The 288,358-nt window shown below is 43.3% G+C and overlaps 12 protein-coding genes, 1 long non-coding RNA gene and 1 pseudogene across 30 annotated transcripts; 6 read left to right on the forward strand and 8 right to left on the reverse strand.

The window, feature by feature from the left end:
- Positions 1 to 1,447: 1,447 nt before the first annotated feature.
- LOC110507546 (neuromodulin) lies at positions 1,448 to 11,820 on the reverse strand. The gene is made up of 3 exons (XM_021587600.2): positions 11,580 to 11,820; positions 5,507 to 6,125; positions 1,448 to 2,287 (listed from the first exon to the last, which is right to left on the reverse strand). Exons 1-3 carry the CDS (start codon positions 11,607 to 11,609, stop codon positions 2,205 to 2,207), a joined length of 732 nt encoding a protein of 243 aa, XP_021443275.2. The 5' UTR covers positions 11,610 to 11,820; the 3' UTR covers positions 1,448 to 2,204.
- Positions 11,821 to 13,604: 1,784 nt separating this feature from the next.
- On the reverse strand, positions 13,605 to 26,966 carry LOC110507547 (myelin protein zero-like protein 3). The gene is made up of 6 exons (XM_021587601.2): positions 26,718 to 26,966; positions 22,957 to 23,123; positions 20,830 to 21,043; positions 20,147 to 20,303; positions 19,687 to 19,756; positions 13,605 to 14,360 (listed from the first exon to the last, which is right to left on the reverse strand). The coding sequence occupies exons 1-6, from the start codon at positions 26,860 to 26,862 to the stop codon at positions 14,280 to 14,282; spliced, it is 834 nt and encodes a 277-aa protein (XP_021443276.2). The 5' UTR covers positions 26,863 to 26,966; the 3' UTR covers positions 13,605 to 14,279.
- An 8,979-nt stretch (positions 26,967 to 35,945) lies between these two features.
- On the reverse strand, positions 35,946 to 60,724 carry LOC110507548 (myelin protein zero-like protein 2). The gene is made up of 5 exons (XM_036965218.1): positions 60,412 to 60,724; positions 38,740 to 38,909; positions 38,164 to 38,374; positions 37,632 to 37,800; positions 35,946 to 36,334 (listed from the first exon to the last, which is right to left on the reverse strand). The coding sequence occupies exons 1-5, from the start codon at positions 60,464 to 60,466 to the stop codon at positions 36,178 to 36,180; spliced, it is 762 nt and encodes a 253-aa protein (XP_036821113.1). The 5' UTR covers positions 60,467 to 60,724; the 3' UTR covers positions 35,946 to 36,177.
- Positions 60,725 to 63,356: 2,632 nt separating this feature from the next.
- cd3e (CD3e molecule) lies at positions 63,357 to 67,283 on the forward strand. Of its 2 annotated transcripts, none has more exons than XM_021586922.2 (5): positions 63,357 to 63,676; positions 64,605 to 64,825; positions 65,060 to 65,197; positions 65,466 to 65,521; positions 65,849 to 67,283. In XM_021586922.2, the coding sequence occupies exons 1-5, from the start codon at positions 63,603 to 63,605 to the stop codon at positions 65,903 to 65,905; spliced, it is 546 nt and encodes a 181-aa protein (XP_021442597.1). In that variant the 5' UTR covers positions 63,357 to 63,602; the 3' UTR covers positions 65,906 to 67,283.
- A 646-nt stretch (positions 67,284 to 67,929) lies between these two features.
- Positions 67,930 to 79,797, reverse strand: LOC110507549. Of its 2 annotated transcripts, none has more exons than XR_005040078.1 (3): positions 79,639 to 79,797; positions 69,267 to 69,765; positions 67,930 to 69,013 (listed from the first exon to the last, which is right to left on the reverse strand). It is a non-coding gene; the product is annotated as an uncharacterized LOC110507549 (long non-coding RNA). The 2 variants fall into 2 exon arrangements; XR_002471140.2 differs by lacking the exon at positions 79,639 to 79,797 and having other exon boundaries at positions 69,267 to 69,406; positions 69,583 to 69,983.
- Positions 79,798 to 82,871: 3,074 nt separating this feature from the next.
- LOC110507550 lies at positions 82,872 to 87,511 on the reverse strand (annotated as a pseudogene).
- A 593-nt stretch (positions 87,512 to 88,104) lies between these two features.
- Positions 88,105 to 144,320, reverse strand: LOC110507071 (serine/threonine-protein kinase SIK3 homolog). 4 transcript variants are annotated; one of them, XM_036965866.1, is made up of 25 exons: positions 143,977 to 144,320; positions 126,112 to 126,228; positions 125,839 to 125,902; positions 125,390 to 125,551; positions 125,128 to 125,252; positions 124,670 to 124,793; positions 122,888 to 123,006; positions 122,624 to 122,734; positions 122,378 to 122,512; positions 118,887 to 118,964; positions 118,097 to 118,206; positions 117,821 to 117,977; positions 117,584 to 117,733; positions 110,775 to 110,848; positions 110,151 to 110,285; positions 108,842 to 108,983; positions 95,712 to 95,831; positions 95,240 to 95,298; positions 94,904 to 95,007; positions 94,380 to 94,722; positions 92,330 to 93,030; positions 91,972 to 92,138; positions 91,566 to 91,695; positions 91,008 to 91,134; positions 88,105 to 90,418 (listed from the first exon to the last, which is right to left on the reverse strand). In XM_036965866.1, the coding sequence occupies exons 1-24, from the start codon at positions 144,307 to 144,309 to the stop codon at positions 91,013 to 91,015; spliced, it is 3,882 nt and encodes a 1,293-aa protein (XP_036821761.1). In that variant the 5' UTR covers positions 144,310 to 144,320; the 3' UTR covers positions 88,105 to 90,418; positions 91,008 to 91,012. The 4 variants fall into 4 exon arrangements, with proteins under 4 accessions (XP_036821761.1, XP_036821760.1, XP_036821764.1 ...); XM_036965865.1 differs by having other exon boundaries at positions 95,712 to 95,840; positions 143,977 to 144,319; XM_036965869.1 differs by lacking the exon at positions 110,151 to 110,285 and having other exon boundaries at positions 143,977 to 144,319.
- Positions 144,321 to 156,341: 12,021 nt separating this feature from the next.
- On the forward strand, positions 156,342 to 177,805 carry LOC110507553 (SID1 transmembrane family member 2). 4 transcript variants are annotated; one of them, XM_021587605.2, is made up of 27 exons: positions 156,342 to 157,122; positions 157,501 to 157,625; positions 160,343 to 160,507; positions 160,854 to 160,899; positions 161,374 to 161,475; positions 163,130 to 163,213; positions 163,355 to 163,520; positions 163,688 to 163,781; positions 163,896 to 163,954; positions 164,211 to 164,222; positions 164,919 to 164,966; positions 165,349 to 165,423; positions 165,640 to 165,702; positions 166,126 to 166,244; positions 166,413 to 166,486; positions 166,702 to 166,768; positions 166,973 to 167,046; positions 167,149 to 167,272; positions 170,412 to 170,529; positions 170,780 to 170,916; positions 172,267 to 172,375; positions 172,625 to 172,701; positions 173,313 to 173,359; positions 174,606 to 174,711; positions 176,187 to 176,297; positions 176,763 to 176,876; positions 177,054 to 177,805. In XM_021587605.2, exons 1-27 carry the CDS (start codon positions 156,901 to 156,903, stop codon positions 177,114 to 177,116), a joined length of 2,601 nt encoding a protein of 866 aa, XP_021443280.2. In that variant the 5' UTR covers positions 156,342 to 156,900; the 3' UTR covers positions 177,117 to 177,805. The 4 variants fall into 4 exon arrangements, with proteins under 4 accessions (XP_021443280.2, XP_021443281.2, XP_021443282.2 ...); XM_021587606.2 differs by lacking the exon at positions 164,211 to 164,222; XM_021587607.2 differs by lacking the exon at positions 165,640 to 165,702 and having other exon boundaries at positions 156,343 to 157,122.
- Positions 177,806 to 178,314: 509 nt separating this feature from the next.
- On the reverse strand, positions 178,315 to 200,289 carry LOC110507552 (centrosomal protein of 164 kDa). 6 transcript variants are annotated; one of them, XM_036965578.1, is made up of 28 exons: positions 200,091 to 200,289; positions 198,608 to 198,697; positions 198,217 to 198,328; positions 197,343 to 197,574; positions 195,664 to 195,807; positions 195,408 to 195,524; positions 193,736 to 193,813; positions 193,351 to 193,455; positions 189,394 to 189,450; positions 189,207 to 189,284; positions 188,871 to 188,944; positions 188,202 to 188,642; positions 187,872 to 188,003; positions 187,352 to 187,547; positions 187,043 to 187,126; positions 186,764 to 186,886; positions 186,479 to 186,622; positions 186,314 to 186,397; positions 186,107 to 186,175; positions 185,774 to 186,033; positions 181,881 to 182,045; positions 181,533 to 181,725; positions 181,258 to 181,365; positions 180,282 to 180,396; positions 179,750 to 180,049; positions 179,524 to 179,596; positions 179,303 to 179,425; positions 178,315 to 179,204 (listed from the first exon to the last, which is right to left on the reverse strand). In XM_036965578.1, exons 2-28 carry the CDS (start codon positions 198,690 to 198,692, stop codon positions 179,108 to 179,110), a joined length of 3,789 nt encoding a protein of 1,262 aa, XP_036821473.1. In that variant the 5' UTR covers positions 198,693 to 198,697; positions 200,091 to 200,289; the 3' UTR covers positions 178,315 to 179,107. The 6 variants fall into 6 exon arrangements, with proteins under 6 accessions (XP_036821473.1, XP_036821472.1, XP_036821471.1 ...); XM_036965577.1 differs by having other exon boundaries at positions 181,527 to 181,725; positions 189,394 to 189,447; positions 200,091 to 200,288; XM_036965576.1 differs by having other exon boundaries at positions 181,527 to 181,725; positions 200,091 to 200,288.
- A 17,539-nt stretch (positions 200,290 to 217,828) lies between these two features.
- apoa-i-1 (apolipoprotein A-I-1) lies at positions 217,829 to 220,356 on the forward strand. Its single transcript, NM_001124247.1, is given in 4 exon segments — positions 217,829 to 217,854; positions 218,678 to 218,729; positions 218,926 to 219,070; positions 219,407 to 220,356. Coding segments are annotated over 3 exon segments (789 nt in total). The 5' UTR covers positions 217,829 to 217,854; positions 218,678 to 218,686; the 3' UTR covers positions 220,008 to 220,356.
- A 2,052-nt stretch (positions 220,357 to 222,408) lies between these two features.
- Positions 222,409 to 227,433, forward strand: LOC110507554 (T-box transcription factor TBX1). The gene is made up of 7 exons (XM_021587610.2): positions 222,409 to 222,634; positions 222,764 to 222,865; positions 223,204 to 223,375; positions 223,571 to 223,726; positions 226,161 to 226,228; positions 226,705 to 226,823; positions 227,008 to 227,433. The coding sequence occupies exons 1-7, from the start codon at positions 222,432 to 222,434 to the stop codon at positions 227,160 to 227,162; spliced, it is 975 nt and encodes a 324-aa protein (XP_021443285.2). The 5' UTR covers positions 222,409 to 222,431; the 3' UTR covers positions 227,163 to 227,433.
- A 147-nt stretch (positions 227,434 to 227,580) lies between these two features.
- Positions 227,581 to 242,608, forward strand: LOC110507072 (beta-secretase 1-like). 2 transcript variants are annotated; one of them, XM_036965555.1, is made up of 9 exons: positions 227,581 to 228,558; positions 233,099 to 233,187; positions 233,461 to 233,677; positions 234,003 to 234,140; positions 235,881 to 236,015; positions 236,354 to 236,455; positions 236,705 to 236,854; positions 237,361 to 237,532; positions 241,949 to 242,608. In XM_036965555.1, exons 1-9 carry the CDS (start codon positions 228,244 to 228,246, stop codon positions 242,191 to 242,193), a joined length of 1,563 nt encoding a protein of 520 aa, XP_036821450.1. In that variant the 5' UTR covers positions 227,581 to 228,243; the 3' UTR covers positions 242,194 to 242,608. The 2 variants fall into 2 exon arrangements, with proteins under 2 accessions (XP_036821450.1, XP_036821451.1); XM_036965556.1 differs by lacking the exon at positions 227,581 to 228,558 and adding an exon at positions 232,441 to 232,892.
- A 5,978-nt stretch (positions 242,609 to 248,586) lies between these two features.
- On the forward strand, positions 248,587 to 270,791 carry pcsk7 (proprotein convertase subtilisin/kexin type 7). Its single transcript, XM_021587611.2, has 16 exons — positions 248,587 to 248,734; positions 249,972 to 250,445; positions 250,720 to 250,854; positions 251,248 to 251,413; positions 255,824 to 255,914; positions 256,150 to 256,204; positions 257,762 to 257,900; positions 257,987 to 258,087; positions 261,019 to 261,186; positions 262,062 to 262,166; positions 262,358 to 262,460; positions 264,806 to 264,962; positions 267,426 to 267,520; positions 267,645 to 267,738; positions 267,916 to 268,033; positions 268,116 to 270,791. Exons 2-16 carry the CDS (start codon positions 250,032 to 250,034, stop codon positions 268,350 to 268,352), a joined length of 2,178 nt encoding a protein of 725 aa, XP_021443286.2. The 5' UTR covers positions 248,587 to 248,734; positions 249,972 to 250,031; the 3' UTR covers positions 268,353 to 270,791.
- A 274-nt stretch (positions 270,792 to 271,065) lies between these two features.
- On the reverse strand, positions 271,066 to 283,842 carry LOC110507556 (transgelin). Of its 4 annotated transcripts, XM_021587612.2 has the most exons (6): positions 276,464 to 276,530; positions 273,617 to 273,659; positions 272,532 to 272,726; positions 272,066 to 272,237; positions 271,802 to 271,904; positions 271,066 to 271,660 (listed from the first exon to the last, which is right to left on the reverse strand). In XM_021587612.2, exons 2-6 carry the CDS (start codon positions 273,626 to 273,628, stop codon positions 271,522 to 271,524), a joined length of 621 nt encoding a protein of 206 aa, XP_021443287.1. In that variant the 5' UTR covers positions 273,629 to 273,659; positions 276,464 to 276,530; the 3' UTR covers positions 271,066 to 271,521. The 4 variants fall into 4 exon arrangements, with proteins under 4 accessions (XP_021443287.1, XP_036821687.1, XP_021443289.1 ...); XM_036965792.1 differs by lacking the exons at positions 273,617 to 273,659; positions 276,464 to 276,530 and adding an exon at positions 283,822 to 283,842; XM_021587614.2 differs by lacking the exon at positions 273,617 to 273,659 and having other exon boundaries at positions 276,464 to 276,536.
- Between the last annotated feature and the right edge of the window lie 4,516 nt (positions 283,843 to 288,358).

Here is a 288,358-nt window from a genome sequence, read left to right on the forward strand (position 1 = left end):
CACCGATGAACTCCTGAAATGGATGGAGTCAATTGATTTGCTATGAGCCTTGTAGCGTTTTTATCTAACCTTTAAACCAGTAGGCCCCATTGAGATAAAGACTCAAGGAAAAGACATGCTCTGGCATCAGAGGACTCAGGAAGGGGTGGGTGTAATTACGGTAGCTTTTTAAATGTAGTGCTAGGTTGGGGTCAATTCCAATTGAATTTGAAAATCCAATTCAATTCTTGAATTCACTCATGAAGTGGAGAATTTATGTTGAATTAAATTCTAATTAGAAAAATCTTCAAGTTTTGGAATTGAATTAGAATTCCATTGTTTGTATATAAGAAATTAACTGTAAGATTTGTTTTGAATAATTTCAACCTGTATTCCAGCAGAGCTAGGCTGCCTGAACAGTGATATAATAAGCCTGAACAGTGATATAATAAGCCTAAACAGTGATATAATAAGCCTGAACAGTGATATAATAAGCCTGAACAGTGATATAATAAGCCTGAACAGTGATCTAATAAGCCTGAACGCCTGAGGAATTTGAATTGGAATTTGTGGAATTTATCTAACATTGGAATTCAGAGGAATTTAATTATCTCTGAATTCAAAGACTGACCTAGAATTTGAATGAAACTATGTGGGAATTTACAGGGAGAGAGAATTTAATTAAAATTGAATTTGTGGAATTGACCCCAACCCTGGACAACACATGTAGGTTACCAGTCTATCCTCCAAGAGAAATCTTTCTGGTGATTATGAAACCCTAGCTGATCCCTCAACACAGACCTGACCAACTGGAAGTTGTGCCAAATACTGGGAGTATTAAAATGGGTGTATCTAATTTTTTTTTTAAAGTGAGCTAACCACCATGATGTTTTTACTTTCAGGTCAATGGTGCTCGATTCAATCCGTAGTGCTGAAGATCTGCGTTGTAGTTTGATTGATATTTAAAGGCAATGTTCCTGCGTTAACGAAGACTACATTCACTGTAAACACTCCATTTGTCGGCTCTAATCGGTAATAACCTTTACATTTCAAGTGCTCTATAGCGCTGAACCTCAGATTGAGTCAAGACCCAAAAGTATAGCATTTGTTACTAATAATCTAATAGCTGGGTATCGTTTCATGCCAGGAATTCAATATGTAGTGCTGAAGAGCTGCCATACAGCACAACAGAAATGTAAAGCCATTGTTCCAGAGTGGACTGCATTCACAGTAAACGCTGCATTGGTAGACTCGATCAGAAATGACCTTTGAATTTCAATCGCGCTATCGTGCTGAGCAATACGAATTTGAATCGTGCACCGAGCCCTAAACTGCAGGTGCCACTACGCTCCACTAGATGTCTCTAGATCTCATTAATAATAATACTATTATACTCCAATTCAGTCTTTATGTGAAAGTGGCTTCATTAGCAAATGTTTTGTTTGGCAGGTGAAATATATTCCACAACTTTATGATGGTAATTGGCACATTGCTTTATTTTGAAAACAGACATTGAAATCATTTTTTTTTTCTCACAATTTATCTCCTTAGATTCAAACTGGACATTGCACTCACTGGAACATAGGAAACGTTTTTTAGTTTTGTTTGTTTGATTTTCTTTTTAACATCAGTGCAAGAGTAATTCCAATTCATATCAAACCGTCATAACAACACCAAGGACATCAAAGAGAAGCCACATTTTCTTTTGTATTGTGACTGCGAAAAGTTCCTCTTAGCAGAAGAGTTCCCATGCAAGTTGTTAGATGGTTCATGCTAATCATGTAATTTGGAAGGGGGATTTTAGTTGTGGGGTCAACAACATGTCATAGTACTCATTGTTTTCCGTAAAGTCGTGAAAATCATGTCAGACTTGTTAGTTTTATAAGTGCGGAAGGAGAAGGACCTGTTACTCAAAGAACGTAAACCAAGCTTGATCAACTCAAGCAGAATATGAAAATGTCCTGTCCCGCTTTGTAGGGTTTTGAAACTCAGTTCAAAATGTGGATAGGTCCAACCATCGAATCAATAATGTAAGATACAGAACATACCCAAATCATACCACTTATAGCTTGAACCAAAAAACGCATGTTGGAAACTCTCCCAACGTAAGAAAATCATCGCCACACAAAAAATGACAAACAAATAAAAATGGACTGCCTTCACATTCAGAAGGAGAAGAGTCACCCTTTAAATTCATTTGTAATCATAGTATTTTTTTCTCTATGTTAAACTTTCGCTTGGTCCTCCTTGGACTCCTCCTGGACTGCCTCTGCTGGAGCCTCAGCTGGTTGGGATTCTTCGGCACCATCTGAAAGAAGAAGGAAGGAAGGAAGGAAGGAAGGAAGGAAGGAAGGAAGGAAGGAAGGAAGGAAGGAAGGAAGGAAGGAAGGAAGGAAGGAAGGAAGGAAGGAAGGAAGGAAGGAAAGAAAGAAAGAAAGAAAGAAAGAAAGAAAGAAAGAAAGAAAGAAAGAAAGAAAGAAAGAAAGAAAGAAAGAAAGAAAGAAAGAAAGAAAGAAGGAAGGAAGGAAGGGAAGAGGAGGGGGAAAGAGAGAGAAAGAGAGAGAGTAGCAACAGTTCATTCCTCTCAGAACCTGCTAGACTAGACTAGACTAAATCTAAAGAAATCTCCTGTTTTTTGGTACAGCTGGCCTACATTTACACCAATATCTAAGTTTTTTATTTGTTATTTTGTTACAATTGTACTATTTTATTGCAATTGTACTATAAAGTCAGATTTTTAACCCTGTGAGACCTAAGCATAGATCCAAATCAGATTTTAACCCTGTGAGACCTAAGCATAGATCCAAATCAGATTTTAACCCTGTGAGACCTAAGTATAGATCCAAATCAGATTTTAACCCTGTGAGACCTAAGCATAGATCCAAATCAGATTTTAACCCTGTGAGACCTAAGCATAGATCCAAATCAGATTTTAACCCTGTGAGACCTAAGCATAGATCCAAATCAGATTTTTAACCCTGTGAGACCTAAGCATAGATCCAAATCAGATTTTAACCCTGTGAGACCTAAGCATAGATCCAAATCAGATTTTAACCCTGTGAGACCTAAGCATAGATCCAAATCAGATTTTTAACCCTGTGAGACCTAAGCATAGATCCAAATCTGATTTTTTTTTACCCTTCAGAAATACTTAAATACTTAAGATAATGAAAATAATCTGTTATTGGAATTTGAAGTTTGTAGAAAGAAATTCTGAAAACGTTGCAAAAATGCAACATTGGGCTTCAAATGGCAGCAAAAATGTGTGGTAAGAAAACGGAAATGACATGAAAATCACATCACAATGGATAAAAAAACATTTACATGTGATGGAAAATATTGTCTAATGGTACATACATTTGAAATTAAGCCATATTTTGTCTGAAATAGGCAAATTGATCGACTTGACCAATTAAAATGTTTGTATTTTGCTATCAAACAGAATAAACCATTTGTGGTTTTTTTATGTGTATGGATAAGATATTTGGTTGTCCTTTTTGGGTTGTTTTGGAGAGATAATCTATCTTACTTCTTTACCAGAAAATGGTGCTATTCTTTTAATGTATATTCATTTTTCTTCTTTTGATGTGTCGAAGGGACATCAAAGTTACTCTTGAAGTATTAAGTTGTCCATATTACTTGCAGAATGTGGAAGGGAAACAATGTCTCACTTTGGCAACCCTTCAAACCTAATGTTTCATTTTTGCAGCACTTACAAAACTACCTCTAGCTCAAAAAGTGTTTTTCTTGATATATTCTTTTCTACATAATCACTACATCTTAGAGAAGACAGGAAAAATATTGCAAGTCGTGTACTTGCATGGATGGCCTACAACATTTGCTTGTGTAGGGGACCAGTGTGGTCTCAGACGAGTGGACCGTTTTCTAGTGTTTCAGAGGCTACTGACGCCACAATAACCATACCAACGCACAACAAATACTACTAAGAGATACAGTACATACTTTGTAGTGCAATTGCTTTGTTGAGGACCTGTACAGGATGCAATTTAGGAAATGTATTTTTGCAACATTGGGTCTCACAGGGTTCAGGCATATTTTCCCTATGAGTTGTTAGTATGACATGTAGATGTCCTTTCCTATCAAAGCTATTTTCCTAATTTCCTGGAGGTAATGATGTCATCATGACTGCATTGACTTTAATCATCAGCATGACATCATCTTTGCTAGTCATCCACTGGGAATCAGAGATGGCGCTAGACTTGCGTGTGTGTGACTCATGAGAGATGACTCACACAGCACTTGGCTTTCTACGGGCAATCAATGGGCAGGTTTCAGGTAAGGGAGTGGTAACCACGCAATCACTGTGAAAATATTGACCTTTCAACCCATCCTAGAAGATGAGCTCATTTATTATTTATCCCGATTTCTCTCTCTGGGGATCAGTAAAGTTGATTTCAGTCATTCAGTAAGTCATAAAAGTCTCCATCAATAATATTCCTGTGAAAGGTCTTCCAACAACACTGTCTTGTGTTTCATTGTGTATAGACCCTGAATATACCGGACAGATCATATAAACACCTCCACTGCTACATATTGAATATGAAAAAACGTTGTTTTTGTCCATATTGTTGAGCACCCCTCCTTTTGTTTTTGCTGAAGGACCACCTGAACTCCACTCTACTATATCCTTTATATTGGACTTTATGACCTAAATATATATTTTTGATTTACCTTTATTTAACTAGGCAAGTCAGTCGAGAACAACTTATTTTCAATGACGGCCTAGGAACAGTGGGTTGCCTGCCTGTTCAGAACGACAGACGACCTTGTCAGCTCGGGGGTCTGAACTTGCAACCTTCCGGTTACAAGTCCAACCCTCTAACCACTAGGCTACCCTGCCGCCCCAATATGACTTAAACTAGTGCCTCATTTGATGGTTAGCCATTCCAGGTCATGCATGTCTTCACGGTCTGCTGGTTTCTGTCTTAATTGACCAGTTTGAGTCATTTATCATTCGGTAAGTCTGAAAACCATGGCCAGGTATCCCGGGTCTACACCAGTAGCCAAGTATGTGTAACTATGACAACCTGCAGACAGTGCAGCCCCTATGACCTAGTTAATCCCAGTCCTGTCTAAGCTTCTGTCCCAAATGGCACCTTGTACCCTGTAAAGTGCACAAATTTTAACCAGGGCCCATAGGGTAGTGCACTATGTAGGGAATAGGGTGCCACTTAGGACAAAGACACTGATCCTCCTGTAGAGGATTCTGCACATATTCCATTCGGTAGGCTACATCATACAGTCTGGACTGTATCCAGATAACCTACTGAGCCTTTGCCCTTTTCTCTCATACTCAAGCAATCAAAGATCATGTAAAAAGATTATGAGTAACAGCTTGACATTATGTCATTTTGTAAATTTGACTCACAGACAATTTTATTCTTAATAATAAACGTACTATACAAGCTATTGTGTAGCCTATTTTGTTTGTGTTATGTTTGTAGCCTATTTCTAAGCTCATCTACGTGGATGGGCATCTCAGAGACTGGGTTACAATAAGGCCTACCTTTTTTGTCTTGTGTTTGGTGAGGCTCCTCCTTATCAGCCGTCTCACTGACAGGAGCAGCAGGCACGTCGGCTTGTTTGGACTCCTCCTGGGCAGCACCACCCTCCACACTCTTTTCAGCACAATCAGTAGAGGGGTTTTGGGCAGAAACCGGAACCTCATTGCTGTCCACCTCTTTGGGCTTCTCCTTGGTGTCGCCGGGCTCCACCTTGGCCTCCTCTTTGGAAGGCTCTGAAGGCGCCGCGGTGGGAGAAGCTGTTGCTGCGGCTACGGGAGAGGTGGCGACAGGGGCAGGAGAGTTTGCTGCCTTTTCTGAGATGGGGCTTTTGGCTTGGCTCGTCTCCTCCTCTTTAATCCCAGGGGGGGCTTTTTCCTCGGCAGCCTGCTCAGCCGCAGTGGGGACGTCCTCCTTCTCCTCTTCTCCATCTGCCATCTCCTTCGTCTCCTCCTCTGGGACAGCTGGACTGGCCTCCTCATCCTCCTCTCCATCTTTCATTTTTTTCCGGAGTATGTGTCCACGGAAGCTGGCCTGGATTTTGGTGGCCGCCTTGTGGGCTTTGTCCTCTGGTTTCTTCTCATCCTGCTTGATTTCCTGGTCAGCCTCTTCATTCTTCTCAACCTTGGGAAAGAGACAGGATGTCAAGAAGTCATGAGCATATTAGAGGACAACAAACCACCAAGGACTTACTATTGACATTTTGTGTCTGCCCTAAAATGAAGCAATATTATTGTTATCTAACCAACAAGAATTTCAATTGCCGCTTCAAAGAAACAAACAGGTGACCTTCCGGTGACCTACCAAGCTCTTAGAAAGCTGCTCCATCCCATCCTCGTGGCTAAATGTGAAAGGTCTCCAATGAAGTGGTATCAGAGGCCCATACTCAACGGGCCTGCTAGATAGTGAGTGACAGTAACTGTTATATGAAGCCCTTTTCTATCAACATCCAACCAATAGCGTCTCCTATTGTGGCAGATGAACAGATAGCATTCCACTGTGATGAACGCCATTGGATGTCATTCACATACAATCCCAATGGTTCTGAAGAAGAACACTTCCAAAAGGCATCTCCAACAACATATCCCACCAACATACCCATCACCCACAATAGACACGAGATTATATGCAGAATCAAGGGAAATGCATAAAAGGTGGATTGTTCAAGGCAGAAGAAGGTACAGTCCGAGCAGGCGGTGAGAGTGGGATGTGGATCTGAGCACGGTTGTTCAGGTTTGGGTGTAAGAAGTTGGTGGCCATGGCTGGAGCAGAATTTAGGAAGAGATGAGGAATGGGAGTGGGATGAGGAATGGGAGTGGGATAGGTGGGATAGGTGTTGGAGCCTGTACAGAGCGTCAAGATGTTACCTTTGATATCTGGATCCATAGTTGGAGTGGTCCATCAAATAGAGGGCTGTGTTATGATTCTTATAAATCTAATGAAAAAGAAATGAAGTGAAATAAGGAAAAAAATAAACAATGACGTTGAAATTGACAAAGCAAACAAAAATTATCAATGCATTCAAAATGAATAAATAAATAAACAGATTGTATTGATTTGAATTATGCATTTATCTCGCACAGACAAACTACGTTCATCTGAAAATAATAGTGTGAACCAATGTAAAGGAAACATAACTGGCAGTGTGGACTAAACCAAATCAACGAGACTGCGATTCGAAATCTATGATGTAGCTAAGAGTGTTACATGCTTTGTCTTTCACGATGATGTTTCCCCGAGGGATTCTTGCTTCTTGTTACAAATACGCTACATTTTTGGTCTCATTGCATAACAAGCCAAAGAGTGCTGCATGTGGAGCAGTCACATCTTGACGATTCATCTCATTTCCAATTAGTATTTGTTTTGCCATGTTTTTAGATACTGTAATCGGTTACTATCACTACTATCATCAATAACATAGTCATAATAACATCAGAAATGGCGTACAGCATTGTTTAATTACTAGATCCCTGAAAGCTGCTTTGTGGGTCCATCTTTGGTTGCTACCTCGTCAAGATGCACAGCCATCCTCCCCCTGAACAATCAAACGTTACCTTGACAACCAGAGTGCTACATGCAACTCATCACTCAGTGCCCTGTCTGCTGTTTTAGACCAGTGGTTCCCAACCAGGGGTACTAGGACCCGTAGTCGCACTTGGCCTTTCCACAGAGGGTACTTGAGAAGACTCATGAGACAATAGGCCTACTGTTAAAATGCACATGAGTGGGTACTTCAGGTGCACTCTGGGCAAAGCAAAATTCTGTTGGTGGTATGGTAACCAAAAAAGGGTGAAAACTACTGGTTTAGGCTATGAAAGACAATATGTCACTATGATTCACATTACACCTGACCCCCTGGGGAAGCAGCCAATAGGAAACCATAAATCAGGTTACTAATCAGAGTAGCAGGGAGGAGCTGGCTGTTCCATCGGTCAGGGCGTTTGTTCAGGGTGTGTGTGTGTGTCTGTGTGTGTGTGCATGCATGTGTGCGTGTGTGCGTGCCTGCGTGCGTACGTGTGTGTGGAGAAAGATGTCTTAATCACCTGCTACCAATAAATATATAATGTTTTTAAAGCCATGACTATGTATTAGTTTGGAATAATTTTGTGAAGTAATGTGCTAATGGAACAGTGAGATTTGATAGACTGTTAGAGTAGGCACACCCTCACAGCCGTAATGGTATCTTTAATATGTATGATCTCATGCCAAATATGTATGATCTCATGCCAAATTTTGGTCTAAGCACTTGCTCAAATAGAATGACTTATGGCGATTGAGAAGGGCGGCAGGTAGCATAGAGGTTAAGAGCGTTGGGCCAGTAACCAAAAGGTTGCTGATTTGAATCCCTGAGCTGACTAGGTTAACAATCTGTCGATGTGCCCTTGAACAAGCCACTTGACCCTAGTTGCTCTGAATAAGAGCATCTCCTAAAAATGGCGAACAATTTTGAATTCACAGAACAATCTAAGATGCCCCCCCAAAAATGTGGGTCCCAGGTGGCTAATTTGGTAGAGCATGGTGCTTGCAACACCAGGGTTGTGGGTTCAATTCCCACAGAGGACCAGTAAGGAAAATGTATGCACTCACTAATGTATGTCGCTCTGGATAAGAGCATCAGCTAAACTTCAATTGTAAACTGTTTGGGGAATATGAGAAATGACATTATTTTGGTATTAAGGGAAGATATTTCATTGTCCATTTGGGGATAATAGGTGGGTTTTTTGTTTGTTCGTTCAGATAAACGTATTGAGACCAGCTATAATTTTTCAAATAGGAGAATAGAACTCATTACACTGATTTTACCACACTCAACCTATTTATATTGTTCGTTCAACCCACCAAACAATCAATTTGTATAGTCTACTAGCCATGTTATAAGGTGGCTTCCCAGACATATGAATGGTAGAATGTCCAAAGCAATATATTTACATGTTAATGTCTGACGTTAACCAATGTACCTACAACAATATAGAACATCATTTTGAGAGCCATATCAAACTGATTTAATCTGACATTAGGAAATGTCTTCCAATCAGATGTCAGGGGAAAGTTCAATATAGACAGTGCCAATGGTATTTTCCTACAAACCTACAGTATATCCCTTTTAAACCTCAATCATTGAAGATCTAAAAATAATTGAACAATCAATCGATGTTAAAAAGCATCCGCATGTCAATTGACACCTGGACTCCTGAGACGGCTTCAGACAACTGTATTCAAACAACAATCAGATTCCTTAATGTCACTCAGTGCATGATCTTTCCACTCATCAAATGAGCATCTCTCAAAACTGTCTCTCAGGAACACTAGTTGCATTTGCCCTTTTAGATAGCCGATTGCCTGTAGATGATACACCACCAATGAAAGCCAGGCTTAGGTATCTGAAAGACAACTGTACATCTCGGGCCCCAGCCACTGTCCTTGGGTGGGCAACCCTGTGTGAACCACACCCCACAGTGGGTTTATGGATGGATCTTTCAACGGTAGCCAGCCAATCCCCCCCCCCCCGTCAGACCGCTGTCTCAGTTTGGAAACCATCAGGGACTTTGTCACAGGAGGGAAATGAGACTGCTGCTTGCACAATATGCACACAGCCGGTATTTGTATCCTCTTTTAATTCTTATTCGCTCAAGCAGACGCTCCCTAGCTCATCTGCATAGGTGAACGCAGCATGCTGACTCAAAGACAGCCCTTATCTCAGGAAACCAACGCTAATGATCTGTATGTGTGTTTGAATTGAATCAGTGTGTGTAAGAAAAAGATAGCTTGGCTCTCACAGTGTAACTTACACATGACCACTGAAACCAGACAGGGATAAGTCTGCCAAGAAATATATGGTGTCTGTCGCAATATGTCCAGTAAATGTATACCCTTGAATAAATCTCATCTTGACAGAAATATGTCTGGTTTTCTAGTGGATGGGAATGCAACTGAATCTCCCCCATTCTCCCTGAGCTGCTACTACCCACTCACACAGCACCACACCCTTTCATCCAGCTGTCTCTTCTCCTCTCCCTCCTCTTGCAGGAGAGAGGGGGGGGGGGGTTCAGGTGGAGGAGAATACATTCAACCTACCCGCACAGCCCCATGCCTCTCCGACACACGCCTTATTCCCAGGACGGTGAATTAATGAGCGGTGTTGTACATGTTTTCGATGGCCCCAAGAATGATGTTCGCAACCAGATAATATTCAGCCATAATAGCCCTCATTTAATTAAATAGGCTGCTCTCTCTCTCGTTTGAACAAAGGCTCCACAATCACGGCTGGTCTACAGTGTGCGCTGGTGGCTCTGTTGAAAAACCTAGGTTGCTGCTACTGCTGTATGGGTGTGTAGCTCTCTGTGCTTTTAACATCTAGCTGAGAGCAATCTCTTGTTGCACCATATGCTGTCTAAATCCAGAGACTTCATTCATTCATTAGCCAGTCCTCTAAAGCAGAAAGCAGAGTCTAAGGGCTGGATGCTGCATGGGAGGCGGTTATCCCTGTGGTGAGAGTAGGTTACGATTCAGATAACAGCATTGTGTGGAGATAGGGTTTAATGCAGTATTAAAGCTGCGTGAGAGAGAGAGGGATGCCTCACCCACTTCAGTGCAATGTGCAGCCTGGCTGAGCTAAAATGACTCATACATGCTGACATTTAAGCAGCAATCAGGTGTTGATGGAATCCAGTGCTTTATGAAGCTGATAAAATCCTGATCACTCTAGATAGCTTCTGCAGATAGATAGCTCTGCGCTAACAAAAAAATACCTTCTGGTAGCTACTTACATCAAGGTACCATCTCATAATGTACAACTCCAAGACCCACCCGTAGATTCGAAACCACCTTCCTTTTCTGAGAAAGTATTCTCTGCTATGTATTCATCTGTTTTTCTCACAACTATGCACCCATAAACATGTGTAGACCTAATTGACAATATACATTTTTAACCCCCGAACCGTGCTAATCCCTTTAAGATCCTAATTTCCTACTGAAATCCCCGGAGACACCGTGGCCAGAGGAGTTGGGTCTTAGTCAGTGGAGCCTTACCCCACCCTTTTTCCTCTGCAAACATGCTTCTCTGTCCTCTTGTTTCTTAGAGATAACACCAAAATATGATTTTTTAGTAGTACATCAATTAAGAGCAGCCTTGAGGTAATTAAGACAGTATTGTGCTCAATGGAGGAAGTATCCCTAGTCTTCATGTATCCCCTGATTACAGTACAAAGAAGTCAAGGCAATCACAGAAGGCAGCAAACAGGTGCATCAAGTGTCTATCAATACATCTCTCAGTGTTTAAAGTAGTGGATCGATAATAGTATAAAAGTCCTCAGCATCATGTTACAGGCTTATCTTTTACAGCATGAGGTCTGGAAGCATTGTGGCCACTACACTCATTCAAACATAATTACATTAACAAGGCGTGTCCGTTTTTCATCTGAGACATCACTGAAGTCACAGTGAGCCAAGAAGACAAGACAATGAGATAAGCATATCCTCAATTCAGTTACTGAAGTAGTTAGTCCAAACGTTGAACAATTTAGACACATTTTGAAACTGACAGATATGAATAAGAGAATCTGTAAAGAAAGCAGTTACCGGTTTTGTTCTTCTTATGCAGCACAGCATACTTGTAATATCCTTTCTCTCTTTTCCCTTCTTTCCTTCCTTTTTGCCTTACACTTCTCTCTCACTCCCTCGCTCTCGCGCTCTTGCACACGCTCACTGGCTGTATCAACAGCTGAGTCGCCTAATGCTTTTACTCATCACAATTTGCACACACACTCACTGTCTGCCTGCTCGCGCCTCTCTCTGACTTGCTGGCTAACAATGACTACAAGCCCACCCTTTAAAACCCCTCCTTCCCCTCCCTCTCTTCATGCTGACACCCCCTCCTTCTCGCTCTGTGATGAACCTATCCCCCTCTTCTACCTCCCCCTCTCTCCTCCACAGGCGACCGGCATGCAGCTTTGCACTAGCGAGAGCTACAACCCCACCCTATACACGTCTCCAAGTATGAATGATTAAATACATACAATCTGTCAACAGACAATTCCCATTCTTTGGCTTTTTCTCCCTTTTTTGAGTCCCTCCTTACACTGGGACCGTGGTCCTGTTGAATAGCTTTAATATTAAAGAGGAGATTTTCCTGCTTAAATCCCACTCAGTCAGTGCTGTTAGTAAGGATCAATAAATAAACCAAGCTCCAGTCTAAATTACCAATGCCAATTCCCTGTTCTGGCAGAGACACCTGCATGTTGCTGCCAATGAGGATGTGTGAAACAGAGTGCTAATGCTTACACATGTCAATTTCTCTTCAGTGCTCTGTTCACATGGAAACAGTACCAGCTCTCACAGTGCTGTGGCCATGGAGGAGAGGAGGAAGGCCGGGTGTGGCAGTAGCCAGGCTCCATTCCCTCCTCTCAGCCCAAATTTGCGCAGAATCTGTTGCGATGACCAGGCACAACGCATGCTGTGATGAAGCCCCCACACCCTCTTTGACCAGAGAGAGAGGGGGGAGCAGATTCCAGACACACGAAGACAGGATCCAGGGGGCTCTACTCTGTCCTCACATGTGCTTCAGGATAATGCCACATCCCCTCCTCACAGGGAAATCATTACAATATTCTACTGAATGACCATCCACCACTTTGGCCTGCATGCCAGCCAGCCAGCCACTCCAATCTATTATTATTATTTGGACTGAATCAATCAAATGTATTTATAAGGCCCTTTTTACATCAGCAGATATCACAAAGTGCTTACACAAAAACCCAGCCTAAAACCCCAAACAGCAATCAATGCAGATGGAGAAGCATAGGGGCTACGAAAAACTCCATAGAAAGTCAGGAACCTAGGAAGAAACCTAGAGAGGAACCAGGCTCTGAGGGGTGGCCAGTCCTCTTCTGGCTGTGCCAGGTGGAGATCATGAGGCCAGACTGTTCTTCAAGATGTTCAAACTGTAATATTACAGTTACACTCAATATCATAAACCCAGTGGTCCTTCTAGATGTATATGGAATCACTGAATCCAACACATGCTATTGGTTATTATACTGAACAAAAATATAAACGCAACATGAAACAATTTCAAAGATTTTACTGAATTACAGTTCATATAAGGAAATCAGTCAATTTAAATAAATTCACTCTGCCCTAATCTTTGGATTTCTCATGATAGGCAGGGGTGCATCCATGGGTGGGCCTTGGAGGGCATAGGCCCACCAACTTGGCAGCCAGGCCTTTTATTGTTCACAGCACGAGGTGCACCTGTGTCATGATCATGCTGTTTAATCAGCTTCTTGATATGCCACACCTGTCAGGTGGATGGATTATCTTGGCAAAGGAGATATGCTTACTAACAGGGATGTAAACAAATTTGGGCACAACATTTTTGAGAAATAAGCTTTTTGTGCTTATGGAACACTTCTGGGATCATTTATTTCAGCTCATTAAACATGGGACCAACACTTTAAATGTTGCGTTTATATTTATGTTCAGTGTAGTTCACACCAGCAACATGGATGGGGATTTCAAACAACATGGGTGCACGTTTTTAAGTTGAAAATGTGCTGTAGTTCAATTTACATGGTATATGGACTAACCATTTAACCAACAGACAAGAACATTTATGTATTTTATTAAGCAGAATTATAATACATTTTGCACATACATGCATTCAACAACATTCACTACACTGTACATCCAAATTCTAACATGTAAATCAAATCCTGTAAATTCATTCAACCTCAGAATGTGAGGTCATAATATGTCCACTCCTGAATGTAGTCATATGAATGGGTTCATATGTGACACTAACTCTAAAGACATGTTTAAAATAATATTAATTGGACTCAATGAAGCAGATGTAGCCACAGGTAAAGATTGTCTACAATTCTAGCAATAGATTCCAAGAAGACCGATAGTTCAAAAAAACTCTCATAATAGCTGTACAAAAACAATTATTCAAAATTTCCAAAGTTATAAAGCAGACAATAACTTAATAATATATGCATCTCCTTCAAAATAAGAAAATCCATCCAGAAATGTTTAGAGTATAGTGCTAAACGTATGTGTGTGTGTGTCTGGCACAGGACTCACATTTATCCCACCAGCGGAATCAGCTGTGGACAAGCCATGAGAGAAGGGAGGTGTGTGTGAGAGACTGCCCCTTCCACAGAGCCAAATCCAGGAATCTTGGCATTTTTAACAGTTTAAGGGAGAATTCCGTTCAACCCCTCCCATTGGCAAGGCATGGAGGGGGCAGCTGTTCTTACAGACCACCGCCACCAGGGATCTCTAGCACTGAGACTCGGCCATGGTCTCTCCCTGAACCGGAGGCCTCTCTTTGTGGACGTAGTAATCCTCATAGTCGGAATCCTAGAGACAGGAAGTGGGGTAACAGATACATATTTCAGCGACATCTCAAATTGCCAGACATAAACCACATTTAGAGTATGCTATAATGGCGCAGGAGGAGATGGCTGCCGTTTTACGGTCCCCTAACCAATTGTGCTATTGTGTGTTTTTTTGTGTGTTATTTGTAACTTATTTTGTACATAATGTTTCTGCCACCGTCTCCTATGACCTAAATTAGCTTCTAGATATGAGGAGAGCGATTACTCACCCCGTACTGGAAGAATACTTTTTTTTCTGTAACGAGTCGGACGCAAAGAATTTACTCCAGACAAGGCCCTCATCCCCATTATTTGCAGGAGAAAGAGACTGAGATATCGGGGACGTAGGTCTGGGTGCCTTCTAAGGATCCGACGGCGAGTAATCTGCCTTTACCATCGATCCTATTACCCAACGTACAATCACTGGATAATAAAATAGATGAACTACAAGCACGTATTGTGCTTTGTTGCATTACAACCTGTAATTTAAACTGATTTTCATTTGGATTTCATGTAATGGACTACACAAAATAGTCCAAATTGGTGAAGTGAAATGAAGGGGGAAAAATACAAATGGAAAAGTGGTTTGTGCATATGTATTCACCCCTTTGCTATGATGCCCCTAAAAAATATCTGGTGCAACCAATTACCTTCAAAAGTCACATAATTAGTTAAATAAAGTCCACATGTGTGCAATCGAAGTGTCACATGATCTCAGTATATATACACCTGTTCTGAAAGGCCCCAGAGTCTGCAACACCACTAAGCAAGTGGCACCACCAAGCAAGCAGCACCATGAAAACCAATGAGCTCGCCAAACAGGTCAGAGACAAAGTTGTGGAGAAGTACAGATCAGGGTTGGGTTATAAAAAAATATCTGAAACTTTTAACATCCCACGGAGCACAATTAAGTCCATTATTAGAAAATGGAAAGAATATGGCACCACAACAAACCTGCCAAGAGAGGGCCGCCCACCAAAACTCACAAACCAGGCAAGGAGGGCATTAATCAGAGAGGCAACAAAGAGACCAAAGATAACCCTGAAGGAGCTGCAAAGCCCCACAGCGGCGATTGGAGTATCTGTCCATAGGACCATTTTAAGCCGTACACTCCACAGACCTGGGCTTTATGGAAGAGTGGCCAGAAAAAAAGCCACTGCTTAAAGAAAAAAATAAGCAAACACGTTTGGTGTTCACCAAAAGGCATGTGGGAGACTCCCCAAACATATGGAAGGTACTCTGGTCAGATGAGACTAAAATTGAGCAACACCTCTCATCACCCGAAGAATACCATCCATGTGGGGATGTTTTTCCATAATTCTATCCTCCTGATTCAGGAGCAGGAGGCACCAGTGACTCGGTCAGTAAAAACAAGTGGTCAGATGAAGCAGATGCTAAGCTGCAGGACTGTTTTGCTAGCACAGACTGGAGTATGTTCTGGTATTCTTCAGATGGCTTTGAGGAGTACACCACATCAGTCACTGGCTTCATCAATAAGTGCACCGATCACGTCCCCCCCGCAGTGACTGTACGTACATACTACACGTTGACCGATTAATCGGAATGGCCGATTAATTAGGGCAGATTTAAAGTTTTCATAACAATCGGACATCTGTATTTTTGGACGCCGATTTTGCCGATTAAAATATATATATATATATATATATATATATATAGTGTTAAGAACACATTCTTATTTTCAATGACTGCCTAGGAACGGTGGGTTATCTGCCTTGTTCAGGGGCAGAACGACAGATTTTTACCTTGTCAGCTCAGGGATTCAATCTTACGGTTAACTAGTCCAACGCTCTACCCACCTGCCTCACGAGGAGCCTGCCTGTTACGCAAATGCAGTAAGAAGCCAAGGTAAGTAAGTTGCTAGGTAGCATTAAACTTATCTTGTAAAAAACAATCAATCAATCATAAATCACTAGTTAAACTAGTAATATCATCAACCATGTGTAGTTATCTAGCGTGTCCTGCGTTGCATATAATCGATGTGGTGCGCATTCTCGAAAAAGGACTGTCGTTGCTCAAACGTGTACCTAACCATAAACATCAATGCCTTTCTTAAAATCAATACACAGAAGTATATATTTTGAAACCTGCATATTTAGCTAAAAGAAAGGTTAGCAGGCAATATTAACCAGGTGAAATTGTGTCACTTCTCTTGCGTTCATTGCACGCAGAGTCAGGGTATATGCAATAGTTTGGGTCGCCTGGCTCATTGCGAACTAATTTGACAGAATTTTACGTAATTATTACATAACATTGAAGGTTGTGTAATGTAACAGCAATATTTAGACTTAGGAATGGCATCCGTTAGATAAAATACGGAACGGTTCCGTATTTCACTGAAAGAATAAACATTTTGTTTTCAAAATGACCGTTTCCCGATTCGACCACATTAATGACCTAAGGCTCGTGTTTCTGTGTGTTATCATGTTATAATTAAGTCTATGATTTGATAGAGCAGTCTGACTGGTCGATGGTTGGCACCAGCAGGCTCGTAAGCATTCATTCAAACAGCACTTTCGTGCATTTTGCCAGCAGCTCTTCACAATTATTCAAGCATTGCGCTGTTTATGACTTCAAGCCTATCAACTCCCGAGATTAGGCTGGTGTAACCTATATGATATGGCTAGCTAGTTAGTGGGGTGCGTGGTAATAGCTTTTCAAACGTCACTCGCTCTGAGACTTGGAGTAGTTGTTCCCCTTGCTCTGCATGGGTAACGCTGCTTCGAGGGTGGCTGTTGTCGATGTGTTCCTGGTTCGAGCCCAGGTAGCGGCGAGGAGAGGGATGGAAGCTGTACTGTTACACTGGCAATACTAAAGTGCCTATAAGAACATCCAATAGTCAAAGGTTAATGAAATACAAATGGTATAGAGAGAAATAGTCCTATAATTCCTATAATAACTACAGCCTAAAACTTATTACCTGGGAATATTGAAGACTCATGTTAAAAGGAACCACCAGCTTTCATATGTTCTCATGTTCTGAGCAAGGAACTTAAACGTTAGCTTTCTTACATGACACATATTGCACTTTTACCTTTTTCTCCAACACTTTGTTTTTGCATTATTGTTTGTTTGTTTGTTGTTTCATTATTTATTTGAGGCTACATTTATTTTATTGATGTATTATATTAGTTCAAACAAGTGTTCATTCAGTATTGTTGTAATTGTCATTATTAGAAATACATTTTTTTATAAATCGGCCGGTTAATCGGTATTGGCTTTTTTTTGGTCCTCCAATAATCGATATAGGTGTTGAAAAATCATGGGTCGGTCGACCTCTAGTACATACCCCCACCAGAAGCCATTGATTACATGCAACATCCGCACTGAGCTAAAGGGTAGAGCTGCCGATTTCAAGGAGCGGAACTCTAACCCAGATGCTTATAAGAACTCCCACTATGCCCTCCGACAAACCATCAAACAGGCAAAGTGTCAATACAGGACTAAGATTGAATTGTACTACACCGGCTCTGACGCTCGTTGGATGTGGCAGGGCTTGCAAACTATTACAGACTACAAAGGGAAGCCCTGCCGCGAGCTGCCCAGTGACATGAGCCTACCCGACGAGATAAATGACTTCTATGCTTGCTTCGAGGAAAGTAACACTGAAACACGCATGAGATCATCATCTGTTCCGGACGACTGTGTGATCACGCTCTCCGTAGCAGATGTGAGTAAGACATTTAAACAGGTCAACATTCACAAGACCGCAATACCTGACGGATTACCAGGATGTGTACTCTGAGCATACGCTGACCAACTGGCAAGTGCCTTCACTGACATTTTCAACCTGTCTGACTGAGTCGATAATACCAACATGTTTCAAGCAGGCCACCATAGTCCCTGTGCCCAAGAACACAAAGGTAACCTGCCTAAATGACTACTGACCAGTAGCACTAATGTCTGTAACACGAAGTGCTTTGAAAGGCTGGTCATGGCTCACATCAACACCATTATCCCAGAAACCCTAGACCCACTTCAATTTGCGTACCGCCCCAACAGATGATGCAATCTCTATTGCACTCCACACTGCCCTTTCCCACCTGGACAAAAGGAACACCTATGTGAGAATGCATTCAACACCATAGTGCTCATCACTACGCTAAGGACCCTGGGACTAAACACCTCCCTCTGCAACTGGATCCTGGACTTCCTGACGGGCCGCCCCCAGGTGGTAAGGGTAGGTAACAACACAGTCGCCACGCTGATCCTCAACACGGGGGCCCCTCAAGGGTGAATGCTCAGTCCCCTCCTGTACTCCCTGTTCACTCATGACTGCATGGCCAGGCACAACTCCAACACCATCATTTAGTTTGCCGATGACACAACAGTGGTAGGCCTGATCACCGACAACGATGAGACATCCTATAGGGAGGAGGTCAGAGACCTGGCCATGTGGTGCCAGGACAACAACCTATCCTTCAACATGATCAAGACAAAGGAGATGATTGTGGATTACAGGAAAAGGAGGACTGAGCACGCCCTCATTCTCAGCTTCAAGTTCCTTGGTGATGTGGACACCAACAAACTATCATGGTCCAAGCACACCAAGACAGTCGTGAAGAGGGCACGACAAAGCCTATTCCCCTCAGGACAAAAAAGATTTGGCATGGGTCCTGAGATCCTCAAAAGGATATTATACAGCTATACCTTTTGACAGTACTGGTTGCTTCACTGCTTAGTATGGGAAGTGCTCGGACACCGACCGCCAGGCACTACAGAGGGTAGTGCGTACGGCCCAGTACATCACCGGGGCCAAGCTTCCTTCCATCCAAGACCTCTATACAAGGCGGTGTCTGTCAAAGACTCCAGCCACCCTAATCATAGACTGTTCTCTCTGCTACCTCATGGCAAGCGGTACCGGAGCGCAAAGTCGAGGTCCAAAAGACTTCTTAACAGCTTCTACCCCCTAGTAATTAGACTCCTGAACAGCTAATCAAATGGCTACCCAGACTATTTGCATTACCCCCCTTTTTTACATTGCTGCTACTCTCTGTTTATTATCTATGCATAGTCACTTTAACTCTACCTACATGCACATATTACCTCAATTACCTTGACTAACTGTTGCTTCGCTATTGTTATTTTACTGCTGCTCTTTAATTATATATGTTACTGTTATTTTTTCCTTAACACTTATTTTTTCTTAAAACTACATTGTTGGTTAAGGGCTTGTAAGTAAGCATTTCACTGTTGAATTCGGCGCATGTGAGAAATTCAACTTCAAATCAAATTGTTCGGGGATACATGTGCCCCTAACTAATTCATAAGCAAAAAGAAACATGCCATACCAGCAAATATACGTGGCAGCATGTCATGTTTTTCTCCTTGCTGTGGATCTGCTTGAAGCCAGGCTCCTCTCTGTCAAAAAGATGGTAGAGTTCAAATTGGTCAAATCACAAAACAGTCAGCATTAGCAATTTGCTATATCGGCTCAAGGCCGTTTCTCAATTGATCTTTCCTTGATTCCTCGCGTCATCACTGCTCGGCTTCTATTCAATCGTATTGGAGGAGAAGGTCCACTGTCCCTCCCCTTGGACCCTCTTCTCCAATGCATTTTGAGAAGGAGGCGAGGAGAGAGGACAAAATGAATCAAGGAAAGATTAATTGAGAAAAAGCCAGTGTCCACTCAGCAAGTCAGCGATGGGGGCTCTCTTTACCAAAACCATATCACTTCTTTAAAAACATATGTCCATATGTCTAGGAAGCCATGAAGAACTGGTGCACTGATTGAGGAGTAAATCTACTCACCCAGGTGTGACCTCAATAGGGGAGTGGTAACCCTGGGTCTGGCTCTTGTCCCTCGGAGGGCAGCACATGCGGCCCAGCAGAGCCAGCGTGATGATGGTGGAAGGAAGCAGTATGAAGGCTAAAAGCACAGCCACATCTGAGAAGTGAACCGCGAGCACTGTGGAGAGGAGAGGGTTCATCATAACCACATACACACTCAGTGTAAGTGGAGAGGGTAAAGATTTGTTAATCCCTTTAGTTACGAGATCCGCCTTGTATGACCTCAGCACAGACGTACTAAAAACGTAGTTTAGCATGCCTTTGTGTGCAATTGCTTTAATAAACCTGTAAAATAAAATCTGCATCCTGTCCTCAAAAACTTCTAAAAGATGGATTGTTTTAGCTTTGTGGAAAATGTGACAGTGTAGCGCACACGTACTGAAATCTATAAGTATTCGAAAAGGCATCAATAAATGTGACCGACCATACCAGTATTGAACATGAGGTAGGTTTTACTGCCCAATGAGAAGTAAATCTCCCCAGTGCCACAATTCCCACACAGTCATGTTCTACACATCATCATTCCTAAGGTCAACAGGTCAACAGGGTGAACCCACAATCACCTTTACTAACAAATCTTAAACTCCTGCCTCTCAATTATGGGACAAATTCTGAATATACATTCCTCTGAGGAATTGCCTCACCTTCGGGCGTCACGGTGAGGACGGTCTGTGAGGTGGGGAATCCGTGGACGTCGGGGGGGTTCCTGACGGAGCAGGTGTAGGTGCCGTTGTCGCTGAGGGAGGCGTTGAGGAGCTGGATGGAGGCCTCGCCCCGGGCCGGGCTACCCAGCCACTTCACACGCCCATTAAACTGGCCATCCCGCGGAGGGAACACCAGAGAGGAGAAGTGGAAGAACTGGGGAACAAAGAGAAGAGGAGAGATTGGGATGACTCTGGGCATAGGGTTAGTACAGTGTTACTCAGACCTTGGCAACAACAGAGCCACTTAACAAGACACAGACAACAGACATACAGCATCAATCACACTAACCATTACCGCATTTCGAAAAGTAGCGGGGGTAGAAGGCTGGGAATGGTTTCAAAAAGCTAAAATAGGGCTTTACTCAGACGGCAACACACCGACAAATAGACAATAAGAAGTGTCAAAGAGACACATTGAAGAAAACTAATTACACATAGTGAATAAACGGCACAGGAAAATGTACAAAGACCAACACACGGCAGGGCTGTTAACAATCAATGGTGCTTAGCAGTTATATTTGTTTTATAGCTCTGTATGGGCTGGGCTCTCCAGGAGGCACTTCAGTTCAGACAGCCATAGAGCTGAGACTGACAGCACACTAAACCCAATCACTGCACCCAGTCAACCCAGAAAGATACTTAGGCCTACCTCAGACAGGTTACAACTAGCCAAGTACCTCTGAAACATTCAGAGCCAGACCCAGATTAAAGCTAGTCCTGGACTAAAACTCACTTTCAATGTAGAATCATCATTGAATGATTTTCAATCCAGGACTAATTTGGGTCCGGGAAACCGTCTCTCGGGGCGCAAATGTTAGGGTCTGTGGTTCAAAGCTTTGTGGTTACCGTAACGGTAGTGACTCACCGAATAAAAACCTGATGGATCATGGCCATCAAAATGGATATTGAATTGATTTGCTCATGTCTTATACAAGACATTGATTGACTGGAGGTGTTCATTCAGTGTCATTCAGAGGAATTTAATCACAAGCCATCCAAGTCCTTCCTTGCTATCCGTTGCTATGGATATGTGATTTAATCGTTGGACATTTTGAGCTGCCTTTTCAACCCTGGAAATTCATTCTCATCAAGATATTGATAATTATGCAGGGAGACTGAAGCACACCACCAATTCATAGTTCTCAAGCATTGGCTGATAAATTATATTTCTGATTGAGTTTTCAAATACTTATTCACAGTGCCTTTTGATATACGATTGTGGCAATAAATGTGTCCAAATCTGCTAATGAAATTGGATGGAAATAAATGTACTATGAGAGACAAATTCACTCTCTAGCTCGGTTGTGTTGGCTAGCTCTGTTGTGTTGGCTAGCTCTGTTGTGTTGGCTAGCTCTGTTGGGCTATGCGGCAAAAAGTTCCACGTTTCCTTATCCATCTATAGTTGCACAAAACAAACTTTTTCGAGTAAATAAGGAATTTAAACCAACAACCATGTTATGCTTATACAGCCGACACACCTAGGATGAAGAGTTTGTGTTGGGTGACGTAACAGCCCACACTATCTGCTGACACTGACACAGCAGTAGGCCTGACTACTACATCTTAATGACTAAACCAACAGCTCCTATCACCTCATCAAGGGAGCCGCAGCACATTAGCTCTGAGTGCTCCTATAGGATATGATATGCCAACAACTACATAGCGTATACATTATCGGCCCTCGAAATGGAATTAAAAACTTACGCGGTCAGCTGCTAAGAGTATCGACAAGGAAATTGGATCTAGGGGAGCTTTGGTGTCGGAGACCTAACCGCAACTTAACATACATTTACCACATCACCAAGATGTAGAAGAGTGATCCTGATTCCTGCCCCTAACTGCCTGGGGTTTCTGAGTCATATTTCCAGGGGTTAAGTGTATCATAGAAATTGAATTACTCTAACGGGCATCACAATTCAAGTCAATGTATTGGGATGGGAGGGCCGGCGGCAGCCATATTAAGTGTACCCATGCCAGGCTGTAAAAGCACAGTAATTCTTCATTCAATGTGCGCTTTATTATCAATCAACTCAATATACTGATTCATTTTCTATGGTGGATATTTACCGCCTGCGGAGGGCCTCCGCTCTGAGGCCTGTAGGACCAGTCCACTGACATACGGCTGGTGGCTCGGCTGGTAGAGGTGAAGGTGCAAGTCAGGGTGACGGCATCACCCCTCACAGAATGGACCTCCGCAGGGGAGCTCACTGTTATGCCTGACACAGGGCACAGCACTGAGGGAGACAGCAGGGCAGGGAGGGTGAGGTGGTCAGATGATAGATAGAAGATAGAAGATAGATTCAGGAGGAGGAATTGTACAGAATTTTGAGTGAAATCCAGTTGGGAACAAAATACATTGTGATAGTCAAAAGATGAATAATTTGGAAGAAAGGTAGTTCATATAAATAAAACAAAAATAAACAGAATAAAGCTAAATGTCTCATTTTACAATGTCAAAGGTACCCCTAAAGGCCCACATTGTTGACCCAGTATTAATCCAGTACCCAGGTGGCAACATTAAAACATCTGTACACTGCCTGCCATTAATTGGAATTACACAATCTAATGCATTTTCCATGGGAGACATTGTTTGCCTGGCATCATCTGACAACAAGACTACCAGACGACTCAAGAATAGCTGTAGCAGTAAGTGTCCTAGTTCTCTCTCTCTTTCCTTGTTATCTTTTCATTGACATTGAGAGTCTGGCATTGGCAACATACAGACATAACAACCACAAGCATTCCAAGCAATTAATCAAAATCTCAACCATTTAATAGCTGTTCTGCCTACGAAACAAGCACTGCACACACGTTGTATAATGTGTAGAAATTGAGGAAGAGCTGATTTTCTAACGATTTCCATAACAAGTGTATGTACAAGTGGCACTTGTAAAATAGTCCTTTACCACTTCCTGGATTGGCAAGCAAACAACAATCTGTTGATCTTTCCATCAACTACTAGCAAACATGGCAATAACAACACAGCCTAGAGTAGTAGTAGTAATAGTATTCCTTGTGATGAGCGTCACCAATGCAGACATTGTGCAATGTAAAAATAAATACATTTAAATACAAAATATTTAAATAATGTGTGTTATATTTCAAAACAGGGCCACCCCCAAAGATCCAATACTGTATTTTCCATGTGAATTCCAACCCACACAGGGAAATGCAAATGTATCATTTAACATACAGCACACTGTAGGTCTGCATGTGATTCACATTTCAACAGTACATAACAATTCTTCTGCCTTGGAGCAAGTAGATACAGTTGAAGTCAGAAGATTACGTACAATTAAATTGTCATTAGTCATTAAAACTCGTTTTTCAACCACTCCACAAATGTCTTGTTAACTAACTAGAGTTTTGGCAAGTCAGTTAGGACATCTACTTTGTGCATGACACATGTAATTTTCCAACAATTGTTCACAGACAGGTTATTTCACTGTATCACAATTCCAGTGGGTCAGAAGATTACATACACTAAGTTGACTGTGCCTTTAAACAGCTTGAACAATTCCAAAAAATGATGTCATGGCTTTAGAAGCTTCCGTTAGGCCAATTGACATAATTTGAGTCAATTGGAGGTGCAACTGTGGATTTCAAGGCCTACCTTCAAACTCGGTGCCTCTTTGCTTGACATCATGGGAAAATCAAAAGAAATCAGGCAAGACCTCAGAAAAGAAATTGGAGATCTCCACAAGTCTGGTTCATCCTTGGGAGCAATTTCCAAATGCCTGAAGGTACCACGTTCATCTGTACAAACAATAGTACGCAAGTATAAACACCATGGGACCACGCAGCCGTCATACTGCTCAGGAAGGAGACGCGTTCTGTCTCCTAGAGATGAACGTACTTTGGTGCGAAAAGTGAAAATCAATCCCAGAACAACAGCACAGGACATTGTGAAGATGTTCGTGGAAACAGGTACAAAAGTATCTATATCCACAGTAAAAGGAGTCCTATATCGACATAACCTGAAAGGCCGCTCATCAAGGAAGAAGCCAGTGCTCCAAAACCGCCATAAAAAAGCCAGACTACAGTTTGCAGCTGCACATGGGGAGAAAGATCATACTTTTTGGAGAAATGTCCTCTGGTCTGATGAAACAAAAACAGAACTGTTTGGCCACAATGACCATAGTTATGTTTGGAGGAAAAAGGGGGAGGCTTGCAAGCCGAAGAACACCAGCCCAAACGTGAAGCACGGGGGTGGCAGCATCATGTTGTGGGGGGTGCTTTGCTGCAGGAGGGACTGGTGGACTTCACAAAATAGATGGCATCATGAGATAGGAAATTATGTGGATATGTTGAAGCAACAGCTCAAGACATCAGTCAGGAAGTTAAAGCTTGGTCGCAAATGGGTCTTCCAAATGGACAATGACCCCAAGCATACTTCCAAAGTTGTGGCAAAATGGCTTAAGGACAACAAAGTCAAGGTATTGGAGTGGCCATCACAAAGCCCTGACCTCAAACCTATAGAGAATTTGTGTGCAGAACTGAAAAAGTGTGTGCGAGCAAGGAGGCCTACAAACCTGACTCCGTTCCACCAGCTCTGTCAGGAGGAATGGGCCAAAATTCACCCAACTTATTGTGGGAAGCTTGTGGAAGGCCACCCGAAACATTTGACCCAAGTTAAACAATTTAAAGGCAATGCTACCAAATACTAATTGTGTGTATGTAAACTTCTGACCCACTGGGAATGTGCTGAAAGAAATAAAAGCAGAAATAAATAATTCTCTCTACAATTATTCTGACATTTCACATTCTTAAATAAAGTGGTGATTCTAACTGCCCTAAAACAGGGAATTTTTACTAGGAGTAAATGTCAGGAATTGTGAAAAACTGAGTTTAAATGTATTTGGCTAAGGTGTATGTAAACTTCCAACTTCAACTGTAAGCCTTTGGACACTGTCCCCACAGAGACAAGTGAAGGTCACATCCAAAGCAGACATTTTTTTTTTTTAACTATGGACACAGAGACAGTCTGAGTACTGTGATCTACATAGGATTAATATGCAGAAATCCTGCGCTATTTAAAAAGACCTCATTGTAAAGTGGACTGGAAATGAACAAGCTAATCTCATAAACAAGGTAGAATTTCTTTTTTAAATAATAAATAATATTTCAAGTTGAAGAGCCTTTCGAGTAGCAGATGCTTGATAGCTGTTAACATTTAAACTGTTGATGGGAAAGTTGGCAACCCATTGGCATTTATCCACATATGTCTCAAACATACAGGAAATGACTCCTCCTACTGTTCAACCAGTAAATATGCGAATAGGAATTGTTATATAAATGTGATCAATGTCAATAGACCTCACCCAAGAGTCATATTCACAGTTATAGATCATGGATGCTTTGCATTGGACGCAGGCCACTTTAAGCTCAATAACAAAACGTGAGGGAGATTGAAAACAAGGAAAAAGGTCAACGCCATGGGTCTCATGAATTTCACATGACAGGGTACTGCATTCCTGTTGTAAGGAGCATAGGCCTCCGGCGCAATTTGGTTTGTTGTGAACATGCAGTATAATTATTTGGTAGCGGCTATTCACAAATGGATACATAGTAGCCTAATCAAAATGTTGTATACATTATGTTAAATGTGAAGGTAAAAATGTGGCTTATTATAATAATTGTAACAATAATTCACAATGAATGAGTCTGTATGATAAAAAAAAGTAGGCCTAGACAATTATACAGGGTACAAATTCAGGATTCTATAAAAATAAAAATAAACGAATGTTTGTGTTTAATTTGTTTGTGTCGCAAATTCGGCGATCTGTGACATTGAAAACGAGCTCGACAAATGAGAGGGCTGTACTCACCAAAACAAACCATTAAATACAGCAACAATACAATGTTCAAACGTATACTCATATGTTGTTGCCGAACCATTTCAGTAAAATGAGGTAGGGAATTAAAATAAATTGTATTCCAGGGACTCGTCGTCCATGTTTTTGTGTAACTCATTTGCTCCGCTGTGCCTGTCCAGTGCCCACTAACTGACAAACAGGTGTTTCAGGAAGTATGACAGACACTGCGCAGCCTGGCCAAAGAAGAACTAGGAAGCGAGACACCTCACTCGCTGTTTGTTCACCCGTTTTTTCAATGAATTTAGTAGACCAGACCCAGCTGCTATTTCATTGCTGTCTATGGGAGACACACCCAGTTAAGTACCGGAACTTGCTTTTTTCCAATGGTAAACGGCCTGAGTGAACTATCTTAATGTATTAACCATCTTTGGCCTGGCATCACAGATTCTTAGCGCGTTTTTTACGTTCGTTCAGCAAAACTTCTGTTGCACTGACAAGAATGAGGAGGAGGAGCTTGAGAGAGCAAAAGAAGAGTCTCATCTTTTGCACTTACCTGAGTAGGCCTGCATGATTTTTACGTTGGCAATGTGCTTGTCTTTATGTCTTTGTAGTAGCAACATCACCCAATTGGAAAGCATTTTTTTCACTCCCGAATGTAAATTAAACCTCTTTAAATGCCACTCATCACCTTATGTGACATTGTGTGTCTAATCATCCTTTCTCATCAGCCAAACATCCCTCTCTGTAAACTTCTGGCTACCCTGTGGGAACGGCCAGCTATTCCTAGAGTACAATACCCCTGTCCCAGAGCCACAGTCTTTAACTTTGTAATTATCCTTAATGGGTGGGATATTTGTCTCTCTCTTCCACAGTTTACCCCTGTGTACACGCCTACGTTAGAGAGCCCTTTGAAGTTATTTATGTATTAATTTAACTCTGATACCATTACGTCCATAGTGAACCACTATCCATCCCGGGGGCATGCACCTCCTACACCGACAAGAGAAATACATCACAATCAGATTTCTACATGGACAGAGTTTCAGAGATGTACTTTTAGTTGCAAATGTGAAGGACTCTGGCCTCTGGGTATTACCTGAGTGTGTTTCCAACAGTGCCACTTTGTATTTTTGTAAAGTGTATGCATAGAGATGCCTCTGTTTGGTACAGTGGTGTGCATTTCAGCTCTACCTTCCCAGTGAAAATGAATGGACCCTCACTTCTCACTGTCTCCATGGTGGCACGGGCAACAGAGGACTTATTCTTCAGATGTCAACATGTGGGAAACTAATAAAAGGAGTTCAGTTACAACATCCAGACTGTGCATCTGATTATCCAGGTGTATGTGATTGTGCAGTGCTTTGATGAAAAGTACATGGCCCTCCTCTCACCTTTTGATAATGGACATTATCTCTTCATGTGTACAGAAGCCTGAGAGGTATACATACAAACTGGAGCTGTCAAAATTGTCAAAGCAACGAATGGCAGACTCAATCAACATCTGTCGGAATTCACACTGTGGACAATACACCCAAGGAACATAGTGTTGACTCTCCTCTTGAAAAATGATGGAATCCTATTTTACTCATGTCTCTTCCCAGCATAATGTAGTTAGAGTGCACGCTCTCGCCAGGGGACGCTGTAAGTCGTCAGTCAAGTCTTCAGTTCAGCTGTGCTGTTACATTCCCATGGTGAAATGTGTATTATTGCTGCTGGTGCTACCTGCCAAGCCCAGCCCATTTGTGGCAAAGGGCACCAATAGGGTGATGTGTCACGCTGGCATGAAGGATCGGGAGACAGGCGCAGGAATGCGTAATAGGGTTTTTTATTAAGCCCAAATTAAGGCGTGCCGTGTAAAGGCACAGGGACGAAGACCAAACAAACATGTAACATAACACAGGGTAGAAACCCAAACCAAAATAGCGAGGAGTACATCGAATAAATAACACGCACACAATGATTAACACACGGGAAGAGACCCATAATCATCTGCGCAATCCACAAGGGCACGAACGCCCAAAACACACAGCACAGGTACTCACACGCACCAACGGACATAGTAACAATAATCGACAGGACAATGGTAAACCAAGGACACACTTATACAATTACTAATCCCTGGCAATAGGGGCCAGGTGTGCGTAATGAAAGTTCCGGAGCGAACTGTGACATGATATTTTTACGAAATACTGTCTGTGCCTGGTACAATCCATCATTGGGTGTGGAATGATCTGTGGAAGAGAATTTTACTGTCTCTTTGTTTGTCTGTCTAACTGTCCCCTCATTCATTTTAACCAAGCCGTGTTATATTAGTCATGTCTTGAGTAGTTCAGTAGGTGTGAGGGAGGATTAAAGGACTCACAACACAGAGAGGTCTTAATCACAAATCTAGGTTTACATGATTATATACTTCAACACAAATGTTGATGAAAATGTCATTAAGTTTAACAGATACCATACAGTTAATGTATCTTGTATTTATGTAATTACATAGTAAGTAGTAACTGATATGACAGCCAGAATTTGAATGGTTTTCTAACATTCCAATTCGATCATTCTTCCATTATGCTTATCTACACTGAACAAAAATATAAACACAACATGTAAAGTATTGGTCTCATGTTTCATGAGCTGAAATAAAAGATCCCAGAAATTTTCCATACACCAAAAGCTTATTTCTTTCACATTTTGTGCACAAATTTATTTTAGGTCCATGTTAGTGAGCATTTCTAATTTTCCAAGATAATCTATCCACCTGACAGGTGTGGCATATCAAGAAGCTGATTAAACAGCATGATCATTACACAGGTGCACCTTGTGCTGGGGACAATAAAAGGCCCCTCTAATGTGCAGTTTTGTCACACAACACAATTCCACAGATGTCTCAAGTGTTGAGGGAGCCTGCGATTGGCATTCTGACTACAGGATTGTCCACTAGAGCTGTTGCCAGACAATTTAATGTCAATTTCTCGACCCTAAGCTGCTTCCAACATCGTTTTAGAGAATTTGGCAGCACTTCCAACCGGCCCCACAACCTCAGACCATGTTTATGATGTCACTTTGACAAGGGGTTTGCGGACGTCATCGTTGTGAACATTGTGCCCCATGGTGGCGTTTGGGTTATGGTATAGGCATAAGCTACTGACAACGAACACAATAAAATTTTATCGATGGCAATGTGAATGCATAGAAATACCATGATGAGATCCTTAGGCCCATTGTAAGGCCCATTTCTTTTAAGGTATCTGTGACCAACAGATGTATACAGTTGAGGACGGAAGTTTACATACACTTAGGTTAGAGTCATTAAAACTAGTTTTTCAACCACTTCACAAATTTCTTGTTAACAAACTAGAGTTTTGGCAAGTCGGTTAGGACATCTACTTTGTGCATGACACAAGTCATTTTTCCAACAACTATTTACAGAAATATTATTTCACTTCTAATTCACTGAATCACAATTCCAGTGGGTCAGAAGTTTACATACACTAAGTTGACTGTGCATTTCAACAACTTGGAAAATTCCAGAAAATAATGTCATGGCTTTAGAAGCTTCTATTAGGCTAGTTGACATCATTTGAGTCAATTGGAGGTGTACCTGTGGATGTATTTCAAGGACCTTGTGAAGATGCTGGAGGAAACGGGTACAAAAGTATCTATTTCCACAGTAAAACGAGTCCTATATCGACATAACCTGAAAGGCCGCTCAGCAAGGAAGACGCCACTGCTCCAAATTCACCATAAAAAAAAGCCAGACTGCAGTTTGCAACTGCACATGGGGACAAATATCGTACTTTTTGGAGAAATGTCCTCTGGTCTGATGAAACAAAAATAGAACTGTTTGGTCATAATGACCATCTTCATGTTTGGAGGAAAAAGGGGAGAACACCATCCTAACTGTGAAGCACAGGGGTAGCAGCATCATGTTGTGGGGGTGCTTTTCTGCAGGAGGGACTGGTGCACTTCACAAAATAGATGGCATCATGAGATAGGAAAATTATGTGGATATATTGAAGCAACATCTCAAGTCATCAGGACATGGACAAGTTAAAGATTGCTCGCAAATGGGTCTTCCAAATGGACAATGACCCCAAGCATACTTCCAAAGTTGTGGCAAAATGGCTTAAGGCCAACAATGTCAAGGTATTGGAGTGGCCATCACAAAGCCCTGACCTCATCCTATAGAAAATTTGTGGGCAGAACTGAAAATGGGCAGAACTGAAAATGCGTGTGCAAGCAAGGAGGCCTACAAACCTGACTCCATTACACCAGCTCTGTCAGGAGGAATGGGCCAAAATTCACCCAACTTATTTTGGGAAGCTTGTGGAAGGCTACCCGAAACGTTTGACCCAAGTTAAACAATTTAAAGGCAATGCTACCAAATACTAATTGAGTGTATGTAAACTTCTGTCCCAATGAGAATGTGATGAACGAAAAAAAAGCTGAAATAAATCATTCTCTCTACTATTCTAACATTTCACATTCTTAAAATAAAGTGGTGATTCTAACTGATCTAAGACAGGGAATTTTTACTAGAATTAAATGTCAGGAATTGTGAAAACCTGATTTTAAATGTATTTGGCTAAGGTGTATGTAAACGTCTGACTTCAACTGTATCTGTATTCCCAGTCATGTGAAATCCATAGATTAGGGCCTAAGGAATTTATTTCAATTGACTGATTTCCTCATATGTACTGTATCTCAGTAAAATCTTTGAAATTGTTGCATGTTGCGTTTAGATTTTTGTTCTGTATAGTTACTATGTTTATCTGAGTAATAACATTTTGGAGATAACAAAGTAGTTACTCAGTTACTACAAGCCATAAAGACAACTAAACTGTTACCCAAACAATGTATTGGTTGAAACCAATATATTGGTTAAGATGCCAATGTATTGGTTGAGATAATAATAATCGTTTTAACAGAAAATTGCAGCAATCATGTCATGACATTGAATCAATTCTTCATAACCATTGAATAGTCTTTTGACCCAAGATCACTTTTTTTCTCCAAGACTTTTTGAGGAGAAAACCTGTTTATTTATAGAGATGATTAAGTGATCAAATCAGGAATGAATTTAGCGTTGAGTGGATAATCACCTGGAACCTGGTGATACTGGAGAGAGCCCAGATTACACCAGTGTTGCCTTTCATTCAACAGAGCTGCCATTCTTAACTACAGAATGCAACAACAGATCCAATTATCTTGGATCATTAGACTCCCTTCTAGGGTATTATCCCCCGAGTCTGTCGCTCCCTCCCTCCCTCCTCTCTCCCTTCTCTCCGTGCTCTGTCAGTCAGTAACCAAAGCCGCACCAGAGGGGATAGACTTTGATCAATACACAACACACACACACTCTCCGACATTCACATGCAAACACTCTAATCCTACAAGCACACACACGAACACAACTCGCAGATGCATGGACAAGCGTACTTCGTGATTACAGCTCAAACAATGCATTGCACTAGGGCAACAGTTACAGCTAAGCACACATCAGTTGCTGGACCACTAGAGACAACAAGTGATAGATAACGATGCATTCCTGATGCGATAGTATGTACATGCTATTTGTCTATCTACTATGTATGTGATGTCAGCAATCATCAATTTAACAGCTATAGTTGCCGAAGTTCAAATTTCAGCAGAGACGCATCATCACGCTTCAAGACCAGCAATAATTCAGTAAAATGTCATTTTTATTATAAATCAAACAGTAACATTAACGTGGAGTTTTTTAAACAACAGGATAAAATACTTTTGCATGTTTAAAATTCAGAGACATAAAAAAAAACTATTTCTCAGTTTAACAAAACAAAAAAAATACATAAAAGAGTGGTACAGTAAAATGTAATAAATAAAAAAGTCTCAAGGACAATTTTGGAATTGAAGGGTTTTCAGATCTGACTGCATGCGACTCTTTTCAACTCCCACGCACCCTGGCAAGCATTGATGACATTTCATCTTAGTTCTAAGACTGTAATATAAGAACATTTGAAGATTCTTTCTGTCGACGATTGGACCATGGCTGTTTGCCACTCAGTTTCACTGGCTGTGAAGGCAGTACAGTAGATACCTAAGATGCTGGTAGGTAAAAAAAAAAAAAAACTACTATTCTTGCTCTAATACTCTTTTCACAATACTAAGGCAAACCGAACCGAACCGCCCAGCTGTACTGGCTGGGGCTGATTGCGCATCTATAGTTGCGGGAACTGTGCTGAAAAGGACAATGTGAAAAGAAAATATCTGTACAGTACAGTTCAGGTCAGCCCTATAGTGAATCATAAGAATCAACCTCATTGGTCCTTATTGGCCAGATCAATGAATGTCCACGGCATCTACCTAATCCACCAATTGACAGACACACACAATCACCATCAGGCTATCTCAGGCAGTGTCAGGTTGTCAGTCTGTAGACATCGAGATCTCTATGCCTCATTAGGCAGTGCAGCACTAATAGCTTGACTTACAGTGGTTACTGTAGCTCTAGGATCCATTGACAGAGCAGAAAACACCAAAGAAGGACCATTCTTGTGTACAGTATGGATATTTTCAACAACAGAGACAGGTGCCTTAGCTCTATGGGTACTTGTTATTTTCCGTAGAAATGTAACACTATTCAAATCAGTCCAACATTCTTGATGTGATACATTCTCTTTGGTACAGCGCATTGTGAGATCCCAGTTTTTTCTTTCTGCAGCTCCACTCAACTCATTCAGGTAGCAGTGTTCTGTCCCTTTCCCTGTCCTCATGCCCTGCATTGGGACATACTTGTCTGCTATGCTGCCTGGTGCTTCCTATTTCCCCTCTCAAACTTCATCATCATCTTCATCCAATAGGATTCTCAGATGTATTCTTGTTTTAGACTCTTCAAACTCTTCTTCAAACACAGCTCGAGATAAAATACTTTAAAGGCATTCCATTCATATTCTCCTCTCCTGTTATGTCATCCCGGCTTCCATGCTTAGCAGCAGGTGCGGTTGAAGAAATCACAGGTCACCTGGATTCACCTGGTCAGTCTGTCATGGAAAGAGCAAGTGCTCCTAATGTTTTGTACACCACTCAGTGTGTGTGTATATATATATATATATATATATATATATATATATATATATATATATATATATATATATATATATATATATATATACTGTATATATATATATATACAGTAGGCTATTAAATAAACTTTCCAGTGGCACACTGACTCACCCAAAGATAAAGACAGGCTACTCACCTCTGCTGGCCGACGTGTTCGTCGTGGCAATAGTCTATCTCAAGATTAGCTCCTTTGAAAAACAGTGCTGATGTTCGCAGTTGTTGAGAAATGTTTTTCCATTGGTTCTATAGACAGTTTAGTGTTCTCTTTTCAGCAGTAGGCATTTGCTTTACAAACTGTCATTTCTTATCCCTTCGATTGCATTTTGAAATATAATATAATCCATATATAATATAATCCATAGATGGCAGTTCCCATTCAAATCAGGACTGGCAGCCATTGCTAGCGTACCCATGAATTTAACAGTCAAATTGCCAGGGTAAGAGGTTCCAAAACCCTTCTATGGATTGTATTTCTATGTCCACAACGCAACAAGCTGTATATTTGACGCACATGGAGGCTGGAGGCATACCGGTAACTGACAATATAAAGGAAACACTTGAGTAATGAGGGACACAAAGTATATGTTATGGTCTGCGATGCATATTCCTGGCATGGTTCAGGTCCACTTGTAGAATCTAGGCCTTTTAAGACACTTTATGTTGGCTTTAGTTTAGGAGTTATCTGTATGTGCTTGTGATAAAACTTAATCCACAGCTATTATGAATCAGCTGGCATAATTTTTTATGGATATATACAAAGAAATGTAAATTGAAAAAAGGTAAAACGAAATGAAGTGCAGCAAGTCTGCTGTCTTTTCAGCTTCAGTTTGAAGTGAGTGTGTTAGCTGTGTTGTTGGCTAGCTCCTCTGAACAAAAGTTCCCTGACAAGAGAGCACATTTTCTATGCCAGGCGAAATCGGGTCTCATTAGCTCACTGTTATGGATGTCTCCAAACAAATGTCACTAGAAAACAGCTTAAACAAATGCAAATGCATACTGTTTCTATTCTGGCTGCACTGTTTGACGTGACTGTAAATTAGCTGTAGTTTAGAAGAAACGACTGGGTCGCGTCCATAGATACAGAACAAAAAGACTGAACGACTGGATCCGTCTCTGAGAAACCAAACCAATAGAACGAACGACCAGCCAACTTGGGTAGCAACCCTAGATTTGTGTCAGGACTATATCTTGTGGAAGGATGAAATAGTATGAATAAATTCATCAAAATAACATTTTCAATGTAAATATGTCAATCATATGTTAAGTATGTTGGTAACCCGTTGTATAAAAATAATATTTATGACTTTAATATATACATTACCATATACAGATTCTTCGAAGTAGCCACCCTTTGCCTTGATGACAGCTTTGTACACTCTTGGCTTTCTCTCAACCAGCTTCATGAGGAAGGCTTTTCAACAGTCTTGAAGGAGTTCTCACATATGCTGAGCACTTTTTTGGCAGCTTTTCCTTCACTCCGCAGTCCAACTCATCCCAAACCAACCCTTGAATGAGTAAATGTGTCCAAACTTCTGACTGGTACTGTATATATATATACACTACCGCTCAAAAGTTTGGGGTCACTTAGAAATGTCTTTGTTTTTGAAACAAAAGCAAATTTTTTGTCCATTAAAATAACATCAAATTGATCAGAAATATAGTGTAGACATTGTTAATGTTGTAAATTACTATTGTAGCTGGAAATGGCAGATTTTTTATGGAATATCTACATAGGCGTACAGAGGCCCATTATCAGCAACAATCACTTCTGTGTTCCAATGGCACGTTATGTTAGCTAATCCAAGTTTATAATTTTAAAAGGCTAATTGATCATTAGAAAACCCTTTTGCAATTATGTTAGCACAGCTCAAAACTGTTGTTATGATTAAAGAAGCAATAAAACTGGCCTTTAGACAAGTTGAGTATCTGGAGCATCAGCATTTGTGGGTTGGATTACAGGCTCGTGTCATTGGAACACAGGAGTGATGGTTGCTGATAATGGGCCTCTGTACACCTATGTAGATATTCCATTAAAAATCAGCCGTTTCCAGCTACAATAGTCATTTACAACATTACCAATGTCTACACTGTATTTCTGATCAATTTGATGTTATTTTAATGAACAAAAAAATGTGCTTTTCTTTCAAAAACAAAGACATTTCTAAGTGACCCCAAACTTTTGAACAGTAGTGTATATAAACTGTATATATTCTATCCAACCACAGGAGCCCACTCTCAATTTTTGAAATACACCACAGAGCATGTAGCCACGGAAGATCAATAGTTTAAAAAACAACAACTGTGGATTAAGTTTTACCACAAGCACATAGAGGTAAAGCCTAAAATAAAGCCAACATTCACTGTCCCCATCTCAGTCAGAGTCATCGCCTCCGCCGTAGTCAGAGCTCCTGTCGTCTTCCTCAGAGGAACTGGGGTCCTTGGTGCTGGCCTCCGAGATCATACCGTCCGAGCTGTCAACCTCTAGCACGTCATCGTCCACATACAGGTGGATGGCCCGTGCAGGGTGGCTAAGACACACACACACACACGCACACACGCACACACACACACATACACACACACACAATCACAAACATACACACACGCAGACAAAGCCGCAGTCAGAGGCCAAAGACGGGAAAAGTTGAGCAGGAATTGGCCTTTTAGATGAGGGGAAAATAACAACTTTTCAAGCGAAGCCATCTTGGAACACCATGTTTGCTCTGGATTAATCAATTGGTCTGGATTTTGTTGTTTGAAAAAAAAAAATCCTTCCATGTAGAGTTGGCTTTTGTTGGTGAGATTCGAAGGGCAATTTCTTTTGCATATGTGGTTACACATGACATTAATTACATGTAAACCTAAAGAAGCACCCAATGCACAGAGATCAGAAAACCCAACAGAATGCGAGGCAAAGTAGTCCCTTCACCCACAGACCATAGATTTGGAACCCTACTGATATATTGTGTATGCCATAGACACCAAATCAAATAGAAAGTGACCACTGTCTAAAACAGAGACATCGGGTGTCAACTATCTAAAGGTTTAAAAAAAACTGCAATACAGTGACAGTCATAGTGAAATAGTCAATTCTTTGACATTTTTATGCATTTGAAAATAATGAACTTTATGTTGAGTCTAATATTTTATAAATGTCTGTTTTAAACAAGTGCCTTGGGTCTTGCAGTTAATATTGACATTATTTTGAGTATTTCTGCAGTAGTTGAACATTTTTACTGATTAAAAAAAACAACATCTGCTTAGAAATACAAAATCACTTCAGAACAAAACAAAATAATATCATTGATCAGCAGTAAACCGAGACGGAAATGTAAAGACATCTTGTTGTGGACTTGTGGTTGAAAGGAATTGAACCAGATGAGAGAGAGACTGCTGGCACCTATACAACCATGGGCATTGGCTTACTAAGTGCTATGCAATTGGAAATTGATTGGGCAGATGTTAGAGTTTGAAACTGGTTAGTAGACAATAACAATAGAAACACTGTACAGGAAATACAGATAAATATGAATGCAGGCATACTGTCTTTCCAGAAAGGTGCATGGCGGTAAGATACAGGATCCAGCAGATGGATCATCTACAGTAGTATTCTAAGGCACTTTTAGCAAGTCTGCTCTTTGTAAAAATTTCTGCCCAATTATAGGTCCAGGTTTTGGTTCCAAAGCTAGGTTCAGAGGAGAGTGTCCAAGCAGACAAAGCATTTGACTGAGCACAGTCCCAGAGGTGAGCACCGCACAGCCCAGAGTGGGGAGACCGGGTGGAGAGATCCCACTCTCTCTTGCTCCTTCTCTCTCTCTGTCTTACCACACGGTAGGGTCCTTTCTCTGTCTGCGAGGTAGTTCCTCCGCCCCCTCTTCCTCCCGTCTCTTCTCGCGACATCGTCTTATTGACATGATGATGACGAGGAAGATGACCATCAGCACGATGGCGCCCCCGATGGCTGCAGCAAGCATGATCATCTCAGAGAAGGAGGCTATAAAGGGAAAAGGGGTTAATGAAATAGACAAAGAGGTAACTGTCACTTTATCTATTCAAACAAGACTAGATGGCTGGTTCCCAGGGGAGGTACATGATGATGATTTTATGGGATGTGTTAGGATTCTTTTAAATGCATCAACAGTATACATAGTATCCCACTACAGTAGCAATGTCGGCTAGTACCTCTTGTTGCTGTGAGAAAGGAGCTGCTGGATGGAAATGACAAATGGGTCAGATTGGTTTTGTAAAGATTGCTGGGAGGTTTTCACAGCGCGAGGCCAAAGATTGGACAGCAGACACGGCTACAGTATATTTTAACCCAGCACCCTTGAACGCTTCACAGTAGACAGACACTAACCTGTGGTGACCACGGTCAGTTTCACCTCCCCCGCGTTGCCATGGACGTCCGGAGGGTTCTTCACCTGGCAGCTGAACGTCCCATTGTAAGTGAACTTGACCTTACGTACCACGATGGTGGCGTCCCGCCCCATGATGTCACCTGCCCATATCGCCCGCTTATGGAAACGCCCATCCGGGGGAGGGTAAGGCCTCTCATGGTAATAGAACACCTGACATAGATTGGCACAATGCTTAATGAGATCACATTGCACCTCATTAGCGGGTAGTTAATTGCATCTAATTGACTTAATTGTCACCTCTGATTGACTTTCTCCAACAATAGCATTTCCGAAACAAGGTCATTTTTCTAAACTTTTCAGACAGATTTCAAAATGACGCTGACAAGGAGGTTGATGGTTGACTCAGAAGTCCTTGACAAACTACAGAATACAGACTATAAACACACACACACACACACACACACACACACACACACACACACACACACACACACACACACACACACATACACACGGTTTCTGAACTACATCTCGAGGATGCCCAGAGGGTTCCGCAATTAGCCAGGCTGACTCACTGACTCCTCCCGGCCAGGTCCGAAGGGTCGGAAGCTCCATGAGACCGTGAGCGTTGCTGGGGTGATGGGCGAGCTGCTCTGGAAGGTACATTTCAGCCACACATCTGTACCGTTCACTGCCTCCACCTCCCCCGACGTTTCCACCCTCAGCCCACTGACCGGTAACAAGCCTGAAGCCACAGGAACACAGCACAGCACAGCACAGTAGTTATGCAACAGAAACTCTGCTAAACATACATACAACATCGATACTGTATGTTATCGATGTTTGTGTACAAACAGACCCCCACAGAAACACATTACAGAGAAAATGCTGGAATATGAAAAAATTGGCTGCATTTTCCCTGCTCCAGATAATGGATTGAGTGACACCTACAGAATGGAGTCTGCAGTTTGGTCTACACACACACACACACACACACACACACACACACACACAGAGACACACACACACACACACACAGACACACACACACAGACACACACACACATAGACACACACACACACAGACACACAGACACACAGACACACACACACACACACACACACACACACACAGAGAGACACACACACACACACAGACACACACACACACTCTTAATCACTCCCCAGTTCCTGTTTCACGACAAACAACATTACATCAGTGCTCGGCTGATTATTTCTGTTTTCCTCTGATATTACATTGGTTTTAAATCGCTTTGGTGCCATTTTCACAAGTATGTGTTACATTTTCACAAGTATGTGTTACATTTTCACAACTCTTAGTACAAAAAAAGATCATCAAAAAGGCAGTTGCTTCAAAACTATAAGCACATTTTTAATTGACTAAGTGCAACACACAAAATCAATCATACTTTTCCACCCAACGTAATCAGTGTATCATTTAGAAATACAGTTCACATTGCAATACGTGTTCATATGAAGCAATTACTTTCCGCAATGCAAAATTCACATTACTTTTGACATGATTGTCTTCTCATTTGTTCAAATACATTTAGAGTTACTTAATCAAATCAAATCAAATTGTATTTGTCACATGCGTGGTAGACAACGGGTTACAGTTAAATGCTTACTTTCGGGGCCTTTTCCAACAATGCAGAGTTAAAGACCAGATAGAACAGTGAATAAAAAATAGAAATAGTAACACAAGGAATAAATAAATACACAGTGAACAACGAATAAAAATAACGAGTCACAATAACATGGCTCTAAACATTTTAGGGAGTCTAAAATAATAGGTCTCTATACAGGGAGTAGCGCAATGCGTCGATGTGCAGGGGTAGGAAGTAATTGAGGTAGCCATTTACTGTTCATATAGCCAGGGCTAAAGTGACTAGTTACCAGGATAGATAATAGACAGTAGCAGTGTGAAAATGTGTGTGTGTGTGTATGGGTGTGGAGTCAGTATGCATGTGTGTGCATGGTATGAGTGAGCGGGCGGCAGGGTAGCCTAGTGGTTAGAGCATTGGACTAGTAACTGAAAGGTTGCAAGTTCATATTCCTGAGCTGTTGTTCTGTCCCTGAACAGGCAGTTAACCCATTGTTCCTAGGCTGTCATTGAAAATAAGAATTTGTTCTTAACTGACTTGCCTAGTTAAATAAAGTGTGTGTGTTGGGGTGTCAGTGTACTCTAAGTATGTGTGAGTGTGTGCATAGAGTCAGTGCAAGAGAGTTAGTGCAAAAAAAGGGTCAATGCAGGTAGCCATTTGATTAGCTATTTAGCAGTTTTAAATATAAGGCTTGGGGTAGAAGCTGTTTAGGGTCTTGTTGGTTCCAGACTTGGTGCTTTGGTACAGCTTGCTGTGAGGTACAAGAGAGAACAATTTTGACAATTTTGTGTGATGTACTGGACCCTCAGTAGCGCCTTGCGGTCAGATGCCAAGCACTTGCTATATCAAATGGTAATGCAGCCAGTCAAAATGCTCTCGATGGTGCAGCTGTAGAACTTTTTGATGAACTGAGGGCCCGTGCCAAATCTTTTCAGCCTCCTGAGGGGGGAAGAAGCATCGTAGTGCCTTCTTCACGACTGTGTTGGTCTGTTTGGACCATGACAGATCCTTAGTCATGTGGACACAGAGGAACTTGAAGGTCTTGACCCGCTCCACTACAGCCCAATCGATGTGAATGAGGGCATGCTCGGCCCTCCGTTTCCTGTAGTCCACTATCAGCTCCTTTGTCTTACTGACGTTGAGGGAGAATGGGTTAAACCAGGGTCCCCACAGAGTGTTTCTTGGTAGTCTTAAAAAAAACTACTTTGAAACAAAGGTATACACCGCACACACATGGTTATGGGCTTTAAAAAAACAAGACACCTGTACCATGTCAGATATTGAAATGTATTAAATTTTGAGTTTGCATCACAATATTACACTTTATATACATCACAGAGGACTGAATTATAACAAAACTGTTTGACATAGAAACACCAGATTTTCAGTGTTTAAAAAAAATATATGTTTATTAATTATGAAATTATGAAAAATATTAGTAACATTCCACCCATGATGCTCCTAGGTCATTTGACTACAGTAAAGGTGTGATCTACACACAATATCCCATAATGTCAAAGTGGAATTTTGTTTGTACAAATCTATTGAAATTAATAAAAAAATTAAAAGCTGACATTTCTTGAGTAAATAATGATTAAACCCCTTTGTTACAGCAGCCTAAATAAGGTGAATAAGACTGCTCTTTGCCTTTGTAGGGCAGTTCAGGTGAATGCCCTGCCCTTGCCTTTAGTCTGCCTCCTGTCCCTCCTATCGCCGTGGAAACGCCTTCCTGAAACAATGACACTATACTTTGCTTAAACCTGTTCTGCCTTAAAGATTAGTGGTTGACCTTTTGATTAGTTGTCCTTAAAGACTAGAATGTTCCCATGTGGTTAGCCAAAAAGATTACAAGATAGTAACCCTGAATGACGAATGTGTGAACTATCAAACAGATGTCACATTTCTTGTTTCCTGCTTGTAGCAGGGCACGTTTAAAGGAATCATTTTCTCTTACTTACAGTGCATTCGGAAAGTACTCAAACCCCTTCCCTTTTTTCCACATTTTGTTACTTTACAGCCTTATTCTAAATTGGATTAACTCAAAAATGTTCCTCATCAATCTACACACAATACCCCATAATGACAAAGTGAAAACAGGGTTTTAGACATTTTTGCAAATGTATTACAAATAAAAAACGCAAATACCTTATTATTTACATGAGTATTCAGACTCTTTGCTATGAGACTCGAAATTGAGCTCAGGTGCATCCTGTTTCCATTGACCATCCTTGAGATGTTTCTACAACTTGATTGGAATCCACCTGTGGTAAATGCAATTGATTGGACATGATTTGGAAAGGCACACACAGGATTGTGTCGAGGCACAGATCTGGGGAAGGGTACCAAAACTTTTCTGCAGCTTTGAAGGTCCCCAAGAACACAGTGTCCTCCATCATTCTTAAATGGAAAACATTTGGAACCACCAATACTTTTCCTAGAGCTGGCCGCCTGGGGGAGAAGGGCCTTGGTCAGGGACGTCAGGCCTCCCGTGCCATCAGAGTCCCTGGGTTCGCGCCCAGGCTCTGTCGTAACCGGCCGCGACCAGGAGGTTCGTGGGGCGACGCACAATTGGCCTAGCGTCATCCAGGTTAGGGAGGGCTTGGTTGGTAGGGATGTCCTTGTCTCATCGCGCACCAGCGACTCCTGTGGCGGGCCGGGCGCAGTGCGCGCTAACCAAGGTTGCCAGGTGCACGGTGTAGCCTCCGACACATTGGTGCGGCTGGCTTCCGGGTTGGATGCGCGCTGTGTTAAGAAGCAGTACGGCTGGTTGGGTTGTGTATCGGAGGACGCATGACATTCAGCCTTTGTCTCTCCCGAGCCCGTACGGGAGTTGTAGCGATGAGACAAGATAGTAGCTACTACAACAATTGGATACTACGAAATTGGGGAGAAAAAGGGGTAAAAATTCAAAAAATAAAAAATAAAACAAATAAAAGAACCCAATGGTCACTCTGACAGAGCTCCAGTTCCTCTGTGGAGATGGTAAAACATTCCAGAAGGACAACTATCTCTGCAGCACTCCACTAATCAGGCCTTTATGGTAGAGTGGCCAACGGAAGCCACTCTTCAATAAAAGGCACATGACAGTCCACTTGGAGTTTGCAAAAAGGCACCTAAAGGACTCTCAGATCAAAAGAAACAATATTCTCTGGTCTGATGAAACCAAGATTGGCCTGAATGCCAAGCATCACATCTGGAGGAAACCTGGCATCATCCCTACGGTGAAGCATGCTGCTGGCAGCATCATGCTGTGGGGATGTTTTTCAGTGGCAGGGACTGGGAGACTAGTCAGGATCGAAGGAAAGATGAATGGAGCAGGTACAGCGAAGGTTCACCTTCCAACAGGACATCCACCCTAAGCACACAGCCAAGACAACACAGGAGTGGCTTTGGGTCTCTGAATGTCCTTGAGTGGCCCAGCCAGAGCCCGGACTTGAACCCGATCGAACATCTCTGGAGAGACCTGAAAATAGCTGTGCAGCAACGCTCCCCATTCAAATTGACAGAGACGTATCGGATTCTAGCCAAACGTGATGTTTTTTCCATTCATTTAATTAGTTGAATTTTATTACAGGACACCTATGTTGTAATTATATCGGTAAATATATATTTTGGATCAATGGTTGTGTTGTGGAAGATGCCTACAAACAAAATGAATGCACAATAAAAGGTTTTGAATATAAGACTTGCTGCGTTACAGGTGTTACCAGTTTGGAGTTTTGTACTAAGAGTTTTGAAAATTCCCCACATACTTGTGAAAATAGCACCAAAAACTGTACTAAACGATCTTGTCCCCAATTAAATCATAAGCCCTGCTTATTCTGTCCAGGTGTCGTCCGAGTTAAGATTGCCCTGTTTGCTTTGTGTTCTGAGTGAGTGTGTGTTCCAGGTAGAACCCTTTAGGAGCCATGTAGAACCCCCTGTGGAAAGTGTTCTACATGGACCCCGAAAGGGTTCTACCTGGAACCAAAAGGGTTCTACCTGGAACCAAAAAAGGTTCTTCATAGGGTTCTCTTATGGGGACAACCAAATAACCCTTTTAGGTTCTAGATTGCACCTTTTTTTCTAAGAGTGTATGTTTACCCATTTTTACTGAACAAAAATATAAATGCAACATGCAACAATTTAAAAGATTTGACTGAGTTACAGTTCATTTGAGGAAATCAGTGAATTTAAATAAACTAATTAGGCCCTAATCTATGGATGTCACATGACTGGGAATACAGATATGCATCTGTTGGTCACAGATACCTTAAAAAAAAGGACCTCACAATGGGCCTCAGGATCTCATAACGGTAGTTTTCTACATTCAAATTGTCATCGATAAAATACAATTGTGTTTGTTGTCCATAGTTAACAGTATGACTACCCATTCCATAACCCCATCACCACCATGTGGCACCTGTTCACAACGTTGACATCAGCAAACCACTCGCCCACACAATGCCATACACATGGTCTGCGGTTCTGAGGCCGGTTGGATGTACTGCCAAACTCTCTTAAATGACGTTGGAGGCGACTTATGGTAAAGAAATTATCATTAAATTATTAGGCAACAGCTCTGGTGGACATTCCTGCAGTCAGCATGCGAATTGCAAGCTCCCTAAAAACTTGAGACATTCGTGGCATTGTGTTGTGCGACAAAACTGCACATTTTAGACTGGCCTTTTATTGTCCCCAGCACAAGGTGCAGCTGTGTAACGATCATGCTGTTTAATCAGCTTCTTGATATGCCAAACCTCTCAGGTGGCTTCACCTACCTGCAGTGAAGCCACTCAACATTACATTACATTACATTCAGTCATCTAACCGTCTCCCGTCCAGAGCGACTCACAGTAGCAACCAGGGTCAAGCGCCCAACCCAAGGGCACGTCGACAGATCTCCCACCAAGTCAAGACGGGGAACCGAACAAGTGACGTATCGGCCACCGGCCCAAGCTCCCAACCGCCTGGCCACCAACCATCCAAGATCCCCCCCCCCCCCTCGCCCCCAAGCCAACGTCCTCTAAAAATCAACAGCAACCAACAACCAACAAAATTAACAAGATAGAAAAAAAGAAAAACAAAGTAAAACAACAACAGAAAACAACAATGCAAAAACAAAACACATCAAGGCCAACAAAAATCAAAACAGCAAGGTCAAGTGTGTATGTTTCAGTGCATGTGTGGCACTTTTTACATGTGTGTATGTGTCGGTGTGTGTATGTGTCGGTGTGTGCACACGTGTGCGTTTGAGTGTGAGTAAAAGCATGTGTATACGCGTACAAGCAGCTGGCGACGTCAGCCTCAGCAGACAGACATTGGACATAACAACGTTGCCCCTCGGTGTCATTCAAACATACTTTTTGTTTGTTTATTTGGACTTTTTTTGTTTTATCTTTGACCGTCATTCTATGCCCCGCCCAGCAACTCCTCTCTGGATGGATTATCTTGGCAAAGGAGAAATGATCACTAACAGGGATGTAAACACACTTGTGCAAAACATTTGAGAAAAACAAGCTTTTTGTGCGTATGGAACATTTCTGGGATATTTTATTTCAGCTCACAAAACATGGGACCAACACTTTGCTTGACCAACACTTTATATGTTTGTTCAGTGTAATTGGAAGTAGTGTTCTGTCATTGAAATGGATGGGGGGAAAAAACACATTTTATAGAAAGTGCAATACCTCTTTTTAACAGGGTAGGCAACAGGGGTGTTGTCCAACCCAATGACCAAGCAGAACATGACCTAGTCCTTTAAACCTCTGGGAAGATATGATCGGAAGTACATGGTTGTATTCATTAGGGCACACTGTAGCAAAACGTTTTGCAACAGAAAACAAAATTGAACAGGTACAGGTAGTCAGTCACCTTCCCGCTTCAATTTGTTTTCTTCTGTTTGGTGCTAATGAATATGACCCAGGGTCTATAAGGTCCTTTAGGGGCAAACACATGCACTTGAACCAGCTACATGTGATCTTCACTTTAACTGGGTAACTACTGTATATGGCTGGCAACCAAATACAGTCATAATACTAATGGCTGTGATCTCGCCTCAACATGCATGCATCCCTCCCGCACTGAGAGGGCCTATGGGTCCATATAGACTGGATGCTTGTTTATCTAATGCGTTCACTCATGTAGCTGGGAAAACAGCTGCTGGGCTCAGCTCCCCAGGAACCTATCTCATCCTATTCAGCAGCCCAGAGGGCTTCCTGTAGGCCACATTACTAGTAACCAGCCCCACTGTACATTAGACAGAGAGGGCCCTCTCTCTTCACCCCCACCAGAGGAGTTCCCCCTGGCCCTAATGTGTTTTAAATTGACCAAAATCATTGGGGGGGGGGGTTTAGTTGGCTGTTTTGTCTTTGGGGTGGGGGGCGGGGGGGTTTGGTAGAGGCAGACTGATTGGGGCAGCAGGTAACCTAGTGGTTAGAGCGTTGGACTTCTAACTGAAAGCTTGCAAGATTGAATCGCTGAGTAAAAATATGTTGTTCTGCCCCTGAGCAAGGCAGTTAACCCACTGTTCCTAGGCTGCCATTGAAAATAAGAATTCGTTCTTAACTGACTTGCCTAGTTAAATAAAGATTACATTTAAAAATAATAATAATAATAAATTGGGCCTGCCTTGAGAAACAGGGCAAAATTCTCAGGGATGGGAAAAATGCCTGTATTTAGGAGATCTGAGCTGGCTAGCTAGGCCTCTATCAGTCCCAGTTAATGACTGTGGTTGGCAGAAGGACGATGAGGAAGAGGCTCAGACCTGGGCCAATCAGTCTGTCTGTCCACAGCAGACTCCACACTGGCTTTGTTGTGAGCCAGGCATCACCCCAATACATTTATCCTCCACCAGGAAACTGGAGCAGAGGGGGGGGGGGGGGGGGGGGGGGGGGGTTGGAGAGCGGAATGCGAGGGGGAGGTGGACTAAATTGGCTCTCACATGGTACTTATTTACAGTAGGTTCATCCAAACTCAAGTATGTTAGGGAACCATCTTAAACATCACACTATGAGCCGCACATCATTTGAATTTGTGTACAAATGTTTAATCAATTTCCTTTCATTTATTAGAAGCATAAATAGCACTTATTTCTCTGGCATTAAATAATTGGCCCTGATTTAATTTGGAGATGACGCCTTCTGCTAATGCAGTAGCTTTTTGATTCCAGTGTTACTGATGAACAATTACTTCTCAGGATTTCTGAATCTAACTTGGGTTTTAATAGAGATTTTAAAAAAGCTTGTAAAGTGTGTACCAATTACTTTAATAGCATATCATATATGTTATTATATGCTATTTAATGAGGAATTAGTGACAGTTACAATTACAAAAAGGCACATTACTCAAATGAAAGCAATTGTTGATGTTATAAGCTGCACATCTAGCACATTCGGTTCCTTGGAAGTTGTGGGAACGTAAGGTTTTGGTTTCTCATTGGTTCTGGGAATGAAGCCATAAGTTTCCTGGCTGGTAAAACTGAATGTTTTTTCCACGTTCTGAGAACAGAAGGGAAATTCCACCTGTTCAGGGAACATTTTTATATTGAAGGGAGGTTCTGACAACATTTTACTATGGTTCCCTGAAAGGTTTCCTAGGAGGTTTTAATAAATTATAGGTTAGTTGAAGGTAATTAAATACTGTTCTGAGAACACACTGCTAGCTTAGTTTGTGTTAACTGCTTAACGCCAAGCACAGATAGGACACTAGGAAATTCATTTCCTTAAGCATTAATCATGCAAACACATTTATTTTTTTATGGTGGCACAGCATCCGTGAGTTTCAAACCTGTATCCATGAAACAGTCCACTACGCCACCAGGATGGAGCTAGCATGCCATGAAGTGCGGCAAGTAGCCTAGTGGTTAAGAGTGTTGGGCCAAAGGTCAACTAAGTGAAAAACCTGTTGGTGTGCCCTTGAGCAAGGCACTTAACCCTAATTGATCTGGATAAGAGCGTCTGCTAAATGACAAAAAAAATGAATTGTATATTTTTTTCTACTATTTATTTTATACAAAGTTGTGGGCTCATTAAGATCAGGTGTGGCCAATTAGTGGGTGTGGTCAACACACCTGAATATACTTAAGATAGAGGATAGAGTTTTGTTGACGCTGAGAACAGAATGTGTATGTTTTTAAACATTGCTCATGTTTTGTGGTTTACCTGGAAAGTTTTGTTAGCGTTCTCGGAACAATTAGCCACACCTGATCTTAAGTGCTTGTTTCCTTTGAAATTCAGTCTGTTTGAAATTACTAAAATGAACAGCTTTGTATGAATTTAAAAACCATGGTATGGTAGCTCCATCTTGGTGGCGCAGTGGACTAATTCCATGGATCGAGAACATAGGGTCAAATCTCACTGATACCATTCCACAATAAAAATACGTTTTTGCATGATTAATGTCTAAGCAAATTAATTTCCATTACCCTATCTGTGCTTGAAGTTCAAAACAGTTCACCCAAACTAAGTCTTATTGAAACATTTTCTGATAATATTATTTAATTACCTTCAAATAACCTATAATTATCAGGTTTCAGGTATGACCCAGATGCAGAGAGTGTCAAAGAAACAAACGTTTATTTATCGTACAGGGGCAGGCAAATGACAGGTCAAGTCAGGCAGAGGTCAGTAATCCAGAGAGGGTGCAAAGGTCCAGAATGGTTGGCAGTCTCAGGGTCAGGGCAAGCAGGGGTCAATAATCCAGAGAGGTGGATCAAGGTATAGAACAGCATGCAGGTTCTGGGCAGGCAGAAAGGTCAAAACTGGAAAGGACTAGAATACAGGAGCAAGAACAGACAGGCGCAGGGGGAACAAACGCTGGTAGGTTTCACAATAACAAAACTAACTGCCAACAGACAAACAGAGAACACAGGTATAAATACACAGGGGATAATAGGCAAGATGGGTGACACATGGAGGGGGGTGGAGACAAGCACAAAGACAGGTGAAACAGAGCAGGGCGTGACAATAATTTGCGTTCTCAAAATGCTAATAAAACCTCCCAGGAAAACTTTTAGGAAACCAAATCATTTTTTTGTCAGAATCTCCACAAAACGTTAAAAAAATTGCACACCACAATTCAGGGCGTTTCTTCATGATATCAGGAAACGCCCATTGGTGCCTGCCATTGGTCAGTTCTGATGGTTTCTCGACACAGATGATTTGCTTCCATAGCAGGTTAGGATAATTAGCATGGCAAGTTAGGTGAATTAGTGTGGCAGGTTAGGAGAATGAGGTTAAGGTTAGGAAAAGAGTTAGGGTTAGACTTAGCTACAATGCTACAGTTGTCAACAACTATTGTCCCCAACGCGAACTAAATGGCCACGGACCAATGGCGAGCATCATAGGGTATAACCTCATATCAAGAAACGGTCTGTAATTAAACCCTTCTTGTTTCACCGGCCAGGAAACGTATGGATTCGTTCACTGGCATGGGAAACATAGTTTTTTTTTTGCCAAAGTAAATTAAATAGATAATAATCAAAAATGAAATAAATAAATAAATAAATAAACAATAAAAAAATGAACAGTAAACATTACACTCACAAAAGTTAAGAACAAAAGGGAAAATAAATAAACATAAACATGGGTTGTATATACATTGGTGCTTGTTCTTCACTGGTTGCCCTTTTCTTGTGGCAACAGGACACACATTTTGACGCTGTGATGGCACACTGTGGTATTTCACCCAATAGATATTGGATTTTATCAAAATTGAGTTTGTTTTCTAATTCTTTGTGGGTCTATGTAATCTGAGAGAAATATGTGTCTCTCATATGGTCATACATTTGGCTGGAGGTTAGGAAGCACAGCTCAGTTTCCACCTCATCTCGAGAGCCAGGTCTGCCTACGATGGCCTTTCTCCTTTCCTTAAGTTAGGGTCAGTCACAGTGGTCAGGAATTCTGCCAAATAGCATTCTAGTTTGCTCAGTTTTTTGTTAATTCTTTCCAATGTGTCAAGCAATTATCTTTTTGTTTTCTCATGATTTGGTTGGGTCTAATGTGTTGCTGTCCTGGGGCTCTGTGGGGTCTGTTTGTGTTTGTGAACAGAGCCCCAGGACCAGCATGCTTAGTGGACTCTTCTCCAGGCTCATATGTCTATTGGTGATGGCTTTGTTATGGAAGGTTTGGGAAACACTTCCTTGTAGGTGGTTGTAGAATTTTAACGTCTCTTTTCTGGATTTTGATAACTAGCGGGTATCAGCCTAATTCTGCTCTGCATGCATTATTAGGTGTTTTTTGTTGTACACAGAGGATATTTTGCAGAATTCTGCATGCAGAGTCTCAATTTGGTGTTTGTCACATTTCTTGAATCCTTGGTTGGTGATCGGAATCCCAGACCTCACAACCATAAAGGGCAATGGGTTCTATAACTGATTAAAGTATTTTTAGACAGATCCTAATTGGTATGTTGAATTTTATGTTCCTTTTGATGGCATAGGCCCTCCCTGCCTTGTCTCTCAGATCGTTCACAGCTTTGTGGAAGTTACCTGTGGCACTGATGTTTAGTCCACGGTGCACAACTGAGCAAGAGGACAAGTACATTAGAGTGTCTAGTTTGAGAAACAGACGCCTTACAAGTCCTCAACTGGCAGCTTCATTAAATCGTACCCGCAAAACACCAGTCTCAACGTCAACAGTGAATAGGTGACTCCGGGATGCTGGCCTTCTAGGCAGAGTTGCAAAGAAAAAGCCATATCTCAGACTGGCCAATAAAAAGAAAAGATTAAGATGGGCAAAAGAACACAGACACTGGACAGAGGAACTCTGCCTAGAAGGCCAGCATCCCGGAGTCGCCTCTTCACTGTTGACATTGAGACTGGTGTTTTGCGGGTACTATTTAATGAAGCTGCCAGTTGAGGGCTTGCACTTGTGCAAATCTAACGAGTTGTTTTTACGTAATGTACAAGGAATGGTTGCCTCTTTCATAAACGGTGGGATTTACATTGGATCTGGAAGAACAATGTAAGGCAAATCAACCAATCGGCACGGCTCTCCCCTCGGACTCAGGAAATTATGTTCTTTACATTATTTCCAAGGTCGTGTCTGAGTTTCTTTTTCTTCCCACTTCATGACCAGACTCCTAGTCCGTCGGGAGGAAACCTGACTCTCTTACAGGTTTGGAGGAAGATACACTTGGGCCGGGTCTCCTACACACAACAACACAAAGCCTAAAAAGACTACAAAGACTCTCTTCTCTCCTTTGTTGTCAGAGATTTCACAAGCCCAGGTTACGTTTACAAGAGCTCTTTCATATTGGGAGAGTAGAGCTGAGTTCAGGTATCAACCTGTATTCTCAGGCCAGGGCTACAGAGAGAGGGGCAGGGCCAGGGGTGTTGAGTGTTCCAGTGGTGCCGTGCAAAATATATGGTGGGATAGCTCCCCCTTGCACAGTAGGCTACATACTATCACTATCACTATCTCTCTCTGTCGCTCTGTCTCTCTCCCTCAATCCCTCCCACATAGGGCTGTGGTGGTCATGCCATTTTGCCAGCCATCAATTTAATAGACACCATCCCAATAAATCCATTCTTTATTTTACGTAGGTAAAAAAAAAAAAAAACATGATGATATGAAGAACATGTATTTCAGAAGAACATAATATGTTGGCCTACTGTGTGTTAGTTATCTGGCTATGCTCCATGCCATGGGCTCTGTAGGCTTGTTCATTTAGCAGACAAGATATGCTTAGAAGTCCCGTGCCATTATTTTTTTATGACTTTATAGTACGAACAAAATAAATGAACTTAGCTGAATAAAATAGAAAGGATATTTTTACCATTACAAAGCAAGTACGCAGATGAAGTGTCTATGTTGAGCGTAAAAGTGATCATTTGAAACAGGTCCTAAGTGGAAATTTAGAGTTATTTGACAACGTTAGTTGTGAATGATACAAACATTAGAATGTCCTAGAAATCAAAACATATATGGGATGCATGATGCCACTATAGACTATTGATGATTTAAGAAAGTAGCAAAATAAGTATGCGCTCTGTTCCTTGCTCCAGGCTGCACAGCTGTTCTCTCATCAAGTGATCATATTTTCAGACTATTCTCAATTGAATCTTGTCTTTCGATTTAGCAAAAACACATGTCATCTGTATGCACTCAAATAGCGAATGGAGGCCTCACGCTTTCCCTCCAGTCCGTTTTGTAGGATACTTGGGTTTTATAGAGGATCGTGTGCTTAAGATGAGTAACTGAGAAATAAAAACAAGAACACTTATTTCACTCCATTCATCAAACACTGTTTGAGGAGCATGCTCTCGCTGCCCGACAGGTGATATTCCGCCCAAACTCTGTATGCCATGGACTCTCCAACCTTGTTCCTGCAACGACCCAGTGCTTCATTTGGAAAGCAAGTCAAATCTGTTTGGGAACATCGATAGTAACATGTTTTCGCAGCAAAACATATTTCACTAAACTGTTGACAGCCCGCCTGCGTGCTCGAAGGAAGGAATAAAGGAGAGGGAAGAGGAGATGGAAATGCATGGTGGTGAGATATTCTATATAGCTCAAGGTAATATGTCACTCAATGAATTATGAAAATATTTTTTTAAATGCCCTATTACTAGGCTATTCAAAATCAAATACAATACAACTCACTATAATTGTAGGCTAACTGTAAACCGCCCTGCACAATCAATGAACCATCAACATCACCCAGGGCTATACGTTCTCTCCCAGACTCGTGGATAGACATTTTGGAGCATACTGTAGCATAAGGTAACCAGTCCATCCAGTATGCATAATAATACAGTCCACACTCAAAGGTTAGACCAATTATGTACCAACGACATCTTAAATCAGTTTTATGTTTTACTGACATGCGTAACATGCGGTAGGCTATGTTTGTATAACGACATAACCATCATTTTAATTCAGTTTTTTTTCCCGGGTTTACATAAGACTAAGCTCTAATATGCATATGGGGGTTTTGAATTAATCACCAACTTAAAAAGCGATGTCCGTTTCTTTGTTGGGCTTTGAAATAACATCCACAACCACCATGTTTTGCACTGTCTCAACCTGCTGTTGATCTTCTTTCTTCAAATTGATCATCACAGTGAGGTGAGTTTTAAAAGTAGGATGGTCCTACTGTTTTGATGATAAGTGTGTGATGTGATTTTCCATTGCATTTGCATTGATGTCCGAGTGGTTAGAGGGACAATAGAGTCCTGAGTACCGGGCCATTAGGACCTGATGGTAGTTAGCATTACGGTGACTCAACGGTCACATGGGATTTCATTGCGGTCATGATTCATGACTGCCGGTGTGGCGGTAATACGGTCCCGACAACAGCCCTAGAGGGAGTCCCACTCTTTTCCACCCCCTTCTCTCTCTATCTCTCAACTTCCCCCTCTCTACCTTTATTTCTGAATTTAGGGGTGAACTGACAGACGAGAATGAATCTTGTAGTATTGGCTAGGAGAAGTCTGTTTACGATAAGAAAGGATAAACGTTTAATCCATCAAACCTGCTCTCCCTCAACACTGACTCAAGACGTTCTCCACAGATTGTTGATTTGGATTCATTATTTTAAGTGGGCCTAGGTCCAACCCAACACAATCACTACCGCCCACACCAATAACGCTCTAATGCGCGGAAGAAGACTTTTCCACGCACCATATTTAAATTACAGGTAGACATTTTGTTTAGTTCCATAGCGCCTTAGAGGTGGAGGATGACTTTGGAGCAGATAATTGAATGGATCAATTCATTTGAATATGTAAGTTTGTCACAGGGACTCCATAAAACATTTGACATAATACATGCAGTCTCTCACAGCGATAATTCTCTCATGCTCTGACATGTAAAGGCCTTCATCAACGTTCGTCACTTGGCTATTTAGCTGGTTCTATTTAGCTGGTTCTTGACTAATTTCCTGCTGGCTCTAACGACGTCAGATGAGCAGTCTGAAGTTACTGGAACTGATTTATTTTTCCCCGAGGAAACCCACTAGAGTTAACTGGAAGTTCTTTCGTTTACATTATTGACAAATCGTTTGGAGAACAATAGAACAGGCCCCACAACAACTTTGTCATGCACAGGGAAGTAGATATGAAATCAAACCATTGTTTCAGCTTAGGGCCAAAACCGTTCTCATGAAAATAATCAGGAGTTTTAAGAGTGGCTTTGCATTGAAAGCCCGGGAAAGCAGGTCCATCCATTGACTTTATGAGGCTAGCTTATAGGGTGCAACTTGAGATAGTCACTTGGTCTATCAACTGTGCCCCTGGGCTGCCCATTCACTTTCTGCATAAAAGGTGTGTTGACTGTTTAGCATGTCAAAAACACACAGATTTCCTTAGTGATATTGACCATGTACTAATACCAGAGGGGGTCAGTAGTGGAGCAGAAGCGACCTTTCTCTATTATGGCTAATTAGATGTGATCAACTATGCCAAACTGCCACCCAAATATCTGGAGGTTAGATAACCAGCACAGGCAATTCATTATTGATCTGAACTCACGTGTCTGTGTGTCTAGATGGTAAACCTGAATATCAAAACAAGCTGACACATGCATGGTTGTGTGCCTGTGAGCTCTCATGGTCACAGGCACACAAGGCTGGTTGATAGGAAAGGATAGAAAGGTATAGTGTAGGTATATACTTATAAAAGGAAACTCAGTCATGGTAAGAAAGAACATTTATCACCAATGGCAGAATATCACATAATGGTTAAGAGAGTATTGGGACGGCTTCCAGTTCATGTTTTGGCTAAAGAGGGGAAACGGGGATATTTACAATATCGAAACAACGTTTCTCTTTGGCCCAGAGTAGTCCAAAAGAGCCTAGAGAAGGGGTAGGAAACCCTGGTCCTGGAGGGCCGCAGGCACTTGATGTTTTTGATTTAACCGACCTGGAAGACCAGGTGTGTTGAATTTAGACAATCACTGAACTGATCAATTAGCTCAGTTGGTCAGGTGTGGTGTCTAGTTGGGACAAAATCCTATTATATCTGCGGCACTCCATGAATAGGGTTGCCTGCGAGCTCCTCTTTATTGGTCTAAAATAAGATTTTGCCTCGACAGTTGTGCTGCTACAGCCTAGGCTCCTATAGTGTAGAGGACAGGCATGAGATTGATTCTTAGCCTAAATGCAATAGATTTGAAAAATGCTACATGAATGTGAACATTTGAAAGAGTGAGAGTTTATACAGTTGCGTGAGTGATGCTCAAAAGTGTCAACAGTTTGTTGTCAGTAAATTGCTCAACAACAATATCAACAAGGCAGGTCCGTCAGGCTCTAGTTTTGTCGCAGCTGGACTACCGCCCAGTCACATGGTCAAGTGCCGCAAAGAGGGACTTAGGAAAATTACAACTGGTCCAGAACTGGCTGGCCCTTAAATGGACACATACAGCTAACATTAATAATATGCATGTCAATCTCTAATGGCTCAAAGTAGAGGATAGATTGACCTCATCACTACTTGTTTTTGTAAGAAGTATTGACATGTTGAATGCACTGTGCTAGCACACAGCTCGAACACCCATGCATCAACCGATCTCTGCCCGCACCCTCCCGGCAGACTAGCATCACTACTCTGGACGGTTCTGACTTAGAATATCAGGACAACTATAAATACCTAGGTATCTGGCTAGACTGTAAACTCCTTCCAGACTCACATTAAGCATCTCCAATCCAAAGTTAAATCTAGAATCAGATTCCTATTTCTCAACAAAGCCTCCTTCACTCATGCTGCCAAACTTACCCTTGTAAAACTGACTGTCCTACTGATCCTTGACTTCGGCGATGTCATTTACAAATTAGCCTCCAACACTCTACTCAGCAAATTGGATGCAGTCTATCACAGTGCCATTCGTTTTGTCACCAAAGCCCCATATACAGTCGTGGCCAAAAGTTTTTAGAATGACACAAATACTAATTTTCACAAAGTCTGCTGCCTCAGTTTGACTGGTGGCAATTTGCATATACTCCAGAATGTTATGAAGAGTGATCAGATGAATTGCATTTAATTGCAAAGTCCCTCTTTGCCATGCAAATTAACTGAATCCCCCAAAAACATTTCCAATGCATTTCAGCCCTGCCACAAAAGAAACAGCTGACATCATGTCAGTGATTCTCTCGTTAACACAGGTGTGAGTGTTGATGAAGACAAGGCTGGAGATCACTCTGTCATGCTGATTGAGTTCAAATAACAGACTGGAAGCTTCAAAAGGAGGGTGGTGCTTGGAATACATTTTCTTCCTCTGTCAACCATGGTTACCTGCAAGGAAACACGTGCCGTCATCATTGCTTTGCACAAAAAGGGCTTCACAGGCAAGCATATTGCTGCTAGTAAGATTGCACCTAAATCAACCATTTATCAGATCATCAAGAACTTCAAGGAGAGTGGTTCAATTGTTGTGAAGAAGGCTTCAGGGCGCCCAAGAAAGTCCAGCAAGCGCCAGAACCGTCTCCTAACGTTGATTCAGCTGCAGTATCGGGGCACCACCAGTACAGAGCTTGCTCAGGAATGGCAGCAGACAGGTGTGAGTGCATCTGCACACACAGTGAGGCGAAGACTTTTGGAGGATGGCCTGGTGTCAAGAAGGGCAGCAAAGAAGCCACTTCTCTGCAGGAAAAACATCAGGGACAGACTGATATTCTGCTAAAGGTACAGGGATTGGACTGCTGAGGACTGAAGTAAAGTAATTTTCTCTGATGCATCCCCTTTCCGATTGTTTGGGACATCTGGAAAAACGCTTGTTCGGAGAAGACAAGGTGAGCACTGCCATCAGTCCTGTGTCATGCCAACAGTAAAGCATCCTAAGACCATTCATGTGTGGGTTAGCTTCTCAACCAAGGGAGTGGGCTCACTCACAATTTTGCCTAAGAACACAGCCATGAATAAAGAATGGTACCAACACATTATCAGAGAGGAACTTCTCCCAACCATCCAGGAACAGTTTGGTGACGAACAATGCCTTTTCCAGCATGATGGAGCACCTTGCCATAAGGCAAAAGTGATAACTAAGTGGCTCAGGGAACAAAACATTGATACTTTGGGTCCATGGCCAGGATACTCCCCAGACCTTAATCCCATTGAGAACTTGTGGTCAATCCTCAAGAGGCGGGTGGACAAACAAAACCCCACAAATTCTGACAAACTCCAAGCATTTACTATGCAAGAATAGGCTGCCATTAGTCAGGATGTGGCCCAGAAGTTAATCGATGGCATGCCAGGGGGGAAAAAACATAATATCTAAAGACACTGAAGCAGCAACCTTTGTGAAAATTAATATTTGTGTCATTCTCAAAACTTTTGGCCACGACTGTACTACCCACCACTTCGACCTGTATGCTCTTGTTGGCTGCTCCTCGCTACATATTCGTCACCAAACCCACTGGCGACTTATAGTGTCATCTATATCTTTGCTAGGTATAGCCTTATCTCAGCTCACTGGTCACCATAGCAACACCCACCCGTAGCACCATGCTCCTGCAGGTATATTTCACTGGTCATCCCCAAAGCCAACACCTCCTTTGGACATCTTTCGTTTCAGTTCTCTGCTACCAATGACTGGAACGAATTGCAAAAATCACTGAAGTTGGAGACTTATATCTCCATCACTAACTTTAAGTGTCAGCTGTCAGAGCAGCTTACCGATCACTGCAGCTGTACACAGCCTATCTGTAAATAGCCCATCCAACCAACTACCTACCTCATCCCCATATTTGTTTTTCTGCTCTTTTGCACACCAGTATTTCTACTTGCGCATCCTCATCTGCACATATATCACTCCAGTGTTAATTGCTAAATTGCAAGTACTTTGCCGCTATTGGCCTATTTATTGCCTTACCGTCTTACTTCATTTGCACACACTGTATACACATTTTTCATTTGTTTTATTGACTGTATGTTTGTTTATCCCATGTGTAACTCTGTGTCGTTGTTTTTGTCGCACTGCTTTGCTTTATACTGGCCAGTTCGTAGCTGTAAATGAGAACTTGTTCTCAACTGGCCTACCTGGTTAAATAAAGGTGAAATTTAAAAAAAATACATGAAAAAATACCACCAGAGGTCTCTTCACAGTCCACAAGTCCAGAACAGACTATGGGAGGCGCACAGTACTACATAGAGCGATGACTAAATGGATCTATATTCCACATCAAGTAACTCACGCAAGCAGTAGAATCAGATTTTTTAAAACAGATAAAAAATACACCTTATGGAACAGCGAGGACAGTGAAAAGTCACACACACAGGTACAAACACCCAACAACAAACACATATAACATCCGTGGTGGGCCGTCAGGGCCAGCAAGGCCTTCTCTGCTGGCCTAAACATCATCAGAATATATATATATATTTTTAAATATATTTTCCCACAAATATGTATTAAATTATTCCCCAGAGTAAGAGTTATACTCTTCATTTCATAGCTTTCCTCTTGGTTGCACTGCTTCCAGCCCCAGGTTGAGATTTGGAGGGCTGGTCTTTATGTTAGATCTTTTATCCAATCATATTCAGCCATCATGTGTTGCCAGGGGTCTAAAATCTGCCCTCAGGCCTTCAGAATCAACAGTACGGGCGCTTGTAGCTTAAAGTGAATGGAAATTAAAATTTAGTGTCAACCAATCAGCTTTAGAGTTGGCTATTGTACGCCTGCTGGCTGGCTCCAGTGTTACACAGGAGCCAGCTAGCAGGCGTAGTGCGTGCGTGATTGGATTACCAATATTGAGAGGCGGGTCCTATATGGGCAGGTCTATGCAGAATCTCAGAACTAGGAAACTGAATTTGATAAACAAATTAATTTGCGTAGTACTAAGCTGTTTTTTCAACCCACAATGGCGGAAGGAGAAGATATCGATTTGGTCGGGGATATAATTATAACGCCATTCTCAAGACAAACTTTTCAAGAAAAGTTAGACATTGTCAGGAGAGGTCGACGCCGACGCTACAAAGCCTGTCACAGGCGGGAAAGGGGTTCGTTCGCCACTTTCAAAGTTCCAACTACGAGCGCTATCAATGGCTCACAGGCTCCGAGAAGCACTTCAAACTGTACTGCTAGGAATGCCTATTATTTGCAAGTGATCGATTTGGTGTTTGGAGCCACACTGGCTTTGCAAACTTGAGTTGTCTAACCAAGGCAGCAACGAGACACCAAAGTACGGCTGGGCACTTACAAGCAATGGTGCTTTTGAAAACTTTTGGGGACACCCGAGTGGATCTACAGCTCAACGAACAAGCGCCCAGGGCAACGAAGCTGCACAATGAAAAGGTATTGTACTCTTCCCCTGCAATTCTCTGAATAAAAATGTCAATTTCAAGGTGACGCAACGCCTGGTTATACTGTGTTTCTGTCTAAATGTATAGTGTCTAGAGCCATGGCACCATAATGATGGTAATAAGAGGTGGATTAATTCGGGTGGGACTGTGTAGGACTTCACTGAAGGCCCAGGCCCCAGGCCCACGGCACGCCACTGTATAACATACACACTATACACACACACACGTACACCTGGACTGTGTGTAGTAGTAGAGGGGTGGCCGGAGAGCACACACTTAATGTATTGTGATATCTGTTGTAAAATGTGTTTTAATGTTTAAAATTTGAGTTATAATGTATATTACTGTCTTAATTTTTTCTGGGCCCCATGAAGAGTAGCTGCTGCCTTGGCCGCAGCTAATGGGGGATCCATAATAAATACAAATACAAAATATCGTCAATCTTTATTTGCACAATTAGTCAGGCACTCTGTCAATATGAAGGAATTATTGCTTGGCACATGCTGTCAATGTAAACCTAAGCAGTGTGTGCTTTGCTTGCACCTATGCATATAATCCATTTATAGCATACAGTTGGACACTTCTAGAGATTAAGTCAAGGTTAAATAGGCCTACTGTTCTCCAGAGGAATATCAATGATGCCCACCAGTGCATGAAACTAAAAACGTGTCAATTAACTTCAATTAGTCCAGCAGGCTCCGTTGTATACATGTTAACTTAATAGCCAAAAATGTGAACTATTTTCAGTGTCATCTGTTTATAACATATCCACTGAGGGTCTTTGTATGTGCCAAGATAGTAGCTCATATGATACACTAGCGACATCCTTTGGCTTGTTGACGGGAAACAGGTGGACCTTCCTATCCGGCGGTCAACTTCTCGAGAACCCTTGGCTTGCACGCAAGCAGGGATACACATGATCAAAAGAAGGAAAGTAATTATGTTGCATGAAGCTTCAAAACAATGCGTCTTTTCCTCAATACCGACAAATAATGTAAAGTCATTAAGGGGCTATAAGCAAGTTGCATTTTATAATCACGTAAGAACGCTCAGGCGACCAACCCTATACGGTAGCAACGCATGGAGCCAAATTCCCACTTTCCTTTGACGCACATCGGACACTCGGGTCAGGTTGGAGACTTCCGGTATTCATAATGTTTTCACCACTTCAGTGCTCTAATGCATAGAACAGCTTCTCCAACATCTCACGATAGCATCGTAATGATGTGTCGAGTGAAGGATGGAGGAGAAACATTACTGACACGAAATAACCTAACCATATGATCTAAACTACTATAACCAGAGATTAATAATACCCATAATTACTATTCTCTTGGACTAGTTTCCATTGTTTGGATTAATTCAAAATTAGTAGAGCATAAATCAAAACAACTTCGCACACTCACCTGAAGCTGCCAGTCCGGACAAGAGGACGAGGAGATACAAATGGTTTACGCTCATTGGAAAAGGTGTCCGGAGTCGACCAAATTGCCTAGACCCTTGTGGTGTCCCCACCAACCCACTGAATAAAATCAAAATGGACTGGACACGTCGATGCTATAAACTCGCTGAACTCTTCTGGACCTGGAGTTTAGACGGTCTGTAAACCCCAATCCTATCAGCACTGACTGGCAGTCTCAGACGATGTGGGACACGTCTCAACTCGATCCTGCCCTCGTCATTTTGACGGTCTCCCACCTTTTTCGAGCGGAGTAACAAACCTTCACTCTATTCTTATCTAATTTTCACTTGCTGAAGTTTGACGAAGAAAACAACTTTTATATTATTTTCCAACCTGTTGAGCCACCAAACTTTTCAGATTTTACTGCCATTCCATTATATTTTTATTTTTTTGTCAGTGGCAAATTTATATCCAGACTAAGATGGTGCCCCCAACATAAATGTAAACAGTGAAATTAAAACACATCAGTTTACAACTTTTTTAAGGATTCATAAAATGACATGTTGATGCTGTAGTCTATACCTGAGGCAACGAGTTATGCCATATTTGGCACAACACCAAAGGCTGTTTATATCCCCCTATTGTATGTTAATGCCTATAACATAATTTGCAAAGCATTTTTAAGCCTAGTGCTTATGAAGAATAATATTATTTTAAGCCTTTATGTATAGTTGTGAGACCAATGTTTGTTTTTATTGAGCCTTTGTAAACCAATGGGGCCAGTTTCCCTCAATTTTGTTGGTGTGGCCACTGGCTTTATGTCAGTTCAAAGTTGTGATAACAGGGGGCACAAACGAGCTATATTCTCTGGTCCTTATCATCAAGGTTCCACACAAAGTACCACTGATGCGCTCATCCAAACCTGTCAAATATACACAAACATCGCGTTTCATATTATTAATTTCAAATGAGAGACTTTAGTTCAAACAATTTATTGTAATAGACAAAACATAGGCTTACAGCAACACAATAAGAAACAACGTGACAAAATCATTCAGTCATTTCTACAAGTCAAAACCATTGTGTGTGTGGTATTGTAAAAATAATTTAGGTACTGGCCTATGTATTGTCTTTAAAAAGCAATTATGTGGGATGGAAACAAAGCCCCAATAGGTACATTTAGGGGTAACTAATACGGTATAGACCCAGAGGCGGTAGAGAAAGCAAGACACCCCACTCTGGGGGCGGCGCCACTCTGGTCTACTTATTTCCCCAATCCTCGACTTTGGCGATGTCATTTACAAAATAGCCTCCAATACCCTACTCAACAAATTGAATGCAGTCTATCACAGTGCCATCCGTTTTGTCACCAAAGCCCCATATACTACCCACCATTGCGACCTGTACGCTCTCGTTGGCTGGCCCTCACTTCATACTCGTCGCCTAACCCACTGGCTCCATGTCATCTACAAGACCCTGCTAGGTAAAGTCCCCCCTTATCTCAGCTCGCTGGTCACCATAGTAGCATCTCCCACCTGTAGCACACGCTCCAGCAGGTATATCTCTCTAGTCACCCCCAAAACCAATTCTTTCTTTGGCCGCCTCTCTTTCCAGTTATCTGCTGCCAATGACTGGAACGAACTACAAAAATCTCTGAAACTGGAAACACTTATCTCCCTCACTAGCTTTATGCACCAACTGTCAGAGCAGCTCACAGATTACTGCACCTGTACATAGCCCACCTATAATTTAGCCCAAACAACTACCTCTTTCCCAACTGTATTTAATTTATTTATTTATTTTGCTCCTTTGCACCCCATTATTTTTATTTCTACTTTGCACATTCTTCCATTGCAAAACTACCATTCCAGTGTTTTACTTGCTATATTGTATTTACCTTGCCACCATGGCCTTTTTTGCCTTTACCTCCCTTCTCACCTCATTTGCTCACATTGTATATAGACTTGTTTATACTGTATTATTGACTGTATGTTTGTTTTACTCCATGTGTAACTCTGTGTCGTTGTATCTGTCGAACTGCTTTGCTTTATCTTGGCCAGGTCGCAATTGTAAATGAGAACTTGTTCTCAACTTGCCTACCTGGTTAAATAAAGGTAAAATAAAATAAATAAATACAAAAATTAGGATTTTAGTGGCAAAGCAGAATTTTAAAAATCTAAATATGAGGCAAACTCCCAGCAGAGCCCCAAGTCCAATGTGTATATCCTTTGTCCTGTTGATGTTAATGTGTTGATGTTTTCCGTATCCATAGACCGAATGATTTTGCAGTGCATGGTGATCGAACAGGTTTCCTGATATATTCATCAGAGGTGTAGGGAGGGTGAAGTCTGTGAATCCCAAAAATTGTAGTTATACAGATGATTAACATACGACACTATTTTTTACCTTGGTTTTTGTGGTAAATATGAATGAAAAAAACTGTTGATAATGGTATTCATGCACATACCTTGTCCATAACGTAGAGGACTATGAATTTTCATTGAAGAAGTAAGGGAGGAGGATGATCTGCATGACATACCAATACCTATTGACATACCTTTGTATGCCTCCTCATCTGTATACCTGCAGACACAGACACAAAAGTGAGCAGTTTAGTCATATGCACCCAAAACATCTAGCATTCAACCTATTCTTATAGTTTACATATTCTTACCTCTTTGTTGATTTAAAATATAGATAGTATCATTATAAAACAATATCAATTTAGATCATACAAGGGACAAACCTTAAATTAAGGAGATCTTTAAATTTTTAAGTTGCACCTGCCTGCACCTGCTGTCCTTTCAAATTCAAATCCAAATGTTTCAGTTGGGCAGTTAGGTTCCTGCAAGAACCCCCACGAACTAAGGAGGTTCCTCGATGAACCCCACCTCCTATGGGGTTCTTGGACAAAACTGTCCAAGTGCACATAACAATTGCATACAAGCATTCACTTCCTGTTGCAAAGGGGAGAAGAGAGAGAGCGTGAGAGAGAGAGCGTGAGAGAGAGAGTGCGAGAGAGAGGGCGCGAGAGAGCTCTTTGGGTGACTTTTGTTGACTTGCCATAACTTAAAACGTTTCTGTCTCCTCTCTACATTTCCTGAGTCTAGTTTTGTTCTGTTTCAGATACAATCCTAGTAAGCTAGAATTAAGTTAAGTCAAGATAATCGAAGGTCTGTCTGAGAAGTAGAGAAAATGAACAGAGCTGGCGTTTATGGCGGGCTTGTCTTCCTCCTCCTCATCATGACTACTGTGGAGGGTAACGGTAATGTAAAAAATGTCCCTGTCTTTTACTCTACGACATTTACTCTTTTCTTATCAATTACAGACTCAAAACATTGCTGAATTGTATAAAAATGTACCCTAAGATAAGATCATTTTGCATACTATTTTTATTGTGTTGGTGAATATACCATTATGTGTTTAAACAGACATAAAAAAAATAAATTGACAATACCGTACTGTTTATTTACATATATTTTTCAAAATATAATACACAGAGTGTACAAACATTATGAATACCTGTTCTTTCCAAGGACTTAGAATGACCAAGTGAATCCAGGTGAAACCTATGATCGCTTATTGATGTCACTTGTTTAATCCACTTCAATCAGTGTAGATGAAGGGGAGGAGACAGGCTAAAGAAGGATTTTTAAGCCTTGAGACAAGTGAGACATGTATTGTGTATGTGTGCCATTTAGAGCGTGAATGGACAAGACCAAAAATGTAAGTGCAGTTAAACGGGGTACGGTAGTAGGCGCCAGGCGAACTGGTTTGTGGCAAGAACTGCAATGCTGCTGGATTTTTCATGCTCAACTGTTTCCTGTGTGTATCAAGAATGGTCCAGCACCCAAACGATATCCAGAGAACTTGACACAACTGTGGGAAGCATTGGAGTAAACATTGGCCAGCATCCCTGTGGAACGCTTTCAACACCTTGTAGAGTTCATGCCCTGATTAATTGAGGCTGTTCTAAGGGCAAAGGGAGGGGGGCGCAACTCAATAGTAGGAAGGTGTTCTTAATGTTTTGTACACTCAGTGTATAATATAAAAGCTATTTATTCAATGTTACAAATAATCTGAATATTATTTGAATAAAAAAAGTTTAATACTCAAATGACCTATGGGCTGGATTGAACCACCTCGCCGTATCTTTGTCACCCCTGCGTTAAAGCATCCGTTGTGTTTTCTTCATTTAGGATATGTGTCATTCTGGAGAACTAAAGTCACAATGACCTGTCCTGGTAAAGGAGAATGGTATGAAGGCACTAACAACCTGGACAAGAACAGTCGAAGTGAACAAATCGAAGAGAATTATGATGAAAGCAAGAAAAGAGTTTACCACTGTGAATATCAGTATGATCCTCAGGATTATCCTGAAAAAACAGCAATCTATCAGTTTTACTTTAAAGGAAAGGGTGAGTAAAAGTGTCCTAATGACATCATTATGTTTAGTATAACCGTTTGCGCAGCCTCAGATTCAGCACTCGTCTCTGTATATATGTTTATTGGCAAACACTACTAGACCTTTCAAATCATATCTTTCCCTCTCCCTGAATGCACCCCAACCTCTTTTCTCCATCCCATTTGAGCGGTCGTTTCAACACATTATTTCCACCCCTATGCCTATCTGTGTGTTGTTGGTGTTACAGTGTGTAAGGACTGCTATGAGCTGAATCCGACTCTGGTTGCCGGGGCCATCATTGGGGACCTGCTGGTGACAGGAGGGGTCATCCTCATTGTGTATCTCAGGGCTCGGAAGAAGTCTGGACCTGCTGCACCCCAAAAACGTAACACTGTTACCATCTGACTATGCATCCGCCAACAGTGGCACTTGGTGATAAGGAAGGCTCTTGACTATTTAATTTGACCATACCCAGGAGTACTCAACAACAAAGTATTCAGAGATCATAAAAATCTAAATTCCCTGTGACATAGTACACATAGGGTATCGACCATGTGTTATAAACGTTAAGTAGAGTGAATTGTTTATTTATTCAATATTTGTGTTTGTTTATTTATGAATTGATACTAACTTATATTTGGTTTTCCCCCTAGCCACTTCCCGCTCAGCAGGCCGTGGCCCACCAGTGGTGCCAAGTCCTGACTATGAGGTAGGCTGTCTACCACCACCTCTTGTCTAGCGCTCCGTCTGTATTTTTTGCTTTTATTCCATCCGTATCTCCTACCTATCCTTCATTCCACATCTCCTGGTTAGCTAAAGTCTGTCAGTATTTTAGGGAGATGATCTAGGCTAGCTATTCACAATACTTCCGGTGGAGATGCATTAAAAAAATAGCGGTGTTGCAATGGAAACTGATCTGTGAGTCTGACTTAAACTGATCTGTGAGTCTGACTTAAACTGATCTGTGAGTCTGACTTCATTAACAACACCAAACAGCTACATCAGTCACCTAAAGCCTTTCTTTTCCCCCTGACAGCCCCTTAGTCTGGCAACCCGCAGCAGAGATATCTACGCTACCCACAGGACTGGGTAGACTGTCCTCTCACCAGACCACACCTGTTCTCTAGGACTCCTCTGATGCCCCGGACCAGCAGACCTCAGCTCACCCTGCCATCAAAGAGGAGGGGAGAAGGCTCTGTAGTGCTTAGCTTAGACTTAAATTGGCTTTTTATTTTAGCATGATGTGTAAAATGTGTGATATTATGATTTAGTTAAAACTGTAGTTTAGAATTACTGTAACTAGTGATAATAGTGATCAACGTAGTGTTGCTCTGGAAAATAGAGATATAAAGATAGGGAGATCTTTGTAAAGACTTTTAGATGTTTGCTGTGCTGAAAACAACAAGTACGTAGCTGTGTTGATCAACTGTTGTAAAATGGTATTAATGTTTGCAGGTGCCAGCCAAGTTGTTCCTCTTCACAATGTTATTGCTGCCTGTCTATACACTGAGTGTACAAAACATTAGGAACGCCTTCCTAAAATTGAGTTGCACCTCCTTTTGCCCTCATAACAGCTTCAATTCATTGAGGCTTGGACTCTACAAGATGTTGAAAGAGTTCCACAGGGATGCTGGCCCATGTAGACTCCAATGCTTCCCACAGTTCTGTCAAGTTGGCGGGATGTCCTTTGGGTGGTGGACCATTCATGATACCCACAGGAAACTGTTGAGCGTGAAAAACCCAGCAGTGTTACAGTTCTTGACATACTCAAACCGGTGCCCCTGGCACCTATTACCTTTACCCATTCAAAGGCCCTTCAATATTTTGTCTTGCCCATTCACCCTCTGAATGGCACAGATACACAATCCATGACTCAATCCATGTCAAGGCTTAAAAATCCTTCTTTAACCTGTCTCCCTTCTTCTACACTGATTGAAGTGGATCACTCAAGTGACTTCAGTAAGGGATCATAGCTTTCACCTGGATTCACCTGGTCAGTCTATGCCACGGAAAGAGCAGGTGTTCTTAATGTTTTGTGCACCCAGTGTATTAGCACATGTACGTTATATTTTGCATTGATTCTATCTACTTCACTGTGAGCCACTGGGACACAAAGGAAATGTTTGTTTTATGAAGTGTAGTGCCATGCGACTAAAGAGTCTAGCTAGTTTGTGGTTCTCTATCTTCAGTGTCAGCTCTCATGGTCTAAGACACAGATGCCTGCACCCCTTACGCTTACAGTAAACGATGGTGGATGATTGGCCAGGTCTCTCTGTTGCTAATCATGATGATCTCACCGGAAACATTTCACATATGACTGTAGACAGACTACTTACCCGCATCAGTGGAAAGAAAATGTATTTTTTGCCTTACTCAAACTTTCTATAGCCAGAATGAAGTGGAAATCATGTATATTTGATGTATATATATTTTTTCTCTTTTGACAAGAATAAAGCCCTTCTTAGAACGTTCAGGTGTGGGTGTCTACAGTTGTTTCCCACAGTTTTGTATCAATGAGTGACTAGATCCTGTAGATCAATCCGGCCCTGAACTTACACAGCTGATTCAGCTAATTATGGTCCAGAGTGAAGACCATGAACATGGAGCGTGCACACCTGGAACACTGAAGTGAATGGTATCTGTTAGACCTGATCAACAGTGGTTCTTCTGGGAAATTTGAGTCTTGTTTGATAAATGTGTATGTTTGCAAGTTTGGTTGATTGGTTTGTGTGTGTGTGTGAGGGGGTGATGTGAGCTTGGATGTGTGGGGGTTGGTTGTGTACACTGTGAGCTCTGTGTTGTTTGAGCTCTTCCGTTTGATCTCCTCTCGAAGCTCCGTTAGGAAACCGCACTTTGTAGACTAGCAGCAGTAAACCCCCATAACTACACTCGAAAAGCATTGCATGTATCATCCGCTCTGTTCCATTAGAATATCTGACACATTCGGGCTTCCGGTAGAGCAAACCCTCCACTAAAGTTGCTCTATGTGGAAAGTCTGATAGAACAAAATGACTTTGACTCACTTGGTGATCTGCTAAAACGTAGGATGAAACCAGAAATAACAGAACACAATCAGGGAACATATAAAAGTAAATTATTTCTTGTTACAATTGCAGTCGTTATTTTGTGACCAACTTTCCATTTCATTATTTCTTTATTTTCGGTTTTATTTCACCAGGTTAGTCTCATTGAGATTAAAAACCTATTTTCCAAGAGAGACCTGGCCAAAATAGTTGCTTCAGAGACAATTACAACATGAAACACAAAGCACGACAATTGAAATGAATTTGGTGAGGTGTGTTGCATCTAGGAGTCAAAACATTGACAGCCACCCACTTTATTGTCCACCATAGATTTGACCTGATCTTTAAACTAATTCAAAAACACGAGCTCCTGCAATTTCCTGTCCTTCTGTAGCTTGTAGCAAGTGGAAGGGCCAGAGAAATAGAATGCTTTTTTTACCCAGCTCTATCCAGGCACAGTCAACAAGATACCGTCCTCTGAGCGGAGCTGATAGGTGTCATTTGTCTGCTGGGCAATGTAGGTACACAGGCAAAAGGGAAGCTGTCTCAGTATGGCCTTATCGATGAAGACGTACCAATGACTATGTCTCCAAAGAGCTAAGAAAGGCCCGCTCCCTCTCATGCAGAGGGTACAGTGATGAGCGAGAGCTTTGGAGTTCAAAACTAACCGTCGTACACCTTAATTCTTCAAACATTATCTGTACACAGGTTGAAAAAAAATGATATGCTCGGATTATAAAAGCAAATCAAACATTGTGTTACTACATGGAATAACAAAACAGCCTAAAATGTTTTTATTTTATTTTTTTTTTTAAATACGTGGAAAATGTATGTATGTCCATAAACAATTTCTCTACAATATAAATAAATAAATAGAATTCAACAAACGTGTGATATATGGTTCCAGAAGGAAATCTTAGTTCATGCAAAACAGTAGCGCAAACTTAACAAAGCAACTGAGCAAACAGGCAATGTATGTACATCCGAATGGCATTAACTTGTACAGAACCATTGACTGTACATCAAATTGACAGTTGAGATACTTGTCATGGACATTGTGGACCTGATTTCTCAATGCTTTACAACTATTATTCTGAGGGGTGGTAAAAGTAATGTAGCACTGAGCATATTTTATTATTCTCATCTCCTTTCCGGCAGAGTGCTGTATTCAGATCTGTCTGTAAGAAAGAAAGAAAGAAAGGACAGACATTACATGATTGGTTATGGTCTTCATGTGCATTATTTTTGTATGTTTACTGTAAAACATTTCATTTTTATGAATAGCTAAATCAGAAGTGTTCACTTCTGAGTATTCAAAAATCAATGCACAATATACAAAGAAAACAACAAAGTGGGTCGGGGCTCGTCAGGTACCATTCAAATTCAAGTTGACATACTCCTATGTTTTTTCTCTTTTGTGTGGTCACTCACTTTTCTTGCCGGCGGTTAGAGTTGCTTTGGGCTGTGAGGCGATGCAGTAAACAACTACTCCAATCAGGCAGTGGCCACCAGGACTCCCACAACCATCCCTACAGCCGTAGCTGTATCCAGTTTAATGCATTTATCACAGGCTGGGGACACACACAAACACGCCATACATACACACAATGCACGCACAATCCCTTACACACATGTACATTATAATGACGTGTATTATAATGGCATACACATAAACAAATATTGAGTTCTTAAAAAATTATTGTGCCATATCATTGTACATTGAGGGAAGGGGCAGTACTGTAATTACTCCGACATTTCACATAGATTTTGCGATCTTCCCTTCCGTCTTTCTTGCATACAAACTCCCCTGTGTTCTCATCTTTGTAATCCAATATATGAGTAGTTTCATTATTAGGGCTGAAAGTGAAACCATCAACACGTGATAGTGTGATCTTGTCCGAGGATTCTGCCACGTGTATTTTCAGCTGAACTAAATATATAGAAAAAACAGCATTTGATCAAATAGATTGATAAGCCCTTTCAGGATATACATTTTTCTCTCGATCAACTTTCCCCTCATGCTCTGTTTCTGTTATTTAAGCAAATGCATATACTCTAGGCAGACATTGTCAGGTCCATAATTATTGGCACCCTTGATAAAGATAGGCAAAAAAGTCAGTTTAAAATAAATAATACAAATACTGAGCTATATTGTATGCTACATTTAAAACAATTATTTTATACTAATACAATTTCTCAGAGAAAGAGATTTTGTTTAACAAGTAATAACAAGTAGCCTTTTTCTAAAATGTTTTATGAGACTGGAGAACACGTTGAGAGATCAGAGACCTGGCAGTGTGGTGCCAGGACAACAAAACACACATTCCGACAAGAGAGACAACACTACATAAAGAGAGACCTAAGACAACAACATAGCAAGGCAGCAACACATGACAACACAGCATGGTAGCAACAGAACATGACAACAACATGGTAGCAGCATGCAAAATGGTACAAACATCCCGGTGCACAGACAACAGCACAAAGACATGAAGGTAGAGACAACAATACATCACACAAAGCAGGCCCATCTGTCAGTAAGAGAGCCCATGATTGAGTCTTTGAATGAAGAGATTGAGATAAAAACTGTCCAGTTTGAGTGTTTGTTGCAGTTCGTTCCAGTCGCTAGCTGCAGCAAACTGAAAAGACGAGCGACCCAGCGATGTGTGTGCTTTGGGGACCTTTAACAGAATGTGACTGGCAGAACGGGTGTGTATGTGGAGAATGAGGGCAGCAGTAGATATCTCAGATACGGGGGAGTGTTGGACGAGCAAGGAGGCATGGCTGAGTCAAATCGGAATCCTGACTTAATGAAGTGGTCAGGATTGAAGAGCTCATCCATGTGTTTCTTGTCAGTAACAACCACATCATCAACATTAAGGGACATGGGCAGCTGTGAGGAGGAGGGTTTATTCTCCAAGTATTTAACCGTTTTTCAGAACTTTTTGGGGTTTTACCCACAGAGTGAGAACTTCTCCCTAAAGTAACTAACCTTGGCCTTCCGGATAGCCTGAGTGCACTTATTTCTCATTTGCCTGAACAAGAGCCAGTCAGCCTGAGAATGTGTGTGCCGAGCCATTCACCAAATGCAATTCTTGAGGTGGAGTAACTCTGCAAGATCAATGTCGAAACAGAGGCTGAACCTGATTCTATACCATTTTACAGAGGCCAGTTCATGAAGGCTTGCTCATTTTTTAGCAAGCGTCGTTTCACTGAGAAGCCATTACGAAACACGGGCTGTAAAAAAGTGATCACTAAGGTCATTACAGAAAACACCAGACTGATACCTATCAGGATTATTTGTGAGGATAACATCAAGAAGATTAGCCTTTTCTGGGTGTTTGTGGAATTGGTAATAATCTGATAAAGGTTTAGGGAGTCCCATTGCTTTAGGACTTGGTCAGGTGGTTTAAGCATGTCCCTGTTTAGGTTACCTAGCAGGACAAATTCAGACTTAGTGTAAGGGGCCAGGAGAGCGCTTAGGGCAGGTAGGGTACAGGCCGGTGATGATGGAGGACGATAGCACCCAGCAACAGTCAACAAAGAGCTATTTGAAAGTTTAATACTTAAAACCAACCAATCAAATTGTTCAGGGACCAACTTGGTAGAGACAACCGAGCATTGAAGGTGATCCTTGGTAAAGATTGCCACTCCCCCACCTTTTAGAAGATCTGTCTTGCCGAAAAAGGTTATAACCAGAAAGGTTAACATCAGTATTCAAAACACTCTTTCTTAACCACGTCTCAGTAATGACCAACACATCTGGATTGGAGCTGTGAACCCACACTTTCAATTGATCCATTTTAGGTAATAAGCTTCTAGTGTGAACATGCAGAAAACCCAGGCTTTTGCGAGAGCAGAAATCAGTGAAGCAGATATCAGAGCACAAATAGGAATTGGGGCTAGCAACAGTAGATGGGCCAGGGAGTACATCCACATTTCCAGATATCATCAACAGTAATACAATCAAGGCATAGGACAGGGAGAGCTCTGCAGTGTTGATTTATGAAATCTGAATGTGCATCAGATGGCAACAAGATCATATTGTAGCAATTTCATCAGGTAACATGAATACAAAGCCGTGAGAGGTGGTTAGAATATGATGGGAGGCCAAAAGTCTGTCTAACCAATAGAGAGAAAATCCCCAGCTACAATAAATTACATTGCCACTGTAGTTTCTATATAACTAGATACACATCTAGCGCCATGTCTCCCCCTGTACCAGACAGGGGGAGACAACCAGGGCAGATGGTGAACAGATCGCCAGGTGGAATCCAAGCAGCAGGCAATGGGAGTAGGTGTCACACCCACATGGGAGAAGCTTTTATTTCTGGAGGCAGATCTCTTGTAGAAAATGCCAGTCTCTGAACAGCAGGAGGGGGCTTCAAGGACCTCTATGCCAGGTGGTGTCAGAGGAATGCCCCAAAACTTCTCCAAGACTCCAGCCACCCAAGTCATAGACTGTTCTCTCTGCTACCGCACTGCAAGCGGTACCGATGCACCAAGTCTGGAAGCAACAGGATCCTGAACAGTTTTTACCCCCAAGCCAAAAGACCTCTAAATACACTGAACAAAAATATAAAAGCAACATGTAAAGTGTTGGTCCCATGTTTCATGAGCTGAAATAAAAGATCCTTGAAATGTTCCATTCACACAAAAAGCATATTTCTCTCAAATTTTGTGTACAAATTAGTTTACATCCCTGTAAATGAGCATTTCTCCTTAGCCGAGATAACCCATCCACCTGACAGGTGTGGTATATCAAGAAGCTGATTCAACAGCATGATCGTTACCTAGGTGCACCATGCGCTGAGGACAATAAAAGGCCATACTAAGATGTGCAGTTTGTTTCATAACACAATTCCACAGATGTCTCAAGTTTTGAGGGAGCTTTTCTGACTGCAGGAATGTCCACCAGAGCTGTTGCCAGATTTTTTCTACCATAAGCCACCTCCTTTTAGAGAATTTGGCAGTACGTGGAACCGGCCTCACAACCGCAGACCATGTGTATGGCGTCGTGTGAGTGAGTGGTTCGACTTAAACTTCAATTTTGCATAATAGTAAAACAAAAAAATACATATATTTTTACTGAATTGAGGCCTGAAATGTTACAAGAAATAACACCACTCAAAGATGTTGATTTATCTTTATTTTGTGTCTCCTACAAACCTTTTCAATTGTAAATAAATCTCTCATGTCAGTGATGAAAACTTGTGTTTCTATCAATTTCAATTTAATCCACCAGAAAAGACAGAAAAAAATAATACAACAAATATTGTGGTTAAACTCAAATATACTTATTATTTAATTATTTTATTATTTTATTTAAAAAAAGAAGGTATAATCTTCGTAAATTATATCATAAATAGGACAGGTGGAATTGTCACACATGCAGCTAACAAAAACATATGGAAATGTCTGCTCTACCCAAAATTACAACCAACTAATTGCAGCATTACCGCAAAAATGAAAGAGGAAAGTGGAAAAGTAAGGAACTTGTCTGTCGGCCCTGCATTAAAGACCAAAATTGGTTAAAGAAAATTGTGATAAATAAAGAGGTATACCAGTTTCATTAAGGACCATAAACATTGACAGCTGTGCCATATAGATCGCAAAATAGTTGGGAAGAGATTTGTTTTGACGTACCGATTCCATGGCACATGGTTTATGAACTGATACGGAAAACGACGCCAGATTCAAAACTTAGAATTGTTCAATTTAAATTATTTACTAAATTCTTGCAACCAATAGAATGTTATATATATGGGGATACAGCAGTCATTCCAGCTCTGCAGATTTTGCTGCGAAGAGACAGAATCATTAGACCATTTGTTTTGGTACTGTCCATATGTAGCTTGTTTTTGGTCACAGGTCCAGGAATGGCTGAAGAATTGCTATATTTACCTTGAGCTAACCCTGCAGATCGCACTACTGGGTGATCTGAAAAGTCATAGTCAATCGACCTATAATATAATAATAATTTTAGCAAAAACAAAAAATTAAATGTACAATCTGTAGAAACAATGAGAACAGAAATGTTCAGAACCTTTGTGAAACATCACAGCACAGATGACAAATATATGGCAAATAGAAAGAGAGATAGTTAAGAGATAGTTAAGAGATAGATGGGAGGGGTTGAATGGAGCTGAAGGTTGGGACTAATAGCAACCAATAACAAGATAACTCATGTAAAAGATAGTGTCTGTAAAACATAAATAGGTTAAGAACGTTTGTCAAAGAGCACAGTTTGAAAGATACAGCAAATATAATTCAAACTGGATGGACATTAGAAATAATGAGAGATGTAGAGAATGGACACAGAGTAAAAACAAACAAAATAGAACAATTGTAAAATGAACTGTGTCCATAAAATGTATATACAGTGCCTTGCGAAAGTATTCGGCCCCCTTGAACTTTGCGACCTTTTGCCACATTTCAGGCTTCAAACATAAAGATTTAAAACTGTATTTTTTTGTGAAGAATCAACAACAAGTGGGACACAATCATGAAGTGGAAAGACATTTATTGGATATTTCAAACTTTTTTAACAAATCAAAAACTGAAAAATTGGGCGTTCAAAATTATTCAGCCCCTTTACTTTCAGTGCAGCAAACTCTCTCCAGAAGTTCAGTGAGGATCTCTGAATGATCCAATGTTGACCTAAATGACTAATGATGATAAATACAATCCACCTGTGTGTAATCAAGTCTCCGTATAAATGCACCTGCACTGTGATAGTCTCAGAGGTTCGTTAAAAGTGCAGAGAGCATCATGAAGAACAAGGAACACACCAGGCAGGTCCGAGATACTGTTGTGAAGAAGTTTAAAGCCGGATCTGGATACAAAAAGATTTCCCAAGCTTTAAACATCCCAAGGAGCCCTGTGCAAGCGATAATATTGAAATGGAAGGAGTATCAGACCACTGCAAATCTACCAAGACCTGGCCGTCCCTCTAAACTTTCAGCTCATACAAGGAGAAGACTGATCAGAGATGCAGCCAAGAGGCCCATGATCACTCTGGATGAACTGCAGAGATCTACAGCTGAGGTAGGAGACTCTGTCCATAGGACAACAATCAGTCGTATATTGCACAAATCTGGCCTTTATGGAAGAGTGGCAAGAAGAAAGCCATTTCTTAAAGATATCCATAAAAAGTGTTGTTTAAAGTTTGCCACAAGCCACCTGGGAGACACACCAAACATGTGGAAGAAGGTGCTCTGGTCAGATGAAACCAAAATTGAACTTTTTGGCAACAATGCAAAACGTTATGTTTGGCGTAAAAGCAACATAGCTGAACACACCATCCCCACTGTCAAACATGGTGGTGGCAGCATCAGGGTTTGGGCCTGCTTTTCTTCAGCAGGGACAGGGAAGATGGTTAAAATTGATGGGAAGATGGATGGAGCCAAATACAGGACCATTCTGGACGAAAACCTGATGGAGTCTGCAAAAGACCTGAGACTGGGACGGAGATTTGTCTTCCAACAAGACAATGATCCAAAGCATAAAGCAAAATCTACAATGGAATGGTTCAAAAATAAACATATCCAGGTGTTAGAATGGCCAAGTCAAAGTCCAGACCTGAATCCAATCGAGAATCTGTGGAAAGAACTGAAAACTGCTGTTCACAAATGCTCTCCATCCATCCTCACTGAGCTCGAGCTGTTTTGCAAGGAGGAATGGGAAAAAATGTCAGTCTCTCGATGTGCAAAACTGATAGACATACCCCAAGCGACTTAGAGATGTAATCGCAGCGAAAGGTGGCGGTACAAAGTATTAACTTAAGGGGGCTGAATAATTTTGCACACCCAATTTTTCAGTTTTTGATTTGTTAAAAAAGTTTGAAATATCCAATAAATGTCGTTCCACTTCATGATTGTGTCCCACTTGTTGTTGATTCTTCACAAAAAAATACAGTTTTATATCTTTATGTTTGAAGCCTGAAATATGGCAAAAGGTCGCAAAGTTCAAGGGGGCCGAATACTTTCGCAAGGCACTGTAGTATGTATAATTTGTAAGTAGAAGCCTAAGCGTTGTTGTTCACTAGTTTACTCCAATTAGGAGAGGAATGGTAGGGTTAGAAAGGAATAAAGGAAAATATATATTTATATATTTTATATATATATTTATATATTTTATATATATATATATGTATGTACAGTTGTCGGAAGTTTACATACACCTTAGCCAAAATAAAAAGCCTCATTTTTTCACAATTCCTGAAATTTAATCCTAGTAAAAAATACCCCGTCTTAGGTCAGTTAGGATCACCATTTTATTTGAAGAATGTGAAATGTCAGAATAATAGTAGAGAGAAGGACTTATTTCAGCTTTTATTTCTTTCATCACATTCCCAGTGGGTCAGAAGTTTACATACACTCAATTAGTATTTGGTAGCATTGATTTTAAATGGTTTAACTTGGGACAAACGTTTCGGGTAGCCTTCCACAAGCTTCCCACAATAAGTTTGGTGAATTTTGGCCCTGACAGAGCTGGTGTAACAGTCAGGTTTGTAGGCCTCCTTGCTCGCACACACTTTTTCAGTTCTGCCCACAAATTTTCTATATGATTGAGGTCAGGGCTTTGTGATGGCCACTCCAATACCTTGACTTTAATGTCCTTATGGCATAGCAGTCAGACGTCCTTAGCCAGAAGCTAACCAGAAGCTAGCCAGTTTACTGGCTAACGTTAGTATTCAGCTAACCACGATTTGTGGTCATCAGCTATCCTTTAGCTCGAAAAGCTATCGCCAGTTTTGTACAACGCGACTCAGACCAGAACATACCGTACTAATTTTTCTCTCCATATCCCCGGATTTCAACCGCAAGCTCTGGACATTTACACATGGATCTCGCAGCTAGCTAGCTGCTATCTGTGTGACTATTGGCTTACGTCGATCCCGGAGCAAACATCAATTGTTCCGGAGGTAGCCAGCTGAAGAGTTCCATCAGCCACTCCTGGGCTACAATCACTTATCCGGACCCATTTTATTGTTGATGCCTTGGACCCTTTCTTTCTAAAATTATCTGCCGAAATTGTTGCAACCCCTATTACTAGCTTGTTCAACCTCTCTTTCGTGTCGTCTGAGATTCCCAAAGATTGGAAAGCAGCTGCGGTCATCCCCCTCTTCAAAGGGGAGGACACTCTTGACCCAAACTGCTACAGACCTATATCTATCCTACTCTGCCTTTCTAAGGTCTTCGAAAGCCAAGTCAACAAACAGATCACCGACCATTTCGAATCCCACCATACGTTCTCCGCTATGCAATCTGGTTTCAGAGCTGGTCATGGGTGCACCTCAGCCACACTCAAGGTCCTAAACGATATCCAAACCGCCATCGATAAGAAACAATACTGTGCAGCCGTATTCATTGACCTGGCCAAGACTTTCGACTCTGTCAATCACCACATCCTCATCGGCAGACTCGATAGCCTTGGTTTCTCAAATGATTGCTTCGCCTGGTTCACCAACTACTTCTCTGATAGAGTTCAGTGTTCCAAATCGGAGGGCCTGTTGTCCGGGCCTCTGGCAGTCTCTATGGGGGTGCCACAGGGTTCAATTCTTGGACCGACTCTGTTCTCTGTATACATCAATGATGTCGCTCTTGCTGCTGGTGAGTCTCTGATCCACCTCTACGCAGACGACACCATTCTGTATACTTCTGGCCCTTCTTTGGACACTGTGTTAACAACCCTCCATGCAAGCTTCAATGCCATACAACTCTCCTTCCGTGGCGTCCAATTGCTCTTAAATACAAGTAAAACTAAATGCATGCTCTTCAACCGATCCCTGCTTGCACCTCCCCACACGTCCAACATCACTACTCTGGAAGGTTCTGACTTAAAATATGTGGACAACTACCTAGGTGTGTGGTTAGACTGTAAACTCTCCTTCCAGACTCACATCAAATATTTCCAATCCAAAGTTAAATCTAGAATTGGCTTCCTATTTTGCAACAAAGAATCCTTCACTCATGCTGCCAAACATACCCTTGTAAAACTGACCATCCTACCGATCCTCGACTTCGGCGATGTCACTTACAAAATAGCCTCCAATACCCTACTCAATAAATTGGATGCAGTCTAACACAGTGCCATCCCTTTTGTCACCAAAGCACCATATACTACCCACCACTTCGACCTGTACGCTCTCGTTGGCTGGCCCTCGCTTCATACTCGTCGCCAAACCCACTGGCTCCAGGTCATCTACCAGACCCTGCTAGGTAAAGTCCCCCCTTATCTCAGCTTGCTGGTCACCATAGCAGCACCCACCTGTAGCACGCGCTCCAGCAGGTATATCTCTCTGGTCACCCCCAAAACCAATTCTTCCTTTGGTGGCCTCTCCTTACAGTTCTCTGCTGCCAATGACTGGAACAAACTACAAAAATCTCTAAAACTGGAAACACTTATCTCCCTCACTAGCTGTCAGAGCAGTTTACAGATTACTGCACCTGTACATAGCCCATCTATAATTTAGCCCAAATAACTACCTCTCCCCCTACTGTATTTATTTATTTAGCGCTTTTGCACCCCATTATTTCTAGACCCATTTGGGACCAAGCTTTAACTGATGTCTTGAGATGTTGCTTCAATATATCCACATAATTTTCCTAAGTCATGATGCCATCTATTTTGTGAAGTGCACCAGTCTCTCCTGCAGCAAAGCACCCCCGCAACATGATGCTGCTACCCCCGTGCTTCACGGTTGGGATGGGGGTTTTCGGCTTGCAAGCCTCCCCCTTTTTCCTCCAAACATAAACGATGGTCATTATGGCTAAACAGTTCTATGGCGGTTTTGGAGCAGTCGCTTATTCCTTGCTGAGCGGCCTTTCTGGTTACGTCGATATAGGACTCGCTTTACTGTGGATATCGATACTTTTGTACCTGTTTCCTCCAGCATCTTCACAAGGTCATTTGCTGTTGTTCTGGAATTGATTTGCACTTTTCACACTGAAGTACATGCATCTCTAGGAGACAGAACGTGTCTCCTTCCTGAGCGGTATGCTGCGTGATCCCATGGTGTTTATACTTGCATACTATTGTTTGTACAGATGAACGTGGTACCTCCAGGCGTTTGGAAATTGTTCCCAAGGATGAACCAGACTTGTGAAGGTCTCCAATTTGTTTTCTGAGGTCTTGGCTGATATCTTTTGATTTTCCCATGATGTCAAGCAAAGAGGCACTGAGTTTGAAGGTGGGCCTTGAAAAACATCCACAGGTACACCTCCAATTGACTCAAATGATGTCAGTTAGCCTAACGGAAGCTTCTATAGTCATGAAATCATTTTCTGGAATTGTCCAAGCTGTTTAAAGGCACAGTCAACTTAGTGTATGTAAACTTCTGACCCACTGGAATTGTGATACAGTGAATTAAAAGTGAAATAATCAGTCTGTAAACAATTGTTGGAAAAATGACTTGTGTCACGCACAGTAGATGTCCTAACCGACTTGCCAAAACTATAGTTTGTTAACAAGAAATTTGTGGAGGAGTTGAAAAACGAGTTAATGACTCCAACCTAAGTGTATGTAAACTTCCGAATTCAACTATATACATACACATACTATATATGTGTGTGTGTATCTACACATACATAAATCTATACATACACACATACATATATGTGTGTATATATATATTTGCCAAAAAATATATGGGGGATTGGAAGTGATGCAGACAATTACAATGATGGAAGCTACAATCTATCTGCAATATTAAACCCGATCTACCCCACCAAAACTGTTTTAAAAATGTAAAACAAATAAAAGGGTCTTTAGAATAGGGGATCAAAAACCTAAAACTTACCCTTTCCTTGTCGGTTTTCAAAAAGTCTTCAAAATGTCACCTTCTCATGGGGTGTGTCTGTCTCTATGTCTATGAGGTGGTGTGTATGATTATCTTGCATTAACACCAGCGCTGTGTCTGTCCCTATTTAATACCTCAGCAACATCAGACCGTGTTGAGTTATGGGTGACGCCACAGATCATCTTCAACATGCTGCTTTGGCAAGTACTATCACTTTTGAAACAACAATGTCCCAATGTTTAATACCAAGAAGAAGAATTACATATGGGCCTACAGTAAATTGCAAAAAATAATGTAAGAGTAGTGGTTTTCGTATGTAGTATGATTTTACGATGTAGTAAAACATGATTATAATAATCACACATCTTTAAGTTTAGTTCCAATAATTCTGTTGAAAACCTAAAATCCCTACTGCTCTGCAGAGTGCAGAGGAGCCATGTGAGGAAGACAAAGAGACAACAGCTTCCTGCTTGGCAACGGTAGACCACAACACCCTGTAACCTACAACTGGCACCTGGAACAGTTACACTCTCACCCAGGCACTAAGACACAATGCCTCAAACAGTACCACCCCTATGCCTCAAACACTACCACCCCTATGCCTCAAACACTACCACCCCTATGCCTCAAACACTACCACCCCTATGTTCGACACAAATAACAATGCACTAACCACAAGTAAGACAGAAAACACTTTTCTTAGAATAATTGCGTTTTACAAAATGTCGATTTTGGCCAGTCTTATTACACACAATCACATATACCGAGACAGCAGTGTCAGAACCATAAAAGATGGAGCAGAATCAATTCCCTACCATCAGTGTCAAATGAACACAATCTGAGATATAATTGTCATATGTGAATGTCATCACAATTTCCATTAGACTTAAGGCTGCATTTCCTCCCACTGGCTCAGCACACTGATATGGGCTAACACTAGCTCCATTACAGCAGAATCAGTGAAGGCCAGCCCTGCACTGTCCCCTGATGATGCCCAGTCCTGACCTGCAAAGCACAGCTGACCTATGACAGCATTAATATGACAAGAAGACAGACCATCATATGTAAATCAATAGACAGTTGGTTTCTTAAGTCTCCAACCTGGGTATTTGACAGGGTACGATTAGTGCCCCCTGCTGGTTAAATAAAAGCAAAAGCAGAATTGACTGTCCAGTCATATTAATCTTAATTAGATGTATTTTATACACATATACATATAAATACAAATGTACATGTACACGTTATATACTTTTAGAGAAATATCTATTGTTTATGTATATATCCATAGAAAAATATCAGTTCACAAATTGTCTTGGACATTCTTATGTGATATACAAAGAACATGAAGCATTCTGTAATGCAACAGGAGTTTATGGTTATGGTATGTGATCAACAGACTGTAGTATATGGAGATTTGGTATTTGGTATTTTATTAGGATCCCCATTAGCTGTTGCAAAAGCAGCAGCTACTCTTCCTGGGGTCCACACAAAACATGAAACATAATACAGAACATCAATAGACAAGAACAGCTCAAGGACAGAACTACATACATTTTTTTTAAAGGCACACACAGCCTACATATCAATGCATACACACAAACTATCTAGGTCAAATAGGGGAGAGGCGTTGTGCCATGAGGTGTTGCTTTATCGTTTTTTTGAAACCATGTTTGCTTTTTATTTGAGCAATATGAGATGGAAGGAAGTTCCATCCAATAAGGGCTCTGTATAATACTGTACGTTTTCTTGAATTTGTTCTGGATTTGGGGACTGTGATAAGACCCCTGGTGGCATGTCTAGTGGGGTAAGTGTGTGTGTCAGAGCTGTGTGTAAGTTGACTATGCAAACATTTTGGGATTTTCAACACATTGTTTCTTATAAAAAGAAGAGGTGATGTCAGTCTCTCCTCAACTCTTAGCCAAGAGAGACTGGCATGCATAGTATTTATATCAGCCCTCTGATTACAGTGAAGAGCAAGACGTGCCGCTCTGTTCTGGGCCAGCTGCATCTTAACTAGGTCTTTCCTTGCAGCATTCGACCACACGACCGGACAATAATCAAGATAAGACTAAACTAGAGCCTGCAGAACTTGCTTTTTGGAGTGTGTGTCAAAGCAGAGCATCTCTTTATTACGGCCAGACTTCTCCCCATCTTTACAACCATTGAATCTATATGTTTTGACCACAACAGTTTACTATCTAAAGTAACATTAAGTAATTTAGTCTTCTCAACTTGTTCAACAGCCAAACCATTCATTACCAGATTCAGCTGAGGTCTAGCAAGGAACGATTTGTACCAAATACAATCGTTTTAGTTCCGTTTTAGAGACGTTCAGGACCAGAGATGTGGTAGTTGTCAGTCAGTGTAAACCATCTAAAACACTGGTACAGTATCCTTCCCACACTGAGCATCAGTTTAGGTGTTTAGAGCCAACTAAAACACTGTTACAGTATACTTCCCACACTGCTGAGCATCAGTTTAGGTGTTTAGAGCCACAGTATACTTCCCACACTGAGCATCAGTTTAGGTTTTTAGAGCCACAGTATACTTCCCACACTGAGCATCAGTTTAGGTGTTTAGAGCCACAGTATACTTCCCACACTGAGCATCAGTTTAGGTGTTTAGAGCCACAGTATACTTCCCACATGGAGCATCAGTTTAGGTGTTTAGAGCCACAGTATACTTCCCACATGGAGCATCAGTTTAGGTGTTTAGAGCCACAGTATACTTCCCACATGGAGCATCAGTTTAGGTGTTTAGAGCCACAGTATACTTCCCACATGGAGCATCAGTTTAGGTGTTTAGAGCCACAGTATACTTCCCACATGGAGCATCAGTTTAGGTGTTTAGAGACATCTAAATGCGTTAACTTGATTCTACAACTGCACCTTTTGATGATTCAGTTCATGGCAGTCAGAGTTATTAGCCTGGTCCCAGATCTGTTCATGACATATTGTCACACCAAACAGAGAGACAGCACAAACAGATATAGGACCAGGCTACAGATTTATTCCAGTCAGCTTGAAATACACTAAACAATTAACATAGGACCTGATATTCTGGGTTTCTGATTTTAACTGAATCAAGTTGGAATGTGATTACCTGCTGTAATAGGTTCATCTGGATAAACCCAGAGTGAGATAGCTACCTATCGTATCTCCCTGATCGGTTTCTCTTGCTGGTCTCCGCCTGTAATCATCTCAGCATCTCTATTGGTCCTTTTTGAAGATGAGATTGGCTGACAGGCAATTGTTCACAGGTTCTTATTGGCCGGTTGAACTGTGGTTTGACCACCCAGTGGTGGGACTGTGGCATAGTAGTCAGAGATCTCATCACTGCTCTTGCTGTTTACCTTATTAGATGTCGCCCACCATGGAGTACCGGGCAAAGCCTGGAGGGGGTGTCAACAACAAACTTTATAACAATGTACAGACGGACATATGTGGTGCACGGTATATACACACAAACAATAGTTACACACACACACACACACACACACACACACACACACACACACACACACACACACACACACACACACACACACACACACACACACACACCCTTTGTAACAGCCTGAAAATATGTAACATTACATTAGTGTGGAGTGGGCCAACTAATTTCCATTCAACAGGTAAGCTAACCCTAAACTTCTGAACCCCGTCTTACCCCTCACAGCATAGGCAGCAGACAGATCCTCCTCTTCCTAGCTCATATTTTCCCCAAGGTGGTGTTTGGCGGCCTCTCGTGCTACAGAGTGATGAGGAGGTAGAATGACAGATGGGATGGAGTCATGGAAAAGACCACCGGGACAGGTGCCAATGCCCAGGGCACCAACATGGCCACTCTGTTTCCTGTTTTGGAATTGCTTTGCACCATTGATGAGACTTCTACCTCGGTTCTAATGAGGTATCTGTCTCTCAGCAGTAGTGTCTTACCTTTACGCAGGGTGCTGAGGTCCTTGAGTTGCATGTTGGAAGGTAGAGACATGTTCTCTCTGGGTAGGTATATCTTGTCTACCTTCATAGTAGGTGATTCGACACTGAAACAAGAATCATGGGGTGTATTCATTAGTGCACACCGTCGCAAACCAAAGCAATGAAAATCAGTCTCTTCTTGGATAAGTTCAGGTATGCCCCTCCCCGTTTTGGCCTGTGTGCTTCCGTTTGTTTCCTAGTGAATACATATACATACATGTAAAGTATATTATTATACAGACACTTGCCTTATATACTGTACTGTAAATACAAACAGAGGAGCATGCTCATGCATAAATATATACCATTTAATACAATACGTAGGTATTACATCTTAGTCATTTTACCAGACGCTCTTATCCAGAGCAACTTACAGTAGTGGTGAATGCAGACATTTTCATACTCCCTCCCACTTTACCTTTTTTTTTCATATTCAAAGAAAGACACATTTTAAACCCACACCTACGCTGACAATTGACACAAACAACAGATAAACTGGCCAAATAATGTACGTTACCATTTTTTCGCCATTATAATCTCGACTGGCTCATCTGAAAAAGGACAGGCACAGACATTTTTCAGAGACTTAAAGTACCTCCTTCATTGAATCATGAAAATACAACAGTTCCTCCCACCCTCCTTGCTCCCCTGTCTCACCGATGACGGTCTTGCCCTTGTGCAGAAGACAGAGGATGAGAAGGGTAATGAAGCCCACTGCGCCCCCTGTCAGGATGCCCAGCACCGGCACCTCCACCCTGGACTGGAGGAACACTGGAGAATACAGATACAGGACTGTAGTAGAAAAAGGGGCTTTTCACACTATTGAGTGGAACCGAGCTGGGCCAAACCAAGCTATGCTCAGGTGGCCTGGTTACGCGTCCACCCTTTGCAAGACAGTCTGGTTTGGTACCATAGTGAGAAAAGGGTAAAAGTGATAACGACCTGCCAGAGCTAGGTTGCTCTGAGCTGCAACGACACTGTTGCTGGTGTTCACAGAGACGTTCCCTGATAGACTGCTCAGGGTGACCTGCAGCGTGTGATTGGTCAGCCATGGGTAGCTCCGCGAGTCCAGGATGAGGAAGTCCGATGTGTTGGCCACCAGCTGGCCAGACTGGTCCACCCAGGTGATGTGGGAAGGAGGGTTGGACCGTACCAAGGCAAAGAGGACCAGGGAGAGGCCAGGGTCTGAGGTTTCAGTGTAGTGAGCGTTTACACGCAGAATCTCCGGCAGGACTGGGATAGAAAAGGTATGGGAACATAACAAATAGAGGGAAACTGAGCATCACATCAGTTCAATATTACTGGGTCTAAATAACCTACAGTGGTGGGATCATATTGGATATTGATATTCAATGAGAAGATCTGAGTAGGCAGAAGGACTGGGGTTAATACTGTATTTGGTTATGACACCTTAACAGCCACAAGATATAACCATATAAACACATTCCCCACAACACATCAGTAGATCATTCAACGAGCCTCTTGTCACTGCACCTTGAGGGTGACGGTGGAGTTGTAGCTCTCTCCACTGCGAGGGCTGGAGGCGGCACACACCAGCTCTGTATCCCACTTCCTGGCTCTCAGAGAGAAGGTGCTGTTGCTGAGAAGGTGCTCTTGGAGTCCGATTTGAGCAGCCCAGACTCCTCCACTGATGTCATCACCAGGCGCCCAGGTGTCCGTTTGTCTGCCGGCTGTCTCTGTCGCTTCCCGTTGAGATACCACGTCAGCAGGGGCGGGGCATTAGGATTCCAACCCTCTGACTGGCAGTTGAACTTGTAGGTGACATTCTCTTTCAGTGTTAGTGCAGCCTGATGCCGTCCATCAATCTTGGGGTCATGTTCGATCGCACCTGGATGTAGAGAAGTTTATATGTTCAAAATATGTGCACTTGAACCCCAGTGTCCATTTAAATGTACTTTTCATCTGTTTCTCATGAGAATCTTTATCCTTAATCAATATATTGTAACTCATAAAGTACTGAGTAGTATACTGTGTGGTGGTATATTTTCCATGATCCAGTCTTGTTACTGACCTGTCCATGCGCAAGCCAAAGTGTGTAGCAGCAGGACAGTGGTGCCTGGCCCTTGCATCAGACACTCCATGCTCGTCCACAGGACCACCAACACCCAGCTGCTAAGACAGAGTCAGACAGACGGACGGACGGGACAGGACAGGACAGTGATTGCTCTCCAGTGACTGAATAGAGGGATTACACAGACAAGAGAATGACAAGAAAAACAGAGGTGGACAAACAGACAGAAACAAGACAGGGAGAGAGTGCGAGAGAGCGAACACTGACATGTAAGAATTACATTAGCCCTAGAAAGAAAGACAAGAAAACACTGACAGAAGGAAAGAAACTGGAACGAAGACAGTAAAAACACACCGGAATAAAGAGGATAGATCCCTACGAGAGACAAAGAGAATGTGGTGAACACAAGTTGAGACAGATAAACAACTAATGTGAACAGAATGTCAACAGAGGAGCAGTAGCTTCTTGGACAATCCATTAAAAAATACAAAGGAACAGCCAATCAGAGAGGATACAACAGTCTATGAAAGACACAGAAATAGCCTAAGTGCATTTCAAATTATTTTTTTACATTTGAGTAATTTAGCAGACACTCTTATCCAGAGCAACGTACAGTAGTGAGATCATACATTTCCATACTTTTTTCGTTTTTGGTCCCCTGTGGGAATCGAACCCACAACAATGGCGTTGCAAGTGTCATGCTCTCCCAACTGAGCCACATGGGACCATAGGCATATAAAGACACAATGAACAGTGACGAGGAGAGGTAGAGCAAGAGTTGATTATGCTCCTCACAAATAGACCCTGAATCCAAAGTATTCAATCATTTGCTGGCTGTCCAAATTTGATTTGTGAGGAGCTGCAGTGTAAATTCTGAGTAGGTCTCTATCAGTAGATTAAAAACACAGGCCTGTTTAAAAGAAGTCCGGGATTTCACGCCACACATATGCAAATTAATGTGTGAAAAGGCACCAGAAATGACAAAACGCCTGATACTATTAATCCCGGATGGTCATAGTCACATGATCAATGTGTCACTGCCTTCCACTAAAGCAGGAATGTAAGCATGACATTAACATATAAAGCTGACGGCATGAGAATAGTATTCCCCAAATCAACAATTGTGCAATCAGTCTAGTAAATAGAGGAGTGGAAGCTTGTCATCATAACAAGCACAGGCACGATGGATTGAAGGGAGTAACGGACAAGAGTGGGCTAGACTCTGCACAACACACTTAATCTGCTGTGCAGGGATGCATGCAGTGTCTCAAAACACACTCACCCAAACACATACACAGCAATGCACACAGCAGTCTTTCAAACTCAGATACACCAACAAACAACACATAACAGTCCTAATCTTTCTTCCCCCATTCCTCCCTCTCTCTCGTTAGTGTTACCTTGGCACAGTCGATAGAAAGGCGGTGGGATGATTCAGCCTGTCGGTCCTCCATGCATGCTGGGTAGGGTAGTAGAGGAGAGGAGACGATAGGCAGCCCCCCCCCCACCCCCACGGCTCACTCAACTACACACACACACACACACACACACACACACACGAGATCCTCCGACTGCAGCGAGAAGCATTTAGTGGCTGACGCAGGCAGTCATGCTGTCGCCACACAGATAACAAGGGGAGAGGGGGAGCGAGAGGAAATAGGGACAAGCTACGCAATGCATCCGTCATTTAATGAGCCACTAACCATGTATTCCAAGGTGGGCGAGATGGCTGGAAGGAGAGTGATGAGGGGGCAAGGTGTCAGTCTTAAGGCACAGGGACTAAATGTATCCATAATTCTTGTCCATCTTCCAATCGCAGCATCCCTGCCTGCCCCTCCTCTATTATAATACTACAGGGCTCCCATAGATCTGTGCTCAGCTACCGTTGCCTGAAAAGCAACTGCAGTGCAGCTCTACAGACAGACCAAAGAAGATGATCACAGAGCACTGCAGCACCGAGCTTACCCAAATGATCCCCATTCATCCCTACAGTGCTCCTGTGTCAGTGGCAAAGAGGTCCTTTCCTTAAATCTGACAAATACAACTAGTGGAGTTATTCTTCTCACCCATGAGGATTTCAGGTTTGTGCCCAATGTATCACATACTGTCAAATCTGGAGTATATGTCAGGGTTGATCATTTTTAAATGCAGTCAATTGAGGAAGTAAACTGAAATTCCAATTCCAGTGGGAATGTCTGTTTACTTTCTGAATTGACTTTATTGAACTGGAATCGAAAGCAACCCTGTTACAATAGTGCATAAAGATGTTTGCCGTCGGTGTACATGTTTGACCATCATTAAGTCTTCTCCTCAACTGCATTACAATAACTTCTATCTTTTGTATCGAGTCAATCAGTATGACATTCAGACTGGCAAAAGACAAGCATTAATACAAGCAAACTTTCCACACAGGTGGTATACAGATTCCTTAAACGCATCGAACATCACCCAAACACATTGTCTTTTTAAATTATTTATTTATATATATTTATTTAATTCATCTCAGTTTGGTTGGAATTCTATTTAATCATTGTTGCACTTTAGTATTTTTGTACTAAAAAAAAATATTAAAAAAATGAAAGGATAGAAAAAGAGAACATAGGATACAGGTGCCGAGCAGAGACCTGGTTTACAGACGATGAGGGGGAAGTCAGACAGAAACAGATAAGGAAGAAGAAAACGAGGAGGTGGTCCCTCATCAGCAACACACACACACAGTCCCTCGCTGGACCATGATGCACTGGGAGTCCTTGCGGACAAGGGGGAGGATAGGTGGGCGGATCATTCTCCCAAACCCTACGCTCACTATCTGAACTGTACATACTGCGTTGGGGTCAAAACTCAAGACCGCTCAGCATATGGTCAGTTCCTAATTTCTCTCCTTCTGAAGCGATGGAGGACTGAATCCAGTATTGGGGCTGGAGTAGGTCTCACTTGCTGATCATGTGACAAAGGGAGGGAATGAGAGAGCGAGAAAGAGATAGAAAAGGGAGGCAGCACATGTGCAGAGTAGTAGTCTCCTCCTGGAGATGTGGCCGTAGCGGGGCCAGAGTCGGGAGGAGAAGCTATGTCCATTGTGTGTTGGCCAATAAGGGGGGCGATGAGGTCGGAGACGGAGGGTACCACTGCAGATTGGGGGAGCGAGAGGAGAAGGGTTCTTTCTCTCTCCACCTCTAAATGTCTTATGATGATGATGGGGATGATATGTCAGCTATATTACAGTTCCCCTCCATTTCATTTACTGCACTCCCAGCACCGAACCACCCTACAACCCCTTGCCTGCAAAATCTACCCCTAAAAAGCAGAGAACGATAACAATGGCAACGGCATCAATGATTGAAATGATAAAAAGTAACACAAATAATCACTCTCCTCTTCAAGTGTCTCGATAATAAAACAATAAGAACAATATTTTTTTATGACAATGAAGGAGACTTCTCTCTGTACTCTTTTGGCTAAAAATCTCAATATTCCCCCCAAAATAAAAAAATAAAAGAAATTTGACATCTGAAGACATCCAAAAATACAAAATAATAACAATATAAAAATGCCTCCCCAACACCTCCCCCCAAAAATATGATACAGAAATTGCAATCTATACATGGTGTCGCTGTACAGAGGAGGAAGGGGAAGAATGTCAGTTAAAACTACCCACAATGCCACACTGTCACAAGAGGGGGCAGGGGAGTGATGGGGAGTGGAAAAAGAGGGAGGAAGGATGGAATGAAGAACAGGGGGGGGGAGAAGGGCATAAAACATGAGAGAACAGGGGAGTGAGAAAAGGAACAGGCAGTATGAGAGGGTGAACAGGGAGAAGAATAAAAGATAGCATTGAACTGAAAGTGCAGAATTACGTAAGTAATCAAAACTAAAATGTTGTCCTCCTTGCAACACAGAACATTTTTTTTTCTTTAATAATAATTGTCATTATAATCATAATAACAATAAAACTTATTTTACAGTAAACAGTAATAACAATAATAGTAACAATAATGATCATAACTTCTAGATGAACATTAGCCGTAAAAATTAATTTTAAAAACAATTAAGAAAAAGAACGACAGAACAGGAAAATAAAATGTAAAAATGAGAGCTGGTTGTGCTGTGCAATCCTTGATGTCACTGAGCTCCATTGTTTGTTTTTTTAGCACCCCTGAGCCTGAACCAAACCCATCCCCGCAAGCCCAACGTAATGGGTCATTCTGAGAGAGAGCCTCATAGGATCTGAGATCACAGTCCGCTCCGGAATGGTCCACCGGAATACAGCGGAGGGGAGAGGGAGGAGCGGACAGAACCTCACAGGAATCCCCACGCACAGACTTGGTGTGAATACTTTGGGTTTGTGGCTGAGTGTTTGCACGTGTATGTTTATGTGATCTATATATTTTGCCTGTATGATTGCCTGGGACATTGAGGTGCATGAGTATGTTGCTATGGCAACAGTTGGGGGAGGGGGACAACAAGGGGTAGGAAGGAAGAAGTGAATGGGGGTGGCAGAGCCCAATCTATCCAATCGGATGGAAGAGCAGAAATGGAGAGAGCCAATGATGGCAATGCTTGCTAGATGGCTGTGCAGAACAGAATGCTGGCATTGGACCCACTCCCCTCACCCAGCCAATCCCCTCCCACCCACCCCGGACTGCAGCCTGCAGGCAGCCTGCCTTCCCCCAGGACTGACAGAGAGTGCCCCCTCCAGACAGACAATGGCGGTTTGGCGTGATGCTGCTCAACACAGGTGGCTGATGTGGACCTTTATACACAGGACACGCTCCTAGGAGAGAGAGAACACAGAGGGACAGAGTTAACGCTAGGGGTGAATCCCAATTGTCTTTCCCTCATCTTGCCCTCATCTCAAAACACATTGAAAGAGCAGATCTGAGGTTCCTCCCCACGGTCCTTCTCCTCCAGTGCACTTAGAGAAGGCGGTGAAAGAGGATGTGAGGAACCAAGGTAATACTATTGAGATTCACCCTCGATATCCCCTAGCTAGGAGCACTAACAGTTCAAGTACTGTGCTTTATCATGTTCACCTCTTGACCAACAAAGTCGGTACTGTGAATGAGAATCAGGCCAAAAATGACCTGCCTGGCAAAATTAAGGTTTAACTAACTGACAGTTGATCTAAGAACAGCATTAACAAACAGTGACAACAGTATGGACAACCATTGACATGAGTCTGGCTACAGACATTCACTCACTGTAGACGGAGTGTAGCGCAACAGAGTCATACTGTAAGATTGTCCAAAATGGCTCTCTATTCCCTATATAGTGCACTACTGGTCAAAGGCCCTGGTCAGACGTAGTGCACTACACAAGGAATAGGGCACCATTTGGGACGCAGATTAAGTGCATGTGCGTACCCGTGCTAGACCCCGGCCTGCTCCATGCTGTACTGCAGGTCTGGGGGTTTGTAGCTGTGAAGGATGTTGCTGGTGCAGGACGACGGGTAGCAGGCTCCAGCGTGGAGCTCTCCCTCCACGTCACATACTGCCAGGAGAAAACACACATACACACACACAGCCTGTCAGAATTAAGAACTCCTCCTTGTTCAAGGCAGGTATTTGGTGGGTATTGTGAATGCATGAGCATGACCGTGGCTCAGTTGGGCGGCAGGTAGCCTAGCGGTTAGGACGTTGGGCCAATAACCAAAAGGCCGCTGGTTCGAATAACCGAGCCATCAAGGTGAAAATCTGTCGGTGTGCCCTTATGCAAGGCACTTAACCCTAATTTGCTTCAGGGGCGGCGTATTACTATGGCTGACCCTGTAAGTTGTTTTGGATAGAAGCATCTGCTAAAATGACACATATTACACTATACATTAGTCATGTGATAGAAATTATTTTAAAGAGTTCACATTTGACCGAGTCTGCCATGTTTCACTCACTTTAACCCATTTGGTGTGTGTATGTGACACTGACCCGACTCTTCCCGCTGGTGGAGCTGCTGGCTTCCTGTCAGAGGTGATTGGTTGAGGATGTCAGACATGCGGGCGGAGCTCAGAGCCTTGCCAGCCAATAGGCTCATCCCAGTCATGGGCTCGGCCTGGTCCTGAGAAGGTACAGAAAGACACGTTAAGTACATAAATGCACGCAATGTTCAATTCCAAATCAACCCCTAGTCCCTACCCCTAGGCATGCCATACAGATCTGAAAAGATAGGTATGAGCAACACGGTGCATCGTGCCCTCTGATAGGCTAGGTAAATTAAGACCTATCCATTGAAACTATCCAATCGTTTGAAATCTACATAAGAGGCTGAGAAATTCTGTACATTCTATTTCTATGGTCCCAAACAGAGCACATTATGACACCGTGAGAAACTCACATAGGCGTCGTCGCTGGTCTGGATGGTGTGGTGGCGCTGTAGCTGGCCCCGGGGCCGATAGCCGTCCCCCTGGGGGACCCTGGTGGAGTAGCCCACTCCATTATGGTCAGGCACGCCCTGCTCCATAACCTGCTGCCCCTGGGTCCTGCAGTCAACATGCTCATTGTCTGGAAGGGGGGGAGAGGAGGAGGCAGGGATTACTGAAGTTAACAATGTAGACTGTAGCTTGTGCAACCGAAGCAGGAGAATGTGTAAAACGCATGCAAATATTAACAATCAGTGACGTGAAAGCTGTTTGAGACTACAGAAATAGAATGACTAGGTTCTACGTCTGTGGTTGAGCCTGCTTGGCCATTACCTCTGGTCGTGGTGGTGCTTCTGATGTAGCCGTGTCTGTGTGTGGGGGAGTTGTAGGGGGGCGTCCCTCCCCGGGGGGGGCCCAGTAGGTCATGGCCGTCCCCACAGCCTTGGGCCTTGGCCAGGAGGCCCTCATGGTAGCCGGGCGGCAGGTCATCCTCCTCCATGCTCTCAGAGTGGGGTAGGCTGGGGGGCTGGACGTCTAGGGGCATGATCTGGAGGAGGTGTTGGTAGGGGCTCCCCGGCTCCAGAGACTCCCCTTGGCCGAGCTGGCGCAGCAGCATCTCCCCGTAGTCCTGGGGCACATTGGGGGGTGTGGGGGGTGCCGGTCGAGGGCTCTGCCTCTTCAGTAAGGAGGCCAGGTCCTGGGGGGGCAGGCGGGGGTCGGCGTGGCCCGTCAGGGAGTGGCGGGGGGAGAGGAGACCCTGTAGGGTGGGGGTGACGTGCTGCTGGGGCCGGTACTCCAGGGGGGTGGGGGAGAGGAGAGCCTGCTGCAGGGCAGAGGGGCTCCCGTAGCCTCCGCCTCCGGCCCCACCGACCACCCCACCCTGGTAGGCCTCCATCCCTGGCACCTTAAGGGAGGTCCCCTGGAGGTAGGGGTTGTAGCCACCCACCACCCCCGAGGCCCGAGATCCCTCACTGAACAGATGGGGGTTGTTGAAGGCGGCCTGGTCGTATGTGTTGAACCGTCCGAGGCTGCGACTGGGGAGTTAGGGACCCAGGGATGAGAGGGAGAATAGTCAGCTAATGCCATTTGCAACCAAATGTACCGTCCAACACAAACTCCAGCAAATACTGAGAGTGTTCTTCGAGGAAAAAAACAAAATACACCATTGAGATCGTATTCTGGATTAAGGAAGTATACAAGAAAAACATGACAGTTATTATTATTAGTAGTATAAAACTGAAAGGAGTTATTTATGAACAATATGAGAGGAGTATGTCACAAAACACAAATATGTCTACCTGATACAGTGACAATACAGTTCGACATGTTCTTCTACACTTAACTGCAACACTGTGGTTGCAACCCCGCTATTATGGGTCAAAATCAGCACAGAAACCCGTACGGTTTTAAAGGTCACAAGTCCACTGAGGGGTGTGCAAGCCGTAAAATACACACAAATGCTGTAGCTTTTCCAGAGGAAATGACAAGAAAATCAAAGGATGATGTAACTGCCAAGCTTGGCTAAATACAACACAGACTGGGTAGGTACAGAGCTGCCTATAGCTCCTACAGTATGGTGACACTACTGCCGTTAGCAGTCATCCCACCACCTACGTCCATTTTAGTCAGCCAATCTCAGTGGAGGATTCAGGTGGTGACGTCTTCTTCTTCTTCTTCAGCCAAGTACGTTGTTTTGGGTTATCAATAAACTTTAGTAACAACGGTATTTCTCAATGTAAAAACCCACAAGGATGTGTCTGAAGTCCACTAGCCTATCAGGTGTAAGACTCTGTGTGTCACTAAATGGCAGGGGTGTCTAAAGAATTTTCCCTGCGGGCCGCATTCAGTCTTCCCCGAGGTCCCAAGGGCAACACCTAACGTCGGTTATATTTCCTCACAGGCAAAATGTGCAAAACATAACATAAGCATCTATCCATCGCTTTTGGGATTTTCTATGATCCCCGACTGTCTAGATTGTTTTCAAAAGGACAGGATTGAATGAGCTGATGGGCCCATATGTTTGACACCCCTGTTATATAGAGTACTTTGATCAGGGCACATGGTCTAAAATGGTTCACCATATAGGGAATAGGGTGCCACGGGCAACACAGTTTATAAAACTCTACGATGAGTGAGTTTTTGGCTTCAGGAACATGGTTTCCTAGGGTTGACTGAGGTATGAGAGACTGAAATCTACAATAACTGTGAACATTGTGAAAACGAAAAATAAAAAGGTGGGGAGAAAAATGAAATGGAAGAATTCGCAAAGAAAGTCCAAAACACAGAATTGAAGAACATGAAAGTTGAAGAAAAGTGCTGGCAGAAAAAGATGTGCAAAGGCATGCCAGTTCAGGCACAAAGTGAGCAGCGGTGTGAGGGTCACCTGTGGGTCTCGGCGTTGTCTGCACTCAGCTGCTTCCCCAGGACCCGGTGGGCGCACGGCGTGGAAAGGAAGGCATGCTGCTGGCGCTGTTGGGCCCCGCCCCCTCCCAGCTCCACCTCCTGCACCTGGATAGTCACTTGCTGCTGGGGCATGGGGACGCCCCCCCCACGGGAGGAGGAGCAGGGCTGCTGCTGGGGCATGGGTACACCCCCGCCACGGGAGGAGGAGCAGGGCTGCTGCTGCGGAGGCAGGGTGACGGGGCGCAGGCCGCAAGGGGGAGGACTCCCGCTGGAGGGCTGATAGAGGGCGGGGCCGTGCTGGTACTGAACCGCTGATGGCACACCTGTGGGAAGGAGGGAGAGATCAGTCAGTCAGAAGAGAGCTACTGTACCTACAAACTGGCTATTTCAACCATCACTTCGTCCTAATAAGGGATCATTAACAATTGAGTCATATTGACCTTTATCGTCCTTTAGTCTAATAAAGAAAGACAAGTAAGGCTAAGGGGTGGAGTTAGAACTCACCATGGCCCTGCATCATCGCTGTTGGAGGGGGACTCTGATTGGGCTGTCTGAACAAGTGGTTGCTGGCATGTGTAGGCGGTGGGCTGGAGGGCTGGATACGCAACCTGAGGGAAGGGAGAGAACAGACAGGGATGTAAATAACACTCATTAATAGAGCGGCACAAAAAGCCTGGCTTGTTGGTGGAGCTTCTCTGAGCTGCACTACATGTGTTTAGCAGACAATTGCCATTGAGTGTGTGATTTTGAACCAAGGTGTCTAAAAATAAATGTATTGTTTTTAGTCACTAATGATTATCATTAGTCTCTAAACTAAGTTGTTGTGTGTGGTGTTCTCACCTCTGGAGCTGGTGGGTAAGGTGACTGGGCTGGCACTCTCCGTGTCCCAAAGACAGGGCCTGCAGAAGGGGGAGAAAGATTCAGACAATGGAAAAACTATTTAGGAACACATCATGGCACGTGTTTACTGTATTTGTGTCACATCGACCAGCCTTTCATGGTGTCTTTCAAAATCAAATCATCAAATCAAATTTATTTATATAGCCCTTCGTACATCAGCTGATATCTCAAAGTGCTGTACAGAAACCCAGCCTAAAACCCCAAACAGCAAGCTTTCAGAGAGAGAAGAGATGGGGACAGAAATGTCAAGGCTAGGGTCATGGTGACTTGCATCTGCTAGTGTAGAAAACGCTGCTCCCGCTGATACAAACCATGCAGTGCGCGTGTCGTTCTCTCTCTGTGTGTGTGTGTGTGTGTGTGTGTGTGTGTGCGTGCGTGTGTGTGTGTCCATGTCGGTGTGTGTCACAGTGACCTGTATCTGCTGGTGTAGAATCTGCTGCTCCTGCTGGTACAGGAAATGCTGTTGTTGTGTGTGCTCAAGCAGCCTCTCGTCCTGGGGGCAAGCGTACATCTTCTGCAGCTGCTCACACTCCTGGTACACATACGCGCACAAACACACAAACATATTGTCGTTAGAGACCACACAAAGAAAGACGGTGGCACCCGGAATATAAGGAATAGCATTATTTGCTGTCACGTTCACTCAGAATAGCCCCATCCAATGACAATAGAATGCAACGATAAACGAGACTCAAATCAATCCAAGTCCAGATCCAAAAGGCTTCTTAACAGGTTTTACCTCCAAAGCCATAAGACCGCTGACCAGCTAATCAAATGGCGACCCGGACTACTTGCATTGAACCCCCCCCCGTTTAAGCTGCTGCTACTCACTGTTTATCATCTATGCATAGTCCCTTTTCCCCTACCTACATGTACAGTTGAAGTCGGAAGTTTGCATGCACTTAGGTTGGAGTCATTAAAACTCGTTTTTCAACTCCTCCACAAATTTCTTGTTAACAAACTATAGTTTTGGCAAGTCGGTTAGGACATCTGCTTTGTGCATGACACGTAATTTTTCCTACAATTGTTAACAGACAGATTATTTCACTTAAAATTCACTGTATCACAATTCCAGTGGGTCAGACGATTACATTCACTAAGTTGACTGTGCCTTTAAACAGCTTAGACAATTCCAGAAAATGATTTCATGGCTTTAGAAGCTTCCGTTAGGCTAACTGACATCATTTGAGTCAATTGGAGGTGTACCTGTGGATGTATTTCAAGACCTACCTTCAAACTCAGTGCCTCTTTGCTTGACATCATGGGAAAATCAAAAGAAATCAGCCAAGACCTCAGAAAAGAAAAATTGCAGACCTCCACAAGTCTGGTTCATCCTTGGGAGCAATTTCCAAATGCCTGAAGGTACCAAGTACATCTGTACAAACAATAGTGTGCCAGTATAAACACCATGGGACCATCATGTCGCTAAGGAAGGAGAAGCATTCTGTCTCCTACAGATGAACATACTTTGGTGCCAAAAGTGCAAATCAATCCCAGAACAACAGCAAAGGACCTTGTGAAGATGCTGGAGGAAACATGTACAAAAGTATCTATATCCACAGTAAAACTAGTCCAATATCGACATAAACTGAAAGGCCGCTCAGCAAGGAAGAAACCACTGCCCCAAAACCTCCATTAAAAAAAAAACAGAATACGATTTGCAACTGCACATGGGGACAAAGATCGCACTTTTTGGAGAAATGTCCTCTGGTCTGATGAAACAGAAATATAACTGTTTGGCCATAATGACCATCGTTATGTTTGGAGGAAAAAGGGGGAGGCTTGCAAGCCATAGAAGACCATCCCAACCGTGATGCACGGGGGTGGCAGCATCATGTTGTGGGGGTGATTTGCTGCAGGATGGACTGGTGTACTTCACAAAATAGATAGCATCATGAGGTAGGGAAATTATGTGGATATACTGAAGCAACATCTCAAGAAATCAGTCAGGAAGTTAAAGCTTGGTCGCAAATGGGTCTTCCAAATGGAAAATGACCCCCATGCATACTTCCAAAGTTGTGGCAAAATGGCTTAAGGACAACAAAGTCAAGGTATTGGAGTGGCAATCACAAAGCCCTGACCTCGATCCTATAGGAAATTTGTGGGCAGAACTGAAAAAGCATGTGCAAGCAAGGAGGCCAACAAATCTGCCTCTGTTACACCAGCTCTGTCAGGAAGAATGGGCCAAATTTTGTGGGAAGCTTGTGGAAGGCTACCCGAAACATTTGACCCAAATTAATCCATTTAAAAGGCAATGCTACCAAATACTAATTGAGTGTATGTAAACATCTGACTCACTGGGAATGTGATGAAAGAAATAAAAACTGTAATAAATCATTCTCTCTACTATTATTGTGACATTTAACATTCTTAAATGAAGTGGTGATCCTAACGGACCCAAAACAGGGAATTTTTACTCGGATTAAATGTGAAAAACTGTGTTTAAATGTATTTGGCTAAGGTGTATGTAAACTTCCGACTTCAACTTGACATATTACCGCGACGAATCTGTACCCCCCACACAATTGACTTGGTACCGGTACCCCGTATATAGCCTCGTTACTGTTATTTTATTGTTGCTCTTTTACTTTAGTTTATTTAGTAAATATTTTCTTAACCAACAATGCAGTATTAAGAAAAATAAGAGTTAAAGGGCTTGTAAGTAAGCATTTTACGGTAAGGTCTACACCCGTTGTATTTGTCGCATGTGGCAAATAAGATTTGATGTCAAAAGACCATTTCCTTCTTATGTACAGTTGATGGACAATAAAGCTTTTTGAATTAAATTGAATACATTTCAGAGTCCATGAGGTTTGTATATAAGGCATGTTGTCCTTCCTTACACTTCTAAAATCTCTGTTGACTCCATAATACAGACCGGTTCTGAAGTTGTCAAATGTTTATTTTCGCTATTGCTTTGTTGTGCACTGTTACAATGACCTTGGAGATCCCTCCGCCACCTCTCATCCCAGCCTTGACATTAAACTGTTAAATCGATTAGCTGATATCTAGCCTGGTCCCAGATCTGCTTGTGCTATCCTTTCGGCATGACAAAGAGTTGACATGACAGCACAAACAGATCTGGCACAAGGATAGCTGAAGTGGTTTTGGGTGCCGAGATAGCTCTAGCTCTGACCGAGGGCAGAGGTGCCGTCAACATCAACAGCAGCTTGTTTTGTGTTGACTCACTCCCGTAACCCAGCAGCCTAGTGTTTACTCCGACCACGTCACCATTGAATCTTGAGTCTATGGGATTACTCCTAATTACCACTAGTTACATCAGTACCCGTGGCCAATCCCAATATCCCCTTCAACCTGCCTTTAAACCCTCTATACCCATCCTACCCTGATCAGGGACCTCTAACCTCTTGATACCCCCTCGGTGCCCCCACCTTGGATCTACAGTACCAGTCAAAAGTTCGGACACACCTACTCATTCCAGGGTTTGTCTTTATTTGTACTATTGTAGAATAATCGTGAAGACATTACAACGTTGAAATAACATGTATGGAATCACGTAGTAACCCAAAAACTGTTAAATCAAAATCTATTTTATAATTGAGATTTTTCAAAGCAGCCACCCTTTGCCTTGACAGCTTTGTACTGTCTTAGCATTCTCTCAACCAGCTTCATGAGGTTGTCACCTGGAATGCATTTCAATTAGCAGGTGTGCCTTCTTAAAAGTTCATTTGTGGAATTACTTTCCTTCTTAATGCGTTTGAGACAATCAGCTGTGTTGTGACAAGGTAGGGGTGGTATACAGAAAATAGCCCTATTTGGTAAAATACCAAGTCCATATTATGGAAAGAACAGCTCAAATAAGCTAAGAGAAATGACAGTCCATCATTACTTTAAGACATGAAGGTCAGTCAATGCGGAACATCAAGAACTTTGAAAGTTTCTTCAAGTGCAGTTGCAAAAACCATCAAACTCTATGATGAAACTGGCTCTCATGAGGACCGACACAAGAATGGAAGACCCAGAGATAGCTCTGCTGCAGTGGATAAGTTCATTATATAAAACTGCACCTCAGATGGCAGCCCAAATAAATGCTTCACAGAGTGCAAGTAACAGACACATCTCAACGTCAACTGTTAAGATGACAATCAGGCCTTCATGGTCGAATTGCTGCAACAAAAAAAACACTACTAAAAGCACACCAATAAGAAGAAGAGACTTGCTTGGGCCAAGAAACGAGCAATGACATTAGACCGGTGGAAATCTGTCCTTTGGTCTGATGAGTCCAAATGAGAGAGATTTTTGGATCCAAACGCCGTGTCTTTGTGAGACGCAGTAGGTGAACGGATGATCTCTGCATGTGTGGTTCCCACCGTAAAGCATGGAGGAGGTGTGATGGTGTGGGGGTGCTTTGCTGGTGACACTGTCTGTGATTTATTTAGAATTCAAGGAATACTTAACCAGCACGGCTACCACAGCATTCTGCAGCGATATGCCATCCCATCTGGTTTGCGCTTATTGGGACTAAAATTTGTCTTTCAACAGGACAATGATCCAATACACCTCCAAGCTCAGAGCTATTTGACGAAGAAGGAGAGTGATGGAGGACTTAATCAGATGACCTGGCCTCCACAATCACATGACCTCAACCCAATTAAGATGGTTTGGGATGAGTTGGACCGCAAAGTGAAGGAAAAGCAGCCAACAAGTGCTCAGCATATGTGGGAACTACTTCAAGACTGTTGGAAAAGCATTCCAGGTGAAGTTGGTTGAGAGAATGCCAAGAGTGTACAAAGCTGTCATCATGGACAAGGGTGGCTACTTTGAAGAATCTTCAATATATTTTGATTCATTTAACACTTTTCTGGTCACTACATGATTCAATTAGTGTTATTTAATAGTTGAGATGTCTTCACTATTATTCCACAATGTAGAAAATAGTAATACATTTTTTTTTTTAAACCCTTGAATGAATAGGTGTGTCTAAACTTTTGACTGGTACTGTATGACAAAGCAACTCTTTGGCTAAAGCAATTCAGTGTCTCAATCCAACGCTGCACAATCAGTCCTTAAAATGTGTATGGAATCCAACTAATTGAAGGTTAAGTGGGAGTAAGTGGATGAGATCAATGGAAACTTGTTCACACTTCTACAGCATGGACATTTCTGTAGGCTGCTGCCTGCACGCTTAGGTGCAGAAGGAAGATAAAAAGGAGACAGAAGCGTACGGGGTAAGGCAGGACAATGCTTAGGAACTGCAGGGCTTACCCAAATAAGTATTGTAGACCGCAGATCAACGCAAAAAAATACAAGCTCGTCTTTACATATTTCAATATAGTTCAGCCAGCCCTGGAGTTGTGCAGGTGAGAAAATGTAGGGGGAAAAATGGACAAAAAAAAGATGGAAAAATGAAGCCGGAAAAGTGGGCCGATGACTTGTTCTTTACATGGAAAAATATTGAATGAAAAGCAGAAAATTAAAAATGTCTGGTTTCTGGGAAAACTAAAATGGTATGGTTTCTGGAAAAAAAAGATGGATGGGAGAGAGGGATCTTTAAGTAAACAGACTAAACAAGAACCAAAATGCGTTTTAGTGTCTGCACCCTCTCTCTACACTGGTTATACCCCGTACCTACCTGTTCCATTGTAAGGCAGGACCCGCAGGATCAGGTGGGTAGGGTAAATAAGGACCAGCACGGATGTGACAGAATGAGAAGAGGCATTTAAATCGATGGGATCTCAATGAAGAACCAGTCCATGTTTCACACCACCTGGACCCTCCAGGGGTCCAAGTCAAGCACTTGGAAAGCTATCTAGCTGCGTGTGTACGCAAGTGGTTGTATTGTGACAAAGGCATTAATTGAATCACGGTAAGACCCGCTCTTTTCCCTGAATGCATTCATAAAAGACTTTCCAGTGACGACTGCATTCATAAAATTCATAAACTGCATTCATAAAAGACTTTCCAAACACCAGTACAACACCAGGTGGAGATGTTCACACTGAATCTATGTCGTCTAAAGAGGCTGAGGATCTAAATCTAACACAGCACGCCTGTCCTTTCACTGTGTAGGAAAACAAACTAAGAGGAAGTACATGGAAAGTGAGTGGATGACGTCAAGGGAGGCTTGTGTGGCATTCACACTTGAGCCCCAGGGGTTGTGGGCAGTCCGGGCACCGATGTTGGATGCATGCATGCTTAGGAGCAGCAGGTAGATACATTGGCGCAGGTACGGGGTAAGGCAGGGCTATGCTTAGGAGCTGCAGGTAGAGGTAAATCAGGACTAGTCTCTCGTGAAAGAAGAACACATTAAATGGGGGTGTATAGAACCAGGTGGGGGTTTATAGTACTAGGTTTGGGCGTATAAACCAGGTGGGGGTAGGGTTGTGGTGCTCATGACATTTTGTCAGCCAGTGATAGTCATGGAAGTGTACTGTCGGTCTCAGGTAATTGAACGTAATTAACAAACATGTTTAGCATCTCCTGGCTTCCACGCATAACCTATAAGCCACTGATGCAGACCTTTGGAACATCTACAAGTCTAATAAATCCATGTAATATAGCCTACACCATCACAATAAATCCACGTTAGGTGTGATACAAACATTAGGCTATATGTTCTGATTTTTAACACATTCTAAGGCTCCATAATGCGACACATTTTGTTTTAAGTCACATGAAACGCTTGAGCTCTGCAGTTTCTTGTGCAGGCTGCACACACTTCATCAATCGCTCATTCACAATCGCTCATTCACAATTTGACAAGCACTTGACAATATTCTCACCCATCAGACTACTCAATGTAATCTGGTCTTTACATATAGCCTACTAATATATTCAATTTGCCATATATTTTTAAACTGTGCTGTTTCACAAAAGTCCTGAACATTTCTATTCACATAGGTTGACCCACTTTAAATTAAAGATAAACATTTTTACCAAAAGTATTATTATATAATTGATCGATTGACTATGACTTTTCAAATCACCCAGTAGTGCTACCTGCACAGTTAGCTCCAGGTAAATATGCAATTCTTCAGCCATTCCTGGACCTGCGACCAAAAACAAGCTACATATGGACAATACCAAAACAAATGATCCTGTCTCTTCACAGCAAAATCTGCAGAGCTGGGATGGTTGTATCCCCCATACACACTATCGTTCAAAAGTTTGGGGTCACTTAGAAATGTCCTTGTTTTCGAAAGAAACCACATTTTCTTGTCCATTAAAATAACATTGATCTGAAATACAGTGTAGACATTGTTAATGTAGAAAATTACTATTGTAGCTGGAAACGGCAGATTCTTAAAAGAATATCTACATAGGTGTACAGAGGCCCATTATCAGCAAATCACGTGTTCCAATGGCACATCGTGTTAGCTAATCCAAGATTATCATTTTAAATAGGCTAATTGATAATTAGAAAACTATTTTGCAAGTATGTTGAAAACTGTTGTCTGTTTAAAGAAGCAATAAAACTGTTGAGTATCTGGTGCATCATCATTTGTGGGTTTGATTACAGGCTCAAAATGGCTAGAAACAAATACTTTCTTTGGAAACTAGTCAGTTTATTCATGTTTTGAGAAATGAAGGCTACTCCATGCGAGAAATTGACAAGAAACTGAAGATCTCGTACAACGGTGTGTACTATTCCCTTCACAGAACAGCACAAACTGGCTCTAACCAGAATATAAAGAGGAGTGGGTGGCACCGGTGCACAACTGAGCAAGAAGTACATTAGTGTGTCTAGTTCGAGAAACAGACGCCTCACAAGTCCTCAACTGGCAGCTTCATTAAATAGTACCCGACAAAACATCAGTCCCAACGTCAACAGTGAAGAGGTGACTCCGGGATGCTGGCCTTCTAGGCACAGTTACAAAGAAAAAGCCATATCTCAGACTGGCCAATCAAAATTAAAGATTAAGACGGGCAAAAGAACACAGACACTGGACAGAGGAACTCTGCATAGAAGGCCAGCATCCCGGAGTCTCCTCTTCACAGTTGACAATGAGACTGGTGTTTTGCCACTCAAGTCTCAATGTCCTTGAGTGGCACAGCCAGAGCCCGGACTTGAACATGATCTAACATCTTTGGAGAAACCTGAAAATAGCTGTGCAGCCAATCAAACCTGACAGAGCTTGAGAGGATCTGCAGAGAAATGGAGAAACACCCCAAATACAAGTGTGCCAAGCTTGTAGCGTCACACCCAAGAAGACTCGAGGCTGTAATCGCTGCCCAAGTTGCTTCAACAAAGTACTGAGTAAAGGGTCTGAATACTTATGTAAATATGATATTTCAGTTTTCATTTTTTAATAAAAATTACAAAAATATTAAAACCCTGTTTTTGATTTGTCATTATGGGGTTTTGTGTGTCGGTTGATAAGATAAAAAAAAACTAACATAAGAAAATGTGGGAAAAATAAAGGGGTCTGAATACTTTCCGAATGCACTGTAAATTCCAATCGTACTTTGTCAAAAGCCTTTTCAAAGGCAGCTATAAATATCAGGCCTGGTTTCCCAGATTTTTCATAGTGTTTTATTGTGTCTACTAATTATATTATCTTCAATGTCCATGTAAAGTCCATGTAAATCACCTGTCTGATTAGGATTAATAATGTCTGACAATACCTTTTAAATTCTATGCACAATGCTAGAATTTTTGCATCACAACACTGAAGTGTAAGGATTTTTTTTTTTAAATGGACTGGATCTTTGTACTTACCACTTGGATTCTGTTTCAGTAATAAGGAAAATCAGACTTTCTTGTTGAGTATCTGATAATCTACTATTTTTACAAGAGTGGTTAAAAAACATGCTAATAACGGTGCTCTGAGTATATCAAAAAAGGTTTGGTATACCTCCACCTGGAGTTTTCCTCAGACTTAAAGGCTTTAAAAAGACTTAAAGGTTCCTCCTCTGTAATTTGGCCTTCACATGAGCCTTTCGGTAATTAAAGTTAATTTAGTTCATTTTACATTATTAATAGAAAGAAAAAAAATACATACAATTAACTTAACGTTGGTTAGTGGAGACAGAGGAGACATACGAAAACATACTTTAAAAGGACTTGGCTTCCTCTCAAAATATTGTTTGGTGAAGTTTCAGTAAATTATTTTTGGTAGCATTTCTATGTTGAAGATTAAATAAACAATTTGGGGCATTTTTCCAATATTACATCCAGGTCGCTTTATTTTTTATAATATATTACACTCGATTTTTCTTGAATAAGTTCTTCAATTTCTTTTTGCTCTCACTTATTCTGTGCCTATGTTACAGTTTTTATTGCTATCTGTCTGTATTGTTAGTCCTACTTCCTTTGTTACAATGGGCTCTTTTTACCTAAATTGCTTTGTTTTAGAGATGAGTACTGAATTGTATGGCCTCTAAAGGCACATTTAAAAGTGTCCCATACACTAAGGGGATCTGCTATACCCACAGTGCCTTGCGAAAGTATTCGGCCCCCTTGAACTTTGCGACCTTTTGCCACATTTCAGGCTTCAAACATAAAGATATAAAACTATTTTTTTGTGAAGAATCAACAACAAGTGGGACACAATCATGAAGTGGAACGACATTTATTGGATATTTCAAACTTTTTTAACAAATCAAAAACTGAAAAATTGGGCGTACAAAATTATTCAGCCCCCTTAAGTTAATACTTTGTACCGCCACCTTTTGCTGCGATTACAGCTGTATGTCGCTTGGGGTATGTCTATCAGTTTTGCACATCGAGAGACTGACATTTTTTCCCATTCCTCCTTGCAAAACAGCTCGAGCTCAGTGAGGTTGGATGGAGAGCATTTGTGAACAGCAGTTTTCAGTTCTTTCCACAGATTCTCGATTGGATTCCGGTCTGGACTTTGACTTGGCCATTCTAACACCTGGATATGTTTCTTTTTGAACCATTCCATTGTAGATTTTGCTTTATGTTTTGGATCATTGTCTTGTTGGAAGACAAATCTCCGTCCCAGTCTTAGGTCTTTTGCAGACTCCATCAGGTTTTCTTCCAGAATGGTCCTGTATTTGGCTCCATCCATCTTCCCATCAATTTTAACCATCTTCCCTGTCCCTGCTGAAGAAAAGCAGGCCCAAACCATGATGCTGCCACCACCATGTTTGACAGTGGGGATGGTGTGTTCAGGGTGCATTGTTGCCAAAAAGTTCAATTTTGGTTTCATCTGACCAGAGCACCTTCTTCCACATGTTTGGTGTGTCTCCCAGGTGGCTTGTGGCAAACTTTAAACAACACTTTTTATGGATATCTTTAAGAAATGGCTTTCTTCTTGCCACTCTTCCATAAAGGCCAGATTTGTGCAATATACGACTGATTGTTGTCCTATGGACAGAGTCTCCCACCTCAGCTGTAGATCTCTGCAGTTCATCCAGAGTGACCATGGGCCTCTTGGCTGCATCTCTGATCAGTCTTCTCCTTGTATGAGCTGAAGGTTTAGAGGGACGGCCAGGTCTTGGTAGATTTGCAGTGGTCTGATACTCCTTCCATTTCAATATTATTGCTTGCACAGTGCTCCTTGGAATGCTTAAAGCTTGGGAAATCTTTTTGTATCCAAATCCGGCTTTAAACTTCTTCACAACTGTATCTCGGACCTGCCTGGTGTGTTCCTTGTTCTTCATGATGCTCTCTGCGCTTTTAACGGACCTCTGAGACTATCACAGTGCAGGTGCATTTATACGGAGACTTGATTACACACAGGTGGATTGTATTTATCATCATTAGTCATTTAGGTCAACATTGGAACATTCAAGAAACTCACTGAACTTCTGGAGAGAGTTTGCTGCACTGAAAGTAAAGGGGCTGAATAATTTTGCACGCCCAATTTTTCAGTTTTTGATTTGTTAAAAAAGTTTGAAATATCCAATAAATGTCGTTCCACTTCATGATTGTGTCCCACTTGTTGTTGATTCTTCACAAAAAAATACAGTTTTATATCTTTATGTTTGAAGCCTGAAATGTGGCAAAAGGTCGCAAAGTTCAAGGGGGCCGAATACTTTCGCAAGGCACTGTATGTTATTTTGGAAAAAGTCAGTTCTAAATGATTCTGTCTTAGCTAAAAATAAAGTTATCATCCAATAGGCTTTGATTAAATTTCCAATATTCTCACCCACGTGGGAATTCTGTACGAGTAATGTATTCTGCATTCGGTCCCCTCTCAACACTTTAAAAAAACCTTGGGTGCCAGCGAGAATGACATAAGAAAGTAGTCAAGACAACTAGCTTGATTGAGCACTAGTTTCAATATATCAATGACATATGTGATTTCCTTAAGTGCATGAGGGTGGTAGTTTGTAGCGTGATTTCCTTAAGTGCATGAGGGTGGTAGTTTGTGGCGTGATTTCCTTAAGTGCATGAGGGTGGTAGTTTGTAGCGTGATTTCCTTAAGTGCATGAGGGTGGTAGTTTGTAGTGTGATTTCCTTAAGTGCATGAGGGTGGTAGTTCGTAGTGTGATTTCCTTAAGTGCATGAGGGCGGTAGTTTGTAGCGTGATTTCCTTTAAGATCCCGTTTATAATTTACCACCATTGTATTGCTTGTAGGTTTGATAAATGATTATATATATTTTTAAAGAAGCATGGATCATCATTATTTGGACCGTATATATTAATGAGCCAAATCTGTTTATGGTCCCATAAAATATTTAAAATCATCCATCTACCTTGAGGATCTGTTTGGACAATTTGCAGATTCAGATCAAAATGATTGTTTATTAAGATCATCAACCCTTTAGAGTTTCTTTGCCCATGGAAGAAATATACCCCCCCCCCCCCCCCCCCCCCCAAATTGCTGAATGAGTTTCCTGTTAATACATATTATATTACTTTTCTTTTATCCAGGTAAATACTGACAGTCTTTTCTTATTATCTGCAATTAGAATGACTTATTTCCCCATTTACCATAATGAGATACAAGTTGCAATTCAATTTATCCTAATATATGTTTGTCAACTTACCATTAAAAAGTACCATAGTGACTGAGTGTCCATATAGCTGTACCATGATATCTCCACTGCTATTAAGTTAACCCCCAATTGTTCTCCACTTTTCCACCCTTTCCTCCACAAACAACCACAAGCTCAGATGTTGTTCCAGTTGCTCCATCCTCGAGCCCAACTCAAGAAAGGACTTGATGTGCAAATGCAAATACAGTTGCAGCTGTTTGAGAAGGCATGCAAAAAATGGGGAGATTTGATTAACCAATGTCAAGTCCTAGCTGATGGAGAAATTCTTTGTATATTATGCTCACCCATCAGAGAGCAGGGTCGGTGCCGCTTTAGCTGGTCTCCGACCGTATTCATCTTTCTGATTTGGCTGCGTATAGGCTAGTTACAATAGGCACTTAAAACAGATAAGAACTCCTCAGTGTATGGGTCACTCAGGTGGATGTCTAGGATATAGGGTTGGGGACCGTCTCATCATGATTGGCCAACAAATCAATAACCTAGATTTATACATTTGTTTTAAAATGTATATCCCATATCTGCACAAGATTGAAAGCTCTCTCTCACAACCCCTGCTCGCAGACACACATGGGCTCTGGGATTTGCAACCATTTTCCTCTCACTCACTTAACACTTTCCCCAAACACAAACCCCCCCCCCCCCCCCCCCTTCCATCACAATACACCTGCACATACCCACATACTGTGCCTTCTATGTCCTCTGTGTTTTATCTCTACCATGTTGATTGAGTACTTTTGTGTTTCCAGTTCCTTATTTTTGAAGATGTACTATTTAGCTAATTATCCTTTCGTCTAATGCTGTCTTATCTATTTATAAAATACTATGAATAGAAAGTCGAATACTAATTATTTTACAACGTTCCCTACCATCTTGAATGGTATAGTGTAGTTGTGGTTTATTTCTTTATCAATTGTTGTATTTTATTGCTTTCCTATATATGTGATATATTTTGTTACTACAATCCCTACCACGGATAGTATTGGGTGTTCCATTGTTCAACTCCTCTACGGGAACGTTGTAATATTTAGTTACCGTCTTCGTGTCTCAGAACAATTGGTTATCAATACAGTTGATCGACTACAAGGGCTACATGTTTCCCTTTTAATCTATTCTCCTTGAAGGGGATGGGTGCAGAACTTTGCGCCGCGCTGCAATTTTCTTTGGGAACTGATCATTCATGCCTATTCTCGTGCCAGCGAGTGTGTAGAATGACTTTTGATTTAGAATAGCCCACAAAAAGAAAACTTGTCATCTGTAGCCTGCGCTTGAACAGCGAATGGAGGTTACATGCGGATACGTTTTTAATATGCTAGCATAGGCAGTTCTTCCATAAGGCTAGTGGAAGCTAAGATTTCCCTAAAGTACATTTTATTAAATTGCCACAAATATATTGCCAAATTAGCCTATTCCTGTCTATACAGAAAGAAATAACATAATTCAAAATACAGTTGCATGGCCTATAGAAATGCTGTGCAACAAGCCTAGTTACCTTGACAAAACGGTCACGTGGAATTTGACTGTGGTAATACATACGGTCACCGTAACAGCCCTAGGTGTAGGTTTACAACACCAGGTGGGGGTGTACAGAGCCAGGTGGGGGTGTATAGTACCTGTTTGAGCTGCCTGATGAGGCTGCTGTTCTCCAGGTGGGCCTTAAAGGCCTGGATTGTGGTGGCCCCATCGGAGAAGCGCCTCACGGGGGAGAAACGCTCCATGGGCAAGTGCAGGGTGTTACAGTCCTTGTAGCTGGACCTGGGGAGGTGCGCAGAGCCGCACACATACAGACACACCGATCCAGATGCATAGACAGGAGCCAGATATAGATAGAAATGGATACGCAGGTGAGGTCGCAGAAATGGATACAGAGGTGAAGTCGCACACAGACACAGTCATACACAGATGGAAAAATAAAATACAAATCATTTACATGAGCTAGTCTGGTCTCTCTGCATCCGAATGCCACTGTAAACACAGAGCTGATCCTAGAGCCGTGAACACAGGATACACAGCAGGAATGCACCACTGTGTCATCATACCCAATCCAAACGTGTAGACCTGATCGACAGGATCATTTGGAGAATCCCATACCTGGCTGTAACATCTAAGCGTCCTTCAGCTGCAGTCAAAAAACCGAAACATCTTATTTTTTTCTATATCGAGAATAGCAAGCTAGAGAAATCAGAGAATAGCTAGGCTAACTTAAACTGGCTGTAGAATGAATTGTTTGGAATAATAAAGATGTTTCTCAGAAACAGAGTTGAACGTGTTCAATCAGTATCAGAAGACCAGCGGCCGGCCATATGTATCAAGCGTCTCAGAGTAGGAGTGCTGATTTAGGATCAGTTTTGCAGTTTAGATCACAATGAATGAAATCAGATGGAGAGCTGATCCTAGATCAGCACTCCTACTCTGAGACGCTTGATACATAGACAGACCTCATCCAATGAGACGGCAGCTTCTCCACAACACAGACTGTCCAATGGCTGACCTGCAGGTCAGGAGGAGATCTCAGAGCCCGGCGCAAGGCTCTGATAACGGTTCTGTTACCTAGCCTACCCCTGGATTACTAGAAGTCCTCATGTCGTATGCTCCAAGCTGGTGACTGTGATAGTGTAACCGGCACGGTGCACTGGTGTCCCTGCTCCTGTGTGCTGGCTGGGGACCATGCATAACCCCCCCCGGTGTGGACTTTTGCCTCATTATAAAGTGAGAATATTTGTCTCTGTGAATGTCCCTAAAAGTTCCCATGCCCCTATCCCTGCCTCGCTGAATGATGGGGTCCATGCATAGTGAAGGGGGTGTATGTGTGTCTGTGCATCTTAGTGCTCGTGTCCCTCTATTACTGTCCCTGTGTGCTGGGGCCCATGCATGCCCCCCCTGGCCTGGGGTGTCTGTCAGCCTCAGTGTGGGGACCCTCACCGGCAGTGTTGCTCCGGGACCCACCCCCTCTGCCGGGAGCCCTGGGGTCTCTGCGAGTCTGCCAGTGGCTCAGCGCCGTGCGCTGTGCTCATGAGCGCGTGCGTCGTGTGCCGCTTGGAGCGGTTCGCCAAGTACCTGGGCCGCGGGGAGGGAGACAGGAAGCAGCACTGGTCAGCTCTCTGTCCTCATTGGCCCTTGCGTGGGGAAGGGGCAAAACCACCCTCCCCTTCCTTCAGGCAGGACGAATCACATATCAGATAACTCCCACAACCCCCCGTTCCAATTTGAGGATTGGATTGTTTGAGCAAGCTTAGTGTAAGCGAAGCCGTGGCGAGATAATTTGGCGGCATAACTTGAAATGAGAGAGAGACATATTTTAAGAGGATATTTAGAGAGGTAGATTTGGTAGAAGTTGGAGAAGAGTTGATTGATTGCCTAATGAAAGCCAGTTGCGTGATGGAGAAGGGGGGGGGGAGACACCGGAACAACAGTGGCCCAGTCCCCCGGTGGCAGAAAGCAGTGCTGCAGCCTACTTGCACCTCGACTCCCAGTAACCCAGGAACACTAGCGCTTCTACAGTCACGCCTCAAAGCCCCCCGGCCCCTGTGCCCCTCCCAGACTTACCTCTGCACCGCCTCCTGGTCGGGTTCCCCGTCAGAACCCTCCTCATCCACCGGAGCCACAGCCGGGATTGGGTGCTGCGAGAGGGAGGGACAGCGTGAACGGGAGGAGATGGAGAGAACACGATGAGGGAAAAAAAATGTTGGACAGCGAAACTCTGAAAACAGGTGGGTGATGTATAAAACCACTGTCAACTCAGTAGACAGAGTAGGTACATTGGCACTGACAGAACATGGCATCGTAGATTGGACTAAAAAAAACTATGCTCTTAACATACTTGCATTCAAATTTAGGGTATTTCAATTACCTTCAAAGACATTTGGAAGAACATATTTTGATATTTTTAATTTGAAAAAACAAGTAGTTGAATATTGGAATGTTTTTGGAAATACACTGGGAAGGTACTGGCATGTATTTAAAAATACTCAAATACACAGTGTAAATACAAATAAATACTCCCATGCATTTGAACCAAGTATTTGAAATAATGGATTTGTAAATAATAGGACATTTGAAAATACGTCAAAAACGTCCAATGTACAGTACCAGCCAAACGTTTGGACACACCTAGTCATTCAAGGGTTTTTCTTTATTTTTACTATTTTCTACATTGTAGGATAATAGTGAAGACATCAAAACTATTAAATAACACATACAGAATCATGTAGTAACCAAAAAAATGTTAAACAAATCAAAATATATTTTATATTTCTTCAAATTATCCACCCTTTGCATTGATGACAGCTTTGCACACTCATGACATTCTCTCAAACAGCTCCACCTGGAATGATTTTCCAACAGTCTTGAAGGGGTTCCCACATATGCTGAACACTTGTTGGCTGCTTTTCCTTCACTCTGCGGTCCAACTCATCCCAAACCATCTATATTGGAGTGAGGTCAGGTGATTTTAATTGTCTCTGGCCCCCTCCCAGTTAGGGGGAGTGATGAGCTCTACAGTGGAGTCTCAACTCAATCGCTGGTTGAAAACAGTTTTCTGCCCCTACCAAAAGGTAGAATTTGTAGATAATTGGCCCTCTTTCTGGGACTCACCCACAAACGGGACCAAGCCTGGCCTGCTGAGCAGTGACGGACTTCACCCTAGCTGAAGGGGTGCTCTCATCTTATCTACGAATGTAGACAGGGCTCTAACTCCACTAGCTCCACAATGAGATAAGGTGCAGGCCAGGCAGCAGGCTGCTAGCCAGCCTGCCAGCTTAGTGGAGTCTGCCGCTAGCAGAGTCAGTGTAGTCAGCTCAGCTATCCCCATTGAGACTGTGTCTGTGCCTCAATCTAGGTTGGGCAAAACTTTAGCAATCTCACTGGAATAAAGACCTCCTCCATTCCTGTCATTATTGAAAGAGATTGTGATATCGCACACCTCAAAATAGGGCTACTTAATGTTAGATCCCTCACTTCCAAGGCAGTTATAGTCAATGAACTAATCACTGATCATAATCTTGATGTGACTGGCCTGACTGAAACATGGCTTAAGCCTGATCAATTTACTGTGTTAAATGAGGCCTCTCCTCCTGGTTACACTAGTGACCATATCGCCCGTGCATCCCGCAAAGGCAGAGGTGTTGATAACATTTACGATAGTAAATTTCAATTTATTAAAAAAAACCTGTTTTCGTCTTTTGAGCTTCTAGTCATGAAATCTATGCAGCCTAATCAATCACTTTTTATAGCTACTGTTTACAGGCCTCCTGGGCCGTATACAGCGTTCCTGTGGCAGATAATATTCACATTTTTGGTGACTTTAATATTCAAGGGGCCTCCCGGTTGGCGCAGTGGATAAGGGCGCTGTGCTGCAGCACCAGCTGTGCCACCAGAGACTCTGGGTTCGCGCCCAGGCTCTGTCGTAACCGGCCGCGATCGGGAGGTCCGTGGGGCAACGCACAACTGGCCTAGCGTCGTCCGGGTTAGGGAGGGGTTGGCCGGTAGGGATATCCTTGTCTCATCGCGCACCAGCAACTCCTGTGGCGGGCTGGGCGGAGTGCGCGCTAGCTAAGGTTGCCAGGTGCACAGTGTTTCCTCCGACATATTGGTGCGGCTGGCTTCCGGGTTGGATGCGCGCTGTGTTAAGAAGCAGTGCGGCTTGGTTGGGTTGTGTATCGGAGGATGCATGACTTTCAACCTTCGTCTCTCCCGAGCCCGTACGGGAGTTGTAGCAATGAAACAAGATAGTAGATACTAAACAATTGGGGAGAAAACAGGGTAAAAATTTTAAATTAAAAAAGACTAATATTCACATGGAAAAGTCCACAGAGCCACTCCAAAAGGCTTTCGGAGCCATCATCGACTCAGTGGGTTTTGTCCAACATGTCTCCGGACCTACTCACTGTTGTCATGACGTTGGCCTGGGGGTAGGTTTATGACAGTCATAAATACCTCTTCCCCTTTTTTTCCTCTCTCTGACCTACTGGTGTTACATTTGCAAACACCCTGGTTAACATAGAGATTCTGGGAACATCAGAAGGTGGGGGGAAATAAACTATATTCTGGTAATCCGACCAATTGAACATATGCGGTGGTACTTAATGAATATGATGTCAGTTCGGTTGTCATTTGAGACATTCTCGTCAATGATAAGATGACAAACTCTACAGTGGAAAGTCTACACATCAGAGTTATCGGATTCACATGGAATTGTTGTTCAATTTAAATGTTTGAATATGAAATTATTCGTGATGGGATGAAATATGATTTTAGAGTATCTTGTCAACCACACAACAACGTTACTACAACGTATCCAATTAACCAGCAGAGACATTCTTCAAAGGACAAAGGACTCGGTTGGGCAGCACGGCCTTCCATCTACCACCAACCTACCGAAGCGCAGCTCAGAGTAAATATTTATTGCATTTTCCTTTTCCAAATGGGTGGTCATTTAGAATGCATAAGATACTGTATTTACGATAGCACAGCTTCGCCCCTTGTTCCTCAATCTTCCCGCTCTTTCACTCAAACTCAGACCCTTTTCTTTTGTGTCACAAGCTGTCATGTCTGTTCCGCCCGCTAGAGACGTTTTTCTTTATGACGTAATTTGTAATCAAGTTATGATTAATTATGTGTATGTGTAATTCTGTGTGATTAGTTAGGTATTTAGTAAATAAATAATGAATCCAAAATGTGTATTGCTGATTCAACTTGTTAGCCAGGGTTTGTGAAGATAACCAAGAATTTACAACTTTCAGATGAGACTGAATTAAGGTGACGATAAATATTGACTGCTATTGATGTAAAATATTACTAGGTCTTTAAGAGTTTACTGGAAGAGCTGCTTCCTGTGCTTGGCCCTCCTATGTTGAACATAATAAACGGCTCCCTATCCACCGGATGTGTACCAAACTCACTAAAATCGGCAGTAATAAATCCTCTCCTGAAAAAGCCAAACCTTGACCCAGAAAATATAAAAAACTAAAAACCAGCCTATATCGAATCTCCCATTCCTCTCAAAAATGTTAGAAAAGGCTGTTGTGCAGCATTCTCACTGCCTTCCTGAAGACAAACAATGTATACAAAACGGTTCAGTCTGGTTCTAGACGCCATCATAGCACTGAGACCGCACTTGTGAAGGTGGTAAAGGACCTTTTAATGGCTTCCGACTGAGGATCTGCATCTGTCCTCGTGCTCATAGACCTTAGTGCTGCTTTTGATACCATCGATCATAACATTCTTTTGGAGAGATTGGAAACTCAAATTGGTCAGCACGGACAAGTTCTGGCCTGGTTTAGATCTTATCTGTCGGAAAGATGTCAGTTTGTCTCTGTGGATGGTTTGTCCTCTGACAAATCAACTGTACATTTCGGTGTTCCTCAAGGCTCCGTTTTAGGACCACTATTGTTTTCACTATATATTTTACCTCTTGCTGATCTCATTCGGAAACGTAATGTTAACTTTCACTGCTATACGAACGACACACAGCTGTACATTGATGAAACATGGTGAAGCCCCAAAATTGCCCTCCCTGGAAGTTTGTGCTTCAGACATAAGGAAGTGAATGGTGGCAAATGTTCTACTTTTAAACTTGGACAAAACAGAGATGTTAGTTCTAGGTCCCAAAAAAACAAAGTGATCTTTTGTTGAATCTGACAATTAATCTTGATGGTTGTACAGTTGTCTCAAATAGAACTGTGAAGGACCTTGGCGTTACTCTGGACCCTGATCTCTCTTTTGATGAACAAATCAAGACTGTTTCAAGGACAGCTTTTTCCATCTACGTAACATTGCAAAAATCAGAAACTTTGTCCAAAAATGCAGAAAAACGTATCTGTGCTTTTGTCACTTCTAGGTTAGACTACTGCAATGCTCTACTTTCCGGCTACCCGAATAAAGCACTAAAACTTAAATTAGTGATAAACACGGCTGCAAGAATCTTGACTAGAACCAAAGAATTTGATCATATTATTCCAGTGCTAGCCTCTCTACACTGGCTTCCTGATAAGGCTGGGACTGATTTCAAGGTTTTACTGCTAACCTACAAAGCATTACATGGGCTTGCTCCTACCCATCTTTCCGATTTGCTCCTGCCGTACATACCTACACTTACGCTATGGTCACAAGACGCAGGCCTCGTTACTGTCCCTAGAATTTCTAAGCAAACAGCTGGAGGCAGGGCTTTCTCCTATAGAGCTCAATTTTTATGGAATCGTCTGCCTATCCATGGGAGAGACGCAGACTCGGTCTCAACCTTTAAGTCTTTATTGAAGACTCATCTCTTCAGTAGGTCCTATGAATGAGTCTAGTCTGGCCCAGGAGTGTGAAGGTGAATGGAAAGGCACTGGAGCAACGAACCGCCCTTGGTGTCTCTGTCTGGCCGGTTCCCCTCTCTCCACTGGGATTCTCTGCCTCAAACCCTATTACAGGGGTTGGGTCACTGGCTTACTGGTGCCCTTCCATGCCGTCCCTAGGAGGGGTGCATCACCTGAGTGGGTTGAGTCACTGACGTGATCTTCCTGTCGGGGTTAGCGCCCCCCCTCGGGTTCGTGCCGTGGGGGAGATCTTCTTGGGCTATACTCGGCCTTGTCTCAGGATAGTAAGTTTGTGGTTGAAGATATCCCTCTAGTGGTATGGGGGCTGTGCTTTGGCAAAGTGGGTGGGGTTATATCCTGCCTGTTTGGCCCTGTCTGGGGGGATCGTCAGGCGGGGCCACAGTGTCTCCCGACCCCTCCCGTCTCAGCCTCCAGTATTTATGCTGCAATAGTTTGTGTTTCGGGGGCTAGGGTCAGTTTGTTATATCTGGAGTATTTCTCCTGTTTTATCCGGTGTCCTGTGTGAATTTAAGTATGCTTTCTCTAATTATCTCTCGCTCTCTGAGGATCTGAGCCCTACGACCATGCCTCAGGACGACCTGGTCTGATGACTCCTTGCTGTCCCCAGTCCACCTGGTCGTACTGCTGCTCCAGTTTTAACTGTTCTGCCTGCAGCTATGGAACCCTGACCTGTTCACTAGACTCTCTAGGTTTCTTCCTTGGTTCCGGCCTTTCTAGGTAGTTTTTCCTAGCCACCGTGCTTCTACACCTGCATTGCTTGCTGTTTGGGGTTTTAGGCTGGGTTCTGTACAGCACTTTGTGACATCAGCTGATGTAAGAAGGGCTTTATAAATACATTTGATTGATTGTGGAGGCCAGATCATCTGATGCAGCACTCCATCACTCTCCTTCTTGGTCAAATAGCCCTTACACAGCCTGGAGGTGTGTTGGGTCATTGTCCTGATGAAAAACAAATGATCGTCCAACTAAGCGCAAACCAGATGTGATGGCGTATCGCTGCAGAATTCTGTGGTAGCTATGCTGGTTAAGTGTGCCTTGAATTCTAAATAAAATCACTGACAGTGTCACCAACAAGTACCCCAACACCATCACACCACCTACTCGATGCTTCACGGTGGGAATCAAACCATGCGGTGTTCATCTATTCACCTACTCTCCTTCTCACAAAGGCATGGTAGTTGTAACCAAAAATCACACATTTAGACTCATTAAACCAAAGCACAGATTTCCACAGGTTCTTGGCAGAAGCAAGTCTCTTATTCTTATTGGTGTCCTTTAGTAGTGGTTTCTTCGTAGTAATTCGATCATGAAGGCCTGATTCACACAGTCTCCTTTGAACAGTTGGATGTTGAGATGTGTCTGTTACTTGAACTCTGTGAAGCATTTCTGAGGCTGGTAAATCTAAGGAACTTATCCACTTAGGTAACTCTGGGTCTTCCATTCCTGTGGCGGTCCTATTGAGAGCCAGTTTCATCATAGCGCTTGATGGTTTTTGCGACTGTACTTGAATAAACTTTCAAAGTTCTTGAAATGTTCCGCATTGACTGACCTTCATGTCTTAAAGACATTAAGAAGGAAAGAAAACCCACAAATGAATTAACACAGTTAATTGAAATGCATTACAGGTGAGATTGAGGCTGGTTGAGAGGATACCAAGAGTGTGCAAAGCTGTCATCAAGGCAAAGGGTGGCTACTTTGAATAATCTAAAATATAACATATTTTGAATTGTTTAACGCTTTTTTGGTTACTACATGATTCCATGTGTTTTATTTCACAGTTTTGATGTGTTCACTATTATTCTACAAAGTAGAAAATAGTAAAAATAAAGAAAAACCCTGGAATGAGTAGGTGTGTCCCAAACTTATGACTGGTACTGTAAATAGTTGATTCCGGCTATATTATTTATTTATATTTACATTATACATAGAAAATAAGTATTAAATAACAAATAATCAAATACACATATATTTGAATGAAGTTCTGGCTCTTAAACACAAACACACATTGGGGATTGGGGGGGAGGGGCAGGGACTCACAGGGTTGGCAACCAGAGGGGACTGTCCACGTGGCCTCTTCAGTAGCTGGGCGTGCAGCTGGATGTTGGCCCCGCCGTCTGAGGCCCTACGGCCCAGAGGTCCCATGCCATTCAGCAGCTGCAGGGTGGGGGGCTGCAGCAGGGACTGCTCCTGGAGGGACAGAGAGGGAGAGGTGTCAGGAGTATGTAACTATACTCTGTCATACCAAACACACACACATCCCTTCCGATCCCTCACCTTGTATTCCAGCTGCTGTGTGGGCTGCAGGTGTGGGTTCTGGATGGGCATCAGTGTGTGCATGTGGCCCATGGTGGGGGGCATGGGGAAGGGGGGCTGCGGGGCCACACGGGGGAACCCAGGGGGCAGCTTCTGCAGATCCTCCTGCATCTCCGTCCTGATAGAGAAGAACACCGTCAGTAAGGAGATGCAAGCACACACAGATGGCAAGACAGAGACAGCCAAACAGCCAGGGAGACAGACAAAACGGACGGACAGACAAGGTGTATACAGTACCTGGGGTCTGGGACGCCCACAGTGTGACGCCTCATGGACAGGTAGCGAGCCATGGCCTCTGGAGACGGCTCCTCCGCGTCATCACTGTCCAGGGCCATGTTTCCGTCCGGCTACACAGCAAACGACAAACAATATCTGTATGTGTAAAAATGCATTTGTTTCTACATTTGTGTATGTGGTATGTGTATGCCTGTGTGTCTGGGTTATTCAGAGTTGGATATATATGAATCACAGGGATATATTAGTGTAGGATCTTACAAAACAATTGCTGTGCTGCCTAGATACAATGTTCCCAAAATAAAAAGTCCCAGTGCAGTTTAATATACTTCCACACTATGAGATTGGAATAATACTGTGAAATTGTGAAAATTATGATAATGCCCTTTAAGTGTAAGAGCTGTTTGGAAAAAAAGCTTGAAATTTCAGTGTGTTTTTGTGGGATAGAGTCCTGGCCTGCCTGGTAAATTTGTTAATAGACCAATCAGAAAAAGAGCTCCAAACCTCTCTGCCAATAGCTAGTTTTCCCCTCCCCAATCAGACCACAGTCCAAGCAAAATTCTTGCTTGAGAAATTGCTCAAAATGGCTATTTTTGATTGTTTTTGTGGCTATTTTAAATTGAAAACAAATCACAGTGAGGTACTTAATTGTTACCCAGAATGGCATTGAACCTTAAAGAAGTGTGCTAGGAGGCTAAGCTTAAAGTGATCATAGCAAACAGGCCACCATGTCAGTGTCACTAGACCAGCTGCATTGCAGGATTGTGTAATGGATGTGGGTGGACTCACTAACCTCAACGATCTGGTTCTCTGGATTGATCAGCTGGACGTGTGGGACATTCATGCTAACAGGATTACCCTGCTGATCCGTCTGCAGGAAAAAGACATGCACGCACACACACACACACACACACACACACACACACGTGAGGTTACTCAAGGATTGAACTGATTGGCTCGCAATCTGCTCTGGCCTGCTGCTAAGTGGATGTGTGTCACTCAGTTCACCTCAACATAACAGATGGAAATGAGGATTGTCACTCACAGGCATCCTTCTTTCAAAACTTGCCTTTTTACAATAATATGCCAATTAGCAGACGCTTTTCTCCAAAGCCACACACAGAGCCTTCAGAAAGTATTCGCACCCCTCGACTTTTTACTAATTTTGTTGTGTTACAGTCTGAATTAAAAATGTATTATTGAGATTTCTTGCCACTGGCCCACCCTATAATGTCAAAGTAGAATTATGTTTGACATTTTTACAAATTAATAAAAAATGAAAAGACGAAATGCATTGAGTCAATAAGTATTCAACACGTTTTTTTATGACAAGCCTAAATAAGTTCAGGAGTAAAAATGTGCTTAACAAGTCACAAGGACTCAATCTGTGTGCAATAATAGTGTTTAGCATTATCTTTGAACAAATACCTCATCTCTGTACCCAACATATACAATTATCTGTAAGGTCCCTCAGTCGAGCAGTGAATGTCAAACACAGATTCAAACACAAAGACCAGGGTGGTTTTCCAATGATACGCAAAGGGCACTTATTGGCAGACATTGGATATCACTGTGAGCATGGTGAAGCTATTAATTACACTTTAAATGGTGTATCAATACACACAGTCACTAAAGATACAGGCATCCTTCCCAACTCAGTTGTTGGAGAGGTAGGAAACCGCTCAGGGATTTAACATGAGGCCAATGAAGACTTTAAAACAGTAACTGAGTTTAATGGCTGTGATAGGAGAAAACTGAGGATGGATCAACAACATTGTAGTTACTCCATACAACTAACCTAATTGACAGAGTGAAAAGAAGGAAGCCTGTACAGAATACAAATATTCCAAAACATGCATCCTGTCTGCAACAAGGCACTAAAGTAATACTGCTTAAAATGTGGCAAAGCAATTCACTTTTTGTTCTGAATACAAAGTGTTGTATTGGATTTGCCCCAAACATATTAGTGAGTACCACTCCACATATTTTCAGGCATAGTGGTGGCTGCATTATATTGTGGATATGCTTGTTATCGTTAAGGACTGGGGAGTTTTTCAGGATAAATAAGAAACCGAATGGAACTAAGCACATGCAAAATCCTAGAGGACAAACTGGTTGTCTGCTTTCCACCAGACACTGAGAGATGAATTCCCCTTTCAGCAGCACAATAACCTAAAACACAAAGCCAAATATACACTGGAGTTTTTTTTACCAAGAAGACAGTGAATGTGGCCGAGTTACAGTTAGATTTCAAGCAGATTTAAGTTATGGCAATACCTGAAAATGGTTGTCTAGCAATGATCAACAGCTTGAAGAATTAAAAAAATGTATATATTACAGCTATATTCACTATCCAGGTGTGGAAAGCTCTTAGTGACTTTCCCAGAAAGACTCTCAGCTGTAATCGCTGCTAAATGTGATTCTAACTCAGGGTTTTGAGCACATATCTAATCAAGATATATTAGCATTTTCTTATGTTTTTCTTATTTTTTACACATTTTATAATTTCCTTCCACTTTGACCGAGTATTGTGTGTAAATTGTTGACAAAAAAAAAATGATGTAAATTAAATCAATTTTAATCCCACTTTGTAACACAGTAAAATGTGGAAAAAGTCAAGGGGTGTGAATACTTTCTGAAGGCACTTGCATGCTTTCATACATTTTATATAGGGGTGGACCCAGGAATTGAATCCACTATCCTGGCCTTTCAAGTGTCATGCTCTACCAACTGAGCTACAGAGGACCACTAAAGTACTAAAGTTAGTCCCTCCAGGATTCCATTTTTATATTTTTTTTTATTCAACAATTGTCCGCATATTATGCGAGGGCATGACAATTTGACCAATCACTGCACTATTTCCACATAAAACAGTCAAATCATCACAATATTTTAGCATAAAACTGACCACCATAGTACAAAAATAGGCCTTGCATTTTCAACCAATCACCACATAATATGGTTCAATCAAGCAATGCGTCAAAAAAAACATTTCCCATTGTCAGTGCATTTTTGCTCTAAATTGGACAAAATCATTGCATATTGCCATGCAAAATGTCAGAATGGCCAACGGCAAAATCAAGCATTTTTGACTGCAAATATTTTGGACAGCAAAAAAAATACCCTCAAAATCTTGGAGTGACAGTAACGTACTAATCACTAAAACATTAAATACGAAAAGGCACTAATCTCTCACATGGGTTAAACAAGTGTGAGCTCTGAATTCAGTGTATTTAGTAGTCACGTTCGCTTCTTTCTGTCTTTTAAAGGTTGACAAGGGAGTGAAAATTAATTCCTGTCCAGTCTTGTCAATTTTTCCCTATACTGTTCTGATCCCGCAACAGTTCTATAACCCCGGAACTTTCCTGTCCCGCCCTGATAAAAATCACTAATTTTTAAGTGCAGAAATAAGAAATAACTTCCTCCCGTTTTCTGCTTGTCTGTCTGTCCCCGCGCCGCTCTGCGTATGAGTAGCCATAGCAACTGCTCCGTTTGGCTTTTGCTCAGCGCTCACGAGACAGTTGCCTGCACACACAGCTGATAATAACAACCACATTACGAGGTTTTGGCAATGAAGGCAGCCCTTCTACTTACCCAGAGTCGGATGAATTCATAGATCTGGCCTTTGGGCCACAATTTCGAAACCTTTGCTCCAAACCAGATTAAATGGCCGGAGGTCTTTTGCGCACATATCTGCCACCCTATCGGCAATACTACTCTTCACCTCAGACGGCACGGGTTTAGTTAAATATTTAAACAATTGGGCTTGACCGGTAACGTTGTTGGTAGTAGAGCAGCTATGCCACTTGTCCCACTCTCCAGGTTGGTATTTGATTAAACCGCAGCATTTTTTTTCTTCTCAAGCCGTCTACTCAGTTTGTTCGTCATCAAAGACAACAATCCAACTTAGTTAAAACATCGCTATATAATGGTCAGTGATGGGTCCTTGGCTGCAACGAGACATTGCAATTCCTCTCTTGGAAGGCTTCCCCATTCACTGACGTACGTTGGCATCTGAGGTAAAGTAGTGACTGGCAGAGGATAGTGGAGCAAGGAGCGAGAGTGAGCCGATGCAAAGTGGAGAAAGGAAATAACCATTTATTTATTTTGTATTTTTATTAAGTAAACTAAATATTAGGCCGGTTTGCTCCACACATGACATATTTCTACCCCCCCCCCCCAAATAAAGAAACCTAATTTAACCATGATATGGTATCTGTTTCATATAATCTTAGTAACCAATCAGATTCCTTAGAATCTGTAGATCTGAGGGGCAAAGGTTACCTGTACAGCGTTGAGAGGGTAGACAATGGGGCGGGGCGTTGGCGGGGCCATGCGCAGGGTCTTGTGTTTCTTCAGGCGGTCAGAGAGCAGGCTGTAGATGGCGCTGTAGTGATCGTACGCATCAGTGTGCAGAGACTGGAGAGACGGGGTGAAACAAGCCAAGACAGAGGTAAGCCAATGGCATTTCATATGCACTACAGCGTTTGTCCACTGTAACAATGTGTCTAATGTGTGTGTTGGTCCCACCTGGAGCGTGCGCTCGCGGTCCAGTCCCATCTCAGACATGGCCATCAGCACCTGCTCGTTAATGAGCTCTGTCTCCCGCTCAGACTTCACCTGCTCACATTCCACGATCAACTGAGAGAGAAAGAGAGCGAGCGAGAGAGAACGAGTGAGAGAGACAGGGAGAGAAAATCCATTAAAACGCTGGGTCCATTATTCATGGAGACCAGAGATGTCTTGCCAGATCATCCAAAAGCTGCTCGATGGACCAAGAGTTTGGGAACTCACCCTCTCAAACTCTGGGTCAGGGTCTCCCTGCTTCATCCACTTGTTCTTACAGATCTGCTCCATGGAGAGGCGTCTACTGGGCTCCAGCACCAGCATGTGTCGGATCAGGTACTCACAGTCTGTCAGACAGAACACAAGGGCAGAAGCAACACTGATGCTAGTGACATACTTCATAGCAGCCAGTCAGACCCCGTAGAAGACACCATTGTTTCACCTTACAAGGTACAGTGCCTTGCGAAAGTATTCGGCCCCCTTGAACTTTGCAACCTTTTGCCACATTTCAGGCCTCAAACATAAAGATATAAAACTGTATCTTTTTGTGAAGAATCAACAACAAGTGGGACACAATCATGAAGTGGAACGACATTTATTGGATATTTCAAACTTTTTTAACAAATCAAAAACTGAAAAATTGGGCGTGCAAAATTATTCAGCCCCCTTAAGTTAATACTTTGTAGCGCCACCTTTTGCTGCGATTACAGCTGTAAATCGCTTGGGGTATGTCTCTATCAGTTTTGCACATCGAGAGACTGACATTTTTTCCCATTCCTCCTTGCAAAACAGCTCGAGCTCAGTGAGGTTGGATGGAGAGCATTTGTGAACAGCAGTTTTCAGTTCTTTCTACAGATTCTCGATTGGATTCAGGTCTGGACTTTGACTTGGCCATTCTAACACCTGGATATGTTTATTTTTGAACCATTCCATTGTAGATTTTGCTTTATGTTTTGGATCATTGTCTTGTTGGAAGACAAATCTCCGTCCCAGTCTCAGGTCTTTTGCAGACTCCATCAGGTTTTCTTCCAGAATGGTCCTGTATTTGGCTCCATCCATCTTCCCATCAATTTTAACCATCTTCCCTGTCCCTGCTGAAGAAAAGCAGGCCCAAACCATGATGCTGCCACCAAAAAGTTCAATTTTGGTTTCATCTGACCAGAGCACCTTCTTCCACATGTTTGGTGTGTCTCCCAGGTGGCTTGTGGCAAACTTTAAACAACACTTTTTATGGATATCTTTAAGAAATGGCTTTCTTCTTGCCACTCTTCCATAAAGGACAGATTTGTGCAATATACGATTGTTGTCCTATGGACAGAGTCTCCCACCTCAGCTGTAGATCTCTGCAGTTCATCCAGAGTGATCATGGGCCTCTTGGCTGCATCTCTGATCAGTCTTCTCCTTGTATGAGCTGAAAGTTTAGAGGGACAGCCAGGTCTTGGTAGATTTGCAGTGGTCTGATACTCCTTCCATTTCAATATTATCGCTTGCACAGTGCTCCTTGGGATGGTTAAAGCTTGGGAAATATTTTTGTATCCAAATCCGGCTTTAAACTTCTTCACAGCAGTATCTCGGACCTGCCTGGTGTGTTCCTTGTTCTTCATGCGTTTTTGACGGACCTCTGAGACTATCACAGTGCAGGTGCATTTATACGGAGACTTGATTACACACAGGTGGATTGTATTTATCATCATTAGTCATTTAGGTCAACATTGGATCATTCAGAGATCCTTACTGAACTTCTGGAGAGAGTTTGCTGCACTGAAAGTAAAGGGGCTGAATAATTTTGCACGCCCAATTTTTCAGTTTTTGATTTGTTAAAAAAGTTTGAAATATCCAATAAATGTCGTTCCACTTCATGATTGTGTCCCACTTGTTGTTGATTCTTCACAAAAAAATACAGTTTTATATATTTATGTTTGAAGCCTGAAATGTGTCAAAAGGTCGCAAAGTTCAAGGGGGGCGAATACTTTCGCAAGGCACTGTATTAGTACTGGCATCAGGTCTCACCTGTGGACATGAAGAAGGGGATGCGGAACTTCCCACTCAGAACCCGGGCCCTCAGGTTCTGAAGGGTGCTGCCATCAAAAGGCAAGGCACCGCACACCAGAACATACAGCACCACACCCAAACTCTACACAGAGAGAGAGATAGAGGGAGAGTGAAAGAAAGGGGGGAAAAGAAGGATGAGAAGTAATCCTCATAGGTGAGATTCTCCACCCTTTCTCAAAAGTGGGCACATGCACACTCCCCTGTCATTGATTTGAAAGCACTGGATTGGGGTGTAAGTATTTGGCTGGAGGGTCAGTCCACCACTGTTAAATCCATGCTGGGAAGTGTGCAAGACAAATGCACACGTTAAGAAAAGGGCGGAGAATTGGGACGTAGCCATGGTCCACGATATGCTATGACAGGCAGCTGTGGTTGTTCCTTATAGGAACTAGGATTGCTAAGACTAGGTTACTGACCCAGATATCCACTTTGGGTCCGTCGTACTCCTTCCCTTCGAAGAGCTCTGGGGCTGCATAGGGAGGACTTCCACACCAGGTCTTTAGCAGCTGGCCTCGGGAGAACAGGTTACTGAAGCCAAAATCTACCACGGACAGAGGAGGAGCAGGAAAGTACAGAAAGGGGGGGGGGGGGGGGGGGGCAGGGAAAATCAACCTGGTCACTCCTAAAAATCCAGTGGAAAAAATACACACACTCGAACACACACACACTGTACTATACCTGCAATCTTGATGTTGAGGTTGTGGTCCAGGAGCAGGTTTTCGGCCTTCAGGTCTCGGTGGACGATGTTGCGGCAGTGGCAGAAGTGGACGGCCGCCACGATCTGCTTGAACTTCCGCCGCGCGTCCTTCTCCGCCATCCTGCCGTGGGCCACCAGGTGGTCTGAACACAGACAGGTCAGAGGTCAAAGTTCGAATTCAGTTCATTTTCCTTTGAAAGGAGGAGGTTTGCTTTGCCTTTCCCCGAGCTCCACCACTTCACATCATAAATCAACACTGAAACAATGACGACGTCAAACCCAGGATCACAGAGAAACAGATCGTCACTAGTCAGAGCCATTGACATAGGTAGCAAAGCCATACAATTGGACGCAGGAGGAGAGGTCAAATGTGACAATGTGAGCATACAAAAAAAGACACTAGCTCACTACAAAAGAGACAGAAACTTACCGAAAATCTCCCCACCACTGGCATACTCTGTTACTAGGTAGATCATCTTCTCATTCTCCATCACCTGATGACACGGACAGACATTTGCATTGACAATATAACCGCTGCAGTCAACAATACTAAACACAAGGTATCAGCGGTGTGGATCCGGTGAAAGACACTGATCTTGGGTCAGATTTGCTTTGTCCATACAAATGGTAAAGGTTGTGGTTGGGGGAGGGGATGCTGACCCTAGATCTGCAAACTCCACCCCGGAGCTGTGGATCTACTGACCTGGTAGAGACGAATGATGTGGGGGTGCCTCAGCATCTTCATGATCTGCACCTCCCTGAAGATCTTCTTCAGGTTTTCATCATCCAGCTGGGTCTTGTCCACTATTTTGATGGCCACCTGAACAGAGACAGAAAGCCAATGGAGTGGGGGTAGGACAAGATATTCATTGAACCATTTCAAGTGAACCAAAACCATTTGAGCGAAATGATTCATCAACGAGTGACCATACTCGACTCAACAACAGGAGGTCAAAGTCAGAGCACTGATCAGGGACAAAGTGGCACCATTTTCCCTATTTACCCCACTCATTTTGTTCAGGGCTCAAAGGACTCTAGTCAAAGGTCACTGTCTTGGTAAAAGGGTGCAATTTGAAACTCAGACAGATTGTCAGATATGAACAATCAGTTACTTCCTTTGGCTTAGATAAAGAACCACTTGGACACCAAGACTGGGACATAGAAAGCCAAGATTCCTACCCATCTCACACCATCCGCAAAAGCCAGGATCCTAAGAATTAGCCTAAATGGTTCATCATATAATACATGGGTTTTATAAATAGCTTAGCGCTCGTCAAAGACCCAAAGAGGGCACGCTCCTACAACCAAGCTGAACCCGGCAGCTAATCAGACATAGAGAGACAATGCCTCAGATGTCAGTGACCTTAGGGCGGGGGATCATTTACATAACGCCACTAAAATACCAAGTCCATGTATATAATCCAGGGGTGCAAAACTCAATTCCTTTAGTGCTTCAGTGCCTTCAGAAAGTATTCACACCCCTTAACTTTTTCCACATTTTGTCATGTTACAGCCTGAATTTAAAATGAACTAAATAAGCCCATAATGTCAAAGTGGAAATATATTTTTCTAAATTCATTAAAAATGAAAAGCTGAAATGCATAGAGTCGATAAGTAGTCAACCCCGTTGTTATGACAAGTCTAAATAAGTTCAGGAGTAAACATGTTCTTAACAAGTCACATAATAAGTTGCATGAACTCACTGTGTGTGCAATACTAGTGTTAACATGATTTTTGAATGACTACCTCATCTCTGTATCCCGCACATAAAATTATTTGTTAGGTCCCTCAGTCGTGCAGTGAATTTCAAACACAGATTCAACCACAAAGACCAGGGAGGTTTTCCAATGCCTTGGGTAGATGGGTAAAATTGAAGGGGAAAAAAACAGACGTTGAATATCCCTTTAAGCATGGTGAACTTATTAATTACACTCTGGATGGTGTATCAACTTAGTTGACGGAGAGGAAACCGCTCAGGGATTTCACCATGAGGTCAATGGTGACTTTAAAACAGTTCCGAGTTGAATGGCTGTGATAGTTTTCTCCTGAGGGTGGATCCACATTGTAGTTACTCCACAATACTAACCTAACTGACAGAGTGAAAAGAAGGAAGCCTGTACAGAACAAAAATATTCCAAAACATTCATCCTGTTTGCAACAAGGCACTACCAATTACCCCACCGAAGACATTCTTTTAAAAAGTATACTTAGTCATAACAGACTTTAAATGGACAAATAAATGTCATAGAATAAAAATACAAGACCTGTTCCTGAGTCTGAGTCTGGTTTTAACCTTCCAGACTTGGAATTGTATCAACTTCCCACCTAGGGATTTTACTTGCAACATATAGTTAAATACACTGAAGAGGAACAATGGGTACATATTGAAGATGAGCATGCTCATCCTCAGAATTTTTTTTTACGTGTCTAATTTTAAGGACAAAGCTAAGAACAAATTCACAGTTAAAAACATCATAACCATATGGAAGAAACCAATATCAGTCCCTAAAAAAAACAACCCTATGGAACAATATTTGGATAGCTTTTCAGAGTTCACAGATAAATTGGTCTGCATGGAAAACTATAGACATAGAAACCGTCAATTAATTGGTAATAGGAAATAATTGTATTTCCATGACAGAATTAAAAAGCAATTGTGGACTGACCAATGTAGATATTTTCAAGTACATGCAACTTCAAAGTTTAATATCAAGAAATTTCTATTTTAAATATTTTGGACAACAGAATCATCTTGAGGGAACCTTTTTTTGAGTCAGAAAATGATGTTCATATGATAGGTAAGACATACAAAACCTTGCAGAGAGCCTATCCAACTGACAATCTCTTAGGAAAAAAAAGGAGTTGACACATTTATCCAATAAACCCTTTATCCCGTAACGTTATCAAGTGAATTAAGAAGGAATATCAACGATTTAACTTCTTTGACTGCTATGAGTAAGCAATAAGGCCTGAGGAGGTGTGGTCTATGCCAATATAGCACAGTTAGAGCTGTTCTTAGGACATAGCCCTTAGCCGTGGTACTGTATATTGGCCATTTACCACAAACCCGAGTTGCCTTATTGCTATTATAAACTGGTTACCAACTTAATTAGAACAATCAATAGTAATTTTTTTTCATTTTGGTACATGTCTGATATACATAACATGGCTTTCAAACAATCAGCATTCAGGGCTCAAACCACCCAGTTTATAATTGTTAATAAATCCTGTTTGCCCATGTATAGATAAATATGACAGGGGAGTCTGATTGATGTAAATTGGACAGAGGATCTCAATCTCTGTGCAAGAAACACTTTGACGAACTTAAATGTTAGGCTATTTTCTGGCAATTGTGCCATTATCATGTGACAGATGTTAAGACATCAAACGTAAAGACTAAAAACCGTTATAAATGGCCTATTTGCCAAATTGATTTATTTCAAAAGGCATAGGCTACTGACTAGAATCCGGGTTTATAATTGTAATTCTATTTTGCCATGGTTTGCTGAGCTAGATGCAAGTAGCCTACAGCCAGATAGGCCAACATCTAATTTCAGGGAAAAGTCCACAATGAAACTGACATTAATAAAATGTGGAGAATGAGCTGTGACAGTGATCACAATTGATAACTTCCTATTTAAATGAACTAAACAAGGCCATTAATAATTGCATAATAACACAAGGCTTCAACAACAAACTGAGTTATAGGCTATTTCATCCGTTTACCGGCTCCAGGTAGGCTACACAAGTGCCACAAAATTATATTATATTATATCAAATGGTAGGTTACAGTAGCCTATAATGGAATATACATTCATGGCCAATATGCAAATTTAGCCTCAAAACATTTAATGTCATTTTCATTGTCCACTTTTTCCCACAACACAAGCAGGCGATGGAGTTGAACAACATCCATCTCAAATGTCCACTGGCGCAGCGCTCCAAACCCTAGAAATGAGCATGAGTAAAACCCTTCGCTTGATACGGTTATCCATAAGAAAAGTAGACATTAGAAAGCAGTTTATTTTAAACCACCTCTGAGCGAACTGATCTAAAGAGCTTGTGCGCCTAAAATCATTTTCCAATTCTTTGTCGCCGTTACATAAGTTCTACCGAGGTAATATGTTTTATGGAAAAAGGGTGTCTCCATAATGACCAGTCTAAATAGCCTACCTGCAACTGGTATAAAAAAAAAAAGTTGTCACGACGTGTGCGCTTGCTGCTCGGTCTCCGTGACTCAGCTGCAGCACTCTCTCAACGCACACACACCGCTCCGGCCCTCCTCCTCTCCACCACTCACTCACTCACTCACAGCCTGATAGTCAGCAGCAGCAGGTCACTGTGAAATATATATATTTCTAAAAGAAATACATTGGTGGCAATGGTGCAATTTAGAAGTAGCCCAAAAACCCAACACCCAGGACATCGTTTTCAAAGTAGCCCAATTTGGCTGGAAAACCGAGAACATGGCAACACTGATAACCCATGGCTTCTTGGAATGCTATAAAATCATACAATTAAGGGCGGAGTTACAAAATTGGCTGTCAGAAGTATTACAATGTAAATGTGCTTCTAATACGTCTTTCTGCATATTTCAAGACATGGCACATGAGGGTGCAGTGAGATACCCTATGGGTTTGGACAATACTTTTCTCTTAAATCATCTTGAAAAAACGTGTACCTAAAAAATGGACATCAACAAATTCGCCATCATTAACACAAAGGAAAGGTCAAATGCTTTATTATCTAAATGTTGAAGGTGCATGGGCTACAGACAGAAACAAAATGGTGCGGTTTGAGGTCATGTGACAGAGTGATACTGGCGCTGGAGATGGTGGTGTGAGCAGGTGGTTCTGGGCAGGGGTTATGTTGTGGATGTTTGTGTGCTGTATGTTGTTGTTTGTATGTGTATGCTTTGTATTGCAAAAAAATATATAATAATCTTACCAAAAAAAGTAATACTGCAAAAAATGTGGCAAAGCAATTCATTTTTTTGTCCTGAATATAAAGTGTAATGTTTGGAGCAAATTCAATATAACACATTAGGGAGTACCACTCCCTATTTACAAGCATAGTGGTGGCTGCACCATGTTAAGGATATGGTTGTAATCACTAAGGACTGGGGAGTTTTTCAGGATGAAAAAAACTAAACAGAATGGAGCTAAGCACAGGCAAAATCAGAGAAAACCCTGGTTCAGTCTGCTTTCAACCAGACACTGGTAGATGAATTCACCTTTCAGCAGGACACTAACTTTAAACACAAGGACAAATCTACACTGGAGTTGCTTACCAAGAAGACAGTGAAGGTTCCTGAGTTTACATACACTATAGTTTTGGCAAGTCCGTTAGGACAACTACTTTGTGCATGACACGAGTCATTTTTCCAACAATTGTTTACAGACAGATTATTTCACTGTATCACAATTCCAGTGGGTCAGAAGTTTACATACACTAAGTTGACTGTGCCTTTGAACAGCTTGAAAAAAATTCTGAAAATTCTGTGTTTAGAAGCTTCTGTTAGGCTAATTGACATCATTTGAGTCATTTGAGGTGTACCTGTGGATGTATTTCAAGGCCTACCTTCAAAAACAGTGATTCTTTGCTTGACATCATGGGAAAATCAAAAGAAATCAGCCAAGAATTCAGAAAAACAATTGTCAACCTCCATAAATCTGGTTCATCCTTAGGAACAATTTCCAAATGCCTGAAGGTACCACGTTCCTCTGTTCAAACAATAGTACATATGTATAAACACCATGGGACCATGCAGCCGTCATACCACTCAGGAAGGAGATGCAATCTGTCTCCTAGAGATGAACGTACTTTGGTGCGAAATGTTCAAATCAATCCCAGAACAACCGCAAAGGACCTTGTGAAGATGCTGGGGGATACAGGTACAAAAGTATCTATATCCACAGTTAAACAAGTCCTATATCGACATAAGACTGAAAGGCCGCTCAGCAAGAAAGAAGCCACTGCTCCAAAACCACCATAAAAAAGCCACACTGCGGTTTGCAGCTGCATATGGGGACAAAGATCATACTTTTTGGAGAAATGCCCTTTGGTGTGATGAAACAAAAATAGAACTGTTATCATTATGTTTGGATGAAAAAGGGGAAGGCTTGCAACCCGAAGAACACCATCCCAACCGTGAAGCACAGGGGTGGCAGCATCATGTTGTGGGGGTGTTTTGTTGCAGGAGGGACTGGCGCACTTCACAAAATAGACGGCATAACGAGGCATGAAAATTATGTGGATATATTGAAGGAACATCTCAAGACATCAGCCAGGAAGTTAAAGCTTTGTCGCAAATGGGTCTTCCAAATGGACAATGACCCCAAGCATACTTCCAAAGTTGTGGCAAAATGGCTTAAGGACAAAGTCAAGGTATTGTAGTGGCCATCACAAAGCTCTGACCTCGATCCTATAGAAAATTTGTGGGCAGAAATGAAAAAGCATGTGTGAGCAAGGAGGCCTACAAGCCTAACTCAGTTACACCAGCTCTGTCAGGAGGAATGGGCCAAAATTCACCCAACTTATTGTGGGAAGCTTGTGGAAGGCTACCCGAAACATTTGACCCAAGTTAAACAACTTAAAGGCAATGCTAACAAATATTAATTGAGTGTATGTAAACTTCTGAACCACTGGGAATGTGATGAAAGAAATGAAAGCTGAAATAAATCACTCTACTATTATTCTGACATTTCACATTCTTAAAATAAAAAGTGGTGATCCTAACTGATCTAAGACAGGGAAGTTTTAAAAGTCAGGAATTGTGAAAAACTGAGTTTAAATGTATTTGGCTAAGGTGTATGTAAACTTCCGACTTCAATTGTGTGTGTGTGTGTGTGTGTGTGTGTGTGTGTGTGTGTGTGTGTGTGTGTGTGTGTGTGTGTGTGTGTATATATATACACACACACACACACACACACACACACACACAATACTGTTCAAAAGTTTGGGGTCACTTACACATTTCCTTGTTTTTGAAAGAAAACCTATTTTTTTGTCCATTAAAATAACATCAAATTAATCAGAAATACAGTGTCAACATTGTTAATGTTGTAAATGACTATTGACTACATAGGCGTACAGAGACCCATTATCAGCAACCATCACTCCTGTGTTCCAATGGCAAGTTGTGTTAGCTAATCCAATGATCATTACAAAACCCTTTTGTACGTATGTTAGCACAACTGTTGTTCTGATTAAAGAAGCAATAAAACTGTCTTTAGACTAGTTGAGTATCTGGAGCGTCAGCATTTGTGGGTTCGATTACAGGCTCAAAATGGCCAGAAACAAATAACTTTCCTTAGAAACTAGTCAGTCTATTCTTGTTCTCAGAAATGAAGGCTATTCCATGTGAGAAATTAATAAGAAACTGAAGATCTCGTACAATGCTGTGTACTACTCCCTTCACAGAACAGCACAAACTTGCACTAACCAGAATAGAAAGAGGAGAGGGAGGCCCCCTTGTACAACTGAGCAAGAGGACAAGTACATTAGTGTCTAGTTTGAGAAACAGACACCTCACAAGACCTCAACTGGCAGCTTCATTAAATAGTACCCGCAAAACACCAGTCTCAACGTCAACAGTGAAGATGTGACTCCAAGATGTTAGCCTTCTAGGCAGAGTTGCGAAGAAAAAGCCATATCTCAGACTGGCCAATAAAAATAAAATATTAAGATGTGGAAAAGAACAGACACTGGACAGAGGAATCCTGCCTAGAAGGCCAGCATCCCAGAGTCGCCTCTTCACTGTTGATGTTGAGACTCGTGTTTTGCGGGTACCATATAAAAAAATCTTGATCGGAGCACATCCAATTTGTTATCCAATGATTTCCCGTTGGCTAATAGGACTGATGGTAGAGAGGGATTACACACACGCCGTCGGATCCTTACAAGGCACCCCGACCTACGTCCCTGATATCTCGGTCTCTTCTTCATGCAAATGACTGGGATTTGGGCCTTGTTGGGTGTCTGAAGTAAATCCTTTGCGTCCTGCTCTTTAAAGTGAGTAATCGCTGCCCTGATATCCATAAGCACTTTTTGGTCATAAGAGACGGGGGCAGAAACATTATGTACAAAATAAGTTAAAAATAACGAGAGAAAAAAAACACTAAATAGAAAAACGGCAGCCATCTCCTCCGGCCCCATGGAATCTATGACAAGACTTGAAAACGGTTGTCTATGAATGATCAACAATCAACTTGACAGAGCTTGTAGAATTTTGAAAAGAATATCAGGCAAATATTGAACATTCCAGGTGTGCAAAGCTGTTAGACTTACCCAGAAAGACTCACACCTGTAATTGACGCCAACGGTGATTCTAACATGTATTGACCCAGGGGTGTGAATTAGAGGTCGACCTATTAATTAGGGCCGATTTAAAGTTTTCCTAACAATCACTAATCAGCATTTTTGGACGCCGATTATAGACGATTATATTGCAATCCACGAGGAGACTGCGTGGCAGGCTGCCCACCCCAAGTTACGCGAGTGCAGGCAGCAAGGAGCCATGGTAAGTTGCTAGCTAGCATTAAACTTATCTTATAAAAAAAACTATCAATCTTAACATAATCACTAGTTAACTGCACATGGTTGATGATATTACTAGTTTAACTAGCTTGTCCTACGTTGCATATAATCAATGCGGTGCCTGAAATTGTGTCACTTCTCTTGCGTTCAGTGTAAGCAGTCAGGGTATATGCAGCAGTTTGGGTCACCTAGCTCGTTGCGAACTGTGTGACCATTTCTTCCTAACAAAGACCGTAAATAATTTGCCAGAATTTTACATAATTATAACATAACATTGAAGGTTGTGCAATGTAACAGCAATATTTAGAGACTTAGGGTTTGCCACCCGTTCGATAAAATATGGAACAGTTACGTATTTCACTGAAAGAATTAATGTTTTGTTTTCGAAATGACGTTTTCTGGATTTGACCATATTAATGTCCCAAGGCTCGTATTTCTGTGTTTATTATAGTATAATTAAGTCTATAATTTGATATTTGATAGAGCAGTCTGACTGAGCGGTGGTAGGCAGCAGCAGGCTCGTAAGCATTCATTCAAACAGCACTTTCCTCCGTTTGCCAGCAGCTTTTCGCAATGCTTGAAGCACAGCTCTGTTTATGTGTTCAAGCCTATCATCTCCCGAGATTAGGCTGGCAATACTATAGTGCCTATAAGAACATCCAATAGTCAAAGGTCTGTGAAATACAAATCGTATAGAGAGAAATAGTCCTATAATTCCTATAATAACAACAACCTAAAACTTATTACTTGGGAATATTGAAGACTCATGTTAAAAGGAACCACCAGCTGTTCTCATGTTCTGAGCAAGGAATTTAAACGCTAGCTTTTTTTTTTTTACATGGCACATATTGCACATATTGCTTTCTTCTCCAACACTGTGTTTTTGCATTATTTAAACCAAATTGAACATGTTCATTATTTATTTGAGACTAAATAGATTTTATTTATGTGTTATATTAAAATAAAAAAAGTGTTCATTTAGTATTGTTGTAATTGAGATATATATATATATATTCATTTATAATGACAATTACGGCCGATTAATCGTTATCGGCTTTTTTTTGGTCCTCCAATAATCGGTATCGGAGTTGAAAAATCATAAATCGGTCGACCTCTAGTGTGAATACTTATGTAAATTCATTTTCAAGAAATTAGCAAGAAATTCTAAAAACATGTTTTCACTGTCATTATAGGCTATTATGAGTAGATGGCGGAGAATAGTTGTTTTAATCCATTTTGAATTCAGGCTGTAACACAACAACATGTGTAAAAAGTCAAGGGGTGGGAATACTTTCTGAAGGCTCTGTGTTTGCTTGTTTTTCTTATTTCCTTTTGTGTCTAATTAAGGTCTAGACAACCAGGTGAGGGGTTCCTAACTAATCAATTACCTTAATTGATTAATCAAGTACAAGGGAGGTGCGAAAACTCGCAAACGCACGACCTTCCAGGAATTGAGTTTGACACCATGCTGATCTAACCAATTCTGGCGGTGCTTTCTTTTACCAATAACTGTGACGTGTCAGCTCGACGTCAGGTTTTAGGCTAATGAATAAATGAGTGTAATGAGTGTAATGGGGTGATCGGTTTAGAATGAGACGATAACCTGCTCTTACACAAGCCTAAACCTCCTTGTGAGCTGGCTTCGCGTTCTGGGAATACTAGTTATTTCTGAAGCTACTCTTCCCCCTCTCTGTTCTTGGCCGAGATAATAGAATGGGACCATATGAAAGCAAGCTGCGGCCCATTTCCGGCTAGCGGACAGGAAAAGGAAGAGCCAGGCACATGGTGTTCTAGCATTGAACCCTGTGTGTGTGTGTGGTGGGTCCATCTTTCTCACTAGGCCTGTGTGCATGTCCATCTCTGTGGTATTTTAAGCCTCATTGGGCTATTATTGCTCTGGCAGTCATCCAGCTGTGTTGATGTAAACTCCCCCCCTCGCATCGTGGGTACGATGGCCAACATCTGGAACAGGGAGACACTTTAAAAACACACACTACGTATTATACAGTAAAAACAGAAAGGCCCAAATGAGGGAGGAAGGTCATGAGGCCTTGTGAGTTCACACTCCCGGTCTCACGCCACAAACCCAAATTCTTTGGGAACATCAAGTCCCTCTCCATGCAAATGGACTGAAAATAAGGAAATCGGGTGCGAAATCAAAACTGGAAGAGAGAGCTATGCTGGCCTATAAAAGCTGGTGCCAGCATCATGTTTGATAGAACATCATTTGGCCTGATAAGCTGAGCACACAGAGGAGTTTGGACAAGCTACCCGAATGACTAGCACAAGTCATTTCCTCACACACACAATTCAAATGGCCAGTTGTAGTTGGAACTATTGGCTGGTTTTATAATGTACAGTTATAGTTACAGTAATCTACTTGGAGGGGTGACGTGTCTGGCCTGCATTACTTTGGAATTTTCCATTGAAAGACATGGATACAGAGTCAGTTAAGCTGAAGTGTCATATAGCCCCCCGCGATCACACGACTGTTGACCTAACCATAGCACCGCGCCACTGCTGATACTTAGCAACCAGGAACAGACAAGTGGCCTACAACATGAACAGGAGAGATAGATAGGCCTCCAACACAAGCAGACCAGTAAACTGACATTATTTGGGGCAAGGCACTCTAAACAACACGACTGTGCTGCTGACAATTACATCGAAAAGGAATGCGGACAAGAGGACTTTTCAAGTTTGGTATGACGACTTTGCCGTCATTAAATTCCTTTTATGTTTTACAGAACAGTGTATGACTGCGGAGAGCTCAGAGAGGCAAATATGGGAAGAAAAAGAAAAAAAACGCAATCTGGAAATCGAAGATGGAATAAAAATGATGGCTCAAAGAGTCTAATAAAAGTTAAGAACAAAACAAGGAGTTTAACACAAACCAAATGAAACACATTGGTGATGGTGTCATGTGTGGATGTAGCCTAACCTCTAACAATATCACGTGGGATACCAGTAAGTTGTATAACAGGTGAGAGCTTTTTAAAAAAAGACATAGCCATAAAGACACCATCTCAGCCGTCTGCAATGAGGATAGTCAAAGTTGAATCTTTACTGCCTTAGTCAGTCAGGCCCAAAGCCACTTGGCTCAGGAGCAATGCTAACCAACAGAGACCAGGGCTGTGTCCTCATCTGAGAGGAGACTAGACCAAGAGCCCCCCAACAAGACACACTCAAACATACTCTTACATAGAAACATAGCCTACACACACACACACACACACACACACACACACACACAGTGCATCTAAACATATAACAGTCAGTATGAGTCAGCATGAGTGGGATTGTGGATAGGGTTGGTTTGGGTGCACAGAGTGCTAACAAGCATGTGCATGTGAGTGACCGTGAAGCATGCACGTGGCTGTATTCTGCTGTGCGTGAGCAAGAGATGATCAGTGTGACATTGTTCTAGTATGGGGAGGCGGGGGGGGGGACACACACACTTGCCAACACTGAGATCAAAAACATTCACATTTCCACCAGTTAAAGATGGTCGAAATGACATCATCATCACAACGTCATCTCTATCAGCTTAGCCCGCTGGGTTCCCTGTTGTAGAGGGTTGACCTTCTACTCCAATCAAGCGAGGTCCTCACCCCTGCTTCTCATCATCTGGGGACACACAGGGTGAAAGTTCAACGCTGCAAGGTTACCAGTAATAAGAGACTATTTTTTAACCTTTATTTAACTAGGCAAGTCAGTTGAGACCAAATTCTTATTTACAATGGCAGTCTAGGGACACTGGGTTAACTGCCTTGTTCAGGGGCAGAACGGCAGATTTTTATCTCGTCAGCTCAGGGATTCGTTCCAGCAACCTTTCGGTTGCCCTAACCACTAGGCTACCTGCCACCCCGTGCTAGCTAACAACAAAATGGTCTCCCTGCCCTTCAACCACACAGCGGAGCCACAGGCTTTACACACTCCCCCAGGGAGAGCGAAAGACAATGTTCTGTGTGTGTGTGTGTGTGTGTGTCACGCATGTGGGTGACTCAGCTAAGTCATGAGTCTACGTTCAGATGTTCCTGTATGTGTCTGTACTGTAGAGCGAGTGTGTGTACCAAATGATGGGCCTATTCATGTAGGTGCGGATCAGGAGTGCACGTGCTATTTTAACTGTGAATAGGTCTCATTCATCAATGAGGCAGCCAATACCCTAAATGGACAATGGGGAAAATCAAGAAGACGTAGTCGTTCTAAAAAACCAAAGCAAACAAACAAAACCGGGATGAGCAAAGAGGCATAAAACACAGAGGATAATCTGTATGATAAAAATGGTTCGTTCCAGTCCTGGATGCTGATTGGCTGAGTTCGTGATCCAGTCGTGTGTATCATCATGATATAGCCTATTCACAATACCACAGTCTCTAGTGCCTTATTGCTATAATGTCCACAGTTATGTGGGTGGTTTAGTCCATCTGACAGTTTTTCTGTAGACAGAGTTTGCGTTGGATCTTGATATCAACCAATGACTGGGGCCCCCTTGCAGCAGCTGAGCTCCATACATGGAGGGGGTCAAGTCTCCGTAGTCCTCCATCTCTCACCAACACATGGCCAATGTCTCTATGGATACCAACAAGATTCCAATGGAATTACCATTCCCGGGGCACCTGACATTGATAACTCACTAAAGTTAAGTGACTCCAATGTGTAAGTCTCTGTGAAAGACGCATCATGTCGTCAATGTTGCCAACTGACTCTTGAGGGGGACTGGCCGGACTGGCACACGCAGGAAGGCGATGCCGTGGGGCTATTTGTCAAGGGGCTAAATATAGCTGATGATACAGTGTTGTAAGGCATGGATCAAAACCATACAGTCAGTAAGACCTGAATGTAGGTGAAAGTTTCCATTATGGGGATGCTTACTGAGGAACCTTTCTGTGGTAAAAGGGGGTGAGTTTGGACAATGGTATCAGACCTAGGTGGCAAAGGCTCGGATGGATATCGTCAATTATCGGCATACTAACAAACCCCCACCTCGTAACAAGTGACCCCAAACTGTTCACAGCTCTGTTGTTGGCGGAGAGAAAGTGTTACAGTTTTAAAGCTAATTTCCCACAATTCTAAACATTTTGCATGGGCCAGAGATTTTTTCTGATTCAAGCTAATTTCCTGCAATTAAAAAAAAAAAATCCATGTCTTATGTGTGTTCATATGATACCAGGGGTCGAAAGCTGACCTAGTTTTACTCTGGAGCCGTGGTCCGTATTAACCCCGTTCTGGGTCTGGACCGCCAGTTGAGTATGGCTGGTCTACTGTATGTGAGTGAGTATGTTTTGTCACCATAATCTAGCTAAGCTACTACCAAACAGCCTAAACATAGATACACTAGAGTATTCAGACCCCTAGACTTTTTCAACGTTGTTACTTTACCGCCTTATTCTAAAATAATTATGACATAAAATCCATTATGACAAAGCAAAAACAGGTTTGTAGAAAAAAAAACTGAAATATCACATAAGTATTCAAACCCTTTAACTCAGTAATTTGTTGAAGCAGCAATGGGAGCGATTACAGCCGAGTCTTCTAGGGTATGACGCTAAAAGCATGGGGCGGCAGGTAGCCTAGTGGTTAGAGCATTGGGCCAGTAACCTAAAGGTTGCTAGATCAAGGACGTTCAGAGACTTATCCCGAAGCCTAAATGTTGTCTTGGCTGTGTGTTAGCGTCGTTGTCCTGTTGGAAGGTGAACCTTTGCCCCAGTCAGCTAGTCTCCCAGTCCCTGCCACTGAAAAATGCTTCTCAGGGTCTGAGTCTTTAGGTGCCTTTTGGCAAACTCCAAGCGGGCTGTCATGTGCCTTTTACTGAAGAGTGGCTTCCGTCTGGCCACTCTACCATAAAGGTGCGATTGGTAGAGTGCTGCAGAGATGTCAGAGTGACCTTCTCCCCCAATTGCTCTGTTTGGCCGGGCAGCCAGCTTTAGGAAGAGTCTTGGTGGTTCCAAACTTCAACCATTTAAGAATGAAGGAGGCCACTGTGTTCTTGGGGCAGACATTTTTTGGTACCCTTCCCCAGATCTGTGCCTCGATACAATCTTGTCTCGGAGCTCTACGGACAATTCCTTCAACCTCATGGCTTGGTATTTGCTCTGACATCCACTGTCAACTTTCTGACGTTATATCATCAGTTGTGTGCCTTTCCAAATCATGTCCAATCAATTGAATTTTTCCACAGGTATCAAGTTGTAGAAACATCAAGGATGATCAACAGAAGCAGGATGCACATGAACTCAATTCCGAGTCTCATAGCAAAGGGTCTGAATAATTATACTTTATGTTTTAGTTTTTTTTAATAGATATGGCAAATTTCTAAAAACCAGTTTTTTCTTTGTCATTATGGGGTATTGTTTGTAGATTGAAGAGGACATTTATATTTTTTTGATCCATTTTATAATAAGGCTGTAAGGCAACAAAATGTAGAAAAAGTCAAGGGGTCTGAATACTTTCCGAATGCACTGGAAGTAGTATGAAATTGCCTGTCAAAAACTACTGGTTTTGGATTTTTTTTTAAATGACATGAGTTAGACCTAGGACAGATTCCACTAGGGCTAGTACTGAACGCACCAACAAGAACATGAGAAGATGGGCGTACAGAATCAGATTCTCTCTGTGCATAACCCAATAACTATGGGACATGAAGGTAGGTCAAGCAGCAACACCACAATTGTCAAATTATTAATGCAAATGAAATCACCGCATGACACGTGCATTAGGCCCGTTATCTAACATTGCCTGGCCATCGCGGCTGCTGCTCCTCCTCGATGCAAATCTAAGCTGAGGCGGCGGCGATAGGGGGAGAAGTAGTCTGGATAGATGCAGTATAACATGAGGAGACGGTGCGATGCACCGCAGACAAGCCAGAGCACGCCGGCTGCCTTCTTTAGCCATACCTGTCTGACTGTAGTGGAGCCAAGAGGAGGTGCCCCGTCTTCTGATGAGGAGGGAGCTAGTCAGCTGGGAGACACATTTAGGTTTAGAAACACTTTTTTTATTCAGGTGTGTGTTTTGTTGTTGACCCTAGTACCGAGCCTGTTAGGTCTGCCCTAACGGCTCTAAGACAGTTCCTCTTCCATAGCTGTGACGCTTGGCTCAGTCTAACACCACGGCTCCACAAACCCCTTCTCCCTAACTGGCTTTGCGGACCGAAGCATTGAGCTATAGCTCCTGTCTTTCACACCAGTGATTAGGCATGACTAATGCTGGTGGAAAAGGTGTGCAGTGCGAAGATCTGTCCAAATATACTGAATTTGCTCACTTCTACGTCGGCTAACTGACTGCTAGGGAGGGTGTCATGTCAATACATGTGAGCAAAATGAATAGATCGGCTACTGTTTGAATTCAGAAGAAATGTTGTTGATGTAGCTAGAAGCGGCAACTTTGTTTATTATTCCGTTATGATGCAATTTCTTTTAAATCGGGACATCAGTAGCTCTTCGGTTGCATAATGTGCCCTTTTTGGGACTTTGAATTTCATAAACACGACCAGAAATATCAGTGTTTATAATCTTGAGTTGGTGAGACGGCAGCACCAAGGCACTGGTTTCATATGTTTGAGCATCTTTAAAAAAAGAAAAACATTATCTAGTCCCATTTAAATTGTACATATACACCAGGTGAACCTGAAGCATGTCATGGTTCATAAGATGCAATTGGAGGGGTAAAAAATAGATTGGAAAAAAATAAGGTTTTGGGTGGTGGTAGATTTAATGCCAAACCCAAAACAATCATACTTGGAGCAGCTACTTACACAGAAACCACACTGGCCACGAAATAAATGTACACATACAGGTTATTCAATAATTTCACCCCCACCATTCACGCTCGTGAATGAGCGTCTGCGTGGCCAAGCGCTAAAATAGAACTTGGTTCTATTTGAGACACTCCACAAGCTGCAAGTCCCCTCCTTATTGGATATGGGGAAAATACAAACCCATGTGGGTGCTTGAAAGACAAACGACGAGAGATTAGTTAAGGAAAACCTAGTTTGTTTTTAGTTGGTTTCCCTTAATCGTTGGAGTAGAGTAAAACCCAATTTTGTACGACTCCGAGTCAAAATTCTACAAAGAACCGGCTAAAAAGAGGACCATATGCATGTCAGGGAAAATAACAACCCAATGTTCATCAACCAGGAAAAACTAGCTAGCAACAGTTAGCTAGCCAAATGCCCAGTCATGTGTTGACCTGCCCCTGTGATTCAGCATGGCCTATTTAATTATACATGTATTAAATGAGAGAAATCAAATGTAATTTTTCACAATGACCTCTGCCTAGAAAGGGTCATTTTCAAATTGCACTAATGCAATCCATTCTACCAATCCAGTAGAATGCAAAATATCAGGGCCTGTGTGGAGTCCCCCTTTGCAAAAGAATCACTCAACAAAAAACGTGGCCTAATAATGGAGAGATTGTAGTTTTTAGTGGTTAGTGTTTTATCAATGAATCGTTAAGTAACTTTGAAGCACTAATATGTGGTTCCCTATAAATACATTTTCACAAGTTCTGTGGCTTAGCCTAAGCTGCTTAGGCCACAGCCTAATGTGTTTTTGATAATGTCCCATGTCACCATGTGAGCTAATCTATCAGAATAGTCAGCCTCCTTCACACAACACACATGGAAGTAGTCACGTGTTCTCGGTCTTCTACACACACATTACAATCGTGATGTCCTTACAGGTAAGCCTTCTGTTTATCCCTCTCTGATGACTGGCCTCAGTTCGATTCCATGAGCGTGTTGCAGATCCAGTCTTATTACTAGGAGATATGTCAGCTTAGTGGCACTGGCACAGGCTTAAAAGTATGGCCAGAGTGGGTAGGCTATCAATTGGCCCGCTCTACTCCTTGGCCACCCAAGTCGTTATTGAGAGAAAAACATTGAAAGGGAAAGGGGGATACCTAGTCAGTTGTACAACTGAATGCATTCAACTGAAAGGTGTCTTCCGCATTTAACCCAAACCCCTCTGAATCAGAGAGGTGCGGGGGGGAGGATGCAACCACTTCTCAATAAGATACCTGGGAAAATAAAATGGAATGGTAATTTGTGTAAAGGCAAAATGTGGATTAAAAAAAGTAGTTTACTTACTAAGGTCTCTCAACTATAAGGATGAGAAATGATATGTAGGTAAAAGTTGCGACTACTATGATTGTTTTTTTGTTTCAATATTGAAAAACAAGTGTCAAGTGGACAGTGACTATCCACCAGCAATGCGTCTGCCTACAGACGCCCACACTATGCAACAGCATAAGCACACTCAAAGGGATATCAATAAGCTATGACATATCGGAGGCTGCAAATTTTCCCATAGCCTCTGCCTATACTCAAATGGAGATGTCACATAACCAGGCTAAAACTAAAATACCAGCCCCTGAAAATACCACAAAATCAAATAAATACACCGTGAGAAAATGAAAAACATTAGCTTTTTCAGTGAGAAAATACGTTGTAAGTGAACAAATCTTTAGGGATGAGATATGGCCAGCCAGTAATATGTTTACTGCCTGTCAAGCAGGTTTGTTATTTTAGTTAACTACCAAGCCAACTTAACTAACTTTCCAAAGGCGCATTCACTTCAAAATATCCCAAATATATATATCTAGTTGCTTGCAAATGATACGTGTAAACTACTGATGACATGATGCTTGTGATTCTACCTAGCTAATACATAATGCCAAAAAATAGCTGGTTAGTTAACGAATGCAGTCCACGCTCGAAGCGCCCCTCTACTCTCTTTCATCCCAGCGGTACCCTCATCTCCGTAGACAAGTCACCACCGCTGCCCTTGTTACATTAGAACTGGTTCTATCAGGTGAAAAACTACAAGGCGAATGATTGCTTATGATGCCCCATGTTTACACCCCCGCACTGCGACCAAAAGCGGTCTAGCCGTTATAACGTTACTCGCTCTCAGCCCGAAGGCCCAATCTTCAGCCTGGATGAGAGTGACAGCGATAACAGTCAAATTAGTACAAATTGTTGACAACCTGGAATTGATCTCCTTCAAAAGCCTTGTATTAATCATCCTACCTTTGCTTTGGTGATGATGTGTGTTGCTAATTTAACAACGGCGAAATTTCCCTTGCCGATGGTCCGCTCGATTTCGTAGTAGCCCACTCGGGCTAGGGGGGGCCTGCCGGACGAGGGGTGGCCGGGGTTGGTGATGCACCCCGCGGCCGGTCGATTGGAGTGGCTGATCCCAGAGGATGGCTGTGCTCGGTTCTGGGTGCCCATGCCTGCGTGGGCCGGTCGGGTAGAGTGCGTAATCCCGGCCGCGGCGGACCCAGCTGCACCTCCGCTTGACACGGCCGCCATCTTCTCGCCTCTCTGCGGGAACAACAACCAGCCTTGCGCAGCGCGCATCGCGAGCACGCCCCCACCCTGCGTCATATTACGTACATAGCCCCTCCGCAGCGCCCTCTCTAGGTTGTAACTATAGCAACTATCAGCGTAACAATGACTTCATCCACAGAAACGGTTGTCTTGGCGACAGAACTGCGCATTATGCACTAGTACAAGTCTGTGTGTGTTTATAACCGGGAAGACAGGCGGTGCAGTTTCACAAGTCTGTCGAGTGTAACATCACATGGTTGGATGGATTCAACCTCTCGACTTCAACTCATTCTAATGGACACTGAAAATACTTTATTGTCTGCAAAATAACACTCAATACACTTATGATGTTCTGTTCGTTTACACCTGGAGGCCTATAACTCTGCATTTTTGGGAAGGGCTCGTAAACAAACATTTCACTGTAAAGTCTAACGTTATACCTTTGTATTCGGCGCATGTGACAAATACAATTTAACTTGATTTGATGTCATGACTCATCCATCATCTACAGCAGGGGTGTCAAATATATGGCGAGGCGTCCAATCCCGCTTGAGTAAAATAAACAGGGAACGAACTCAATATACTGAATATACTTTCAACCTCGTTGAAGACCGAATCCTGTCTCAGAGCTCTATGGACAATCCCTTCGACCTCGTGGCTGATTTTTGCTCTGACATGCACTGTCAACTGTGGGACCTTATATGTTAGATCACACAAGGTCCATTCCCTTTTCTGAATCTAAATGTATCTATTTCCTTTATCAATATTATACAATGTTTCCTTGCACAGGACAAAATCATAGTTGTATAATAAGAATTAGAAGAATAAGAATGTGATGGCAATTGGACATCTAGGCTACCTCCTACTTTGATGGTTAAACTATAGAGGCAGCAAATATAAGTTGAGAAAGAAGAAGAAAAAGAACGAAAGGAAAATAATGCAAACATATTTATTCTGATGAATTATAACAGATGAGAAATTGCCAAAGATACACAGCACTACTTCACTGTTATTACCTATTAATTAAACTATTTCTTTCTGGAAAAACTAAGGGGATGTGACTGACCAGAAAACCAATGTTGAAATTCAGAATTGGTTAATTTATGGTTAGGGGTATGTTTATGGGTTAAGAAGGTTAGGGTTAGTTTCAGATGTTATCCTATTCGGGCTGTCAATAGGATGCTGATCAGTCAAGTCTCTAGTAGACCCATTTATCACAGGATGGCATTTATTGTCATGAATCTTGCTCTGGAGGCAGCTCTGCAGAGTGATCACTAGCTGACAAAGTCATAACATTTCTTACCTTAACCCTAACCACATTGGTAACCCTAATGCCGAACTCTAACATTAAATTAAGACCATGAACTTATACGATATAGCCAAATTTGACTTTGCAGCTGGCCCATCTAGTGGAAATAGTTCAGTTTCGCCTCCAGGTCAATAAACATAAACACACACGTACACTTTTCTGCAGTAACTCTCCTGCACTGACTCTATGCACACACACACACACACACACACACACACACACACACACACACACACACACACACACACACACACACACACACACACACACACACACACACACACACACACACACACACACAAATACACACACACACACACACACTACATACACACGCCCACACACACATAACATGCACACACAAACAAACACACACTTTCACACTCACCACATACCCTGCTAATGTCTATTATCCTGTTGCCTAATCACTTTACCCCTACCTATGTACATAGCTACCTCAATTACCTCGTACCCCTGCACATCAATTCAGTACTGTAACTCCAGTTCTAGACCTCAGATGAATCTGGTAATGAATGGTGTGGCTGTTGAACAAGTTTAGGATAATACATTACTTGGCATTACCTTAGATTGTACTCTGCCATGGTCAACACATATAGATTCAAATGGTTGTAAAGATGGGGAGAGGTCTGTCCATAGTAAATAGATGCTCTGCTTTTTTGACACCACACTCCAAAAAGCAAGTTCTGCAGTCTCTAGTTTTGGTCTTATCTTGATTATTGTCCAGTCGTGTGGTCGAATGCTGCAAGGAAAGACCTAGTTAAGATGCAGCTGGCCCAGAACAGAGCGGCACGTCTTGCTCTTCACTATAATAAGAGGGCTGATATAAATACTATGCATGCCAGTCTCTCTTGGCTAAGAGTTGAGGAGAGACTGACTGCATCACTTCTTCTTTTTATAAGAAACATTAATGTGTTGAAAATCCCAAATTGTTTGCATAGTCAACTTACACACAGCTCTGACACACACACTTACCCCACTAGACAAGCCACCAGGGGTCTTATCACAGTCCCCAAATCAAGAACAAATTCAAGAAAGCATACAGTATTATATAGAGCCATTATTGCATGGAACTCCATCTCATATTGCTCAAATAAACAACAAACCTGGTTTTAAAACAAAACAGATAAACGGCACAACGCCTCTCCTCTGTTTGATCTCGATAGTTTGTTGGTATGTATTGATATGCAGGCTATAGAAGAGTAACTGCTGCTTTTGCAACAGCTAATGGGGATCCTAATAAAATACAAAATACTCCCTGTACATAGCCATGTTATTTTTTACTTGTTATTGCTATTCGTTATTCACTGTGTATTTATTCCTCATATCACTATTTCTATTTTTTATTTTTATTTTTTTAATCTTCATCATTAATTCTGCATTTTTGGAAAATAACCCATATGTAAACATTTCACTGTTAGTCTACATCGATTCTTTACAAAGCCTGTGATTTGATCATGACATGGCAGTTCAGTTGGAAACAGTGCCTCTGCTGGTGGAAGACCCATCCTGCATCCAGGCAAGGCTTAATTTCTTTCAGGAAAGGCCTGTGTACACAGGCTTCAGTCATGTGTCGCATGAACAGAGTTCCAATAATTACAGGATTAGTTCCAGGATTATGGGAATAATATGAAGGACCTGTGACTTTTCTTGTTCCTGTGATAGTGTAAATGAGTTAGGTTAAATGATTTACCCTGGACACAGAATATGTCTATTAATCTAAATTAAATTAATGTGAGTTGCATTATGGTTTAAATAATAGTTTATATAGTCCCCCTGGGATGGTTAGTGGAGAGGTAAACAAGACAGTCACTGGGATTGACTGAATGTACTTTCTTCTTCTTCGTGTGGCTTTCCGGCAGACTAGACGCTGTGTTGTGTATTGCTGCCTATAGCAGGTCGGAGTGCGAAATGCACAATTTGGTCACCCAGAAAATAGTGGAATGGGAAAAACTTAAAACTTAACTTTGCACCAACATCTAACTCATAAAAACCCACCACCCCATCCCACTACCTGGCCCTAAACGATCCTACACCATATCTCTCGCCGCAGGTCGGAAGGATCACTACATCCTGGAAAGGCTCAACTTCAGAGAACTCACCACGGCCGACTGACTCCATTTCGAGATAATCAAGGTTCTCAAGAGAGCAGGAAGACCTATAAATAAGATGCAATTATTATTTTTTGTACCTTTATTTAACTAGGCAAGTCAGTTGAGAACAAATTCTTATTTTCAATGACGGCCTAGGAACACTGAACTGCCTGTTCAGAACGACAGATTTGTACCTTGTCAGCTCAGGGGTTTGAACTTGCAACCTTCCGGTTACTAGTCCAACGCTCTAACCACTAGGCTACCTTGTTAGCAAGCAGGTATTTGTGTAGTAATAACCATACCTTTTCACAACAGACAGAATTGACAAAGTCAACATTCAAATGCAGAAGTGTTGTTTTTCATTATGACAATTGTTCATCTCTTGTGACACCTATGGGTGCGTTCGTAAATTCAGTGACAGAGAACGCTCAAGTAACTGGCTAATGTTAGCTAGCTTGCTAGCTACTGTCAAAAAAATGAGAGAACACCATTTTACTTGCCCTAGCAGAGCTGGTTTGGCTGTTTTCATTGTTATCCAGAGTGGTGACTGTAACTGTGCTGCTGGCAACAATTTAATTAAGCTTTTTTGCTTATGTTTACAGACAGCGGGCAAATTCAACGGGTGTTGAGAGTTTGTAAATTCATCAGTTATTCACTTAGACGAGAGCTCTCTGAAATCGGAGTAGATAGCCAGAGTGAATTTACGAACGCGCCCCTAGAGCTCGCTATAGTCTTTGATGTATTCCATCTGCAACGCGCATGTGTACCCAGTCAAACCTTACTTTCTTGAGATACTTTCGCTTTGTCCAGTTGACTCTCCAATAGGAAAAATGTGTTTCTCCTTACTCCCTCAGAACAATAATATATCTAATACGTGCTTTATTTCAAAGGGTATGTTGTATCTATTCCTTATGTCAGAATTTACTGGAGTACATTAGGTTATATGCTCCAGATCAAAACTCCAAACCTACAACCTAATTTTGACCAAAATGAACTAGAGAGATCACTGCTTCCAAAGTTTTCTTTTTCCAAGCTATACAGAGGGTGCTCTAGCAAACAAATAGCAGAGACCTAAGGACACCATTCCAACCTGGAACTGAGCTCCCAGGCTTGAATGGGCAGACCAGATACAAATTAGCACTGAGGTGTGAAGTAAAAGGGCTGTTGGCCCAACAAGTGTCAGGAGTCTTTGAAGCATCCTCTGAAGACCCCTCCTGCTGTTCAAAGACCATTCACTGGCATTTTCTACAAGATATCTCTTCCTCCAGAAATAAAAGCTTCTCCCAAGTGGGTGTGACACACACCTACTCCCGTTGCCTGCTGCACTGCTGCTTGGATTCCACCTGGCGATCTGTTCACCGTCTGCCCTGGTTGTCTCCCCCTGTCTGGTACAGGTACCTCCACCACACTCACCCCTCTCTCCCGAGCTTTCGCTCACCTCCAGCACACACGCACTGTTGGGGCGAGTGACTCTGAACTTACAATGGCTAGCCCCAAGTCGTTATATATTTTATTATTTTCTTGTGCATCTTGCTATTTTGCTATTTGCCTCATGACTCCTGTATACTTTGTTGACTACAAACTTTCTTTAACCCACTGTGGGACAGACTGTTTGTTCCCACACTCAGGACTCTGACTCTCTATTGGTTAGACAGACTTTTGGCCTCACATCCTATTCTAACCACCTCTCGCCGGCTTTGTATTCATGTTACCTGATGAAATTGCTGTACAATATGATCTTGTTGCCATCTGATGCACATTCAGATGTCATAAATCGTCACTGCAGAGCTCTCCCTGTCCTATGCTGTGCCCTGATTGTATTACTGTTGATGATATCTGGAAATGTGGGTGTACTCCCTGGCCCATCTACTGTTGCTAGCCCCAATTCTGACTTGTGCTCTAATATCTGCTTCACTGATTTATGCTCTCGTAAAAGCCTGGTTTTTCTGCATGTTTACACTAGAAGCTTATTACCTAAAATGGATCAGTTGAAAGTGTGGGTTCATAACTCCAATCCAGATGTGTTGGTCATTACTGAGACGTGGTTAAGGAAGAGTGTTTTGAATACTGATGTTATCCTTTCTGGTTATAAGCCTTTTCGGCAAGACAGATCTTCTAAAAGGTGGTGGAGTGGCAATCTTTACCAAGGATCACCTTCAGTGCTTGGTTGTCTCCACCAAGTCTGTCCTCAAACAATTTGATTTGCTGGTTTTAAGCATTCAAATTCCAAATAGCTCTTTGTTGACTGTTGCTGGGTGCTATCGTCCTCCATCAGCACTGGCCTGTACCCTACCTGCCCTAAGCTCTCTCCTGGCCCCTTACACTAAGTCTGAATTTGTCCTGCTAGGTGACCTAAACTGGGACATGCTTAAACCACCTGACCAAGTCCTAAAGCAATGGGACTCCCTAAATCTTTCTCAGATTATCACCAATCCCACAAGGTATATGACTCCAAAGGCTATTCTCCTCGATGTTATCCTCACAAATAATCCTGATAGGTATCAGTCTGATGTTTTCCGTAATGACCTTAGTGATCACTGTTTTACAGCCTGTGTTCGTAATGGCTGCTCAGTGAAACGACCTGTCCTGATTTGTCATAGACGCTTGCAAAAACATTTGAATGAGGAAGCCTTCCTTCATGAACTGGCCTCTGTAAAATGGTATAAAATCAGCTTGATCCTCTCTGTCGAAGACGCTTGGACCTTCTTTTTTATATTTTCAGTGGTATTGTTAACAAACACGCCCCCATAAAGAAAATGAGAATTAAAAACAGGTTCAGCCCCTGGTTCGACTGTGATCTTGCAGAGTTACTCCACCTCAAGAATTGCATTTGGCGAAAGGCTTGGCACAAGCATACTTAGGCTGACTGGCTATCGTTCAGGCAAATGAGAAATAAGTGCACTCAGGCTATCCTGAAGGCCAAAGTTAGTTACTTTAAGGAGCAGTTCTCTCTAACCCCAAGAAGTTCTGGAAAACAATTAAAGACCTGGAGAATAAACCCTCCTCCTCACAGCTGCCCATGTCCCTTAATGTTGATGATGTGGTTTTTACTGACAAGAAGCACATGGCTGAGCTATTTAATCACCACTTCATTAAGTCAGGATTCCTATTTGACTCAGCCATGCCTCCTTGCCCGTATTTCCTCATCTCCCACCCCTTCTAATGCAACTATCCCTGATGCTTCTCCCTCTTTTTCTCCTGCCCTGCTACAAGGTTTCTCCCTTTGGGCAGTCACTGAGTCCAAGGTGCTAAAGGAGCTCCTGAAACTTGGCCCCAAAAAACCATCTGGGTCAGATGGTTTAGACCCTTTCTTCATTAAGTTTGCTGCCCCTATCATCGCCAAGCCTATCTCCAACCTTTGTAACCTGTCTGTCCTTTCTGGGGAGGTTCCCATTGCTTGGAAGGCAGCCACAGTTAATCCTTTATTTAAAGGGAGAGATCAAGCTGATCCTAACTGTTATAGGCCTATTTCTATCTTGCCCTGTTTATCAAAAGTGTTGGAAAAACTTGTCAATAATCAACTGACTGGCTTTCTTGATGTTTATAGTATTCTCTAAGGTATGCAATCTGGTTTCCGCTCAGGTTATGGATGTGTGACTGCAACCTTAAAGGTCTTCAATGATGTCACCATTGCTCTTGATTTTAAGCAATATTGTGCTACTATTTTTATTGACCTGGCCAAAGCTTTTGATACAGCAGACCATTCCATTCTTGTGGGCCGACTAAGGCGTATTGCTGTCTCTGAGGAGTCTTTGGCCTGGTTTGCTAACTACCTCTCTCAGAGTGCAGTGTATAAAGTCAGAAAATCTGCTGTCTCGGCCACTGCCTGTCACCAAGGGAGTACCCCAAGGATCAATTCTAGGTCCCACGCTCTTCTCAATTTACAACAACGCTCAGGCAGTAGGAAGCTCTCTCATCCATTTATATGCAGATGATACAGTCTTATACTCAGCTGGCCCCTCCCCGGATTTTGTGTTAAATGCTCTACAACAAAGCTTCCTTAGTGTCAAACAAGCTTTCTCTACCCTTAACCTTGTTCTGAACACCTCCAAAACAAAGGTCATGCGGTTTGGTAAGAAGAATGCCCCTCTTCCCACAGGTATTATTACTACCTCTGAGGGTTTTGTGCTTGAGGTAGTCACTGCATACAAGTACTTGGGAGTATGGCTAGACAGAGCACTGTCCTTCTCTCAGCACATATCAAAATTGCAGGCTAGAGTTAAATCTAGACTTGGTTTCCTCTATCGTAATCGCTCCTCTTTCACCCCAGCTGCCAAACTAACCCTGATTCAGATGACCCATCCTACCCATGCTAGATTACGGAGACATCATTTATAGATCGGCAGGTTAGGGTTCTCTCGAGCGGCTAGATGTTCTTTACCATTCAGCCATCAGATTTGCCACCAATACTCCTTATAGGACACATCACTGCACTCTATACTCTTCTGTTAACTGGTCATCTCTGTATACCCGTCACAAGACCCACTGGTTGATGCTTATTTATAAAACCCTCTTAGGCCTCACTCCCCCCCCTATCTGCGATATCTACTGCAGCCCTCATTCTCCACATAGGTCCATCATCCACTCCTTGGGCTACAATATCTATTTTGCCAATTGGCCTGACCCATTTTACTACACGAAACCCAGCTAATTCATCACGACTGGACTACCAACGCAATCTGCCCGAGGGTTCTTTTTGCAACAGGCCCTTCCTTTGCGACGTCTCCTGAATGACCATCTGCTAGCCTGCTATCCGCGGCCCTCTAGCTGTCTAGAGCATATTGGACTGTTAGCTGAATAGGTCCATCGGACAATTTCTTGGGCCACTACACCTATTTTGCCAATTGGACTGGGTACCTTTACTACACGGAACCCTACTAATCCATCACGGCTGGTCTGCCGATGGATCTGCACGAGGAGTCTACAACAGACTTCTTCTGTCGCAACGTACCTCTAAGGCCCTTCTGCTAGCTTGCTAGCCCCAGCCCGCTAGCTGTCTAAATCGCTGTGTCTCCAGACAGCTTAACTACTCACTGGACCCCTATGATGACTTGGCAACGAATGCCTCTCCCTAATGTCAATATGCCTTCTCCATTGCTATTCTGGTTAGTGATTGTCTTATTTCACTGTAGAGCCTCTAGCCCTGCTCAATATGCCTTAGCTAACCCTTCAGTTCCACCTTCCACACATGCGGTGACATCACTTGGTTTAAATGATGTTTCTCGAGACAATATCTCTCTCATCGTCACTCTATGCCTAGGTTTACCTCCACTGTATTCACATCCTACCATACTTTTGTCTGTACATTATGCCTTGAATCTATTGTATCGCGCCCAGAAACGTGCTCCTTTTACTCTCTGTACCGAACGTACCAGACGACCAGTTCTTATAGCCTTTAGCCATACCCTTATCCTACTCCTCCTCTGTTCCTCTGGTGATGTAGAGGTTAATCCAGGCCCAGCAGTGCCTAGCTCCACTCCCATTCCCCAGGCGCTCTCATTTGTTGACTTCTGTAACTGTAAAAGCCTTGGTTTCATGCATGTTAACATTAAAAGCCTCCTCCCCAAGTTTGTTTTATTCACTGCCTTAGTACACTCTGCCAACCAGGATGTCCTAGCCGTGTCTGAATCCTGGCTTAGGAAGACCACCAAAAACCTTGAAATTTCCATCCCTAACTATAACATTTTCCGACAAGATAGAATTGCCAAAGGGGGCGGAGTGGCAATCTACTGCAGAGATAGCCTGCAGAGTTCTGTCATACTATTCAGGTCTGTGCCCAAACAATTCGAGCTTCTACTTCTAAAAATCCGCCTTTCCAGAAACAAGTCTCTCACCGTTGCCGCTTGCTATAGACCACCTTCTTCCCCCAGCTGTGCCCCGGACACCATATGTGAATTGATTGCTCCCCATCTATCTTCAGAGCTCGTGCTGCTAGGTGACCTAAACTGGGACATGCTTAACACCCCGGCCATCCAACAATCTAAGCTTGATGCCCTCAATCGCACACAAAGGATCAATGAACCTACCAGGTACATCCCCAAATCTGTAAACACGGGCACCCTCATAGATATCATCCTAAACAACTTGCCCTCCAAATACACCACTGCTGTCTTCAACCAAGATCTCAGCGATCACTGCCTCATTGCCTGCATCCGTAATGGGTCTGCGGTCAAATGACCACCCCTCATCACTGTCAAACGTTCCCTGAAACACTTCAGCGAGCAGGCCTTTCTAATCAACCTGACGCGGGTATCCTGGAAGGATATTGACCTCATCCCGTCAGTAGAGGATGCTTGGTTATTCTTTAAAAGTGCCTTCCTCACCATCTAAAATAAGCATGCCCCATTCAAAAAATGTAGAACCAGGAACGGATAGAGCCCTTGGTTCACTCCAGACCTGACTGCCCTTGACCAGCACAAAAACATCATGTGGCGTACTGCATTAGCATCAAATAACCCCCATGATATGCAACTTTTCAGGGAAGTTAGGAACCAATATACACAGGCAGTTAGGAAAGCTAACTAGCTTTTTCAAACAGAAATATGCATCCTGTAGCACAAACTCAAAAAAGTTCTGGGACACTGTAAAGTCCATGGAGAATAAGAGCACCTCCTCCCAGCTGCCCACTGCACTGAGACTAGGATACACTGTCACCACCGATAAATCCACGATAATTGAGAATTTCAATAAGCATTTTTCTACGGCAGGCCATGCTTTCCACCTGGCTACCCCTACCCCGGTCAACTGCCCTGCAACCCCCACCGCAACTCACCCAAGCCTCCCACATTTCTCCTTCACCCAAATCCAGATAGCTGATGTTCTTAAAGTGCTGCAAAATCTGTACCCCTACAAATCACAAATCAGCCGGGCTAGACAATCTGGACCCTCTCTTTCTAAAATTATCTGCCGAAATTGTTGCAACCCCTATTACTAGCCAGCCTCTCTTTCATATTGTCTGAGATCCCCAAAGATTGGAAAGCTGCCACAGTCATCCCCCTCTTCAAAGGGGGAGACACTCTCGACCCAAACTGCTACAGACCTACAGTATATCACAAAAGTGAATACACCCCTCACATTTTTGTAAATATTTGAGTATATCTTTTCATGTGACAACACTGAAGAAATGACACTTTGCTACAATGTAAAGTAGTGAGTGTACAGCTTGTATAACAGTGTACATTTGCTGTCCCCTCAAAATAACTCAACACACAGCCATTAATGTCTAAACCGCTGGCAAAAAAAGTGAGTACACCCCTAAGTGAAAATGTCCAAATTTTGGATGGATTTCTGTTGTCCGGACCTCTGGCAGTCTCTATGGGGGTGTCACACGGTTCAATTCTCGGGCTGACTCTCTTCCCTGTATACATCAATGATGTCACTCTTGCTGCTGGTGATTCTCTGATCCACATCTACGCAGACAACACCATTCTGTATACTTCTGGCCCTTCTTTGGACACTGTGTTAACAACCCTCCAGACGAGCTTCAATGCCATACAACTCTCCTTCTGTGGCCTCCAACTGCTCTTAAATGCAAGTAAGACTAAGTGCATGCTCTATAACCGATCGCTGCCTGCACCTGCCCGCCCATCCAGCATCACTACTCTGGACCGTTCTGACCTAGAATATGTGGACAACTACAATCGCTGGAGACTTATCTCCTTCACTAACTTAAAGCACCAGCTGTCAGAGCAGCTCACAGATCATTGCACCTGTACATAGCCCACCTGTAAATAGCCATCTGTAAATAGCCCATTCAACTACCTCATCCCCATACTCTATTTAGTTATTTAGCTCCTTTGCACCCCAGTATCTCTACTTGCATATTCATCTTCTGCACATCTATCACTCCAGTGTTTAATTGCTACATCGTAATTACCTCGCCACTATGGCCTATTTTATTGCCTTTACCCCCATTATCTTACCTCATTTGCACACACTGTATATATACTTTTTTCCTACTGTATTATTGACGGTATGTTTGTTTATTCCATGTGTAACTCAGTGTTGTTGAATGTGTCAAACTGCTTTGCTTTATCTTGGCCAGGTCGCAGTTGTAATTGAGAACTTGTTCTCAACTGGTCTACCTGGTTAAATAAAGGTGAAATTTAAACAAAAATTAAAAATACAACACCCATTCTGCCAGTCACATTCTGTTAAAGGTCCCCAAAGCGCACACATCCATATTTTCAGTTCGCTGCAGCTAGCAACTAGAACGAGCTGCAACAAACACTCAAACTGGACAGTTTTATCTCAATCTCCTCATTCAGAGACTCAATCATGGACACTCTTACTGACAGTTGTGGCTGCTTTGTATGATGCATTGTTGTCTCTACCTTCTTGACCTTTGTGCTGTTGACTTTGGCCAATAATGTTTGTACCATGTTTTTGTGCTGCTACCATGTTGTGTTGCTGCCTTGTTATGTTGTTGTCTTAGGTCTGTCTTTATGTAGTGTTGTGATGTGTGTTTTGTCCTATATGTATATTGTATTTATTTTTTTAATCCCAGACACCGTCCCCGCAGGAGGCCTTTTGGTAGGCCGTAATTGTAAATAAGAATTTGTTAGTTAAATAATAAATTAATTAATATGCATTATATTTCTATGCTTGGGACGTAAATAATGACCTCATTACGCCGTTCTTGGTTTGTTTTCTGCGTGCGGAGGGAGGGAGTGGGTGACACAGATTTAACCCCTGAAGCGTGGTCAGTCGATTCAACAGATGCAAACAACGTTCACTTTACGATACTCGAAATAATCAACACTATACAGGCATATGTCAACCTAAATGATAAAATGCGGATGACATTAGCTGTAAAAAAACGCGGACATTAAATCATTCGGGATCTAGCTAGCGAGTAGTAGCTGTGTTGTTATTGTCTAGCTAACGTTAGTTTACGTCGCAGTACCGAGGAGTGGTTAGCTTGCCAGCTGGTGATGGTGAAACAGGAGGAGCGTTGTGAATGTAATACATTAATCATTAGCAAGCAAATGTAGCTAGCTGGCTAGATTACCTCACTAGCTAGTCGTTCGCAATCAACTGTTCTGTTGTTGTGAATGATACATTACAACTGAGCTCTAGTCTAGTTAGCTAACGTTAGGTAGGTTTGCCATTCATTTCTATTATTATCATCCAACGTGTCAGTAAGTGCATTTAGGTCGTTTTGATCAGCTAGCACAGCTATTGTTGACAAATCGCAAGGAAATGGTTTTGAGGAGCTGTTGTAAATTTGGCCCCGTTTCAGTCTTGTTCCGGCTTGGTTATTTGGCCCTGTTGTTGTTATGTGTGACCCACTTGCGGTGCGCACGGGCAGAAACTAAAACGGTGGTCCAAAAGGATGCAGAGTTTGATGTTACCTACAACGATACAGTTACGAGTGACAACCAAACCATCTACGCCTTCAATCACACCGTCTCCCGAAACAAGGTGAGTACATAGTTCAAGTCACAAATCCCACTTTGTTCTTCGAACCTGCTTTTCACAGACCTCCACGTTCTGGCGTTAGTTGCTGCCTATTGCTAACACACCTGTTTCAACTAATCATGTTAGTACTGGGCTGGAATTAAACCTGCGCATTCCGTCCCCAGTACTAGGATTGAAGAACACTGAACAGCTGTCTTGCTATGAGTAGCCTAATTTGGTTTTATGGTAAAATAAGATTGCAAAAGTGATCAATACAAAACTTGAGTGTGCAGGTTTATGCTTGTGATGGATGGGTGTGTGTATGTATGTATGTACTGTCGTTTTACTTAGATTCCGTGAGTTTCTCTAAACCTCTCGCCCTCTCTCTCCCTGCCCTGGCAGACGGAGGGGGTCCGTGTGACTGTGGATGTACTGTCGGAGGGGGCAGAGAGCAGTCCCATCCTGTTTGTGGTCAGACAGAAGCAGGCCGTGCTGTCCTTCCAGGTCCCCCTCATACTGCGTGGACTGTGAGTAGCCTACCCTACTGGCACACCTGGGGGCGTGTTCAGTAGGACACAATGTTGTGGAACGTTCGGACAGAAGCAATGTGTTATGTAGAAAAAACATGCATCGTTGACATGTAGAATAAGGACTCAAGTCGGCTCTATACAGGACATTTCTATCTACAACGTTGTGCCCTACTGAATGCAACCCTGACACATCCTGGTCCTGTCCCTGTATTATGTCACCACAATTTATTATGTCAATATACAGCTGGCCATATTCATCTAGAGTGGAAGGGAAGCGCGATACTTGGTTGTGCTTTGGTATTAAATTGTTCAGTCAAAGAAAACAACTGAAGTTGTGTAGCCTAGATGTTGTAGAGGTTTTGTTTCTCCTTGGGTCTGTTTTTGCTGTGTTTCTCTTCATTATGTGGGCTAGATATTGGCTTAGTCGCGGGTGAAGATACAATGAGCTCCAAAAGTATTGGGACAGTGACACATTTTTTTGTTTGTTTTGGCTCTGTACTCCAGCACTTTGGATTTGAACTGATACGTGAAGTTCAGACTGTCAGCTTTCATTTGAGTGTATTTTCATCCATATGAGGTGAACCGTTTAGAAAAATGACAGCACTTTTTGTACATAGTCCCCACATTTTAAGTATTGGGATAAATTCACTTATGTCTATTAAAGTAGTCAAAAGTTCAGTATTTGGTCCCATTTTCCTAGCACACAATGATTACATCCAGCTTGTGACTCTACAAACTTGTTGGAAGCATTTGCAGTTTGTTTTGGTTTCAGATTATTTTGTGCCCAATAGAAATTAATGGTAAATAATGTATTGTGGCATTTTGGAGTCAGTTTTATTGTAAATAAGAATATAATATGTTTCTAAACACTACATTAGTGTGGCTGATACCATGATTACGGATAATCTTGAATGAATTGTGAATAATGATGAGTGAGAAAGTTACAGATGCACAAATATCATACATACATACATACAAATATCAAGCACTCCCTAAAAAAAATGCTAACCTCCCCTGTTATTATAATGAATGAGAGGTTATCATGTCTTGGGAGTATGGTATTTGTGTGTCTCACTCATCAGTATTCACGATTCATTCAGGTTAATCCGTAATCATAGTCGCATTCACATTAATGTAGAAGTGTTTAAAAACATATTATATTCTTAAAAGTGACTCCAAAATGACAGTACATTATTAACATTAATTTCTATTGGGAAGAAAATAATCTGAAACACAACCAACACAAACCGCAAGCTTGATGCAATCATTGTATGCTAGGAATATGGGACCAAATACTGAACTTTTGACTACTTTAATACATTAGTGAATTTGTACCAATACCTTTGGTCCCCTCAAATGGGGAGAGAGACTATGTACAAAAAGTGCCATCATTTCTAAACGGTTCACCCAATATGGATGAAAATACCCTACAATTAAAGCTGACAGTCTGCACTTTAACCTCATAGTCAATGTATAGTTTCCCTCATTGCTGGAGTACTGAGCCAAAATAAAAAAGTGTCACTGTCCATAAACGTTTGGAGCTCACTGTATTATACACAGTACAGAGAGATGTGCAGTAGAAGTACTGAATGGGTTAACTGAAGGGAGTGACGGCAGGGCAATAAGACATGAAAAGAAAACAGCAAATCCTGTTTTGGCCAGTAACCGAAAGGTTGCTGTTTGAATCCCTGAGCCAAAGATGGAAAATCTACCATTCTTCCCTTGAGCAAGGCAATTAGCCCTAATTGCTCCAGAGTTGCTGTCAATAATGGCTGATCCCTGGCCGTGACCCCACTCTCCGAGGGTGTCTCAATGGGATATGCAAAAAACACTTTTCCACTTCACACCTGTACAGGGTACCCACTTGTACATACAGTCAAATAGGACTATATAAGCACTCCCTAATTATTATATGATATAGCCTAGGTCTAAGTGTTTAGCCTGCATGCAGAACCTACCTGTTGGATCATTGTATAATTTGTTATATTATACAGTAGCCCAGGGTTTTTCCAAACTCGGTCTTCTGGACCCCAAGTGGTGCACATTTTGTTTTTGTTTTTTAAACAAACCGTGCACCCCTTGGGGTCGCGAGGACCGTGTTTGGGGAACGCTACAGTAGTCTGTCTTTCATGGCGTAACATAATCCACGGACTTGCGCAATACCAGAACACCTGTGTCAGGTGGTAAAGCCATCTAGTTGAGAGTGAGTCATCGTTGAACCTTGAGCTTTCACTTCCACATAAACATAAAGCATAGGCCTAATTTCCCATAGACAATAGCTATAATTACAGTACTAGGTTGTTGTTTTGGGAAGTTGTTGGTTCTTCTGTCATTAACACCATTTTTTTGTGGGACTGTAGTTGACACAATTCAACAGGCCAATTCAGTCCCTTTTTTAGCAGTGGCTCTTCTTATCCTCCTGTTCTTATCATTTACCGCCATAGGAACTGTTATGAGCGGGCTGCAATGGTCATGGTTGTTTAGTTCAGCCTAAAAATTGCTTATGAAATGGCACCCTACATTCCTCATGGACCCTGATCAAAAGTGGTGCAATTTTGGACGTGACCCTAGTCTAATATAAGCCTTTTCTGTTCTATGAGCCCAAGTATGTGATCATGATTTGTATATTGAGCTACTCTCTTGGCCATGTCTCCCTTATAAAAGACCTCAATGAAAATGAATGGAGAAGTGATATCTCTTTGCCCCCGCCACAGGTACCAGAGGAAGTACCCCTATGCCCATGTGGGCCGAACGCTTTGCCAACCCCCCACCCGCACCCTCTCCGAGACCCAGTACTTCTTTGTGGACGTGTCCACCCTGTCCAGCTTGGGCACCCACTACCAGCTAAGGATCAGCCGCGTGGACAGCTTCACCCTGCAGTGAGTCATCTTCATCAGGGATCATTAGCTTCATGCTAGCTAGCCGAGCGAATACATGATATCTGGTTGTAGAGCTTACATGCCTCCCACAGCAGTACGTATTCAATATTCTTGAGTCATCATATTTTATATCACTATTATGCAACTGTGTAGAGCTGGTCTAATTTGCATTGAATGCGGCCTTTTTGCATACACACACTTGTGACTGCCTATCTCTACAGCAAGCCAAGAGACACCCTGTGTAGCAGCATCACTCATAGAGTAGAGATGGCGTACTGTATATGTGACCTGACTGGCTAATATGGCTGTTGTATTTGTTGAGTGTTTCTCGTTTTCTTCATTACAGTACAGACAAAAAGTTCAGCTTCACTGCCTCACCATCCCAACCCCAGGTAAGAAACATAGCCACTCACACCGATGCACACTTGCGTACATACGCCCATAGCATATTTCCCGTGAAACCCTTATACTGCACGTGACCATGAGATGTGTGCGTGGGTGGAGAAGACGGTTGGGTACTACCTCTTTACTGTGCCTAAGTCTAAAGGCCAAGAAGGGGATTGATATTAAAAAACAAATGTGTGTGCCTGATCTGTTGAGCTGTTCCGTGACAGAGATGGAAAGAGACACTAGAAAATGTATATTGTTACTTCATACATTTTGTGTGTGCACATGTTGTGCGTTTGTATTCGAAGCAAGATTTGCCCTTTCAAAACGGTAGATCTATCAACATAATAGAATAGTATTGTTAGGAAGATTGTTTTATTTTTTTATATATTTTTCTTTCACTCGGCTGATTTAGGACTTCATTCCAATATATATGTGAACCTTTTAAAAAAAATTCTAACTCTGTTTTTCTCTCTCAGTACTTCAAATATGTGTTCCCTGACGGAGTGGACACGGCCATCGTCAAGGTCAACTCTGAGATGACCTTCCCGTGCTCTGTCATGTCCATCCAGGACATCCAGGTAAACTAACTTGACCAAACCTGTTCATTAGGCACCAGAGGTGGGACCAAGTCACAAGGTCCGAGTCCCAAGTAGAACGGGTCAAGTCTCAAGTCAAGTCTCAAGTCAAGTCCCAAGTCGTGCATTCTAAGATCAAGTCATACGTTTTCAAGTCTCAAGTCAAGTTTAAAAAAAATCTATACATGCAACGACTTGTTCAGCTACATATATGTGTATATTTATTGAGGCTACCAGACAGCCCTTTTCATTATTTTGTCTACGACACATTTTAAGAATCCCATGTCATTGCAAAATAGAGACCTTGTAGCAGTCGTGAGGGCATGCCATCAGCAGAAGGCAAGGCAGGTTGACGTGCTCAGTGTACATTTATTCACAGGTCTTGGTGATCCTGTGGTGAAAGTGCCATATCATACAAAATATACAAGTAGATTGACCAAATGTACACGGGCAATAGTCCAAAAGAAATAGCCTCTGTGTCAGGCTTAACCTGTCCTATCTGAATGGACACAGGTAGAGGGCAAGACTGTACAGCCTCCCCTTGAGAAACCAAGTCGATTCTGTCTATCAGGAGCTCAAACAGATAGGCCTGCATAAATAATACAAGCACTTGGCCCCCAGGACCATACAATTACCCAATTACAACCAATAAACTGGTTCTACAATGTAAAAGGCCATTTCCACATCGCTACATTTCTCTTACTCAGAGTTAATGATTATGAATGATATTTCAACACTATGCATACATGGAACAGTCATTTGATCTTATTCAACGTTCTGACTCCAAAGCCTATTTTATGAGGCCTTGCACGCTCCTATTATGTACAACCAGAATGACCGAGACTAATGGTGCTTTCAAGACAACTGGGAACTCCAAAAAATCTGAGGTCAAATCATGACATCAGTGAAAGAAAAAGAAGAAAGAAAGAAAAAAATTCAAGTCATCAGTCTCAAGTTAAAAGTCGAGTCCCGAGTCTTGAGGCTCCAAGTCAAGTCTCAAGTTATTTTATTTTATATAGCGTCTCAAGTCATGTGACTTTGAGTTCACAACTCTGTTCGACACCAATCGGAAGTTAGCAAACTGAAACGGGGGAGAGACTGTTCAGAAACGCTAAAATAAACAGTTGCTTAAGTTTTCTGTTGCAAAACATTTTGCTATGGTGTACCCTAATGAATACGGCCATGACCTTACATCAACCTGCATCCACTGACCTCACATGACATCACCGAACTGTGGTTCCCTCAGCCTGTCTCCAATGGCTAGCCTCTGACTCACCACACAAGGGCTGTGTTGAGTTCATTCTGAGCACCCCAGCAACCACTAGACAGCTGTGAATGAACTTGGGAAATGCACAGGATTTACCCTAAAGCAGCTTAAAGCTGTGAAAGAGAGGCGTTACTAAAACGCTATGTAAAGCTCTGTCTGGTGTGTAATAGCTCACATTGGGGGTGTCCCTGAAATGTCGGCCAATATAGAAATCTCCATTCCACACACTTGATGGGGAGTGCAGAGGTGCCTGTTGCCGTGGAAACCACATTAGCCGTGACTGCACCTGTTCTCTGCTCAGACAGACAGACAGGCAGACACACACACACACACATACAGACAGACACTCGTTCCTCTCTGATTGCTAAATGCTGTGTTCTACCTTATCAGTGCCCAGTGTATGACTTGGATAACAACGTGGCCTTCATTGGAATGTATCAAACCATGACCAAGACAGCTGCCATCACTGTCCAGGTAGAATACACACACACACACACACACACACACTGGAGAGATCAGGTAATTGATCAATAAATAAATGTTTACAACTCACTTGCCACAATGGGCAACCATTTAATCTACTTTCCCTCTCCCCTTTTCTCTTGTGGCTCTCAGAGGAAGGACTTCCCCAGTAACAGTTTCTATGTGGTGGTGGTGGTGAAGACGGAGGACGAGGCATGTGGGGGTCCCCTGCGCTTCTACCCCCTCCGTCCAGATGAACTCATTGATGCCGGCAACCGCAGTAAAACTCTGGACGTGGTCGTCTCGCCCGCCATCAGCTGTGAGTCACTCAGCCAGGCGGGCCAAACAGTACATCATTCCCAATGTAGCAGAGAGAAGTGTTCATGTCTCTCTCTCTTTCCCTTTCTGTTTCTCTCTAACATCTCTTCCTCTCTCCTTCCTTTCTCCCTCTTCCCCCTCTCTCTACACCCCCTCTCGCCGTCTCAGCGGATGTGTACGTGATGGGCATGCTGTTCTGCCTGGGCATCTTCCTCTCCTTCTACCTGCTCACCTTCCTGGTGGCCTGTGTGGAGAACAAGAGGTCTGTCGATCGCTTCACTGTCATATACAGTAAGTACATTATTTCATACACTGTCATATAGAAGCTTTGGAACTCAAGTGTCTCTCTTTCTCTCTGGGTCTTTTCTCTGGTCAGGATGCACAGGAGGAGGGAGGGGCTTCTGAACCCAGCGGACATGTCGCCCGCGGAGACAGGTATCCCAGCAACCCACCACAACGGCACACTCCGTTGTATTTTTTTTCCCAGAGAGGTGTACAGTGAAGAGAACTAACGGTGTATTTAAGATTTAAAACGAGTTTAAGATGGATGCGAACCATTAACAGTTGCCCCATGGGATGAAGGATTACTGATCTATTTCTCTAGGTATTTCTCTAGGTTTCTATGTCTTTGTGTGTTGAATTTGTCTCGCTTTCTCCTCATGCTTTTTCCCCATGCTACTCTTTGGCTCAGCCTCTCTACTGGGTAAGAATGGAGTTGGAGTTGTGAGATAATGCCTGTGTCTGAGCTTCTCTCACAATGTCACACTACTTATTACCCTTCGTGCACGCTATATTAATAGTTACACCCATCTCACAGTCAATATCACCAGTATGATCTGGGTGGATGAGGAAATCATCAACATGCATGTCTAATAAATGACCTTCACCACGTTTGGGTGTCAATTTGAAATCGGGAAGTGATTTAAATTTAAAATATGGAAAAACATTTGAAATCAATGTATTCTCCTTCACAGTTTTATTGAGGAGTCATTGAAAATAGAACCCCCCCCTTTTCAATTATTGTATTGGAATTTCAGTTCACTTCCTGAGTTGCCTGCATTGTCCAGTCACAAAAACACTTGTCATGGTGGGGGATGACTAATATGATTCAACCATGGCCATGGTCATGATATTATGGTTACGGTGGTTTGGTTCCAATGGGAGTTTGACTGAAATGGACTTATTTTTCTCCCGTTGGACTCACACCCAAGGGTACTGATTAGCACCCGTGCATTAACCCTTGCCTCACTTTCAACATTGTCTCTGAGCCCACAGGGCATGGTGTGTCCTCTCTGACTAACCATTCATCTAGATGCCGTGGTTGTGTGTAGACTACTAACTCATATTGTTGCATGTGTTTGGTGTGTGTTTGTGACACGATCTCTACCTGTTACCACAGGAAAGCCAGGTGTGACTCCAGTCTCCCCCTATGAATACGGCTCCTTTGGTGAGTGTGTGTGTGTGCTCATTTACATTACAAGTGTGACAATGTTTTGAAAGGTTTTGAGTTAAATATTGACAATCAATGTAGCTAGCTGGGTAAGACAGGGCTTTCACTGTTCCAGTTCTGCCGTGTGTCTCGTTGTTTTTCTTTCTGTACATGAGTCTCCTCGTGAATGTGCACTCCTTCACTACTTCCCACAATTCTAAAAGCATTGGACTGGGGGAGTCATGGACTAGTTGCACTTTCCACCATATTTCTTTTACCAGTCATTTCCTTTAAATCAGCGTTGGGAAGTGAACACTTTGGGAGGAAGGAGAGAGAGTTGGGACACAGCCAAAGTGAATACTTACACCACTTCAAGCCCTCTTTAATGTTGTTTCTACAGCGGACAACGCCAGCACGTTGAGCTCAGAGGCCATCACAGACAGCATAGCATCAGATGCCAACTACGGATACATGGGTATGGAGCAAGATGACCAAATACAGACGCATAATTAGACACACACACTCTAATACTGTACACACACAGATGTGCAAATACACACAATGGGGTCCACATGGCACAACATCTGTCTTCAAGTAATGTTGCACAGCATTTCACCACCAAACTGGCTCTTGATTGGAGGGCTGCGGAGTGCTCTTGTTTCTTATTGGTTTATCTGTGTTTGTTTATCAGGACAGGAGACTTTGAAACGCAGACCATTCCTAACTGCCATCCACCACGTAGCCATCTGCATTGGTGACACTCACTGCCTTAATCAGCCAGCCAATCGCACCCCTTCACTGTATCAATCAGCACCATGTCAATCAATTCGGAATGTGTTCAAGATCTATCCGCCTTTTGATGTAATTTAATGCTCTGATGACCACAGACGGCGACCAAAACGATCACATATGGTCAACAATCATGTTTGACTGTACGCAGAGATAAAGATGGAATGTCGAGAACAATTTCAATGATAATATGATGATAATATATTTTGTGATTATCAGGAATGCGTCTTTGGCCAGAACCACCAATCTATTGAATACGTCCCAAATCATATTTAAAAAAATCCAAGCTGTAAAACCAACAAAAACAAATCAAATCTAAAAATATAACCCTCAGTCACTGACATACTGTAAAGGTAGTTGCTATTCTCTCTGTCTCCTCCTCTCTCAGAGCGTTCGTTGGAGAGCGTTACGGGTCGTAGTCGACAGGAGTCTCTGAGCTCAATAGAGGAGGATGACTATGACACGTTGGCCGACATCGACTCGGACAAGAACATCGTCCGCACCAAGGTCTGGCCCATCCCTCCTCCATCCCTCCCCCCTCTACCTCTCATCCATCCCTTCCCCCTCTACTGCTCCTCCCCTGTGCATCACTCAATATTATCCTTATCCTCTGTTGTTTTTGTTGAGTTTTTCCCCTCCCAATGAAACTCTTTGTGGTCGCTTGTCCTTTTGCAGAAGTACCTGTGTGTGTCGGACCTCGCTCGCAAGGACAAGAGGGTTCTGAGTAAAAAGTACCAGATCTACTTCTGGTGAGTGGGACGGAGAGTTGGCTCAGAATCTGTACATCAATGCTGGGGGCTATAACCCTCTGGCACCCTCCACTCTATCAGTACTTTAGTCAAATGCATGATAACAATTGCTTCTTTGGATAAAGGGTGTGGGTTTGTTTTGTATCAGTCAGATTGTACAGTAATCATACAACTGTCAGTGTCATGGCAGTTAATGTCAGTGTTCCTCTCCTCAGGAATATTGCCACTATAGGTGTGTTCTATGCCCTCCCTGTCATCCAGCTGGTCATCACTTATCAAACGGTACTGTGTGCTACCCTCACTCACGCTCACAACTGCGGATTTACTACATTATTACAGAGTTATAGCTACATTATTACAGAGTTACAACGAGTGCATTTGTAGTGTGTAAAGGAATTGGCTTCGAGTGAGTAGATATGACTAAAATCCACACGTGATGGGTGGGTGGGTAATGTGTTGTTGTTGACATGTTCCTCTCTCCTCCAGGTTGTCAACGTGACAGGAAATCAGGACATCTGCTACTACAACTTCCTGTGTGCACACCCCCTGGGGAATCTGAGGTGTGTGTGTGTGTGTAATAAGGGGAAACACCTATGGCTGGGTATGACTTGGGTATGACTTGTGTCATCCATGACAATCATTCTCTACCCTCTGGTGTGCAGTGCCTTCAACAACATACTGAGTAACCTTGGTTACGTGATGCTGGGCCTCCTCTTTCTGCTCATCGTGCTGCAGAGAGACATCATCCACAGCAGAGCGCTGGACCGCCACGACCTCAACGCACTGGTGAGAGATCAAACTGAGATGGTGCTTTTGTTTTTACATTTTTTTGGGGGGGGGGGGGGTATTTTGTAGTTTTTTTGGGATGACAGGACTTAGAACTTAGAACTTATGGTGGCAATAATCCTAGTTTTGTTTTTATTGACAGGTGTAGATTAGAGTATGTGATGTGTAGAAAGATGACAGGGATGAAGTACAGAGTGTGAGTGGCGGAACTGGGGGATCAAACCGCTACCTCCAGGGGAAATATGTGTTCCATATAAACTTTCCAAACGGCGACAAAACTACAGTTGAAGTCGGCAGTTCACATACACTTAGGTTGGAGTCATTAAAACTCATTTTTCAACCACTCCACAAATTTCTTGTTAACAAACTATAGTTTTGGCAAGTGGGTTAGGACATCTGCTTTGTGCATGACACAAGTCATTTTTCCAACAATTGTTTACAGACAGATTACTTGACTTATAATTCACTATCACAATTCCAGTGGGTCAGAAGTTTACATACACTAAGTTGACTGTGCCTTTAAACAGCTTGGAAAATTCCATAAAATGTCATGGCTTTAGAAGCTTCTGATAGTCTAATTGACATAAGTTGAGTCAATTGGAGGTGTACCTGTGGATGTATTTCAAGATCTACCTTCAAACTCAGTGCCTCTTTGCTTGACATCATGGGAAAATCTAAAGAAATCAGCCAAGACCTCAGTCTGGTTCATCCTTGGGAGCAATTTCCAAACGCCTGAAGGTACCATGTTCATCTGTACAAACAATAGTATGCAAGTATAAACACCATGGGAGCACGCAGCAAATCAATCCCAGAACAACAGCAAAGGACCTTGTAAAAATGCTGGAGGAAACGGGTACAAAAGTATCTATATCCACAGTAAAACGAGTCCTATATCGATATAATCTGAAAGGCCGCTCAGCAAGGAAGAAGCCACGGCTTCAAAACCGCCATAAAAATGCCAGACTACAGTTGCAACTGCACATGTGGACAAAGATCGTACTTTTTGGAGAAATGTCCTCTGGTCTGATGAAACGAAAATAGAACTGTTTGGCCATAATGACCATCGTTATGTTTGGAGGAAAAAGGGGGAGGCTTGCAAGCCGAAGAACACTATCCCAAACGTGAAGCACGAGGGTGGAAGTATCATGTTGTGGCGGTGCTTTGCTGCAGGGGGGACTGGTGCACTTCACAAAATAGATGGCCTCATGAGGAAGGAAAATTGTGTGGATATATGGAAGCAAAAAAAAATCAGTCAGGAAGTTAAAGCTTGGTCGCAAATGGGTCTTCCAAATGGACAGTGACCCCAAGCATACTTCCAAAGTTGTGGCAAAATGGCTTAAGGACAACAAAGTCAAGGTATTGGAGTGGCCATCACAAAGCCCTGACCTCAATCCTATAGAAAATGTGTGGGCACAACTGAAAAAGCGTGTGCGAGCAAGGAGGCCAACAAACATGACTCAGTTACACCAGCTCTGTCACGAGGAATGGGCCAACATTCACCCAACTTATTGTGGGAAGCTTGTGGAAGGCTGCCCGAAACGTTTGAACCAAGTTAAACAATTTAAAGGCAATGCTACCAAATAATAATTGTGTATGTAAACTTCTGACCCACTGGGAATGTGATGAAATGAATAAAAGCTGAAATAAATCATTCTCTACTATTATTCTGACATTTCACATTCTTAAAATAAAGTGCTGATCCTAACTGACCTAAGACAGGGAACTTTTACTAGAATTAAATGTTAGGAATTGTGAAAAACTGAGTTTAAATGTATTTGGCTAAGGTGTATGTAAACTTCCGACTTCCAAAAAATATCTTATTCTGGTGACATGATGATCGATGCTTGGCTGCCATTTGACAAATAATCACTCTTTTGTCCATAAAATCTCATGTAGGCTATGCCCGCACTGTATCTGCAAGCTGTTGGCTACAGCACTCGTGCCAAGACCGGAGTGGGCACATTCGATATATAACGCAAAAAATCTCTGACTTTTATTTTTTAATTTCACCTTTATTTAACCAGGTAGGCAAGTTGAGAACAAGTTCTCATTTACAATTGCGACCTGGCCAAGATAAAGCAAAGCAGTTCGACACATACAACGAGACAGAGTTACACATGGAATAAAACAAACATACAGTCAATAATACAGTATAAACAAGTCTATATACGATGTGAGCAAATGAGGTGAGAAGGGAGGTAAAGGCAAAAAAAAGGCCATGGTGGCAAAGTAAATACAATATAGAAAGTAAAACACTGGAATGGTAGATTTGCAGTGGAAGAATGTGCAAAGTAGAAATAAAAATAATGGGGTGCGAAGGGGCAAAAATAAATAAATAAATGAAATGCAGTAGGGAAAGAGGTAGTTGTTTGGGCTAAATTATAGGTGGGCTATGTACAGGTGCAGTAATCTGTGAGCTGCTCTGACAGTTGGTGCTTAAAGCCAGTGAGGGAGATAAGTGTTTCCAGTTTCAGAGATTTTTGTAGTTCGTTCCAGTCATTGGCAGCAGAGAACTGGAAGGAGAGGCGGCCAAAGAAAATTGGTTTTGGGGGTGACTAGAGAGATATACCTGCTGGAGCGCGTGCTACAGGTGGGAGATGCTATGGTGACCAGCGAGCTGAGATAAGGGGGATAAGGACATGACCATTAGTAGGGTTGAAAATGCAATGGAAAGTCATTTTAACTTGTATTTTTTATTCCGAACATGGGAATTTAACTGCAAAAGTTATTTTTATGTGTATTACATTATCAAAGAAAAAAAGAATGTCCACAACTCTGGTATGCTCCTAGGGTGAGTTAATCAGACGCGGTATAAAGACAAAGTTTCCATCCGAGTTGGATCTTTGTCAGGTCATAACACCACTGTGAAGCACACCTACTTAAATAACCTCTAGAGGCATGAACATTGGATGTGAATATTTTTCTCTTTTCGCTACATTTTCATACAAAGCCTTTTATATCCACAAGTCAATTTGATGGAAACCCATCTCTGGTGGGAAAATGCACATATTGAATATTTGCATGAACATTCTTGAATATTTGCATGAAAATCTGTCGCCAATTGGATGGGAACCTAGCTAGTGACAATTCATTTATATAATTTGTATGCCTCTGTCTCTCCCTCTCTGCCGGTCTCCAGGAGTGTGGCATCCCTAAGCACTTTGGGCTGTTCTACGCCATGGGCACAGCTCTGATGATGGAGGGACTGCTGAGTGCCTGCTACCACGTTTGCCCCAACTACACCAACTTCCAGTTCGGTGAGACTAATGTAGTGGTTGGCTAATTGGGAGATCCTGAAGACACTAACACATATCCTCAATAGATGGGTTTCTCAATCAGTCCCAGATCGGTTCATATTGTCATGCCAACTGTATTGCTCTGACTGCAGGATGGCACAAACAGATCTGGGATTCTGGCTACTTCCCAATAACTTTACTGGAAGATATTTTGTACTGTAAGAAATGGCATTAATGTCACCCTTTCTTTCTCGATCTCCCTGTCGGTCAGACACCTCCTTCATGTATATGATCGCTGGGCTGTGTGTGTTAAAACTATACCAGAAGAGACACCCAGATATCAATGCCAGCGCTTACACTGCCTACGCCTGTCTGGCTGCTGTCATCTTCTTCTCTGTCCTAGGAGTGGTGAGTGACTAGGGACATACTCACCACACAGAGACCAAGACAGAAACACAACAAACACCCAGCAGTAGACTCTGACGTACACAACCTATAGGGGGGGTTGCACCAACATGGATTAACTCTTAAACTGGGCTAAATCAAGGTTTATCTATTAATCTTGTTGCACCCAATTTTAAACTTAGTTTTAAATTGTTCCTAGTTAAATTAAATCCTTCCTCTAATCTAAATGTAGTTTAAACCTTGATTAGGTTTAAGTCTAGTCACTTTAAACCTAGATTAATTTTAAGTCTGTTGCTCAATGAATTAAAAGAAATAACATTTTGATTGGAGATTAATTCTAAACTGCAACGGTAACATTGTAGTGAAGTAGCATTAAAGGCATTGATATTTAAGTTATTTATGCTTACAAAATATTGGTGGGTCAAGTTGTCTGTCGTCATCATAGGGGTGAAGGAGAGGGGCAAACTGTTGGGGAATCATCTCCTACATCTTCTGGGTGGTAGGATCCATTTCCATGGACGGAGGCCTGGCTCCGGTCTGAAATAGCCCCCGCTTCTCCTCTGCGGCATCCTTTTTGGCTTTTGGTTTTAAGTTTTTTTTTCCAGCGCGCTTTTTATCTGATTTGGGTCACTCTTTAATCCATGTCGATCCATTACTTTTGTCGCACGAAATGGCCCAGGTGCCTTCCTCCTTTTTGACATTTGTGTTGTCTGTCTTTGTATCCTCCAGTACTTTACTAAATTCCTCCATCAGCCCCGAAAACATTATTTTTTTTCATAAGCGGAGAAAATGTATCATCTTTGACGTGCCATGATCAGGTGGCTAGCGGACAAATAATAAATGGCTAAATAACGTTAAGTAATAGCAATAATAAATAATATTGTATGCTAACTAGCTTGGTTTATAAACTAGCTAGATACAGTAGCTAACGTTAGCTAACAAATTAATTTTCTGTCTAGTACTGGCAAATAACAGATTTTATTTCAAATCAGCCAACCCATGAGAACCTTTCACGATGGAGTTGCAGTAGTTCCATTGTTATTATTTTATAACAGAAACTTTGTGGCCTCATTTGACAAGTAGGCTAGCTACTTCATTTCAACTCTCGAAATACCTCATATATTGGTGTAACATGTCACTAATCATAATCATAGTTTAAAACCGTTAATTATAGATTTACTGATCCAGATAAAAAATTAAGTGGTACAACACATCTGAGTTAATTATAAACCTAGATTAGCTCTAATCCTAGATTAATTTAAACCATGTTGGTGCAACCCACCCATAGAATCATCATTCAGCAAGTGTAACATTCCTGATGGGTGTGTGTCTACCTGTGTGTGTTGTGTCCAGGTGTTTGGGAAGGGCAACATGGTGTTCTGGATCATCTTCTCTGTCCTCCACATCCTGGCCACCATGCTGCTCAGCACCCAGCTCTACTACATGGGTCGCTGGAGACTGGGTAAAGAGTCAATCAATCAATCACATTTATTTGTTATTTTTAAAAGCCCTTTTTTTATGTTGGCAGTTGTCACAAAGTCCTTTACAGATACCAACCCAAAAGCCCAAGAGCAAGCAAGGAAAAACAACCTAGAAGGAAGAAACCTAGGAGTAAGGGCTAGGAACAGGCCTGGGGTCAGGGTTAGCTTTTACCTTGTAATGTTACAGGGGCTATGGACGTGTCAGTCTATTCTATTTGTCTGTGTTTCAGATTCTGGCATCCTGCGCAGGATTGTGTATGTGATCTACACTGACTGTATCCGCCAGTGCAGTGGCCCCATGTATATTGTGAGTATACATCAGGGGAGAACTACTGCCCACTTATTGAAACCACGAAGGTTCAAGGCTGACCGCAGTACTGCAGGCATTGTTTGCATAAACAGGATCCCCCAATATAGTGAATGGAAAAATATCAATCTTTGTGTAAAAAAACAAAAAAAAATGTTTAGAAGGCAATCATGGTTGCAATAATTGCTTCTAATACATCCGATGTACAGTATGTCCAGCCTGCAGTACCCCGGTCGGCCTTCCACTTGATTTACTCAAATTGAGGGGGCAGTACTGAGTTAGGCTGCAATGTCACTTCATAAAGCTCAAATTGCGTATTTTGTGTCTCCAAGACACACCATCTTAACAGCCTTCATTTGGCTTCAATACGCTATTGAGTCTTCACAGAAGTGAATGATTATACGTGATCGATGGCTTTGTCCATTTATATAATTTATATTATATATATATATATATATATATATATATATATATATATATATATATATATATATATATATATATATATACAGTAAATGGTAGACTATACATACACATACTGTATGGAGACTCACTCTAATGTCGCGAAAGATTCATAAATCCACAAGTAAATGTTTCTCTCTCTCTGTTAGGACCGAATGGTTCTGCTAGTGATGGGAAACATAGTGAACTGGTCTCTGTGAGTATTTCCTTCACTCACCATCTTATTCAGACTGGACTGCCTTTACTGCAGTGTTCTATATATGTGATATCTTAATTTGATCACTTGTCGTAGAGCATTTTCCTGCGCGGCATGAAATGCTAATTGTAGTGTATTAGGGTTTAAAAGGGTTTTAAAGTTTGTAATTTGTCGTGGAAATTTCCTCTATTTACCAAATCATGGGAGCAAACCACACACACAAGTCAGAGTTAGTTATAAAAGTCCATCTTTAATTATATGAGCTCTATCACAACCCTGTGACTCTCAGATCGATTCAGTGTCTAACCATGAATTCTCTGAGAGCCCCTTCCACATTTCAAATGAGGTCCTTTATAGTAAAGACACACACACAGGATAAGACAGCATAGACATAATAAATCGTTCAGCTTTGTCTCCTTACTCAAACCCCAGAACCATAAACCAACCCTCCATATCAACAGGCATATATCAAATTGTCATTTAGATGCAACCAACTCTAAATACAACCTCCTGGACAAGCTCACAGAGAGGAGGGTGAGGCTATAGGTTAAGATAGAAACAACATAAGAGGGAGCATAGAATGATTCCAGACACTGCAACCTTCCTTTCCCCACTATGGTGAAAGATATGTTGTGTGAAAGATATGTTTACACATGATGACACTTTGACCTCTCCACTCTCAGCGGCCCAGGCAACTTAGTTTTGACATAGAACAGATAACTGCAACCTCACCACAGAATTACACAAAAAATACCATTCTGATGAGAATTAACTTACACCCATTTGATAAATATAAAACATCTTACATATGTTACCAACAAATTCTGATTATCCCACGACAAATTTCCATTTTAAAATATCAGACTTGATTTGCCCTAACGAAAAATGTATCAACCCATTTAATCTAATCCACGTAATAATGACCATTTCCTGTTGCCGTAGGATTTGTTTTCCTGCTGTGAGAAATGTGGTCAAATTAAGATGGCAGATCTGTACATTGTTTGACATCATCATGCAGTGTTTTTTTTTTTTATATATTTTTTTACCAAAGGTCTTTCACAACTACTTTAAGTGATTAATGTAAATCCCTTTCTGTCAATGTGATTTTATTGCGACCCACTCAGCCTGATGAGGCAAGGTATCCATTTAGTTTGTAGAATAGTCATTACTCACCCACAACCATGGGTGGAGAGTAGAGTAGACATCTCATCACTGACATTGTGTGGTTGTTGTTCGGTCTTTCCAGGGCTGCCTATGGGCTACTAAAGACACCCAATGACTTTGCCTCTTACCTGCTGGCCATCGCCATCTGCAACCTGCTACTCTACTTTGCCTTCTACATCATCATGAAGGTAGGCGTGTGTGTGTGTTTGTTCACTTTCTATAGACAAATCTCACTCAAAAAGTCATTAACTCTCTAGAGTCTAAACCCTGTCTAAGCTGGGGGAGGGAGTCTAAGCTAAATATGGAATTGTTTTAAGATGGTCATAACAAGAATCATTTAGCTATTTGATTTTGATCTTTAAGACCACGGATAGTCCCCCAAAAAATCGAAAGGAAGTTTGTTCTGAAGTGTCTGTCCTATATCTGAGAGATATATGATCAGGAAGCTATATATATTTTTTTAAAGGCATGTATTTATCTGCATATTTTAGGCACTAAACTATCCCGATACTGTATATACTTCCATTATTGTTTTTTAACTGGTACCAGGGACCTTCAAGCTGTCTTGTGAGGCTTGTGGGCACCCTAGAGCAAAACGGAGAACACCATTGTGTTCGTGAGAGTTTAGTCTATAGAGTAGTCAATACGTTCAGACGCCACATACTTTTTTGCCACATTTCACCGCGATATTGGCAGATGTGGTGGCAGATGTGGTGGATTGAGATGCAGTCCATGCAAAGAAAATTATATCTCGATCTTAAACAGATTATGTTAATTATATTTCCGTGGGGGCACGGTTAATGGTTAAAAAATAGATAATAAATCGTATTTTAAATCCACTACAGAATAAAGATCTGTCAATCCGTGTGATTCGTAGGCAGACAAGAAGCCCTTCTCTGCAGTTCCAACACCCTCGGAATAGCTCCCAACTTCCGCCATCTCCTCATCAAAGAGCCACTGCTCGTCACTCCTCCCACACCAAAGCCTTAGTCGTCTCGTGTTCAGGGTCTCTCTCACTGTCACTCTGTAAAAGAGAAAACCGCGCCTCACCACCCTGTACAAGTCGATCAAACTGCTCTCCTCCTGCTCAGGCAGGTGCTGGCTGTTCTCAAGGAACATGGCCATGAGTCTGAGCTGGTTTTGTCCAGTACTGCTCGTACTCCCACAGACCCAGGCTGCCTGCTTCCACCTGTGCTGTCCATGATGCCATCCATGGTACACCCTGGACAAATCGCTGGATGTAGTCGCTGATGCATTTCTCAGTAATGAATCTTTCAAAAGCAGGAGCAAGTCCCACTTCTAGTATTGAGGTTGTTGCCACCAAAACTGAGTTCCAAATCAACATTGGCATCTAACAACCAAACATTCTAAATTCACAACATTCCACTATAGTTGCTCTATTCAATTGTAATATCATCATAGTCAAATGTCAATGTATTTGTATGATTTAGAATCACCATGGAAATGAAAGGATTGGAAATCATGAATGACTTTAACTCTTAGCAACAGACATTCTAAATTCAAACATTCTACCAAATGTGCTTTGTTTGATTGTTGCCATATTCTAACAGTTTTGGATATAGAAAGTGCACATCTGACACATGAAACGACGTAGAACATGTTCCGCGTGTACAATCACAGATGATGTTGTGTGTGTGTGTAGCTCCGCAGTGGTGAGAGGATCCAGTGCATGGCCATGGTGTGTATCCTCTTCACGGCCGTGGTGTGGGGCTTCGCTCTCTTCTTCTTCTTCCAGGGCCTCAGTACCTGGCAGGTCAGCACAACACACACACACACAATGACCTTACAGATCAGTGGCTTCCACCACACGTCAGCCTTACACACCCCCATGACAGGGTGTTTTCAGACCTCCTCGGGGGACCCCCCCCAGCCGTTCCATGTATTCAAACTATTCCCGAGCTAACACACCTGATTCAACTAGTCCATCAAGCCCTTGTCTGTGTAGGTAAGTTGATTCAGGTATGCTAGTCCATCAAGCCCTTGTCTGTGTAGGTAAGTTGATTCAGGTATGCTAGTTCAGGTCTAGAATAAAATAGTGAAAGTTCTAGGGGTTTCCGACGAGACGTTTGGCAACTCCTGCCCCAATGGGATTCATGGTATCTGTAGTACCACATTGAAAACATCACATGCTCACACACCACATGCCATGGTCAAATAACCCCAACATTCTCATGTCACTTTGGCGCTGACTGCTTTGTCCCCTCTCCCCCTGCCGTAGAAAACCCCTGCCGAGTCCCAGGAACACAATCGTGATTGCATCGTGCTCTCCTTCTTCGACGACCACGACATCTGGCACTTCCTGTCCTCCATTGCCATGTTTGGTTCCTTCCTGGTGAGTGTGTATGTGTGCGCACACCTCTGGGGAGGGGAATACAGATTTCACACCGTGGACATGGTTACTGCACACGTCATAAGTGGCTGAGCTTTGATGAAGACCCCATTCCTGACCCATACATACCCAGATAGTAACATCTTATATAGTGACTGACTCCTCTGCTTTCTCTGCCAGGTTCTCCTCACCATGGACGATGACTTGGACGACGTCCAGAGAGACAAGATTTTCGTCTTCTGAGAAAGCTACTCTCTGGCTCCGCCTTAACATTTATTGCTGGCCAGTAGTGACACATTGGCAACTGAGACACCCAATGGCATGTCTCCCTGACTGCAGGCGAGCTGGGCATCTCTCAGCCAATCAAAGAGCTGGGGAAGGACGGTGCGCCCTCCCCGGAGTTGGAATCTGTATGGACACTTGGCGTGCCAATCAATGAGTCTGGTTCACCAGGACATGCTGACATTTCTCCTTACTGCCATCCAATACTACTGTGGTCGTTGTGTTTTCTTATTGCTGATAACGGTTTGAATTTAATTTATATTGCATCATTATTCACCTGCAACTCCATCAATGCATTTAAACGTGTATAGTGTGTGTGTGCCTGTGTATATATGATTGAGCATAAGCGTGTGTGTGTGTGTGTGTGTGGGAGGGGAGTGAGAACACTCCATGTCCAGTCTGTCTGTGGCCTTTAATGTTCTGATCATGCGCGTGGTTTGTATTTCTATGGCTGTCTGATACTGGATGGATCTGTCCCAGAGAGAGATCAACGATTGTATTTTAATTACTAACTACGTCCGGGGCGGCAGCGTAGCCTAGTGGTTAGAGCGTTGGACTAGTAACCGGAAGGTTGCAAGTTCAAACCCCCGAGCTGACAAGGTACAAATCTGTCGTTCTGCCCCTGAACAGGCAGTTAACCCACTGTTCCTTGGCCGTCATTGAAAATAAGAATTAGTTCTTAACTGACTTGCCTAGTTAAATAAAGGTAACATTTAAAAAATAAAACTAACTACAGGCAGTTAACCCACTGTTCCTAGGCCGTCATTGAAAATAAGAATTAGTTCTTAACTGACTTGCCTAGTTAAATAAAGGTAAAGGTGAGAAAAATAGATTTTGCACTGTAGGATAAGAACTTGGGACTATGTGACTACTGAATAAAATTTGTGTCCACGATGATAAAGGTGTAGTCTTCGCATTAGTACAATCTGTCTCTAGGTTTTGCATTTTAAGTAACTGACAAGCAGGATGAAGAGGAAATCCAGACCTAAGGTCCTGGGTTGTGTTCATTAGGCACCGAAACGGAAGGTAACTGACAATCATGAAGGGACTACCTGAACTTGTCATTTAAGTTGCAACACTTTCTGTTGGGTGTCCCAATGAATACAACGCTGGTGATCACTTTTTAATGTAGACAAATGAAATACTGAAACACGAAAAATAATGAAAGTTTGGCATTATGAATATACACCACTTTACATTTATTAAAACATTTCTTATAAAAAAATATGGTAAAAATGTCACATCTATCTGCACAGTAAAACACTGGAAGAGTCCCTCTTACCAGAATTTCATAAAGACTGCGAATCCCTCACAAGTCATTGTCTTGTCCTTGTAGTGGTTATTATGGTATGGCTTGAACTTCTCACACAGCGGAATGAGTGATGCGTCTCTTATACAACCTGATACCATGACAATGATCTTATGTCAGCTATCAACAGTATCTCACTCCAACCTCGAGATGTCTCTCCTAATAAAGTGAAGCACCTATTGTATATGTCACAACTATGCAATCTGCCTTTGAAACATTTAAATAGCCAGAGGCCCAAAAATTAGGAAACAAACTGGTTTGTTGACTACGGGGCTATTGTCTCCATAATCCCAAACTATTCACCCTTGCATGCCAATGGAATAAAATGAGTCCACTGAAACACAATCACAGCTAAAGCGGAGTTCACTAGAGGATAGACGTCTTAAAAATGTTTCTTACAGTAATCTGATATGTAAACCTGGTTGTAGAGGAATCCTAGCTCTGGTCCAGGGTGTTCCTTTGGTCCACACATAGTCGAGGGGGTTCCTCTAGTAACGCCCTGGACCAGAGCTAGAGGGATCCCTGCATTACTCCCAAGTTAATTTTAAAAACCCACCCCTGTCCTTAGCCCTTTTTCAGTAACAGTACATCTTTATCTGCTTGTGTTGATCCTTGCTCCGTATGTAACTCCACCCACCCCCCTTTAGTAATGGTACACTTTAATCTGGTTGTTGTCATCCAGGCTCAGCTGGACCAGTCCACTCATAGTTGGGGGGGTCCGATAACGCGTGAACAGAGGTCTGATGAAAACCTGTTAAGGACATTTACAAGACTGAACCAAGCTCCATTATAAAGTTGTGCAATGTGGTAATGTGTGAGCATTTTTACAGAAGGATACACACTGGGGTCTTTCCTGCGTGTCTCCAGCCATCTCTTGTTGCCGTCGATCAGACCCTGTAGCCTCTGGCCATCCATCTCCACCGACTTAGGCTGCATGGAGGACAGACTACGAGCCTGCTCGCTAACACAAACACACATGTCTTTAGTACCTTCCTTCAACAAGACAGACTACTGTGAAAGGGATGAGTGACGGTTATAACAAATCATTTCCTTATTTACCTTGCAGGACTGTACTCTGAATAAAGCGTATGCGTCCTCAAGGAACTGGTGGCTATGGACTCAATAGGAGCCCCTATGGAAGAAGGGACAAAGAGAAGTGAAGTCTTGTTAAACCAATAAACTAACTCCTCACCCTACCTGAAACTACACAGAACAGAGTTCTTCAGTCCACAGAACGCGTATTTAATAACATATATGATATTGAATCTCTTTGGCTGAGATGTACCAGGGAAGAGCTTGGCCCAGCGGCTGTTGAGCAGGTCCTCAGAACCCCGTGGCTGGATGGAGGTGCTGTGAGGGGCCCACGCCCAGGAGGGCCCAGACAGAGGCATGGAGAGCTGTGAAAGAGGCATTGAGGTGGGGGTTCGGGGCTGGCAGAGGGGCAGGGGTAGGGGGAGAGGCTGGTAAGGGGTCTGGCGTTGGGTCAGGGAGCCCAGGGCCCCCAGGACTGTGCTGAGCTGGCCAGAGATGTGCTGGAGCGACTCGGCTAAGTGCTGCACCTTAGCCGGCACTGTGGGATCCTCACCTGGAGAGGAGAGATAGAGAGGGAAAGACAAAGGGAGAGAGAGCGCAAGAGAGAAAGGGAGGCAATGTCAGAACACATGAAGAACAAGGGATGAGCTGTGAAAGAGAGGAAGGAGTGGATGAAAGGGGGGGGAAAGGAGGAATAATAAAGAGGGAGAGAGAGTATGATAATAATTTGGCAGAGGAGGAGTACAGGCCTGCTATGAATACTCCAGTATGTCTGTCTCTCTCACCAGGGCCATCAAGGCCATTGCTGACGCTGCTCATTTCCGATTCAGTCACATCAAAGGCCACCTTCCTATCAGTCACCAGTCTGTCCTGGTCATCATAGTAGTGATGAGGGGAGACCTGGGCAAGATAAAGCAAGAGAAAAAACAAACTCCATACTTTTGTACTTGCCATTAACTCTAACACACGTTTTCTCTTACTATCATTGACTTCGCTGAAAGTTTAACTTACAATGACTGTGGTATGCGATTGTCTTACTTAACTACCGTAAGTTGAATGCACTGACTAAGTTTCTCTGGATAGGAGTGTCTGCTAAATTACCAAAATGTAAACGCGTACATACAGTGAGCGTTACAAAACATTAGGAACACCGTCCTAATATTGAGTTGCACCACCTTTTGCCCTCAGAATAGCCTCTATTCGTCAGGGCATGGACTCTACAAGGTGCTGAAACCGTTTCCCAGGGATGTTGGCCCATGTTGACTTCTGTCATGTTGGCGGGATGTCCTTTCGGTGGTGGACCATTCTTGATACACAGAGTAAATTGTTGAGCGTGAAAAATCCAGCAGCGTTGCAGTTCTTGGCACACTCAAACCGGTGCGCCCGGCCCTTACTACCACACCCTGTTCAAAGGCACCAAAATATTTTGCCTTGCCCAGCAACCCCGTGTATGACACATACACAATCCATGTCTCAATTGTCTAAAGGCTTAAAAATCCTTCTTTAACCTGTCTCCTCCCATTCATCTACGCAGATTACAGAGGATTTAACAAGTGACATCCATAAGGGATCACAGCTTTCACCTGGATTCACTTGGTCAGTCTGTGTCATAGAAAGAGCAGGTGTTCTTAATGTTTTGTCCGTTCAGTGTACAGTGTGTTTATTAGCTATTCCAGTATGCCTAACGTTATGGGCATGGTATGTAGTACAGGGGGCAGGATATGTGGTATATAAAGGTGTTATGGTGTACTACTAAGGCACCTCTTCAGCTACGGAGCTCTCTAGCTGTTGCAGTCTCTCCTCCTTCCTGCGTAGCAGCGAGTTCCCCCTCTTCACAGTCACCCTCAACTCCTCCACGTCACTGGCCTCCTGAGGAAGAACAGAGGAAACGAAAGAGAGAGAGAAAGATGATCCAGGGACAGTTACATACGGAGGTCATGTATACTCTCTCACTTCATGAATGTTCGACACAAGGGCACTAGGGCCGGGTGTAGGAGTCTATAAGGGATAAGGAAGGGAGTCACACTTACACGCACCTGCTGCAGGTTCCTGTACATCTCCTGTGTGGCCTGGGCGTGGCTGGTGGTGTTGGGGTACTGAGAGGAGCTGGACTGGGCCTGAGCTGCCTGCAGTGCTGCCTGTCTCTCACTCAGACGACCACTCTCCCTCTCCAGGAAGCGCCGGGCTTTCTGCAGGGACAGCCCTTCAGAGGAGATATACTGACGCAAGCTGGGAGAGGGAAGAGAGAGAGGCACACACACACACATAGAAGTTAGTCAGGATTGAAGGGTGCAACATGTATGCTCTCGCACACACACACACACACACACACACACACACACACACACACACACACACACACACACACACACACACACACATACTCATCCAAGACAGGAGGTTCTTTCAGATCTTCCACATGCAGCACTTTCTCCCGTCCAGCAGTAGAGGGCGGTGCCTCGCTATCCTTCTCCTCCTTCCTCGCCGCCTCCTCCTCTGTTCTGTCCAGTCTAGTAGTAGGCCTCTTGATCTCACTCTGCTCCAAATCACTGCAATAAAATCACATGTTAGTAACTGAAATAGTACTGGCATTGGAATAACATTGAACCTTCAGTATGACTAAGGTGACCTGCCTAAATGACTACAGACTCGTAGCGAACACATCTGTAGCCATGAAGTGCTTCGAAAAGGATGGTCATGGCTCACATCAACACCATTGTCCCAGAAACCCTAGACCCACTCCAATTTGCATACCGCCCTAACAGATCCACAGATGATGCAATCTCTATTGCACTCCACACTGCCCTTTCCCACCTGGACAAAAGGAACACCTATGTGAGAATGCTGTTCATTGACTACAGCTCAGCGTTCAACACCATAGTGACCTCAAAGCTCATCAATAAGCTAAGGACCCTGGGACTAGAGGTCGACCGATTATGATTTTTCAATGCCGATACAGATTATTAGAGGACCAAAAAAAGCAGATACCGATTCAATCGGGGAGATTTATTTATATATATATTTGTAATAATGATAATTAAAACAATACTGAATTAACATTTTTATTTTAACTTAATATAATACATAAATAAAATCTATTTAGTCTCAAATAAATAATGAAACATGCTCAATTGTTGGAGAAGAAAGTAAAAGTGCAATATGTGTCATGTAAAAAAGCTAATGTTTAAGTTCCTTCCTCAGAACATGCGAAAGCTGGTGGTTCAAAATTCCAAGTTCTTCAATATTCCCAGTTAAGAAGTTTTAGGTTGTAGTTATACACTTAAAATTATTTCACTTAAAATTCCCTGTATCACAATTCCAGTGGGTCAGAAGTTTACATGCACGGACTTGACTGTGCCTTTAAACAGCTTGGAAAATTCTAGAAAACGATGACATGGCTTTAGAAGCTTCTGATAGGCTAATTGACATCATCTGAGTCAATTGGAGGTGTACCTGTGGATGTATTTCAAGGCCTACCTTCAAACTCAGTGTCTCTGCTTGAAATAATGGGAAAATCAAAAGAAAACAGCCAAGACTTCAGAAAAAAACGATAGACCTCCACAAGTCTGGTTCATCCTTGGAAGCAATTTCCGAACACCTGAACGTACCACATTCATCTGTACAAACAATAGTACACAAGTATAAACACCATGGGACCACGCAGCCGCCATACAGCTCAGGAAGGAGACGCGTTCTGTCTCCTAGAGATGAACGTACTTTGGTGCTAAAAGTGAAAATCAATCACAAAACAACAGCAAAGGACATTGTGAAGATGCTGGACGAAACAGGTACAAAAGTATCTATATCCACAGTAAAACAAGTCCTATATCGACATAACCTGAAAGGCCGCTCAGCAAGGAAGAAGCCACTGCTCCAAAACCGCCATAAAAAAGCCAGACTAAGTTTTGCAACTGCAAATGGAGACAAAGATTGTACTTTTTGGAGAAATGTCCTCTGGTCTGATGAAACAAAAATAGAACTGTTTGGCCATAATGACCATCGTTATGTTTGGAGGAAAAAGGGGGAGGCTTGCAAGCCGAGGGAACACCATCTCAACCGTGAAGCACGGGGGTGGCAGCATCATGTTGTGAGGGTGCTTTGCTGCAGGAGGGACTGGTGCACTTCACAAAATAGATGGCCTCATGAGGAAAGAAAATTATGTGGATATATTGAAGCAACATCTCAAGACATCAGTCAGGAAGTTAAAGCTTGGTCGCACATGGGTCTTCCAAATGGACAGTGATCCCAAGCATACTTTCAAAGTTGTGGCAAAATGGCTTAAGGACAACAAAGTCAAGATATTGGAGTGGCCATCACAAAGCCCTAACCTCAATTCTATAGAAAAGTTGTGGGCAGAACTAAAAAAAAGCGTGTGCGAGCAAGGAGGCCTACAAACTTAAAATAAAGTAGTGATCCTAACTGACCCAAGGTAGGGAATTTTTACTAGGATTAAATGTCAGAATTTAAACTGAGTTTAAATGTATTTGGCTAAGGTGTATGTAAACTTCCGACTTCAACTGTACATTCGTGCAACGATTGTGCTTTTGTTAAATCATCACCGATTTGGCGAAGTAGGCTGTGATTTGATGATGAATTAACAGGCACCACATTGATTATATGCAACGCAGGACAAGCTAGTTAACCTAGTAATATCATCAACCATGTGTAGTTAACTAGTGATTATGTGAAGATTGATTGTTTTTTTATAAGATACGTTTAATGCTAGCTAGCAACTGACCTTGGCTCCTTGCTGCACTTGCGTAGCAGGTGGTCAGCCTGCCACGCAGTTTCCTCGTGGAATGCAATGTAATCGGTAATCAGCGTCCAAAAATGGCGATTACCGATTGTTATGAAAACTTGAAATTGGCCGACCTCTTCCTGGGACTAAACACCTCCCCCTGCAACTGGATCCTGGAATTCCTGACGGGCCACCCCCAGGTGGAAAGGGTAGGTAACAACACCCACCACACTGATCCTCAACACAGGGGCCCCTCAGGGGTGTGTGCTCAGTCCCCTCCTGTACTCCCTGTTCACTCATGACTGCACGGCCAGGCACGACACCAACACCATCATTAAGTTTGCCAATGACACAACAGTGGTAGGCCTGATCACCGACAATGACGAGACAGTCTATAGGGAGGAGGTCAGAGACCTGGCCATGTGGTGCAAGGACAACAACCTCTCCCTCAACATGATCAAGACAAAGGAGATGATTGTGGACTACAGAAAAAGGAGGACCGAGCACGCCCCCATTCTCATCGACGGGGCTGTCGTGGAGCAGGTTGAGAGCTTCAAGTTCCTTGGTGTCCACATCACCAACAAACTAACATGGTCCAAGCACACCAAGACACTTGTGAAGAGGGCACTACAAAACTTATTCCCACTCAGTAGACTGAAAAGATTTGGCATGGGTCCTCAGATCCTCAAAAGGTTTACAGCTGCACCATCGAGAGCATCCTGACGAGTTGCATCACTGCCTGGTATGGCAACTGCTCGGCCTCCGCCCGAAAGCCAGAGGGTAGTGTGTAAAGACCAGTACAGCACTGGGGCCAAGCTTCCTGCCATCCAGGACCTCTATACCAGGCAGTGTCAGAGGAAGGCCCTAAAAAGTGTCAAAGACTGCAGCCACCCTAGTTATAGACTGTTCTCTCTGCAACCGCACGGCAAGCGGTACCGGAGCGCCAAGTCTAAGTCCGAGAGGCTTCTACACAGCTTCTACCCCCAAGTCATAAGACTCCTGAACATCTAATCAAATGGCTACTCAGACTATTTGCATTGCACCCCCTCACCCCCTCTTTTACGGCGCTGCTACTCTGTTATTATCTATGCATAGTCACTTTAATAACTCTACCTACATGTGCGTATTACCTCAATTACCTTGACTAACCGGTGCGCCCGCACATTGACTCTGTACCGGTACCCCCTGTATATAGTCTCTCTATTGTTATTTTACTGCTGATCTTTAATTACTTGTTCCTTTTATTTCTTATTTTTATTCATATTTTTTTAACTGCATTGTTGGTTAGGGGCTTGTAAGTAAGCATTTCACTGAACCTGTTGTATTCGGGGCATGTGACTAATGCAATTTGACTTGATGACTAGATCAACCGCTTGACAAATAGCTCAGTCGTCTGGCAAGCTAGACATGAAGTCTCCCACTAAGTCTGAAAGACATGCTACTGTCAGTTGCAAGTTGACAATAAAACAGGAGTGAACGGAGGTTGACCCGAACTAACAGGCCAGGTGTGTGTGTGTGTGTGTGTGTGTGTGTGTGTACCTGACTCTGCGGCACAGCCGATCACAGCGCTCCTGCAGCAGCTCCACCTTGCTCTCTAGCCGGTCCCGCTCCTCCTTCATCCTCCTGCTCTCCTCCTTCGCTTTGTCCCTCTCCTCCCTAATTGTCTCCAACTCGTCTCTCACTTTGGTCCTCTCCTCCCTCGCTCTCTCCGCCTCCTGCCTCGCCCTGTCCCTCTGTCCTTCCACCCGCTCCAGATCCTCTCTCAGTCCATCTCTCTCCTGCATGACTCCAGGCAGAGCCTAAAAACATAACAGGCTTAAAATCTACAGCATGACGAAGACAGAGGTGGTGACGATGATGATGAATCCTCACCTCTATTCCTCTGTCTATCTCATCCTCTTCATCCCCAAGCTGCTGCCGCCTCTTCTTCAAATTCGCTGCCTGAAAGGTGCATCTCCTTTAATCAACAGCGCCCAACCACACACATACAGTTCATTCCATTCCATAGCCTAGGCCATCCCTACGTCTTCCAGGTAGTCATGAATACACATATCAGTGCAACAGTGATTGATTGACTACCTGGGTCTTCAGTATTGCCTCCTGGGTCTTCAGTTCTCTAGCTCTCAGCTCCAGCTTGTCCCCCAGCTCCTGAATCCCTGCCTCCTAAGGGATGACATAGGTGTTTGGAGATGATACACGGTGTGTGTGTGTTCGTGCCGCACGTGTGTGTCTCTCTGTCCTCACCTTGCGTGTGTGCGTCTGGCGGGTCTTGGAGAGCTGGGAGTCTAGCTGTGTACGGAGTCTCTCCAGCTGGGCGCTGTGGGTGGCCAGCAGGCGATCTCTCTCCTCCTGCAGGGCACACAGCAACTGCTCCCTTTGGACAGCCTCCTGGAGGACAAACGCACACACATGCAGACACATCCAGACGCACAGACACACACACAAACAGACACACACACAGACACAAATAGATAATGAGTTAGCAGCAGGCCTGTTACAAGAAGCTGTGACCCTTGAACTGTGTCTCACCTGGTCCAGATAATTGTCTCTGATTGAGTTGAGTTCTCTGCGGTGGTCGTCTTTGAGCTGCTCCAGCTTCCTGCCGTGGTCACGCTGCACTTCCTCCCTCACTTCCTGGAGCACGTCTCCCAACTGGACCAAGACAGTGAGTGGGAGGGATACATAATGTCACAACACTTCATAGGGTTTAGACTGACACTGTTATGGTAATAAGTCGTCAGTGAGATGAGGGGCTAAAAGTTTGTGTACCAAAGGTGGGAAGTAGTGTGTGTGTGTGTTCTCTATCACCTCTTTTTGGTACTCTGCTAGATGTTGCTCTGGGCTACGAGGGCTCTTCAACTCCCTCTGCCTCTCACTGGCACTGCTTCTCCCCTAAGACAACAACACACTGTCTTCAACCATCATCAGTGTGACACACACCACACTATCCTAGACTCCCTCCACGCATTCCCCACACAAAAACCCAAACACATGAGTCCAGACAGTACACATTCAGTTGTTTAAAGTTCACGTGTGTATTGGAAGGCCCCTCTCCTATACCTCCACCCCTCCCTTCCCCGACCCCCACCGCCACTCTCCCACCTCCCCTTCCCCCACCTCCTGTTTGAGGGAGTCGAGTTGCTCCTCCCGCTCCCCAAGCAGTCTCCGCTTCTCTGCATGTAGCTCCTCCTCTGACTCCTCCCTCAGTCGCTCTAGGTCCCGCCTCCTCTGGGCCTCTATCCTTTCTCGCTCCGCCTCTCTCTCCGCCTCCAGGGTGGCACGCAGCTGCCTCAGCATCGCCTCGCCCTCCTCCCTGATAAAAACAACAAACACACGCGAACGTAGCAAGCACGCACACACAATCATTTCCTAGCTCAAATATTTTTTTGGTCTTGTTTTTCTCCAGTGGCCACGCGGTATGGTATACCTATTGTATGTGCAGTAAGAATGTATTGCCTTAGCACAGAATAGTTATGTGAAGTAGTGTCATATTCATACGGCTATGGTCGCTGGGCGTGTGATCTAAGGGTCACTGGAGCACTCCAGGGCGATTGCTGTCGTGCGAATAAGTGTGTGTGTGTGTGTGTGTGTGTGTGTGCTTAAGCAGATGGATGAATTGAAGAGAGAGATGAGTCACCTGACGTTGCGTTGCTGGTTCTCTCTCTCCCTCCGGGCCATCTCCCTCAGCTCCAGTAGCCTGCTTTCAGACTCCACACTCAGCCTGCTCTCCTCTTCCCTCCCCTTACTCTGGAGCCTCTCCCTCAGGCTCCTGGAAGACCGGTCAGGACCAGAACACACAAACAGCAGCGGGTGAGATAAGCAGCACTGTCACACAGCACTAAGCATCAACACTGAGTCATATCCTCTCACAGGGAGCATCACAGCTCACAAATACTACTATAAAAGTGGACATTAGTGGAGAATGAGGGAGGCTGACCACTCCGTGGCCTGCTGCTTGGATGCCTACCTGACCCTCTCTTCGCTCTCCTCCCTCAGCCTCTGTTCCTCCTCTTCCTCCTCCCGCCTCAGCTTCTCCTGAAGTAGGCGCACCTTCTCCTGCCTCTCCCGCAGCGCACGCTCCTTCTCCTCCTCTATCTCCCTCCCAGTCTCCCTCCTCTCCTTCTCCCTCTCCTCCTCCTGGGCCCATCTGCTGTCCTCCCCCTGTCTGGGGGCTTCCTCCTTGTAGTGGGTGTGGGGGCTCCTAACTAGGCGGCCTCTGGAGGTGTCAGGACGCTTGACCCCCTGGACCCCCGGCACACCTAGGCTGGCACTGGTGCTGACCCCCTCGGCCCGTGGCCGGGGCTCCGGCTCAGAATGGGAGGACCCTGTGTTTTGTTGGGATTCACTGGACTGGCTGGGGTGCCTGTCCTCCATTGCTGGATCCTCCCTGCCTGCAGCTTGAAGACGCCTGCAGAGTGGGGGGGGGGGGGGGGGTGGAGAGAGAAAGAGACAGCGAGGGGGGGAAGTCAGATAAATGATTTGGCTCAGCTCTAGACTGCAGATCTGTGCGAGAGACATACTACTGCAGCAGTGACAGTGACAATACGCTTGTATCACAATGTGTGTTTCAAATTCAGAGAGGACATTCCACTGAAGTATGGGCATTTATCAGAATCAGAAAGTCTTGTCTGCCAACCTCTCTGCAGCTTCTGCCCTCTTCCTCCGTTCCTTCTCCTCTGCCGCACTGACTTTCACTTTGCCCTCTTCATCCTGCGGAATATTTTTTTTTTTAGATGAATAGCAAATGCTAACATCTAACTCCACGTGGCATGATGTGAGTGTTACTCTCAAAATAAAACAACGGTACAAACTGTGCCTACAGACTCTACAGAGAACCCCTGTGACTGAGAACATCCAAGTGAGGAAAGAGACTGTAGCTGAGGAGGAAGGAGGTGAAGAGGAGAGCCAGGGTGAAGAGGGGCGAGCGAGGGAGAAAAAGAAAAGAAAGGAAGAGGAGGAGAAAGTGTGGTACCTGGAAGAGTGGACTAACAGCAGGGGAGAGATCCTTCAGGTCCAGGACTTTCTCTGACAACTTGGAGCCAAAACCAGACTAAAGGGAAAATGGAACAGAACACTGTTAGTGTTTACTAAACACACCCCTTGATAATATCTGTTTAAATGTTACATTACAAAGCATGTTGTCAAGCCATAGAAAGTACCCTGAGGTCCTTGGTGAAGGAGGAGGCCACCTCCATGTGCTCGCTGGCCTCGGACTGCTGATGTAAACACACACTCAGTCACCGACAGGAAGCATAGTGCCACCGTATCACCTCGACCAGACCAGACCAGACCAGACCAGACCAGACCAGACCAGACCAGACATGGATGTATGCTGCCATTCTCAGCAATACACACCCAGTCACACAGGAGGACACACAGCAACTATGAAGGCTCTCGTAGTAGGGCAAAACAAGTACAGCAGCAAAGGGACAATACACCAACAGCACAGAGCAGCCATCCCATGGCTTGATGAGCAAAGCTTGGGAAGACAAGCGTCAAAGAGTCAGACAAAATGCCCATACCACGCAAACACATGGCTTGTCAAGCAGGTAGTAGAGACAGAGAAACAAAGGCTACAGTACTGCAAGTTTGGAATGAGAGGACAGGGCTGCCTTGGGGGCTGTCTGAGAGGGTAGGCGTGCCTTGGGTGCTGTCTGAGAGGGTGGGGCTGCCTTGGGGGCTGTCATAGGGGGTGGGGCTGCCAGAGAGGGTTGGGGGCTGGATGAAAGGATTAGAGTGCCTTGGTGGTAGACTTAGAGGATGGGGCCACAAAGTGGGCTGTTTGAGACGATAGGGCTTGCTAGGGGGCTGACAGAGGATGGGGCTGCCTTGGGTATGGCTGAGAGGATAGGGCTGCCTAGAGGTTTGTCTGAGAGGATAGGGCTGCCTAGAGGTTTGTGTGAGAGGATATGGCTGCCTAGAGGTTTGTGTGAGAGGGTAGGGCTGACTAGAGGTTTGTCTGAGAGGGTAGGGCTGACTAGAGGTTTGTCTGAGAGGGTAGGGCTGACTAGAGGTTTGTCTGAGATGATATGGCTGCCTAGAGGTTTGTGTGAGAGGATAGGGCTGCCTTTGGGGCTGGAGAAGAGGATGGGACTGTCTATGGGGCTGCCTGACAGGTGGGGCTGCAGTGCTCAGCTCTGGAGGAAGAGGGATGGAGGAAAAACTGGCAACAAGGGGACCAGAATATTCCAATCCAGTCCTCAGGGGCTGAAGTGTTAGAAGCCCAATGGCTGGAGGTTTACTGGACTGGCAAAAATGTGTGTAAAGACCAAAGACACCAATGTGATGTGCGAGGGAGACCATGGGGGGCTAGATTCATCAGGGTTGGGACTTGGGACACACACAGCCCCTCAGGGAGTGGATTGGTGTCTCCTTTGACTGAGAGAGGGGCGAGGTGCATGCAGAGGGGGAGCACACAGGGCAGGGGCCACGACATGGTCAAAGCACACCAAACCCCTACCTCTGCTGGTAGAGGGCTTTGTTTGGGCACATTCTTCTTCTTCCCCACATACACCTCCATGTTGTCACTTCGTTTAAGGTCCGCTATCTTCTTCTTCTGCCCCAGTGACCTAACTTGGACCGTTTGTGGTTCAAATCTCTCGATTACTTTGTCTGAGCTTGTGGATGTTTTGGGTTTCGGTGAGGCTTGCACTTCTTCCACCACCTCATCACTGTCTTCTTCAAGTTTGTCTCTTTCCTTTTCTTTTCGTTCGCTTTTGATGCACCCCTCCACCTCCTCCTCACTGCTCTCCACTCCTTCACTAGCTCGTTTTTCACTCGGTGAGCATCTCTCCAAGACTTTGTCACTTTCCTCCACTTCCTCGCCTTTCACACACCTCTCCAACACCTCACTCTCACCCTCCTCTTTACCCTCTTCTTCCACCTCTTCCTCACTTTTCACACACCTCTCTACCACCTCACTCTCACCCTCCTCTTCCACATCTTCCTCACACATCTCTACCAGCTCACTCTCACCCTCCTCTTCTTCACTTTTCACACATCTCTCTACCACCTCACTCTCACCCTCCTCGTCCACCTCTTCTTCACTTTTCACACATCTCTCTACCACCTCACTCTCACCCTCCTCTTCTTCACTTTTCACACACCTCTCTACCACCTCACTCACCCTCCTCGTCCACCTCTTCTTCACTTTTCACACATCTCTCTACCACCCCACTCTCACCCTCCTCTTCTTCACTTTTCACACATCTCTCTACCACCCCACTCTCACCCTCCTCTTCTTCACTTTTCACACATCTCTCTACCACCCCACTCTCACCCTCCTCTTCTTCACTTTTCACACATCTCTCTACCACCCCACTCTCACCCTCCTCTTCTTCACTTTTCACACATCTCTCTACCACCTCACTCTCACCCTCCTCAGCCTCCACTTTGCCTTCCTCCTCTTTCAACCACCTCTCAAACACTTCATCCCTATCCTCATCTCCCTTTGCCTCATCGTCCTCCTCTTTCTTCTCCTCTACACCGTCTCTGACAGTCTCTTCCTTCCTTTCCACATGCTTGCTTTTCAAATCTCTCTCACCCACTATCTCACTTTCCTCTTCATCGCCTCCTTCCATCTCTTTCAAATATCTCTCTACTGCCTCATCACTCTTTTCCTCCTGTTCCCCCTCTTTTTCCTCTCCTTCTTCCTCACTTGTATTGCGTCTGTCAACTCCCTCATCACTCTCTTCTGCTTTTTGTTCTCCCTCACTTTTAACGCCACTCTCAACCAGCTCATTTCTTTCCTCTACCTGTTTATCAAGTTCTTCATTTTTAACACATTGCTCTACTACCTCATCCCTCTCTTCTTGCTCTCCAAGATATCTCTCTATCTTTTCATCACTTCCTTGTTCTTCCTCCTTTGTATTGACTTTTTCCACACTTTTCTCAACTACGTCACCAGTCCCCTCTTCCTCCCCTTCCTCAGTTTTTACACACCTCTTTATGACCTCATCACTTTGCTCCTCTGCCTCCTCCAACTTTTCTACACACTCTACCTCCTCAGTGACCTCAGCCTCAACGTCCTTGCCCTCCTCCTCCTCCTCTCCTTTCTTCTTCTCACTCGCTTGTCCCTCTTCTCCCTGGTTCTCCTCTTCACCTCCTTCCTCCTCAACCACACTCTCTCCATCCTCTCCCCACCCCTCCTCATAATCTTCCTCCTCCTCCTCTCCACTGTCTCTAGTTTTAGCATGCTGGGGGTCTGGAGTAGGGGGGCAGTCCCTGCTGCCTCCGCATGGTGGACAGGAGGGGAGGTGGCGTCCACGAAGGGAGTCCTTGGTTGGAAGAGGAGGATGGTGGCACCCGGAGAGAAAGAGAGGGAAGGCGTGCATAGACAAACACAAAAAGAAAGTAGGGGGACAAAATATTGTGACAAGGAGAAGACACAGGGACCTGAGCAGCATGCAAACCACTCACGCATTCCATAGGTAGAGGTAATCGAAAGAGAACAGTCATCTCAACAACAACAAACAACACAGAGAAGTGTGACAAAATCAGAGGAAGTACACAGTTAAACACACACACACACACACACACACACACACACACACACACACACACACACACAGAAATAACTAAGACTAAAGGGGAGGGGTGATCAAATGAACGACTCAGAAGGCAAAGCAATAACAGTGACAGTATGAGGACAAGAGGACCAACAGAAAGAAACAGTGGCAGCCGTGACCATAGCACAGCTCCCACTGACACAGCAGCTACACAACCAGGAAGAGATCGAGACAAGAACCGAAACACGTGTTTAGAGTCACACATACACACTTATGAGAGTTGATAAATGACAAAGATTTTATGTCTCAATGAATGAACAGGCCTACTTCGTTTCCCAATGATAGCTTACACTTTCCATCCCTCAAGCGTTGTTTTTGGTTCAAGGCAATCAATCTAGTACACAAGAGCAGTTCTATCTAGGTCTGCATCTTGTGATCTGATAGCATAGTCATGAGTTTGAGACGGTTCAATATATCTAAGTGTGTAGTTTAATCTACTAGAAAGTCCTACAACGGACATACACGGCAGGATTGACAGTGGGATGAAAAGAGAGAAAGAGACAGCGAGAGACATAATAGATTGAGCCACATCAGTAGTGTTGATGTTACCTGTTGAGGGGGGGGCTCAGGGCTGTGCTCTCCAGACAGGGCCAGGTCCCGTAGCTCTGCTTCTGTCCTCTCCTCTGGTGGGGCCACTCCACTGGCCTCGCTGTCCTGTTAGAAACACAACACACACAGAGAGGTTTTCTAATGTAATAATGACACGGACTTGTCTGCACTGGTATCACTGATGGAGTTGAAAGTAGGTGAAAAGTCCTAAGGGGGTTATGCTGTAAAATAGACATTTTCAGGGAAATGGTTCACAGTTGAAGGTGAGTGGTAGGTGTGCTATGTAATGTTATGAGCATGGTATGTGTTCTGTTATAAGTGTGGAATGACCCCTATTTGATGTTCTTGCGCTGTGTTGTTGTGCATGGTGAAGAAGGGGGTGTACCTCATACTGCAGCCCTCCTCCCAACGCATCCAAGTCCAGGTGCAAGTTCTGTAACAGTCTGGCCGAGCCAAGAGGACTCTGCAAACAGCATCACAGTAATACATCTAACTTACAGCGGCTTGCAAAAGTATTCACCCCCCTCGGCATTTTTCCTATAACCTCGAATTAAATTTTTGTGGGGGGTTTGTATCATTTGATTTATACAACATGCAAAATATTTTTTCTTGTGAAACAAACAAGAAATAAGACAAGAAAACAGAAAACGTCAGCGTGCATAACTATTCACGCCCCCCAAAAACAATAGTTTGAAGAGCCACCTTTTTCAGCAATTACAGCTGCAAGTCTCTTGGGGTCTGTCTCTATAAGCTTGGCACATCTAGCCACTGGGATTTTGCCCATTCTTCAAGGCAAAACTGCTCCAGTTTGATGGGTTCCGCTGGTGTCCTGCAATCTTTAAGTCATACCACAGATTCTGAATTGGACTGAGGTCTGGGCTTTGACTAGGCCATTCCAAGACATTTAAATGTTTCCCCTTAAACCACTCGAGTGTTGCTTTATCAGTATCCTTAGGGTCATTGTCCTGCTGGAACCTCCGTCCCAGTCTCAAATCTCTGAAAGACTGCAACAGGTTTCCCTGTGGGGATGGTGTTCTCGGGTTGATGAGAGATGTTGGGTTTGCACCAGACATTTTTCCTTGATGGCCAAAATGCTACATTTTAGTCTCATCTGACCAAAGTACCTTCTTCCATATGTTTGGGGAGTCTCCCACAAGCCTTTTGGCGAACACCAAACTTGTTTGCTTATTTTTTATTTAAGCAATGGCTTTTTTTCTGGCCAGTCTTCCGTAAAGCCCAGGTCTGGGGAGTGTAAGGCTTAAAGTGGTCCTATGGACAGATACTCCAATCTCCACTGTGGAGCATTGCAGCTCCTTCAGGGTTATCTTTGGTCTCTTTGTTGCCTCACTGACTAATGCCCTCCTTGCCTGGTCCGTGAGTTTTGGTGGGTGGTCCTCTCTTGGCAGGTTTGTTGTGTTGCCATATTCTTTACATTTTTGAATAATGGATTTAATGGTACTCCGTGGGAGTTTCTTATATTTTTTTATAACCCAACCCTGATCTGTACTTCTCAAGAACTTTGTCCCTAACCTGTTTGGCGAGCTCCTTGGTCTACATGGTGCCGCTTGCTTGGTGGGGCACCTTGCTTAGTGGTATTGCAGACTCTGGGGCCTTTCAGAACATGTGTATATATATTGAGATCATGTGACACTTAGATTGCACACATGTGGACTTTATTTAACTAATTATGGGACTTCTGAAGGTAATTGGTTGCACCAGATCTTATTTAGGGGCTTCATAGCAAAGGGGGTGAATACATATGCACGCACCACTTTTCCGTATTTATTTATTTAAAAATAATAATAATTATCAAGTAATTTTTTTCATTTCACTTCACCAATTTGGACTATTTTGTGTATGTCCATTACAAGAAATCCAAATAAAAATCTGTTTAAATTACAGGTTGTAATGCAACAAAATAGGAAAAACGCCAAGGGGGATGACTACTTTTGCAAGGCACTGTATACTCCACAAATGAAACACTTTTGTTCTCCAAACATTCTGCTTCACAGTGCCCTGAAAGGGCTGGTATGCACATTGCCAGTTGAAAGACGTACCGGCTGCTCATCCTCTGAGATGTTACCCTCATCATCCTCGAACCCAGGTAGAGAGAAAGACACGCGCTCCTCCTGTCGCCCTCCCAGTAGGCTGGACCCCAGGCTTGAGAGAGGACCCTTGGGGGAGGGAGGGAGGAAGTGAAGGAGGAGAGAAAGAGATAGGTAAAAGGTTAAGGACTCTGAACAGCACACTATAAGCATAAAGGTAATACAGTACATAACTATCATGATTTTTCGTCAAGGTGAAAGCTCTTACCCCAAGCGGACTCTTCAGGGACTCCAGCCCTCCAGAGCTGCCCAGGGACCCCCTCAAGGCTGCGCCATCAAGACCACGTAGAGGAGCAAGGCTCCCCAGGCTCCCCAATGGGGCCTGCAGAGGCCCAAGGGCCAAGCTCAACGGCTGAGAGAGACAGAGAGAGACACACGTGAACAAATCTGTTGTATAGAGAGGGGTCAGGTTCATAGTAATCATCATGATATTCAAGGATCATGGAGTCAAATTTGGTATACTGCTCCCATCATTCACCTGCTTCGACCAATCCTTCTATGACTACAACAGGTCCTTTACGCTCTGAGCCTGTTTTACTATTGCCTGTCTGTAATCTGTGGTCCTACCTGCCGACTCCCTGCACTGCCCTGCCCTGCGGGATCAGCCATGCTCTCTCTCATCCCCTGTCTCTCGGCTGAGAGGTAGGGGGGCATGGGCCTCGGGGAGAGACAGAGAGGGGCCAGGTAGGTGACGAGGTCCTGCTCACTGTCCCTGGCATCAAGTAAGTGAACTCCTGGGATGAACTTTCCCTTCTGCTTGGCTTGGCTTTCTATTCCCTCATATGTTTCGGTCATCACTGCCCCAGGTGTAGAATGACCACATGAAGGCAATTGGGGTTCAATAGCCTTTCCTTCCTCTACCTCCACTTCCAAACAGACCACCTTGTCACTGAAATCACTACTGCTATCCCTGTCCACTTCTGCTGCCTCCCTCCATTCCACCACCTCCTCAGTGACAAAGCCCTCTGCTCCCCCCTCGATACTACCATGACTAACTGCATCAGCTTGGCTCTGTGTGTCATCAGTGGGCCCTAGGCCAAACCCCACTGCCCTGTCCCATTCCTCATCATATGGGCCTAGCCCCCAAGTCAGTTCGAACCCCCTGCCAGGGGTGTTGGGAGGGTGTGAGGAGGCAGGTGGAGGCTGAGTCTCTGGGACTGGGTCAGAGAAAGCTCTAGAGAAGCCAGGAGAAAGGCCCAGGATCTCTTGGGCATCCGCTAGGGCCTTACTGCAGCGGACAGACCCACCCAGTGGGGAGAGAGGAGATACAGCCCAGGTGAGAGGAGGGAGGGTGGACAGGTGGGATAGTGGAGCCAAGCTGGGGGGTGCTGTATTAGAGAGGGCGTTCAGGGGGGAGAGAGGGGGCTGGGTGGGTGCAGAGGGTCCCTGTAATCCGAGAGTGGCCTTCCCTGTTTCTGTCTGTCTCTCCTTCAATGCAGGACTTTCCCCTTTGTTTACAGACTGAAAGGATACACATAGCAAATGGAGAATGACTTAGGACAATGACTTGTTTACAACTCTATTATCACTACGACAATCCCTATATCGGTATAACTGCATCACTTAGCAACTTAGGGCCATGAAGCAACCAAGCATGAGTATGTGACTGTCGTGTTGATGACCAAGACAATAATATAATAATATATTGGTTCAGCCAAGCCACTCTAAAGGCCTCATCTTTGTACTTTGTTTCCTTTCTACAATATACAGTATTTTCTGCTACGCCTCAGTGACTATGTGGAAGAGCCATGCTTCTTTGACATTATTTAGAGTTGAAGTTATTTCCAGACCAATACATCTACACACAACCGCAGTGCAGAGTTCTGAGACATCTGCGAGTCACTTCATGCACTTGGTGTATTTCAGAACATAACAACGCCCACTCACTCCTGGTGGCTTCAGGAGCTCTTGGTCTTTCGCCTTCTTCTTTGGCTCCTTCTTGTCTTTTTTCTTCTTCTCCTTCTTCTTAGCGGCGGTGGTGAGGGGCCCGTGGGGCTGGGTGCCGGCTCGTTCGCGCTCCTGTTTTACCAGGCTGCGGTATTGCTCGTCACACGGGTGGTCCCAGGTGGACTGGCCCGAGGAGAAGTTGAAGTAGTACACGTCCCCCGACACGTCCTGACTGCGAGAGGAGGGAGAGGAGGGGGTCACTTCAGCACCTCAGAACCCAGAGAAGGGAGAAGAGACCAGTGAACGTTAAAATAACAGTGGGACTAATAGGTGGGATTTGAGAAACCACTTACTGAACTAGGCCAGCTAGGAAGGATCTAGAGAGTAAGAAAGAGGTTTTCCTCTAAAGAGGTAGATTGTAGGTGTATATGGTGTCTGGGAATACTGGGCAGTCTACCACTGTTGATACACTGCTAGGGGCCAGAGATGGAGTCAATGTCAGGTGTCTTCAAACTCAGATCACAGTAAAAAGACTGTGAATCGAGACCCCGACCAAGACACAACTGATCCATGCAAGAGAAAGGTGAGATTGTGACTAGTCAGTATGACCAAATCTGTGTTATTTTTGCTTAATGAATCACCATCAAAAAAGTATTGTTAAAAATAAAATAAAAAGTACTGTTTTACAGCAATTAATTGGGGTAACACAAAAAGCATCCCCCTCTACAAATATGTTGACCATCCATACACAAATTCACCACACAGGTGAGAATATTTGTGTTCGGTTTCAAATTCACTTGAGTGGATGTTACCGACCGACGCCACCAGGTTCAGACTCCATTTCTGGTATAGTGGCAGACGCCTGCCTGCTTACCAGGGTTTCCATTCGGGAGGCAGTGGGGCAACAATGCCCTCCCTGGCCAGCCATAGGAGCTCCGGCTCCTGATTGGGATCAATGCCAATCTCTCGTGCGTACTCGTGGATCTCTGACAGGGGAGGGGAAGAAAGCAGTGAGGAAAATATCCAGCTAACATTACATGACCTCTCACACAACCAAAATAAGTTAGTGAATGTGTCATGAAGCACAGCATGTCTATGTAAAACAGAGCATTACTTGGTTTTGAGATGTGCCTATGTGTTTGATGCCCACTACAATAGTTTGCGCCATGCTTGTGTAGTTCAGTTTCAGCAATGCGGTGTACAGTCTATTGATCTGTTAACTAGAAAGGGAGCCATACTGCCCCTTCTGTATCATTCCTCTCTACCTTGTTGGGAGGGGATATAGTTCTCATCGTAGTCCTCTTCCAGGATCAGCTGGTCTCCAATCTGTAGAGCAGCAGCTGCTGTCATGGTTACTAAAGTGGGGAATAGTCATGTTGTAGATGCTATTTGAACATTTTAGCTTGGTTGAATTGCATTTGCAAGTAGCGCATGCATCACTACAAACCAAATCCCATATGGGACCTCTATTTGTGTACAGTCCTATGGGCAGTGGTGGGAAAAGCACCCAATTGTCATACTTGAGTAAAAGTAGAGATACCTTAATAGAAAATCACTAAAGTAAAAGTCACCCAGTAAAATACTACTTGAGTAAAAGTATAAAGGTACTTGGTTTTAAATATACTCTTAAGGATCGGACCCTTTCAATTTTCGTCTAAAATTACATACCCAAATCTAACTGCCTGTAGCTCATTTACAAATGAAGCATTTGTTTAATGAGTCTGCCAGATCAGAGGGTGACCAGGGATCTTGATAAGTGCGTGAATTTGGCCATTTTCCAGTCCTGCTAAGCATTCTTTAGGAATGTAGTGAAGTAAAGGTTGTCAAAAATATAAATAGTAAAGTACAGATTACCCAAAAACTACCCAAGTAGTTGGAGGGCCAGTAGGGGGCACACTCTGGTCTAAAAATGCCCCAGGGTAGTGATTGGGGACATTGCCCTGTGTAAGGTGCCGTTTTTCGGATGGGACGTTAAACGGGTGTCCTGACTCTCTGTGGTCACTGAAGATCCCATGGCACTTATCGTAAGCGTAGGGGTGTTAACCCCGGTGTCCTGGCTAAATTCCCAATCTGGCCACCTAATCACACCCCCTCTCCACTGTAACTATTCCCCAGGTCGTTGCTGTAAATGAGAATGTGTTCTCAGGCAACTTACTTGGTAAAATAAGGGCTTACATTTGTATATATATATATATATATATATATATATATATATTTAAAACGAAATATAAGTACTTTACACCAGTGCCTATGTGGGTCTATGCTATTATCGGGTTTCGCAAACTCTATCCACGTAACGTTAACGTTAGCTATAATAGTTGGGTAGCTAGCTAGCTAAGTGTATCTAGTCACAATGAAGAACCCTTTACCACAGTTAAAAGGGGAAACCTTTTCAATATAAAACTACACGGGGTAGCGGGAGTTAACATGAATTAGTTAACTTAGCGAGTTAAAACGACAGTATAGTAGTTTTAACTTTGCTTTTTAGCTAGCTAGTACGTTAATGTAGTTGGCTAACGTCAGTTTAGCTACCTAACGAGCTAGTTAGCTACATTAGCTAGTTGGCCGTTTACATTAGAATAACTAGCTATAGCTAGATAGCTGGCTAACGTTAAATTCCCTGACAGATCAAGGCAGGGTGGTGTCATCTCAGAGGAAAACGTTAGCTAGTTGTTACTGTAGTTAGCTATCGTTAGCATATTAGCTAGCTAGAAACTTAAACTTGGACAAACAAATTATACGATTTACCTTTCTAACTACAAGTTCTTCTCTTGTCCCAGTAAGGGTAAGATCAATCAAGTGCGATTATAATCGACATTTTCCCTTACAAATGAGTATAACAGTTGCACTGGGTCTGCTACCTAAACAACCACAACATATCAAAACAGAATCCGCTGATGGAGCTTCCAGGGACGCTTTATTCAGTATCTGGTTCTAACACCCTAGCAACCACGTAGACTGCTTCTTCTTCTTCTTCTTCTTCAATGAGGATTAACGGCGGTTGGCATCCAACATATGTTGCATTACCGCTACCTACTACACTGGAGTATAAAATTAAATCAAATCCAATTGTATTTGTCACATGCGCCGAATATACAACAGGTGTAAACCTTACAGTGAAATGCTTACTTACAAACTTACAAGAGTTATTAAAGTGAGTATGTGTAGATAATAACAGAGTGGTGTGTGGGGGGGGGTACCGCTTGTCGTGTGGTAGCAGAGAGAACAGTCTATGACTAGGGTGGCTGGAGTCGTTGACAATTTTTAGGGCCTTCCTATGACACCGCCTGGTATAGAGGTCCTGAATGGCAGGAAGCTTGGCTCCGGTGATGTACTGGGCCGTACGCACTACCCTCTGTAGTGGGTTTCGGTCGGAGGCCGAACAGTTGCCATACCAGACAGTGTTGCAACCCATCAGGATGCTCTCGATGGTGCAGCTGTAAAACATTATGAGGATCTGAGGACTCATGCTAAATAATTTCAGTCTCCTGAGAGGGAATAGGTTTTGTCGTGCCCTCTTCACTACTGTATTGGTGTGCTTGGACCATGTTAGTTTGTTGGTGATGTGGACGCCAAGGAACTTGAAGCTCTCAACCTGCTCCACGACAGCCCTGTCGATGAGAATGGGGGCGTGCTCGGTCCTCCTTTTCCTGTAGTCCACAATCATCTCCTTTGTCTTGATAACATTGAGGATAGGTTGTTGTCCTTGCACCACACAGTCAGGTCTCTGACCTCCTCCCTATAGGCTGTCTCATCGTTGTTGGTGATCAGGCCTACTAACACTGTTGTGTCATCAGTAAACTTAATGATGGTGTTGGAGTCGTGCCTGGCCTTGTAGTCATGAGTGAACAGGGAGTACAGGAGGGGACTGAGCAAGCACCCCTGAGGGGCCTTCCTGTTGAGGATCGGCGTGGCGGTTGTGTTGTTACCTCCGCTTACCACCTGGGGGCGGCCCGTCAGGAAGTACAGGATCCAGTTGCAGAGGGAGGTGTTTAAATCCCAGGGTTAGTGATGAGTCCTTAGCTTGGTGATGAGCTTTGAGGGCACTATGGTGTTGAACGCTGCTGAGCTGTAGTCAATGAATAGCATTCTCACATAGGTGTTCCTATTGTCCAGGTGTGAAAGGGCAGTGTGGAGTGCAATAGAGATTGCATCATCTGTGCATCTGTTGGTGCGGTATGTATTTCCCTTATACTTTGCTAAAATATATATATATATATATATATATATATATAGAAAGTGTATATATATACAGTGCCTTGCGAAAGTATTCGGCCCCCTTGAACTTTGCGACCTTTTGCCACATTTCAGGCTTCAAACATAAAGATATAAAACTGTATTTTTTTGTGAAGAATCAACAACAAGTGGGACACAATCATGAAGTGGAACGACATTTATTGGATATTTCAAACTTTTTTAACAAATCAAAAACTGAAAAATTGGGCGTGCAAAATTATTCAGCCCCCTTAAGTTAATACTTTGTAGCGCCACCTTTTGCTGCGATTACAGCTGTAAGTCGCTTGGGGTATGTCTCTATCAGTTTTGCACATCGAGAGACTGAAAAATGTTTTCCTCCTTGCAAAACAGCTCGAGCTCAGTGAGGTTGGATGGAGAGCATTTGTGAACATCAGTTTTCAGTTCTTTCCACAGATTTTCGATTGGATTCAGGTCTGGACTTTGACTTGGCCATTCTAACACCTGGATATGTTTATTTTTGAACCATTCCATTGTAGATTTTGCTTTATGTTTTGGATCATTGTCTTGTTGGAAGACAAATCTCCGTCCCAGTCTCAGGTCTTTTGCAGACTCCATCAGGTTTTCTTCCAGAATGGTCCTGTATTTGGCTCCATCCATCTTCCCATCAATTTGAACCATCTTCCCTGTCCCTGCTGAAGAAAAGCAGGCCCAAACCATGATGCTGCCACCACCATGTTTGACAGTGGGGATGGTGTGTTCAGCTGTGTTGCTTTTACGCCAAACATAACGTTTTGCATTGTTGCCAAAAAGTTCAATTTTGGTTTCATCTGACCAGAGCACCTTCTTCCACATGTTTGGTGTGTCTCCCAGGTGGCTTGTGGCAAACTTTAAACTACACTTTTTATGGATATCTTTAAGAAATGTCTTTCTTCTTGCCACTCTTCCATAAAGGCCAGATTTGTGCAATATACGACTGATTGTTGTCCTATGGACAGAGTCTCCCACCTCAGCTGTAGATCTCTGCAGTTCATCCAGAGTGATCATGGGCCTCTTGGCTGCATCTCTGATCAGTCTTCTCCTTGTATGAGCTGAAAGTCACTCAGAAATATCGCAGTACTAGTAGATTGGACAACTGTGATGCAGAGGACACCTCTCATTGGACCTAATCCCCGCCCCTCAAATTATTTACAGTACTGTAATTTATTAACTAGTACAGTATAATCCCATTAGCAGGTAATCTTATAGTGTAATATGTTAGTGCTTTCATATTTCCACATTCTCATTGGAAACATGAATGCATTTGGCCGAAAATGTAATAAAACATGAATAAACGTAGAAAAACACATGTAACCACAATCTATTGGTCAGTCCATGTAACAAATGATTGGTCGGATTTCTGCAATGTAACCAATCACATCAGGGGTTTTTGTATTACCACTGTGATTGGTCCCTGAGCCCATAGTAGGCCATTCGAAAATGTATTTTCTCTTTCTGTAAAACCCAACCTTTATCCAAGTGTTAGTTCAATTCATGCACCTTGGTTAGAGAGTGAGGTAGTGGCAGTGTTTCTCTCTTAAACACAGGTCAGATTAGTTACAATTGAAGACTCTATTTTGCATGCAATTAATACATTAATTGCAGTGCCACTTCCACATGACATCAACAACAGTGCAACAACAATAGGAGCCTTCCAGTATGAGGAGGTGTCAAACAGTTGTCATAAAACGTCTTCTAAATTATGTGGTTCCTTGACGAATGCATCCTGCTTTGTTGTGGGCAAAGTGATGTTTTCGACAGCAACCAAAAGGTATATGCACTCAGTTTAGCCTCCATTAATTTGTCACCAAAATGATGCCTTTTTTTTTACAGTATATTCTACATTGCAACACTATAGATTGGTTTGTCTTTTCTGAATCCATGAATTGGGGCTTCCTTTTCAATAATAACAATAATATAGTTTTAAAGTATCATCTGATTTCAAAAACATTGTCACAATATCTACTGAAAAAAACAGCATAGACCAGGCAATGCTGTTCCAACCAACTTGACCAGCATCAGACCAGCACTGACCAGCATGGACAAGCTTGAAATGTATGCTGGTCTATGTAGTTTTTCTTTTGCAGGGTATTGCTACATGCAGTATGTTTGGCCACTAATTCAACACATGCATTTTCCATAAGGTGGCAGCAAATCAATCAGAGAAGTCCTCTGCTTTCGCCGCTGAGCGAAATCATTGCGAAAGCATATTCATTGGCTTTGCTCCTAATGAAAATCCGTCGCCGGCTTTCTAGGCTTCACTGAACGGGATTCATTATCACCAACCCCGGGCTGTCTTGTCTGATTACACACACCTGGTTCCCATTTCCCCTGATAAGTATGTTATATATGTGTCCTCTGTTGTCTTTGTCAGTTATTGTTCCCATGTCCGTTGGTCATGTGAGAGCCTATGCGTTGGTGCAGCTGTTATGCTGCGTGCCATATATATTGTGTATTACGGGTATCGTCCCGTGTCGTTTAACAAGGTTTACTCTTGCTCTTTTGTTTGGGTACAGCCCAGTGTTTTTGTATATGTATTTGTTTTGGGTGTATTAAAAACCCATATTGTGTATTCCTGCGCCTGTCTCCATATCCTTTATACCAGCGTGACATTGTATGTCAAGGCAGCCGAGAATTTAGGCATGAATGCCAATCAGATTTTCAGAACTATTATGATTGTGTAGCTGTCTTTGAACATGTCCTCCAGGAACTTGAACGTGAGATGTTATCTACACAGTAGCCTAATCTACACAGTAATTCAATTCTTGGCTTTGCAGTCCTCTGTTGCTATGAGAAATAGATAAAGATCTTGAAATAGCCTAGATCACTCTGATGGAATGAAAGCCTCACACCCAGTTGGCATGACTGGTTCAGTTTGTGTGGTAGATGTTTATTTGTTTAATGCCTGTAAAAAAAAAAGAAGTGTGTTAATGTTAACCCTCCACGGGTATTTTCAGCATATCCCTGATCTAGTATCGATCAAATCTGAAGGTCAATGACTGATGGTCAATGTCACGGTTGTGTAAGATCTGTGGCAAAGTTTGCCGAATTGTTTCCAAAATGGAGAGATGGCATCCACACTCTTAGAAAAAAAGGTTCCCAACGGGTTCTGTAGCTTTCCCCATAGTAGAACCATTTTGGGTTCCATGTAGAACTCTCTGTAAAAAAAACAAAGGGTTCTACATGGAACCCAAAAGGGTTCTTCAAAGGATTCTCCTGGTTCTAGATAGCAAAAAAAAATGGAACAGTATATGAATTTTGCATTGCTGTATTTTGGCCCCTGAATTGGACACGGCTTTATCTTTATTTTCTGTACTAAGTATTGTGTAGGTGGTTTGGTCGAGGTCCTAGGTGAATGCCCCCTAATTCCCGGCAGTGATAGGCACTAGTACACAAACACGGGCCTTGGAAATGTAATAACAACATCTACACAGCTAAATAAACAGCATCTCTGGCGTATACATTTGAGTTCTTGTATCTCGAGTACTCAGACTTCAAGAAATGGAAAAAATCAGATTGATTTAAAAAAGTAATGCGTAGATTAAAATCAAATGTGTGGGTCACGTGCCAAATACAACAGACTTTACAGCTTACTTACGAGCCCATTCCCAACAATGCAGAGTTAAAAAAGTAAGACAATTATTTGCACAAAAAAAAAGGAAATAGTAACACAAAATTAAAATAAGGAAGCTATATACAAAGGAGTACCGGTACTGAGTCAATGTGCAGGGGTATGAGGTAGTTCAGGTCATTGAGGGAATACAGTATGTACATGTAGATATGGGTAAAAGTGATTAGGCAATCAGGGTAGCAGCAGCAGCTTATGTGAAGAGTGTGAAAGTGTCTCGATGTCTGAGTATGTGTCTGGCATAAATACGCATGTGTGTGTTGCGTGTGTATGTTGGAGTGTCAGTGTAGTACGTGTGGGTTGAGTCTAGTGATTGTGCATAGAACCAGTGCAAGAGTGTTGTTAAGAAAGGTTTAAAAAAAATAGCAAGAAGGACGATTTTGTGTTGCTTAACAGCATCTGAAGGAGATAATAGTTGGACCCACTGATTCACAACCATATATTCCACACAAAGAAGATATCAGTTGAGGATGCAGAGAACTCCACTGTGAGTTGTTGGAACCGAGGTTGCTCTGGTCGTGTCCTTATTTACATTATTTACACTTCACAGATATGTGTTACCAAATGCTGGCCTGGTTCAGTCTTCCTACAGTGGCTTGTGAAAGTATTCACCCCCCTTGGCATTTTTCCTATTTTGTTGCCTTACAACCTGGAATTAAAATTGATTTTTGGGCGATTTGTATCATTTGATTTACACGACATGCCTACCACTTTTTTTTAAATTGTGAAACAAATAAGAAATAAGACAAAACAAAAGCATGCAGAACTATTCACCCCCCCACCCAAAGTAAATACTTTGTAGAGCCACCTTTTACAGCTACAAGTCTTTGGGGAATGTCTCTATCAGCTTGGCACATCACATTTTGCAAAAGGCAAAACTGCTCGAGCTCCTTCAAATTGGATTGTTTCCTCTGGTGTCCTGCGATCTTTAAGTCATACCACAGATTCTCAATTGGATTGAAGTCTGGGCTTTGACTAGGCCATTCCAATACATTTATATGTATCCCCTTAAAACACTCAAGTGTTGCTTTAGCAGTATGCTTAGGATCATTGTCCTGCTGGAAGGTGAACCTCTGTCCCAGTCTCAAATCTCTGGAAGACAAACAGTTTCCCTCAAGAATTTCCCTGTAATTAGCGCCATCCATCATTCCTTCAATTCTGACCAGTTTCCCAGTCCCTGTCGATGAAAAACATCCACACAGCATGATGCTGCCACCTCCATGCTTCACCGTGGAGATCGTATTCTTGGGGTGATGAGAGGTGCTGGGTTTGCGCCAGACATAGCGTTTTCCTTGATGGCCAAAAAGCTCAATTTTAATCTCATCTGACCAGAGTACTTTCTTCCATATTTTTGAGGAGTCTCTCACATGCCTTTTGGCGAACACCAAAAGTGTTTTCTTTAAGCAATAGCTTATTTCTTGCCACTCTTCTGTAAAGCCCAGCTCTGTGGAGTGTACGGCTGAAAGTGGTCCTGTGGACAGATACTCCACTCTCCATCGGGGAGCTTTGCAGCGCCTTCAAGGTTATTTTTGGTCTCTTTGTTGCCTCTCTGATAAATGCCCTCCTTGCCTGGTCTTTGAGTTTTGGTGGGCGGCCCTATCTTGGCAGGTTTTTTGTGGTGCCATATTCTTTCCATTTTTTAATAATGGATTTAATGGTGCTCCGTGAGATGTTCAAAGTTTCTGATATTTTTCTATAACCCAACCCTGATTTGTACTTCTCAAGAACTTTGTCCCTAACCTGTTTGGATAGCTCCTTGGTTCTTCATGGTGCCGCTTCCTTGGTGGTGCCCCTTTCTTAGTGGTGTTGCAGACTCTGAGGCCTTTCAGAACAGGTATACTGAGGTATACAGAACAGTATATACTGAGATCATGTGACACTTAGATTGCACACATGTGGACTTCATTTAGCTAATGATGTGACTTCTAAAGGTAATTGGTTGCACCAGATCTTATTTAGGATCTTCGTAGCAAAGGGGGTGAATACATATGCAATCACCACTTTTCTGGTTTACATTTTTTTTTTAAATTTTTAAACAAGGCATTTTTTTCATTTCACTTCCCCAATTTGGACTATTTTGTGTATGTCTGTTGCATGAAATCCAAATAAAAATCTATTTAAATTACAGGTTGTAATGGAACAAAATAGGAAAAACACCAAGGGGATCAATACTTTTGCAAGGCACTGTATGTGACCGTATCTCATCCTAAAGTCTCCTTATCGCCAACACCCATCTGGGCAAAAACTGGTTGAATCAACGTTATTTCCACGTCATTTCCACCCCAAAATTCAATGTGATGACGTTAAATCAAAGTGGAAAACTGACGTATGGGAATTTTGTATTTTTTTTCACCCAACTTTTAACCCAAATTCAATGACATGGTGACTTTTTTTTGTTTATTTCACGTTGACAACTCAACCAAATGTAAATCAAAACTAGATGTTGAACTGACTTCTGTTCCCAGTGGGGATCCTACCATTCAAGAGGATTCAAGTGCAGGGTGAATACAACTTCTGTTGCTTTGCTTCTGTTATCTCTACATGTTGATAAACTTATAGGGAAAAGGGGAATTCAAATCTCTTCTGAAGTCGAAGACGTCACCTGGTCTCCAACAGATGCGTGGTTGCAATGCTACTTGTCACAGTGGAGATCAATCAGTAAAAAGTGAGGGAGGGGGTCACCATTCAGCCATATGTTCGGTTTTAGTGGGAAAACCTTCCCTGCTGGTTCTGAGCAATGCTCAATCACAGGGACAGCTGGATGGAGCAGATCAAACAACTTGACCTTTCGAACTCAGGCCAACATCTGATGAAGTGGTGATTGGCTAACTAAATATGTATAGCTTATGGCAATTTTACCCCATGTGCTGTAGTACAACAGTGGAAATACCCCTGACAGTGTTACCCTGTCATTTGTCACTGTACTTATAGTTGCTCTTACAGATGTCCCTTTTAATAGAATGTAATAATTATATGTAACAACTATGTTGTTCTAAGCCTGCTATCATAAATTACCTAGCTGAATAATTGTGGCAGTAAATGCAGAGGTTCTTAGATAAAGTCGTTATGGCCCCGTAATCTCGACGGCAACCTCTGTCAGGATAAATGTGGTGCAATGATAGCAGTTTCAAAGGTTGTTAAGATAACGCTCATTCAATGAACATCCATGCCTTGTTTATCTGGCCCGCACAGCTTATACAGAGTAGAATGTTTGCTGTGATAGTCTACCATCAATGCCAATAAAAGGTTGGTCCTCATGCTCAGCTAAAGCCAGTTTGGTGCCCTGGAATAGTGAACTGACTGTGGGCTTCTGCAGACCACTAGTACAAGTTCAAAGTTGATTTGTCGTACGCACAGGATACACATACTGTAGTATGCACACAGTCCAATGAAACGCTTACTTGCAGGTTCCCGCTCGATAATGCGACAACAATAAGAAATAGTAAAAAATCTGAATAAAAAACTCTAAACTAAATGAGCTCGGTAGAAATACAGGAGCAAACAAAGTAATAATTCACGCAAAAATAGACATTAAAAAAGTCAAGTCAAGTGGGAAGATGTTCACCCTACCCACCGTCTCCATCTTACATCTAATACAAAGCCAGTTTAGTTTGCATTGTTGTCCATAGGCATATGAAGCAGCATAAGATCTGTGTTACGTGAATGGATTTAAAAAAAGAGGTGTGATGGGTTAGTCTTATAAAGCTAAATGTATAAAAAAACATACATCACTGATATATGACCATGCAATACTTGTTGTACTTCTGACTGAGTGATGATGAAAGGAATGCCTCGGCTATTCGTAGTTATTGCAAGAGATTCTAAAGGGGTTAGGTTTGTATAGGCTGAGATCTTTTATTTTTTACATTTATTTTACTAGGCAAGTCAGTTAAGAACAAATTCTTATTTTCAATGACGGCCTAGGAACAGTGCCTGTTCAGGGGCAGAACGACAGATTTGTACCTTGTCAGCTTGGGGGTTTGAACTTGCAACTAGTCCAACGCTCTAACCACTAGGCTACCCTGCCGCCCTCGGGGTTAGGTTTGTATAGGCTGAGATTCTAGGGGTTAGGTTTGTATAGGCTGAGATTCTAGGGGTTAGGTTTGTATAGGCTGAGATTCTAGATTATTAGGTTTGTATAGGCTGAGATTCTAGGGGTTAGGTTTGTATAGGCTGAGGTTCTAGGGGTTAGGTTTGTATAGGCTGAGGTTATGAACGGTTAGGTTTGTATAGGCTGAGATTCTAAACGGTTAGGTTTGTATAGGCTGAGGTTATAAACGGTTAGGTTTGTATAGGCTGAGGTTATAAACGGTTAGGTTTGTATAGGCTGAGGTTATAAACGGTTAGGTTTGTATAGGCTGAGGTTATAAACTGTTAGGTTTGTATAGGCTGAGGTTATAAACGGTTAGGTATCTCACTGATCATCCCTAAAGCCAACACCTCATTTGGCCGCCTTTCGTTCCAGGTCTCTGCTGCCTGTGACTGGAACGAATTGCAAAAATCGCTGAAGTTGGAGACTTTTATCTCCCTCACCAACTTCAAACATCTGCTATCTGAGCAGCTAACCGATCGCTGCAGCTGTACATAGTCTATCGGTAAATAGCCCACCCATTTTTACCTACCTCATCCCCATACTGTTTTTATTTATTTATTTTTCTGCTCTTTTGCACACCAGTATCTCTACCTGCACATGACCATCTGATCATTTATCACTCCAGTGTTAATTTGCAAAATTGTAATTATTCGCCTACCTCCTCATGACTTTTGCACACAATGTATATAGACTCTCCTTTTTTCTACTGTGTTATTGACTTGTTAATTGTTTACTCCATGTGTAACTCTGTGTTGTCTGTTCACACTGCTATGCTTTATCTTGGCCAGGTCGCAGTTGCAAATGAGAACTTGTTCTCAACTAGCCTACCTGGTTAAATAAAGGTGAAATAAAATAAAATAAAAAAATAGGCTGAGGTTATAAACGGTTAGGTTTGTATAGGCTACTAAGGATCCCACTGGGCACAGAAGTCAGTTCAATGTCTATTTTTATATACATTTAGTTATGTTGTCAGCTAATTTGAATTCAATGTGAAATCAACAAAAAATGTCACCATGACATTTGATTTAGGTTAAACATTGGGTGAAAAAAATATGAAATTCCCTTACATTGATGACTACAAATCCAACCAGTTTCCCACATTGAATCAATGTCATCAAATAGATTTTTGGGGTTGAAATTATATGCAAACAACGTTCATTCAACCAGTTTTTGGGCAGTGGAAAGATTTTGATACTAATATTGTTATTTCCTATTTTATTTCATCTCATATCAGGTAACAAATGGTAAAACAGTCCAAGGCCAGTTTCCTAGGTGGAGTCATGCAGGCTGGGTCAGGTGACAAGACAGAAGACAGGCCCCATCAGCCACCCTGTCTTCAACCGCACCATAAAGCTCAATGGGGTTTCAGTGAACAACAGGGGGGAGTGACCCAGGAAGAATAGATTCAACGAGGGAGAAGTGGGGGTAAAAGAGGACACGGGGAATGAGCGTGAAAATAAGCATGAGAAAAGAAGAAGTGCGAACAGGAAATAGGGCATCTGAATAGGCTGAGAAAGAATGGATGTTCAGTAGAATAACCATACAGAGGTTGGAAAGGAAACACATTCAAATATACCACAGGAGCTGTGTGATACAGATCGTGATATGAGCCATTACATGCAGAAGAAAGTCATCTCACTGATTTTGTGGGGCACAATGGGTGCTGAGAGCCACCATTGTCAAAGGAGGTGTAATTCCATGCAACTCAACAATTACAATGTGTTGAAGTTATGGCTGTCAGAGTTAATCAAATAACACTAGTTCATTTTAATGCAAAACTATTTTTATTTATTGGGATTAATCCTATTGTCTGAAAGCGTTCAAAATGCACTGAAAATATCCAAAGTACATCTATAACAATCAGAACAGGGTGATGTCAAAACAAGAGGACATTGAGGTTAAAGAAATTATACGTTTGTCAATGTACCTAATTTTTACAACCGTTACTTTGGACAAAACCAAGGCGTCAATATTCTTGTAGTGCTTTTTGTATTAAAAAAATCATAAATTAAAGTTCAATTTGAGCAAATTCCGAATTTGCGATTAATCATGATGAATCACAGCAAATCCAGCGATTAACTCAATACATTTTTTCAAATAATTTGACAGCCCTGGTTGAAATACATTGCATGTTGCACGAGAAGCTGTGCTGTAGTCGCCATCTCTCTATCAAGTTCTAAATTGTTTTGAAGGAAATAGTGGGATGAAATCCCACTGGGCACAGACGTCAGTTCAATGTCTAGTTTTGATTGACATTTGGATGAGTTGTCAACTAACGTGTATTGAATGTGAAATCAACAGAACAATTGTCATTGGATTTAGGTTAAATGTTGGGTGAAATAAGGCAGAAATGCCCTTATGTTGATGACTTTTGGCAAATCTAATCAGTTTTCCACATTGATTCAACCTGTTTTTTTCCCCAGTGGTATTTTATTATTAATTACAGTGCCTTGCGAAAGTATTTGGCCCCCTTGAACTTTGCGACCTTTTGCCACATTTCAGGCTTCAAACATAAAGATATAAAACTGTATTTTTTTGTGAAGAATCAACAACAAGTGGGACACAATCATGAAGTGGAACGACATTTATTGGATATTTCAAACTTTTTTAACAAATCAAAAACTGAAAAATTGGGCGTGCAAAATTATTCAGCCCCTTTACTTTCAGTGCAGCAAACTCTCTCCAGAAGTTCAGTGAGGATCTCTGAATGATCCAATGTTGACCTAAATGACTAATGATGATAAATACAATCCACCTGTGTGTAATCAAGTCTCCGTATAAATGCACCTGCACTGTGATAGTCTCAGAGGTCCGTTAAAAGCGCAGAGAGCATCATGAAGAACAAGGAACACACCAGGCAGGTCCGAGATGCTGTTGTGAAGACGTTTAAAGCCGGATTTGGATACAAAAATATTTCCCAAGCTTTAAACATCCCAAGGAGCACTGTGCAAGTGATAATATTGAAATGGAAGGAGTATCAGACCACTGCAAATCTACCAAGACCTGGCCGTCCCTCTAAACTTTCAGCTCATACAAGGAGAAGACTGATCAGAGATGCAGCCAAGAGGCCCATGATCACTCTGGATGAACTGCAGAGATCTACAGCTGAGGTAGGAGACTCTGTCCATAGGACAACAATCAGTCGTATATTGCACAAATCTGGCCTTTATGGAAGAGTGGCAAGAAGAAAGCCATTTCTTAAAGATATCCATAAAAAGTGTCGTTTAAAGTTTGCCACAAGCCACCTGGGAGACACACCAAACATGTGGAAGAAGGTGCTCTGGTCAGATGAAACCAAAATTGAACTTTTTGGCAACAATGCAAAACGTTATGTTTGGCGTAAAAGCAACACAGCTGAACACACCATCCCCACTGTCAAACATGGTGGTGGCAGCATCATGGTTTGGGCCTGCTTTTCTTCAGCAGGGACAGGGAAGATGGTTAAAATTGATGGGAAGATGGATGGAGCCAAATACAGGACCATTCTGGAAGAAAACCTGATGGAGTCTGCAAAAGACCTGAGACTGGGACGGAGATTTGTCTTCCAACAAGACAATGATCCAAAACATAAAGCAAAATCTACAATGGAATGGTTCAAAAATAAACATATCCAGGTGTTAGAATGGCCAAGTCAAAGTCCAGACCTGAATCCAATCGAGAATCTGTGGAAAGAACTGAAAACTGATGTTCACAAATGCTCTCCATCCAACCTCACTGAGCTCGAGCTGTTTTGCAAGGAGGAATGGGAAAACATTTCAGTCTCTCGATGTGCAAAACTGATAGAGACATACCCCAAGCGACTTACAGCTGTAATCGCAGCAAAAGGTGGCGCTACAAAGTATTAACTTAAGGGGGCTGAATAATTTTGCACGCCCAATTTTTCAGTTTTGGATTTGTTAAAAAAGTTTGAAATATCCAATAAATGTCGTTCCACTTCATGATTGTGCCCCACTTGTTGTTGATTCTTCACAAAAAAATACAGTTTTATATCTTTATGTTTGAAGCCTGAAATGTGGCAAAAGGTCGCAAAGTTCAAGGGGGCCAAATACTTTCGCAAGGCACTGTATACTTAATTCCTAAGTAGGAACGCTGAACTATTTTACAGTTCTTGCACACATGTCCAATGACTGCTCTGGACCTTCCCAGATAGCAGCCACCTATTGGAACTGTAATGTTAGCTACCCAATGTAACCCTCAGCTGTGTCATTATAATATACAGTTGCTGACTGCTCTAGTCTAGACAAAGTGCATTACAGCACATTTATCCTGTTTTACATACTTGACCATTCTGAGAAAAGAGAGATATGGATGAAATGTATTTCCTCAGCACACTGATTTGGCATTCAACAAATGACTATCAATCTTGGTGTATTCATCTGAGAAGTACATACAGAGCATTCGGAAAGTATTCAGAGCCCTTGACTTTTTCCACATTTTTTTACGTTACAGCCTTATTCTAAAATTGATTAAATAGTTTTTTCCCCTCATATATTATACACAATAGCCCATAATGACAAAGCAAAAAACAGATGTAGAAATGTTTGCACATTTATTGAAAAGAAAAAACGGAAATATCACATTTACATAAGTTTTCAAGTTTTTTGGCAGCGATTACAGCTTCGAGTCTTCTTGGGTATGATGCTACAAGCACATCTGTATTTGGGGAGTTTCTCCCATTCTTTTCTGTAGAGCCTCTCAAGCTCTGTCAGGTTGGATGCGGAGCGTCGCTGCACAGCTATTTTCAGGTCTCTCCAGAGATGTTCGATCGGGTTCAAGTCCGGGCTCTGGCTGGGCCACTCAAGGACATTCAGAGACTTGTCCCGAAGCCACTCCTGTGTTGTCTTGGCTGTGTGCTTAGGGTCATTGTCCTGTTGAAAAGTGAACCTTCGCCCCAGTCTGAGGTCCTGAGCGCTCTGGAGCTGGTTTTCATTAAGGATCTCTCTGTACTTTGTTCCGTTCGTCTGTCCCTCAATCCCGACTAGTCTCCCAGTCCTTGCCGCTGAAAAACATCCCCACAGCATGATGCTGTCACCACCATGCTTCACAGTAGGGATGGTGCCAGGTTTCTTCCAGACGGGACGCTTGGCATTCAGGCCAAAGAGTTCAATCTTTGTTTCATCAGACCAGAGAATCTTGTTTCTCATGGTCTGAGAGTCCTTTAGGGGCCTTTTGACAAACTCCAAGCGGACTGTTGTGTCTTTTACTGAGGAATGGCTTCCGTCTGACCACCATAAAGGCCTGATTGGTGGAGTGCTGCAGAGATGGGAGAACATTCCAGAAAGACAACCATCTCCACAGAGGAACTCTTGAGCTCTGTCAGAGTGACCATCGGGTTCATGGTCACCTCTCTGACCAAGACCCTTCTCCCCCGATTGCTCAGTTTGGGCGGGCGGTCAGCTCTAGGAAGAATCTTGGTGATTCCAAATTTCTTCTATTTAAGTATGATGGAGACCACTGTGTTCTTGGGGAACTTCAATGTTGTAGACATTTTTTGGTACATTTTTCTTATGTAAATAAGATATTTCTGTTTTACATTTTTATAAATTAGCAACGAAAAAAAATGTTTTCACTTTGTCATTATGGTGTATTGTGTGTAGATTGATGAGTTTTTTTATTTTTATTTAATACATTTTAGAATTAGTTTGTAATGTAACAAAATGTGGAAAAAATCTAGGGGTCTGAATACTTTCTGAATGCACTGTATACAACGGCAGTCAAATTGTTTTAGAATTTATATTCTTCATTAACTGTTTTCATACCACAGAACGCTCAAATTTCAGCTAGAACTCAAGCATGGTTGTCCCACTAATAAATGAACAAGTTCTATGGAGCTCACTAATCCAGTGTGGAAAACTTGAAGTTCAAATCAATTTAAAAATGTTTAATTTTATTTCACTAAGCAAGTCAGTTAAGAACAAATTCTTATTTACAATGACGGCCTACCCCAGATGACAGTGAGCCAATTGTGTGTCCCCTATGGTACTCCCAATCACTGCCGGTTGTGAACCAGGGTCTGTAGTGACGCCTCTAGCACTGAGATGCAGTGCCTTAGACAGCGGCACCACTTTAGAGACCCGTTTTTTTATTACCTGTATTTAACTCGGCAAGTCAGTTAAGAACAAACTCTTATTTACAATGACAGCCTAGGAACAGTGGGTTAACTGCCTTGTTCAGGGGCAGAAGGACAGATTTTTACCTTGCCAGCTAGAGGATTCGATCCAGCAACCTTTCGGTTATAGGCACAACACTCTAACCACTAGGCTACCTGTGACCAAGTGTATTGGTTACATTCGCAGGCTACCTGTGACCAAGTGTAGACTTTACAGTGAAATGCTTACTTATGAGCCCATTCCCAACAATGCAGAGTTAATAAAGTAAGACAAATGTTTGCTAAGAAAAAAGGAAATAGTAACACAATAAAAACAATAACGAGGCCATATACAAGTTTGCGTACAATATATCAATGGATATCTGATGACACACAAACACTACGATGACACACTCAATCCTCTATCCACAAAGAAATTCCAATTCCTCCGATTGACATGAAGCCATAGTGACAAAGTCCGTCGATGACGGAACAAGTCACAGCTCAACACTGAACCTTTAACCTATTAATCACCATGGAACATGCAGTCTCTCTATCTCGCTCTCGCTCTCGCTCTCTCTCTCTCTCTCTCTCTCTCTCTCTCTCTCTCTCTCTCTCAGTCTCTCTTTCTCGCTCTCTCTCTCTCTCACACACACACACACACACACACACACACACACACACACACACACACACACACACACACACACACACACACACACACACACACACACACACACACACACACACACACACACACACACACACAACTGGCAATACTTTTAATGGAGTGATATAGAAACACTGTGTTCCAATGGAACTTACAACATACTCTATGACACTGGGGTTTATGGCCCTGGACCTGATGCCCTCTCTGTGTGTCTTATCAGTGATCTCGATCAAGACAGCAAACGCTGTCCAACCCCCACACAGGCTCCAACGCAACAGTCAACACACAAGAGAAGGAGTCAGAATGGATAGCAGAATGTCATTAGGTTGATTGCATTCAACTAACTCTCTTCTCTTTGACAAGGTTGCCAAAGTTCTACCAGATTTAAATAACTGGTACCTTAAAAAAAATGAAGAAAGCGATACATGTACACTCTGACGTACTGTAGATCTCCACAAATCAAACCATGGAGGCAACCAATAGTGATAATGCAGTATTTTAAACCTTTCAGTATTTAAAACTAGACAACTCTCACTTATCTCTTTAAAATCTTATTATATATTAGTATGTTTATTTTTGCTTTATTTCAGTGTTGAATCAGGGACAAATCTCATGTGTCCCTCATTTGGTCCCTTATTTCCGTTTGGTAACCCTAACCCCTCCAATAATGTATAATCCATTCTATCTTTAGTGAACAATGCAGTGAACAAATGAACAAGATAGCTTGAGGCTAATTAAGTTTAGTTAAAAAAACAGCACACATAGAACTTGAAAAAGCCATACATGCACATGAATAAAATCATGGAGGACAACACACAATAAAGTCTGGGACTTATTTCCATTGTGCTCCTCTTGAGACATCCAGGGTGTATCACACCCGGCCGCGATTGGGAGTCCCACAGGGCGGCACACGGTTTGGCCGGGGTAGGCCGTTATTGCAAATAAGAATTTGTTCTTAACTGGCTTGCCTAAAATACAAATGGAAGACAAGATGGCTAGACAAGTTCCAACGCGGTCGAACACGGTATGACACAAAGAAGAAGAACATCTATCTCATCATTGCAGTTACATCGTAGGGTACAGATGTTCCTCCTTGAATGGTGAATGTTCTTTGGTAGCATCAAGATGCTAACGCATCCTCAGGGTGCTCCTGTCACCTCTCTCTCCCATGCTGTCTGGCCCGTCTCCCTGGCTCCTGCTCAGTATGTCTGGCCCTTTCATGTCTCACAGTAATGCCACAGGAGATAGCAGCTCAGGTCGACCAGCAGGACCAGGCAAGAATGGCCATTGTCCTGGAGGCCAAATGTCCCAAGCAATCATGGAGCACATGGTGGTTGTTTTGTGTGTGAAAGTTTTACCATCACACAAGGTGATTGAGTTGAATGTGGCATTGGGAGCACAGCCAGAGTGGAGATTGTAATTACTCACCTGAAAATTAAACCATATCCCAATTAGAATAGATAGCCATTTAGAAAGACACAAGAACATTTGATTATCCAAGATAATGCACACACAGACAAGTGTGTGTGCGTACGAGTGTGTGTGTGTGTGTGTGTGCGCGCGTACACTAGCGTGGGAGTGTTTGTCCACAGCATTTCACTTTGCTGACTCCCCTTGAATGCACTCAGCAGGTGACCATTGTACCCGGCTCCTCCCTGTGAGACGGTGTGGGGGTGAGGTCCACCTCCACGGAGGCACACAACCTCTCACACCTCTCCCCCCTCCTGCTGCTCCAGCCCTATAAAAAAACAGAGCTGGCTCTCCTGTTCCCCAGTCTCATAACGACCAATCACCCACCAGGTAAGAGAACAGACTGGGAGAGCTAAGGGCTGGGGCTAGAGGCCAAAGACTTGGTCTGCATACGCAGAGGACTGAGGAACTAGGAGAGGGAAATGCAGACTAGAATTTTTCAGGAAACTTTTTTTGTCTGTTGTTTGGAACGCTTATTACGACTTTGATATGAACTGTTACAAATACATTAGGCAGCAGTTATCGCTTTAGCAATACTTTCAGACAGTTTACTATAATTTACTAGAGAAATGGAAGGGAACAATAGAGAAATAATGTTATTAAATGTCCTAGAAAAAAATATGTCGCTAATTCTCTTCCTATGCCAATAGCTTTCTGGAATTACTCTCAACAACTGTTTAAGTGTAACCTCTGTCCGGGCCACAGTGATCCAGTGATGTGTCTGTCTTAGTGCAGGGATTGGGGATTAGGTGGTAGGAGTTGAGGGTTAATCTCTTTGTAGGAACAGTATAACTCTATCCAGCTCTGTGTAATCTGACCAGATTAGAGGTCCTTTTAATAGGCTGACATATGGCATGGGGTGAACTGATTGAGGGCAGCCTGGAGTTGCGTGTCTTTGTGGGTTGCTCCTTGTGATTCTCCAAATAACTGGAGAATGACTTTGAATTATTGGCTTGTTTGGTTTTGGTGACATTTAAAGTTTAATTTATAGTGTTTTGCAATTAGTCATTTGTTGCACTGTTCAAATATTGTTAGCTCTAAATGTATTTTTAACCATTCAATCTTGACTTCCCATGGTTCACTGTTTCAATTGCGAATATTGGAATTCTTGTCGGGCTCATTGCTCACCATCCGTTCTCTTCTTTCCTCTCAGACCTCCATCATGAAATTCCTGGCTCTCGCACTAACCATCCTGCTGGCCGCAGGTTAGTATCCCAGCCTTGTCATAGTGCCGCCGAATTGATCATGTAGTAATGACATTTTAATGCATCGTGTGTGTGTGTGTACCATGCTCTGGTATATTGAACAATTCAAAATGAAATCTTACTCAATTATTTTAAAGTGCTGGGCCATTCACCACTGTTTCCCAACCAATGCCTGACCCTCTCTCTCCTCTCCCAGGTACCCAGGCTTTTCCTATGCAGGCTGATGCTCCCTCTCAGCTGGAGCATGTGAAGGCAGCCTTGAGCATGTACATAGCTCAGGTGAAGTTGACCGCACAGAGGTCCATTGACCTTCTGGATGACACAGAGTACAAAGAGTACAAGTAAGGACATGTTTCATTTAGTCTTCTCTATCTTCTCTTTCCTTCTTCACTCACTCACTCACTCACTCACTCACTCACTCACTCACTCACTCCATTCAAATTTAAAAGGTTCAATTCAATGGTGCCCAACCTCCACAGATAACTAAACCAATATCTCTCTCCCACCCTCTCTCTCTCTCTCCCTCTCTCTCCCTCCCTCTCCCTCTCTCTATCTCTCTCTCTCCCTCCCTCCCTCTCCCTCTCCCTCTTCTCTCTCCCTTTCTCTCTCTCTCTCTCTCTCTCTCTCTCTCTCTCTCCCTCTCTCCCTCTCTCTTCTCTTCTTGGTGTTCCTCTCAGGATGCAGCTGACCCAGAGCCTTGACAACCTCCAGCAGTATGCTGATGCCACCTCCCAGTCCCTGGCCCCCTACAGCGAAGCCTTCGGCACCCAGTTGACTGACGCCACCGCCGCTGTGCGCGCTGAGGTCATGAAGGACGTGGAGGAGCTGCGCTCCCAGCTGGAGCCCAAGCGCGCTGAACTCAAGGAAGTCCTGGACAAGCACATAGATGAGTACCGCAAGAAGCTGGAGCCCCTGATCAAGGAGCACATCGAACTGCGCCGCACCGAGATGGAGGCCTTCAGGGCTAAGATGGAGCCCATTGTGGAGGAGTTGCGCGCCAAGGTGGCCATCAATGTGGAGGAGACCAAGACCAAGCTCATGCCCATTGTGGAGATTGTCCGTGCCAAGCTGACCGAGCGTCTGGAAGAGCTGAGGACCCTGGCCGCCCCCTACGCTGAGGAGTACAAGGAGCAGATGATCAAGGCTGTTGGAGAGGTGCGTGAGAAGGTGTCTCCCCTGTCTGAGGACTTCAAGGGCCAGGTGGGCCCCGCAGCCGAACAGGCCAAGCAGAAGCTCCTGGCTTTCTACGAGACCATCAGCCAGGCCATGAAGGCATAAACACGCTCTCAGCCGGACCCTCCCTCCCTTCCCGTCTCACTCACACTGACTCACACACCATACGTACCACGCCAATGCCAAACTGATGCACTTCTGCAGCGGCATGGCAGGACTCTTGCTCTCTCTAACGCACCACCATATGCGCTCAAGCACACGCAAGCGCAGACACTAACGCACTATTGCATACATTCAGTTTTGAGTTGTGTTCAGGGCCTGTGTGCACAATCCTGGGCCTGCATAATGTTGACTGTACTATGAACATCAAGTGTGAATATTCTAGTGTTGCTGCTTGTTCAAGATAGCTGTGTGCTTCAAAACAGCTCAATAAACATCATACTGTTTCATACTATTTCATTCTCTGAGTTTGACTTCTTTGGATTGTATATTGTTTAGAACAAGCTTTTACATGTGGCTCTCACAACTAACATGCGCTCTGTGACAAAATAGCCATGTTGGGTTTATGTATGAACGTCTCGTATCACACACTTCTGTGTTCTAAAACGATATGCGTTCTATGATTTTTCTATTTTCTATGATCGCAACATGATCAAAATGAAGTGATGCAACTATTGCATGTAATGAAATGAACGAACGTCTCTTACACGGATATCACGTCACTGTAACAGTATTGGTTTAAAAGAACGGTTCATCTGAAAGTTCGATTTTTTTTAACGAATGGACTTTTCTAATAATTTTCTCTGAAAACCAGCGACCATTCATGGAGATCATGGGAGTTCATGTGAGTCGTGGTGTTAATAGCCATAGAGGGTTGATGAATGGGTTAATAAGGAGGAGGTGTCAGTGTGTTGGCAGGCTGTGACCCGTAGAGTTTCATTAGAGACGGTGTTAGATGGATGGGGTGCTACTCAGCACCTCTCAGGCTGAGCCCCATCATCACCCTCCCATCACAGAGTACACACACACACACACACACACACACTGGAGCATTGGGAGGGGGTATGACTGTGGAGAAAAATAAAATACTTATTGAGTTTACACTTGACTTCTACGGTTGACTATCAGTCATGCCATCTAAACATAAGTTGGTTCTTTATAGAGTAGACTTCTTCCACCAATACCAACTTCTGTCCCCTCGCATGTAACAATCCTTGATAATAAGCAAGAGGGTAGGAATGGGCCTTCAACGGCTGAGTTGGTAGAGTATGGTGCTTCTAACATCAGGATTGTGGGTGCTGTTATCTGCACCGACAGTATTATCAAATAATATCTGCTGCTATCTACTGCTAAGTTGTAATAGTTTGATAATAAACCTACGTGAATTCTACTATAAACTTTTATTTGCTGCTATCTACTGCTCAGTTGTAATAGTTTTGATAATAAACCTGTACTAACTGGACTATAAACTTGTATCCACTGCTATTTGGTTTTTGGTTTGTTTTTAAATGTGTTTTGCAACGTGATTCTCTTACTGTTTTCGTGGTTTGTCTTAACTGTTCTTTTTGTTGTTGTTAATGACTGAGTTCGCTTCCCCAGGCCACCCATAGGAAAAATATATACGCGCATGACTGTAGGTTGCTTTGGATAAAAGCATCTTTTACATGTTATTATATTATTCCTATGGATACGGCACGTATAAGAATTCCTCCCAGACCAGACACGGTGAAGCTCTTTTGGTGACCATCTCAAGGCAACTTTAGATTAGAGTTGAAGATAGCAATTAGCATGGTGTTGAAGAGATTTTTTTTTTGAATCAATAGCAGCAGCGGCTCTCTGTCGGATGTCTGTCCTCACTCAATAACGGAGGACAACTAGTGTAATTAATGACCCACTTCTAAAAAGTGAAGTGCATCTCAATGAAAATAACACTTTGTGCATCCTATCATGGTATAAAACTGTAAAGAATTGTCTGAAAGCCGTAGTAAATGTTTTCATTCCTCCTCTGTCACATCTCATGTGCATGTATCTATGTATATGTGCAGAGTGTGTGTTTTATCCCTCTCAGTGTGTGTGCGTGTGTGTGTCCTTGTCTGTGCGAGTATGTTAATATTGCATGTCAGTGGGCTTTATTACAGTGTAATGGATGAGGTGGGATCGAGGGTCCCTTGAGTGTCCCAGCCTGTATAAAGCCTGCTTGGTGTTCCAGTCCTCTGTGTCCCAGACCCAGTCAGTGGCACCCTCAACCACACAGACACTCTGCTTCTCCAAGGACAGCTAACGGTCTGAGACTAAAGCAGGGGATTTGATGTGGTCACAGTTCTACTCTAAACTGGACATCAGACTGGTCAGTGAACAGTGGAACAGAAGACCAATTGATGGAAATTGAAAGTGGAGAAATCTGAAGCGTTTCCCCACCACTGAAGATTCTGACTGCAACACAAACAGTATGGATGGTACTGGAGCTTCACTGCGTTAGTTTGAATTCATTGGTTCCTACCTGACTTTCCTTGGGAAATCCTGTTTTTCATGTGTTTTTTCCTCCTCTCCTCTCCAGTTCCCCAGCTGTCTCACAGGTGTGCCCTCACGCTGCCCTGCTGTGCAGAAGCTGGTGGGGCCACCTGTGCCAAAGCCCCCCAGGTCACGGGGGTCACAGTTCAGCTGGAGATGCACACGCTGTGGCAGCAGTTTGACCAGCTGGGCACAGAGATGATCGTCACCAAGGCTGGGAGGTAGGAACATGCTAACACAAATGGACACACACACACACGTAAACACACACACATAAACACACACACTCACTGTGGTTGAACTAATCACATATCACTGTGTTGCTGCTGAGTCATGCATGGTCCTTGTAGGAGGATGTTCCCTACCTTCCAGGTGAGTATCTCAGGGATGGACCCTGCAGCGGAGTATGTGCTGCTCATGGACTTCATCCCTGTGGATGACAAGAGATACAGGTGAGTTTTCTCCATAGACTTACATAGAATGTGATTTATAGGCTCTGTGGTTTTACCCACACTCTGCCAGCATAAGAGACATACACAAGATCTACACATAATAGTGTTTGTGTGGAATCATCATATGGTTTATTGTGGTTATGGTGTACAGTACATACCCTGGCAGCCTCTTCTTGATTGTACCACATAATATGTACCAGATAATGCACAAAATCTTAATCAGCGCCAATGGAGAATGTATTGAGTAGAACTTTCAGCCTGATGTAACAGAACTTTCAATAGTGGAGTGACACAACTTGCAACCAATGTATATAGTATCTTTGCTCTCCTGTATGTAGATATGCGTTCCACAGCTCCTCGTGGCTGGTGGCAGGCCGGGCCGACGTGGCGGCCCCGGGGAGGATGCACTTCCACCCTGACTCCCCCGCCAGAGGCTCCCAGTGGATGAAACAGATGGTCTCCTTCGACGCACTCAAACTGACCAACAACCTGCTGGATGACAATGGACATGTAAGACAAGCACACACACATACACACACACACCGACCAGTCCAGACGCAGACACACACACACACCGACCAGTCCAGACACACACATCTTTACAATCAGTACTTCCTCGTGTTCTTTATACATTCTTTGTATTTCTGAGTCTTTGTGCCTGTGTGTGGATGTAATGTGCATTGTGATTGTTTGTCAAACACCCAGATGATCTTGAACTCCATGCATCGTTACCAGCCTCGATTCCATGTGGTGTATGTGGACCCACGGCGGGATAGCCAGCTTCATGCCCACCGCAACTTCTGCACCTTCTCCTTCCCGGAAACACGCTTCATAGCCGTCACTGCCTACCAGAACCACAGGGTAATGTAATGACTATGTTATAACTGTCACTACATATGATGTTGCAGAGACAAAATAGTCCAGTCTTGAATGAATTATGTCTATTGGAGATTCACCCTACATGCTGACTTGAAATTGATGACAGATAATGTTCTCTCTCTCTCTCTCTCTCTTTCTCTCTCTCTCTCTTTACCTAGGAAAGGGCAAAAAATACCCCATATTAATATATGTAGCCTTAGAAATAAAGTTAAAATGTGAAATGCTTGATAGAGTATGTGATGTAAACAGAGAGGTCTACTTTCATGGGGACCTGAATATTGACAGATTTTCATCAAGGGGAAGATTCTCACTGTAACCAGTAACTGTAATCTGGTTCAGGTTATTAATCAATTTACCAGGTTGTTTACAAACACTGCAGGAACTATATCATCCACATGTATCGATCACATTTTTACTAACACTGTAGAACTTTGTTCTAAAGCTGGATCCGTGCCCATTGGATAAAGTGATCACAATACAGTGGCTATATCCATTAAAGCCAAAGCAGCTGGGCCTAAAATATTGTGTAAGAGATCCTACAAACGATTTAGCTGACTCTTATGTGGATGATGTTAAAAAGATTTGTTGGTCTGATGTGATAAATAAGGAGCATCCAGACGCTGCACTTGATGAATTTATGAAATTGCTCCTTACAATTATTGATAAAAGTCCACTTGTTAAGAAGCTGTTAGAGCTGTTAAGGCTTCATGGATTGACGAGGAATTTAAAAACTGTATGGTTGAAATAGATGGGGCAAAAGGAGTGGCTAATAAGTCTGGCTGACTTACTGCAAATTGAGAAATTGTATGACTAAAGTTAACAAAAAGAAGAAGAAACAGTGTTATGAAGCCAAGATCAATGATATAAAGATGATCACATTACTTTAAATGAAATTATGGGCAGAAAGACAAATTCAACTCCATCTTTCATCGAATCAGATGCCTTATTCATCACAAAACCATTTGGTGTTGCCAATTACTTTACTGATTACTTAATTGGTGAAGTGGGCAACCTTAGGCAGGAAATGCCAACAACAAACAGTGAGACATTGTATTCATGCATAAAAAAATGAATAATGAAAGAAAAGCATCATACGTTTGTATTTGGTAAAGTTTGTGTGGGAGAGGTGGGGAAATGATTGTTATCGATCAATAATGTCAAACCTCCTATCTGTCATATATTTAATCTGAGCCTAGCGGAAAGTGTTTGTCCTCAGGCCTGGAGGGATGCCAAAGTCATTCCGCTACCAAAGAATGGACCTTCACTGTTTCTAACAGCCAACCTATCAGCTTGCTGCCAGCTCTTAGTAAACTGTAGGAAAAAACTGTGTTTGACCAAATACAATGCTTTTCTCTGTAAACAAATTAACAACAGACTTTCAGCATATCGTGGATTCAGAGCTATCTAACCAGAACACAGTGGGTTTTCTTTAATGGAAGCTTCTCTAATGTTAAACAGTGTTGTAAAATGTAAATTGACCTAACACTGGCATTTAACAAAGCCTGTATGATGATTCCTCCTGTACGTGTCAGCAAACCCCAGCTAGAGAAATCTCTGCAACCCTAAACAAAGAGTTACAGTCAGTTTTAGAATGGGTGGCCAGTAATAAACTGGTCCTGAACATCTCTAAAACTAAGAGCATTCTATTTGGTACATGTATATCATTCCCTGTTCTAAACCTCAGCTGAATCTGAATGGCATGGCTGTTTAGCAAGTTGAGTAGGCTAAATTACTTAGCAGACTCCAGTTGAATCTTATCTTGATTATTGTCCAGTCATATGGTCAAGTGTCGCAAAGAAGGATCTTGTTAAGCTGCAGCTGGCCCAGAACAGAGCGGCACGTTTTGCTCTTCATTGTAATCAGAGGGCTAATATCAATACTATTGCATGATAGTCTCTTTTGGAGAGTTGAGGAAAGACTGACTGCATCACTTCTAGTTTTTATAAGAAATAATGTATTGGAAATTCCAAGCTGTTTTCATAGTCAACTTATATACAGCACCGACACACAAAATTACACCACCAGACATGCCACCAGGGGTCTTTTCACTGTCCCCAGGTCCAGAACAAATTCAAGGAAACGTACGGTATTATAAAGAGCCATGATTGCATGGAACTCCCTCCCATCTCATGTAGCGCAAGTGAACAGCAAACCTGGTTTCAAAACGCGAATAAAGCAACACCTCGCGGCAAAACGACTGCCTCCCATGGGACCTACTTTTTGTGTGTATGTGCTGAAATGTATGTGTAACTGATAAACACACACACACTACATGTTAATGTTTTTAAATGTATGTACATTTTAAAGTATTTTGTCTATAATGTCTTTTTCATTGTGTGTCAGACCCCAATGAGACTAGCTGTCGCCATTGACGAGGGATCCTGTTCAAATCCAAAAATCTCTCTCTCTCTCTCAGATCACCCAGTTGAAGATAGCCAGTAACCCGTTTGCCAAGGGCTTCCGAACTACTGATCCTGATGCCTGGTAAAATAAATAAACATGTTCTTTGTTCGTTAGTGTCTAAAATGTCAGAATGATTTTGGTGATACGTTGAACACAAACGTCAAAGAACAACAACCACATTCAGACATTGAGGACTGATTGTTGGATTCAGGGGGTTTCCCTCCTACAGTTAATATCAAATCTAGATTGTTCCACGAAAACGCTCAACTAAATAATAACTGCACCATTGTACATCCTTATCGCTCTCTCCCTTATCACCTGATATTCAGGTTAAGGATCAATCGCAATATGACACCTGAACTTTGACTCTGGCCTCTACATATGACAACACAGCAGACACTCAATTAGGCTTGATAAAGTAAGCCATTGGTTATTAAAGCCAAGCGTACCATGATCGGATAAAAGGTGACTAATGGTGGTAACCTGTTTTGAACCTGTTGCAATTCTGCCTAACACTCCTTTGATTGTAATGTGACTGTGTGTTGTTGTGTGTTCAGGGTGGGCAGTGCCAGGCCCCTGCGTCACTCTCTGCCCACCTGGCAGCCACAGGAGGGCAGCCACGAGCCTGACAGTATGTCGGGAGAGCAGCGACCACAGAACCTAAAGAGTCTATCAAGTGAGAGACTGAGACCCAGGAATGAAATACTGAGTTTTTTTAAGGCAATATACAGCCCTTAATACGTCACTGTCACTCCACAATGTGAACTAATCTTGGTCAGAGAAATGATATTTTACATAGGTGCTCTTGGTTTCCTCCTCTGTAGGATTAGAGGATTAAAACATTGCCTCTCTATCAACAGCGCATCGTGAACTAGGCCACCACTGCAGGGAAGACATCAACTGTACCAGTGAGAGAAAGGATGTGGAGAATAATATTTTCCCACCTTTGACTTTCATCCCCCTTCCCACTCTCTGGGAATGTCCAGGCATTTCAGAGAGACTGAACCTGGGATGAGAGGAGGGAATGTCTTACATAGTTCCATTGCTAAAGATCTTCCTACAGTAGCCCACATTCTCCTTCAATATGTGAATATCTCTCTTCATTATTTCTCAAAGGAACCAAGTGAAAATGTTCTATTATGAGCTCAATCATTTAGCCTATTTTCTTTGATTGTTTCATCTTGGGCTGGTGATTTTAGATATGACTTTTTACACAAAGCACACAAGGCAATATAGGGGAATTAATTGTTTAAAGTGGAAAATATTGTTATTCAAATTATGTCAATAAAGACCAATTTAAAATAATTTGCTCTTTTGCTTTATGATTTAATATAAGCTATTTTTATTAAAGGCTATTTGTTCTGTTATGCCAATGATTACATAGAAAAACTACTATACCCACAATGCCCTGTGCGCTCCTATTTCCCGACTGAGGTTGCGCTTGCAAGGAGATGCTCCGCTCAATTACAAGATGATGCAGGATTGATGGAGGAAGCGGGTGAATGCGGGAAGGTAGCGGAGAGAATGCACAGAGGAGTGATGCGGATTATGTTGGTCTATTTGACTGGGATTTTTGGTCGTGTGACAGAACGATGATCGGACGAGTGACGGGACGGGCCTCTAGATTGTTGATATTGGGACTACAGCCCTTTTTGGACAATCTCTAATTCAGGCGTTCTCTGTTTTCTTTTATTATCGCCCTATTTGCGCAGTTGTTGATTTTATTATACTGAATTGGATTGTTTTGTCGACAACTATAGACTATTGGCACATGGATATTTCTATCGTTTATCAAAGATTTTGTAAATTATTGTTATTTTTCTTATAAGGTATATGGTCGCGGCAGCAAAGCGCTCGTTACGACAGCATCTGTACACGGACAGATCTTCAAATCAAGGGAACTCCGCTGTATTTTAATAAAGATGTCAACATTATTGCATTATGGCTGCAACTATATTGTTTTGCAGCATCAGCGTTTGATCTTGGTGCTATAAACAACAACTCTGCAGCATTTCTAATGATGCCAAACCGAAAGGAGACGGTCGAGCGCGCAAATTAAGTGTCCTAAAATATAAAGCCTAAAATAACATTTCAAAATGGATGCACTTTGTCCTCGCTGGATGGTATTTTTATGGACGATTGTCGCCCTGTTTGTGGGTGTCAGCTTCGGCACCAACGAGGCTGAAGTTGAACCAAACACCTCTGGTCCACTGACTCTCCACTTCCCACTGCGGCAGGGCCCTCTCTCCGAAACCCAACCCCCGCACGTGGCCCCGCAACGCTCCTCGAGGGCTGCGCGAAGGCGCAGAGGGGTCAGGGGCATCAATTTCGTGGACATGATCGACAACCTACGTGGGAAATCTGGACAGGGCTACTACGTGGAGATGGCAGTGGGTTCACCGCCACAGAAGGTGACTGACTGACGCTCTCACTCTCTCTCTGTCTCTCTCTCTCTCTCTCTCTCTCTTATTGAGACGCCCATTCCGTTGACCCTGTATGACGTTTTGCGCACCTGTGTCCTATATCCTCTGCATTGTGGCACGTCAAACCTACCCTATCAAACTTTTGATTAGTGGAATCAGGTGATGAGTAGTAGGGAAAAAACATGTACACCTGTTTGTTAAGAAACACTGGCCTTCCTAAACCTTGGTAACCTGGCCTTTAAAATGACAGAGGGTGAAGAAGGAGAAGGACAATAATAAATGTGTGTGTCTGTGCCTGTGTTTGCATGTGAGAGAAGGAGAGAGAAAGAAGGAGAGAATGAAGCCTTTAATTCTGCAGAGAGTGAGAGAGAGAGAGGGGGGGGGGGGATAATTCCCAGTGTGATGCAGCTAAGCAGCTGCAGGGTACAGACTGGCACACCACAGGGATTACTGTGTGACAGAGCCAATGTTATACCCTACCTAGGACACTCTCATTATGCCACTAGGAGGATAAACCATCACTGGCTTCCATCCACTCACTAACATTTAGAGACATTGATACAAATACAACCATAGAGATGAATCCAGTGTTAATAACTATTTATGCAACACACTAAAATACACTCAAAGGGATACCATTACCATACTGCTTTGTTACAGTAATACAAACCAAACAAAGTTCCACAAAGGCCTACTGTATAGACTACTAAACTCAGCAAAAAAAGAAACATCCCCTTTTCAGGACCCTGTCTTTCAAAGATAATTTGTAAAAAACCAAATAACTTCTTTATAAAGGGTTTAAACACAGTTTCCCATGCTTGTTCAATGAACCATGAACAATTCATGAACATGCCCCTGTGGAACGGTTTTCAAGACACTAACAGCTTATAGACGGTAGGCAATTAAGGTCACAGTTATGAAAACTACTGACTCTGAAAAACACCAAACGAAAGATGCCCAGGGTCCCTGCTCATTTGCATGAGGACTGCAATTGTGGCCAAGGCAATAAATTGCAATGTCCGAACTGTGAGATACCTAAGACAGAGCTACAGGGCGGACAGCTGATCGTCCTCGAAGTGGCAGACCACGTGTAACAACACCTGCACAGGGATCGATACATCCGAACATCACACCTGCGGGACAGGTACAGGATGGCAACAACAACTGCAAAAACTAGTTACACCAGGAACGCACAATCCCTCCATCAGTGCTCAGACTGTCTGCAACAGGCTGAGAGAGCCTGGACTCAGGGCTTTTAGGCCTGTTGTAAGGCAGGTCCTCACAAACCCACCGTCGCTGGACCAGACAGGACTGTAAAAAGTGCTCTTCACTAACGTGAGTCGCGGTTTTGCCTCACCAGGGGTGATGGTTGTATTCGCGTTTATCGTTGAAGGAATGAGAGTTACACCGAGGCCTGCACTCTGGAGTGGGATCAATTTGGAGGTGGAGGGTCCGTCATGGTCTGGGGCGGTGTGTTACAGCATCATCGGACTGAGCTTATTGTCACTGCAGGCAATCTCAACGCTGTGTATTACAGGGAAGACATCCTCCTCCCTCATGTGGTACCCTTCCTGCAGGCTCATCCTGACATGACCCTCCAGCATGACAATGCCACCAGCCATACTGCTCGTTCTGCGCATGATTTCCTGCAAGACAGGAATGTCAGTGTTCTGCCATGGCCAGCGAAGAGCCTAGATCTCAATCCCATTGAGCACGTCTGGGACCTGTTGGATCGGAGGGTGAGGGATAGTGCCATTCCCCCCAGAAATGTCTGGGAACTTGCAGGTGCCTTGGTGGAAGAGCGGAGTAACATATCACATATCATAAGAACGGGCAAATCTGGTGCAGTCCATGAGGAGGAGATGCACTGCAGTACTTAATGCAGCTGGTGACCACACCAGATACGGACTGTTACTTTTGATTTTGACCCCCCCTTTGTTCAGGGACACATTATTCAATTTCTGTTAGTCAAATGTCTGTGGAACTTGTTCAGTTTATGTCTCAGTTGTTGAATCTAGTTATGTTCATACAAATATTTACACATGTTAAGTTTGCTGAAAAGAAACACAGTTGACGGTGAGAGGACGTTTCTTTTTTTGCTGAGTTTATAAGACTTAAATGTGTGACTGTTAAATCAACTTCAAGATGTAAACCAGGGGCTGTATGTATCAATCATCACAGAGTAGAAGTGCTGATCTAGGATCAGGTCCCCCCTGTAATCTTATTCATGATCTAAAAGGCTCAACTGATCCTAAATCAGCACTCCTCTGAGATGCTTCATGCATACAGTCCCTAAAATAATAGATGAGGTTTGCAACAGGGATTCTAGGCTTCTGCCAGCTAGAGGAAGTTTAGAAGGGTCGTAGCAAGAGTGAAGTGTGTGTGTGTGTGTGTGTGTCAGGATGCAGCCGCGGGCCAGGCGTCTCGGGTGGTGTGTCTGAAGGGAAGCAGGATGCGGGCAGGACAAATCAATTGTGAGCCGTCAGCGTATTCCTCACCAAAATACACCCGCTACACTACAATCAGAGAGAGAAAGGGAAGAGAGCGGGCCAAGAGGCTGACTGAGGGAGAGTTTATGCAGGTTAAAGTTAAATCACTCTTCATAGTACTACCTCATAATGCTAAGGTGATTCTTTATTTATTTCAATATCATTTAACATGCAAATGGATCCACACAGACTGTTATGCACAATCTCCCTAGGAACCCTCTTTAATTTACATTTGATATGGGTTTCCCCCACAATTAACTGCAATGTATCTGTGTTTGTATGGCTTAGTGTTTTGATGTGATGTGTGTACATTGTAGAACATCATTTCAGCTGCTGGAAACCCAGGGAATGGATGGTAAAGGGACATGCTCCTCTAAGCAATGTTTAGAAAACTGAAGCTCATTTGCTGTATTTCTACAAAATGTAAAAATTCTAAAATGCATTTGGAGCACAGCAAAAACAAGCTTACATGACTCCAGACATGATCAGTTTGTTGCTGTAGCTTCATTCACCTCAGTCAATAGGGGACTGAACATTCTAGAAACCAGTGGAGGCTGCTGAGGGGAGGACGGCTCATTTTAATGGCTGGAATGGAGCAAATGGAATGGCATCAAACACATGGAAACGTGTTGGATGTATTCGATGCCATTCCACCAATTCCGCTGAAGGCATTACCACGAGCCTGTTCTCCCCAATTAAGGTGCCACCAGCCTCCTGTGCTACAAACACGTCATACAAGAATTAGCTGCTACTCACTAGCTCAGCACCGGGATTAAAACTCTAGTTTAGTTTCATGTCAAGTCAAACAGTTACCTAGCCAAAGCAATCTACTGCATCCATCTGTACCTCTCCACTGTTTTGAGAAAGAGTGGCGCTGTTCCCTGCAGCTGCGTGATGCTCTCTCCATAAAGCTAGCCAGCCATCCATACAAACAGCCTTCCCCCCTGCTCCCAGGTGTCTGCATGGTCCTAAAGTCAGCCAGGCAGTTCCGGAAAAATGCATTTGCCTTCTAATCGGGATTTAAATGATTTTAGTAGCCTATTTTAAATTGTTTGTGTTGTAGGGTAGGGCGACTGCCATACCCAATTAACACTTCTGTGATAGAGGGTTAGAAGACGACATGGATATGTTATGGAACAGCAGGGTGCATGTGATGAGTGTATCTCAAGTGACATGTTTCTGTTAGTGGGAGTGTGTGTGTGTGTGCATGTGGCATTTGTGTGGAGAGTGTGTGTGGGACCGGGTGAGAGACTAAGGCAGGCTGGGGGTTCTTCCATGCACACAGTCCTTCAGGCTCTTGGCTCTGCCACTGAGAAGAAGAACTTTCCTGGGTTATGTCCCAAATGGCACCCTATTCCCTACATAGTGCATTACTTGGGCTCTGGTCAAAAGTAGTGCACTATATAGGGAATAGGGTGCCAGTTGAGGATGCATCCCTGGATATTTCTGGAGCAGATCTATTATTGATCAGGGTCCTGCTGGTCACCAGAGAGACAACATGGCTGCCAGTCTGATTGACTGACTGCGCAAAATGTGATACTCACACTGAAAGGAGAGGGAAGGTGGGAGACAGAGAGACAGAGAGAGAGAGAGAGAGGGCAATCCGAGAACAGCCTAGGGGTTGGATGCAGAGGGAAAGGAAAAGAGAAGGACATTTGGAGCAAAAGAAACCAATACATAGCAACTGCCAGTTGCAAATGAGCTTCAACTGCCAGTACCACAATGCCAGGAGGTGAGGGAGAGAGAAAGTGACTCCAAATGGCTGAAATGAAGAAGTGCTTTTAGCAGCAGCTGCAGGGAATCATTTTATGAATAGGCATGGTTGTCTCCAAGGTAACCGGAATAATGTCCTTATCATCAGTGTATTTCAATGTATTCTGTCGTTTAACACTGGAAGACTCGATAACGCACACACACACACACACACACACACCTACATACACCACATATAGCTACCACATAATATAGGCCTAGCATTGGAAAAATGCCCAGTGAATATGTAATGACAACTATGTTGTGTTTGTGTGTTTGGGAATCAGTTGAATATTCTGGTGGACACAGGCAGCAGTAACTTTGCAGTCGGGGCAGCTGCTCACCCTTTCCTCTGCAGATACTACCATCGCTCACTGTGAGTACCATGGGATCTTATTACAATACACTGAAAGTGCTCTTTCTTGAAAACTTTACTGCTGACAATGCTTTGGGACCCTATCAACAGTGGCTGGATGGGCAAAATACTAAAATATGTTTTTTGAGTAAACTATCCCTTTAAATATAATATTAAATATGAATCCCATTGAAGAGTGAATCTCAGTGGGATCTCTCCCTTTTAGATGACTCTGCACATACTTCCCTTGGTGGGCTTATACAGTAAGCCCCTTTTCTCTGCTGCTGTTCATAGGTCTAACTCCTACCGCGACCTTGGGCGCAGTGTCTACGTACCCTACACCCAGGGCCGCTGGGAGGGTGAGCTGGGCACTGACCTGGTGTCTGTGCCACACGGCCCCAACGCCTCGCTCCGTGCCAACATCGCTGCCATTACCCAGTCGGACCGCTTCTTCATCAACGGATCCAACTGGGAGGGCATTCTGGGCCTGGCCTACGCCGAGATCGCCCGGGTGAGAGGAGGGGAGAGAGAAGGAGGGAATGGGAAATGGTCTGGGTAGAAAACACATGGGTGAGAGGGGGGAAGAGGGAGATGAAAAGGGAGGGTGAGAGTGATCAGCTAGAGGGTCACTGGTGAGGGTAGAGAGACAGCACTATTCAGTAATGTGAAAAATGCACAGTGGAGATACAATATCAGTTTAGGCTTGTTGTCAACAAGATGGCTAAAATGACCACAGGATTGTTTTAGATGTTTTCCCCCTCACTTTAATGTAGTTATCCTTTTCCCATTTTTAAATATTTTAACCCCCCCCCCCCCCCCCCCCCCTTTCTGTTTAGCCTGATGAGATGCTGGAGCCTTTCTTTGACTCGCTGGTGCGGCAGACCCCCGTGCCTAACCTGTTCTCCCTGCAGATGTGTGGTGCAGGGTTCACCCAGAACTACAGCCTGGGCAGTGCTACCGTGGGTGGCAGCATGGTGAGATGAGAGAGATAGAGCAAGATAAATAGACATAGAGTAGATAGGAAAAGACACAGACACATTTTCGGTTTTAGGGAAATACACAGAAGCGGTGTATTGTGTTAGTGTAACCAAGAGAGTTATAAACTCAGCAAAAAAAAAAAAACATCCCCTTTTCAGGACCCTGTCTTTCAAAGATAATTCATAAAAATCCAAATAACTTCACAGGTATTCATTGTAAAGGGTTTAAACACTGTTTCCCATGCTTGTTCAATGAACCATAAACAATTAATGAACATGCACCTATGGAACGGTCATTAAGACACTAACAGCTTACAGACGGTAGGCAACTATGGTCACAGCTATGAAAACTTAGGACACTAAAGAGGCCTTTCTACTGACTTTGAAAAACACCAAAATAAAGATGCCCAGGGTCCCTGCTCATCTGTATGAATGTGTCTTAGGCATGCTGCAAGGAGGCATGAGGACTGCAGATGTGGCCAGGGCAATAAATTGCAATGTCCATACTGTGAGACGCCTAAGACAGCGCTACAGGGAGACAGGACGGACAGCTGATCGTCCTCGCAGTGGCAGACCACGTGTAACAACACCTGCACAGGATTGGTACATCCGAACATCACACCTGTGGGACAGGTACAGGATGGCAGCAACAACTGCCCGAGTTACACCAGGAACGCACAATCCCTCCATCAGTGCTCAGACTGAGAGAGGCTGGACTGAGGGCTTGCAGACCTGTTGTAAGGCAGGTCCTCACCAGACATCACCGGCAACAATGTCACTTATGGACACAAACCCACCGTTGCTGGACCAGACAGGACTGTAAAAAGTGCTCTTCACTGACGAGTCGCAGTTTTTTCTCACCAGGGGTGATGGCCGGATTCACGTCTATCGTCGAAGGAATGAGCGTTACACCAAGGCCTGTACTCTGGAGCGGGATCGAGGGTCCGTCATGGTCTGGGGTGGTGTGTCACAGCATCATCGGACTGAGCTTGTTGTCATTGCAGGCAATCTCAAAGCTGTGCGTTACAAGGAAGACATCCTCCTCCCTCATGTGGTACTCTTCCTGCAGGCTCATCCTGACATGACCCTCCAGCATAACAATGCCACCAGCCATACTGCTCATTCTGTGTGTGATTTCCTGCAAGACATGAATGTCAGTGTTCTGCCATGGCCAGCGAAGAGCCTGGATCTCAATCCCATTGAGCACACCTGGGACCTGTTGGATCGGAGGGTGAGGGATAGGGCATTCCCCCCAGAAATGCCCAGGAACTTGCAAGTGCCTTGGTGGAAGAGTGGGGTAACATCTCACAGTAAGAACGGGCAAATCTAGTGCAGTCCATGAGGAGGAGATGCACTGCAGTACTTAATGCAGCTGGTGGCCACACTAGATACTGACTGTTACTTTTGATTTTGAACCCCCCTTTGTTCATGGACACATTATTCAATTTCTGTTCATCACATGTCTGTGGAACTTGTTCAGTTTATGTCTCAGTTGTTGAATCTTGTTATGTTCATACAAATATTTACACATGTTAAGTTTGCTGAAAATAAACGCAGTTGACAGTGAGAGGACGTTTCTTTTTTTTGCTGAGTTTATATAGAGATGGTATGTGCCAGGTAGGTACTGTATGTCGGTATTGTTTAGTTATAATCTGTATTGCAAAGGCAATGTGAGATAGAAAGTGTGTTGAGAATTTGGACCCATCCTATGATACTGTCTGATTTCCGTTTCCTTAGATCATCGGTGGAGTGGATTCTTCTCTCTATGTTGGAGACCTGTGGTACACCCCGATCCGCCGGGAGTGGTATTATGAGGTCATCATTGTGCGCATTGAGGTCAATGGTCAGGATCTCAACATGGACTGCAAGGAGGTACTGGAGCTAACGGTTTTGCTGATAACATTTTGTTTTTCTGATGATCCTTCAATCAATATTTTCCTCTCTATTTCATTACATTTTTCTCTTTAATATAATAATATAATATATGCCATTAGGCAGATGCTTTTATCCAAAACGACATATGTGTGCAGTCATGTGTGCGTACATTTTAAGTATGAGTGGTCCCTTCTCTTTTTCTCTTTAGTTTGCTCCTGTATTCTCTTTATTTAACCCTGAATATCTGTCTGTTTACCTTTTATCACTAATACTGGTGCGGTAAGTGACAGTGAATAAATAATGACAATTTGTTTCCTCTCTTGTGGTTCTATCAGTACAACTATGATAAGAGCATTGTGGACAGTGGCACCACTAACCTCCGGCTCCCTCGCAAAGTGTTCCAGGCAGCCGTGAAGGCCATCGAGGCTGCCTCGTCTGTGAGTTCCTCCTCATACCTTTTCTCCTCTCTCTCACACTCCCCCTCTCTGTTGTTTTGTTCTTTCTCATCTTTCTAGCTGCCAGTTTCAGCTAGTGTCATGTGATATCCCCTTTCACAGGTCTAATGTCTGTAATACTTTCATGGCTATCAACTTTCTCTAGTTTCTAGTTTCTGCTGTTGCTAAATATTCTTTCTATCCCTCTCTCCCAACACACACACACACACAAACCCCATGTCTCCCTATCAGACAGAGCAGTTTCCTTCTGGGTTCTGGTTGGGGGAGCAGCTGGTGTGCTGGCAGGCTGGCTCCACCCCGTGGCACATCTTCCCTGTCATCTCGCTCTACCTCATGAGTGAGAACCGCAACCAGTCCTTCCGCATCTCCATTCTCCCACAGGTAACAGTGTCTGTCTGTGTACTTACCTTCAATTCATCAATTCAATGAGCTAGTGATGATCCTCTCTTAAACTCCTTTCACTGTTCATTCAATTTAGATGTGTTGAGAACGTCAGAGAGTATTTGATGTATGTTATTCCTATGAGAGAGACTGGACCTTGGAGATAGAGGTGATTAGTGGAATCACTGTTTCAATGGAAATGAGATAGAAGTGGAGAGCAGCTTGTATTGGGACAGTAGAGGCAGCCAGCTCTGGCTTTGAACCTTCGACTAGCAACAGTTGACATTGATAATATGCTTCTATAAAAATGTGAAAGAAGTGAGTAAATTCCTCACTCATGCGTGGACTGGTTAATTCATGCTTACACCAAACCCAGACTGCATAGACAAGCACAAAACAGTGCAGTGAGCTTATTAGCCTATTGCTGTATTTCTCCTGGTTTATACTTAACATACATTGTAGGTGTTCTCTACTGACTGTCCTCTGTTTCTTTGTGCCCCCTGCAGCAGTACCTGCGGCCCGTGGAGGACGTGGCCTCGGCCCAGGAGGACTGCTATAAGTTTGCCGTGTCCCAGTCCAGCACGGGCACCGTCATGGGCGCCGTCATCATGGAGGGCTTCTATGTGGTGTTCGACCGCCAGAGGAAACGCATCGGATTTGCCGTCAGTACCTGCCATGGTGAGGGGGGATGGAGGGAGTATGAGAAGGAGGGAGAGAGGGAGATGGTATATACTGTATATATATATATATATACAGTGCCTTGCGAAAGTATTCGGCCCCCTTGAACTTTGCCACATTTCAGGCTTCAAACATTTTTTTGTGAAGAATCAACAACAAGTGGGACACAATCATGAAGTGGAACGACATTTATTGGATATTTCAAACTTTTTTAACAAATCAAAAACTGAAAAATTGGGCGTGCAAAATTATTCAGCCCCTTTACTTTCAGTGCAGCAAACTCTCTCCAGAAGTTCAGTGAGGATCTCTGAATGATCCAATGTTGACCTAAATGACTAATGATGATAAATACAATCCACCTGTGTGTAATCAAGTCTTCGTATAAATGCACCTGCACTGTGATAGTCTCAGAGGTCCGTTAAAAGCGCAGAGAGCATCATGAAGAACAAGGAACACACCAGGCAGGTCCGAGATACTGTTGTGAAGAAGTTTAAAGCCAGATTTGGATACAAAAAGATTTCCCAAGCTTTAAACATCCCAAGGAGCACTGTGCAAGCGATAATATTGAAATGGAAGGAGTATCAGACCACTGCAAATCTACCAAGACCTGGCCGTCCCTCTAAACTTTCAGCTCATACAAGGAGAAGACTGATCAGAGATGCAGCCAAGAGGCCCATGATCACTCTGGATGAACTGCAGAGATCTACAGCTGAGGTGGGAGACTCTGTCCATAGGACAACAATCAGTCGTATATTGCACAAATCTGGCCTTTATGGAAGAGTGGCAAGAAGAAAGCCATTTCTTAAAGATATCCATAAAAAGTGTTGTTTAAAGTTTGCCACAAGCCACCTGGGAGACACACCAAACATGTGGAAGAAGGTGCTCTGGTCAGATGAAAACAAAATGTAACTTTTTGGCAACAATGCAAAACGTTATGTTTGGCGTAAAAGCAACACAGCTCATCACCCTGAACACACCATCCCCACTGTCAAACATGGTGGTGGCAGCATCATGGTTTGGGCCTGCTTTTCTTCAGCAGGGACAGGGAAGATGGTTCAAATTGATGGGAAGATGGATGGAGCCAAATACAGGACCATTCTGGAAGAAAACCTGATGGAGTCTGCAAAAGACCTGAGACTGGGACGGAGATTTGTCTTCCAACAAGACAATGATGCAAAACATAAAGCAAAATCTACAATGGAATGGTTCAAAAATAAACATATCCAGATGTTAGAATGGCCAAGTCAAAGTCCAGACCTGAATCCAATCGAGAATCTGTGGAAAGAACTGAAAACTGCTGTTCACAAATGCTCTCCATCCAACCTCACTGAGCTCGAGCTGTTTTGCAAGGAGGAATGGGAAAAAATGTCAGTCTCTCGATGTGCAAAACTGATAGAGACATACCCCAAGCGACTTACAGCTGTAATCGCAGCAAAAGGTGGCGCTACAAAGTATTAACTTAAGGGGGCTGAATAATTTTGCACGCCCAATTTTTCAGTTTTTGATTTGTTAAAAAAGTTTGAAATATCCAATAAATGTCGTTCCACTTCATGATTGTGTCCCACTTGTTGTTGATTCTTCACAAAAAAAATACAGTTTTATATCTTTATGTTTGAAGCCTGAAATGTGGCAAAAGGTCGCAAAGTTCAAGGGGGCCGAATACTTTCGCAATGCACTGTATATCCCAATCAGAAGTCATGGATTAATGGCAACATCCGCACTGAGCTTAAGGGTAGAGCTGCCGCTTTCAAGGAATGCGACTCTAACCCGGATGCTTATAAGACATAACGCTATGCCCTATGACAAACCATCAAATCAAAGTTTATTTGTCACGTGCGCCGAATACAACAGTAATACAACAGAAATGCTTACTTACAGGCTTTAACCAATAGTGCAAAAAAGGTATTAGGTGAACAATAGGTGAGTAAAGAAATAAAACGAACAGTAAAAAGACAGGCTATATACGGTAGCGAGGCTATAAAAGTAGCGAGGCTACATTCAGACACCGGTTAGTCAGGCTGATTGAGGTAGTTTGTACATGTAGATATGGTTAAAGTGACTATGCATATATGATGAACAGAGAGTAGCAGCAGTGTAAAAAGAGGGGTTGGGGGGCACACAATGCAAATAGTCTGGGTAGCCATTTGATTACCTGTTAAGGAGTCTTATGGCTTGGGGGTAAAAACTGTTGAGAAGCCTTTTTGTCCTAGACTTGGCACTCCGGTACCACTTGCCATGCGGTAGTAGAGAGAACAGTCTATGACTGGGGTGGATGGGGTCTTTGACAATTTTTAGGGCCTTCCGCTGACACCGCCTGGTGTAGAGGTCCTGGATGGCAGGCAGCTTAGCCCCAATGATGTACTGGGCCGTACGCACTTCCCTCTGTAGTGCCTTGCGGTCAGAGGCCGAGAAATTGCCGTACCAGGCAGTGATGCAACCGGTCAGGATGCTGTTGATGTTGCAGCTGTAGAACCTTTTGAGGATCTCAGGACCCATGCCACATCTTTTTAGTTTCCTGAGGGGGAATAGGCTTTGTCGTGCCCTCTTCACGACTGTCTTGGTGTGTTTGGACCATTCTAGTTTGTTGTTGATGTAGACACCAAGGAACTTGAAGCTCTCAACCTGCTCCACTACAGCCCCGTCGATGAGAATGGTCCTTCTTTTCCTGTAGTCCACAATAATCTCCTTAGTCTTGGTTACGTTGAGGGATAGGTTGTTATTCTGGCACCACCCGGCTAGGTAGCTGACCTCCTCCCTATAGGCTGTCTCGTTGTTGTCGGTGATCAGGCCTACCTACCACTGTTGTGTCGTCTGCAAACTTAATGATGGTGTTGGAGTCGTGCCTGGCCATGCAGTCGTGGGTGAACAGGGAGTACAGGAGGGGACTGAGCACGCACCCCTGGGGAGCTCCTGTGTTGAGGATCAGCGTGGCAGATGTGTTGCTACATACCCTTACCACATGGGGGCGGCTTGTCAGGAAGTCCAGGATCCAGTTGCAGAGGAAGGTGTTTAGTCCCAGGATCCTAAGCTTAGTGATGAGCTTAAGGGTACTATGGTTTTGAACGCTGAGGTGTAGTCAACGAATAGCATTCTCACATAGATGTTCCAGATGGGAAAGGGCAGTGTGGAGTGCAATAGAGAGTGCAATCAGAATGAGTTTTTCCCCACAAAAGGGCTTTATTACAGACAGAAATACTACTCAGTTTCATCAGCTGTCCAGGTGGCTGGTCTCAGACGATCCCGCAGGTGAAGAAGCCGGAGGTGGAGGTCCTGGGCTGTCCTAGTTACACATGGTCTGCGGTTGTGAGCAGTGGTGTAAAGTAAATAAATATACTTTTAAGTACTTTACTATTTTTTTACAACTTTTACCTTTACTATATTCCCAAAGACACCAAAAAGTACTCGTTACATTTGGAATGTTTAGCAGGACAGGAATATGGTCTAATTCACGCACTTATCAAGAGAACATCCCTGGTCATCCCTTCTGCCTCTGATCTGTCAGACTCACTAAACATAAATGCTTTGTTTGTAAATTACGTCTGAGCGTTGAACTGTGTACCTGGCTATCCGTAAATTTAAAAAGGTTTCTTGAATATAAGACATTTAAAATTATTTATACTTTTACTTTTGAGACTTAAGTACATGTAAAACCAAATACTTTTAGGCTGCTACTCAAGTATTATTTTACTGGGTGACTTTCATTTTTACTTGAGTCATTTTCTTTTAAGGTATCTTTACTTTTACTTATTAAGTATGAAAATTGGGTACTTTTCCACCGCTGGTTGTGAGGCCAGTTGAACGTACTGCCAAATTCTCTAAAATGACATTGGAGGCGGCTTATGGTAGAGAAATAAACATTAAATGATCTAGCAACATCTCTGGTGGACATTCCTGCAGTCAGCATGCCAATTACATGCTCCCTCAAAACTTGAGACATCTATGTCATTGTGTTTTGTGACAAAACTGCACATTTTATAGTGGCCTTTTATTGTCCCCAGCACACGTGCACCTGTGTAATGATCATGCTGTTTAATCAGCTTCTTGATATGCCACACCTGTCAGGTGGATGGACTATCTTGGAAAAGGATAAATTCACACTAACAGGGATGTAAACAAATTTGTGCACAAAATTGGAGAGAAATAAACTTTTTGTGCGTATGGAAAATTCCTGGGATCTTTTATTTCAGAGCATGAAACATGGGTCCAACACTTTACAAAACATTATGAACACCTGCTCTTTCTATGACATAGACTGACCAGGTGAATCCAGATGAAAGCTATGATCCCTTATTGATGTCACTTTTTAAATCCACTTCGATCAGTGTAGATGAAGTGGAGGAGACAGATTAAAGATGGATTTATGTGTGTGCGTGCCTGTATGTATGTTCCTGATCCATGTGTATTTCTATGCCACAGTGCACGATGAGTTCCGTACGGCCTCCGTCGAGGGGCCTTTCCACGGCGTGGATCTGGAGGACTGCGGCTACAACATCCCGCAGACGGACGAGTCCACCCTGATGACCATTGCCTACATCATGGCAGGCATCTGTGCCCTCTTCATGCTGCCACTGTGCCTCATGCTGTGCCAGTGGCGCTTCTCCCGCTGTCTCCGCCCATCTGGAGCTGGGGACTTCGCTGATAATATCTCACTCCTCAAATGATAGAAAGGCATGGAAATACAGTACACAGGAGAGGCAAGCCTACCAGGAATGGAGATGGAGGCTTTTCTAATGGTTATTGAGGACGCATCAGCCTCATTAAGTAATGCAGAAACAGATTAACATGTAGGATGGTGTTAGTTGTGGCTTGGGAGGGTAGCACAATGACCAAACAAGCCCATGGCCACTTACTTTGGATTCATCAAAGGTGGATATACCAGCAAGCTGGGTTAAATGGCTTCCTGGACTCAGTGGACAACTTTATTGATAGAAGGGCATGATATAAATATACAGTATTTATAGATGTGTGTGAGTGTTCGTGATTGTATGAGGTGTGTGTATATGTATGTATGTATGTATGAACAGCACCAGTCAAAAGTTTGGACACACCTACACATTCAAGGGTTTTTCTTTATTTGTACTATTTTCTACATTGTAGAATAATAGTGAAGACATCAAAACAATTAAATAACACATGGAATCATGTAGTAACCAAAAAAGTGTTGAACAAATCAAAATATATTTTAAATTCTTCAAAGTAGCCAACCTTTGCCTTCATGAAAGCTTTGCACACTCTTGGCATTCTCTCAACCAGTTTCACCTGGAACGATTTTCCAACAGTCTTGAAGGAGTTCCCACATTTGCTGAGCACTTGTTGGCTGCTTTTCCTTTACTCTGCAGTCCTCAATTGGGATGAGGTCAGGTGATTGTGGAGGCCAACTCATCTGATGTAGCACTCCATCGCTCTCCTTCTTGGTCAAATAGCCCTTACACAGCCTGGAGGTGTGTTGGGTCATTGTCCTGTTGAAAAACAAATGATAGTCCCACTAAGCGCAAACCAGATGGGATGGCATATCGCTGCAGAATGTTGTGGTAGCCATGCTGGTTAAGTGTGACTTGAATTCTAAATAAATCTCAGACAGTGTCACCAGCAAAGCACCCCCACACCATCAGACCTCCTCCTCCATGCTTCACGGTGTGAACCACACATAAAGAGATCATCCGTTCACCTACTCTGTCTCACAAAGACACGCCTGCTGGAACCAAAAATCTCAAATTTGCACTCATCAGACCAAAGGACAGATTTCCACCGGTCTACTGTCCATTGCTCGTGTTTTGATTCACGCAGTCTCCTCTGAACAGTTGACGTTGAGATGTGTCTGTTACTTGAACTCTGTGAAGCATTTATTTGGGCTGCAATTTCTGAGGCTAGTAACTCTAATGAACTTATCCTTTGCAGCAGAAGTAACTCTGGGTCTTCCTTTCCTGTGGTGGCCCTCATGAGAGCCAGTTTCATCATAGCGTTTGATGGTTTTTGCGACTGCACTTGAAGAAACTTTCAAAATTCTTGACATTTTCCGGATTGACTGACCATCATGTCTTAAAGTAATGATGGACTGTCATTTCTCTTTGCTTATTTGAGCTGTTCTTGTCATTATATGGACTTGGTCTTTTACCAAATAGGGCTATCTTCTGTATACCACCCCTACATTGTTACAACACAACTGATTGGCTCAAACGCATTAAGGAATTCAATTCCACAAATTCCACAAACTTTTAACAAGGCACACCTGTTAATTGAAATGCATTCCAGGTGACTACCTGAGCATGCCAAGAGTGTGCAAAGCTGTCAAGGCAAAGGGTGGCTACTTTTAAGAGTCTCAAATATAAAATATATTTTGATTTAACACTTTTTTGTTACTACATGATTTCATATGTGTTATTTCATAGTTTTGATGTCTTCACTATTGTACAATGTAGAAAATAGTAAAAATTCTGAAAAACCCTTGAATCAGGTGTGTCCAAACTTGGCGGGTACTGTGTGTTAATTGATCACATATACACGAGGTGATCTAGAATTTAAGGATGGACCTAAATGAATATATTTGATTTTACATCAACAGTACCAGCTAAGCAACGCTAATCATAAGTGCTAATTGGGTGAACTTTTCAAGAGTGTAAAATTAGCACTCAAATATCAGATGCAGTGAAATTGATGGTGAAGCCATGTTACTTGGTGTACATTAAAAAGCTTAGATTATGTATTTAATACAGTTAATATCAGATATGACACTTTTATAAGTTGGTACCTCACTGCTTGTGAATGTACTAATTCACACAGAAAGAGACGCACAGACACACACAATCATTCTCCCACACATACAGAGGTCTTCAAAACCTCCAAACAGCTTGATCTCAGCCAACCCTTTAACAGCTCACATACAAAAACTCATTCATGTGCCCCAGTCAACTGCACTATCCCCATGGTGTGCTTGAATATAAATCGTTGTGTGATGATTTTATGTAAATGAAACACAATTTCGCAATTACAGACAGATTCTTCTTTCATAGACCTGCTGTAAATAAATAGACGCACCTGACACAGCACTGACTACCAATAAATAAAGTAACAAATATAATTTAATCTGTGTCATGACATGAGTTCCCCTTCTTTAATGAGTGGGATACAGACATCTGGACCTATAATGTCACTATCAGCTTCTTGCAGGGCAGGCGGCGTGGGAGGTTCCTGGTAGAAAGCCAGACACGATCCCCAGGGTGGTACACAGGACTCTCACTGCAGCGGCGGTCTGCCTGCTCCTTTTGACGCGCTGGAGTCTCACGTGAGCGTCGCTCCACATGCTGCGAGCCTGAACCACTCATCAACCGTAGGAGTGTCGGTCTGACCCGGGGTCCATGGAGCCAGGGCCAGCTGAAAACCCAGAACACACACTGGGAAATACCTGGATGTCCAACGACAGCTGTGTGTGCCCAGGTCAGCAGCCGATCCCTTATCCCTGTGGGAACATAGATGAGCTCGGGAGGACAGTTAGTGGGTGAGGGCTCCCTCTCCAGAGCCTGGCAAATGTCCATATCTACGTCCCAGACCACAGGGGATACGACTCGGGAGGATGGGATTATAGGCTGGTAAGGATGACGAATGGTTCCTTGGCGCCCTCCAGCCAGTGTCTTCATTCCTCTAATGCCAACTTCACCGCCAGGAGCTCTCGATCACCAACATCCTAATTCCTCTCTGCAGGGGACAGTTTCTTAGAGTAATATGCACATGGATACAATTTATGTGGATTACCCTGTCGTTGAGAGAACTGCCCCCACGCTCACCTCTGAAGCGTCCACCTCCACCACTAAGGAGATAGTGGGATCTGGGTGTTTGCGCAATGGGGCGGATGTGAAACGTCCCTTGAGTAGATGGAAGGGGACCACCCTTGAGGTGAGAGGGGTGGCGACGGAGCTGAAGTTCCTGATGAAACAGTGGTAGAAGTTGGCAAACCCCAAAAACCGTTGTAACCCCTTTATGGTGGTTGGGACTGTCAGTGATCTGACCACATCTGCCTTCATGTCGTCCATCCTCAATCCCCACAGGCTGATTTGGTAGCCTAAGGAGACCGCCTTCTGATGAAATTGGCACTTCTCAGTCTTGACGAACAGTTGGTTAGCCAGGAGGCGTTCCAGGACTGCTCGGACGTGAGTGATGTGATCCTCCAGGGTAGCCGAGTAGACCAGGAAGTCATCGATATACATGACCACCTGGCGTCCGAGCAGGTCCCTGAACACCTTGTTAACGAATGCCTAGAACACTGACGGAGCATTGCTAAACCAAATGGCAACACCAAGTACTCGTAGTGACCAGACATCATGCTGAATGCAGTCTTCCATTCATCCCCCTCCTGGATGCAGATGAGATTGTATGCACTCCGCAGGTCCAGTTTGGTAAAGAACCGGGCCCCGCGGTGCTGTTCTATAGCTACCGGCACCAACGGGAGAGGGTAATGGTACTTTGTGGAAATTTCATTGAGTCCTCTAATCCTGCTTGGCCACGAATAAGAAACTTGCAGACGCAGGAGAAGTGGACATGCTCCATGGCCTGGGTCTCAGCCACCGACAGACGGTAGATGCGTCTGCGCGGAGGCATAGCCCCTGGGGCAATGAGGAGGAAGACAAGTGGCGCGGGTCTTGGAGAATACCTGGTAAACCTCCAGGGATGTTGGGCTGAAGGGCAACCATAGGACCCTCAACCAACGTGGAACCACAGGGGATGGGGAAGCGAAGCAGGTCCTCCAGCATTCAGGTGACCAGTCTGTGATTCTCATCCTCGACCATGAGATAGTGGGGCTATGGCGTTGGAGCCAAGCCAGGCCAAGGATGATCTTGTGAACTGGTGATGTTCTCCTGATGAATGGACTCCACGTTGAGGGTGAGTGGTTGGGTGATTGTTCAGGACCCTAATGGCCGACTATTGAAGGCTTGAACTAGGAAAGGATCGCGGGTACGTTATGTTAAGAGTGGCAGCAAGGGTCTGGTCAATAAAGTTCCCCGCGGCACCAGAATCCACTAACGCTGTAGACACAGTACGTGAGGAGCAGTCAACTAGGGTGATGATGCCAAAAAGAGCATAGCAGAAAGTGATGATGAAATACTCACTCCTGCCCCAGGAGGTGGAAGATCACGTGACTGTCCCTCTGCTCGTGGATCCCGAATTGGGGAGTGCCGGACAATGCTGGAGCCCTCCTTGACCACAATACAGACAGAGCCCCAGCTGTGTTGCTCCACCGCAGGGAGGTGTGTGACCCCTTACCTCCACGGGTTCAGGCTCTGATCGAGTGTTCACTGAGGGATGGAGAGAAGCGATGAGAGTACCGAAGCTCCTGAATTAGGTTATTCAGACAGCCGGCCATCGCAACGAGTGCGTCCAAGGAGAGGATGTTGTCTCGACAGGCCAGTTCCGTCTGGACCTCCTCACACAGACCCCTTCTGAATAGCGTATGAAGCGCCGGCTTATTCCATCCACTGGATGCGGCTACTGTCCGGAAGGTGAGCGTGTACTCAGCAGCCGTCTGGACCCCCAGTCGTAATTGAAGTAAGCGCTCACCCCCTTCTCTGCCCTCCGGAGAGAGCCATGAACCCCTCATTTGAATCTAGCTCCTCTCCCCCAAACGGTCGTTTCCCATTCCAACACCCACCTAGTCAGCAGAGAAATAACTGTGGCAATCTTGGACCTCTCGGTGGTGGTGCTCCCATCTGGTGTGTAAATTATAGGGAGCACTGAAGAAGGAAGCCACAACTTTTACATGGGGTACTGTCATATTTATCCAGGAGGGACAAATGGGCATTGCTGACCTGAGAGGGTTGCTGAATGGGCTCTCTCAACTGGTTGTAGAGTATCCTCCGCTAGTTGAGGACAACGCCTTCCGGGCATGTTCGAGAAGTTGCACTCTGAAGAGCCTCTTCCATAGCCGTCCCCAGTTGTGCCAGCTGGTTATGGCGTTGACGTAGAAAGTATCCCTGCTCGTCGACTGTCTGGGAGATATTCTGTTTTCCTGCTGCTTCCATTGTTGGGGTCAGAATTCTGTAACGTATACGCTGGGAGTCGGAAGAAAGTGGTGAGTTTAATAATAAATGGAACATTAAACAATATCACAAGTCGCATAAACAATACTGACTGGAGAAAGAACCTAAGGTAGTGCCAGATATAGGGGAGGTAATAAGTGAGGTGATGGAGTCCAGGTGTGCCTGATGATGATGGGCAGGTGCGTGTAATGATTGATGCCAGGTGTGCATAATGATCCCAAAACCAGTGGTTAGTATACCTGCGAAGTCGAACGGACGTGACAGTTACATTTTATGTAGGTTGGAAACACTCAAGGTCTCTAAGTGAAAGACCAAATACTGCAGTATCATGATTAGAATAACTTAAGTTATATTTTTCAAGATGGGAAGCTATTGTGGTGACCCGCACAGACAGCTGTGTGTTATGTGTTAGCCTAGTAGGTGGTTGTGTTGTACTTACCAGTACCCAGTGTTCGCGGGGTCCGACATGCCAATCAACCTGCTATCTGCCAATCACGGGAATGCCTGGAATGTTCTGATGCCGGGCATCCTGGCGGTTAGCGGAGGGGGTTTGGGCAGGGGGATGGAGCATTGGAAGTTAAGACCAGGTTTAGCCTTTGTTCTCTTAAATCTGGCCTTCACAAGAGAAGGTCACGGTTGGCTTGTGGGTTATCTTTCATTTATTTGGCGTGGGCTACGGCCAAACAGTAGCCTGTGTAAAGTTGGGTTAATAAACCGTCAATTCGTAAACTCAATCCTCTGTCTAGACAATTGTTCCTTCATGATCTAGTCAGGTCATTACAATATAATTAATTTAAAAGTAAAAAAAAAGTTTAAGTAACGTTAGCAACATTCCTAGAGGTTATGATTATCTAGCTGTGAGAGATCTGTAAACGGTTATTATATTTCACCTTACTTTTTACCTGGGTCCCAGTATGTTTAGCTAACATTCCACTGCTTGTACTCCGTGTCATGAGCCAAAGATGTTTAGCATGTCAAGGAATGCAATGACGGCTAAACATACTGGTACACATAATAAGACTAGATCTCCCCCAAGTGGAGAAACAAATTATAGACGGCCAAGTTGTTGCGGAAGTGACAACATTTCGGAAAACGACAGATGACAGCGAAATAGCTATCGTAAATGAAATTGTTGTCCACAAATAAACTGTACAATAAAGACGTCGACGAAAAGGTAAAATACATAAATCAGTATGAAATTTAGCCATGTTATTATACTATACTTGCGTGTTGTGGGCTAGCTCTAGCTACAACATCCGCATGTCAAATGAGCCATACTGTCCGTTTATAGCTCACTAACTAACGTTAGTAATGATCAGATTCACCAACGACTTCTCTGGCTATTTACATAGCTAACTAGCTGTTGAATAAAAACAGTACAGTAAGCTGCGTTTCAGTCGCTGTCGTGTTATGAAACGAGCTTCCAAATTGCTTTACTGTAGCTAGGACAGTAACGTTAGCTAACTACAGTACTATAGCTAGCTAGCCTACGAATTCTGTACACTCTTGAAACAAGCAATAATGGGGTTTTACATCGGTGTATGATATCTAGCCATCTTACTAGCTGCTATGTCAAGTTGATTCCATGTATTTTGTAATTGGGATGTAGGAGGCTGAGTAAGCTAGTTAGTTTGGTAGAAGTAGGCCTAACACATAAATGACATGGTTAACGTTAGCTAACAAACATGTTTTTCTTAATTTGTGAATATCTGTCAACATTGATATCCATACTCAATTAATTTACTACTGAATAACTGGTTGAACTGGTCAAACGACCCAGAAGTGACAAACCCAAGTCTTTCCCTTTGTTGATGTAGCCTAGCTTATTCTGCTTTGTAGCTAAATTCGCCCATCTTAATTTACAAGCTTGACAGATTGTGTACAAGTGGGTTGAAATGGCCTCTGTCCACACCCAGTAAAAAACACAATGTGTGGGAATTCGTGACACAAGTCGGTTGTCTTAGTCGGGTTATAGTCCTATTCTTTCCTAACAGAGAAAAAGGGCTTGTCAATACTCGGCAAAATATGGGTTGGCTTTGGCATTTTGTAGAACTTGAGTTGATTCATATGCTACATGGCGTTGTCCTTGTATTCTGTGGTTAGACTAGCCTATAATTAGCAGGATCACAGTGTCACATGGATATGGTACAACATGTACCTGCCGCCTCTCCAGTGTTAGTGTCATTAACAGCACAATGTTATATAGGGCTGGAGGTCTGATATGAACAGTGTGCCAATGAAGGGTGTGTACCAATGTGTTACTTTGAGGGCTGTTGAATATGAGAACTGGGCTGTTGTTGTGAAATATCGCTACTGCTTTTTGAATACCACACTGCAGTGGAGCCATCTCTCTCTCTTCTGTGTGTTCAGCTACCTTCCCTACTCTTCCTCACCACACTGTGTCTCCTCAGGCTGCCGGTCCTAATGTGGAGGCGGAGCAGAACTTGCGTTGAGCACCTGCCTGTGTTGCCATGGGTTCACCCCCCTTGTTCCTGCTCCTCCTGGGCCTGACCCCTATGCTCCGTCTGACTGTTCATACCCTCCACACGTCCGCCCCTCCCGCGGCTCCTCCACCCTCCTGTGGGCCGGGCCAGTCATGGGCTGTCCGGTTGCACACAGACTCAGAGCTGCTGGAGGCTGACGGCTCCACCCTGCACGAGCTGGCCAGCATGGTGGCTGAGCAGGCTGGCCTGGAGAACAGGGGCCAGATAGGGCAGCTGGAGGGCCACTACCTGCTCTGTGCCGGCCCCGAGGAGGAGGGCAGAGCGGGGGACGTGCTGGCAGCCCACCCTCATGTGCTCTGGCACTCCCAGGAGCAGGTCCTCAGCCGCTCCAAGAGGGCAATGGCCTTCAACGACCCCAGATACCCCTTACAGTGGCACCTGGTGAGAATTGGGCCTAATTTGTCTTCTTTTATTTCCTCTTCAGAACTGTTTCATAGATAAGCAACATTTAGATCTACTTACGGCACACTTATAGCCTATAGAAGATTCAGATCTGTTAGAATGAACAGTGCTTTTTGAACTGAGTCACCTGTATGCCACATTTATTTTCATTCCTAATTTGCAAACAATGTCTTGGACTCAAACCATTGTCACTTCCCCGCTCTTCTCCTCCTCCATCCACGCTTTCTTCCTCCTCCTCTCCACCTACCCGCAGCACAACGATGTCAGGGAGGGCATGGACATCAATGTGACTGGTGTATGGGAGCGCAACATCACAGGGACAGGGGTGACAGTGGTGGTCGTGGATGATGGGGTTCAACACACCCTCCAGGACATTCAGCCAAACTATGTGAGTTTCATGCTGGCCACGTCTAGGCCTATTTCCTTTTTAGCTTTTTGCTGTTAAAAAGCATAAGATGACGCACACCTCAAAATCTTTTGTAGAGGTTCTGACTAACGGAGAGTAAACTATAAAAAGAAAGTAAGTAGCACACTCTAATTATGCTCCCAAATATTTCATGGGTATCGAAACCAACGTTCCGGCACGCAGTGCCTTCTTCAGTGTTAGGGTTCAGTGCCCTGAAAAAAGCACTGTGCCAGAAACGTTGGTTGCGATACCCATAAAATATTTGGGAGTATAATTAGTGACTTTCTTTCTATCATGTCATCATCTAGTATGTTATTTTCCAAATTCACATTCTCACAAATACGAATGTTGTCGTGCTTCATTCTGTCCCTTTAGAGTCCAGAGGGCAGTTATGACTTGAACTCCAACGACCCGGACCCCATGCCCCACCCGGACGCCCTCAGTGACAACCACCACGGCACGCGCTGCGCCGGGGAGATCGCCGCCGTCTCCAACAACAGCTTCTGTGCTGTGGGCGTGGCCTATGGCAGTAAAGTGGCAGGTACGTTGTGTGTTTGGAAAGCTGGGTTATGGTGACTGGCAGAAGTTTTTCCAGGGTTGTGTTCATTAGTGCACACCGTAGCAAATAGTTTTGCACGGAAAATGAACATTTGTGTTGCTTATTGGACAAGATCATGTAATTCCTCCCTGTTTGTCTGTTTTCTTTAGTTTTGTGCCTAGAGGGGAATTCAGACCCAAGTTACGCGCACATAAATGGAACTCTATTAACTTTTTATGCACTTTTCTCTCAATGAGTATTCTGATCTTGAACTTGGGCATCAGGAAACGCATGTGACAGCCAGCTAAAGGTTTGGGGTGGATATCATAGAAATTGAGGTGGCAGAGGTGTATGCCGTATTCTGACCGTGACTTAATTCCCTCGTAACGCACCACCTTAACGCGCAAGGAAGCCATGAATAAGGTCGAGCACCTGTCTGTTCAAAGTGGAATAACATCTACTATTTCCGATAGAAATAACACCCTTCTCCATGCATGGTAATGTAGAAGTTGATAAGAGCTAGGTAAATGAGTAATCTGTTTGGAGAAGGGGATTGTAATTTCAAATAGCAATTGTTTTAGAGTATTTTTCCTTATGATCTCTAGAGACGAATGTGAAACCAATCATGGAATATAACAAAATAATATCAACATGACATGTATTTCGGGCCTTTTTACTGTGCATTCGGAAAGTATTCAGACCCCTTGACTTTTTCCACATTGTTACGTTACAGCCATATTCTAAAATTGATTAAATTGTTTTTTCCCTTATCAATCTACACACTACCCCATAATGACAAAGCAAACACAGGTTTTTAGAAATGTTTGCTAATAAAAAAATAAAAAATACTGAAATAACCTTTACATGAGTATTCAGACCCTTTACTCAGTACTTTGTTGAAGCACCTTTGGCAGCGATTACAGCCTCAAGTCTTCTTGGGTATGACACTACAAGCTTGGCACACCTGTATTTAGGGAGTTTCTCCCATTCTTCTCTGCAAATCCTCTCAAACTCTGTCAGGTTGGATAGGGAGAGTTGCTGCACAGCTATTTTCAGGTTTCCAGAGATGTTCAATTGGGTTCAAGTCCGGGCTCAGGCTGGCCACTCAAGGACATTCAGAGAATTGTCCCAACTCCTGCGTTGTCTTGGCTGTGTGCTTAGTGTCATTGTCCTGTTGGAAGGTGAACCTTTGCAACTGTCTGAGGTCCTGAGTTCTCTGGAGCAAGTTTTCATCAAGGATCCCTCAGTATTTTGCACAGTTCATATTTCCCTCAATCCTGACTAGTCTCCCAGTCCCTGCCTCTGAAAAACATCCACACAGCATGTTGCTGCCACCACCATGCTTCACCGTAGGGATGGTGCCAGATTTCCTCCAGACATGCCGCTTAGTATTCAGGCCAAAGAGTTCAGTCTTGGTTTCATCAGACGAGATAATCTTGTTTCTCATGGTCTGAGAGTAATTTAGGTGTCTTTTGGTAAACTCCAAGTGGGCTGTCGTGCCTTTTTAATGAAGAATGGCTTCTGTCTGGCCACTCTACCATAAAGGCCTGATTGGTGGACTGCTGCAGAGATGGTTGTCCTTCTGGATGGTTCTCCCATCTCCACAGAGGAACTCTGGAACTCTGTCAGTGACCAAGGCCCTTCTTCCCCGATTGCTCAGTTTGGCTGGGCGGCCAGCTCAAGGAAGAGTCTTGGTGGTTCCAAACTTCTTCCATTTAAGAATGATGGAGGCCACTGTGTTTTGGTACCCTTTCCCAGATCTGTGCCTCGACAGAATCCTGTCTCAGAGCTCTACAGACAATTCCTTCAACCTCATGGCTTGTTTTTTGCTCTGACATGCACTGTCAACTGTGGGACCTTATTTTGACCGGTGTGTGCCTTTCCAAATCATGTCCAATCAATTGAATTTACCACAGGTGGACTCCAGTCAAGTTATAGAAACATCTCAAGGATGATCAATGGAAACAGGATGCACCTGAGCTCAGTTTCGAGTCTCGTAGCAAAAGGTCTGAATACCTATGTAAATAAGGTATTTTTTTAATATATTTTTGTATAAATTTGCAACAATTTCTAAAACCCTGTTTTCGCTTTGTCATTATGGGGTGTGTAGTAGATGAAGATTTTATTTTATTTAATTCATTTTAGAATAAGGCTGTAACGTAACAAAATGTGCTAAAAGTCAAGGGGTCTGAATACTTTCCGAATGCACTGTATACAGTAAAGGAATGAAATGGAGACCGAAGCTATAGGCTTCTGTATCACCAAACCTACTGAGTTGATGTACTCTATGCGGTCTAGAATGTTTTCATTATAAGCACAGGTTTTTAATTTATTTGTATCACGCTAAATATTAGCCACTATCGGTAGCCACCGTCAGTAATTCCCACATACATTTTATAACAGTCACTTTAGTGTCAGTTTTCTTCAATGTGTAGCTTACATTTAGCATAATTTCGTTCTGTTTACCTTTCTTTCCTCTGTCATGTCCGTGTAGTTGTTTCTGAGGATTGCTAGCAAGTGTGGAACATATTAGGCTAACGTTGTGCAATAATTTGGGACATGTTAGCCTATTTCAGGGTTTCCCAAACTCGGTCTTCGGGACAAGGGGTGTACGTTTTGGTTTTTGCCTAGCACTACACAGCTGATTAAGATTATCAAAGCTTGGGCCGCAGTGGTTAAGGGCGCTGTACTGCAGTGCCAGCTGTGCCATCAGAGTCCCTGGGTTCGTGCCAAGGCTCTGTCGTAACCGGCCGCGACCGGGAGGTCCGGCACAATTGGCCTAGCACAATTGGCCTAGCGTCGTCCGGGTTAGGGAGGGCTTGGTCAGTAGGGATGTCCTTGTCTCATCGCGCACCAGCGACTCCTGTGGCGGGCCGGGCGCAGTGCGCGCTAGCCAAGGTTGCCAGGTGCTTCCGGGTTGGATGTGCGCTGTGTTAAGAAGCAGTGCGACTGGAACCCAACCAGTCGCACTGCTTCTTAACACAGCGCGCATCCAACCCGGAAGCCACCGTGCACCTGGCAACCTTGGCAAGCGTGCACTGCGCCCGGCCCGCCACAGGAGTCGCTGTGTATCGGAGGACGCATGACTTTCAACCTTCGTCTCTGTACTGCAGTGCCAGCTGTGCCATCAGAGTCCCTGGGTTCGTGCCAAGGCTCTGTCGTAACCGGCCGCGACCGGGAGGTCCGGCACAATTGGCCTAGCACAATTGGCCTAGCGTCGTCCGGGTTAGGGAGGGCTTGGTCAGTAGGGATGTCCTTGTCTCATCGCGCACCAGCGACTCCTGTGGCGGGCCGGGCGCAGTGCGCGCTAGCCAAGGTTGCCAGGTGCTTCCGGGTTGGATGTGCGCTGTGTTAAGAAGCAGTGCGACTGGAACCCAACCAGTCGCACTGCTTCTTAACACAGCGCGCATCCAACCCGGAAGCCACCGTGCACCTGGCAACCTTGGCAAGCGTGCACTGCGCCCGGCCCGCCACAGGAGTCGCTGTGTATCGGAGGACGCATGACTTTCAACCTTCGTCTCTCCCGAGCCCGTACGGGAGTTGTAGCGATGAGACAAAATAGTAGCTACTACAACCATTGGATACCACGAAATTGGGGAGAAAAAGGGGTAAAAATTCAACAACAAAAAAAGATTATCAAAGCTTGCTCATTCGTTCATTATTTGAATCAGCTGTGTAGTGCTAGGTCAGAAACGCTAGGTGAGCCCCGAGTTTGTGAATCGTTATGGAACTCATATCACAGCCTGGTGCACAGTTCACGACAACTGGATCGTTATCGTACAGTTCCATGATCAGTAGCCTATTCTGCACTTTTCTCACCTTCCAATATTTTATGGATTGCACAATTCAGTATGGCAACTTTCAGGATGACTCAAACCACTGTATTTTTCATTCATCAATATATTTTGTGCGTAAAGGGCTCCAGACCATGATTTTTAAATACTTTCCTAACCCTAAATTATCTACAAGATTAGAGTATTTTAAAATCAACCATTTGTTGTGGAATCTGAGACAAATATGCATATATTTAGATGTCTGTCTTTTATCTATCCCTAGTATTCTGAACCCATTTTCTCTATATATTATATTGTCAATCAAGAATTCGAATTTTAAACGGATGGCTTTAGATAAATGTACTGAAAACTCCATGAGGAAATCTGTTGGCCAGCAAGTGGGAGTGTTTTCAGCAGTTTAATTAAATCTATTCAGTGCACATAATATGCCTCTCCCAAAGAGCTCGTTGCGCACCTGCATAAGGTAAGTCTGAATACCACATACTGAGACGTGCTGAAATCCAAATGTGTAGGAATGGCATACATTTCCTAAGTCTGATTCGTGCCCCTCGTGAATAAAGGGTGGTCTGGTCATTATGTTTTTGAAGTCTTTTCTTCACGTCATGTTTTGTCTGTTCAGGTATCAGAGTCCTGGATGGGCCGCTCACAGACAGTATGGAGGCGGTGGCTTTCAACAAGCACTACCAGATCAACGACGTCTACAGCTGCAGGTACAACAGTGTACAGCTCAGCCTCACAGGACTCTGAACATGCTTGGGTTGCTTATAATCTCAGCGTAAAGCAAACTACTAAGCGTAATATACAGCCAACCACCGCTCTAAGCATAGTTATGAAGATATGCCCTTCTCGCTCTAGCCCCCCCCCCCCCCCTGCTTCTCTTTAGCGGCTGTAGGAAAAATGTGTCTGACTCAACTGTTCTCTCCTCTTCCCTTTCCTCCTCCTTAGTTGGGGTCCTGATGATGATGGCCGCACTGTTGATGGACCACACCCCTTGGGCAAGGTTGGTTTGGATACAACACACGTTACTACACACAACCCATTTCTAACACATATTGCCAGTCCTGGTCTCTTTATAGAAATGCATTATGAGAATGCATTTTTTTGCGCCACTCTTCTGTTCCAGCAGAGGGCAGTATACTGTTGCACTCTACAGGGCACAGTTTGTGAGTGTCTTATGAGACCAAAAAAAGAGAGAGAGAGAACGTCTCTCACACGTACACACACACACACATTCTGAATTGAGACAGAGTGTCTGGCTTTTTCTGGTCATGTTCGTTGCCTACGTGTTCCCCACTCTCTGAATGGCTTTGGCAGGCACTGTGGAAGTGAATCAGAACCTCCAAATCCCCTCAGCCAGTCCTCATTGTCTAATAGAAATTCATGCTAGCTGTAGCATCCAGCTTTTCACAAACCTAAGAATGGAGGTATACACACATAGTGATCATATAGTTATAGGATTATAGTGACATACACTGAGTATACCAAATATTAGAAACACCTTCCTATTATTGAGTTGCACCCCCCTTTTGCCATCAGAACAGCCTCGTTGGGGTATGGACTCTACAAGATGTCGAAAGCATTCCACAGGGACGCTGGCCCATGTTGACTCCAATGCTTCCCACAGTTGTGTCAAGTTGGCTGGATGTCCTTTGGTTGGTGGAAAGAGGGGTACTTTTTACCCCTCTTTCTCTCCAATTTCGTAATATCCAATTGGTAGTTAGTCTTATCCCATTGCTGCAATTCTCGTACGGATAGGCGAAGATTGTGAGCCACGCATCCTCCGAAACACGTTCCTGCCAAGCCGCACTGCTTCTTGACACACTGCTCACCTAACCTGGAAGCCAGCCTCACCAATTTGTCAGAGGAAACACTAACTGGCGACCGTGTCATCATGCAATGCACCTGGCCCGCCACAGGAGTCGCTAGAGCACGATGGGACAAGGGCATCCCTGCCGGCCAAACCCTCCAACCCAGACGGCGCTGGGCCATTTGTGCGCCACCTCATGGGTCTCCCGGTCGCGGTCAGCTGTGACACAGCCCGGGATCAAACCCGGGTCTGTAGTGACACCTCTAGCACTGTGAGGAGGCCCGGTGGACCATTTTTGATACACACAGGAAACGGTTGAGTGTGAAAACCCCCAGCAGCGTTGCAAATCTTGACATAAACTAGTGCACCTGGCACCTACTACCGTACCCCGTTCAAAAGCACATACATATTTTGTCTTACCCATTCACGCCCTGAATGGCACAAATGCACGATCAATAACTCAAGGCTTAAAAGGTCTCCCCTTCATCTACACTGATATGAAGTGGATTTAACAAGTGACAGCAGTAAGGGATCATAGCTTTCACCTGGTCAGTCTATATAATGGAAAGCATGTGTTTTGTATACTCAATATTGAATATTCAGGTATGACTAGGCCTGAGAATGCTGCTCACCGATGAGGACCCTTGTTAACCATTTTAAAATGTTACTATATACTCTGATTGGCTTAATAAAGTCTACAAGAAGTTACTAGGCGTGACTGAAGCGAATGTTTCCTTGTTTTGCATGTAGGCGGCGCTGCAGCACGGCGTGATTGCTGGCAGAAGGGGCTTCGGCAGTATCTTTGTCGTCGCCAGTGGCAACGGAGGCCAGTACGAGGACAACTGCAACTACGATGGCTATGCTAACTCAATCTACACTGTTACCATTGGTAAGTGAATAGGAGCAATGTTGCCTGTCTGTGTGTGTGTGTGGTGGTGAGTGTTTTCTAATTGTGTGTGTGTGTGTGTCTCGTAGGAGCAGTAAATGAGGAAGGGAAGATGCCCTTCTATGCTGAGGAGTGTGCCTCCATGTTGGCTGTCACCTTCAGCAGTGGGGGCAGAACGCTACGCAGTATTGTGAGTCTGTACTAGTAGCAAACACACACATCATTTAGGGCGTTATCACACAGTTCTGAGTTGTAGTTCGAATCAGAGTTCCATTATATGTTGTATTTCTTTCCTTTTGGTCCGTTTGGTTTTACATCGCCAAATGTCAAGACGAATAACCTGTGTGTCCCAAACTTCATATTACTTTCGCTTTGGTCTTCCATCAACATGCGGGACTAAACAGCGCAATAGTCACTAACTATATTCCATAGCCTATATCCCCGGGTATAGCCCCCTCCCCTCTCCCCTAATCCGCATCAGATGCAATCATAAATGTGCTGCTACTCACAGAATGTTTCAGAGGTGCCAAGTTGAGGTACTGCGTGCATTTCATCAAATGCTCTCAGTCAAACAGCCAATAATACTGCACACCTCTGGTTCTTTTCCTGTGTTTGGTCCGGACTGCATTCTCACCTGCAGTGAACTGCACCACGGTACCAATGGGATCCCCCTTCCAAAGACTGGTTGTGCCTTGCCCCTTAAGACATAGATTGATGTGAAAGTTAGACAGTGGGATATTGACAGATGATACTGTACTGTGCCATCAGACATCTTTGAATGAAGCAGAGAGGACACATTGATGGCTAGTGAGCTAAAGGAAAACCGCCTAAAAACTGTATTTTGGGTGCTTAGTCCATTGTTGATATAGTCCCAGAACGCTTTGCATGTCAGCAATCAAGTTTTCAAGATATATAACTTTCAAAGTACAGAAATGCCGTCAGTATGCTGCATTTTGCATCATGTGATGCTGCGTTTTGAGCGAGAGCAAAGGAGAGAGTTTTTAGGAAGCTAGAGAGGAGATCTGTAAGGCAAAACTCTGTTTGCTGCTGTTTGTTGCCATCTCCTGGGTAACATGGTTTGGCCGGGTGATGTAAGCCCCGGGTAAAAACCATCAAACTCTCAACTGGCATCCGTGACTTCCTGAAAAGCCAAATCCACCACTTAACACCAGGCCAAGTGGTTTTAGGGATAGGCTCTAGCTCTTCTACCCTGTCGCACGGGTGCTCTGCACATTGTGTGTGTATCCCACACGGCACCCTATTCCCTATATAGTACACTGCTTTTGACCAGTAGTGCGCTATATACGCAACAGTGTGGCATTTGGGATACAGACACTGTATCCACCCGACTGCCACTAGCTGCCATGTGCTATTCTGCAGTGCCACCACTGCTATGCACCATTCCCTCATCACATTCACAACACATGGGATACCATTTGATGTTGAGCAGTGCTGCAGTCTGTGAGCTCGCTTTTCCGCTCTGTGCTGTCATGGCTTTGCTTTAAATAAGAGAAGGCATTCTAGCTGACCATATGTCTGTGGATTCTTCCTCCGTCCCTTTCCCTCCACAGCAGAGAGGCCGCATGTCGTGTTCCCGTCAGACTCTCTCCTCTCGGTGTCCGACCAGGCCCGTCGTCACCTATGATCAAACACCCTTAGCTGTCTGTCTGGGTCACCAACGCTCCAGAGAGGTCCCTTACTCCTCTGGAAGACGGGCTGTTTAGACGGCACTGTTAGGATCTGTACTGCAATTCTGCGTCCCAAGTGGCTCCCGATTTGTTTTCCTTTTTTATAGTACATTATATATTTTATATTAATTTGACAGGGAGTCGATGCTGAGACCAAGGTCTCTTTTTCCAGATGAGGCCTGTATAGCACCACCATGCACAATACAATAAACACATTCAACTACACATTCATATACACATTACCGTACACGAAAAGCCAAACACAATCATAAGAAACAGACACAATCTTCAGTGAAAAGGTCCCCTAACAATCTGAAATGCCCTAGAGGCACACATTCCTCCATTTTGAAAGTGTATTGTAGATCGTTCCACCCGTAAGGTGCTAAACAACTCAGTAGAGATGGAAGGGATGTCCAGAGTTGGCCATCCCTGAGCCCGGGTCCGGTAGCTCGTACGTAGGTTAACAATGAGACAAGGTATGGCGGAAGTTTATGCAGACGAGAAGAGAGCAATGCATTGATCTTCAAAGAGGGCCAGGTTACTTTCTGATACAAAATGAAATGATGTGTACTGAACCTATTGCCCATAATAAAGTGCATAGCGCTATGATAAACTACATCCAATGGCTTCAATACAGTGGCAGCTGCATTCATATAAATGTGTATGCAGGTCATTTGAATGAAGCCATTGGATGTAGTTTATCATAGCGCTATGCACTTTATTATGGGCAATAGGTTCAGTACACCTCATACCATACCATTGTCATGCATTTTATGCTCATAAGCTAGTACATATGCAAAAATACACCCTATACTCTAACCCAAAAGTACACACATCACAGAGCTCATATGTTATTCTCTCTTTGTTTATGTCAGATATTGAGCCCATGACTGTCCGGGGTATTTCCCGCTCAAGTCCAATAGGGAATAGGCTCTCGTTTGGGACTCAACCATAGTAATTTCTCTCCATTTGGAAGGGCTATGGGATCTATACTAGTATGCAGGTCTGAAATGCTTGAGCGTGTCAGTGATCATTCAGTAAGGCTGAAACGGTGACTATAGAGCCGGTAGAAATGCATGTGAAGCGAGAAAATGGCATCTTTATCTGTTACCCCCTTCCCCTGGGCAGATATGTTTATCAGTGACTTCCATCAGCAGCCTTTTTCTCCCTGCTGTCTCCCTGTCCCTGTAGTCCTATCAATCTCTCTCCCTCCTTCACCACTTCCTGTCTGTCTGTTTTAGCACTTCTCTCTCCTTGTCCTCCACCTTAATTCCCTCCATCTCCAACTCTCTCCATGTTTTATTTTCCTCCCTAGTCATCGCATAGCTCCTTACCACTGGCTGTTTGCAATAGTGTGAGAGTGTTTTGTCTGCATACATGTTTATGACTAATCTGTCTGTGTGTGTGTGTGTGTGTGTGTGTGTACTGTGTAGGTGACGTCAGACTGGTCACTGCAGCAGGGCACGGGCTGTACTGACGGGCACACGGGCACCTCGGCGGCGGCACCCCTGGCGGCTGGCATGGTGGCTCTGATGCTGCAGGTCCGGCCCTGTCTCACCTGGAGAGACGTGCAGCACATCATCACCTACACAGCCACACAGGTACAATACACATGACAACAGTGACATCATCACCTACACAGCCACACAGGTACAATCTACATGACAACAGTGACATCATCACCTACACAGCCACACAGGTACAATCTACATGACGACAGAGTGACATCATCACCTACACAGCCACACAGGTACAATGTACATGACAACAGTGACATCATCACCTACACAGCCACAAAGGTACAATCTACATGACAACAGAGTGACATCATCACCTACACAGCCACACAGGTACAATCTACATGACAACAGAGTGACATCATCACCTACACAGCCACACAGGTACAATCTACATGACAACAGAGTGACATCATCACCTACACAGCCACACAGGTACAATCTACATGACAACAGAGTGACATCACCCCCTACACAGCCACACAGGTACAATCTACATGACAACAGAGTGACATCATCACCTACACAGCCACACAGGTACAATCTACATGACAACACCACCTACATGCACACTTCACAGTCATGTAGACATACAGTGAGCTCTAAAAGTATTGGGACATTGACATACTAACCTCTCCCCGTTTTTTGGCCGCATTTTTGGGGGCTATGATATATTGTCCCAATACTTTTGGTCCCCTAAAATGGTAGTATTATGTCCAAACAGTGCTCTGGTTTCTAAACGGTTCACCTGATATGGATGAAAATGCCCTCCAATGAAAGCTGACAGTCTGGTATCATTTCAAATCCAGAGTGCTGGAGTACAGAGCCAAAATAACAAAACAGTCACTGACCCAATACAATTGTGGACCTCACTGTATGACCCCCCTTTATGTACTGTAGAATTCATCACTGCTACACAAGCACATACAGTTCCTAATTGTGTGTGTGTGTGTCTGTAGTATGATGTGCAAGGGGATTGGAAAATCAATGGAGCGGGCTTCCACCACAGTCACCAGCACGGCTTCGGCCTGCTCAACGCCTGGCGGCTGGTCAACGCTGCCAAGGTACCTCTCCACCTCACCCACTCCCTTCCTAATGTCTCAGCAGCACACTAATGTCAAGCTTTACCAACTACACTACTGACACCGTTAGGAGTGGTAGGGATTTTCTTTCAGCTAAGTCAATGTTCTGCTCATTTAAAATAGACTGAGGGTATACGTGAAAGTTTTTTGTTTTGTGCGTGTGTATTAATCAGGTGTGGGAGATGGTGCCGTTCCTAGTGTCCTATCAGAGCCCAGTGCTGAAGGAGGAGGAGCTTATCCCAGCCTATCCAGATCAACTCAACCTAACCTGGAACGGTTGGTAACGTTTGTGTGTGTGAGAATGAGCAAGCAAGCGAGTCTGAATATTTGCTGTTTCTCTTCTCTCTGCCAGTGCTCTCCAGAGAGCCCCTCCCAACAGGCAATCAGCAGTCTGCCCTTATTAGGCAATGTTCTTCAGAGTCTCTCTGTCACTGGGTACACTGACTGAACTATGGAGGAGAGAACACATCCCTACGTTCCCTCTCTCTCCCTCTCTGACACACACACACACACACACACACACAGTGTCACAGCAGAGATGTCTGTATTCCTCCTCCCTCCCTCTCTCTTCTTCCCTCCTAGTCCAGCGTATGCAGCCTGTGTGTTGCCTTTTCGGTGGTCAGAAGCAGAGCCAGAAGCACTGCGTTTCGTTTCCCTGCTGCAGCACAGCCGTGTGTGTGTGTGTGTGTGTGTGTCCAGTCTCACGTGACTAGGGTTCCTAAGGACAAAGCAGAGGAGGAGTTGTTGACAAAGGCTAAATGTTTTAGTCCAAGTGAGACATGCGTTTTGAATGAATGAAATTCGAGATATAAATCGACTTTGTATTTATACATGGAAATGATATTTCCGTTCATTAAAAAGTAAGCTAGTTTTGGTTATTCCCAACGATACATGAAGCAGGTTGTTATGTTAAACTACTCTATCACTAGGCTATTTGTTGTCCTTGTTGCTATGTGTTTTGGCCGGTCCATTAGCTTAAGGTCCAGTGGTTAGTGTGATCGCTATTTTCTTCCCATGTGAAAAGGGAAGACTAGAGTGTTCAGTCCCAAACGTTGGATTCCCAAAAGATAGGCACGTGTTGTTGTTGTTGTTGTTGAAAAGCCGCTGTTAAAAACGTCTTAAGATGTTTGTCAGGAGAGGAATGTACGGGGTGCATGCCAGGCCAGCGTTGATTAAAACCTCTGCCATTCAAACTGCATCCCAAATTGCACTCTGTTCTTATAGTGCACGAAGTCTGACCCGGGCTCATAAGGCTCTGATCAAAAGTCATGCAAATATCTAGGGAAAAGGGTACCACTTGGGATGTAGCTACAATCTCTGGCTAATTAATCTTCCCGTGTGTCGGAGAGGGAGAGAACAGTAGAAGCGAAGCATAGCCGTTGTGTTGATTTAGCTTCATTGAGTTGATTATGCAGACCTCCATATTGGTGAAAAATATTCTATCATTTCAGAGCTTGGAGCATTTGGGTTGCAACAAGTTTGTGCATCATTTAATATGAAACGTGTATGAAAAGGCAGTAACACACTCTTAAAACACACCAGTCGTGATTATGTGGATGAGGAGTGAGATTCTCATTAAAAGTCACTGTCTGTGTGGGAGGGTCTCTGAGGAACTCTTACCAGTCCTGTATGTTTGGAAGATGATTGGACTCCAGGAAGAGTGCATACTTTCTCCCCTCCCTCCCTCCATCCATCCTGCTCTACCCCTATACACTCTGCCCCTCTCGCTGCACCCCTTCACCACCAGTCTCTCTTCCTCCACACCTTTGTATATCCCTCCCTCTAGCTCTCCTTCCTTGGCCTGGGGAAGTGTTTTTCCCTAGATGGTAATGGAGCATTAAGGCCCATTAGAAAACATGGGGTGAGGAAATGCCAGTGAATTACAGTACGCTGCTGCTGCAGGTCAGGAATCCAGAGTGAAACGGAGGCTCCGCTGTGAGGGACTTACAAGTCTGTCTGCTCCTTGCATGTTCTACGACTGAGACATATTGTATTCCTCTGGGGGGGGCGTGAACATTTTACTCTACTTGTGAGTACCAGATGTCCTCACAAGAATTGGCTGTAGAATATCGACAACAGAGCCATTGCACAGTGGATGGTGCAGTAACAATGTTAAAGGCTTCTGGGGAAGATTTGGGTGTAAAAGGAGACCGCTCAGACAGCAGTCAAGTTACGAAAATGTATTTGAATGTCCCAACAGGCATCTGATACAATTGCTAAAACAATATATAGTCATTCTGAATGAAGAAGACATGCATCATTACAGACACTGGGTAATATGAGACTGATGACACTTTCAACAACTTTCAATTAAACATGAGGACAGTGATACATGATCTTGAACAGAGGCGAAAACAAGATTGCAGGTGTCTGGGACAGACGCATATACAAAGATCTTATGGGGAAATACAGTTTCACACTAAATGGAATGGCCTTAGATGGCCTTTAATTAAGATTGGACCTATGGGCAACCAGGGTAAAGGTCAATCACGTGTGGCCACAGCCGACCCTTCACTGTTTATATGTAGTTTTCATTGGCTCCTCTGCTCTTCCCCTCACTCTGCCGTTCCTATAGAAAGACATATTCATTCATTAGGATCTCTGTGCTCCTCTCACCCCAGTCACTGCAGCTGACCTCAGGCAGTCCGGGATGCAGACCTTGGAGCACGTGTCTGTCACCTTGACGATGGTCCATTCTCGCCGTGGCAACGTGGAGATTGTACTACTCTGCCCCAGTGGCATGACCTCACTCATCGGGGCGCGCCGTACTCTGGACATGTGAGTTAGCGCACGCACACAAATCAAATGAAAAGCTTATTAGTCGTGTACATAGATTTGGATAATGTTATAGCAGGTGCAGCGAAATGGTTGTTTCTAGCTCCAACAGTGCAGTAATAACTAGGGATGCACGATATATCGGTGAACATATCGGAATCGGCCGATATTAGCTAAAAATGCCAACATCGGCCTGATGTCTAGTTTTACGCCGATGTGAAAGACCGATGTCAAAGCTGACGTGCATACCTATATAACGGAGGTACATGACGTCATGACGCCACGTAACACTTAGCGCTACATGTGCTACAGCATTCCTAACCTAGCCCACAATGTCTGCTGTGTGGATGGAGCAGTCAACAAGTCGAGCAGTCATTTGAAAGAGTAAGACATTTTCAGTGTGACAACTCGAAGGCGAAATCCATTAAAGCCAAGATAATGGAATTCATTGCTCTTGACAATCAACCGTTTTCTGTCGTGGGTGATGTTGGCTTTCGCCGACTGGTCGGTCACCAGTACACACTACCTAGTACTCTCTTTTTCAGATGTTTCCCTACTGGAGTTAAACGGTAATAGTGTCACTGCTAAATAAAAAAAATAAAAAATGCTATTAGCTTTACGACTGTCATTTGGACCAGCGACATGAGTCTGACAGCACAGTGGGTCGTCAAGGATTTTGTACTGAGGAAGTCGTATTGCATGTTCATGAATGTGCTGGTTGTCATGCCGCTCCTGCCATTTCAATGGCATTTGACAACATGTTTGAAACATGAACACACTAGCTAGTTCCATTTGAACAACTGACTGGAGTGTGTGTGTGTAACCTTTTTTTTATTTAACTAAGCAAGTCAGTTAAGAACAAATTCTTATATACAATGACGGGCAAACCCGGACGACGCTGGGCCAATTGTGTGCAGCCCTATGGGACTCCCAATCATGGCCGGATGTGATACAGCCTGGATTCGAACCAGGGACAGTAGTGACACCTCTTGCACTGAGATGCAGTGCCTTAGACCGCTGCGTCCATGTGTGTGTGTTAACTATTTAACTGCACTAGAATGCTTAAAAGGCCGCCAATTTTTTTTCTATAAGTTTTTAGCAAGGAAAATATCGGTATCGGCCAAAAATGTAATATCAGTGCATCACTAGTAAATGCAGTGCACACAGACACTATATATTCAAAAGTATGTGTGGGCACACCTTCAAAGTAGTAGATTATACTATTTCAGCCACACCCATTGCTGACAGGTGTATTCAATCAAGCACACAGCCATGCAATCTCCATAGACGAACATTGGCAGTAGAATGGCCTTACTGAAGAGCTCAGTGACATTCAACGTGGACCTTTCCAACAAATATCTGCCTTGCTAGAGCTGCCCCGGTCAACTGTAAGTGCTGTCATTGGGAAGTGGAAACGTCTAGGAGCAACAACGGGTCGACCGCGAAGTGGTAGACCATACAAGCTCAGAATGGGACTGCCGAGTACTGAAGCGCGTAGCTCATAAAAATCAACTGTCCTTGGTTGCAATACTGACTACTGAGTTCCAAACTGCCTCTGGAAGCAACGTCAGCACAATAATTGTTAGTTGGGAGCTTCATGAAATGGGTTTCCATGGCCGAGCAGCCGCACACAATCCTAAGATCACCATGCACAATGCCAAGCGTTGGCTGGAGTGGTGTAAAGCTCGCCGCCATTGGACTCAGAAGCAGTGGAAACACTTTTTCTGGAGTGATGAATCACACTTCACCATCTGGCAGTCCGATGGGCAAATCTGGGGTTGGCGGATGCCAGGAGAACACTACCTGCCCAAATGCATATAGCTAACTGTAAAGTTTGGTGGAGGAGGAATAATGTGCTGGGTCTGTTTTCATGGTTCAGGCTAGGCCCCTTAGTTCCAGTGAAGGGAAATCTTAATGCTACAGCATACAATGACATTCTAGATGATTCGGTGCTTCCAACTTTGTGGCAACAGTTTGGGGAAGGTCCTTTCATGTTTCAGCATCACAATGCCAATGTGCACAAAGTGAGGGCCATACAGAAATGGTTTGTCGAGATCGGTGTGGAAGAACTTGACTGGCCTGCACAGAGCTCTGACCTCAACCTCATCGAACACCCTTGGGATGAATTGTAACATCGATTGCGAGCCAGGCTTAATAGACCAACATCAGTGCCCGACCTCACTAATGCTCTTGTGGCTGAATGGAAGCAAGTCCCCACAGCGATGTCCCTTCCAACATCTAGTGGAAAGCCTTCCCAGAAAAGTAGAGGCTGTTATAGCAGCAAAGGGGGAACCAACTCCATATTAATGGCCATGAATTTGGAGTGAGATGTTCAACGATGTTCAACTTTTGGTCATGTAGTGCATGTACACACTGATTTTAGTTTGACATTCTATTTACTTACTCGGGAAAAAAATGGCACAAAATATGACATCCTTGCCTCTGTCCTTTTGTGTGTTACTCCAGGGATACCTCTGGTTACTCAGACTGGACGTTCTCCACTGTGCGCTGCTGGGGGGAGAGAGCCGAGGGCCAGTACAGGCTGCAAGTCTCTGACCACAGTAAGGACCAGTCTTTGTCTCTCTGTCGTTCACCTGTCTGCCACTGGCTACAGTATGAGCTCTCTGTTGCTCAGTCATCATCCCCCCCCCCCTCTCTGTCTTTGTCCCTTTCTTTGTTTTTTAGAAGACCCTGTGTTGACCCTGGGCTCTCTAAAGCACTGGAAGCTCACTCTGTACGGCTCCTCTCTGTCCTTCGAAGAGGTCAAGGAGAGACAGAGGTCAGGAGACACATCACTGTTAAAACAGCAGCCTGCATTGATATAAATAGAAAATATGTCTAATTATATTTGTTATGCGTTTTTGGGTGCTCTATTTTTAAAGGGAAGGGATGTTTAGTCATTGGTGCTCCCTTAGTGGATGTGAGCATTGATTTGGTTGTGTGTTTTGATTGACAGTGTAGTGGAGGAGGCTATGGGGGGGCAGTATCTGGACAGCAGTTTCTCCCTGCCCTGTCCTGCAGGCATGGACATCCCCTCTGAGACGGTCAGCCCGTTCACCTCCAAGAGCCTCAAGGTATGTTACACACACTCACACAAAATAAATATGCCTCATTTTGTCATTTCCTCCCCTCACCCATCACCATGTCTCTGTGTAGTCTCTGCTACTGCTGGGCTGCTTCGCACTCTTCTGGTCCTTGTACTACACCCTGGAGGTGACCCTGGCCAACCTGGACTTTAGGGGACTGTGTCGGCGGGGCAGGGGGACGCGGGGCTCCCGCGGGGGCCGGGGGAGAGGCACTGGAACTCTGGGGGACAGCTCTGAGCTGGAGATGCAGAGTGTGTTGGACTCAGAGTACAAGGTGCCCTTCATCACTGGCGACACTGCCACATAACACTGGAGAAAACCTCTGTCCTTTCTCCTTACGACATCCCACCCGCTGCTCAACAGTCTGGGCCTGGCACCAGTGGGGCCAACTGAACTGGAGACTGAACTATGTGGGCTGGAACTGTGTGCTCACTGGCCAACCCATTGCTCCCCAAGCCTGTGGCCTTTTATCAGTGTTGCAGTGCCCCATGTGTGTGAATAAGTGTACTGCGGTGGAGCAACCTAAACCCCCTGAATCTCTCAGGACCCTCCGGTCTCACCTAGCAGTGCTATAGAGGTGGTAGTTTGACTTGGTCTTTGGGTTGGAGTATATATCACTAGTTTGGTTCAGTCCCATACCTGGGTCTTTTAGTGTGGGACTAGGTGTGCCGGACAACCAGACAGAGCATCACTCCCAGGGCGGTTTCCTGGACAACCAGACAGAGCATCACTCCCGGGGCGGTTTCCTGGACAACCAGACAGAGCATCACTCCCGGGGCGGTTTCCTGGACAACCAGAAAGAGCATCACTCCCGGGCTGGTTTCCTGGACAACGATTAAGGCTAATCTTGGTCAGGATTAGGTTTAGTCTGGGTTTATGGCAAACTTCTAAAGTTTATTAGGTGTGTACCATGGGAAGGCATTACAATGCTGTGTGTGTGTGAATGAGTTTTAAAATGTAAATGGTGTTTGGTTTTGAGGATGTGTGTGAGTGCTCTTGCTTATGGTTTAAGTTATTTTTTTAAATTAAAGGTGTTACTTTTATAAAAATGTTGCATTGTAATTTCAGAAAATGTCCATAATACACTGTGTACAAAACAAACACCTTCCTATTATTGAGTTGCACCCTCCCTTTTGCCCTCAGAACAGCCTCATTTTGTCGGGGCATGGACTCTACAAGGTGTCAAGCATTCCACAGGGATGATGGCCCATGTTGATGCCAATTATTCCCACAGTTGTCAAGTTGACTGGATGTCCTTTGGGTTGTAGAACAAGTTGCTTTCGGTTTTGATCCACCAGCTTCAAACAGCTGTAAAATAATGTATTTTTTGCAACGATTGAGATTGTACAATGGTTCCCAACATTATTCAATGCTTGTTTTTGCACATAAATTGAGCGAACAGTGTAGAATTTGAGCAGCTAGGAAATAAGCAATTTCCACTAGATAAGTCAGAACAGCTTTCCTATTTTAACAGATGCCGTTCTGGTGGGAGATTATCACAGGTACGATAATATTGTGAAACACTATTAGCGACAGATATTTGATGGACATTTTCTGAAATTACAATACAAAAAATAAATCCTCTGTGTAGAAACTTTAAAGCTACAATATATAACTATTTGGGTGAACTGACCAAATTCACATAGAAATGTGAGATATTTAATTCCTATTGAAAGCAGTATAAGAAGCAGTAGATCTGTTCTATGTGTGCTATTTCTATGCTTCCCATTCTGAAGTTTTGTTTTTGCTTCTTTTGCTTTTGGTTTTGGACACCAACTTCAAACAGCTGAAAATACAATATTTTTGGTTATGGAAAATATATTTCACAACGACTTAGATGGTACAATGATTCTCTACACAATGGCGGTTTTGTCACAAACTGAAATTAGGGGGACTATTTTAGCAAACAGGAAATGGTGGAGCGATTTCTGCATAGTGCACCTTTTTAACTTAATTATTTTGTAAACAGACCTCCCGTTTGGGCGTGGTGGTTTTGGAATGTTATTTTGTGCAGACTATATACATTTTTCTGGTACTTGAGCTTGATTTGGAGGTTGAAGATTTGGAGGTTGAAGATTTGGAGGTTGTTTTAATTTTTTTTGTATCAACTGTAATATGTTACAATCAACAATATTTCGGAGTTTGATTTTTTTTAATGAACTGAAACAAAGATTTTGTGTTTACTGGACTAAACTGGAAGCCTGTTCCAGTCACAGCTTGACTGAGTAAAATGAATTGGAGTTTCAGGCTGGATCATTCCCATCATTTCCCTTCCAATCATACTAGAGGAATTTAGGACGAAGTCAGTGCTATCGTAGGCGTGTTTTGGACTTCTAACCCCTTTTTTAAACATTGTCTGACCTACAACAGCTGGGTTGTTGCATTAGTCTGTGTGATTAACGGGGGTTGAGGTAGAGTGGTGTTTGAGACACGGGCGGATCCCGAAAAAATTTTATTCTCACAAAAAACGTGTGAGCGACAATCTATTAAAAGCTGACCCTAGTCGTTAGAAGGCAAGAGGTTCTTCTACATAGATCTTTGGAAATCCCAGGACATAGTCTTATACTGTAATAAGCTCATATAGTTTGTCACAAACTCTAAACTTGTCACTGACTAATTGGATATTCATTTCCCACTGAGCAAACAATTTCTGTACTTACAGCATTCTTATTCATTTATGCATTTTTTGCTTAACGATCCTTATTTGTGCATTGACATTTGTCAATAAAACTCATGGATGCAAGTATTTATGTCAAATAGTTTTTTCCACTTGGAAGCCCTGGTTGTCCTGAAAAGACACTGGTAAAACACTTCAATGTGAGGCTAAATATGAGGGCAGAGCAAGCAGTAAAATTCAGTTTTCACTGTAGGAGGCCTAGGACAAATGGAGTCAATAAGACTATGTACAAAAATATGGGTCTGTTAGAGGTCATAGCAGCTGTCCGGGAACGGTACACACAGTATTGCACTGTTAACTTAAAGTCATCCATGACACAATGAAGACACAATGAACTTCAACCTAATATCCTTCCTTTTTATTTGGTATTTTTCAAATTATCTCTCAATGTTTCTACATTTGGATAGAATGTCCTTGTTCTAAGAAGACAGGTTAGTTGCTTCAGTGCCTTCTCTAAGATTAAAATATCAGTCTCATGTAAACATGAGAATTGCATTTGAGGATGAGTGATTGACAGCTGTATATGCATGTTGTCCCTTTCACCTTAAGCCTCACCTTTCACATATGGCATTTGTAGTGTAGATTTGGGTTGTAAGATTGGGTTGGTCATAGTGTGTGTGTGTGTGTGATACTAGTGAGACTGTTCCTACTACACTGGGATAAGGTTGAGTTGGGGCATTAAGACAATCTGTTGGGCCTGTCGTAGCTGCAGTGAGAGGGCGAAGGGGGGTTGAGAGGGCAGTGCAGGGTGTGGCGGAGAAGGGAGGGGAAAGGACAAGGGTCAGTGGTTTGGTATTTATTATTGAATCTGTCGGGTGGCCCCGTACGACATGCCAGTTTGGCTGGCCCCTTTGTTAGAGCCCATCTGCAGGCCAATTACACCCTTCCCCGCCTTCAGCTGGTCGTCTGTGAACTCCCTCCGGTTCTCCTGGGCTTTCCTGCAAGGGCACATGGACGATGAACTCAAAAACACACACTGGCACAGCACAATACACACTCCAGCTTTAAAACAGCCACAGCACACTGGCTGAATACACGAGCAATGCAACATCAGCATTCTTCACATTCTTCTAACTCACTTGAAGAACCAGTTGGGGTCGCCGTGGTAGTTGCCGTCATCCTTGGTGACAGCCACACTGCCAAGGGACATCAGTGTCCTCTGGACTGCAGCTAAATCCTTCCCTGTCACCACAAAATCACAGCAGGGTTTATAAGTCGCCACACCATAGCTACACCGTTGTATGTGCCCACCACTACATCTGCTGTTATCTGTGGCATATTGAATGCCCTGTGTTGTCATTGTGATTGTTTGATGATCTGCCAGATGGACATGCTTTGCGAACCTTCCCAGAGGTCCACGGTCTGGAACATGTCGGTCTTGATGACACCGAAGCTCTCGGCAGCAGTTAGGAACTGTGAGATCTGCTCCATCTGTTTGAAGGCCATGCTTGAGCTGGCTATCTTCTTGATGGGCTTGTTGTCCTTATGCAGGCTGTTAATGAGCTCACTCAGGACCTGGGGAATAGGAACATAAAGACAAGAGTAAGTTGGCAGAAAATAACCACCTGTACCGTCATATACACTCTTGTGGGGTCCCCCAAGGTTCGATACTTGGCCCATTGTTGTTTTAAATTGTATATGATCATCTGATTTCCAAAGTGTTTGTTTCTCCGTTCTCTACACAAATCTTTAGATTGAATAAAGATGGTCCAAATAAATGGAATTGAATAAATAATTGAATTCTGAATACTGTTAAGTTAAAATGTATGTTTCAGTCTGAGGGGTCTTAAGCATTAGGTTGGTACTCACACATCCGTCCTTGAGCCAGTCCTGGAAGCCCAGTTTGCCAGCCTCAGGCTTCCCAACTCCAGATCCACACTGGGCCACAATCCACTGCACCAAAAGCTCCTCCACCTCAGCGTCGTACTTCTTGTCAATCTTGTCCTGCACCACACGGCTCATGCCATAAGATGGACCTTTGTTGGCCATGCCTACCTGAGGTCCCTTTCCCACCGAAAGGGAGATAAGGATTGAGGGAAAGATGGAGTGGAGTAGAACAGATATTAAATAGAGGAAATATGGATATTTATTTGAGGAAAGGAAGTTGTTATATGATAGGATTCCCCAACTGGTGTTTTCTGACCATTTTTTTCAGTTACTTTTTCTGCATTTTCTGAGCATTTTTTGTTATTAGTTTATTGTTGGACATAAGACTAAAAAAAGTTATTTTAATTTTGTTCCTGATTATTCCCACGAATAGAGAGATATAAAGTATGTAATTGTATACAAATGTAAAGCAAGCTTTAAAATGATTATGTTTTAGTAAAATCATATCTGTTTGGGCTTCTTGCGGTCAATTTGAGGTTTACAGATTATTTATTATTATTTATCAGTACACCTCCATTTGCATGTCACTTGTGCTATAATCTGCTATCATGACTAATACAAAGGGACTCATTTCTCCATTGGCCCTTGACTGAAACGGAGATTACCTTAGTTGCAAGTCAAGCCATTTCCAACAGCTCTGTGGATATATGCAGATTCGCATGCGGACACATTAAGACATTGGACAAATGGCACATTCACTCACAAATACGCCTGCGAACACTTACACACATGTAGATATCATGCATTTATAAAGGCGTGTATTTGAGCCGCTCCCTCCCAAAGATGATTGTCTCCGAATGCACACCAGTTCAGCCATCTGCATTAATTACAGAACTAAATATCAGGAGCCAAAGTGCTGTACAATGGGAGCCCTAGAATCAGCAGAATCACTCTCTTTTTGTGTCTCTCTGCCTCTCTCAAACACACTAGGCGCCACCAACACCGTTGCTTGCAAAACTGTTGCTTTTGGGCCAAGCGCAAAGCCCATATCAATGCACACTTATCACCTTGTTTGCCATCTTGATGTCAGGGTACCACGACTTGTTGTGCCTGGGGGTTGAAGGTCAAATGTTAAATGTTACCACCTGGAGTTTATCTTCATCCTGATTGGAGGTCATGCTCGGTCCTTCCCCAGACTGCTGTTGATGGGCTAGCCAATGGCAATCGTAAGATCTGGCCACTTCATGTGTCTCAAGGAGCCAGTTGCCTTATCTACACAAAATAGTTCCAAAGGGATTCTTCGGCTGTCCCCATAGGGGAACCCTTTTTGGTTCCATGTAGAACTCTGTGGAAAGCGTTCTACATTGAACCCAAATGGGTTCTACCAAAATGGTTCTCCTATACAGTAGATACAGCCGAAGAACCCCTTTAGATTCTAGATAGCAGCTTTTTGTCTAGGTGTGTATTTGCATAGTTTTAGTTGGACCCAACTACTCACACGCCACCACAAGGTCAGCATGGACCCTTCCATACCTAGTATTTGAATGATGACCTGTAGCAAGCTCAAAAATCCTTACTAGCAGCAACACAAGCAACAAATGGAAGACAATATTTATTCTTCAATCTTCATGCTTATTCTTTCTTGTGTTTCTACAAAAAGATTAATTTGAAACTCAGCTCCCATTTTTTTCTCTCCAAGAGTTCCTGAATCGTTATGTGCCTACACTTCCTCATTCCCATATTGACTCATCAGTTTAAGTCAGGCAACACTTAAGAGAAAATGTATCGATCAGCTGCCATTAACCTAGTTTTCTGAGCCAGCAGTCATTTGTTGAACATTGTATCTGTGTCACCACATTGTGTTGGATTGGCAGCCATCAACACACAGCCCTGGACTGTCTGGCACTGGGCCCAGTCAAACATTAGTGCTGCTCCATCATGCAAAGAAGTAGACCGAGGCACAGTCCTTCTAGACACTATCTGCCAACAATTCAGTCACACAAATATGAAGCCTTCAGAATACAGAAACAAGACAGGAGGTTCTTTAGTGTTTCAAGCTGCTCAGTTGTTTCATGGAACCAGTTGTTTTATGGAACCTTATTGACAGACTACTGTAGTTCACAGTTGATGAGATGAACTCTCGACCATAAAGACAAGAAACTTGCCTAATATGCCCCACATCCTCCTCAGTAGGACCACAATAAGCTCCCAACCTCACCCTAACACACACTCAGTCAAACCCTTGCACAGTGCATAATTATAGAAACATTACAGAGGAATGTGAGGAATGTCGGGCTGCTAGCCATGTCATTACTTTTTCACTCCAGTTGGTCTAGACCTATGCTTCATAAACAAGCATTTTGACCAACAGAAATTAGACTGACGTTCCTCCAATGTGGAAAGCCCCTTTCTTCTCTGTGCTACTGGCAGTACAGGTCACAACCCCCCACAGAGGTGAAATGGATGGCCTGAGAGGTCAGTTCACATGGGACGGGACCCTGGTTCCATTATGGTGTTTATGTGTGCTTAGGGACCTACTCTACTGTTAGGTTTGGCATCAAGCCAAGTCTCTGACATCTCCAGTCCAGAACAGTATGTCAGGCTGGTCTGTTGGTTGATGTATGTATGTATGTGTGTGTGTGTGTGGTGGGGGGTCTGTATGTATGTATGTATGTGTGTGTGTGTGTGTGTGAATTACATAGCTATGTTTCTATTTTGACCTGATCATAGTGAGTTCTACATTTGGTAAGACATGTAGACTATGTGTTTGGAGTATTGTCATTCAGTCTCTGAACTACATGTTGCTTCTCAACTACTGGTACTACAGTATGAAAGTGTCCACTTATCCTAATGAAAATGATCCTAATGACATCACCATCCATCTCTCCTTTCATGTCTGTTTTTACTTCTGTGTTTCTGTCTCGCCATGGTAACACAGCTGGCTGTCTCACCATAAAGCAGTTTGAAAGCTGTGGTCTGTGAACTGTGGCTAAAACCATGACGTACTGCCAGCGGCGCTGCAGTGCCACTGAAACGGAGCTCGAGATAAGACTATCTCCTGCTTCTGGTCAGCTATCCTCTGGGACTTTACTCCTGCTAGGCATACTGTACTGTAGATAACTCCACAGCTACTGAAGCTGCTGCTGTAGTTCTCCAGTGTTATCTCTCTGCCTCTCAAAAACACACACTTCCGCTCACCCACAGAAAACATTAGGCTGAGAAACGGTATTGATTAATCCCATACGATCAATGAAAGCCGCTGTGTTACTTGTTTGCATCTTTGTCTGTGTGCGCGTGTTTTCTTCTTTGGAAAGTGCGTCTGCCGTGGGCTTGTGTTGGCTATTGAATTCCTAGCCAAAGCTAACGTATGGCACTCAGTCATTTGCAAGTGAAAACAGAGCTATGCAAGTGTGTCTCTTACAAGAGGAGCTGCTGCGCTGCCTATCCCAGATCTCTTTCTATGACCAAACTGGTCAAACTTTTTCTCTGTTGCCTTGACATCTTTGTGACTGATTTGGATGGTTATTCTACAGTAGAAACACGCTAGCTCATATCAGAACTACATATCCCATCCGTCTAGCACCTGGTATCCCATTGAGCAAGAAACCATCCCACATAGATCAGTAGTGTTTGTGCGTCTATTCACTCTCAGTCACACACAGGATGGAGTATGAGACATACAGTATGGATGATTAGTGAAACAATGAAAACATGGTTAGAGAAACACAATGCTCTGACAAGGTTACTTTTCTCAACGTCTTAACCGATGACAGCTGACAGACATCCATATGCGTCCTCTAGCTCTGTACACTCAGGATACCATCACAGGACTGACAGACAGACAGACAACGCTCTCAGCAAGGTGCTCTTCTGACTGGAACCCAAAAGCAGCAACAGTAAAGAGATATACTCACTGTGTTAAAGTATGAAGCGAAGAGTCTTTCTTCTGTACAAGCGCTGGGTCAGGAGGTGTGTGTGTGACTGAGTGTTTGTATACTTCTAGCTCCAGCAAAGTCCTCCCTCGGAAAAGTGCTGGCTTAAAAGGACCAGACAAGCTGAAATGACTTCACTTCTCGTAAGCCTTGTTTACACCTTGTGCTAACATGTGAGTTTCATGAGCTCATCAATATGATCCAACCACGATCTGATCAAGGTTTGTCACATCTACACATTGTATTAAAATGTGTCTCCTATCTGTCCACTGTGTCCGTTTTGTGACTATATTAGTTGGTGGCTCCCTGTATGCAAATTATTTGACAAATGATTTCAAAATAATATGATTTTATTTATTTTAAGACCATTACGGAAGCCATGAGTAAATGGTGCTACCTGTCAATGACGGTATAATGATGAGTTAAATGCTTTGACCACTCAGATCTGTTTCCACTTGATTGATATCCAGACATGATGCATGTCTGACTACTTCCTAAAGTGGTCAGGAAGATCTGATCACTATCAGATCACAATGTGTCTTTTAATCTACACCTATCAAAACATTTGGGCACAATCGGAATGTGGACAAGAGCAGGACTCAGGGCGCATGTTAGCACCATGTATAAACATGGATTTAGCTAAGAATGAGAGAGAGTAAATAGGAAACCACAGCCTTAAAAGGGCATGGGCTTTCTGTCTACTCTCCTTCCATCCCTCCCTCCTTTTGTCTAGTGCTTTCCCTCTCTCCTCCCCTGTCTTTCTAGACTTTTCTATTTTTTTCTTGTCTGTTAAAAAAAGTGCATCCTTATTTGGGAAGGCCTGTTCAGTGCGAGGGGAGCTCTGCCAGGAGGCTCTGGTTTGGTCAGCAGGAATACTCCAAATACTTCACCACACCACTCCATCAGCAGAGAGAGAGAGGCGCTGCCTGGGAAGAGAGAAAACGAGAGGATGGAAAGGGAGGCTTGAGCTAGAGTAGGAGGAGGTGATGAATAGAGGTGGTCGTTAAGGGCCCATCAGGATATCAGGCCCATGGATAGTGGCACAGATTGTTTCAACAGACCACATCTGTTCTTTCCCCCCTTCATATTTCCGAAAGTCTGTTATTGATGTCAGAAATTTGATGGGGGGGGGGGGGTGACCTCAGAGATGGGAGGGCCGTGCGAGAGGAGGAGGAGTAGTAAAGGGAGGAGGAGGTGAGGGAATCTGAGGTTGAGAGAGATAAATGAGTGAAGACGAGTCATCTCACCATCAGAGCACAGCAGACCTTTTATGTCCAGGATGCTCCTCAACTGGCCTGCTGAGTTGTGTTTGGGCAAACGTGTGTGTGTGTGTGTGTGGTGAGAGAAATGGGGGTGGGGAAGAGAGGATGTGTGGATGTCATAGTTAGTAACACATTCCCTTCTTATTACCAACACTCCTTCTCTTGCCAGACCCCAGTAGTGTAAACTCACTTTGCCTCACACCCAATGTCAACCGTTGTTTCCTACATTAAGTCAGTTGTTGTCGCTTCTGTCCCACTGTGTCTCCTCCCATCTCACCAAGGTATCACAAGCCCCTTTTAAACCTGGTGCTAATGTAACAGTATAACTTTAGACCGTCCCCTCGCCCATAGCCGGGCGCGAACTAGGGACCTTCTGCACACATCAACAGTCACCCTCGAAGCATCGTTACCCATCGCTCCACAAAAGCCGCGGCCCTTGCAGAGCAAGGGAACTACTACTTCAAGGTCTCAGAGCAAGTGACGTCACTGATTGAAACGCTATTTAGCGCCCACGCTAACTAAGCTAGCCGTTTCACATCCGTTACACTCACCCCCCTTTTGACCTTCCTCCTTTTTCCGCAGCAACCAGTAATCCGGGTCAACAGCATCAATGTCACAGTATACTTTTTAGACCGTCCCCTCGCCCATACCCGGGCGCGAACTAGGGACCTTCTGCACACATCAACAGTCACCCTCGAAGCATCGTTACCCATCGCTCCACAAAAGCCGCGGCCCTTGCAGAGCAAGGGAACTACTACTTCAAGGTCTCAGAGCAAGTGACGTCACTGATTGAAACGCTATTTAGCGCCCACGCTAACTAAGCTAGCCGTTTCACATCCGTTACACTCACCCCCCTTTTGACCTTCCTCCTTTTTCCGCAGCAACCAGTAATCCGGGTCAACAGCATCAATGTCACAGTATACTTTTTAGACCGTCCCCTCGCCCATACCCGGGCGCGAACTAGGGACCTTCTGCACACATCAACAGTCACCCTCGAAGCATCGTTACCCATCGCGCCACAAAAGCCGCGGCCCTTGCAGAGCAAGGGGAACTACTACTTCAAGGTCTCAGAGCAAGTGACGTCACTGATTGAAACGCTATTTAGCGCCCACGCTAACTAAACTAGCCGTTTCACATCTGTTACACTCACCCCCCTTTTGACCTTCCTCCTTTTTTCGCAGCAACCAGTAATCCGGGTCAACAGCATCAATGTAACAGTACAAATTTAGACCGTCCCCTCGCCCATACCCGGGCGCGAACCAGGGACCCATCAACAACTGACGCCTACGAAGCGTCGTTACCCATCGCTCCACAAAAGCCGCGGCCCTTGCAGAGCAAGGGGAACTACTACTTCAAGGTCTCAGAGCAAGTGACGTCACTGATTGAAACGCTATTTAGCGCCCACGCTAACTAAGCTAGCCGTTTCACATCCGTTACACTAACATGCACCCTTTGTTCTTATCTTGTCTACATTCTGAATGTGCACACATTTTTGGAGAGGTGTAGAAGATTAAACGATACCTTGTGATCTGATTGTGATCGGATCTTCCTGACCACTTCTGGAAGTTGTCAGGCACGCACATAGTGTCTGGAATCTGGAAATCAATCAAGTGGAATATTTCCAGAAAGATCACCAGTCTCAGTAACCAGACTTAGTAAAACACAAAGGCCTTCAGGTATGTAAGTAAGCTTCGGACAAATTTAAATTTTCAAATGTATTTATTTATAAACGCTCTTTTTACATCAGCAGTTGTCACAAGGTGCTTATACAGATACAAAGCTGAGCCCCCAAAGAGCAAGCAGTGCAGGTGTAGAAGAACGGTGGCTAGGAAAAAACTCCCTAGGAAGAAACCTAGAGAGGAACCAGGCTCCGAGGGGTGGCCAGTCCTCTTCTGGCTGTGCCGGGTAGAAATTCTAAGATTGCATGGCCATTAAGGCCAGATAGTTCTTCAAGATGTTCGAGACAGATGGGAGAATTAGAGGAAGCATGTAAGTTCGCATAGGACACCAGATAAGACAGTAGAGTTACACCAGATAGGACAGACTGACCCTAGCCCCCCCGGCACATAGACAATTGCAGCATAGATACTGGGGGGGGGGGGGGGGGGGGGGGGTCAGAGGACACTGTGGCCCCGTTCTACAATACCCCTGGGCATTACAATACCCCTGGACAGGGCAAACCAGGCATTACAATACCCCTGGACAGGGCAAACCAGGCAGGATAGATATAACCCCACCCACTTTGCCAAAGTCAGAATGCCAGAATGGCGCATATAGACAGAATGGCCCATATGGCAGTAGAGGCAGTTTAAATGTACAACCCCATGGACAGGATGTTAGTCTCGACCAGGGATCAAACCCCCAATCTTCCTGGGCGGTAACTAACCACAAGTCCAATGATAGTTACATATAAATACTTGGTTATTGCATAGTGAAAAGTACTGTAAAACCTCAAAATGTGTGAGACGCATTACCTCTGCACTCTCTCTATGCACTCTCTCTATGTGAAGCAGTGCCGCAACGCGTTATATTTTAGCGCGAATGCTGCAGTAGAAACTAAACTCCTTCGTCCCTGCGCGCCCACGTCAAACCGCAACCGCTGACGAGTTTTGCTTGACTAAAAGACACGCAGCCTTTCTATGAAACCAGTGTTCTTACGGTTGTCATCGCCTTCTGAATGGTGAATTTACAGGGGAGGGGGTGCCTTAGCATATGATACTATACACTATGGATCTATTGCCATTCAATCGTCATCAATACATTTATTGAAACAAGACGAACCTGTAACAGTATGCATATTATCATGTCAAAGCAACACCCTCTCATTCCCTTTAAATCACAGTCCCCTGGAATGATCGCCATGCCTCTGTTAAAACCCTCACGCTCTTAGACTTTAATCTGATGTGTGTATGAGCGTGTGCATGTGTGTGGATGTTCGGCATTTGTGTATGCATACGTGTGCGTAGGGTCGTACGTCAGAGTGAGTTTATAAGAGTGGAGGAGTTTGCTTACATCCAGCCCCTCGCTGGTTTATAATAAATTAGGATAAGCAGTGAAAGAAGACATGTGTTTACAGGGTTACACAATGCCGCCAGAGGACATGTACAGTATGTCATCCAATATCCCCCATAATCTCTCTAGCTCAACATCTCTCATTGCTGTTTTCCATTTCAGGAAATACAGTATTTGGGGTTTCAATGTGCCCTCTAGTGGGCAAAACGAGTCAACAGAGTGTTATGTATCTGCGATGGCTACTAGCATTAAAGTGGGGCCTATTCAATCAAAGCTGGTTTCTGTGTTTGTCTGACATTCTTTTATACACTGCATGAATGAGCATTTTGATTATTTTTGGTGAATAAAACAGTGTTAAATATGTTTAGGTTTACATTATTTTAGATTCTATGATATACTTATTTTAACCAACTCAGTGGCCTTGTGGTTAGTGTCTGCCCTGAGATTGGAAGGTTGGAGGTTTGATACCCGGTTTGAGTCATACCAAAAACTCTAAAAATGGTACCCGATGCCTTTCTGCTTGGCTCTCAGCATTAAGGAGATGGTTTGTTGGTAAGGCCCAGCGATAGTCTAGTGTCCTATCCAGGGGGTATACTTGTACATCAAGCTGCCTCACGCTACAGAATCAAGAGATAGGGTTCCTGCCCTATGGAGCATTCTGACTCAGGCAACGCTTACTTACTTATACCGTATCTGATTTAATAGGGCCCAAGACGTTTCATCACACTTCGGTTCAAGCATACATTACCTTTACAAGTCAAGTGTTCTTGTTCGACAATGCACCACTGATTGAATCCTGGCCCAAGTTACAATAGAGTTGAAATTGTTTTCAATTATTATGATTTGTTTATGTCCTGTTTTGTAGCCGACTTTATCACACATGATTTGTGTATGTAATCGCCTCACATACCCGAGTTTGGTACCAATGAACACTTTGATTATAAATTGTTGTTTTGATTTGTTTTTTGAGAAAAATTAAAATGGTTCTACTTACATGTTGCGGTCCCTTTCACCAATATCTATGTTCAATGCATTCCTCTTTTCAACCAGTTTATTGTAATACTCTCATGATGTCATGGGTCTCATCTGGGCTCTTGGTGGAATCCACAACAGATCTGTAAAAGTCCTTCAGGCAGGTAGCCTAGTGGCTAGAGTGTCGGGCCAGTAACTGCAAGGTTGCTAGATCAAATCCCCGAGCTGACAAGGTAATAATCTGTTGTTCTGTGCCTGAACAAGGCAGTTAACCCAATGTTCCTAGGCTGTCATTGTAAATAAGAAGTTGTTCTTAACTGACCTGCCTAGTTAAATATTTTTTTACAAATAAAAGCATGGTAGAGGCAACAACATCAAAATCATAGTCGCTCTCCTCGCTGGCAATAGTGAAGATCCCAGTCTGAGATCTTCCAGTAGCTCCACAATGCTCATGAGGCAGTGAGTGGGCTGTGTAACCCTGCAAGGGGCCCTTACCAGGTACGGACAGCCAGGCCAGCTGACCCTGGGACTTGCATAGGGCAGAGAGGTCATAACATTATATTATCTTCTATTACACATGGAATACGTAAGAGGTATGAGCTGCATTATAATCCTAACCTGGTGGATCTGTCTTGACTCGGGCTGAACTGTCAACATCCACAGGGCGGCGACAGAGTCCATCAGGCAGAACTTGGTGAATAAACTATAGTCGTTCCATGGAGGCAATGTGGTTTTATTTTTTATCCAACCACATCTTTTCATTCAGACATTTGTTCTTTATTTGATCAAGTTGAATAAATATTTGTACAATAAAATGTTGCATTATTATTATAACTATTGTATGCCCAGCCTGACTTTCTCTCTCTCGGAGGACCTGAGCCCTAGGACCATGCCTCAGGACTACCTGACATGATGACTCCTTGCTGTCCCCAGTCCACCTGGCCGTGCTGCTGCTCCAGTTTCAACTGTTCTGCCTGTGATTATTATTATTTGACCATGCTGGTCATTTATGAACATCTTGGCCATGTTCTGTTATAATCTCCACCCGGCACAGCCAGAAGAGGACTGGCCACCCCACATAGCCTGGTTCCTCTCCAGGTTTCTTCCTAGGTTTTGGCCTTTCTATGGAGTTTTTCCTAGCCACCGTGCTTCTACACCTGCATTACTTGCTGTTTGGGGTTTTAGGGTGGGTTTCTGTACAGCACTTTGAGATATCAGCTGATGTATGAAGGGCTATATAAATACATTTGATTTGATGGTCCCCAAGGTACTGTTCCACCGCTGCTGCTGTAGCGATTCTAGCAAACAGTGACAGTGCAACTCCTCTTGCAGATCTTTTGGTAGGGATTGCCTACGTATCCCATTGTTGTAGGCAGACCTGCAAACCACTGCGACAATGACAGTTAACCCTTTCGCTGGAGGGATTGAAACAGGTTTCCCCTACGTGGGCACACCACTCCAATGGCCCCGAAGAGACCATCCCACCACTGCCACCAGTGTAGCGATTTTAGCAAATAGCAATAGTGCAACAATTCTTGCGGATCTTTCAGCCCATAGGCATACCTGCTACCCACAATTGGAGCAGTGGCGGTAGCTATTCAAATAGTGTAGAAACGGGTTGCTGACTAATTGTACGCACGTTGGCTAACTGTAGGGCGAAGCAGTTACCTTACTTACATTTAATTAGAAACCGCACCACTCTTTGCTAGTAAACACGACGCTATATCACACAAAAAAATGCACCATCAAAAACATGTTGGGGTGTTCTATGATGTCTGGAGAGTTTGTCCCCACACTTCACTATAGCAAGTCGCTCACGTGAGCACACCTCTCAAATGGCCCCTAATAGACTAAAACCTCGCTGCCACTCAGGTAGCGATTTTAGCGAACACCAATAGTGCAACTCCACTTGCGGATCTCAAACCTGGGTATCCCAGTACCGGGGGATTGTAACTGGCCTTCCAATCAAGTTATTGTTATGTAGCCTACTTTACATTATTTGATGTTTGTAATCATAACGGTGGAATCCACAACACATTTGTTAAACTCCTCCGGAGAAATGGGAGAAGCAACAAACATAACAATCCTACTCACCTTCACTCTTACCCGTGCCAATGGTGAAGATCACAGGCTCAAACGTTCCAATGATGTTGAAATTGCAAGAACATAATTGATTCAAGTTGTTCCAATGAAGCTCAGTAATAATCCACCAGAGAGACTGACAAGTCAGCTGAATATTAGCTTGCCCAGTGAGGTTGAATTCAGATTTCACAACTTCTCCGCTTTCCTCGGTGTTCTAGGCAGGATGCGACAATGCTACTGCAATGTGGGCCATTTGCTCTGATCTGATCAGATCTATTTCAATGGGTCTTCGTCAATGAGTTTCAATTTCAAGACTTTAATATTAACAAAATAATAGATAAGATAACGATAGATAAGTGTTTAGTCAATTGTAAATTATGATACCAAGTCCTATAGGCCATTAATCAAGAGAAACTGCTAATTTGGCGAGCAGTAAATACATACAATTCCCTAAATCAGAGAGAAACCTCCAAAAACATAGGCTTATCACGGTCAGGCAGATAAAGCCATATTCTTTACTCAAGTAGACTACTGCCAATCTTAAAGGGTCTCGAACCATTTCCGCAGCAGCAGAGCGCTGTCCACCAATGATTTGACACGTGTCGAACTATAGCACACCTCACACAGTTGATACCAATTGTATTGGTATTGTAGCCTATGCAAATATATTTTCCCTTTCTCTGAGCGAGACCTGAGCTTTTCCCCTCATGTAAATCCTATACACATAATTAAAATGTAGTCATACAAAAGTATTTTTAAGAGCGAGACCTGCGCTTTGCCCGAGAGCTTTGCCACCTTTTCCCCCATGTAGGCCTACAATGTAATTAGGTGAATAGAATTTACATCACGTGTCTTGTTACATACTTAACTTGCCAACGTAAGTTATTGACTATAATCATTATCCTACTGTTTTGATTAGAACTTGAAGCAAAGACCCATTGCCTGAGCCAGCCTACTCTGATCTGACTTTTGCGCGCCACAACCATTTAGCTGTCCAATGAAAGCGTAATGCGTCTGTGTTGTCAAAATAGAGGTGGTTTTCGATCAGAATTCCCTTCTGCAGATGAACGAAAGCGGTCTCATCTAAATTTGATCTCGATTTGTTGTATTAAATAAATGGATTGGTGGTCTTCAGCGACCCATATTTAACAGGTTTCCCATTCATACATAAAAAAGTTATTGACTTGCGAACTACAGATAAGAATTTTCAAGACAAAGACCAAAAGCACACAATGCAATGTGAAAAAACGACCGAAAATACAAGATAGGCTCATTTAATATCCAAACAGGGATCCGTATGTAGACCTATAATTCCCACATTTTCTGAAATTATTCTATTAAATCGCATGACTTTCCCAGTCTGAAATGCACATCTAAAAATGCCAAGATATTGCAGCAATTCCATGACTCGTCGGAACCCTGATTCAATTCTAAATAATTACGCTAACTACAACTAAATACAAGCCAATCATAATAACACTAGCCTAAGGCTCATTATCATCAACTTGTATACCTATTTGGTTGTAGGTCCATTATTATTCATTAACTCAGCATTCATTTAGAGATTAATTAATTAATTTAGAACCTATGGAAAGACCACACCTTTGAGGGGCTATTTCAAAAAACAATAAACAGCACACGATGGCACGTGTCTTGCTTCATGTAACAAACCAGCTTTTATTTTGTTCAAAGCAATACTATTTCAAAGGCAGACTGTCTGAATTTCACTGTACATGGAATATTATTGGTTACAATGGTGCACAGACACACACACACACAATATACACACTTGGAACATTGTAGTTGCATTTTTTATTTGTAGAATTGCATTTGAGTTTAGATGTCGATCGATGTTTGAATATCTGCTTCCATAATTTCATCACATTTGTATTGTCATGCTCAGTATGCCAGTGAGTTGATCTGTTACAAAGTATGTGTATGTGTCTGCATGTATGTACAGTGAGGGGAAAAAAGTACAGTGGGGCAAAAAAGTATTTAGTCAGCCACCAATTGTGCAAGTTCTCCCACTTAAAAAGATGAGAGAGGACTGTAATTTTCATCATAGGTACACTTCAACTATGACAGACAAAATTAGAAAAACATCCAGAAAATCACATTGTAGGATTTTTAATGAATTTATTTGCAAATTATGGTGGAAAATAAGTATTTGGTCAATAACAAAAGTTTACCTCAATACTTTGTTATATACCCTTTGTTGGCAATGACAGAGGTCAAACGTTTTCTGTAAGTCTTCACAAGGTTTTCACACACTTTGCTGGTATTTTCCCCCATTCCTCCATGCAGATCTCCTCTAGAGCAGTGATGTTTTGGGGCTGTTGCTGGGCAACACAGACTTTCAACTCCCTCCAAAGATTTTCTATGGGGTTGAGATCTGGAGACTGGCTAGGCCACTCCAGGACCTTGAAATGCTTCTTACGAAGCCACTCCTTCGTTGCCCGGGCGGTGTGTTTGGGATCATTGTCATGCTGAAAGACCCAGCCACGTTTCATCTTCAATGCCCTTTCTGATGGAAGGAGGTTTTCACTCAAAATCTCACGATACATGGCCCCATTAATTCTTTCCTTTACACGGATCATCGTCCTGGTCCCTTTGCAGAAAAACAGCCCCAATGCATGATGTTTCCAACCCCATGCTTCACAGTAGGTATGGTGTTCATTGGATGCAACTCAGCATTCCTTGTCCTCCAAACACGACAAGTTGAGTTTTTACCAAAAAGTTCTATTTTGGTTTCATCTGACCATATGACATTCTCCCAATCTTCTTCTGGATCATCCAAATGCTCTCTAGCAAACTTCAGATGGGCCTGGACATGTACTGGCTTAAGCAGCGGGACACGTCTGGCACTGCAGGATTTGAGTCCCTGGCGGCGTAGTGTGTTACTGATGGTAGGCTTTGTTACTTTGGTCCTAGCTCTCTGCAGGTCATTCACTAGGTCTCCCCGTGTGGTTCTGGGATTTTTGCTCACCGTTCTTGTGATCATTTTGACCCCACGGGGTGAGATCTTGCGTGGAGCCCCAGATCGAGGGAGATTATCAGTGGTCTTGTATGTCTTCCATTTCCTAATAATTGCTCCCACAGTTGATTTCTTCAAACAAGCTGCTTACCTATTGCAGATTCAGTCTTCCCAGCCTGGTGCAGGTCTACAATTTTGTTTCTGGTGTCCTTTGACAGCTCTTTGGTCTTGGCCATAGTAGAGTTTGGAGTGTGACTGTTTGAGGTTGTGGACAGGTGTCTTTTATACTGATAACAAGTTCAAACAGGTGCCATTAATACAGGTAACGAGTGGAGGACAGAGGAGCCTCTTAAAGAAGAAGTTACAGGTCTGTGAGAGCCAGAAATCTTGCTTGTTTGTAGGTGACCAAATACTTATTTTCCACCATAATTTGCAAATAAATTCATAAAAAATCCTACAATGTGATTTCTCATTTTGTCTGTCATAGTTGAAGTGTACCTATGATGATAATTACAGGCCTCTCTCATATTGTTAAGTGGGAGAACTTGCACAATTGGTGGCCGACTAAATACTTGCAGACAATCTTTTAATACAGGATGTGGAAGGAATCATAAATATGTTAATACTTATTTTCTATAACTTTGTTTGAAATCTATTTATTGTTTTAACAGCAAGTAAAATATGCCCTTTCTGTTTTATAGAAATACAAGGTATTTAATGTGAATGATTTTATGCTTAGTGCTAATGCTTTTTAACACTGTTTATTTTTTAAATGTTTTCTAAAAAGACATTTGAAGTATATTTCTTTTTAAAATGGTCTAGGGGGAAGTGTAAGAATATTTCGAAGATAAATACACAGCGCAGAGGACTAATGGTCAAGAGGGAATTAACGATCAATGGAAATAGTGTTTTTTATGTAGTAGGGAATTAATGATCAATGGGTCAGAGACATGGGAGGAATTTGTCTCGGCATTGAGCCTGAAACAGGATACTTGTTATTTGGTTTTATTGCAAGGAATTCTAATTGGTCAACCACAGGCTAGGGTTCGGTTATTAAACTACATTCTGTCTCTTTGTTCTGTGGAGAGAATTACTGTGGACAGGGGATAATGAACATCTACCTCAGCATAACATCCATGATTTGTCCTCGTTAAATAAACCTATTTTTCTCCCCCTGATTTGCTTTGTGGTCTGTGTTACTGAAGAGGAACATCAACTGCTAACACCTCCAAACTACTCATTGTTGAATTTGCAATTTCCAACTTGTTGTCTAATGTTTATGTTCAATGGCCGATGAGTACTGATACGTTTTATCTATCATTTCTCTTCATAATTTCTCTTCACATGACAAGGATTGAAAAGGATTTGCCAGTAGATTGTTGACTTGATTCATGATGATGACTGCTTGCTTGACATGATCATTCCAATCAAAGCTACTGTAGATATGACGTGATTTTAAGTAATTTTATCTGTGGCCAATGACCTTGAGCCTTCTTGGATGGGCACTTCTAATGTAACTCTATGGTAGCATCCAAGGGGCTTGAATTTTCGAGCTCTCCCCATAGATTTTGCAGT

Source organism: Oncorhynchus mykiss, chromosome 27 (genome assembly GCF_013265735.2).
Source record: "Oncorhynchus mykiss isolate Arlee chromosome 27, USDA_OmykA_1.1, whole genome shotgun sequence".
NCBI classification, from domain to species: domain Eukaryota; kingdom Metazoa; phylum Chordata; class Actinopteri; order Salmoniformes; family Salmonidae; genus Oncorhynchus; species Oncorhynchus mykiss.

What these genes read in the sequence shown, in the direction of transcription:
- LOC110507546 (XM_021587600.2), bottom strand. Translation starts at nt 11,609, where the DNA reads ATGCTGTGCTGCATAAGAAGAACAAAACCG. An exon ending in GCATAAGAAGAACAAAACCG is followed by an intron (nt 6,126 to 11,579) that starts GTAACTGCTTTC and finishes CTCTTTCCCAAG; the next exon opens with GTTGAGAAGAATGAAGAGGC. An exon ending in CCAAACACAAGACAAAAAAG is followed by an intron (nt 2,288 to 5,506) that starts GTAGGCCTTATT and finishes TTCTTCTTTCAG; the next exon opens with ATGGTGCCGAAGAATCCCAA.
- LOC110507547 (XM_021587601.2), bottom strand. Translation starts at nt 26,862, where the DNA reads ATGAGTTACACAAAAACATGGACGACGAGTCCCTGGAATACAATTTAT. An exon ending in GCGGAGGCCCTCCGCAGGCG is followed by an intron (nt 21,044 to 22,956) that starts GTAAATATCCAC and finishes TTTGTTCCCCAG; the next exon opens with TTCTTCCACTTCTCCTCTCT. An exon ending in GCTGCCACGTATATTTGCTG is followed by an intron (nt 14,361 to 19,686) that starts GTATGGCATGTT and finishes TCCTGTCTCTAG; the next exon opens with GATTCCGACTATGAGGATTA.
- LOC110507554 (XM_021587610.2), top strand. Translation starts at nt 222,432, where the DNA reads ATGTGTTTTTTCCTCCTCTCCTCTCCAGTTCCCCAGCTGTCTCACAGG. An exon ending in GTGGATGACAAGAGATACAG is followed by an intron (nt 222,866 to 223,203) that starts GTGAGTTTTCTC and finishes TCCTGTATGTAG; the next exon opens with ATATGCGTTCCACAGCTCCT. An exon ending in CTGCCTACCAGAACCACAGG is followed by an intron (nt 223,727 to 226,160) that starts GTAATGTAATGA and finishes TCTCTCTCTCAG; the next exon opens with ATCACCCAGTTGAAGATAGC.
- cd3e (XM_021586922.2), top strand. Translation starts at nt 63,603, where the DNA reads ATGAACAGAGCTGGCGTTTATGGCGGGCTTGTCTTCCTCCTCCTCATC. An exon ending in ACCTGCTGCACCCCAAAAAC is followed by an intron (nt 65,198 to 65,465) that starts GTAACACTGTTA and finishes TTTTCCCCCTAG; the next exon opens with CCACTTCCCGCTCAGCAGGC. An exon ending in TGCCAAGTCCTGACTATGAG is followed by an intron (nt 65,522 to 65,848) that starts GTAGGCTGTCTA and finishes TCCCCCTGACAG; the next exon opens with CCCCTTAGTCTGGCAACCCG.
- LOC110507552 (XM_036965576.1), bottom strand. Translation starts at nt 198,692, where the DNA reads ATGACAGCAGCTGCTGCTCTACAGATTGGAGACCAGCTGATCCTGGAA. An exon ending in AGATAGACAGAGGAATAGAG is followed by an intron (nt 186,034 to 186,106) that starts GTGAGGATTCAT and finishes TTATGTTTTTAG; the next exon opens with GCTCTGCCTGGAGTCATGCA. An exon ending in CGGCTGTGCCGCAGAGTCAG is followed by an intron (nt 182,046 to 185,773) that starts GTACACACACAC and finishes ATTTTATTGCAG; the next exon opens with TGATTTGGAGCAGAGTGAGA.
- LOC110507553 (XM_021587605.2), top strand. Translation starts at nt 156,901, where the DNA reads ATGGTTTTGAGGAGCTGTTGTAAATTTGGCCCCGTTTCAGTCTTGTTC. An exon ending in CCTCACCATCCCAACCCCAG is followed by an intron (nt 160,900 to 161,373) that starts GTAAGAAACATA and finishes TTTCTCTCTCAG; the next exon opens with TACTTCAAATATGTGTTCCC. An exon ending in CCACGTAGCCATCTGCATTG is followed by an intron (nt 165,703 to 166,125) that starts GTGACACTCACT and finishes CTCCTCTCTCAG; the next exon opens with AGCGTTCGTTGGAGAGCGTT.
- LOC110507548 (XM_036965218.1), bottom strand. Translation starts at nt 60,466, where the DNA reads ATGAGCGTAAACCATTTGTATCTCCTCGTCCTCTTGTCCGGACTGGCA. An exon ending in GTCCGGACTGGCAGCTTCAG is followed by an intron (nt 38,910 to 60,411) that starts GTGAGTGTGCGA and finishes CTGTGGCTTCAG; the next exon opens with GCTTGTTACCGGTCAGTGGG. An exon ending in ACTGACCGTGGTCACCACAG is followed by an intron (nt 37,801 to 38,163) that starts GTTAGTGTCTGT and finishes TTCCCTTTATAG; the next exon opens with CCTCCTTCTCTGAGATGATC.
- pcsk7 (XM_021587611.2), top strand. Translation starts at nt 250,032, where the DNA reads ATGGGTTCACCCCCCTTGTTCCTGCTCCTCCTGGGCCTGACCCCTATG. An exon ending in CTATGGCAGTAAAGTGGCAG is followed by an intron (nt 251,414 to 255,823) that starts GTACGTTGTGTG and finishes TTGTCTGTTCAG; the next exon opens with GTATCAGAGTCCTGGATGGG. An exon ending in TCACCTCCAAGAGCCTCAAG is followed by an intron (nt 268,034 to 268,115) that starts GTATGTTACACA and finishes GTCTCTGTGTAG; the next exon opens with TCTCTGCTACTGCTGGGCTG.
- LOC110507072 (XM_036965555.1), top strand. Translation starts at nt 228,244, where the DNA reads ATGGATGCACTTTGTCCTCGCTGGATGGTATTTTTATGGACGATTGTC. An exon ending in CTACCGTGGGTGGCAGCATG is followed by an intron (nt 234,141 to 235,880) that starts GTGAGATGAGAG and finishes CCGTTTCCTTAG; the next exon opens with ATCATCGGTGGAGTGGATTC. An exon ending in TCAACATGGACTGCAAGGAG is followed by an intron (nt 236,016 to 236,353) that starts GTACTGGAGCTA and finishes TGGTTCTATCAG; the next exon opens with TACAACTATGATAAGAGCAT.
- LOC110507556 (XM_021587612.2), bottom strand. An exon ending in ACTGGCTCAAGGACGGATGT is followed by an intron (nt 272,238 to 272,531) that starts GTGAGTACCAAC and finishes CCTATTCCCCAG; the next exon opens with GTCCTGAGTGAGCTCATTAA. An exon ending in GACCGTGGACCTCTGGGAAG is followed by an intron (nt 271,905 to 272,065) that starts GTTCGCAAAGCA and finishes TTGTGGTGACAG; the next exon opens with GGAAGGATTTAGCTGCAGTC.
- LOC110507071 (XM_036965865.1), bottom strand. Translation starts at nt 144,309, where the DNA reads ATGCGCGCTGCGCAAGGCTGGTTGTTGTTCCCGCAGAGAGGCGAGAAG. An exon ending in CAGAGAACCAGATCGTTGAG is followed by an intron (nt 118,207 to 118,886) that starts GTTAGTGAGTCC and finishes TTTGCTGTGTAG; the next exon opens with CCGGACGGAAACATGGCCCT. An exon ending in CCCCTCTGGTTGCCAACCCT is followed by an intron (nt 110,849 to 117,583) that starts GTGAGTCCCTGC and finishes TCCCTCTCGCAG; the next exon opens with CACCCAATCCCGGCTGTGGC.